This window comes from Aquarana catesbeiana, linkage group LG03, assembly GCF_042186555.1.
Source record: "Aquarana catesbeiana isolate 2022-GZ linkage group LG03, ASM4218655v1, whole genome shotgun sequence".
NCBI classification, from domain to species: Eukaryota; Metazoa; Chordata; class Amphibia; order Anura; family Ranidae; genus Aquarana; species Aquarana catesbeiana.
The window spans coordinates 472,923,369-473,211,726 of record NC_133326.1 but is presented as its reverse complement, the minus strand read 5'-3'; the positions used below and the strand labels follow the sequence as shown (position 1 = coordinate 473,211,726).

The following is a 288,358-nucleotide window of genomic DNA, read 5'->3' as shown; positions in this document are numbered from 1 at the left end:
GGAGGACTTCCTTAGCTCTCAAGGCCCCCTTTATCCAGACAGTGTTCCTGCGTGCCCGCTGATCACACAGGAAGAGCACGAGGAGGAGGAGGAGGAAGAGGAGGAGGATTGTGTCAGTATGGAGGTGGAGCCTGGCACTCAGCATCAGCAGCAGTCTTTAAGGGATCAGTCCCAAGAAACACATGGACTTGTACGTGGCTGGGAGGAGGTGGCTGCGGACCATGTCATCCTTAGTGACCCAGAAGACTCCGGACCGAATGCCTCAGCAAACCTACGCTGCATGGCCTCCCTGATCCTGCAAAGCCTGTGGAAGGATCCTCGTATTCGTGGTATCAAGGAGAAGGACCAATACTGGCTGGCAACCCTCCTTGATCCACGTTACAAGGGTAAGGTTGCGGACCTTATCTTGCCTTCGCAGAGGGAGCAGAGGATGAAACATCTTCGGGAGGCCTTGCAGAAAGGTCTGTGCAATGCGTTCCCAAAGACTGGGAGGTTACAAACCCCTGTTTCTGGACAACGTGTTGCTGAGGCTTCGGTCAGTCAAAGAAGGAGCGGTGGAGAAGGCGGGCGTCTGACCAATGCGTTCAGACAATTTTTTAGTCCGCAGCCCCAAGGTATTATCGGTTCCAGCAACCATCGCCAGCGTCTGTTTTACATGGTGCAGGAATACCTAGGGGAAAGATCTGACTTGGACACCTTTCCCAGCGAAAATCCTCTGGGTTACTGGGTCTTGAGGATGGATCACTGGCCAGAGCTTGCACAGTATGCAATTGAGCTACTGGCCTGTCCTGCATCCAGCGTTCTTTCGGAACGCACATTCAGTGCTGCTGGAGGCTTTGTAACCGATCACAGGGTGCGTCTGTCCACAGACTCAGTTGATCGACTGACCTTCATAAAAATGAATCAGTCTTGGATCACCACCAGCTACCAAGCAGCTGATGCTGATGTAACCGCATAATTTTTTTAGAAATGTCAGATCCCTTCAAAGACTGCCTATGCTGATGTTGAGTGACTATCCTGTTATGCTGAGTAATTATCCTCTTCCTCCTCAACCTCCCCTCCGCCCTTCCACAGGGACAACTGACCCATGTGCCCTGTTTGGCTCACGTCCTTAACTTGGTGGTGCAGCGGTTCTTGGGCGGGTACCCGAGCTTACAGGATGTCCTGAGGCAGGCCAGGAAAGTCTGTGTGCATTTCCGACGGTCATATAATGCCAGTGCTCAGCTGGCAGACCTCCAAAAGGCGTTTAACCTGCCCAAGAACCGCCTAATCTGTGACATGCCCACCAGGTGGAACTCAATGTTGGCCATGCTGCAGCGGCTGCACACGCAGCAGAGGGCCATCAATGAGTACCTGTGCGACTATGGCACCAGGACAGGGTCAGGGGAGCTTGTTTTTTTTTCCTCACGCCAGTGGGCCATGATTAGGGATGCATGCACTGTCCTGTCACCATTTGAGGAGGCCACGAGGATGGTGAGCAGTGACAGTGCATGCATCAGTGACACTGTCCCCCTTGTCCACCTGTTGGAGCACACGCTGTGTGGAATAATGGACAGGGCACTTGAGGCAGAACAGAGGCAGGAGGAGGAGGACTTCCTTAGCTCTCAAGGCCCCCTTTATCCAGACAGTGTTCCTGCGTGCCCGCTGATCACACAGGAAGAGCACGAGGAGGAGGAGGAGGAAGAGGAGGAGGATTGTGTCAGTATGGAGGTGGAGCCTGGCACTCAGCATCAGCAGCAGTCTTTAAGGGATCAGTCCCAAGAAACACATGGACTTGTACGTGGCTGGGAGGAGGTGGCTGCGGACCATGTCATCCTTAGTGACCCAGAAGACTCCGGACCGAATGCCTCAGCAAACCTACGCTGCATGGCCTCCCTGATCCTGCAAAGCCTGCGTAAGGATCCTCGTATTCGTGGTATCAAGGAGAAGAACCAATACTGGCTGGCAACCCTCCTTGATCCACGTTACAAGGGTAAGGTTGCGGACCTTATCTTGCCTTCGCAGAGGGAGCAGAGGATGAAACATCTTCGGGAGGCCTTGCAGAAAGGTCTGTGCAATGCGTTCCCAAAGACTGGGAGGTTACAAACCCCTGTTTCTGGACAACGTGTTGCTGAGGCTTCGGTCAGTCAAAGAAGGAGCGGTGGAGAAGGCGGGCGTCTGACCGATGCGTTCAGACAATTTTTTAGTCCGCAGCCCCAAGGTATTATCGGTTCCAGCAACCATCGCCAGCGTCTGTTTTACATGGTGCAGGAATACCTAGGGGCAAGATCTGACTTGGACACCTTTCCCAGCGAAAATCCTCTGGGTTACTGGGTCTTCAGGATGGATCACTGGCCAGAGCTTGCACAGTATGCAATTGAGCTACTGGCCTGTCCTGCATCCAGCGTTCTTTCGGAACGCACATTCAGTGCTGCTGGAGGCTTTGTAACCGATCACAGGGTGCGTCTGTCCACAGACTCAGTTGATCGACTGACCTTCATAAAAATGAATCAGTCTTGGATCACCACCAGCTACCAAGCAGCTGATGGTGATGTAACCGCATAATTTTTTTAGAAATGTCAGATCCCTTCAAAGACTGCCTATGCTGATGTTGAGTGACTATCCTGTTATGCTGAGTAATTATCCTCTTCCTCCTCAACCTCCCCTCCGCCCTTCCACAGGGACAACTGACCCATGTGCCCTGTTTGGCTCACGTCCTTAACTTGGTGGTGCAGCGGTTCTTGGGCGGGTACCCGAGCTTACAGGATGTCCTGAGGCAGGCCAGGAAAGTCTGTGTGCATTTCCGACGGTCATATAATGCCAGTGCTCAGCTGGCAGACCTCCAAAAGGCGTTTAACCTGCCCAAGAACCGCCTAATCTGTGACATGCCCACCAGGTGGAACTCAACGTTGGCCATGCTGCAGCGGCTGCACACGCAGCAGAGGGCCATCAATGAGTACCTGTGCGACTATGGCACCAGGACAGGGTCAGGGGAGCTTGGTTTTTTTTCCTCACGCCAGTGGGCCATGATTAGGGATGCATGCACTGTCCTGTCACCATTTGAGGAGGCCACGAGGATGGTGAGCAGTGACAGTGCATGCATCAGTGACACTGTCCCCCTTGTCCACCTGTTGGAGCACACGCTGTGTGGAATAATGGACAGGGCACTTGAGGCAGAACAGAGGCAGGAGGAGGAGGACTTCCTTAGCTCTCAAGGCCCCCTTTATCCAGACAGTGTTCCTGCGTGCCCGCTGATCACACAGGAAGAGCACGAGGAGGAGGAGGAGGAAGAGGAGGAGGATTGTGTCAGTATGGAGGTGGAGCCTGGCACTCAGCATCAGCAGCAGTCTTTAAGGGATCAGTCCCAAGAAACACATGGACTTGTACGTGGCTGGGAGGAGGTGGCTGCGGACCATGTCATCCTTAGTGACCCAGAAGACTCCGGACCGAATGCCTCAGCAAACCTACGCTGCATGGCCTCCCTGATCCTGCAAAGCCTGCGTAAGGATCCTCGTATTCGTGGTATCAAGGAGAAGAACCAATACTGGCTGGCAACCCTCCTTGATCCACGTTACAAGGGTAAGGTTGCGGACCTTATCTTGCCTTCGCAGAGGGAGCAGAGGATGAAACATCTTCGGGAGGCCTTGCAGAAAGGTCTGTGCAATGCGTTCCCAAAGACTGGGAGGTTACAAACCCCTGTTTCTGGACAACGTGTTGCTGAGGCTTCGGTCAGTCAAAGAAGGAGCGGTGGAGAAGGCGGGCGTCTGACCGATGCGTTCAGACAATTTTTTAGTCCGCAGCCCCAAGGTATTATCGGTTCCAGCAACCATCGCCAGCGTCTGTTTTACATGGTGCAGGAATACCTAGGGGCAAGATCTGACTTGGACACCTTTCCCAGCGAAAATCCTCTGGGTTACTGGGTCTTCAGGATGGATCACTGGCCAGAGCTTGCACAGTATGCAATTGAGCTACTGGCCTGTCCTGCATCCAGCGTTCTTTCGGAACGCACATTCAGTGCTGCTGGAGGCTTTGTAACTGATCACAGGGTGCATCTGTCCACAGACTCAGTTGATCGACTGACCTTCATAAAAATGAATCAGTCTTGGATCACCACCAGCTACCAAGCAGCTGATGGTGATGTAACCGCATAATTTTTTTAGAAATGTCAGATCCCTTCAAAGACTGCCTATGCTGATGTTGAGTGACTATCCTGTTATGCTGAGTAATTATCCTCTTCCTCCTCAACCTCCCCTCCGCCCTTCCACAGGGACAACTGACCCATGTGCCCTGTTTGGCTCACGTCCTTAACTTGGTGGTGCAGCAGTTCTTGGGCGGGTACCCGGGCTTACAGGATGTCCTGAGGCAGGCCAGGAAAGTCTGTGTGCATTTCCGACGGTCATATAATGCCAGTGCTCAGCTGGCAGACCTCCAAAAGGCGTTTAACCTGCCCAAGAACCGCCTAATCTGTGACATGCCCACCAGGTGGAACTCAACGTTGGCCATGCTGCAGTGGCTGCACACGCAGCAGAGGGCCATCAATGAGTACCTGTGCGACTATGGCACCAGGACAGGGAAAGGGGAGCTTGGTTTTTTTTCCTCACGCCAGTGGGCCATGATTAGGGATGCATGCACTGTCCTGTCACCATTTGAGGAGGCCACGAGGATGGTGAGCAGTGACAGTGCATGCATCAGTGACACTGTCCCCCTTGTCCACCTGTTGGAGCACACGCTGTGTGGAATAATGGACAGGGCACTTGAGGCAGAACAGAGGCAGGAGGAGGAGGACTTCCTTAGCTCTCAAGGCCCCCTTTATCCAGACAGTGTTCCTGCGTGCCCGCTGATCACACAGGAAGAGCACGAGGAGGAGGAGGAGGAAGAGGAGGAGGATTGTGTCAGTATGGAGGTGGAGCCTGGCACTCAGCATCAGCAGCAGTCTTTAAGGGATCAGTCCCAAGAAACACATGGACTTGTACGTGGCTGGGAGGAGGTGGCTGCGGACCATGTCATCCTTAGTGACCCAGAAGACTCCGGACCGAATGCCTCAGCAAACCTACGCTGCATGGCCTCCCTGATCCTGCAAAGCCTGCGGAAGGATCCTCGTATTCGTGGTATCAAGGAGAAGGACCAATACTGGCTGGCAACCCTCCTTGATCCACGTTACAAGGGTAAGGTTGCGGACCTTATCTTGCCTTCGCAGAGGGAGCAGAGGATGAAACATCTTCGGGAGGCCTTGCAGAAAGGTCTGTGCAATGCGTTCCCAAAGACTGGGAGGTTACAAACCCCTGTTTCTGGACAACGTGTTGCTGAGGCTTCGGTCAGTCAAAGAAGGAGCGGTGGAGAAGGCAGGCGTCTGACCGATGCGTTCAGACAATTTTTTAGTCCGCAGCCCCAAGGTATGATCAGTTCCAGCAACCATCGCCAGCGTCTGTTTTACATGGTGCAGGAATACCTAGGGGCAAGATCTGACTTGGACACCTTTCCCAGCGAAAATCCTCTGGGTTACTGGGTCTTGAGGATGGATCACTGGCCAGAGCTTGCACAGTATGCATTTGAGCTACTGGCCTGTCCTGCATCCAGCGTTCTTTCGGAACGCACATTCAGTGCTGCTGGAGGCTTTGTAACCGATCACAGGGTGCGTCTGTCCACAGACTCAGTTGATCGACTGACCTTCATAAAAATGAATCAGTCTTGGATCACCACCAGCTACCAAGCAGCTGATGCTGATGTAACCGCATAATTTTTTTAGAAATGTCAGATCCCTTCAAAGACTGTCTATGCTGATGTTGAGTGACTATCCTGTTATGCTGAGTAATTATCCTCTTCCTCCTGATCATGCTGATAGCTTGTAAGAACATTTTTGGTTCTGGGCTCCGCCACCAGTGCCTAAGGCCCAATTTTTAAGCCCCTGTTTAACAAGGGCATGTAATTACAATTTTTGATGCAATTCTTTGCAGCAGGGCTAGTTTGTGCACTCCAACTAGAGTATCTGTGAGGGGTTGCAGTGTTGTGGAACCAGCACCAGTGCCTAAGGCCCAATTTTTCAGCCCCTGTTTAACAGGGGCGTGTAATTACAATTTTTGATGCAATACTTTGCAGCAGGGCTCGTTCCTGCATTCCAGCTAGAGTATCTGTGAGGGGTTGCAGTGTTGTGGCACCAGCACCAGTGCCTAAGGCCCAATTTTTCAGCCCCTGTTTAACAGGGGCATGTAATTACAATTTTTGATGCAATTCTTTTGCAGCAGGGCTCGTTCCTGCGTTCCAACTAGAGTCTCTGTGAGGGGTTGCAGTGTTGTGGCACCAGCACCAGTGCCTGAGGCCCAATTTTTTAACCTCTGTTTAACAGGGGCGTGTAATTACAATTTTTGATGCAATACTTTTGCAGCAGGGCTTGTTCCTGCGTTCCAACTAGAGTATCTGTGAGGGGTTGCAGTGTTGTGGCACCAGCACCAGTGCCTAAGGCCCAATTTTTCAGCCCTTGTTCAACAGTAGCATGTAATTAGAATTCTTGATCTAATATTTCACAGCGGGGCCCGTTTCTGCGCCCACCAAGATTAACTGTGAGGACTTACAGTGTTGTGGCACTAACACCACCACCACCACCAAAGGCCCAATTTTTCAGCCCCTGTTCAACAGGGGCATTTAATTACAATTCTTGATCTAATATTTCACAGCAGGGCCCGTTCCAGCGCCCACCAAGAGTAACTGTGAGGACTTACAGTGTTGTGGCACCAGCACCACCACCACCATCACCAAAGGCCCAATTTGTCTGGCCCTGTTCAACAGGGGCATGTAATTACAATTCTTGATCTAATATTTCACAGCAGGGCTCTGTGAGGGCTTACAGTGTTGAGGCCACAACAACACCTAAGGCCCAAATTTCTGCTGAGTATATAGGGCAGGCCCCTACTTTTAAACATCCAACTTACAAACGACTCCTACTTGCAAACAGAAGGAGACAACAGGAAGTGAGATGAAATCTACCCCATAGGAAGGGAAATTCTCTCCTGTAAGAGTTAATATGGGAAAAACTTTTCTCCTTTCCACTGATGCTTTATCACCAATCCTTGTTTCACTAAAAACCCCAAATTTTCAAAAAACATTTGTCATTGGGACAAAAAGTGAGGTGAAATCTTCTAAAGAGGAGCACAGACCGCAAAACAAATGTCACAGGGGTGATAACCCTTCCCTATGTTTTCCAAAAAGCTTAAAAACAGATTTTTTGGCTGGAGCTACACTTTAAAAATGTACCAGTTCAAGATTACAAACAGATTCTACTTAACAACAAACCTACAGTCCCTGTCTTGTTAGCACCGCCTGTATACTGCTGTTCAGAGTATATAGGGCCTGGGGGCCCCACGCCTTTCCTTTTTTTAATTTGGGTGCTGGGTTCCCCTTAATATCCATACAGGACCCAAAGGGCCTGGTAATGGACCGGAGGGTACCCATGCCGTTTGTCTCACTGATTTTCATCCATATTGCCAGGACCCGACATTACATTAAAGCCGCAAGCAGTTTTAAATGACTTTTTTTCCTTTAAAAATGTCATTTTGTGCAGGGACTGTTATAAGCATGGGAAACACTTCCACTTTACAGGCATACTATAGACACCCCCCAGGTATGATATTTAAAGGAATATTTTCCTTTTTTTTCTTTTTTTTTACTTTAAGCATCATTAAAATCACTGCTCCCGAAAAAATGGCCGTTTTAAAAGTTTTTTGTGCATTGATACATGTCCCCTGGGGCAGGACCCGGGTCCCCAAACCCTTTTTAGGACAATACAATGCAAATTAGTCTTTAAAATTAGCACTTTTGATTTCGAACGTTCGAGTCCCATAGACGTCAATGGGGTTCTAACGTTCGTGTGAATATTCGGTCCGTTCGCAGGTTCTGTTGCGATCCGAACCGGGGGGGGGTGTTCGGCTCATCCCTAGTCCTCAGTGACCCAGAGGACTCCGGACTGAATGCCTCAGCAAACCTACGCTGCATGGCCTCCCTGATCCTGCAAAGCCTGCGGAAGGATCCTCGTATTTGTGGTATCAAGGGGAGGGATCATTATTGGCTGGCAACCCTCCTTGATCCACGTTACTAGGGTAAGGTTGCGGACCTTATCTTGCTGTTGCAGAGGGAGCAGAGGATAAAACATCTTTGGGAGGCCTTGCAGAAAGGTCTGTGCAATTCGTTCCAGAGCCTGGGAGGTTACAATTTCCTGGTCCTCCTGAACAACATGTTGCTGAGGCGTCGGTCAGTCACAGAAGGAGCGGTGGAGAAGGTGGCCATCTGACCGATGCGTTCAGACAATTTTTTAGTCCGCAGCCCCAAGGTCTGATCAGTTCCAGCAACCATCGCCAGTGTCTGATTCACATGGTACAGGATTACCTAGGGGCAAGATCAGACTTGGACACCTTTCCCACCGAAGATCCTCTGGGTTACTGGGTCTTGAGGATGGATCACTGGCCAGAGCTTGCACAGTATGCAATTGAGCTACTGGCCTGTCCTGCATCCAGCGTTCTTTCGGAACGCACATTCAGTGTTGCTGAAGGCTTTGTAACCGATCACAGGGTGCGCCTGTCCACCGAATTGGTCGATCGGCTGACCTTCATAAAAATGAATCAGTCTTGGATCACCAGCTACCAAGCACCTGATGCTGATGTAACCGATTGATTTTTTTTTTATGTGAGATCCCTTCAAGACTGCCTATGCTGACGCTGAGTAACTATCCTGTTATGCTGAGTGATAATCCTCTTCCTCCTCAATTTTCAGGTTCTGGACACCGTCACCAGTGGCCAAGGCCCAATTTTTCTGCCCCTGTTTAACAGGGGCGTGTAATTACAATTTTTAATGTAATACTTTGCAGCAGGGCTCATTCCTGCGCTCCAACTATAGTATCTGTGAGGGGTTGCAGTGTTGTGGCACCAGCACCAGTACCCAAGGCCCAATTTTTCAGCCCCTGTTTAACAGGGGTGTATAATTACAATTTTTGATGCAATACTTTGCAGCAGGGCTCATTCCTGTGCTCCAACTATAGCATCTGTGAGGGGTTGCAGTGTTGTGGCAGCAGTGGCTAAGGCCCAATTTTTCTGCCCCTGTTTAACAGGGGAACGTAATTACAATATTTGATGCAATGCTTTGCAGCAGGGCTCATTCCTGCACTCCAACTAGAGTATCTGTGAGTGGGGGCGTGACCGGATGTTGGTGATGGTGGTGAGGGAATGCAGAGAGTGAGCAGAGAGATGTGAGCTCCTCTCCCTATCTTTGGCTGACTGCAGTATCCTGTACACAGTGTCCGAGAGAATAGGAGCGACGGCTGTTATCAGCCTGTGTGTCGCTGCCCTGACCTCTTCACTCCGCCTCTCCGTTACTTAGCTGGAGCTATAGCCGAAACTGCAGCTGCGTAACAGGGGCCCGAGAGCTGCCGAGCTCTGCCGGAAACAGCCGGTTTGTGTGGAGGTGAAGCCCGCGATTTTCGATCCAGGGAGAGCTCAGACTGACGCCGCTGGGGGACAGTGGCGGAGCTCCCTTGGTGGACTGGAGAGCGATCAGGAACAGTGGGGTACACCGGTGGTGCTGGCCGTGGTGACAGGAGGAGCGGATATATCCCGCTTGGAATGTGATGGTGTGGGAGCCCAGCTGAGCGATCCTGAAACAGCAGACTGGAAATAGCAGGAACAGCAGGTGAGCTGCAATACGTTGTGGGAGATACTGTGGAATCATTGCGGGACATTGGAAGAGCGCATTGCCCTCAAGGTTATATTGCTAGGAAAAGCTAAGCGAGTAATCCCGCATTCCAGTACAAGGGAGTTAAGAATATCCTGGACATATGTTACAACACTCTCAAAGAATAGCACAAGTATAGCACAGCATAGCGCTACCCCCGCTATTAACTTCAGTGTTTCTCTCTCCTTGTTCCTTATCCCTCCTCCCGGTCTCTACTTAGCCCCATTAAAACACAGCCATGTCAAGGAAAAGAGGGGATGAATCGACCAATCAGGAGAATTTGGGGTCACAAATATTGCGGTCCGCTAAGGATAAGGGAAGCCAGTCGGCAGCTGCAGCGGCAAAACTTGAGAAATATGCTCACACCCCTGAACAGACCCCTACAAAAAATGGACAAGTACAAGTAAAAGCACCAGCGGACAGGAAGAGCCATGGGCAGGCAACAACAGCCGCAGCGGTATTAGGGACTAAGACCGCAAGTAGCAATAAGAGCGCAGGGTCGGCCGAAAAAGAACATATATTAACATCGGTTAATGTTCCCCCTATGGTGTTAGAACCTACCTTGAGGGATGTACTGCAAGCAGTTAATTCATGTAAGTCATCACTTGGGGACTTATGTAACCAAGTTAAAGAGGTCAAAGAAGAGCTGTTGCTGATGAGGCAAGAACTGCAAAAAACAGTTGAAAGGACAACAGCCTTGGAGGGGAGGGTAAGCCAAGTGGAAGATGACATATACCCGCTACAGCAAGAAGTTAAAACCGTAAAAGATTAACTGGGTAGAGTCATTGAAAAAATGGATGAAATGGAAAATCGACTCAGAAGGGACAACGTGAGGGTAGTGGGGCTTCCAGAAAGGAGTGAGGGGTTTAATCCTATTGCTTTTTTGGAAAAGTGGCTTATAGAAATATTTGGAAGAGAGACTTTCTCCCCACAGTTCTCAATAGAAAGGGCACACAGAGTCCCTTTTAAAGACCCTCCCCCAGGAGGACACCCTAGATCATTGTTATCGAAGTTTTTGAACTATAATGATAAAATAATTTTACTGCGTAAAGCTAGAGAGATGGGATCTACCCTGTACAAGGGAACCAAAATTTCATTCTACCCGGACTTCTCGCCGGAGCTGCAGAGGCGCAGGGGGGGTTTCTGGAGATCAAACCTATCCATTTAATGCATGTGCTTCCACTGTGGAGACACTTATAAATCTAGTAGTGTTAGGACTGCAAGTAATACAGGGTGCCTTGACGAGGCCTTGCAGCTTTCACATGCGTTTGCAAATGTGTGCTAACTAAACCCCTGCTTTTAACATACGGTTAGACAGGCTAATTTGGTTGGTCAGCAGACTGGTTGGTGAGTTGAGCTATGGAATTGTCTTTGTCTTACATGTATATGCCCTCCATGTGCTCCTTACTGTGAAGGCCAGTTATGGGTGTGGGCGGTGGCCAGTGTTTTGTTACTGTTCGTAAATGTGGGTCAGGGACACGCTGGACACCTTTGCTGCCATTGTGCTCTTGCTGGGTGTCCAGTGTGCTCCTGTCCCTTTAAGGGGGCTTGGGCCGCCTCCAGGCTCACCTGTCTCACACCTATCCATTTAATGCATGTGCTTCCACTGTGGAGACACTTATAAATTTAGTAGTGTTAGGACTGCAAGTAATACAGGGTGCCTTGACGAGGCCTTGCAGCTTTCACATGCATTTGCAAATGTGTGCTAACTAAACCCCTGCTTTTAACATACGGTTAGACAGGCTAATTTGGTTGGTCAGCAGACTGGTTGGTGAGTTGAGCTATGGAATTGTCTTTGTCTTACATGTATATGCCCTCCATGTGCTCCTTACTGTGAAGGCCAGTTATGGGTGTGGGCGGTGGCCAGTGTTTTGTTACTGTTCGTAAATGTGGGTCAGGGACACGCTGGACACCTTTGCTGCCATTGTGCTCTTGCTTTGTGTCCAGTGTGCTCCTGTCCCTTTAAGGGGGCTTGGGCCGCCTCCAGGCTCACCTGTCTCACACCTATCCATTTAATGCATGTGCTTCCACTGTGGAGACACTTATAAATTTAGTAGTGTTAGGACTGCAAGTAATACAGGGTGCCTTGACGAGGCCTTGCAGCTTTCACATGCGTTTGCAAATGTGTGCTAACTAAACCCCTGCTTTTAACATACGGTTAGACAGGCTAATTTGGTTGGTCAGCAGACTGGTTGGTGAGTTGAGCTATGGAATTGTCTTTGTCTTACATGGAGATCAAATGTAGCCTGCAAAAATTTGATGTTAAGTACGCGCTACTTTACCCAGCACGGTTGCGGATAGAGGCGATGGGGGAAACTCAATTCTTTGACTCACCAGTAGGAGTAACACGGTGGCTAGAAGAAAATAAAGAAAGGTTGAGACCCAAAGAGAGGAACAGCGCACACTGAGGATACTTGGACTGAATACGAGGGGCACTGGGATGAGTTATGGACTTGGTAAAGAATAGAGTAGGGAAGTAGGGACTCACATATAAGAGTAGAAATGAATGTAGAGGAATTTATCACATTTAAATTTTCGTATACCTGTATTATTTTAGTATGGGTGTGGTACAATATGGTAAGAGTTGGTATGATACATGATTTGTATGAGGTGGTCACAAATAAAGCCCCTTGGGCGAACCTGGAAAGGTGGAGGGTGGGAAAAGGGGGGGTATTAGGGAGGAAGGGATGGGGAGGTTGGGGAGGTATAGTAGATGGGGGGAGGGGGGTAAGGGGTTTAATGGGTCTAGGGAGGAGGGTATCAGGGAGGAAGGGATGGGGAGGTTGGGGAGGTATAGTAGACGGGGAGGGGGGGTAAGGGGTTTAATGGGTTTAGGGCAGAGTCACATTACAGTTAATATATTAGACGAGGTGAGACATGGGGAAGAAGAAAATAGAAAAGCAGGTTTGAGAATGAGAGTTAAAAAAGTGTTTGGAATTGCCACAAGTAAGGAAATTACACCTATGGTAAAGGATAGAAAAAAAAAGACCCAGGGGTACTAAAGCACAGAGAGTAATTAAAGTTCACAATATATTACACTTTATTGATTTTGAGGTTATGTTTTTTGTTATTTTGTTCTTCTTTTTATTTTTTTCCTCACCTTTCTCTTTATGCAGCCTAAGGTACTTAATATAGGCTTCTGGAATGTCCGGGGACTGGGGAATCCAGCTAAGAGGACTGCAGTTTTCTCAATGTTAGAAATGAGGGGGGTGGGTCTGATCTGTCTGCAGGAGACACACTTGACAAAGGATACTACGACATGTCTTCAAAATAGGAGGTTTCAATGCCAATATCACTCGGTGTACTCTTCATACTCCGGAGGGGTGAGTGTAATGGTGAAAAGAGGAGTGGCTTTCTCCTGCCGACAGATCAGTATAGATGAAATGGGTCGATATGTCTTTCTGTATTGCTCAATAGAAAATAGAATGTATGTTTTAGCAAACGTTTATATTCCCCCGCCACTTAAACTTGAAGTTATGTACAGTTTAATGGAATTTATGTTGGATAAAGTAGATACTCCGGTTATAGTAATGGGAGATTTTAATGAGGCTCTTAATAAAAGCTTGAACAGGTTCTCACCGGGAGTTCAATCACATAATATAGCGGAAGGTCGGTTAGGTCAATTCCTGGTAGAGGCAGGGTTGTTTGATGTATGGAGGGTACGAAATCCCGATAAACGGCAATATTCTTGTTTTTCAGCCTCCTATCAGAGATCCAGGGAATGGGAGGAAAGTATCAGGAAAGAACTGGAGAAGGCAGAGAAACAATATATAGAAGACCCAACACCAGAGAAACAAAACGTATGGTTAAATAAACAAGAGAACTATAGAATAGCAGTATTAAGAAAAGTGGAAAATAAGCGACTTTTTCAGAAGCAATTGGCTTTTGGAGAAGGAGAAAGCGTGGGGCGAATGTTGGCCTACCTGGTAAGAACCAATTCCTCCTCCTCGACAATACCTGCGATTAGGACTGTAAAAGGTGAGATCTCTTCTCACATATCAGAGATTAGGGACACATTTAGAAATTATTATGAAACACTGTACAAGTCGCAGGTGAGAGTCGGGGAGGAGGATATGGATACATTTTTTAAGAACATAGTAATACCAAACCTTACAGAAGAGGATAGAGAGGGGTTGGAGGCTCCAATAACCCTAGCGGAATTACAACAAGCCACGACTGGGATGGCAAACCAAAAGTCCCCGGGCCAGATGGACTCCCGATTGAGATCTATAAGCGCCATGGGAAAATACTGCTACCAGAGTTACTTAAGTTGTTGAACTGGGCGATGGAAGAGGGGAGACTGCCTAATTCAATGACCAAAGCCACCATAGTTATGCTACACAAAGAAGGGAAGGACCCGTTAGAAACCTCGGCATATAGACCAATATCCTTGCTATGTGCCGATGCTAAAATATTGGCAAAGGTGCTGGCAGCTAGGCTGAATAAAATTATTCATAAACTTATACACCCAGATTAAACAGGGTTTATCCCCAATAGGTCTACCAGCATGAATATAAGAAGGGTATATCTGAACTTGCAAACCCCGACAGAGAACATGGGGTCAAGAGCTGTTATGACCCTGGATATAATTAAGGCTTTTGATAGCCTGGAGTGGGGCTATCTCTGGTGGGTTTTGGAAGAATTCGGACTAGGACCGTCTTCAAAAGATGGATAAAAATACTGTATAATGGCCCAAGCGCAAAAATTAGGGTTAATAATGAATATTCAGAAAAGATCCACCTAGAAAGGGGGACGAGACAGGGGTGCCCATTGTTTCCCCTGCTCTTCGCCCTTGCGATGGAACCGTTGGCAATTAGTATTAGGTCCTGTGTAAATATGAAGGGTTTTTCAAGAAAATCAGGAGAGGAGAGGACTGCTCTATATGCCGATGATGTCCTTCTTTTCTTGGGGGGACACGGAGCAGTCTCTTAAGCAGGCAATAAGTATGGTGGAGGGGTTTGGTAACCTTATGGGATTAGTGGTAAATTGGAGTAAGTCAGCACTCCTACCAGTGGACACTCTTAGAAATCCCATAATGTCTGAAATACCCCAATTGGAAGTCGTAACAACAATGAAATACTTAGGTATAAATCTGACAAAAGACCCAAATCAGTATATAGATGACAATATAGTCCCGCTTTTAACTAAATTTAAATGTAAAATGGATATATGGAACCGGTTACCCCTGACAGTAGCTGGGAGATGTAATTTAATGAAGATGGTATGGATGCCCCAATTATTATATCTGTTATACAACTCCCCTGTGTGGTTAAATAAAAGGTGGCTCAGGAAAATAGATACGCTATTTAGAGAACTGGTATGGAAAAAGGGCAAGGCCAGGATTGGTCTCCATACTCTACAGCTGCCAACTAAGGAGGGGGGAATGGTGGTTCCCCACCCCAGGAGTTACTTCCTGGCGGCGCAACTGCAGCATTTAAGAGATGGGAATGCTAGCAGGGGCTTAATGATAGTGGAAGCACCACATAAAACAGTGGTAGAGGTGTTAGAGGCAGATTCTTTCTTTTTTAGGAATCCTACAACTAGGATGACAACAAAAGTATGGAAAGCAATAAAAACACTAATGGGATATGATGGGTTTACAGAGTATGCCCCTCTTTGGCATAACAGAAATTTACAGGAAATTGCAGCTATGGGGGAGTTTAAAGAATGGGAAATACGGGGCATAAATAGACTATCGCACTTATATAAGGGGTATACATTAAAAACATTTGGAGTTCTTCAGAGGGAAAATGGGATACCAAAACAAACAATTTATAGATATTTGCAAATGAGACATGCACTGAGCACCCAATTCAAGACACAACCTTTAGTATGGAACAACGTACCTTTGCTTCAAAAAGTGATCAAGTCAGACAATGCGAAGGGACTTATTTCAGAAATATATACACAGCTGAGCAGTAAAAGTATTGTAAGGTCGGAACATCTTAAGTGTAGGGAAAAGTGGGAGGAGGACATAGGGGAAATAACGGGAGAGCAGTGGAAAAAAATACTGGAGCTGGGCCATGTGGTGTCAGCCTCCCCTTCACAGAAAATTTCACACCTCATGCTGATACATAGAGCATACTATACCCCCAAGAAGCTGTACAGGTTTGGACTAAGATCAGATGCCAAATGCCCCAGATGTCATGAAGTAGGAGATCTGATCCACATGGTATGGAGATGTCCCAAGCTGTTCCGGTATTGGACGGGGGTAGTAGATGTTATAAATAGAACGTTTGGGAATACCTTAGAGACAGATGCCAGACTATGTGTCCTGGGATATAGAAAATGGAAAGGAGAAGGGACTAGTTTAATAACAGCGGTTATAAGGTGCTTGTTCCAAGCCCGGAAATTGATCGCGCAGAGATGGCAGTCAGTTAAGCCCCCTACAGTAGAGGAGTGGTTAAAAATTATAAATGAGATAATTTGGAGAGAAAGGGCTCTGTACATTAAGAGAGAGAACCTCAAGGAATTCGAAAAAATGTGGAATCCCTGGCTGGCTAAACTAGGATATAATGGCTAGTGGTGGAAATGAGAAAACCTGTCTAGGCGGGGAGGGAGGGGTAGGGGGGGTAGATGGGGTATGGTAAGGGTATATTTTAAATAATATGTATTGCAATGCTAGTTTGTTGTAACAACAAAGATGTTAATAGCAATTTTATAACGCTGTTATTCCTTTTTTATATGGGATGTAAAGTTAAAAAACTTTAATAAAGATTATAAAAGATAAAAAAAGAGTATCTGTGAGGGGTTGCAGTGCTGTGGAACCAGCACCAATGCCCAAGGCCCAATTTTTCAGTCCCTGTTTAACAGGGGCGTGTAATTACAATTTTTAATGCAATACTTTGCAGCAGGGCTCATTCCTGCACTCCAACTAGAGTATCTGTGAGGGGTTGCAGTGTTGTGGCACCAGCACCAGTGCCCAAGGCCCAAATTTTCAGCCCCTGTTTAACAGGGGTGTGTAATTACAATTTTTGATGCAATACTTTGCAGCAGGGCTCATTCCTGCGCTCCAACTATAGCATCTGTGAGGGGTTGCAGTGTTGCGGCACCAGTGCCTACGGCCTAATTTTTCTGCCCCTGTTCAACAGGGACATGTAATTACAATTCTTGATCTAATATTTCACAGCAGGGCCCATTCCTGCACCCACCAAGAGTACCTGTGAGGGCTTACAGTGTTGTGGCAACACCACCACCACCAAAGGCTCAATTTTTCTGCCCCTGTTCAACAGGTGCATGTAATTACAATTCTTGATATAATATTTCACAGCAGGGCCCATTCCAGCGCCCACCAAGCGTAACTGTGAAGACTTATAGTGTTGTGGCACCAGCACCACCACCACCACCACCAAAGGCTCAATTTTTCTGCCCCTGTTCAACAGGTGCATGTAATTACAATTCTTGATCTAATATTTCACAGCAGGGCCCGTTCTTGCGCCCACCAAGAGTAACTGTGAGGGCTTACAGTGTTGTGGCAACACCAACACCTAAGGCCCCAATTTCTGCACCCCTAGGAAGGGAAATTCTCTCCTGTAAGAGTTAATATGGGAAAAACGTGTCTCCTCTTCACTGATGCTTTATCACCAATCCTTTTTCACTAATAACCCCAAATTTTCAAAAAACATTTGTCATTGGGACAGAAAGTGAGGTAAAATCTTCTGAAGAGGTGCACAGACAGCAAAACAAATGTTAAAGGGGTGATAACCATTCCATATGCTTTCCAAAAAGCTTAAAAATTGATTTTTTGGCTGGAGCTACACTTTAAAAATGTACCAGTTCAAAATTACAAACAGCCTGTATACTGCTGTTCAGAGTATATAGGGCCTGGGGGCCCCACGCCTTTCCTTTTTTTTAATTTGGGTGCGGTTCCCCTTAATATCCATACAAGACCCACAGGGCCTGGTAATGGACTGGGGGGGGGGTACCCATGCCGTTTGTCTCACTGATTTTCATCCATATTGCCGGGACCCGACATTACATTAAGAAAGAAAAAAGACCAAAAATTTTGTTAAAAAATGCATTTTTCTTCTTTCCTGTTATAAAATTTTGCAAATTAGTAAATTTTCTTCATATATTTTGGCCAAAATTTATACAACTACATATCTTTGGTAAAAATAACCCAAATTGGTGGATATTATTTGGTCTTTGTGAAAGTTATAGAGTCCAAAAGCTATGGTGCCAATATCTGAAAATTGATCACACCTGAAGTACTGACTAATTTCTTGAGACCCTAACATGCCAGAAAAGTACAAATACCCCCCAAATGACCCCTTTTTGGAAAGAAGACATTCCAAGGTATTTAGAAAGATGCATGATGAGTTTTTTGAAGTTGTCATTTTTTCCCACAATTCTTTGCAAAATCAAGATTTTTTTTTTTTCCACAAAATTGTCATATTAGCAGGTTATTTCTCACACACAGCACATGCATACCACAAATTACACCCCAAAACACATTCTGCTATTACTCCCGAGTACGGCGACACCAAATGTGTGAGACTTTTACACAGCGTGGCCACATACACAGGCCCAACAGGAACAGAGCACCTTCAGGCGTTCTGGAGTGCCCAGGCCAATTCTGACATTTCTCCCCTACTTGTAAAAATCATCATTTATTTGCTAGAAAATTAGAAAACATTATATATGTTTTTTTAGCAAAGACCCTAGAGAATACAATGGCAGTCGCAACTTTTTATCTCGCACGGTATTTGCGCAGCAATTTTTCGAATGCTTTTTTTTTGAAAAAAAACAGTTTTGTGCTTTAAAAAAAACAAAACAGTAAAGATAGCCCAATGTTTTTGCATAATGTGAAAGATGAAGTTATGCCGAGTAAATAGATACCTAACATGTCACCCTTCCAAATTGCACACTCTCGTGGAATGGCGCCAAACTTCGCTACTTAAAAATCCCTATAGGCGATGCTTTAACATTTTTTACTGGTTACATGTTTTGAGTTACAGAGGAGGTCTAGGGCCAAAATTATTGCTCTCGCTCTATCGATCGCAGCGATACCTCACATGTGTGTGCGTTTGCTTCTGCATGCGAGCACACGGGACACGGAAAAAAAAATATTTTTTTTTATTGTTCATTTTACTTTATTTATATTAGTTTTGTCCAAAAAATACATTTTTTTATCACTTTTATTCCTATTACAAGGAATGTAAACATCCTTGTAATAGGAATGTGGCATGACAGGTCCTCTTTACAGTGAGATATGGGGTCAATAAAACCCCACATCTCACCTCTAGGCTGAAGCCTGAAATTAAAAAAAAAAAAAACAATCCTGGCTTCGATCGTAGCGGTGAGTCGGTAGAAGCACCTGAGGGCGGCGGGAGGGGGGGATGTCCCCTCTCGCCTCCCGTAAGAACGATCAAGCAGTGGAACAGCCGCTATGATCATTCTTATTGTGTAGGGAATCGCTGGCTGAAAAAGCTGATATCTGAATGATGCCTGTAGCTGCGGGCATCATTCAGATATCCCCGCACAAAGTCAAGGACGTCGTATGACGGCCGGCGAGCGGGAAGTGGTTAAAATGCATTTTTTTTTTAAACACAAAGTTGTCCATTTATACAATATTTCTAACACCTAGTATGTACATACCAAAAATGACACCCCAAAATAGATTCTCCTACTTCTCCTGAGTACGGCGATACCACATGTGTGAGACTTCCACAGCCTGGCCACATACAGAGGCCGAGTACAGCCGAGTATGGCTGAGCATGGCAGAGTATGGCTGAGCATGGCAGAGTATGGCTGAGCATGGCTGGGTATGGCTGGGTATGGCAAAGTATGGCAGAGTATTGCAGAGTATGGCTGGGTATTGCAGAGTATGGCAGGGTATGGCAGATTATTGCGAGGTATTGCAGGGTATTGCGGGGTATTGCAGAGTATTGCGAGGTATTGTGGAGTATTGCAGAGTATTGCAGGGTATTGCGAGGTATTGCAGAGTATTGCGGGGTATTGCAGAGTATTGCAGGGCATTGCAAGGTATTGCAGGGTATTGTAGACTATTGCAGGGTATTGCGGAGTATTGCAGAGTATTGCAGAGTATTGCGGGGTATTGCAGAATATTGCAGGGTATTGCGGGGTATTGCAGAGTATTGCGGGGTATTGCAGAGTATTGTGGGGTATTGCAGAGTATTACAGAGTATTGCGGGGTATTGCAGAGTATTGCGGGGTATTGCAGAGTACAGCAGGGTATTGCAGAGTATTGCAGAGTATTGCAGAGTATTGCGGGGTATTGCAGAGTATTGCGGGGTATTGCATGGTATTGCAGGGTATCGCAGAGTATTGCAGAGTATTGCAGAATATTGCGGGGTATTGCAGAGTATTGCGGGGTATTGCGGGGTATTGCAGAGTATTACAGAATATTGCGGGGTATTGCAGAGTATTGCAGAGTATTGTGGGGTATTGCAGGTTATTGCAGGGTATTGCAGAGTATTTCAGAGTATTGCAGAGTATTGCGGGGTATTGCAGAGTATTGCGGGGTATTGCGGTCATATGACGTGATCCCAGAGTTATCCAACCACCCTGCAGCCGTCATTTGGCTATAGGCCGGTTGGTAACTGGTTAATCATTAAAGCAGAGTTCCACCCAAAAATGGAACTTCCGCTTTTCGAAATCCTCCCCCCTCTGGTGTCACATTTGGCACCTTTCAGGGAGGAGGGGGGAGCAGATACCTGTATAATCCAGGTATTTCCTCCCACTTCCGTGCATAGATAGCCGCAGTATCCGCGGATATCTATGCCATATCCGGCGCCTCCTCCGTCCCCTGTGCTGTCTCCTGGGAGACACACAGGTCCCAGAAGACAGCAGGGACCAGTGGGATCGTGCAGCACAACTTGCGCATGTGCAGTAAGGAATCAGGCTGTGAAGCCACAAGGCTTCACTTCCTGATTCCCTTACCGAAGATGGAGGTGCCTCCACCCGAGAGCCAAGGGATAAATCGGCTTCGGGTACCGACATCGCGGGCGCCCTGTAAGTGTCCATATTTTAAAAGTCAGTAGCTACAGTATTTGTAGCTGCTGACTTTAAAAAAAAAATAAGGTGGAACTCCGCTTTAAACACAAACCTTTTATTTTGCAGATTCATTGTGATTTTGTGATACTGGGAATAACAAAGTTCTTTGTTCACAATGACAAATATTGTGTAAATCCACCCCGGCCTGCAATGCTGCTTCCTCCTCTTCAGGATGAATCAGGGTTAAAGGAGGAAGAGGGGCTCTTCTGCTTTTCAAGTTTGACATCTCTAATAAATGGTTCTCATTTCATTTGCTGCATTTATTAGTAATTAGGATTACAGCCTAGATCGGTGGTTGCACATTGCCTTACAAGAACAGTCGGTGCACCAGATACCTGCACTGCTCATTAAACTCATGATGTGTACTGGTTAAATAGAAGCTGTACTCTGTTTTAAAGGGCAAACTCATGAATGTTAACATAAAAAAAAATAAAAAAAAGAAGCTTTCCCCCTCAATACAGTAAACTGTGTTAATTATATTCACAGGTCCTTCCTTAACCTTCTCCAATGGCTGCAGCTTCCTGTGCAGTGTGCAACATGGCAGGTAGGGATGAGCCGAACACCCCCTGGTTCTGTTCACAGCAGAACATGCGAACATGCAAAAAGTTTGTTCGAACACGCGAACACTGTTAAAGTCTATGGGGCACAAACGTAAAAAATCAAAAGTGCTAATTTTAAAGGCTTATATGCAAGTTATTGCCATTAAAAGTGTTTGGGGACCCGAGTCCTGCCCCAGGGGACATGTATCAATGCAAAAAAAAGTTTTAAAAACTGACGTTTTTTCGGGAGCAATGATCTTAAGAATGCTTAAACAATAAAAATGAAATATTCCTTTAACTATCGTGCCCTAGGGGTGTCTATAGTATGCCTGTAAAGGGGCACAGTTTTCCCGTGTTTAGAACAACACCACAGTAAAATGACATTTCTAAAGGAAAAAAAGTCATTTAAAACTGCTTGCGGCTGTAATGTATTGTCAGGTCCCGGCAATATAGATGAAAATCATTGAGAGAAATGGCATGGGTCCCGCCCCCCCAGCCCATTACCAGGCTCTTTGGGTCTGGTATGGATATTAAGGGGAACCCCGCACCCAAATTGTTAAAAAAAATGGCGTGGGGGGGCTCCCAGGTACTATATACTTTGAACAGAAGTATATATATACTGTACGGCCTGCCCTATATACTCTGCAGAAAATTGGGCCTAATGCCGCTACAAAAGTAGGACAGCCCATCCGACAGACTTTCAACCGACTTTTGGCAGACTTGCGGCGGACTTGCGTCAGACTTTCTAACGAACGAACTTGCCTACATACGATCACACAAAAGTCCGACGGATTCGAACGTGATGACGTACACCGGACTAAAATAAGGAAGTTGATAGCCAGTAGCCAATAGCTGCCCTAGCGTGGGTTTTTGTCCGTCGGACTAGCTTACAGATGAGCGGATTTCTGGGTCCGGCGTAGTTACGACGTAAAGATTTGAAGCATGTTTCAAATCTAAAGTCCGTCAGATTTGCGGCTGGAAAAGTCCGCTGAAAGTCCGGGGAAGCCCACACACGATCGGATTGTCAGCCGTCTTTGGTCCGTCAGCATCCGTCGGACTTTTGTAGACGAAAAGTCCGACCGTGTGTACGCCCCATTAGGTGTTGGTGGTGCCAGAACACTGTAACCCCTCACAGTTGCTCTTGTTGAGAACAGGAACAGGCCCTGCTGTTAAATATTATATCAAAAATTGTAATTACATGCCCCTGTTAAACAGAGGCAGAAAAATTGGGCCTTTGGTGGTGGTGGTGGTGGTGCCACAACACTGTAAGCCCTCAAAGTTACTCTTGGTGGGCGCAGGAACGGGGTCTGCTGTGAAATATTTAATCAAAAATTTTATTTAACTGCCCCTGTTAAACAGGGGCAGAAAAATTGGGCCTTTGGTGGTGGTGCCACAACACTGTAAGCCCTCACAATTACTCTTGGTGGGTGCAGGAACGGGCCCTGCTGTGAACTATTAGATCAAGAATTGTAATTATATGCCCCTGTTAAACAGGGGCAGAAAAATTGGGTTTTTGGTGGTGGTGGTGGTGCCACAACACTGTAAGCCCTCACAGTTACTCTTGGTGGGCCCAGGAACGGGCCCTGCTGTGAAAATATTTCCTTGTCAAAAGAAGTTTATTGAGTATACAATGTTATAAAGATACATAAAGTAAGTTTACAAGGATCTATAAAGTAAGCTCATTGTTTTACAGTAGGGTTTATATAGGTAAATATCATAAAATTTCAAATATTAAACATTGGGTTCACGTAAACCTAAATTAAAGATATATATCATTTCCTTAGTTAATTTTTGTAGATATTTAAATGATTTATTCCTACTATACATATTGTTTACAAGTAGAGTGTATATAGGTCAAATAAATTCTGATAATGAGCTTTAATCGTAAGGTGGAGAAAAGGAAAGAGAAAGAAGAAAAAGGGTTGAAAGGTAGAGGTATGGTCCACAAGGTTGTCCCGCTCGTCAGTTTATTATTCTTTTTAGTTCTCTTTGAAGCCTTAGAATGGGTGTCTCTGTAAGTCATTTAATCTGTTACCATGGCAACAGGACAGAGTCATTGAAGTTTGACAGGAACTGTTGTTTTATCCAAGGATGCCAAAGTTTTTCAAATTTTGGAATTTGATTTTGATCGATGGCTACCATCTTAGCATGGGACATTGTATTATTCATTCTGTGAATTGTTTCTGCTAGTACCAATGTAGGAGATTTCCATGCCTTGGCCACTGTTTGTTTTGCAGCCGTTATTAGTTGGATCATAAATTTAAATTGAGAGAGTGTTAACCATTCCGGTTTTAGATTAAGTAAAGTTAAATATGGATCTGGTTGTATTATTTTTTTAAATATTTTAGATGCAATCACGAAGACTTCCTTCCAGAAGGTTTGGATTACTGGGCACGTCCACCATATGTGTAAATATGTGCCTATTTCTGGGCATCCTCGAAAACAAAGAGTTGAGGTATTAGGTGAATATTTTGCCACTCTAGCGGGTGCAAGGTACCAGCGAGTTAGGACTTTATAATTTGTCTCCAGTGCTAAGATGTTGGGTGAAGATGACTTAGATGTGAGCCATATGTTAGACCAGTCCGTGTCTTCTAAAGTTCGTCCCAGGTCCTCCTCCCACCTCTGAACGTAAGAGGGTCTATTAAGATTTGCTACTCCATATAATTGATTATAAAGTGATGAAATTGTACCTTTAGCAAATGGATCTTTTGTACAGATTGATTCAAAAATGGATAATTGGGATAATGGTGTATCCCCCTTTAGGAATGGTGTATAGAAATTTTTGATTTGGAGATATCTAAATATCTCAGAGTTTGGTAGATCATATTTTTCTCTAAGCGATGGGAATGAAAGGAATGATTTAGATGCTATGAAGTCATTTAGTGTCTGAATGCCTGATGTTGTCCAAGCTTTAAAAGAATTTGGGTAGATCCATGCCGGATAAAAGGCCGGATTTCTGATAAAAGAAAGGAGAGGATTGTGTGGAGATTGTAACTGATATTTGGTTTTTAGTTTATCCCAGAGAGATAAGAAGTGTTTAGTTATGGGATTATGAATTTTAAAGCGGTCTTTAGGATCAAGCCATAATACATTTCATATTAATAGAGGGTCATTTTCTGAAGCCTCTATAAATACCCATAATGGGATTTCCTGTTTTGCATGGTATTTGGACAGACTGGCCAAATGTGCTGCTCTGTAGTAGTTAGTAAAATTAGGGTATCCCAGGCCTCCTTTATTTTTGGGAAGATGTAGTGTGTGTATAGGTATACGTGGTTTAGAAGAGCCCCATATAAACGAAGTTGCTCTTTTTTGTACTATTCTCAAAAAATAGGAAGGAATTGGAATAGGGAGGACTCTGAATAGATAAAGCAATTTGGGTAGAATAGTCATTTTGATTGCATTAATCTTCCCTATCCAGTATAAAGGAAGTTGCGACCATTGTTTTATTAGATTTGTGATCTGTCTTAATACAGGAGGATAATTGGTTGAGAATAAGTCAGAATGAGATGCTGTTAAATGAATTCCAAGATATGGGATTGATTTTTCTGCCCATGTGAATGGGAGTGCAGCCCTAGCTGGGATCAATTCCATGTTTGTGAGTGAAATATTAAGCACTAGGCATTTCTTAGGATTAATCATAAGGCCGGATAGGGCTGCAAATCCATCAAGAGCTGGTATTAAGTTAGGACCAGAGACCTGTGGTGATGATAGAAAAAGTAATATATCGTCTGCAAATATACATAATTTGTGTGTAATACCTCCTACTTCAATGCCAGTTATAGTTTGGTTTGTTCTGATGTATTGGGCCATGGGTTCGAGTATAAGGGCAAATAATAAGGGAGATAATGGGCAACCCTGTCGGGTACCTCTTTCGATATTAAAGGCTTCAGATTTGTATCCAGCATATTTTATATAGGCTTTGGGGTTATTATATAATGCTTTGATCCATGTTAAAAAGTGGGGTCCAAAACCCCATTTTTGTAATGAATATTGCATATATTGCCAGGATACTGTGTCAAATGCCCTCTTAATATCGAGAGATAGAAAACATAAAGGGATTTTCTGTTTTTTAGCAATATGTGCCAATAACACTGCCCTGCGTATATTATCGCCTGCCTGTCTATTTGGCATGAAGCCTACTTGATCTCTATGTATTAATTTTCCTATAATGCTATTGAGGCGTTTTGCTATTATTTTTGCTAATAATTTAATATCTAGGTTTAACAGAGAGATAGGCCGATAATTCACACAGGAAGTATCATCAGAAAGGGGTTTTGGGATCATACAAACAATTGCCATTAGTGTTTCTTGCCGAAAAGAATGTCCATCTAGAAGTTTGTTAAAAGTTTCAGTGAGAATGGGAGAGAGTATTTCTGAGAATGTTTTATAGTATAAAGCCGAGTAGCCGTCTGGGCCTGGTCTTTTGTTAAGTTTTAGGTCTTTTATGGCGTTAGCAACTTCATCTATAGTTATAGGCTCATCCAAACTGCTTTTTTGATTCTGAGATAACTCAGGTAAGGTTATTTTTGAGAAGAAGGATTCAGCTTCTGTAGGATTAAATTCATTGTTTGTCTTATATAAAGTTGCGAGATGTAAGTGAAATTTATGGACTATTTTAACTGGATTACAAGTGTAAACATTTTTTGATAATTTCAAACGTATTGGTTTGAAAGATTTGTTAGTTGAATTTAATGCCCGAGCCAAATATGTACCTGGTTTGTTTGTATTCGTGTAGAAATTGTGTTTGGAGCGTTTGAGGGATTTATCAACTGACTCAGTGAGAAATAGATCGTATTCCAATCTAGATTTTTCCAGATGAGATTTTGTACTCTGAGATGGATTATCTTGAAATGATATGTAGGCTGCATTAAAATTGAGTTCTAGTTTTTTTGCTAGATTTTTGCGTTCCCGTTTAAATAGTGCCATTTGTCTTTGTATTGTACCACGCAAGACAGGCTTATGAGCTTCCCACAGTGTTATTGGGGAGATGTCTGTTGTATTATTAATTGATATGTATTCCTTTAAAGCTTGTTCAATGGCCATCTGATGTAGTGGGTGTTTGAGCATTATGTCCGGTAAGTACCACGTTGGGTCATGCGCTTTTGGTATGGCTGAGGCTATAGTAGTGTATACTGCATTATGGTCAGACCACGGAATCGGAATTATATCTGATGCAATAATTTCTGGTATCATTCCTATTGTTAGAAAAATATGATCTATTCTGGTGAAGGTTTGATGAGGGTGCGAGAAATAAGTGAATTTCTTTTTCATTGGGTTACTTTCTCTCCATGAATCTACCAGATTGTATTTGGAAAGAAGTTGAGAAAAAGATAATCTAGAGGTTATTTTGGATGGTGTAAAAGGTGATTTATCTAGAAATGGGAGGAGGACCTGGTTCGAATCCCCACACATTATCACTGTTCCTATTTTGTGTGTATTAATCACTTGTAATATATGTGAGAGGAATGGTGTAGGTTGTTTGTTAGGAGCGTAGTAGGAAATCACCGTGATTGCTGTATCCATTATATAACCCATGAGTATCAGGTATCTACCTTCTGGGTCTTTAATTTCTGATGATAAGGTGAATGGTGTGGATCGGTGAAATGCAATTAGAGTACCCCTTTGCTTGGTACAGGCAGAAGCCGTGTAAATTTGTTGATAAAAAGGAGAAATATATTTTGGAGTAGAATCTTTGGTGAAGTGTGTTTCTTGGAGGCATACTATGTGAGCCTTCTTGTTATGGAAAGTACGGAAGGCTTTGGTCCTTTTTTGAGGGACATTTATTCCCTGAACATTCAGGGAAAGTATATTCAGTGGTGCCATGGCAATAGATCAAATAGTTTTGACTTACTTTTTGTTATGCAGAGCTGACTGCGCAGATCAACCTGTGTGGACTGAAGAGATGAATAGATAGAAAAGAAACCAGTGAATTCTGGAGTAAAGAGTAAACAAAAAACATATGAGATTAGATGATACATTGTATAAATTATTTTTTGCAAGCAATCACAATTTACCCGTGAAAGAGAATAAATATCTCTCTCAGGGGAATAAGTGCCTTCGTCACACTCCCACATAATATGGTTGGGAGAATGAGGAGGGCTAATGGGGGTACACGGATCTTCCGCTTACAGGAGAGAAGTGCTATGTCAAAAGACATCAAAATGATGTTTCATTAATTGGAGTGCAGAATATAGTTTTTGTTGAAATTATTTATTCCAGGGTGGTTGTATATGGTTAGTCTTGCCCTAGGCTAAATAATTCAGTTAGAAAGGTACTGTTAATAACTTTGGTATTGATGAAGATAGTTTGAATTATTTTGGGTTTTAACCCTTTTAGAGTAAACAATTACATATTTTATTCATATGTAACTGTTTAGATATGTTAACTCATAAAATTGAGGTTGTATTGCTTCAGATTAGAATAAACAAAAACATAATTCTAGGAACTAGTTAGGTAATAATATATTTGTTTTAAGAAAAGAAAGAAAAAGCTTCCATTACTTCTGGATTATTGAACATATTTGTCCTAAAAAGTAATAAATCTATTGTTATTACCTGATAATATATAACTGAACAAGAATTTCCTTATTTCACTTGTATATTCTAAGGCTATATGAATCAGAAGTAATAAGAAATATAACTGGAATGTAACATGATCCCACACAGTGTGTGACTATCAGAATGTAGTTACATTCAGTTATAAATATAGGTTTTTTTATAGAGAACCATCTCTTAGTATAATAAATGAAGAGATATCACGAATTCGGATGTCAGTCCATTGAATCTTCTTGGTCCATGGATGATGTGTCATAACGGCCTCTTTTGTGAGAATGATGATTCCCATTTTGTTCTGAAATTTTCTCGGTGCTGCCTGAAGGTGAAGATGATGCCATTCTTCTGCGTGTGGGAGTGTTGCTGCTTGTGGGTTCTGTCAGATTTAATTTTAAAAGGGTTTGTTGTAGTTCATCTGCTGATCTGCTTCTGTAAATTGTACCTTGGTAGTTAAATCTGACTGAAAAGGGGAAGCCCCATTGATACATAATGTTGTGGCGTTGCAGTTCCATTAGTTGGGGTTTCATGGATCGTCTTTTAGTAATAGTAAGTTGGGATAGGTCAGCAAAAATTTGATAATTGTGTCCTTGAAAATTAAGTTCCTTTTTTTCTCTTGCAGCAATTAGTATTTGTTCTTTCGTTCTGTAATAATGAAATTTTGTGATTATATCATATCATATATATTAGACTCATGTCCTTGGCAAGTCTAAGAAATAGCATAAAACACAACAAAGAAAGTTTCTGTTCATGTAAAAGTTTTTTTTGTTTGTTTACAAATGCAGTGCTACCCCCGCAGGAGCTGCTGGTGTATGAAGGTATCTCCCACCCTACACAGCCAGGCACACAGGATTCTCCACCATACGTTGGAGTCAAAAATCAGTCCTTACAGCTTTGTTTTTGTATTTTATTAGGGGTATTGAACTTTGATAGGTTTGAGGGTATTATGGGATGCCCACTTGATCAGCAAAAATTATTCAGGAACAAAACTATATACAGCCCGTATATACACTTCTCCTTCTACCTCTAGAACAAACTTTCTTGTAGAACAGCAACTCCCAGGACCCGCTGACCAGTAGCAAATGCCCTTTGCAGGCAGGACACGTGGGCCCCTTTGGTAGTGTAGTAGAAAGAAAGTCCTAGTGCCCAGCTGTCCTCTTGTGGCTACTGATCCCAGCACCACCTCTTCAGGCACTGCCAGCCCACCTGGCTGCAGCTGCCCCTTTCACTAGCCCTACTGGCTAGGACTCCACAGTCCTCCCAGACTGACTCTGCATCCATCCTAGACTGCTTGCACCCAGTCCTCTCAGGCATGCCTCTCAGTCCTCTGACTGTAATGCTGCATACACACGATCGGAATTTCCGACAACAAATGTTCTATGTAAGCTTGTTGTCGGAAATTCCGACCGTGTGTATGCTCCATCGGACATTTGCTTTCGGAATTTCCGACAACAAATGTTTGAGAGCTGGTTCTCAAATTTTCCGACAACAAACCTTGTTGTCGGAAATTCCAAGTGTGTGTACACAATTCCGACACACAAAATTCCATTGATCTGAATCAAGTACGAGACGGAAGCACTCGGTCTGGTAAAAATAGCGTTCGTAATGGAGATAGCACATTCATCAAGCAGCAAATTTTTAAATATTTCAATGCAGCGCATTCTCTTCTTCTTTATAATGCTAGAATAATGAAGTTGTTTTGCTGCTGATATTCACACAGAGTTCTGACAAACTAATTTCTTTATTATTTCTTGTGATCTCCTGAATAATCTTTTTTTCGCCATATCTCTAGAATAATGTTTATAATTTTTTTTTTATAGTGATATCGAAGAGGGTGGTTGGTGTTGGTGTCCCTTGTTAATTTGACATTGTATTTTTGAAATGTACCTGCCTACTCACAAACTCTCCTTTTTTAAAGTAAAACATAGCCAAGGATTTGTAAAAAAAAATAGAAATTCATTAGGGGTCATAACAAAATAAACAGGAAGACAACGCTGGATAAACTGTTGAAATTGGTGAAGCCTTTCTACCCCAGGGCAGACATCAATTATTTGACAGGCAAAACTGGCAGCCTGAGGAGTCCATTTAATAGGGAGCACAATACCCGAGGCTGTGGCCTTAGAACAGCCTGCGTTTTTTACCAGACCCAACCCAGGCCATCACTCTCTTGTCTTCCTTCCATGCTTCCTTCCTTCCTGTGGCTGTGGTGTTGAGGTGGAGGAGGAGAATGGTCCAACTCACATACATGACCTTTTTTGGGAGTTCGGCCCTCACCCCCTTATTTAGGACCTGAAATATGAGCTCCTCACTGATGAGGCATTGGCCCACCTCGATTTCATGCATCATACTGGCCGTCATACAGGCAAAGGCCTCCTGGACATTAGGGGTGCTTGTGAGGACCACAGTAGCCTGCCGAATCAAACCAAGCACAGATTCCTCCACATTCCTCCCCTTCCTGGGCCTTTTTGTTGGAAGGCGGAGGGGAGGAACCTGCAATTCGGTCAGGCTACTGGGCATAGCCACCTCCTGCCTGCCACTTTCCCCCGCCACCTCCTGGCTGCCACTTTCCATGGCCTCCTTCTGGCTGAGACATTCCTGTGTATGAAAATGGGACATAGTTTTAGTTTTTCGGTCATCAATCACACACAATTTTGAGCTCATGATTGTTGCAAATTGAATATTAACAAATAGAAAAGACTATCATTCTGACCCCAGCATTTTTCATTCTTGTCCCAATCATTTTTGCTACTATTGTCTATTGATATGTAAACCACTTTGTTAAATTTGAAATTAGTGAACAATAATAACATCTAGGTAACATCATTCATTTTTTGTCAAGCAATATGTTGAACAATGCTATACCTGGCTCAAGCTGGGCTCCTCCACTTTTTCCTGGGTGGAAGGCCCAGGTTGGGCTTCGGAAGCCTCAGCTGAGGTGCAAGGAAGAGTGGAAGGAAGAGAGGAAGGAAAGGTTGAGAGTGATGGCCTGATTTCAGTCTGGTCTGACAAAAACCGCAGTCTTTCGTAGTACCAGAGCCTGGGGACATAAATGTCATCTGCTGCTGCTCCTGATCTCATGGAATCCTGGACCTTCTTGCGCTCCCTATTATATGTGCTCCTCAGGCCACCAGTTTTGCACTTGATGTCTGCCGTGGGAATCACCGGCTTCATAAATTCCAACAGTTGATCCAGCGCTGCCTTCCTTTTATTTTGTTATTATAAAAAGGGTGTTTCACCTGCCACAGACAGGGCAGCTCTCAATGAAGTTGGGGAGGAAGTCATGGTCATTGAATTTATCCATATTCTCTGCAAGACCCAACACAAAACAAACCCTAATGTCAGGCTAAACTCTCCTAATCTTGTCACAATATAGGTCTCAATCTATAAGCAGTATAGGCCACTGATGCCCCAAGTTAAAATTGTACCTTCATTCGCATTACGCATTACGGTACTCCGTCCTCCATTCACAGATCGTACGTACTATTTATACACGCTTTATATACACTGGGCATGCACGAAACTCCGCCCCTGACCTTCTTTCTAGTATATTCCCCGCCCCTTCTCTTTCTGTGCAGTGGGAGAGCACATGGACACAGCAAGTGCATGCATAGAGCAGCAACGACAAAAGACCGGAGCCAGAAACGTCTCGATCCAGGAGGAGATTTAAGGCCTCAAATATGTCCTTTGTAGAGATGGTGGACATCTTGAAGAGGGAAGTATGGACCGTACCCAAACCCAAATGTGAGAAAGGCCAAGATCGATCCAAGGAGCAATTGAGGAAACGCTGGTCAGACCTGAAATTGAGGGAGCACGATCAGTACAGCAGGATCAGTAAAGTGCTGCTAAAAAAGTAAGTATTTGTCCTGTGTTCCTATTATTATTAGTACTTGCATGCTGCTCCATGTGCTTTTCTTTACTGTTGTACAGTTTAAAAGGGCAAGTTTCAAGCTCGTGGGCACAGTAATCGTTCATAGTAAACATTGTTCGTTCGCCAACTAATACGAGGTTTTTGGCAGATGCAGGTTAACTATATTTGTTCAGGCCTATTTGTATTAAAAGAAGTTTATTACATTGTTGTCTAGGTGTGTTTGTAACTAGAATGAAATGCAAACTTGATTCAGTGTAAGGAGAGGACACTCAGCAGCTGTTTACACATCGCACGCAGGAGTACTAGTGCGGGACACCAGAACACCCTTTTTAGGGTGTCCCACACAGGTGCTCCAGTGGATACTAGGGGTGTCTCCATGTGTGAAACTTTACCAAAAAAGGTAAGTATTCCTGCTTGAAGAAAGGGAAAAAATCATGTTTTCAGCTTGGAACTCTGCCAAAACAGACAATTGTACGACACTTCCAAGCAATGTTTCATATTCATATTTCTTGCCTCAAATATCTGTGTGCTAAGTATACCTTTTTTTTTATTCACATAGGGGAGAAAAGTCTTGGAACACCTGAGGACACCAAGAACATACCTCCTAAAGAAGGGGAAATCCCCTGAAGATGAAGATGTGGATTCCGAGGTTCAGGAAGTGGTTGAAATAGTAACCACAACAGGTCAGTGTCTGAGACCACAGCTTCGGGTAATAGATGTATGCCTGCATATTTATAATACATGGTGTATTTTTTTTATTTTTATGTTATGTGGATGTTGTGGAAGAAGAAACTCATTTCACCAGTGCAAGTGCACAAGTCCTCATCAGGGAGATAATGGTGTGCAATCGGGAATTAGAGAAGATAAAGGAAAACATCAATGATGTTGAAAAAAGACTCAACAACATCATTAATGTTTTAGGCAGAATCTAAAACGCCCAAAACATATTTTACAGTTTGTTGTTATATTTTAGAATTTTAAAAAATGTTTAAGTAATTTGAAAGCCAAATTTTGAAGATGCACACAGTGTGTCAGCGTACGCGTTTTGTGGGTTGCACCCCCAAAATACGTCCATTGATCCCCCATGATGGGAGCTAGCACATGTTGACATTAGGCATGGGATCAGAAGGGAAATCCACATTTTGACTCCCAATTTATGTGCATCTTCAAAATTTGGCTTTTACAGGGATGACATCACCCCATCTGATGAAGGCAAGATCAACACAGTTTTGACATACTAATGTCGAATACTGCCTTCAATTTTTCAAAGTTGAACTTTGTAAGTTCCTGAGTTGTGCATGTTAATGGTTTAAAACAGGGATATGCAATTAGCGGTTGCAGAACTACAAGTCCCATGAGGTATAGCAAGACTCTGACAGCCACAAGCATGACACCAAGAGGCAGAGCATGATGGGACTCGTAGTTTTGCAACAGCTGGAGGTCCGCTAATTGCATATCCCTGGTTTAAAACATGCCTGTTTAACCAAAAAAAGGATATTTCTAATGTCAAACATAAAAATGCTATACACCAAAGATGTTAGTTTGTTAAAAAACCCTTTTCTAATGCACATGTGAATGTGCTTTGAGTAAAATGTTTTAATTTTCAATAATTTTTATTGGTTTTATATTCACGGAAACAAATTACGTTCAAAAAAGAAAAAAGGGAACGTTTGGTACATATGACTTAAAGAGGTATATAAATTGGCCAACATGGCCTAACAAACAGTAAGATAACATGTGACTTGTTCATAGGATACAGCATAGGTTGTACAAGTGTAGTAGCAAAGGAGCGTTTTGTCAGCAAACAACGCGAATTCTGTCGTGTTTCTAGGTCAGAATGATAAGTTTGTTAGTGGGTCAGTGATGAGTAAGGGTTTGTTGCCCACGAGCTCTTAGCTAGTAATAGAGAGGAGGGTGAGAGGAAGTTCCCCAACCACCCCTAAAGGGATCATGCTGTGGGTGGGGGATCCCCTCCCCCCTGGACTCCCTTAATATTTGACTCAAGTCTCCACTCATGAGAGTGAAGTGCGAGGAAGTATTGTGTAGATATGTTAGTACATCAAAACGGGTAAAATATGGCTAATATATCCAGAACTGAAACTTGGTTGTTAGGAACGGAACGGAAGTGAGCTCAGATAGCCTGGAGAGTGAGTAAAATGTTTTATACTCAACAATGTGTGGCTTCTTTCAATGCTCAATACCAGTTTTTGGAGTAAGTTGGTGTTTACAGTGGCAATGGGGGTTATTTACTAAAGGCAAATCCACTTTGCACTACAAGTGCACTTTCAGTGCAGTTTCAGTGCAGTTTCAAGTGCACTTGTAGTGAAAAGTGGATTTGCCTTTAGTAAATAACTCCCACAGTGCTATAAAATTTGACCCAATCAGGCCATTTTAGGGACTCAAATAAATGTATTCATGGTGCTGAAAAGGATGATTATTTTTATCATTAATGCATTACATACATTAACAACAAAAACAATGTGTGTGTGTAGCAGACCCACAACATAATAGTTAGCTGGAGAAGAGATTGTCAGCTCATGTATCAAATAAATTAAGTTTGCACTATTGAAGTAAATGGCCAAAAAGAAAAGCCCATTGGAGAATCTAGGAGACAGCTAAAAGAAACACAAGCAGTAAATCAAATGAAATATTAGTTTATAATAAAAATGTATTTTAAAAATGTTTCACACATTGGCTGGCATATCAATGGCCCCCCTACCCACAAAGTACTAAAGATAATTTTGTCTCACTTCGCGGGCGCTTTGGGGGGGCAAGCCAGGACAGCCAGCTTCAAGTGCCGTTAAATTACTAGTTGGTAATCCAGCCTCAGGCCCAACTGAGGCCATAGTTTGTAGCATTTTTGCATAGATAAGTGTGTAGAATGCAGCAAGCAAGCACAATATAGTTTAGTTTATATTCCGGCATGTTGATTGGTGTCATAAATAGGCGGAGCCGGCTGGCCATTATTCCGAAAGCATTCTCCACCACTCTTCTGGCTCTGACCAGCCGGTAGTTAAAAACCCTCTGGTCCGGGTGAGGGTCCTCATGGGGAACGGCCGCATCAGATGTTCACCAAGCCCAAACGCTTCATCAACGATGAACACAAATGGAAGACCACCCACATTGTCTTCCACAGGTGGCAAGCCCAAGCCACCATTCTGGAGCCATCTGTAGAACTCCGTCTGGGCAATGACTCCACCATCCGGCATCTTCCCCACGTCCACATACAAAAACTTGTATGTCGCCGACACCGCCGCCAGCAACACAATACTATTAAACCTCTTAAAGTTATAATAGTATGGCCCCGAGGGGGTGGGATGATGTGGACATGTTTCCCATCTATTGCCCCTCTGTAGTTAGGAAAGTCCCACCGCTGGGCAAACTGGGATGCCACAGTCTGCCATTCCCATTGAAGGAAACTGTGGAATCAAACAAGAAAAAAAAATTAGTACTTTTGCACATAACATTGCAAGCAGATTATTCACAAACATTCTTGGCCTACATCAGTATAACATTTATTTTAGGAGTATTTAAAGACAAAAGTATAAGGTCCACATCAGATTCCTCACCTCCTTTGATGGCCCATTGTAAAAATTTTAGGGGGGGTATGTTTTGGACAGGTAACCCTCTCCACTTCATTGAGAGCTGAATGCATACATAATGTGTGTTACTTTGGCCAGCCCCTCCTTACTTACACTATTGGCAGCCCACTGGACAGGTAAGAAGTGTCATAATACAAAAATATGAATACACACTGTCCTAATTGAAGCACATTTTTACATTCTGCAATTACCTATCAAGACAATAGGAGAACAAAACTTTAAACAGTACCATTTGAAAGTATTCAGGCAGGCCCTTGCACTACATGCTTTGGTGAATTCATCCATAAATATGAACACAAAAGTGGTAGGTATAGTGTGTATGGGTTTGGAAAAGTCAGCAGATACAGTATTGGTATCAGTTGACTTAGCAGTTGGGGGGGAGGGAGGGTTCCAAATGAGTTTGGGCCCCAAAAAAAGCCTCTTGCACTCTGCCTGAATTTAAGGACAAAAATAACATTTAAACACATTTTAGGAGGTGTTTAGGGTAAGCATTACAATGGAGCTGACAAAATACATTGTTAAGTGACTAGGCTAGGTGTGTATAGGCCCAGGATAGCATGCTGGAAAGGTTAGTGAAGGCAAATATGCATGAAAACTTCCAGCATGAATGAGGACAAAGAGGACATTCACAGCATATTACAATCATGGTAATTAGGGAATGATGAAATAAATACAAAAACATTAGCAAACATTAAAAACATAGAATGTGATGTTAAAGGATAAAACTTACGTTAATATAGTCCTTCTGCAGGACCTGAATGATGGCACAACAAGTCTCTGGAATAATGATCCCCAGAGCCTGGGGGGAGATGCCTGTCAAGAACTTGATGTCCTGCAGACTTCTCCCCGTCGCCAAGTACCGCAAGGTGGCGACGAGCCTCTGCTCAGGAGTGATGGCTTGCCACATGCAAGTGTCCTGCTTCGTAATATAAGGGGACAGCAAAGCCAACAGATGGTGAAAAATGGGGTCCGTCATCAGGAGATAATTCCTGAAATCATCAGGATTATTCTCCTGGATCTCCTGCAACAAAAGCATGTGAGGGAATTGGTCACGCTGGAGCAACCAATTCTTCGTCCATGAACTCCTCCTCGCCCTGTTCATGGACTGGACTTGGGTCAAAGTAAGAACCCCAACACCAAGCCCCTACACAGCACGAACTCTACGACGAGTACGTATCTGCAACATGGTTTTAAAACGGTCGGCTGGTCAGAACAAACTAACAGAACGCACTGAAAATCAGAAAGGCCTGAGAAGAGCAAGCTAAAAATCAGAAATGAGTGGACAAGAACGCACTGAAAAACAGATACGAACTGAGGACACGCATTGAAAACAGATACGAACCCACAAGCACAAACTGAAGAGCAGTAATGAACTGAAAAGCACGAGGCTGAAAAGCGCGAATCATCTCTCACCAAACTTCTACTAACACAAGATAAACATGAGATTAGCAGAAGGAGCCCAAAGTGTCGCACTTGGTATTGAACTTCCTTTTAATAGTGCCATCGTACGTGTTATACGTCACCGCTTTCTCTGCGATGGGAATTTCCGACATAATTTGTGCGACCGTATGTATGCAAGACAAGTTTGAGCCAACATCCGTCGGAAAAAAATCCACAGTTTTGTTGTCGGAATGTCCGATCGTCTGTACATGGCATAACACTCACCACCCTACTGGCTGTCTTTCTCCATGGAGATTTGCCCAGCAGTGTTCTCCTGCTGTCCTCTCACTTTGCTCCTGTGTCTCTGGTAAGGGCACTTCTGTGTGTCTGGAAGAAGGTCCCTTCTGCACCCAGGCCCAGGCCCGAGGTCACCCCCTCCAGACCAGGGGCTTCCTCAAGGGCCTTGACAGCCTAACACTCCATCTCCATCTTCCATCCGGACTCCACTGCCCCCAGCTGTGCTGACCCTAAGTATTTGAGGGGGCCTGCCCCCTGCCAACCCATCTGTTAGGGATTGGTCAAGGCCCCTAATGAATAATTCAGGCAGCTCCTGTTTCTGGAAGTAGGGGAAGGTCTTAACCACTTCTGCCCCGGAAGGATTTACCCCCTTCCTGACCAGAGCACTTTTTACAATTTGGCACTGCGTCGCTTTAACTGCTAACTGCGCAGTCATGCAATGCTGTACCAAAACGAAATTTGTGTCCTTTTCTTCCCACAAATAGAGCTTTCTTTTGATGGTATTTGATCACCTCTGCCGTTTTTATTTTTTGCGCTATAAACGGAAAAAGACCAAAAATTTTGAAAAAAAATGATATTTTCTACTTTTTGTTATAAAAAAAATCCAATAAACTCAATTTTAGTCATACATTTAGGCCAAAATGTATTCAGCCACATGCCTTTGGTAAAAAAAAATGTCAATAAGCATATATTTATTGGTTTGCACAAAAGTTATAGTGTCTACAAACTATGGTACATTTTCTGGAATTTACACAGATTTTAATTTATGACTGCCTATGTCATTTCTTGAGGTGCTAAAATGGCAGGGCAGTACAAAGCCCCCCCAAATGACCCCATTTTGGAAAGTAGACACCCCGAGGAAATTGCTGAGAGGCATGTTGAGCCCATTGAATATTAATTTTTTTGTCCCAAGTGATTGAATAATGACAAAAAAAAAAATTTACAAAAAGTTGTTACTAAATGATATATTGCTCACACAGGTCATGGGCATAAGTGGAATTGCACCCCAAAATACATTTAGTTGCTTCTTCTGAGTATGGGGATAGCACATGTGTGGGACTTTTTGGGAGCCTAGCCGCGTACGGGGCCCCGAAAACCAAGCACCGCCTTCAGGATTTCTAAGGGCGTAAATTTTTGATTTCACTCCTCACTACCTATCACAGTTTTGAAGGCCATAAAATGCCAAGATAGCAATAACCCCCCCCCAAATGACCCCATTTTGGAAAGTAGACACCCCAAGCTATTTGCTGAGAGGCATGTTGAGTCCATGGAATATTTTATATTTTGATACAAGTTGCGGGAAAGTGACAATTTTTTTTTTTTTTGTACAAAGTTGTCACTAAATGATATATTGCTCAAACATGCAATGGGCATATGTGGAATTACACCCCAAAATACATTCTGCTGCTTCTCCTGAGTACGGGGATACCACATGTGTGGGACTTTTTGGAAGCCTAGCCGCGTACGGGGCACCGAAACCAAGCACCGCCTTCAGGATTTCTAAGGGCGTAAAGTTTTGATTTCACTCCTCACTACCTATCACAGTTTTGAAGGCCATAAAATGCCCAGATGGCACAAAAACCCCCCAAATGACCCCATTTTGGAAAGTAGACATCCCAAGCTATTTGCTGAGAGGCATGTTGAGTCCATGGAATATTTTATATTTTGACACAAGATGCAGGAAAGTGACAATTTTTTTTTTTTTTTTGCACAAAGTTGTCACTAAATGATATATTGCTCAAACATGCCATGGGCATATGTGGAATTACACCCCAAAAAACATTCTGCTGCTTCTCCTGAGTACGGGGATACCCCATGTGTGGGACTTTTTGGGAGTCCATCCGCGCACGGGGCCCCGAAAACAAAGCACCGCCTTCAGGATTTCTAAGGGCGTAAAGTTTTGTCTACTTTCCAAAATGGGGTCATTTGGGGGGGGGATGTCCTGGCATTTTATGCACAACATTTAGAAGCTTATGTCACACATCACCCACTCTTCTAACCACTTGAAGACAAAGCCCTTTCTGACACTTTTTGTTTACATGAAAAAATTATTTTTTTTTGCAAGAAAATTACTTTGAACCCCCAAACATTATATATTTTTTTAAAGCAAATGCCCTACAGATTCCATCCTGAAGCTCTGTATAGCACATGAGCGTTCAGCAAAGCCAATTGAAATAAATAAACAGACACTTTTTTGTACCAGCGTCTGGCCTTAAGGGCAACTAGGTACGGCGCCAACAACTGGTCGTTGAGGTCCACCCCTCCCATATTTTGGTTATATTCGTGGACACAGAGGGGTTTCTCCATAACCCCAGTCGCCGTAGTAATTTGGACCGTCGTGTCTGCAAGGGAGGTAAGAATGAAAACATTCTTATTATCCCTCCACTTCATAGCGAGCAACTTATTACACTGCAAGCAGGCTCTCTCCCCCAGCCTAAGACGGGAATCTACAAGCCACTGGGGAAAGGCCCGGCGATTAGGTCGCACGGTGCCACATGCTCCAATCTGTTGATCAATAAGGTGACTAAAAAGTGGCACGCTCGTGTAATAATTGTCCACGTACAAGTGGTACCCCTTTCCGAATAAGGGTGACACCAAGTCCCACACTATCTTGCCAGCACTTCCTATGTAGTCAGGGCAGTTTGTCGGCTCTACGTGACTATCTTTGCCCTCGTAAACCATAAATCTACATGTATAGAATGTGGCCCTGTCACAGAGCTTATACATCTTGACCCCGTACCTGGCACGCTTGCTGGGAAGGTACTGTTTGAATGACAAGCGGCCATAAAATTTAATCAGGGACTCATCAACGCAGACAACTTGATGGGGAGTAAACAAGTCTGCAAAACGCTACGGTTGAAGTGGTTTACGAGGGGCCGAATTTTGTAGAGCCGATCGTATCCAGGGTCTCCACAAGGACCACAGAGTTCATTGTCATTGAAGTGCATGAACCGCAAAATCTGCTCGTATCGTTTCCACCTGAAATGGCCAGTGAATGGGGGAAGTACCGGTGCTGCAGAAGTGGTGGGTTCCCAATTCGGATTGGCGAATGCAGCAGGAAGGGCACTATGGGCACGACGGGCCTGTGTTCATCTTCTTGGTGGCAGCGGGACACTACTAGTGCTTGCCACCTCGCCAGCTTGAACTGCACTTATGGGACTCGCCACGTCACCACGTGATACTGCAGTGCTGGATGTACGACCAGGGTGTACTAGGCCGCTGGTGCTTGCCAGTTCACCAGAAGGAATAGCGGCACTAGTACCTCTCTGCTCCATACGAGGGACCTGCGGTTCTTGCACTTCAAGGACAGAAGAAGAAGATGTCTGGGGTCTGGTACGCCTGACCTTAGCAGGGACCACAACTCCGTCGTCAGAGCTATCTGTCATGGAGCCGCTGTCCTCTACAGGATCGTATTCTGAGCCTGAATCTGACAGATGAGTGACTTCCTCTTCACTATCTGTCATGCTCAGAAACGTGTAGGCCTCTTCACTAGTGTACCTTCGATTTGCCATTTTGGGCTCTAAATTTAGGGGTACACTAGTGAGACTCACAGGCAAAAAAGCTCCTGACTGTTAGCGACTGATTCAAAACGCTACCAAAAAACTGTTAGTGATTGCAGGGATCAGGCCTGACTCTGCGAACGCTGCAGTTATGTGTGTTTTGTAAGTGTCAGTGATCGATCAATACTGCACTTGGGTGGGCTGGGCAGGGCTGGGCTGAGGGGCAAAACGCAGGTGCTAGCAGGTATCTGGGCTGTGTTTATGGGAACCCTAAACTGCTGGGGATGCTAGTATAGATCTGATCAGAATCAGATATTGATCTGTTCAGATACTATAGCACTAAGGGGGGTGTATGCTGCGTGTGTGGGTGTTAGCGGTACTGGTGCTAAACTGACGCTGCCTGGAGCGACGCAGACCTTATCTGACCCTAAAAACGTAACTTATATCACCGCCGGGCAATTAGGGGGTTAAACCTTTATAAGGTAATAAACGGCGGGTGCCCTAAAACTATAATGAACTATAAAAAACAAACTAACTAACCAGTGTCACCCGTAACACTTATACGGTGATCGCTGGTGAAAGGGTTAACTAGGGGACAATCAGGGGGTTAAAACCTTTAGTAGGTAGTATATGGGGGTCCCTGTCGCTATAAAGCACTGACGGTGAACCTATATACTTACCTCCCTAACTAGCGTCACCAGTGACACTAATACAGCGATCATAAAAACGGTCGCTTAGTGACACTGGCGACGGGGGGTGATCAAGGGGTTAACCTTTATTAGGGGGGGTTAGGGGGGTACCCTGGACCTAAAGGGGGGTACCCCAGACCTAAAGGGGGCTAACCCTAACTGCACTAACACTTATAACTGTCACAAACTGACACCAATGCAAAAAAAAAAAACTGCTATTGGTGGCAGTGTGACAGGGGGTACAGGGGGGTGATCGGGGGGTGATCGGGGGGGTGACTGGGGGGTGAAAAGTGTGCCTGCATGTTCTACTGAACGTGTAGTGTTGGTGCACTTACTTGATGTCTTCTCTCCTCGGCGCTCTCCTCGGAACAAAAAAGACCAGCTCGAGGAGAGATTACATCACTTCCTCTGCCTCTGTTTACATTACAGAGGCAGAGGAAGATCCTCATTGGCTGGGAGTGATCACAAGGGGGGGGGCTCTCATCGCTCCCAGACACAAGTCGACCGCCTCGGGCACCGGGGGGGGTCCGATCGGACCCCCCGCCCTCGGGAGGCAGATCACGTACAGGTACGTGATTCTGCCTGCCCGTGCCATTCTGCCGACGTACATCGTCGTGAGGCGGTCGGCAAGTGGTTAAAGATGCTACCTGTGAGTCATACCAGCCTTCCTAAGTTACTCCCCTGATGGGGGCGTGGCCAAGACCGGCATGTGAGAGGACGCATCTCCTACAGCTCCCACTGGTAATCCATCATTGATCCTCCCCCAGCCTTTCTATCGACCCCTTACCAATCTATGCAGCAGGATATCGTCCCAGAGACCCCTGTGGAAACTCCGCTGGCCCTCTGCCCCAGAGGAATGACCCGGAAAGGAAAATCAGGGACCGCGGGCCCAGAATTCCAAGATGGCGCTGCAGTGTTCACAATGAAGTGCACCCATCGTGGCGTGGACAAAATGAAGAACCTGGGACCCAAAACAAGTAAGCTACGTAAGCCCCAGGGTAAGGAAGCTCCCAAGGACATGATCTATTATGCCCAAGAGATGTCCGGGTGCCTGGGGACAGGGCAGACATCCCGTTCAGAGGGGACAATGCAACTGCAGCCAGACATTCAGGCACAGGCAGCCACTCTCCCAACACAGTTCAGACACACAGGACACAGCTCAGCCCACCTTAGCAGATATTCTTAGGGCAGTAAAATACCACACAGCTTCAGTTAATACATTAAAGGAGCAGTTTAGAGGTCTGAGGGAAGATGTGTCATTGCTGAGACAGGATTTGCAAAAGATCCGGGAACACACCATGGCTGTGGAGAGCAGGGTCAGTGATGTGGAGGACCAACTACCACCCAAAGCTCAGGACACTAAAGCTGCATACCAGATGGCTAGAGAAGCTAACGATCGAGTGGAAGATATGGAAAATCATTCAGACGAAATAACGTATGCATTGTGGGCCTCCTTGAGTGGGTGGAAGGCAGGGACCCCACTACCTTTGTGGAGAACTGGTTAATTGAAATCTTTGGCAAGAATGTTTTCTCACCCTTCATTGCGGTGAAGCGTGCTCATAGAGTACTATCTCACCCACCTCAACCAGGGGGTCCACCCAGATCTATCCTAGCGAGATTACTCCACTACCGTGACAGGGAAGCGGTGCTGCGCCAAGCACGAGAACGAGAGCAAATATCCAGCACAATGGCACCAGGGTGTCATTTTACCCTGATTTCTTGGCGGAAGTACAGAGATGCAGGACCAAATTCACTGATGTCAAACGCCGGCTGTGGCTATTACAGCTACCATATACCATGTTATACCCTGCAAAACTCCAGGTTGTTGTGAGGGGCTAAGCCCAGGTTTTTTACTCTGCCAAGGAGGCCGCAATGTGGCTGAAGTGAGCAAAATGAACAAGCCCTAAAGCGACAAGCACATGAAGTGGAGGAGGACTGACATCAGCATCATGGGTGAGATTTCTGGCTCCTAATACATGAACTCATCCTTACTGCTTGCTTTCTTTGATTGGGGGGAACCCCTTCTGTATGCTATGACGCTGTTCTCTGGCTGGGGGACATAATATTGATACAGAGCACAAGGAAAGCAACTCGACTCGACCGTTGGAATTACAAATGTTGAACTTGTATGGAAGTGGAAGATGGCATATCGCTGCATCTACTAATGTTGCCCTATTGGCAGTCTGCAAACTTTACGGGTTTGGTTGGTATGCAGTTTTGGTTCACTTTTCCTCTATCAGATGTAGACTTACTAATGTCGGATACAGCAGAAGAGACATGCCTCAACTATACAAATACCCTGTTTTACATATTGTGCCCAGCCTAATGGGGAGTTATACTTTACCTATCGCTCTTTGCAGGCCACTCTGTTGGCTGAGGGCACTGAGTCCATGGATGCAAGGGGGCTCCCGCGCCCCGGTATCCCTGTCCATCTTTGACTTACTCCAACTTTTTCCATGGCAAAGATACCTATAGTCTCCTGGAACGTAAGGGGACTTCATTCTCCATTAAAGCGCACTATGATTTTTATGTGCCTGAAAAAATTTACCCCTGGGGTATTTTGCTTCCAGGAAACTCACCTGACAGCAGAGACAGTAAGTTCTCAACGATACTCCTGGGTGGGGAGAGCCTACCACTCCACATCAGTGTTTTGATCCATGGAGCCCTGGACTACCAAGAATATGATAGTGTCATAGACATGGAAGGTTGCTTTGTTTTTCTTCACTGTCGATTTAATGCATTAACGTGTGTGTTAGCCTGTGTTTACATACCTCCGCCCTTTACAGCGGAGGTACTTTGACTCCTGATTGCATTCTTGGATGGCAGGCCTGATGTACTGTTGTTAGTGATTGGGGACTTTAACTGCTGTTTGAACCCAGTCGAGGATAGACATCTGGCCCCTAGTCCCTCTGCCCGCTGGGGGAGGATGGGATCCACATAGAAGTATATAAACAATACTCTGATGAGTTGCTACCATGTTTGCTAAAAGTTTTCAATGAGTCCCAGGAGAGGGGTGTCCTCCCCCCTTCAATGTCAAAAGCAAATATTATTTTACTGCTCAAACCAGGTAAACACCCGGTTGATCCAGGAGCATACTGCCTGATTTCGCTGCTGCTGAGCGATGTCAAGATCTTGGCGAAGGTGTTGGCATCTATTGTGCATGATAACCAAGCTGGCTTCATGCCCAATAAATCCACAGCCATTAACCTGTGATGGCTGATCTTAAACATTCAGTCCCAGGTGGATAACATGGGTAGCAGAGCATTACTATCATTAGACGCCACAAAGGCATTTGATAGTATAGGTTGGAACTATTTGTGGGCAGTATTGAAGAAGTTCGGATTTGGCCCTACTTACAGATCATGGGTACGCCTTCTCTACAGTCAACCACAGGCTGCTATCCGGGCCTTTGGTACCTTGTCTCATGGCTTCGCATTAAGGAGGGGCACTAGGCAAGGTTGCCCGCTGTCCCCCCTCCTTTTTGCACTGGCAATTGAGATAAGGGCTAATCAGCACATTACAGGTTTCTGCTATGGCAATATGCAGGAAAAGGTAATGCTATACGCTGACGATACTCTGCTTTTGTTGGGAGATACTGATCTCTCTTTGCAGAAGGCCATGTTGACCATAACCAAATTTGGTGGATTTTCTGGTTTATAAATAAACTGGTCAAAATCTGCTCTACTCCTACTTGACAGGGACGACACACAATTTGTGACTTCCGCATGTCCTATACCTATTGCCACCTCCTTCAAATATCTAGGGATTCAGGTCACATCTAGGCCAAGGGACTACATTCATCTAAACATCTCCCCCCTCCTCCAACAGTTTAGGGAAAAGGTAAAGACGTGGAACACCCTCCACTTATAGGTGGCGGACTGAGTAAACTTGATAAAGATGATACTCATGCCGCAACTGCTTTACTTTCTTCACAACACTCCTATGGTTATCCCCTTAAAGATTTGCAGAATAGTAAACACCATTTTCTGTGGCCTCATTTGGAAAGATAGACCCCCTAGGATCAAGCTAGAGCACCTACAAAGTCCCAAAGACGACGGGGGCTTGGCTTTACCAAACCCCTGGTTGTATTACCTGGCAGCACAGCTGCAAAATCTCATTGGCACATTTGGGCATGCGGGAGAGGCAGAGACTGGGTCTCAAAGTTCTTCACGGACAACGATGCTCCACACTGTACACAGAGGACCAATTCTCAAGCGTTCGCTAAGCCACATAAAAAGTACCCCACCTATAGTCTAATTCAAAAGGTATGGAATAAATCCAAATATTTCCAGAATATCTCCAGAAGGCGGATGGCTATAACATTTTTAGTCCTATTTGGCTGAACGACACTTACACTGAATTCGCCAAGCTGCAATCTGGAGCTAGATGAAAAGCATATGGGGTTGCCCATCTTAAGCAAATCTTCCATAATGGGGTGCTACATACCTTCACAGACCTGAAGGAGACATACAACCTACCGTTCTTGATGCATTTCCATTACGTACAACTCAGCCACGCAGTTGTGGCACAAAGCCGGTCTTCGGAGTGGCACCTATCCCTGACCCCGGTGTTTAGCCTTATTAGGGATGCTGTTTCACCTAAGGTTTTATTTCCTAATGCTATGCTATATTGTTACTATAGCATGATATGACACATAAGCGGAATCTGAGAAACTGCACACCCCTAAATAGCAAATCTTAAAAAAGAAGGAAGTTCCCCGTGGGGTTTTAAAGCTGCAATTTGAGAGTCACAAAGGTGTATTGTAAAGAATAGAATATTTGTATTTTTAATTTAATAAAGGACAAATGGACAATACTATACAAAAGTTAAAACATGAGCTTTGGTTTACAACTATGCAAGACTACTAGAAAAGGGAAAAAAGAGTGGACAATACCAAGAAAATAAAATACAAAATAGTCAATTGTAGTGATGAAATTATGATAATGCCATCCAATATACAGGTGAAAAAAAGCCCAAATGCATTTCGACCTAAGTGTTTTGCGGTCTTCCTCAGGGGGTTCTCATATTTCTATGGGTACACGAAAGGCAAATTCTAGTCATGCTATATTGTTACAATCCGTTTTGAAGCAACACCCCCTGAAAGTGAGGGAGAAAGTGAGGGAGAAATGGGATCAGACTTTGGACAACTAGATGGGGAGCAATGGGAAGAGATATTTCAGGCGATAGGTACTTGCTCACTGAATGTATCACAAAGACTTACCCAGTTATACATACTGTTGCGAATTTACTATATTCCCCACAGACTCCACCCAATGAACTTACAGTCCGAATACACATACACCTACTTTGGCGCTGTGCCAAACTACACACATATTGGGCCGAAGTAGTGACTATGGTCAACTCAGTATTTAAAGTTTCTCTTCCACAGGGCCCGAGAGCACGTCTCCTGGGTTCGCTGGAAGGATATGAGTGGGAGGTGCACACTAGAGAGGCTATCCACAGAGTCTTATTACAGGCCAGGAAACTAATTATGATACATTGGAAGTCTGAGGACCCCCGACCATAAAGGAATGGATTACTAACATTGGCGCGGTGCTCAAAATTTGAGAAACTTATATATCAGCACAGGGGTGGTGCAACCAAATTTGAGAAAATATGGGCATCGTGGTTAGATGTACCAGTACTTTCCCCAGGGGAACTGATTGTGGACAGATTATTGGGAATCAATGTTGGTTGAGCACTGGGTTATGAGAAATAATGTAACCTGCTGATGAAGATATAATGTTGTTTATTGCTGTTGTTGAGATCCATGGTACTAAACTGTATTGCACTGATGACATTGTTTGTATGCCAATTCTGCAAAATAAATACCTTTTTGTTGGATAAAAAAAAAGTTACTCCCCTGACCCAGAAAAAAAACACAGGCTTGGCTGCCAGCCAAGCCTGACAATTTGCGTACATTAACAAAAATACTAGCACTCTGGATTTTTCTGCAGAGGTGCAGCGACAAAGATCCAAATTCGTTGATATTAAGAAAAGGCTGAGGGCCTTTAACGTTCAATATTTCATGTTGTATCCCGCAAAGCTGAAAGTGATTGCCAATGGCACCTTGCATTTCTTTGAAAATCCTTCTGGCTGGATTGGCTGGATAGAGAGGAGAGAGCCCTGGCACAATGCTATGTGTAGGCAAAATATCCTGATTCCTTTACTACACTTTGATTCACCGGTGCCTTGTTGAGACCAAATTTATTTTCACCACGGCGGGGATGGTTTTCCATACTATTTGTTTATCCCCCCCCTGCACCTCACCTTTGCACACCTGTGCCCTGACATCAGGGAGATGCTGATGTTCCTTTTACAAGTACAAAGTTTTAAAGGATTTCATGCCCCCAGGGCTACACAAGAGCCCCCTGCAAAGAGTCCTGCGAGGACTGTACCCCCTGTTTGTTGGGGATTACTTTCGTTATGTGCGGCCCCTTTGGCCAGACACTCTGCTAACTTTAATGATACACTTTTTTTCTTCTCCGGTATAACCCTCTTCTCCCTACAGGTGGGACATTTATGTGAATACTTACTGATGCTAATACCCGTAACTTCCACAAGATGGCGTATAGAGCTGGGATTTGTGTCTGAGGTGAAATGAGCAGGGTGGGATCCATACCATGTACAAATGCTACTACTATATACCCTAAATGCCATGATGATAATACCTTTTATAATGGTGGGGCCCTTGGCCCTTTACTCTTCATGTAGTATGCCTGCAAATGGCGAATAGTGGTGTTAAGGGGCTAATGCTTCTCTCACGGAATATAAGGGGACTGAGGGACAAAACCAAGAGGAGTGCAATGTTTAAATATTTTTCTAGGCTGCAACCCCATTTGATCTGTCTCCAGGAGACACATTTATGGCCTGATTCGATCCATCTGTTGCGGTCGCGCAAATATCCCTAGCAGTTTCATTCAGTGCACTCCTCCTACTCTAGGGGAGTTAGTGTGCTGGTCTCTGGCAGGATTTTTTTTGAGTGCTTGCAACAGAGGAATGATGGGGAAGGCAGATTTGTGTTTTTATTATGCAAGCTCAACGAATTTTTGTGTATTATTGCTGCCATGTATGTCCCTCCCCCCTACTCCTCGGACCCCCTTAAGAAACTAGCCCAGTTCATGGCCCTATACCCCAATGTACCGGTCCTCGCTTTGGGGGACTTCAATAATGGTTTAGACCCACAACTGGACAGACTATCCCTAATTCCCAGATCAGTCAATCACTCCACTAGTAAAACCATGTTTGCATCCTTGCTATCTGAACTGGATCTGAAGGGACGTGTGGAGGGAGAGGCATCCAATGGTCAAATGTTACTTGTGTCACTCAGCCTCACATTTTGGTCTTTCACGCATAGACCTGGGCCTAGGAAATGTGTCCCTTATGCAGAAGGTACTAGATGCAGCTTATGAGCCCCGACTACTTTCTGACCACTCTCCCTTTTAGGTAAGAATAGATGTCATGGCTCAGGAAATTAGACCCCTCTGGAGAATCAATCCATTGTGGCTGACGCTGTTGCCATCACCGGAAGGGATTTCTAGTGACTTGGGGGACTTCCTTCACTTCAACAGGGGCTCCGCGAGGGTGGCTGTTGTTTGGGACTCTCTCAAGGCGTTTCTGAGGGGATGTCTCATTCGAGGGATCACTGGTGTTAAGAGGAGGTCAGGAGAATGGGAAACCAGAATAAGTGACAAATGACAAACTAGAGAGTAGACAATGGTCACCGTCCCTTCCCAAATTAATAGAGAGGCATGGATTGAAGCCCAATCATTATATAATTCTGTGGTGCTATCTGCAGCCAAAAAGAGGAGATTCTTCTTACAACAGGAGTATTATAAAGAGGGAGAGAATACGGGCCATCTTCTTGCCTTGGTGGCCAGAAAACAGAGAGACACAACCTCCATTCTGGCCATTAAGTCAGGGACAGAGGAAATCCATGCTCTTGGGGCTGACATACTGAAGATATTTTACCAATTTTACACAGATCTCTACTCCTCTAGGGCTACGGCTAGTTATTCGGAACTGAAGTCATTCCTACAGGACTGTACTTTCCCTCAAGTCTCGGAGGCTGACAGGGCCATGCTGAGTTCTCTGATTACCATTGAGGACTTGAGAGAAGCCCTATAGGGAGCTAAGAAACATAAATCTCCAGGCTCGAATGGCCTCCCTGCTGAGGTTTACTCGCGATATGGTGATATCTTCCTTCCGCCGCTACTACAGGCTTTTTCTGCGGTGGTGGAGGAGGGGTGTCTACCAGATAGCATGCAGGAGGTCATCATAGTGGTGATACCCAAATCGGGGAAAGACAAACTCCTACCGGACTCATACCACCCCATCTCTCTCTTGAACTTAGATGTCAAACTCCTGGCTCGAGTATTGGTGAATAGACTATATAAAGTAATTGGGGGACTTGTGCATAGAGATCAATCTGGGTTCATACCCACTAGGTCTACGGTCAACAATATTAGGTGCCTTTTTCTAAACTTACAAACTCCAGCAGACAATCCTGGAGGGAGGGCCATGCTGTCTCTAGATGCCACTAAGGCATTCGATAGCAAGGAATGGCCCTACCTCTGAGATCCTAGCTCGCTTTGGCCTGGGTGACCAGTTTGTTAACTGGGTGAGGATTCTCTATTCGGCCCCCAGAGCAAGACTCCACATTAACAATACTCTCTCCCAACAATTCTCGTTACATAGGGGCACTCGACAGGGGTGTCCGTTGTCACCCCTGTTGTGTGCCCTTGCGGTGGAACCACTAACCATACTAATCCGCAGATCCTCTGAGTTCGTGGGATTCGCAGAGGCCCCTCGGAGGAAAAGATTTCTCTTTACGCCGACGACACCCTGCTTTACCTAAGAGACATGAATACCTTTTTGCAGGCGCTAATGGCGCTTATAACCAGGTTTGGCAAATTCTCTGGCTTTTCAATAAATTGGTTAAAATCCATCCTGATGCCCCTAGATCCCATGATGAATTCCCTGCCCCAGGAGGCTGGACAAATTACTATAGCTAATTCTTTTAGATATTTGGGGGTGGTGGTGACTCCGGACACTTCTAGTTACCTAGAAGTAAATTTGAGCCCCTTGTTAGATAAACAGAGGGAAAAATCCCTTAGCTGGTGCAAGCTCCCCCTGTCGGTGGTAGGGAGAGTGAACTTAATAAAAATGATCTGAGCCCCACAATTGCTGTATATCTCTCAGAACTCCACTATGTGGATCTCTAATAAATGGTTCGAAAGAGTGGATACCCAGATGCGGGATCTCATCTGGAAACGGAAAGGAGCTAGAATCAGTTTAAATACCCTACAATATAGTAAGGACAGAGGGGGTCTGGCGGTACCACATCCCAAAATATATTTTCTGGCCTCCCAAATGCAGCAGATCACAGGGTGGGGAAGAGATGATGCCTTAGATGATCCTATTGCTCTCATTTGGAAATGGATCTTCCCGGCTTGCCCCCAACCTCCCCAATTGCGGGTCTCCTTAGAAAAGTGTTGGAGGCAACCCGGGAGGCACTGAAGGTCTGGGGCCCCCTAGGATTCACCCCTCCGTGGAATAAACCAAGATACCCAGAGTTCAATAAACTGGAGGGATTCACCCTATGGAAACGCAAGGGAATATGTTTTTTTTTCCACAGCTATATACAGGGAATGTATTGAAATCTTTTGCACAACTTTGCTCAGAATTTACACTCACCACTAGATGTTTTTATCAATATCTCCAACTCCGACATGCTTTGCAGGCTCAGGGACAGACAACCTCCCTGACCGCGACCTCACCCCCGCTCCTAACGGATCTACTTCAAGCAAATGTCAGGAAGGGGCAGATTTAAAAAATGTATTCAGTACTGTTGTCTTCCACCCAGGACCACACCTCGTTGAAATGTAGAGCTAAATGGGGTACAGACATTGGAGAAATTGATGGTGATCAATGGGACATGGCATTGGAATTGATCCATATAGTTTCCATCTCGGCCTCCCATAGGTTATCGCAGCTGTTTATTCTGCATAGAACTGGACGCCAATGAAACTGTATGCATGGGGCCTGAGGGATTCACCCATATCTCCAAAATGTAAAGCACAACAAGGTGATTTCATTCACATGCTGTGGCGATGTCCAAAGCTCAACAGGTATTGGACTGACACACAGAATATTTCCCAGGTGGCGCAGCTACCGGTGCCCTCCACCTCTCTGGTATGTCTAGTGGGATGAGGAGATGTACCAGAAGGGAATGTACATTATGAGTACTAGACTATTATACCGAGCTAGAAAGCTTATAGCTAGGGACTGGATGGTAGCACCTACTGTACCTACAGGGAAACAATGGATTGTATATGTAAACTCAATCCTGATTAGGGAACAACTGGCCTATCGACACAGGAATGCCGTGGCAAAATTTGAATTTATCTGGCAGCCATGGCTGGCTGATCTGGCTCTCACCCCCCTATAGCTAGTAATGGATAGACTACTGCGACTCTAAAAATGCAAAAAGTAAATGGAGAGGCAGGGTAGAAGGAGAAGGGAAGGGAAAACAGTTAAATGTTTCAGTTCTGTTATGCATAACATAACAAAAAGAATTAAAAAGATTTGCAGTGCTAAAAGTTTGCCTTAACGGTTATGTAATGGTAATGGTGCATTGCAACATATATGGTTATATTCGAAGACATGTATTGTATGTCCTTGACAGATTGTTACTTTATTCAGCCCTGTCAATGTTTGCTATATGCCTGTATGATTATTTGCTGCATCAACAAATAAAAAAGTTTTCACTAACCACTAGGCGCCCGCGCTATAGCCGAAAGACGGCTACAGCGCGGTGCTCAATTGCCGGGAGGGCGTCCCTGGACATCCTCCTGTTTACTCGTTCCCCGCGCGCCACCACGGGCACGCATCGGGGAAAATCTGTGTTGCCCGTGTCCCTTGGACAGTGGCCATTTAGCACTCGATCGGTGTGTCTAATGAGAGATGATCTCAAGTGTAAACATATGAGATCATCTCTCATTGCCAGCTCTCCCTCCTCACACAGAGATCGTGTGTGAGGAGGGAGAGTGACTTGTGCTGCAGCTTGTGAGTTTAACCTTTAAAAAACAGTAAATACAGTGCCCACAGTACCTGTCAGTGCCATCTGTCAGTGCCACCTGTCAGTGCCATCTGTCATCAGTGCTACCTGTCAGTGCCATCTGTCAGTGCCATCTGTCATCAGTGCCATCTGTCAGTGCCATCTGTCATCAGTGCCATCTGTCAGTGCCATCTGTCATCAGTGCCATCTGTTATCAGTGACACGTGTCATCAGTGCCACGTATCAGTGCCATCTGCCATCAGTGTCACATGTCATCAGTGTCACATGTCATCAGTGACACGTATCAGTGCCATCTGTCATCAGTGCCACATCAGTGTCACATGTCATCAGTGCTACATATTAGTGCCATCTGTCATCAGTGTCATGTGTCATCAGTGCCACGTATCAGTGCCATCTGTCATCAGTGTCATGTGTAATCGGTGCCATCTGCCATCAGTGTCACGTAATTAGTGGTATTTGTCATCAGTGTCACGTGTCATCACCAACAATGTCTAGAAGATTATGTTCAGCCGAGGAGGCGTACAATATTCTTGCGTCCGATGAGAGCAACGGTGAGCTCTCCGCTTTAGATTCCTCCTCAACGTTCCCCCCTTCACTGCCCAGCCAGGAGTCCAGGTGGACACAAAAATATTTTGCCGATTGATTTTTTCCATTTAATTTGTACTGAGGACATACTAGCATCAATTGTGGCCCAGTGCAACCTGTATGCACAACAATTCATAGCAAGTAACCCAACGTCCTATTATGCCCGTCCCTACAAGTGGAGAGCCCTAACAGTGGAGGAGTTTAACATTTTTTTGGGCCTCACATTCTGTATAGGACTAACCAAAAAAAATGAATTACGTTCATATTGGTCAACCCTCCTCATCCACCACATGCCCATCTTTTCCTCAGTAATGCCCAGAACCAGATATATCATGACTATGAGATTCCTACACTATAATGATAGTACCCAGTGCCCTCCCCGAATGACCCAAATTTTGATAAGCTTTATAAAATTCGGCCACTACTAACTTATTTTTCACTACTAAATCTTCCCCCAGTTGTTTACCCCAGACCAAGACATATGCGTGGATGAGTCCCTTATCAAATTTACTGGCAGGCTGGGCTTCAAACAATTTATTCCCACCAAAAGGGCCTGCTATGGGGTGAAGCTGTATAAATTGTGCGACCGAGCCACATAGTATACAAAGGGAAAGACACCCAGCTGCATCCCCCTAATTGCCCAGACTACATGGGATCAAGCGGGAAAGTCATTTGGGAACTCATAAAGCCACTCCTGGAGAAAGACCACCATTTGTATGTAGATAACTTTTATACAAGTTTGCCCCTGTTCCGTAACCTTCACAGAAAGAACAATCCAGCATGTGGCACCGTAAGGACGAATCGGAACAGCTTTCCTCAAAGCCTCATCAACAAGAAGCTAGGAAGAGGGGAGACAGCAAGTTTACGGAATAAGGAAATTCTGGCTGTAAGGTGGAGTTATCTAATGCAACTCCACTGAAAGCCCCAAATCCTTCCTTGGCTACCAGGAGGAAATCACCACTGCCCTTATATTCCCGAACGGCCCACCAGAAAACATTTGATCCAATGTGATTAGCAGACTCTCCGAACGCCACTTTCCTGATAAAATCCCTCCCAGACCAACAGGCCAAAAACGTCAGAAAAAATGGCGGGTGTGCACCAGAGAAGTTAGAAGAGACACGACTTATCATTGTCCCCAAGCCTCTGCATAGTTGACTGTTTCCGCCGTTACCATACTTTACTAAATTATTAATGAAGTATGGTAAACATAACCCTCACTTCCTGCCATATTCCTTCACACCCCTTATGCCTCTACTTGCTCTCTAACTGACCCCGGCTTGTTATTCGACCACGCTTCTGCCTACTGATTCTGTTCATACCTCTGCCTGATCTGGAACTGACCCTGGCTTGTTATTCAACCACGCTTCTGGCTACCGATTCTGTTCATACCTCTGTCTGATCTGGAACTGACCCTGGCTTGTTATTCGACCGTGCTTCTGCCTACCGATTCTGTGCATACCTCTGCCTGATCTGGAACTGACCCTGGACTGTTTGACCATGTTTTTTGCCTGCCCCTTGGACTGATCTTGTACCCTGCCACTGGACTAGTGGGATTCATAACACAGGGGTCTCACATATGTGAGGGGCTCCAGAATTGTTTTTCTGAATGAAGAAAACAAATTTTTTGTTTTCTCATTCCTAGATTAGGGTCTGGAGACTCAGAGGCTTCAAAGAGATTTGGGTGGGAGAAGCCTCTACCCCTGTTCCCATTCTGTCCTGAACGAGGCCCTACTTCTGCCTGCTGCCTGTAGGACCTATGCCATCATGCCTCTGCCTGTCGCATGAGCTGACCACACCACATGGACCATGTTCCTGCCTACTACCAGAACCAATATTTTGGCACTGCTGACGATCTCTGCCTGCACTGACCCTGGACTGTATATGGACAGTATCCCTGCCTGCTGCCTGTACTGACTATGGAGAGTATTCCTGCCTGGTGCCTGGACAATTGCGTTCACTTTTGCTGACCAAGTCCCTACCTGCTGCCTGGACCTGTGCTATCCTCCTGGGGACAACTGCACTACTAAAACCACAGGTAATCTTTTGTTTACCCTTTGCTCAGCAGAATGTATTTTAGGGTGTAATTCTTGGTATGTGCATGCTATGTGTCCCTAGAACACCTGGCAGTGTTCCTTGCATATTGGGCCTCTGTATGTGGCCAGGCTGTGTAAAAGTCTCACACATGTGGTATTGCCATACTCAGGAGGAGTAGCAGAATGTATTTTGGGGTGTAATTTTTGCTATGTACATGCTATGTGTTGGAAATATCTTATAAATTGACAACTTTGTGTAAAAAAAAATGCGTTTTCATTTTTTTCCCACATATTCCAAAAACTTCTGGAAAAAAATGAACCGTTCAAAAGACTCATTATGCCTCATAGATTATACATTGGGGTGTTAGCTTTCCAAAATGTGGTCATTTTGTGGGTGTTTCCATTGTCCTGGTGCTTCAGGGTCTTCAAAAGTATAGTAGGTGGTTGAGAAATGAGATGTGTAATTTATGCTCCTAGAATGCCTGAAGGTGCTACTTCAATTTTGGGCCTCTGTATGTGACCAGGCTGTGTAAAAGTCTCACACACGTGGTATCACCATACTCAGGAGGAGTAGCAGAATGTATTTTGGGGTATCATTTTTGCTATGTACATGCTATGTGTTGGAAATATCTTATAAATGGACAACTTTGTGTAAAAAAAATGCATTTTCATTTTTTTCCCACATTTTCCAAAAACTTCTGGAAAAAAATGAAACGTTCAAAAGACTCATTATGCCTCATAGATTATATGTTGCTAGCTTTCCAAAATGGGGTCACTTTGTGGGCGTTTCCTTTGTCCTGGTGCTCCAGGGCCTTCAAAAGTGTAATAGGTAGTCAACAAGTTAGATGTGTCATTTATGCTCCTAGAACACCTGATGGTGCTCCCTGCATGTTGGGCCTCTCTGTGTGGCTAGGCTGTGAAAAAGTCCCACACATGTGGTATCACCATATTTAGGAGGAGTAGCAGAATGTATTTTGGGGTGTCATTTGTGGTATACACATGCCATGTGAGAGAAATAACCTATTACAATGACAATTTTGTAGAAAAAAAAAATCTTCATTTTGCAAAGAATTGTGGGAAAAAATGACAATATCAAAAACCTCACCATGCATCCCATGCATCTTACTAAATACCTTGGAATGTCTACTTTCAAAAAAGGGTTAATTTGGGGGGTATTTGTACTTTTCTGGCTTGTTCGGGTCGCAAGAAATGAGGCCACCAGGTGTGATCAATTTTTTATGATTTGCACCACAGCTTGTAGACTCTCTAAATTTCACACAGACCAAATAATATCCACTAATTTGGGTTATTTTTACCAAAGATATGTAGCAGTATAAATTGTGGCCAAAATTTGTGAAAAAAAATTAATAATTTGCAAAATGTTTTCACAGAAACTAAGAAAAATGTGTTTTTTTTCAAAATGTTCGATCTTTTTTCATTTATAGCGCAAAAAATAAAAAACCCAGAGGTGATCAAATACCATTAAAAGAAAGCTCTATTTGTATGAAAAAAAGGACAAAAAATTAATTTGGGTACAGTATTACATAACTGAGTAATTGTCATTCAAAATGTGAGAGCACCAAAAGCTGAAAATTGGTCTGGGCAGGAGAGGGGTTTAAGTGCCCAGTAGGCAAGTGGTTAAAAAAATGAAATAAAATGGATGCAGCCAGACTCAGTGGAGGGAGATTTCTGCAGCATATTTGGCAAGTACAGATTCATAGTACTGTATATATAAAATAATATGCGAAGTGGTTGGAGGGAAGCTTCAGAATGGCAAAGATGTATTTATTACAAATTATGTGAGCAGACTGCACTTCCTCTTTAGGGGCCAGCCACACATCCCCTCAAAGTAAAAATCAATCTTTCTGTAATTCCGCTCTCTTGAACTTGAACTCACTTTCTGCATATGAGCTACGCTAAACTATATATGACTACAGGTCATACAAGCTTTAGGTCCAGATCCCAAATATAACAATAGGAACCTTCCAGGGAACACTCCACTCAAACGCAGATACATGAAACAAAAATGCACATAGCATCAAATCCTTAATTTTATTTACGCACAAGTAAAAATACACTTACAGTATTCCCATAGATAAGTGCATCCACATCTACGGGTCCCGGACAAAGTCTGAGTGATGTAACATGTAGAGTGTAAGAGGAGTACCTACAGCCAGGAAATCTTCAGTGCACCAGGAAATCTTCAGTGCTCGGGGTCACATGAGAGCAATTTCCTTTGAGCCAGCAACAGACTCATACTGTAGCATACAGTAACTTCTGCCTCCAAGGTTCCTTCCAACTGTTTCTTTTTTACCAGAACTAGGCAGATGGGGAACATCTTCAACTTGAGACTTCCCTCTGTCCTCCATTCCCCAGCAAGGGTTCCTCTCTCTCGGGATGTGACGTGATAGCAGTGGAGGGGTGCATCCTGAACCATCCAGATCACTCCTTCATCAGAGCCTTCCATCACCCAGCCATCACTGCTCCAAACCTTAGCTGGGTGCTTCTTGTCTTCTTTCCCAATCAACCTTCATAGGCTGTGCTATGGCCTTACTTAATTCTCTACAACAAGACACAATAACATTATAAGTTCAACTTAATTTTTACTAAACTTTCAATATCGCTGGCATACACCACAGTGGTGTTCCTACTACCCAAGAGGGAGAGGGTGGGGACCATCAAACATTTTCTGAGTAAACTATAGGTCCCGCAGCCCAGGGGGTCACTTCCCTATAACTAATGGGCACATCTGCTCTTTTTCCTGGTCCTGGCTGAATTACCACTGCACTGTCCATTCCAGGTACCCCCGCTCCTTGTGAGTCCAAGAGCTCTTCCCGTACCCCACGTGGGATCCCTGCACTTTTCCTGGGCAGGGTTAGAATGATAAAGATATGCATGTAGCACTAGCCTGGCCCTTTAACACCTAAATAAAAAACTTCAGGAACATTTTATTTTCTCCTTTTGAAGAAGACCCATCCCTAACAACAGGGGCATAAGAAACTTCCTATTGGCTGGCAGGGACCAGATGGCTTGTGATAGGTAGGGCACTTGCCTAACAAATAACTCCAGCTCCTACTATCAAGTGTTGAATATCTCTTTTTTTATATTTCTTATCATTCATATACTTTTTTTTACAAATCCCCAGCAATCTATTTACTCCATATGCAATAGAATAAGCCACACTATGCTGGCTCCTTGCATAAGTTAAAAGAGAAGTATGGGAATTTTTTTTTTAAGGAATCATACTTACCATTGTCCCCCGCTGGCTCTAAGACTGACAACTGAGCGATCAAACCCTGCTGATCGTTCAGTTCTCAGTGCTCCCTGGTGCCAGTCACCAACTCTCTGTTCTGCCCTCCCACTCTCACTGGAGTACTGGGCTGTGGAGGGGCGGGAACGGCCAGCTCAGGCTCTCAGAGGCTCGCTGAGAGGCTGAGTGATGTGCCAGTCCAGGTATGTGGGCTGATACCACGCATATGGTTGCAACCTTTTCCAAGCCTAGACTGGCTCTGTGACATCAGCCAGCAGCAGACTCCAGCCCGCTGTCTCTAGAAAACGGGTCACAGGAATGCAGAACGAACTGCACTCCTGTGATCAACAGGAGAAGTACAGCCAAACAAGCTTACAAATACTGCAGCTGCTGACTTTTAAAATAAGGACACTTACCTGTCCAGGGCACCCGCAATGTCCTCCCCCGAAGCCGATCTGTCCCTCAGCTCCCGGGCGCAGGCGCCGGCATCTTCAGTAAGGGAATCGGGAAGTGAAGCCTTGCGGCTTCACAGCCTGGTTCTCTACTGCGCATGCGCCAGTCGCACTGCGTGTCCTGACTGGTCCCTGCTGTCTTCTTGGACTTGTGTGCCTCCCAGAAAACAGCGGGGGGGGGTGGAGGAGGGGCCGGACTTGGCTTAGATCTCCGCGGATTCTGCGGCGATCTATCTTCGGAAGTGGAAGCAAATACCCGTATTAGACAAGTGTTTGCTCCAACCTCCCCCCTGAAAGGTGCCAAATGTGACACCGGAGGGGGGGAGGAACCGGATAAGTGGAAGTTCCATTTTTGGGTGGAATGCCGCTTTAAGCTTAAGATGTCATTCATCTTAGCAGCATGATCTGAAAGGTTTTGCACAGTATAGTTTAGATGAGTAGGCACTAGTTGATGCAGGGCCGGCCCTACCATGGGACCCAACTAAAATCTGTTGATGTTTAATAATTCCACATGATGATCTTTAGTATAATAGGTAATCACCACATTACTATTTACAATAAACTACTGGAGGTAAAATAAAAAAAGTGTCAGTAAAAGGCCTGCCGCTAAGCACTGTTATATGTTCCCAAACCACAAAAAAAAGTGCAGCGCTAACATACTGATCAATAACTTAACAATAATGGTGGAATCCTCTAATCTATGGAAATCTCAATAGGCTTCAATATTGCGACAATACCGGTCTCTGATATGCAACTTCACATATAATACACATCCAACTGAAAATAAGACATACTGTATTAAATTAAACTTAGCAGGGATAGTGGAAACCCCTCCTATAGATATTGGCTATAAAAAATGTCTTCATCAGTTTAGGCCAATATGTATTCTGCTACATATTTGTAGTTAAAAAAATCGCAACAAGCGTATGTTGATTGGTTTGTGTAAAAGTTATAGCATCTACAAAATAGGGAATAGATTTATGGCATTTTAATCAGATTTGCTGATAAATTAAATTTTAGTTATCATTATATAAAATAATGAATGTGGGGTCCTTTCATTCCTGGTCCCAGGCAGCACAATGTCTTGGGCCGGCCCTGAGTTGAAGTGATATTTGAACTCTAAATTGCACTTACTTGGTGCAAGAATCTAGTGGTGTAAAGCCTTTGTGTTTTGTTTCTGAGCTACAAGTTGAATGGTAGAATGGGGCAGCACAGTGGCTAAGTGATTTTCACCTCCCCCTAGCAGAACTAGGGTCATACATAGTTGCCAACAGTCCCGATTTTCCCGGGACAATCCCGATTTTGGGACCCTCGTCCCGATTGGAGGCTGTCCCGAATCGGGATTTTCCATAAGGAAAATCGGGAATGTTGTTTTTTTTGGTTTTTTGGTTTTTTGGAACAGCGGGCTCCAGCAAAATGGCGGCTGGCGCCGCCGCTCTGTCTTCCTCTAGTGTTGAGTGGAGAGGGGAAGGGGGCTCGATCCGTGCAGCCAATGAAGCGGCTTCTTTAGCTGCACGGCCCCTCCCCTCTCCACTGAAGCGAGCAGAAGACACGGCGCCATCGCCGTGTCTTGCTGAAAGTTCCCAGCCCCGTACTGCGCAAGCGCTGTGCCTGCGCAGTACAGGGGGTCCTCCATTGCTGAGGGGAACTTTCTCGGCAGAACACCGGCCGCTCCTGCACTGAGCGGGGGCCAGGCTGCACTAACTGAGGGGGGGCTGCTGCTGCACTGAGGGGGGGGCTGCACTGAGGGGGGGCTGCACTAACTGAGGGGGGCTGCACTGAGGGGGGTCTGCACTGAGGGGGGCTGCACTGAGGGGGCTGCACTAACTGAAGGGGGGGCTGCACTGAGGGGGGGCTGCACTAACTGAGGGGGGGCTGCACTAATAGGGGGGTCTGCACTAATAGAGGGGGGCTGCACTGAGGGGGGGTCTGCACTAATAGAGGGGGGCTGCACTAATAGAGGGGGGCTGCACTGAGGGGGCTGCACTAATAGAGGGGGGGCTGCACTGAGGGGGGGCTGCACTAATAGAGGGGGGCTGCACTGAGGGGGGCTGCACTGAGGGGGGCTGCACTAATAGAGGGGGGGCTGCACTGAGGGGGGTATGCACTAATAGAGGGGGGCTGCACTGAGGGGGGGTCTGCACTAACAGAGGGGGGTCTGCACTGATGGAGGGGGTCTGCACTGATGGAGGGGATCTGCACTGATGGAGGGGATCTGCACTGATGGAGGGGGTCTGCACTGAGGGGGTCTATACAGACTCTGGCGGGGACACCTGATGCAAGGACAGACTCTGGCGGGGGCACCTGATGCAAGGACAGACTCTGGCGGGGGGCACCTGATGCAAGGACAGACTCTGCTGGTGGCACCTGATGCAAGGACAGACTCTGGCGGGGGCACCTGATGCAAGGACAGACTCTGCTGGGGGCACCTGATGCAAGGACAGACTCTGCTGGTGGCACCTGATGCAAGGACAGACTCTGCCGGGGGCACCTGATGCAAGGACAGACTCTGCTGGTGGCAGGCGACGTGTCTAGTGACACGCTCAGGGATCCCACTGATTCGGCATTATGGTGAGTTGAATGATTTAATTTTATATTACAATGTAATAATAGAAATAATGCGCTTCAATCATCCTGACACCATAACAACCATGGTGCAGGGATGATTGAAGTGTTAACACCAGGTGTTTGGAGTATCTTTATCTGCTGATTGTTATGCTTTCTAGAATACACATGTTTCTATTGTGTAGGATCTGGGGCTGCTGTCCAGTCATTCCCCTCTCCCCCTTTCCTTCTCCCCCTTTCCCTCTCCATCGCTCATTCATCTCAGACTCTAACCACACCCTCTTGAGCCACGCCCATTTAAGCCACGACCGCTTTCACGTACGTCACGCCCACTTTTCGTGTAAGCCACGCCCACTTTCATGTAAGCCACGCCCAGCTTCGCGCGCCGCACTTATGAATTTTTTGCTGAGCCACGCCTACAAACGAATGCTCCACCCCTAATTGTTGTACGGCTCCGCCTACAGCCAAAAAAGTGTCCCACATATTTGTCATAAGTTCAAATCCTAGCCTTGGCACTACTTGCCTGGAGTTTGCACGCTATTCCTGGCTAGTGTGGGTTACCTCCAGGTACTCAAGTTTCCTCCCACACTCCAAGGACATGCTGGTAGGTTAATTGGCTTCTGTATACATTGCCCCTAGTATGTGTATGTATGAATGTGAGTTAGAGACCTTCGACTGTATGCTCCTTGAGGACAGGGGCTGGTGTGAATGTACAATATACAGTATATGTAAAATGCTGTGTAAATTGACAGTGCTGCAGTATATAAGTACCTGTAATAAATAGAAATGTGTAATTATGTTTTTATCAACTGTACATGCCCCTGTATTACTTCTAGGATTCCCAATTCATCTAAAACTTTTTATTTTGCTTTTTTTTTTACTGCTATCATTGTTTCTCTTTTTGGTGAATTCAGGACGGAAAGTGATGGAAAATCTCTCCAACAAGGACACAAAAGAAAACACAATTTTAGTAGATTGAAAATTTAACACATCTTCAAACGATGTATTTATTGCTGTCTTCTGTCTTTAACTTCCTGCCTTTAATAATATTCAAATAGTGATGCACTACCTAAAAAAACACAAGCTACTACCTCTAGTAAACATGTGAAAAGCTGTGAAATTGTGAAACAGTGCCACCCAGTGGATAATTACAAAGTGATAATGATCCTTAAATATATAAGGATGTGTGAAAAATCTTCTGATAAACAGAAAATTGCATTATAATGCAATAACACAAACAAAATAATCAAGCACAGTGAACATGTGTATATAAATAAGCTATCGTGCCAATATAGGGTAGATATACAGTCCTTATAGATAAGTCCACTGTGAAAAAGTAGTCCTTATGTGAACAAATCTTCAAGGTGACAATACCCTCCACCAGTCAACTTATGCGCTCACCTCCCCTTAAAACCCCTAATTGGGTCTATTCATGCCTTCCCCTCAGGGGTACAATCCTTCTGGATGGCAGCTGCTCAGGTTCTCCTTGGGCTACAATATATCTCAGACCATAATATTCCCAGTTGGCACATGTAAGTCGAAGGAACTCATATAGTGCACTGCATACCAGTTTAAATATAGGCGTTTTTTAAAAATAGATAAAAACCCTCACATTTGTGTGTACACAACCTCCGGTGCACTCGTGCAATACACTTGAATCATGTGGGGTGCAGAGACCCCTAGCAACCACTTAGATGTCCGTGTATCCTCGGCTGCAAACCACCAGCTAATCTCAATCTCCTTCCTGGTGGTGCGTAGTGACGTCACAGACTCCGTACCGACGTGTTTCATCACTAGATCACGTGACTTTACCAAGGGGTGAGAGTGAGAGTTGAGTTGGGAAAGGTTAGAAATTCTTTTTTTACTGCTATCAGTGTTTCTCTTTTGGTGAATTCAGGACAGAAAGTAAAAAGTGGGAAAATCTCCCCAACAAGGACACAAAAGAAAACAATTTTAGTAGATTGAAGATTTAACACCTCTTCAAAAATGTATTTATTGCTGTCTGTAACAAATTGAAATTAAAGCCTACAAATATTAGCTATTTAACTGTCTAGCCAGTAATATAAAAACATTCTGGGGAAAATCTCTGCCACTTAATGTAGGTATTTGACATCCTTACTGTATTGTCAGGCTAGCCAGGACTTTCAATGAAGAGACACAGTCTGTCAGTTCTGTTGGAGTGGGTTCCTCCCTCCCTTTTTTTTCTTCTCAGTGTGAGATGAGTCAAGGACTGTGAGATGAGTCACAGGCAAGACAGCCTACTCTGCCCTTTCCCCTACTTCTTCATTGGCAGAGGAAAGACAGCCAATCAAAGGAAGACTGTAGGAGGAGAAAGGAACTGTGGGATATGAAGTCCCAGCACAAAGCAGCCTGACTGACTTTTAAGGTGACATGACCGCAAATCCCAGGCTGCACTGCAGAGAGTCAAGAGAATTGTGGGAGAGGCTATAAAAGTACAGGGCGGACTAGGCCCAGCTCTCTTTGTTTCCTGGATCCACTCATGTGAACACCATCCCGTCGCTATGAGAGGGGGATTGCAGCCTACCACGCGGTGTACCACTTTCTAACCTGGATGAGAGGGGCCTGGCTCTGCTTACTGTTCGTCTGATACCATCCAGCACCACTCGTGTCACCTGTCAACCTGTGTACTGAGCTTCACATTGGGAGATCGATGTAGCGGATCTGCTGCTAGAATTACACTACATGAGCTACTGTCTGGAAGGCATTGAATTAGCCTGGTCATTGGTGAGAGGGCAGTTGCCCACCTTTTCAAATCCTTTCTCACGGTTTCACTGGGACACTTTGCACAGACATCTCTACCTTAGGAATACTTTACTAACCTACTTTGAACACTGTGCAAAGACACCTTTAGCTCTCCTCATTTTGAGAAACCTATTGCTTGCTACTACACATTATTGGATAAAAGTTAATGAGCTCCTCCATGCCGGTGAAGACCATCAGATCTGCAACGGGGACATTACTGTCATTGTTGCTATAAGGGCCCTTATACCTTTACCTTTAAGTCAGACCTCTCATTAGAGTTAATGGTTAATAGTTTGGCCTGGGGTTCCCTTTAGTATTGGTAATTACTACAAGTATTCAAGAGTTTTGAAGAAGGTATTTATGGATTATCTGTAACTGACTGTATTGATGCTGTCTATTTGCATATTTGTTTAAGCACTATAAAAATCACTTCAACCAAATCCTGGTTGTTTGTCCAGGATCTGGCTGACCAATACCATTTTGAGTTCTTGCTGCCTAAGTAAATAGAAAGAAAACATTATTACTTGAACTGTGTCAGTGTGTCATTACTGTGGTATTCTATTAATCACATTGCCAGGTGTGCCAGAGGGGTTGAGGCCATTCCTGGGGTTGAGAGGAAGAGTAACGGACTGAACCAATTAAAGCAGTTCCTTCGGGAGTAACTCTACATGTGGGGGCTCGTACCCGGGATTTTCCGCTACTCTGCAATCAACTCCCCTAGATAGCATCCCTACAAGCACCAGGATGGACCCTGCTGCTGCGATCCAGTGGTGTGAGGAAGAAGGCGGCCGCTCAGAGTTGAGCATGGTGATAGAACTCCCTGGGGAGACCTGGACTGAAGAACAAATCAAATATGCAGTGAAGACGCTGTCCCCAGAGTCAAAACAGACCATGGGACCTCCCGCACCTATGCGCTGTTAAGAGTGGAGACAAGGAATCCCTGAAGGCTTCAAAGGTGCCAGTGTGCAATTGGCCAACAAGACGGAGCTTTGTATAATCCATCTGAAGGCTCCAGATGAGGGTCCTACCAGGATTGGACCAGAATTCCTTGCTGCCCTGGGAGACTTTGTGTCGAAATGTCAGAAAAACTCTCCAACATACTCTGGAACTGGGTATCAAAAGTTTGGGGCCTTCTCTGCAAGGCAACCAGTGCCCACAGGGAAGGACAATTTTGAAGAGTGGCTGGACCAGGCCACACAAGCCTTGAATGAATGGACATTCCTGAGGCCCACAAGAAACAGAGAATCACAGAGAGTTTAAGAGGGCCTGCCTCAGAAGTCATCTGCAATTTGAAGCTCAGCAAGCAAGATTGTTTTGCCCAGGACTACCTGAGCATCCTACTGGATGTGTTTGGGCGCACAGAGAAGGTTTCTGATCTCATGTACCAGTTGGAGCGCACTTACTAAAATGAGGGGGAGAAGCTGTCGGAGTACATGAGATGTTTGGACAAAATTATGCACCAGATCTTGTTGAAGAAGGGTCTAGACCCCCGGAAGGTGGATGAGGTCCGTGCCCAGCAAGTCTTGAGGAGTGCCCAGCCCTTTGACCCCATCACCTGTTGAGAACCTGGCAAGATGGTGGCATCTTGAAGTATCCAGATCTGATCTGGTCTGTGCGGGAAGAGGAGGCCATGCTGGAAAACAAAAAAAAAGAGTCACAGGTCAGTATCTGTTGTTGGGGTCAAGGTGGCCAATGCAGTGATGGCGACCCTGTGTCAGGGCTGGGCTCAGCCCTTCCTTCTCTGAGCTGGCCGCTCAGCTGTTGGATAATTGCCAGCTCCTATCACTCCACAGTGACTCACCTGTTGATGATTTCCTGCTCGTCAGTCCTGCTTACTTAAGCCGTCCAGCCCAGATGATCTCTGCCTTCGCCTGGTCAACATCACAGAGACTTTCTCCTGTGTTCCTGTTAAAGACTTAAGCAAGACTTAAGTCTTTAGTGGCTGACGTTCCTTCTGGCTCCAGATCCTGCTTGCTGTTCCACTACGCTGATGCCAGGCTTCCTAACTTTCTGGCTTGTCTGACTATCCGTTCCGGTTACCAAACTTTGGCTATGTTTTGACTAAGTTTGTTCTATTTACTTTTATTATTAAACAAGTGTGATTTAACTGTACTTCTGTCTCAGTCTGATTCATGGTTTCTGACACCCCGAGGTCGAGCTTCTTAAGACTCAGGTGTTGCAGCTGATAGAGATGATGGCCCTGTTAATCGCCAAGCTCACTCAGCGATGAAGTTTCAGTGCCCAAGAAGTCCTCAAGCTCTACAGGTGCTCAGGTGAAAAAAACAGCAAACCAAGGAATCTGCTTCAACTGTGGAGGAGTTGGACATTATCAACGAGTATGCCCAAGCCCAGTAAAACCTGAAGCACAGCGCCAAAAGCCAGTGGGAAACTCCAGAGGGCCCCGGTGAAGGATTGAACCGGGTGCCCATCTACATTAGCTAGCTCCAGAAAAACCAACAATGCAAAGAGACCGCAACGGAAGTCCAAACCCTTACAGAGGGCTACCATTGTTGCCTCCAAGCGACCCAGTGTCCCGCTCCCTTTGACACATGCTACCTGGCGTTGGAGAGTCAACGCACACCAGACTCCCAGAGCTCAACGGAGACTCAAGCCGGATTAGAACTTCCGCAAGAAAGCAGTGCGGATACAAGGCACCGAAAAGGCCAAGTTTACCACTTCCCACAAATTCTCTGCCAAGCTAGTGGGACCTTCTACGGTTGTCTCTATCCAAGTAGAGGGAATCTACACCAAGGCTCTCCTGTAGGGATGAGCCAAACACCCCCCTGTTCGGTTCGCACCAGAACATGCGAACAGGCAAAAAATTTGTTTGAACACGCGAACACTGTTAAAGTCTATGGGACACAAACATGAATAATCAAAAGTGCTAATTTTAAAGGCTTATATGCAAGTTATTGTCATAAAAAGTGTTTGGGGACCTGGGTCCTGCCCCAGGGGACATGGATCAATGCAAAAAAAAGTTTTAAAAATGGCTATTTTTTCGGGAGCAGTGATTTTAATAATGCTTAAAGTGAAACAATAAAAGTGTAATATCCCTTTAAATTTCGTACCTGGGGGTGTCTATAGTATGCCTGTAAAGGGGCGCATGTTTCCCGTGTTTAGAACAGTCTGACAGCAAAATGACATTTCAAAGGAAAAAAAGTCATTTAAAACTACTCATGGCTATTAATGAATTGCCGGTCCGACAATACACATAGAAGTTCATTGATAAAAACGGCATGGGAATTCCCCACAGGGGAACCCCGAACCAAAATTTAAAAAAAAAATGACGTGGGGGGTCCCCCTAAATTCCATACCAGGCCCTTCAGGTCTGGTATGGATTTTAAGGGGAACCCCCTGCCAAAATTAAAAAAAAAAAAAAACGGCGTAGGGTCCCCCTAAGAATCCATACCAGACCCTTATCCGAGCACATAACCTGGCAGGCGGCAGGTAAAGAGGGGGGGAGGAGAAAGCGCCCCCACCCTCCTGAACCGTACCAGGCCACATGCCCTCAACATTGGGAGGGTGCTTTGGGGTAGCCCCCCAAAACACCTTGTCCCCATGTTGATGAAGACAAGGGCCTCATCCCCACAACCCTGGCCGGTGGTTGTGGGGGTCTGCGGGCGGGGGGGCTTATCAGAATCTGGAAGCCCCCTTTAACAAGGGGACCCCCAGATCCTGGCCCTCCCCCCTGTGTGAAATGGTAAGGGTTTCACTAAAAAACTATCAAAGATGTTAAAAATGACAAGAGACAGTTTTTGACAATTCCTTTATTTAAATGCTTCTTCTTTCTTCTTTTTTCTATCTTCTATCTTCCTTCGGTTTCTTCCTCCATCTTCTTCTTCTTCTGGTTCTTCTGGTTCTTCCTCCGGTGTTCTCGTCCGGCACCTTTCTCCGCGGCGTCGGCGTCTTCTTCCCTTCTTCTCCTCGGGCCGCTCCGCATCCATGATGGCATGGAGGGAGGCTCCCGCTGTGTGACGCTTCTCTCTTCATCTTCTTCTCTTCATCTTCTTGTCTTCATCTTCTTTTCGGGCCGCTCCGCATCCATGATGGCATGGAGGGAGGCTCCCGCTGTGTGACGCTTCTCCTCTTCTGACAGTTCTTAAATAACGGGGGGGCGGGGTCACCGGGTGGGTGACTAGACCCTCCTAATGTTGAGGGCATGTGGCCTGGTACGGTTCAGGAGGGTGGGGGCGCTTTCTCGTCCCCCCCTCTTTACCTGCTGCCTGCCAGGTTGCGTGCTCGGATAAGGGTCTGGTATGGATTTTTAGGGGGACCCCATGCCGTTTTTTTTTTTTTAATATTGGCAGGGGGTTCCCCTTAAAATCCATACCAGACCTGAAGGGCCTGGTATGGAATTTAGGGGGACCCCCCACATCATTTTTTTTTTAAATTTTGGTTCGGGGTTGCCCTGTGGGGAATTCCCATGCCGTTTTTATCAATGAACTTCTATGTGTATTGTCGGACCGGCAATTCATTAATAGCCATGAGTGGTTTTAAATGACTTTTTTCCTTTGAAATGTCATTTTGCTGTCAGACTGTTCTAAACATGGGAAACATGCGCCCCTTTACAGGCATACTATAGACACCCCCCAGGTACAAAATTTAAAGGGATATTACACTTTTATTATTTCACTTTAAGCATTATTAAAATCACTGCTCCCGAAAAAATGGCTATTTTTAAAACTTTTTTTGCATTGATCCATGTCCCCTGGGGCAGGACCCAGGTCCCCAAACACTTTTTATGACAATAACTTGCATATAAGCCTTTAAAATTAGCACTTTTGATTTCTCCCATAGACTTTTAAAGGGTGTTCCGCGGCATTCGAACTTGCGAACAGCTTCTCCCATAGTGGTGGTATGGAAGAAGAATGGGTCGCTGAGGCTGTGTATCGACTACAGAATGCAGAGCAGAAGGACCATTCCTGACCAGTACACCACCGCACGGATAGAAAACGCCTTGCAGAGCCTGTCAGGGACAAAATGGTTCATTGTGCTGGACCGGAAGAGCGGGTACTATCAAATCCCCATGCATCCTGAGGGTCGGGAGAAGACGCCTTCATTACCCCGGTGGGGTTCTTTAAATTTGACCATATGCCTCAGGGCTTGTCAGGTGCCCCAGCCACTTTCCAAAGGCTCATGGAGAAGAAGACGGTGGGTGACACGAACCTGATAGAAGTGTTGGTGTATCTAGATGACATCATTGTCTCGGGGAAGACCTTAGCGGAGCATTTAGAGTGTCTGGAGAAGGTCCTCAAGAGACTCCATTACGAGGGGAGAAGTGTCAGTTTGATCGAACCTCGGTCAACTACTGAAAGGTGCAATTTCACCTTTAACCACTAGTTCTGACTATTATCTTAATATCTAATTATAATTATCTTATCGGAACAATTCTGTTGCTTTCACACCCAAATACATCTCTATGCATAGGAAACAGCAGACATGAATAATTGACACAGCAAAGTTGCTTCGTACACTGTTCACTTTTATTATCCCAGACAGGGTATTAAATATGGATAAAAGGGGTACATATCCAAATGACACATTTCCTTTTAACATACTTTCAACCAATCACAGTCATTTACTCTTTATCAACTCATTGGTGTTGATTTACTAAAACTGGAGCACTCAGAATCTGGTGCAGCTGTGCATGGTAGCCAATCAGCTTTCAACTTCAGCTTGTTCCAATTAAGCTTTGGCAATAAAACCTGGAAGCTGATTGGTTTCTATGCAGAGCTGCACCAGATTTTGCACTCTCCAGGTTTAGTAAATCAACCCCATTATGTCACCTTATATCATGTCACAATATATTAGGTCACCCAGACAGATATAATTGCAGATCATCTTATGTCACATACATCACTTCCCTAGGTCTGGTTTAAATTTCAACACAAGACACTTCTTACACAACAATATATATTTACTTGATCAGCAATATGATAACTTTAAAGGCGCAGTCGTGTATTAGATTGCACAACTAGGGGTTTTTACATGACCCTTTCAACTACCTTGCTCACATCGTGTCTGCCGACGGAGTGGCCACTGACCAGCAGAAGCTGGAAGCCGTCCCCTCCTGGCCGAGGCCTACTAATGTGACCGAGCTCAGGTCATTTTTGGGATTCTGTTTACTATGTTCCTATTACAGAAGATTAGTTGAGGGATTCGCTAAAATAGCTCGCCCACCAATGAGCTACTGAAAAGCGAAGAGGAAAACGATGACCCAGACCCGACGAAGCCTGTCAGACCAGCTGGAGGACCCAGAAAACCCAGAGAGTCCATTCAGGGACAGTGGACTGCCCAATGTGAAGAGGCCTTTAGGCAGCTGAAATGGAGACTAACAAATGCTCCAGTCCTGGCCTATGCAGATCCAACCAAGCCATATGAACTACACGTTGACGCCAGTCGAGATGGGTTAGGCAGGGTGCTGTTTCAGGAGCACGGCGGCCACCTACGGCCTGTTTCCTATGTGAGTCAGAGCTTGGCATCCTCCGAGAAGAACTACCCCACACACAAACTTGAGTTTCTGGCCTTGAAGTGGGCAGTAGTGGATAAACTGAAGGATTATCTTTATGGAGAGGAGTTTGTAATTAAGACCAACAATAATCCTCTTACTTGCATCCTTACCACTGCCAAGTTGGACGCCACAGGTCACAGATGGTTGGCTGCCCTATCGGGGTTTACTTTCAGCCTGAAGTATCGACCATGGGTTGGGAACAAAGACGTGGGTGCTCGGTCAAGAAGGCCCCATTGCTAACCACTGACCCTCCAGAATAATGAGCCCGGCTGACACCAGAAGGGGTACGAGCCTTATGTCAAGGAGCAGAACGCCAAGCTGGAGGAGGATCCAGGGCCGAAGGCATTGGAGTTTCAGCGGCTGGTGTCCCCAAATGTTATTGCAATTTCACCCACGTTGGGGATGAGGGTCTGCCAAAGCTTTCTAAGAAATCTTGCAAAGGGACCAGTTGGAAGACCTTCTCTATAGCTTGGCAATGAAGGCCTTTTAGAGCCAACGCCCTGATTTGCTCCTCACTGACTCCCCGAAGAAGGCCCGTCTACTGCACCAAGAGTGGGATCGTCTGCAGCTGCATCAAGGGGTGGTCTACCGAAGGGGCCCCTCTGATGATCTCGAAGAAAGATGGCAGTTGTTCCTACCGGAAAAACGTAGGGAAACAGTATTAACTGCCCTACACAACAACCATGGCCACCTAGGGCCTGAGAGGACTTTCCACTTGGTGAGGGACTGATTCTACTGGCCCTGCATGCGGGCTGAAGTAGAGGGGTATTGTCACTCCTGCTGACTCACCGAGCTGCCCCAATGGGCCATCTTCAAAGTCAGGGACCCATGGAGCTGGTGTGCATTGACTTTCTGTGCTTGGAGGCTGATCTGAGTAGACAGGGAAATATCCTGATAGTGACTGACCACTTTACTCGGTATGCCCAGGCATTCCCTACAAAGGATCAACAGGCATCCACGGTGGCCAAGATCATAGTGGGGAAGTTCTTTGTACACTATGGCCTACCCCAACGTATCCACTCTGATGCTGCGTACACACAATCCCACATTCCGACAAGAAAATCCATGTTTTTTTTCTGACGGATGTTGGCTCAAACTTGTCTTGCATACACACGGTCACACAAAGTTGGTCGGAAATTGCGAACGTCAAGAACGCGGTGACGTACAACACATACGACGAGCTGACAAAAATGAAGTTCAATAGCCAGTGAGGCTCTTCTGCCTGATTCCGAGCCCTGTCCTTTGCCTCTCCAGCCATGATCCTTGTCCTCTGCCTCGCTGGTGGTGACCCCTGTCTCTCAAGCCATGATCCTAGTCCTCAGCCTCTCCAGCATTGATCACTGTCCTCTACCTCTCCAGCCGTGATCCCTGTCCTCTGCCTCACCAGCCATGATCCCAGTCCTCTGCCTCTCCAGCAATGATTCCTGTCCTCTGCCTCTCCAGCTTTGAACCCTATCATTTTCCTCTCCAACCGTGATCCTGGTCCTCTGCCCCTCCAGCATTGATTCCTGTCCTCTGCCTCTCCAGCCGTCATCCCCGTCCTCTGCCTTTACAGCCGTGATCCCTGTTCTCTGCCCCACCAGCCATCATCCCTGTCCTATGCCTCTCCAGCCATGATCCCTGTCCTCTGCCTCCCCAGCCGTGATCCCTGTCCTCTGCCTCTCCAGCAGGAATCCCTGTCCTCTGCCTCTCCAGCAGTGATCCCTGTCCTCTGCCTCTCCAGCAGTGATCCCTGTCATCTGCCTCTCCAGCGATGACCTCTGTCTCTCCCTCTCCAGCGGTGATCCCTGTCCTCTGCCTCTCCAGCAGTGATTCCTGTCCCCTGCCCTGCCAGGAATAATCCCTGTCCTCTGCCTCTCCAGTGGTGATCTGTGTCCTCTGCCTCACCAGGCGTGATTCCCTGTCCTCTTCCCTGCCAGCGGTGACCCCTGTCTTCTGCCCTGCCAACTCTGACCCCTGTCCTCCACCCTGCTTACCCCTGTCCTCAGCTCATCCCTTGCTGACCTTCCATCCTTTGCCTTGCTGACTCCCTGTACATTGCCTTGCTCCCTAAGTGTCCTCTGCCCTGCTGATGCCCTGTACACTGCCCTGCTGACCTCCCATCCTCTGCCCCCCTGACATTTTTTACTGCACCCCCACATCACCACCCATTACCACCTATTGCTGAATGTACATTGAGCTGGGCCTGTGCAGCTCAGTTTGAATTTCCAAAACGGTGCCAGTGTGCTGGAATGAATTACTCTCACGCAGTGACGTTATCCTGTGCCCACCAGTTAAGACGTGCAAAGACTGACACCCAGAAGAATCCAGGCTCAAGATGCCAGTGCCAACAAGGAATTTTGCAGCAGAGGTAAGTATCACTGCCTTTAGTTTAATGCCACTTTAATACCTTCTCCAACCAATCTGTGCAGTCCACCATGCATAAAATGAAACCTTGCACCTCCATGCTTGTTATATGGGGTGAGTGACCAGCAATTCACTCATGCTAATCTGGAGCTACAGAAGGAAAAAAAATGTTTTCAAGGTTACAGCAGATGTTAGGGATGATGGTGAGGTCTCTTAATGAGAAAACAAATCAACAATCAAAAGACTCTAAACAAGCCCTAAACTACCTGCTGGGATGACAGAAGTGTGGTATCCAAGGAAACATTCAACCAGTACAGGCCCGAAAGTAGCTGCTAGACAGACAGATAAATGCAGGGTTGAATTAAAGGTTAAGGTACTTTTTTCCAGAAATAGTGTGGGGTTCAGCTTCAAGTGGATAGCTCACAAAGAGGTAATACAAGCCACATGTAAGGTTAAAAGGCTTCCTGCTAGTGTTTATTGGTCAGCATGTAGAAGGCACGCGGTGAGGTCAGTGGCTATTGAGGCACTGGCTAGTATCAGAGTGAGATACACACAGGTTACATACTCTGTAAACATTAGAGCGAGAGCAATAATTCTAGCACTAGACCTCCTCTGTAACTCTAAACGTACAGCCTGTAAAAAAATGTAACGCGTCGCCTATGGAGATTTTTAATTACAGAAGTTTGGAGCCATTCCACAAGTGTGGGCTATTGAGGCACTGGCTAGTATCAGAGTGAGATACACACAGGTTACATACTCTGTAAACATTAGAGCGAGAGCAATAATTCTAGCACTAGACCTCCTCTGTAACTCTAAACGTACAGCCTGTAAAAAAATGTAACGCGTCGCCTATGGAGATTTTTAATTACAGAAGTTTGGAGCCATTCCACAAGTGTGTGCAATTTTTTTTTACCAAATAACATTTTATTAATATCATTCGTATTTGCAGTACATTATAAAGAAGCATAAAGACAAAACACAAGTGTAAATTATCTTATACATTTCTGATGTCAAGCATTTACTTCACAAATACTGAAACAATGCTAAGTGCCAGTGGTGGTGTAGTATCTAACTTTTAGCGATTCTTTTGGCATGTATGTATCGCTGATACTTTTGTTAAACTGTAACTTATTGTCTGTAACTATACGATTCACAGGAGTATGAAATATAGAAAAATAGAGGGGGGTAACAGAAAAAGAAAGGGATAGAGGGGGTATAGAAGTCATCCAAGTGAAGGTAGTACCTGATCATGGTGGATGCCATAGCTCCCAGACCCTGTTATGTGCCTCCAATATGTGCCTCCAATCTGTATTCTGGCCGTCATTTTCTCCATCAGTTCTACATGCTTAACTTTGGAGTAAAGATCCTCAGCAGAGGGTGGAGTACAGCGTTTCCAGTATAGGGCTATGAGGCAGCGCGCTGCCATAAGTACATGACGTACTAATTTCTTGTGTGGTGTAGGGATCTTTAGTGGTGATAAGCCTAACAGGAAGAATTTTGGGGATGCCTAGACTTGTGTTTCTAGAAGGTGAGTTAGTAACTGCTGGACTGTGGTCCAGTATGGGGTCAGTAATGGGCAACTCCAATATATGTGTAGAAAGGTGCTTTTCGCTCCCCCGGCATCACCAGCATCTATCTGAACTAGTGGGGAATATAGCGTGGAGCACTTCTGGGGTCATGTACCAGAGTAGGAGAATTTTATAGGAATTTTCTTTATATAATGTGCATATTGAGCTCTTTGCAGCTTGGGACCATATCGCCTGCCTTTGTGTTATAGGGATTTCCTTGTTGAGGATCTTCTCCCATTTAATCATATATGAATGTTTGCCTTGTTCTTCTAGGGAGATTACATTTAGAATCTTATATATACTCGATATGATGTCCTTCTGTGCATTACCTGCTAGAATTATAGTTTCAAATGGGGATGGAGGGGAAAATTGTAGGTTAGGAGCTATAGTGAGTGCATAGTGTCGGATTTGCAAGTATCCATAGAATACCTGTCTCGGCAGTTCATATTTGGTCTGTAGGTCAGAAAATGATAATAGTTTACGTGTCCTGGGGTCCACTAGGTTCCCAAAATGGAATAAGTTCCGGGATGTCCAAGGGTGTGACATCCAGTAGGTGAGGCTATCTGGCACCTTGGGATTACAGATAAAAGAGGTCAGAAGTGATCTATCTGATGACAGTCCGTGAGAGTGAGCTACATCTGCATTTGCACTCCACAGTAAATTATTCGGGTGTATGGGACCTAGCCATAGTTTTTAAATTTCTGTCCACTTATTATATGATTTGTGGGTAAACCACAAGGCTACTGCTCGCAGCTGGGCTGCTTGAAAGTATTTGATAATGTTGGGGAATGCCAAGCCCCCCTCACTACGTGACGCCATCAGCACGGATCTCGGTATCCTGTGACTTTTGTAATTCCAGACATAATGGAGTAGGTCTGATTGGAGTTTTTTCAGATATTTGTGTGGAACTGGTATGGGCAGCATTTGGAAGAGATACAGAAGCTTCGGGAGGATGGTCATTTTAATTGAAGCGATTCGTCCTAGCAGGGAAATATGGTGTTTTTTCCATTGAAGCAGTAAGGATCTAATGGATCGGAAGGGGGGGGGGGGTTTTGAATTTTGAGGTGATGTGGGTTCCCAGATACTTCAAGGCGGTCGTTTTCCAAGTGTAGGGAAAGTTAGCTTTTAAAAGTGTGACCTCTGCTATCTCGGGGATATTAATAGGCAGTGCTTCTGACTTGGACGCGTTCATTTTATAACCCGAAAGAGCACGGAAATGATCTAATTCTGCATGCAAGTGCGGGAGGGTAATATGGGGCTGGGTCAGTGTGAGAATAATGTCGTTGTTAAAAAGGGAGATTTTAAACTTCTTACCACTCACGGATATGCCCCGTATATCTGGGTTATTCCGGATAGATGCGGCTAGGGGTTCGACGCAAAGCGCAAATAGCAGGGGTGAGAGTGGACACCCCTGTCTGGTACCATTTGCCACAGTAAAAGATGTAGAGAGTGCAAAGGGGGTCCTAACTTGAGAGGAGGGGTCGGAGTAGAGATGTCTGATTGCTTGTAAAAAGGGGCCCTGGAATCCCATATATCGTAGCGTGGCGAACAGGAAAGGCCACCCCAAGCGATAAAAAGCTTTCTCAGAGTCCAAGCTAAGTAGCAAGGACGCCAGGTTTTCCCTGTTCGCCACATCCACTAAGTCTATTACCTTTCTGGTATTGTCGCCTGCTTGCCGAAGTGGGACAAATCCCACCTGGTCTTTGTGGACCAGTGAGGGAAGAATCATATTGAGGCGACTGGAGAGTAGTTTGGTGAAAATTTTAAGGTCAGAATTCAGTAGGGCGATGGGTCTATAATTAGCGCATAAGGAAGGGTCCGTGTCCAGTTTAGGAATTAGAGTGATAAATGAACGCTGTATGTCTGGAGGTATGTGGGTGTCTTGAAGAAAAGCATTAAATAGTTTGCGTAAATGTGGAAGCAGTATGGGAAGAAATGTTTTATAGTACTCATAGGGGAATCCGTCCGGGACCGGGACCTTGTGAGATGGTAGGGACTTAATAGTCAGTTCTATTTCTTCATCAGTGACCTGTGCATTAAGCAACAACAGGTCAGATGGTGATAGATGAGGGATTCCGCTTCGCTCCAAATATTCCCGCATATTTTGGGATAATTCCGGGGAGGGGGGGGTTGCTGGGTATGTCCAGGTTGTTGTAAAGATCCTTGTGGAAGTCTGCAAAGGTATGGGCAATCTCTGTGGGGTGGGATAGCAGACGACCCGATTTGTTTTTAATCTGATGTAGACTTTGCATGTGGGTCTGTTCGCGTAATTTATTAGCTAGAAGGGAATGCGCTTTATTTCCTTTGTCATAGAACATTTGTTTCAGTCTGGTCAGTGCCTTTTCTACTGGACCTAAGTCAAGATCTTTGAGAGTTGTACGTAGATTGGTTATTTCCCTGAGGAGGGGTATTGTGGGGGTAATTTGGAGCTGGCGTTCAAGCACCCCAAGTTCCTGTTCCGCTTTTGTTTTTGCTGCTAGTGTGTGTTTCTTCACTGCAGAGCATAGTGCCATACATTTACCCCGGAGGACTGCCTTATGGGCTTCCCAAAGTGTAGGTAGAGAGATATCTGGGGTGGCGTTTTCTATTAAGTAATGTTTGAGAGTGGAGTTTAATTCTACTTGGGCAGGTTGATGTTGGAGAAGGAACGTATTAAGTCTCCAATTATAGGGCCTTCGGATAGGGATGCCTAATTCCAGCGTAAGCAGGATGGGGGCGTGGTCTGACCAAGAGATAGGAAGTATTTGAGCTGTGCGCGTTAGTTTAAGTGTATGGTTGTTAACAAAAAAGTAGTCAATACGGGAGTGTGTACGATGGGGGGGGGGGGAATAGAATGTGTACTGCCGATCCCCTGGGTGGAGGGCCCTCCACGCATCAAAGAGCACATATCATCTAGAGATTTGTCAAAATAGTCTAGAGTCCCTAAGGACTCTAGGTGGGGACACCCGGGGGCCCACCACATGATGATCGGCAGTTGCTGATTGGGTGAGATTGAAGTCTCCCCCCACCACCAAAACTCCAGGGTGTGATTTAAAAATACGGGCATATACCTTGGACAGAAAATTTTATTGTTTAACATTTGGTGCATATAGGGCGCAAAGTGTGATTTCTTGTGTTTGCCAGTGTTCCTGTAGTATAATAAAGTGGCAATGAGGGTCGCAATGCTGAGTTACACAAGTGAAGGGGGATCCCTTCTTAATGAGTATGGCCACTCCCGCTTTTTTATGGTTACTCGATGAGAGATAGATCTGGGGAAAATATTTGGCGGCAAATGCGAACAAGCCCCTTTTATCGAAGTGAGTCTCTTGGACTAGTATAATATCAGCTCCTGAATGTCTGAACTCCCTTAGTGCCAGATGTCTTTTTTTATTGGAGTTTAGGCCATGTACATTTAAGGATAGGATCTTGGCCATTGTATTAGGTGTGGATGTGGGAGTATATGCTTACCTGATGGAGATGTACCAGAGTCTGAGGCCAAGGACCAGGAGCCGGCCCTCCCCGGGAGGAGACCAGGATATGTCGTGCATATTGCTGTGCATACTTGAAGAATGACTAGGGGGAAAGAAGAAGAGAGACGGCTGGGAGAGAAAGAAAAAAGTAGTTAGCACAAGGTGGTAATGAAAAACATACATTATTTGTAAACCTCGAGAGGCCAACAGGCCTAGGTTAAAACGGATTCCCAAGTGCCCCTCCACTGCCACCTCAAGTGGACAGGCCGAGAGAGGGCACCAGGGAGCCCGTAACTGGTAAGATAAAACAGGCAAACTATACAAAACTCTACGCTATAAATCAAGAAGGCGTGATAGGTGACGGAATGAATGCCAGCATTCTCAGAGCTCATCAGAAACATGCCCTTTGTGGTTAACTAGAATTTGGCGTAGGGGCAATCTGGGGGGCTCTAGGCTAGAAATTTAATAGGCAAAGAAGTCCCGAACAGGTAGAGCTACTGAACTTAAATGTTCAAGTTCTGTGATAATGCACGGATACTGAAAGTACGGCTCAACGGTTCTTGTGCTTGACAGGCTTGCGAGAAGCGTCTGGGTTCCGGGGCCGATTAGAGGTGGGCACTTTCTGCCAAACCGTGGGTGGTGTTAGTGGTGTGGCCACTAAATCCCAGTCCGGCAATTGTGGGGATTGAATTTCTAAGGCATCGCAGAAAGTGCGGAGATCCTCCGGCTATCTCAATATGGCAGATTTGCCCTGATGTTTTGCAGTGAGGATAAAAGGGAAGCCCCAGCGGTAAGGGATTGCTTCGGCCTGCAATATTTGTAGTAGAGGTTGGAGGAGTCTGCGTTTTTGCAGGGTGATCCAAGAGAGGTCAGGGTGTAGTTGTATCTGAACCCCATCGAAAAGTACTTTGCATGCCAGGCGGGCCTGCCGCATGATTTCTTCTTTAAGGGGATAGGAGGTAATTCTGCAGATAGCATCTCTCGGTTTTGAGGTGGTTCTCTTGGGTCGCAAAGCTCGGTGGGCTCTATCCATTTCTATATGTTTCGTGGGCGGTTCAGCAAGTAAATTATTGAAGATGGTTTGTACAGTTGATTGCAGGTCCTCGGTGCCCTCTGATTCCGGGATACCTCGCACCCGAATGTTGTTTCGGCGCCCCCTATTGTACAGATCTTCTACATACCTCTGCATGTCTCTAAGGAGGGAGCGGTGGTCTGCCCCCTGGAGTTGTGTTCTATGAACGACCAATTTGGTTTCCTGGGTTTCTTCTTCAGCCATTTCCACTTTATCTGCCAGGTGTTTAAGACCTGTCTGAAGTACTTGAATTTCTGTGCGGCAGGTGGATTTCACATCCTCTGTTAACTGTCTAAAGTCCTCTTTAGTGGGCATGGCTTGTAGACATGCGTGCCATTGAGGGGGCAAAGAGGGGGCCTGTATCAGACCAAATTGCTGACGGGGTGAGGATGGGCCAGGCGGCGGAGAGCGTGATTCTGAAAGACCCCGCTTCAGATAGTAGATGTGGTCCGGTCGTTGGAGGGTCCCAGGTTTCAGACCACATCAAGGCCTGTGGTTGTTGGGGAGGCCTCGCATTGCATGTCTCTGCTGAGAGATGGGCCGGGGTGCTGACCTTCTGAGCATATGAGGGTGTTGGGGCTGATTGTTGCCTGGAGACACTGGGGTCTCTGGATCTGGACAGTCTCTGTGCCTTGGGAGGGGGAGAGGCGACAGCCATGGCCCATGAGCTGCCATGATCCTCCCCGGGCTCATGATGCATCCCTTTGAGGGGACATGCAGGGCCTGGCAAGGCCGGATAGTCCTGGGAGAAGTCCGAGGGTGCTGCGGATGCTCGATCCAACCCCTGTATGGAGGGGTCTGAGGCCGTTCTCAGCAGTCTTGGGAACGCTGCAGAGCATTGTGTTTAATGCTGTGTAGGGGTGGGCAGCATGACAGGCTGCGGCCCACGTAGCTGTATGGTCTGGGGATCTGGGTAGTTGGAGGGACTCACCTCTCCGATTTGTATATCTGGCTCCGTGGGGACCGCCATCACCAGCGGGAAGCCTGTAGAGTGTTGATGCTGGATAGGAAGAGGCGGCGGGGTCTGTGTGGAGCTCCAGCATCTGGGCGTGGAGGTGTCCGGCACCATATTGTCCTCTCCGCTCTGTGACATGTCCGGATGGAGGAAAAAGGAGCGGAGGTCCGTGGAGGCTCCCGGAGGGGGTTGTGATGTGCCCCTGAGTTTAGAGGATCGGGTGGTCCTCGGTTTGCCCATATAGCTGCAGTGGATCGTCCCCTATATTGCCTTGTATGCTGTGGGCTTGGAGAGCAAGGAGATCAAGCGTCCATTAAGGTCGGCTTCCGGTCACGCCAGTGTGCGCAATTTTAAAGCGTGACATGTTAGGTATCTATTTACTCGGCATAACATCATCTTATATAGTATACAAAAAAATCAGGCTAACTTTATTGTTTTTTTTTTGTTTTGTTTTTTATTCATGAAGCAGTTTCTTTCCAAAAAAATGCGTTTGAAAAATTGCTGCTCAAATACCGTGTGACATAAAAAGTTGCAACAACCACCATTTTATTCCCTAGGGTGTCTGCTAAAACAATTTATGCTTGGGGGTTCGGAGTAATTTTCTAGCAAAAAAAAATATGATTTTTACATGTAGGAGAGAAGTGTCAGAATTGGCCTGGGTGGCAAGGGGTTAATTACCATAAGTAAGTAATATACAAATAATTATTATATATTGTTTTTAGAGTAATTTACTATAGTATCAAAAACTTTACTCAAGCAGGTGGCTTAATAAACAAATTACTGAAGTTTGAAGTTATAACTTCAAACCAGTAATTTCTCAGTAAATAGATAAATAATAAATTATTATCTTATAACATATAGCATAATAAGATATGATTTAGCTTGTACCTTTTCAGCAGCAGCAGATTCTCATTGTACCACTTAACTGTGTGAGAAAAACATGAACACGTTTTTCCTTGTAGATAAAAGGGCTGGGCTGGAAGGGAGCGTTTGTCTTTTAGACACATTCTACCTTCTATGACACTGCAGTGAGAGGCGTGCCTCCACTGTAGCATTTTAATTGGACAGCTTGGGCTAATGGTACTTTACATTGAGCTCAGTACCTCTGACAAGAAGTGAGGAGAGGCACTGTGAGCTCATCCTCTCAGTCTGCTGCAAACAGAGTTTGCCAGCTTGTATTTAAACTGGAAACTCTGTATGTAGCTTCTGACAGGCTGCACAAGGAGCCTCATATCTCCAGAATGGTAGGTTGTAGGAGCCTCACATTTTGACCAGTGGTCGAGTAGGACTTCAGCTACATACCCCCCCCCAATTTGGGGTCTCTGTGATCCTCGCCCTTCGAAGTCGATCTTTTTTTTTTTATGTTCATGGCAGGTGCCTGCTTGTCTCCTTTCTCATGACCAACCCTGATTTACCCAGGGAAGACAAGTTATACCCCAAGTGGGGAGCAAGGTGTGGCCAGTGTTTAACCCCTTGCATTCTGCTACAGACCTCTCACTGCTACCCATTTACCTTATGAACCTCAAAATTCTATGGGGCAGATACACACCATTGACAACTGACAGGGGCTGTCTATCACAATAGCCTATGCAGTCAAGGGTCCGCGGTAGATATTACAAATCTGAGCAGCTTTGTAATATTTTCAATCATTTTGGCTTGTTACTTGGATGCAAAAACTGTTGGTTTTTACTCCTGTTATGCTGGGAGTGAGGTGTAATATCTTAGAAACATGACAGACAGTGGCCTACTGACAACTCTTGGGGCTCCCGGGGCAATAAGAGATCATGGGGCCCCCAGGTTTAAAGATGGCCGCCATGCAGCTGCCATCTTTATGATGCAACATTAATGCGGCAGGCCCACGCAGACAGGCAAATTCAGGAGGCACAACATGAGTTTTTTTCAAGTAAGTTTATATTGGATTGCCAAAAATAACTATTTTTATTGCTATTATGATGCTGATGTTATAGAATGAAAGAGCAAGCTGTGACCAGACATAGATCTCCTTTAAATTGTGCTGATAGCCCACACATAAGACAAGATAAGTTGATGCAAAAGATTAATACAACTCTATAAAGTGTACAAATCTTGGATTTTCATAATTCTACCATACAATCATAATTCCTCCTATGCCAAAAACAGCAAATTTCCAAAGCAATAGTCTTTACCTTAGGTACTATATGGTGCAGGCAAAAACTTGTCAATGAGTCAAGTCATTTGTCAATTAAAACTTCCAGTATCTACAGATGTGTGCAGGTTCTGTTCACCTGTGACCATGTGGAAAGTTTCTCTAACTGAATAATAGCATCGAGTTATGAATTATCCTCACTCTCTGCAGAGCACGCTCTCTTTCTCTGATTTATATTCTATGCACAGGTGAGGCGGATCACCATTTCAAACTTAAGGCTCATGCACACAGGGCTTAAAGCAGAGTTCCACTCGTTTTTTGGTTTATTAAAAGTCAGCAGCTACAAAAAGTGTAGCTGCTGACTTTTAATAAACAGACACTCGCCTGTCCCACGCTCCAGCAATGCGGGAGCCCAAAGCCTCGCTCCTCTCCCTCTCCTCTCTGCGGCACTGTCATTACAACTGTGGGCACCCAGCTGTGACAGCTTGCGGCTTCACAGTCGTGCTGCGCTCTGTTAGTGGCCAGGCAATCTTCTGGGACCTGTGACGTGTCCCAGAAGATTACAGAGAGGGAGGAGAGGAGGAGTCGCTTAGGCGGCCAGGCGGCTGAAACAGGAAGTGTGACAGGAAGTACCTGCCAAAAGTAAGTACCCACTCCCCCCCAAAAAAAAATTACATGCCCAAGTGCTTAAAGTGGAAGTTCCACTTTTGGGTGGAACTCCGCTTTAAAGTACACCACTTTTATAGGCATTTGGTGGGTTTTGTTTTTCTGGTTGTTAATGCAGCTCTATGTTAGCCTATGTGTCCATGCACACATAGGCATTTACAGATATATTAGAAGAGGAGTGTATACAAGCAGAAATAAAACCCATCACCAGTGAGTTCAGGAGAGGAGCGTTTGGCCAGATAAAAATGTGGAATACACATATATATGCATAACCGCTAGACACATTTAGGCATAATTGTGTGTTTGTATGTTAATGCTAATCTAATTGCCAGAATAAATGAATATTCTGGGCAATAAAATGCATTAATGTTCATAATTGCAAATTTGCATAAACACGTATAATACGTAGTTTTAACTGCATTTTTTAAGCAGCTTTTCGCCTGCCAGGAGAAAAGGCATTCAGAGGAGCTGTGCAAGTGCTAAGTGTGCATGAGGCCTTATACAAAACAGCCTTCTCGAGCCACAGCTGCATTAACTGTGACCCAGGGGCGGACTGACCATTCTGGCATTCGGGCACGGACCGAGGGCCCGCGGGGTCAGGGGGGCCCCATGAGAGGCTCAGTCTGCCCCTGGAGGTGCCCGCAGTTTATCAAGCAGATTGTATGATAACCCCCGCCCCCCCCAGGAGCAGTGAACGAAATCCTTGCTTGCCGAGTGAAAGAGCAATCACGGAGCCATCAGCGGCAGCCGGCAGGGGATTATTGCAAACTAAGACAGGCGCGCCTCCGGCCACCTCTCCCCCTGGGGAACTCAGCTGACGGGCGGAGCCATATCTCAATGCCGCGGGGGACTGTTGTGTCAGGAAGGGAGCTGGAGGCTGCAGTGCAGAGTGCACACAGATCGGACAGACAGCGGAGCGGAGTGTCATGTTCGCATTGGCCACCCACACTGACCTGCCTTGTGTGCAGCAGCAGGTCAGTGTTATAAAAACAGACAGCACAGCAGTTGTATGCATTGTTTTTCTAAGAACTTGCCCTGGCCCATGATACTCTCCTGGTCCCCCCACCCCCACAGTGTCCCCCTGTGTGTGCTGCCTCTCCAGTGTCCCCCTGTGTGTGTGTGTGCTCTCCCTCCAGTGTCCCCCTGTGTGTGTGTGCTCTCCCTCCAGTGTCCCCCTGTGTGTGTGTGTGCTCTCCAGTGTCCCCCTGTGTGTGTGTGTGCTCTCCAGTGTCCCCCTGTGTGTGTGCTCTCCAGTGTCCCCCTGTGTGTGTGCTCTCCAGTGTCCCCCTGTGTGTGTGTGCTCTCCCTCCAGTGTCCCCCTGTGTGTGTGTGTGCTCTCCAGTGTCCCCCTGTGTGTGTGCTCTCCCTCCAGTGTCCCCCTGTGTGTGTGTGTGCTCTCCAGTGTCCCCCTGTGTGTGTGCTCTCCAGTGTCCCCCTGTGTGTGTGTGTGCTCTCCCTCCAGTGTCCCCCTGTGTGTGTGTGTGCTCTCCAGTGTCCCCCTGTGTGTGTGTGTGCTCTCCAGTGTCCCCCTGTGTGTGTGCTCTCCAATGTCCCCCTGTGTGTGTGTGTGCTCTCCAATGTCCCCCTGTGTGTGTGTGTGCTCTCCAGTGTCCCCCTGTGTGTGTGCTCTCCAGTGTCCCCCTGTGTGTGTGTGTGCTCTCCCTCCAGTGTCCCCCTGTGTGTGTGCTCTCCCTCCAGTGTCCCCCTGTGTGTGCGCTCTCCCTCCAGTGTCCCCCTGTGTGCGCTCTCCCTCCAGTGTCCCCCTGTGTGTGTGTGTGTGCTCTCCCTCCAGTGTCCCCCTGTGTGTGTGTGCTCTCCAGTGTCCCCCTGTGTGTGTGTGTGTGTGCTCTCCAGTGTCCCCCTGTGTGTGCGCTCTCCCTCCAGTGTCCCCCTGTGTGTGCGCTCTCCCTCCAGTGTCCCCCTGTGTGTGTGTGTGCTCTCCCTCCAGTGTCCCCCTGTGTGTGCTCTCCAGTGTCCCCCTGTGTGTGTGTGTGTGCTCTCCCTCCAGTGTCCCCCTGTGTGTGCTCTCTCCCTCCAGTGTCCCCCTGTGTGTGTGTGCTCTCTCTGCAGTGTCCCCCTGTGTGTGCTCTCCCCCTCCAGTGTCCCCCTGTGTGTGTGTGCTCTCTCTGCAGTGTCCCCCTGTGTGTGCTCTCCCCCTCCAGTGTCCCCCTGTGTGCGCTCTCCCCCTCCAGTGTCCCCCTGCGTGCGCTCTCCCCCTCCAGTGTCCCCCTGTGTGTGTGTGCTCTCTCTGCAGTGTCCCCCTGTGTGTGCTCTCCCCCTCCAGTGTCCCCCTGTGTGTGTGTGCTCTCTTGCTCCCCCTCCAGTGTCCCCCTGTGTGTGTGTGCTCTCTCTGCAGTGTCCCCCTGTGTGTGCTCTCCCCCTCCAGTGTCCCCCTGTGTGTGTGTGTGCTCTCTTGCTCCCCCTCCAGTGTCCCCCTGTGTGTGCTCTCTTGCTCCCCCTCCAGTGTCCCCCTGTGTGTGCTCTCCCCCTCCAGTGTCCCCCTGTGTGTGCTCTCCCCCTCCAGTGTCCCCCTGTGTGTGCTCTCCCCCTGTGTGCGCTCTCCCCCTCCAGTGTCCCCCTGTGTGCGCTCTCTCTCTCCAGTGTCCCCCTGTGTGCGCTCTCTCTCTCCAGTGTCCCCCTGTGTGTGCGCTCTCTCTCTCCAGTGTCCCCCTGTGTGTGCGCTCTCTCTCTCCAGTGTCCCCCTCTGTGTGTGTGCTCTCCCTCCATTGTCCCCCTCTTTGTGTGTGCTCTCCCTCCAGTGTCCCCCTCTTTGTGTGTGCTCTCCCTCCAGTGTCCCCCTCTTTGTGTGTGCTCTCCCTCCAGTGTCCCCCTCTGTGTGTGTGCTCTCCCTCCAGTGTCCCCCTGTGTGTGCGCTCTCCCTCCAGTGTCCCCCTGTGTGTGTGTGCTCTCCCTCCAGTGTCCCCCTGTGTGTGCTCTCCAGTGTCCCCCTGTGTGTGTGTGCTCTCCCTCCAGTGTCCCCCTGTGTGTGCTCTCTCCCTCCAGTGTCCCCCTGTGTGTGTGTGCTCTCTCTGCAGTGTCCCCCTGTGTGTGCTCTCCCCCCAGTGTCCCCCTGTGTGCGTTCTCCCTCCAGTGTCCCCCTGTGTGCGTTCTCCCTCCAGTGTCCCCCTGTGTGCGCTCTCCCTCCAGTGTCCCCCTGTGTGCGCTCTCCCTCCAGTGTCCCCCTGTGTGCGCTCTCCCTCCAGTGTCCCCCTGTGTGCGCTCTCCCTCCAGTGTCCCCCTGTGTGCGCTCTCCCTCCAGTGTCCCCCTGTGTGCGCTCTCCCTCCAGTGTCCCCCTGTGTGCGCTCTCCCACCAGTGTCCCCCTGTGTGCGCTCTCCCCCCAGTGTCCCCCTGTGTGCCCTCTCCCTCCAGTGTCCCCCTGTGTGCCCTCTCCCTCCAGTGTCCCCCTGTGTGCCCTCTCCCTCCAGTGTCCCCCTGTGTGCCCTCTCCCTCCAGTGTCCCCCTGTGTGCCCTCTCCCTCCAGTGTCCCCCTGTGTGCCCTCTCCCTCCAGTGTCCCCCTGTGTGCCCTCTCCCTCCAGTGTCCCCCTGTGTGCCCTCTCCCTCCAGTGTCCCCCTGTGTGCCCTCTCCCTCCAGTGTCCCCCTGTGTGCCCTCTCCCTCCAGTGTCCCCCTGTGTGTGTGTGTGTGCTCTCCCCCCAGTGTCCCCCCGTGTGTGCTCTCCCCCCAGTGTCCCCCCGTGTGTGCTCTCCCTCCAGTGTCCCCCCGTGTGTGCTCTCCCTCCAGTGTCCCCCCGTGTGTGCTCTCCCTCCAGTGTCCCCCCGTGTGTGCTCTCCTTCCAGTGTCCCCCCGTGTGTGCTCTCCCTCCAGTGTCCCCCCGTGTGCGCGCTCTCCCTCCAGTGTCCCCCCGTGTGCGCTCTCTCCCTCCAGTGTCCCCCCGTGTGCGCTCTCTCCCTCCAGTGTCCCCCCGTGTGCGCTCTCTCCCTCCAGTGTCCCCCCGTGTGCGCTCTCTCCCTCCAGTGTCCCCCCGTGTGCGCTCTCCCCCTCCAGTGTCCCCCCGTGTGCGCTCTCCCCCTCCAGTGTCCCCCCGTGTGCGCTCTCCCCCTCCAGTGTCCCCCCGTGTGCGCTCTCCCCCTCCAGTGTCCCCCCGTGTGCGCTCTCCCCCTCCAGTGTCCCCCCGTGTGCGCTCTCCCCCTCCAGTGTCCCCCCGTGTGCGCTCTCCCCCTCCAGTGTCCCCCCGTGTGCGCTCTCCCCCTCCAGTGTCCCCCCGTGTGCGCTCTCCCCCTCCAGTGTCCCCCCGTGTGCGCTCTCCCCCTCCAGTGTCCCCCCGTGTGCGCTCTCCCCCTCCAGTGTCCCCCCGTGTGCGCTCTCCCCCTCCAGTGTCCCCCCGTGTGCGCTCTCCCCCTCCAGTGTCCCCCCGTGTGCGCTCTCCCCCTCCAGTGTCCCCCCGTGTGCGCTCTCCCCCTCCAGTGTCCCCCCGTGTGCGCTCTCCCCCTCCAGTGTCCCCCCGTGTGCGCTCTCCCCCTCCAGTGTCCCCCCGTGTGCGCTCTCCCCCTCCAGTGTCCCCCCGTGTGCGCTCTCCCCCTCCAGTGTCCCCCCGTGTGCGCTCTCCCCCTCCAGTGTCCCCCCGTGTGCGCTCTCCCCCTCCAGTGTCCCCCCGTGTGCGCTCTCCCCCTCCAGTGTCCCCCCGTGTGCGCTCTCCCCCTCCAGTGTCCCCCCGTGTGCGCTCTCCCCCTCCAGTGTCCCCCCGTGTGCGCTCTCCCCCTCCAGTGTCCCCCCGTGTGCGCTCTCCCCCTCCAGTGTCCCCCCGTGTGCGCTCTCCCCCTCCAGTGTCCCCCCGTGTGCGCTCTCCCCCTCCAGTGTCCCCCCGTGTGCGCTCTCCCCCTCCAGTGTCCCCCGTGTGCGCTCTCCCCCTCCAGTGTCCCCCCGTGTGCGCTCTCCCCCTCCAGTGTCCCCCCGTGTGCGCTCTCCCCCTCCAGTGTCCCCCCGTGTGCGCTCTCCCCCTCCAGTGTCCCCCCGTGTGCGCTCTCCCCCTCCAGTGTCCCCCCGTGTGCGCTCTCCCCCTCCAGTGTCCCCCCGTGTGCGCTCTCCCCCTCCAGTGTCCCCCCGTGTGCGCTCTCCCCCTCCAGTGTCCCCCCGTGTGCGCTCTCCCCCTCCAGTGTCCCCCCGTGTGCGCTCTCCCCCTCCAGTGTCCCCCCGTGTGCGCTCTCCCCCTCCAGTGTCCCCCCGTGTGCGCTCTCCCCCTCCAGTGTCCCCCCGTGTGCGCTCTCCCCCTCCAGTGTCCCCCCGTGTGCGCTCTCCCCCTCCAGTGTCCCCCCGTGTGCGCTCTCCCCCTCCAGTGTCTCCCTGTGTGCGTGCTCTCCCTCCAGTGTCTCCCTGTGTGCGTGCTCTCCCTCCAGTGTCCCCCTCTGTGTGTGTGCTCTCCCCCCAGTGTCCCCCTGTGTGTGTGTGTGTGCTCTCCCCCCAGTGTCCCCCCGTGTGCGCTCTCCCTGCAGTGTCCCCCCGTGTGCGCTCTCCCTGCAGTGTCCCCCCGTGTGCGCTCTCCCTGCAGTGTCCCCCCGTGTGCGCTCTCCCTGCAGTGTCCCCCCGTGTGCGCTCTCCCTGCAGTGTCCCCCCGTGTGCGCTCTCCCTGCAGTGTCCCCCCGTGTGCGCTCTCCCTGCAGTGTCCCCCCGTGTGCGCTCTCCCTGCAGTGTCCCCCCGTGTGCGCTCTCCCTGCAGTGTCCCCCCGTGTGCCCTCTCCCTGCAGTGTCCCCCCGTGTGCCCTCTCCCTGCAGTGTCCCCCGTGTGCCCTCTCCCTGCAGTGTCCCCCCGTGTGCCCTCTCCCTGCAGTGTCCCCCCGTGTGCGCTCTCCCTCCAGTGTCCCCCCGTGTGCGCTCTCCCTCCAGTGTCCCCCCGTGTGCGCTCTCCCTCCAGTGTCCCCCCGTGTGCGCTCTCCCTCCAGTGTCCCCCCGTGTGCGCTTTCCCTCCAGTGTCCCCCCGTGTGCTCTCCCCCCCCCCCCCGTGTCTCCCTGTGCAGGTGTGGCTTGAGTGTGGGGACACAGGGGGCCCCATGATCTTCTATTGCCCGGGGGCCCCATGAGTTGTCAGTCCGCCCCTGCTGTGACCCACAAACCTATCTGCCTGTCAGCTTGTTGCTGGAATTCTTTATGAAAAGTGTACAAAAATAAAAGAATTTGAGCAAAAAAATAAAATATTCTTAGGCAATAAATGCAACACATCAAGTACCTGTCAAAAGTAGTATCTGGCTATTCTTGTGATTTATTAAAAACAGTGAAAATTAGGCAAGAGTAAAGCTGTAGATTATAACAACCATACTTACGTCATTTAACGTCTATGAAAATTACACTTACTGCCAGATTGGTTGCTGTGACAACAGTACCACTTTTGTTTCATGTTTCTGCTTCATTTTTTTTATAATCCCAACCCTGTGTGTATATACATACATTTGTCAAGATGTATTTATGGAATCATGCATCTCCCAGATCATCCTTGTCTCCTTTCTGGTGCCATGAAAATAATGCTCCTTAGATAGTAATTATTAGTTAATCTAATCAAGCTTTCATTTTTTTTTTTTTTTTTTTTCCTTTTAGCAATCATTTCGAAACAGTCGCTTAACATACTTAATATGAAGAACTTATTGAAATTCATGTTGTCTAACAAGACCATGTTAAACTGACATGTGGAGGGTATTGTGTCCAATTCCATCTTTGTTTCCTTCCCCCTCTAGCAGTGAATGGCTGGTTCACTCCCCTCCTCTTCTTTTCTTGTCATTTACACTGCTAAAGAATTGCTACTCCAGGGGCGAGAAGCACAATTTCTGTTTGAGAAGACCAGTAACGGATTCCATCAGCTATCCACACAATCACAGGATTTTACTCCTCAACCTGCATGTGTTTGTTGCTTGCATTCTCTGGATTATTTGCGGATTATATTATAAGGATATGAACTAAAATGGCAAGTATGATTGTTTACTTAGGTACCAAGTAAATGACTGAAGCCTAAGAATTATTCTGCACATTTTTTTATTTTTTTTTTGTTGCTGTTTTGTGGAAATTTTAATCACTGCAAGCAACAAACACATCCATAACATTGTTACTGAACCTTACCTAGAAACTTTAGGTTCAACAACTATAACACATTTTTTTAAGGAAGCATGCATTAAACAGCTGCTAATAATGCTTAAATTATTCCAAATGAACAATATACTGTGCTATTACTGTTGTAATACGTTGTTTATGTCTTGTATATTCTTGGTGTCACACTCATGTATGTGAATGAGGAACTGATGTTTCAGGATTTAAAATAAAATCTGTTAGGCTGACACTTGCTAATTTATTACAATGGTATATTAATTAGCTCTCTATGCGAGAACGGCAGATTGTGTTGTGGGTGTAATGTTTTCTTCTGTTTCCAAAACACATTGTAAATGATGAAAACCCACATTCCATTTCAGATTCTCGACATTTGTCACTGTTTGGCTGAAGCTGCTGTTCCTTTGTCCATAGAATATAGTTATAGACTGTTTTATTGGAGGTGCTCTATTTGATATGGATCACAGATTGGCTTAGATCAATACTAGCTGTTCAATAAACTCCTAGGAATTCAGAGAAGTGTTGCATGTGTTGGCAAGTAAAGAGTTACAGAATGGAATATTCCAACATGAATGTTACATTTTTTAATTCTGTTTATTCAGTGACACAATGAGAACAGGTAGCGTTAAATTTGAATTTGCTCCTCTTAAATGTTGGTAACTTATTTTAATACAGGGAACATATTTTTCTGGCTGATGATTGGATACACTAAAACATAACGTGAGCCAATGCAGTGCTGCATACAATTCAATGGCTGCTATGTACTCGCTCCTCCTTCGTTTCCTTTCTGTTGCCAGCTAGATTTTACCGTAGTCTCTCTGCCTGATGGAAAAAGAAATGACAAAACAACGACGATTGCATCCTTCTTTTTTTCCTTAAGGATTAACCGCTCGGTGATCAAGATGTGCTGAAAGGGAAAAAGGGACATAACAGGCATTTTTTGCAATGATTCATCCAGCAGGTTACCGTGTTTTGCAAGTAGGAATACTGCATCTCTTTCCTTTGTGGCTGCTTGTAAACCTTACATATGCACAGTTCCGGTACTCTATCCCTGAGGAGCTGAACAGGGGAGAAATTGTTGGGAATATCGCTAAGGATCTTGGAACAGATGTGGCCAAACTAGTAGCTGCTAATCTCCAGGTACTTTCCGATTCTGATTCCCAATATTTCTCTGTAAATGTAAACAATGGAGCCATATTGGTGAATGACAGAATAGATAGAGAGCTGCTTTGTGGACAGAGTGTTTCATGTATATTAAATTTGAAATTTGCTATAGAGAATCCAGTAGAAGTATACAGGATTGAGGTGGAAATATTAGACATTAATGATAATTCCCCTCGATTCCAGAGTGAAGAGCTGACTTTAAAAATAAATGAGTTGGCATCCACTGGTGCTAGGTTTCTTATTCCAAATGCACAAGACCCAGATATAGGCTCTAATGCTTTGCAGGAATATCATCTCAGCCCCAGTGAAAATTTTGCTCTGATTGTGAAAAAGCGTGCTGATGGTAGTAAATTTCCAGAGTTAGTTCTAGAAAAGGCTCTAGATAGAGAACAGACAGCTGTCCACCACCTAGTACTGAAAGCAGAAGATGGTGGGGTTCCATGTAGGTCAAGCACCATGCAGATCACAATCATAGTCCTGGATGCCAATGATAATCACCCAGCATTCGATCAGCCTTCTTATAATGTCCAATTGAAAGAAAATGCCCCCAAAAACTCTTTAGTCATTAAACTTAATGCAACAGACCTAGATGAAGGGCCTAATGGAGAGATTGAGTACTTTTTTAGCAGTCACAATTCTGATGCCTTAAGCAATATTTTTCAGCTGAATTCAGAAATAGGTGAAATTCGGGTACTTGGGAATTTGGATTTTGAAGAGATTTCAGTTTATGAGATTGACATTGAAGCTAGAGATAAGGGAAGTCCTATCATGGAAGAACATTGCAGTGTAATTGTCCATATTATTGATGTAAATGATAATACTCCTGAGATGACTATAAGTGCATTTTCTAGCTCAGTACCAGAAGACTCACCACCTGGGACAGTAGTTGCTGTTATAACTATAAAAGACAAAGATCATGGTGATAATGGAAGGGTACAATGCCAAGTAGACAAAAACCTTCCATTCACCGTAAGGGAAGATTTTGAGCACCAGTTTTCATTAATAACAAGTGATAATTTGGACCGTGAAAGTGTTTCTGAATACCATATAACAATAACTGCAAAAGATATGGGTAATCCCCCGCTTTCCACAGTAAAAGTTATATCAGTTGTAGTTTCTGATGTGAATGACAACACTCCCCGGTTTGTTGAGCCAGTTTATGAGGTCTTCGTGGAGGAGAATAATAAAGCTGGTGAGTTACTTTGTACTGTTTCAGCTACGGACCCAGATTTGGATCAAAATTCACGGCTTTCTTATTCCATCTTACAAAATCCTAAAGATGATTATGGTAGCACATCTCATATATACATCAACTCCGAAAATGGACAGGTCTACCTAAAATTTCCTCTGGATTATGAAAGGATTAACTACTTCCAATTCCAAATAGAAGTTTCTGATGCTGGCTCCCCACCTCTTAAAAATAAGACTGTTGTGCATGTTTTTGTTCTTGATCAAAATGATAATTCTCCAGTGGTTGTCTTTCCTGTAGTTGGAGCTAATTCAGTTGCCCAGTGTAAGATCCCACGTTCCACTGGACCAAATGTTATGGTAAGCAAAATATCTGCCGTAGACCATGACTCAGGTCGAAATGCTTGGCTTTCCTATAACTTACTTGAAGCAACGGATCCTACTCTCTTCAGTATTGTAATGAGAACTGGTGAAATAAAGACTAAACGTGCTATTCAAGATGTTGATCCAACTCTACATGAGCTGCTTTTGTTGGTAAAAGATTCTGGAGAACCCTGTTTATCCACTTCAGTTACAGTAATGATGACCCTAGAAGACAAAGACCTAGAGGTGTCACAGGGTGTAAAGGACCATTCTAAAAAAAGGAATATATCTAGTCTTACTCTGTACTTGATTGTGTGTTTAATTGTCATTTCTGTCATCTCATTAATTGGTTTGGCAGCCCTTGGAATTAAAATTCACAAGTGCGAAAACAAGAATTTCCCTCTTTGTTGCCGACAAAGTCAAAAGAAAGCAGTGGTGGCAGGATCTAAGCTACATGGAACGTTTCAGCTTCACCCAAGCCTTTGTAACACTATAATAGGTGTCCGAGTGGATTGTGCTGGAAATATCCCATCTAACCGAAGGGTCAGAACATGTTTCTCCCCAGTCTCAGATATTAGTGAGTTTATGTTTATGAGGCCACCTCATGTCACAGCTAGCTCCTCTTCCCCGGGGATACTGGTTCCAGATCCTAACTTCTCCATTGCTTCCAATGAGGTGAGCTCCCAGAATTTGCCATTACTTGAAACCAAAGTCAAACAAGATGAATGTCATTAAATTTTCAATTTCATCTTTCATGGCATCTGTGAGCAGTGTGGTGAGCATATTTACAGCACATTTCTTTCATCACGGGTCATTACGCCATACTGTCCACTTTATTAAAAAAAACATTTTTACATTTACTTTCATAGGGGAGGTAAATCCTTTAGAGTAGAAGAAGGTGGTCTTGACAGCAATACACTACAAAAGTACATCTAAAACTAATATGCTTAACTATTTACTAAAGGACAGGATAAGTAGAATATGTCCAACCTAAGCAGCAACAAGACCTAAGAATGTCATTATTGAACTATTTCTTTCTGCAGTTAGGACCGCTCCTCATAACAAATTTGGTTAGAGGTCAAGGAAATCAAAAATTGTCTGAATTTACTCCTCAGGCTTTATCAAGTTCAGCTTGTCATGGCAAGGATGCCAGTACCACTGCTACTGAGGTACAAATCATGTTCAGTTTTTTTCCTTACTTTCCAACCAATATTGCTTGATGGAGATTATCTTTAGGTATTCTACTATAGCAGATTGTTTGAGTATTTCATAGTAGATGATATAGAACTATTATAATGAAGCTGCAGACATCCCAATAATAATAAAGTAGTTATTGATATCAGAAAGGATATTCAACAGTTTACATATTTTTGTGGTTATACATCAGATGATATTCCAACCATGTTTAAGCCAAATTTTTTGAATAATCACTTAAGTGTAAAAGTGCCTCGATCAGTGCTGATATTACTCTAATAGGTCTAAAGATTTAAAACATACATAACATTTTTTCCTTTTACATTATATTCCTAAATTAAGTAATCGTTATACTTTGTAATCCTGCACACCATGCTCCCAGATATTTAGTACTAGGCAAGTACCGTAATTAATAAACAATATAGATACCTATGGTAGATACCCCTACTATAGGTTTATGACTATTCAGCCCAAGGAAGTCCCCATGTGGTAAATTTCAGCTGCCCTTAGGGATATATTTATATGAGTCCAACTGCAAAAACTGATTCTTATGGACAATAATACTTGCCAAGATGTGATCTAGACCTAGCCTTTTCACATTGGAATATCTGGAATATATTACTTGAGAAATCCTTTGCTTCTAAGACGGATGAAGGTCCATCAAACATTGTCAGGTTTTTGGATCCTGACTAATCAACTGACTGATGTATCATCTTTTAATAAACTTGCCGCACTTTCATAAATTGCCTTAAAGTTGGTACTGTATTGGACAAAACAGAGACTTTTGGGGAGTACACACCAGCAAAAAAAAAAAAAAAACGTCATAATTACAGTGTAATCAAGGAGACGCTCTGAAATACACTGACATAAGATTTAGTCTGCTTTTGCAGACACGTTTATATCCATTTATTTCGATGGAGACTTGTTTGTAAAGTTTTTAGTGAGTCCTGACTAACATGCAAGAATCTTTTGAAGACCATACGATGGGGTAAGAACTGTCATGACTCATAAAATTCTTATTTTGACATTTTTTGGTCATGCAAAAATACATTTCATTTCTTACAAACATATTACATTCATAATAAAGCATTTTTCATATTTTATTTGTGTCAATGAGTGTGTGAAACATTTTTTTCTCATCTTGTTTTACGCCTTTCAAAAAAACATACTTTTATATTTCATATTGATGATTTAAAAACAGGTCATAAACAAACAAAAGCAGTGTACTATCTTGGTCAGGGCAGCCACTTTGTGGTCTGTTGTAAAGCAAGGTTTTGTTAAAATTATCTCACTAGAAACCAGTATTTAGGTAAAGATGTTTCTAGAAGATGAAAGTTTAATGTTTCAGTGACGTGACAAGTTGCTTCCAGTAAATTGTTAAGCTACATTCTCACTGATATTTTGCTCACAAAATGGCTGCCCTACTCTATATTTATCACAAATGTGTTGTATAATTTAAGTGTGTGTTTACATTTTAAAGCAGTTATGGGCCTTGGGAGAAATGATTGAAAAATTACTGTCTACCTAAAGACATTTTATACACAGTAGCATGAAGAACATGAGAGATGGTTTTAAAAACTGTCAATTGCTTTACCCTACACATACACACAATATTTTAGCAATGAGTAGTTCGTGTGGTCAGAGCCTTTTCTTATAGTTAATTATTTAATAGTACTGCAACAAGTGCAGTAGCAACAAGATTCAGAATTCTGAAATTATGTTCTTCATATTAAAATAGCTGGTTGCAAGATGAAGTAAAGGTTAACCTCGCTTTTCTCCTGCAGTATTCGTAGAAAAACGAAAACATTTCCAACATGATAAGTAGGCAATGACTGGAATGTGTAAAGGACAATGATTGTGCAAGTTGTAATGCAAGTGTCAGTTTGAGAAAGAATGTCTTTATTTATTTTTCTTATAAGAGCACCATTAACCACTTGGCCTCCGAAAGATTTACCCCCCTTCATGACCAGGCCATTTTTTGCGACACAGAACTGCGTTACTTTAACTGACAATTGCGTGGTCATGCAATGCTGTACACAAATATCATTTGTAATTTTTTTTCCCCACAAGTACAGCTTTCTTTTGGTGGTATTTGATCACCACTGTGTTTTTTATTTTTTGTGCTATAAACAAAAATACACTGCCCATTTTGAAAAGAAAAAAAATGTACTTTCTGTCATAAAACATATCCAAAAAAAAAAAATTAAAAATCAAATTCCTTCATAAATGTAGGCCGATATGTATTTTGCTACATGTTTTTGGTAAAAAAAATCCCAATAAGCGTATATTGATTGGTTTACATGAATGTTATAGCATCCACAAAGTATGGTATATATACTGGTAATGGCAACGATCAGCGTCTTATAGCAGGACTGCGATATTGCAGCAGACAATCAGACACCAACTGACACTTTTGACTTTTTGTGTGAATTTCCGTTCTGTGTGTTTTACTGATGATCGCTGGGTGCCGGCGGAGATCCAGTGCTTGGCACCCACAGATCGGCTTCTGCTGTCATGAATCGGCCCTCCCTGACCACTGCAGCTGTGGGAACTGTAGAGCAATTCATCCTTAAAATCCACAGTGTAAGTACTTCTCTCAGTAGCTTCGTTCCCACTCCCAGCACATAGTTGCCAACATTGCAAAAAAAATATGTGGGACACTTTTTTGGCTGTAGGCGGAGCCGTACAATAATTAGGGGGTGGGGCATTAGTTTGTAGGGGTGGCTTAGCAAAAACCTACAAGTGCGGCGCACTAAGCGCGCCGCCGCGAAAAATGGCCGTGACTTACGTGGAAAAGTGGGCGTGGCTTAAATGGGCGTGGCTCAGGAGGGTGTGGTTAGAGTCTGAGATGAATGAGGGATGGAGAGGGAAAGGGGGAGAGGGAAAGAGGGAGAAGGAAAGGGGGAGAGGGGAATGATGGGACAGCAGCCCCAGATCCTACACAATAGAAATATGTGTATTCTAGAAAGTTTAACAATCAGCAGATAAAGATACTCCAAACACCTGGTGTTAACGCTTCAATCATCCCGGCACCATGGTTGTTATGGTGTCAGGATGATTGAAGAGCATTCTTTCTATTATTACATTGTAATATAAAATTAAATCATTCAACTCACCATAATGCTGAATCAGTGGGATCCCTGAGCGTGTCACCTGCTACGTCGCCTGCCACCAGCAGAGTCTGTCCTTGCATCAGGTGCCCCCGGCAGAGTCCGTCCTTGCATCAGGTGCCCCCGGCAGAGTCTGTCCTTGCATCAGGTGCCCCCGGCAGAGTCCGTCCTTGCATCAGGTGCCCCTGGCAAAGTCCATCCTTGCATCAGGTGCCCCCGGCAGAGTCCGTCCTTGCATCAGGTTCCCCGGCAGAGTCTGTCCTTGCACCAGGTGCCCCCGGCAGAGTCTGTCCTTGCATCAGGTGCCCCCGGCAGAGTCTGTATAGACCCCCTCAGTGCAGACGCCCTCCATCAGTGCAGATCCCCTCCATCAGTGCAGACCCCCTCCATCAGTGCAGACCCCCTCCATCAGTGCAGACCCCCCTCTATTAGTGCAGACCCCCCTCAGTGCAGCCCCCCTCTATTAGTGCAGACCCCCCTCAGTTCAGCCACCCCCTGTATTAGTGCAGACCCCCCCTCAGTGCAACCCCCTCCTCTATTAGTGCAGACCCCCCTCAATTAGTGCACCCCCCTCAATTAGTGCAGCCCCCCTCTATTAGTGCAGACCCCCCTCAGTGAAGCCCCCCTCTATTAGTGCAGACCCCCTCAATTAGTGCAGCCCCCCTCTATTAGTGCAGACCCCCCTCAGTGCAGCCCCCCCCTCTATTAGTGCAGACCCCCCTCAATTAGTGCAGCCACCCCCCCTCAGTGCAGCCCCCCTCTATTAGTGCAGCCCCCCCCCTCAGTGCAGCCCCCCCTCTATTAGTGCAGCCCCCCCTCAGTGCAGCCCCCCCCTCTATTAGTGCAGACCCCCCTCTATTAGTGCAGGCACCCCTCAATTATTGCAGCCACCCCCCTCAGTGCAGGCCCCCTCTATTAGTGCAGCACCCCCCTCAGTGCAGACCCCCCTCAGTGCAGCCCCCCTCTATTAGTGCAGCCAACCCCCCTCAGTGCTGCCCCGCTCTATTAGTGCAGACCCCCCTCAGTGCAGCCCCCCCTCTATTAGTGCAGCCCCCCTCAATTAGTGCAGACCCCCCCTCAATGCAGGCCCCCCCACTCAGTGCAGGAGCGGCCGGTGTGTTCTGCCGATAAAGTTCCCCTCGGCATATAAGGACCCCCTGTACTGCGCAGGCGCAGCGCTTGCGCAGTACGGGGCTGGGGAACTTTTCGGCAAGACACGGCGCCGTGTCTTCAGCTTCAGTGGAGAGGGGAGGGGCCGTGCAGCTAGCCCATTGGCTGCACGGATCGAGCCCCCTTCCTCTCTCCACTTACTCAACACTAGGGGGAAGATCGAGCGGCAGCGCCGACAACATTTTGCTGGAGCCAGCTGCTCCAAAAGAAAAAAAACAACATTCCTGATTTTCCTTATGGAAAATCCCGATTCGGGACAGCCTCCAATCGGGACGAGGGTACTAAAAACGGGATTTTCCCGGGAAAATCGGGACTGATGGCAACTATGCCAGCAGTGAGTTGGCAGCTCTCCAGCCTTCTAATATCTAATGTAAACACAGAGCAAGTGCTCTGATAAGGGGCGGGGTGACCTGAGTTGCTGAGACAATGACTTGTATAACTTCAGTGCTTCTGCTATAAATTCTAAAGAATTGCACCACGAAGTATGCAGCTATAAAGATCAATGAGGTTTTGTTGATAAGACAGTGTAAACAGTTTAACTTGCAGTGCCCAGCTACAGATTCACTGTTAGCTGGAAATAATGTTAGTGCCTATTCCTGAGGAGAGAAGAGCATTTGTAAGTATTTAAAGCGGGGTTCCACTCAAATTTTTAACTTAATCTTACCCCCTTCAGTTAATTGCATAGATGTTCAAATGCCACCCAAAATTTTTTTTTATCGCTGTAATTACCTTTATATTGTACTTTATTGTGGCACTTCCTGTCTCTCCTCCCATGGGAGTAGGCGTGTTTATTGCCTTTCCCCGGCGCCGCACTGTCTCCTGGGAGCTTAGTATCAGGCTTCCCAAGATTCAGTGCAGAAACAATGATCATGCGTGTGAACAATCTGTGAATGAACAGCATTCACTGCATCCAGGAAATAAATGCTTGTGACAATAAATATATAAACAAAAAGTGTAGCGCTATAATGTGTCAGTCGGCAACACTAGAATGTGTTGAATAACAAACAGTGTATATCAAAAGTTAGGTCATAATAGACCTCATATGGAGGACAATGAACCAATGGAAAATCCACTATTCAAAGAAAACCACTATTATCACGTCCTCTGTGGTAAAACAATGTGAATTAAATGTGCATCACACAGCTTAAGCCCAAACCCTCAGAACAAAACACCAGCATGTAGGGGTAAGGGTAAGTGATGAGTCTCTGAGGTGAGGACAGTTCATTTAATCAGACAGAGACATCTTGGAGTATAGACATATAGCTCATAATATCATCTATTCTTATTATTGATGGACTCCTCCAATGATCAGCCAGGTATGAGAATAACGTAAAATGCCCTTACCGGACGCGGTGGACTCACAGGCCGTTCAGCGGTGAGTCATACGAGCTTGAACTGTGAAGCACGGTAGGGTTATAGCTGTTCCTGGTCCGCAATCGAAGGATCCTAAGAAGAACTCCAGTCACGAACAGTCTCCCAATTCGTCCTCCAGCACTCACTTGGGTCGCAGGCAGTTTGAGACATGAGGAATAGGAGAAAGAAGGCTCCACATAGTGTAAATTCCAATTTATCAGGGGATTTATTGTATAAAAAATTCCAACGAAAATTTCCAGATAAAAACAAAATTCATAAAAACATAGAAAGTTGTGTTTAGCGCAGTAGATAGATGATTTGAGGTAGCATCCTACACCCGACGCGTTTCGTCTAAAAAGACATCAACTGGGGTACTAATAAATGCTTGTGGGCTTCACATGCCCACAAGCAAGATGGAAACAGCCAGCATCACATTTTTTAAGTTATTCTTCTGTACTAAAACAGACAGAGGTGGAAATATTACACCCAAACTGTGAGTATTATTTTGGGATTAGCAAAGTATCTCAATGACCTAAAAAAAAAAAAAAAGATTAGTCGCCGGACTCCCGCTTTAAGCTGGGAGTAAAGGTTTGGCTATGGCTATGGACTTTCAAGTGTAACTGAAATGGCAGTGGTAGAGTTGACAACAGAAGCATCTAGCTAATGGAATGCAGCCTCCCCCCTTCAGATCGACTCTTCCTGTAATCCTATTATACAATGGGGAAAATAATTATTTTTGATCCCTTGCAGGTTTTGTAAGTTTGCCCATTTACAAAAAAATGAAGGGTCTATAATTTTTATCATAGGTGTATTTTAAATGATAGAGACAGAATATCAACCAAAAATCCAGAAAAAAAACACGATACAAATGTTATAAATTTGAAGTTGCAGTTCAGTGATTCCCAAGCAAAACATTACTTAGTACTGGGTGGAGAAACCCTTGTTGGCAAGCACAGAGGTATGATGTTTCACATTGTGGGCGCTGCAGGATTTCAATCTATAGGGGCATTTTGTGTTACCAATGGTTTGTTTGGTGACTGCGGTTCCAACTGCCCTCCCGTGTTGTTCTGGGTTAATCCCCCACTTTTCTCATGATCATCCTTTATCTTATGAGTCAAAATCTTGTATGGAGCTCCAGACCAAGGGTGGTTGATGGTTATTTTGTATTTCTTCCATTTGCGAATAATCACTCCAACAGTTATCTCCTTCTTACCAAGCTTCTTGCTGATGTTCTTGTAGCCAATTCCAGCCTTGTGCAGGTCTACAATTTTGTTCCTGACGTTCTTTGACAGCTCTTTGGTCTTTCCCATGATGGTGAGGTTTGAATGGAAGAAAGAGATTCCGTGGACAGGTGACTTTTATACATATAACGAGTTGTCGTTAGGAGCACCTTCTTAAATTGACAGGAATAATCTGTGTACCACATGAGCACATACTGTAGCCAGTCTGTGGGAGCCAGAATTATTCTTGGTTGGTAGAGGCTCAAATACTTATTTTACTCACTGAACTGCAACACAATTTATAGCATTTGTATCGTGTTTTTTCTGGATTTTTGGTTGATATTCTGTCTCTATTATTTAAAGTACATCTATGATAAAAATGATAGCCCCTTCATTTCTTTGTAAGAGGGCAAATTTACAAAATCTTCAGGGGATCAAATAATTATTTTCCCTGCTGTAACTTGACTGATTGCAGATTTTAGGGAAAGACAGTTTCATAGTGTTGGCTGTATAAAATTATAGGAAAAAAAAAATTTGCAAATTGCTGCTTCTTTGGTAAATTCCAGATTCAATGAGACCTGTGTGTTTATTAGTGTAATTAAACCTCCAAAGCATATAATTGTTTACATTTTTACAGCAATTAAGAAAAAATACCTTTAACCCTAGTTCAGTTTAACCCTTGTATTGAGACAGATGCACATCCTTTAGGAGGGTGACAATCACTGCTCTGTCTGCAATGCAGAGGTGGCATTGTCACTCATATCTCTGCACTCCTGCAGCAGTATTACAGGCTGATGTGGCAACACACAGCCTTCCCATTTCCTGTAATCCTGCCCACGAGTGCATGCTTTCTGTTTGAGTGACCGGCAGCACTGCAAAGGAGCAGTGCTTCCAGTCTCGGGACCTAGTGACAAACAAGTGCAACCATACTCCACTCCAGCCCTTGGCAGCATTGATGAAGAAATGACGATAGTGGTAACATGACCGCTAAAAGTATGAACATTTTCTTTTTTTTGTCTTTTACTTGCTACATACTGTATATAGTTACCCAAATAGTACGGCTGAAAAAAAAGTCAAAGGCCAATCCAGTTCAACGTGTGTGTGTATGTGTGTGTGTGTGTGCGCGCCGCTACAAATTCCATACCCTAATATAAAGTGTTCAAAAGGAAAGACATCAAGACAAGTTTTTTGAAGTTATCTATATTCTCTCTAAATCCCATTAACTGTGGAAGGGAGTTCCACATCTTTACCACACTAACAGCAAGAGCTCCTTACACAGTTTAAGATTAATCCACTTTTGGTCTAGTTTCATTGTGTGGCTCCATGACTTCCTAGACTGAATAGTTTCTTCCCAATACTACAGTAATCATCAAATGATTTCTGTATTGTGATCATATCACCTCTTAAATGCTTCTACTCCAGAGGAAAGAAGTTTAATTTTCAAAGTCATTCCTCATAACTGAGATCCTCCAGCCCCCCTTATTAATTCTCCACATCTGCAATTCTAATTTCCACATCTGCAATCAGCTCTATGTTGTTTGAAATTAACAAATCCAACAGAGCATGCTAAAGAAGTGCAGAGCCCTAGTTGAGCATGCAGATAAATATCAATCAATATTAGGATAGCTGAAGTTCCCCATAATAATACCATTGCCCTGCTTCCCTGCTTTTTGTAACTGTAAAAGGAGGTGTACCTCCTCTTCACCTTTGAGATTAGGGGGTCTTTAACATTCACCCACAAATAATTTACTGTTTGTTTTGGTCTTTTTTTTAATTAAGGCATCAACCATAAAGACTCCATACCACCACAAGTCTTGTTGGTGATGTTTTTACACTCACCTTGAGATCATTCTTAAAATACATGCATACCTCTTCTTTCTCTTCTACCTACAATGTCCTTCCAAAACAGAGTGTACCCTTGGATATTTACAACCCAGTCATGTAAGCGGTCTAACCAGGTTTCCAATTAGTCCACAAAGTCAGACTCTCTCTCAAGTAGTAGAGGTTCTAGCTCTTCCATTTTGTTAGCAAGACTTCTATCATTTGTGTACATACCTTTTCATTTTGTACTACCATTTAGTGTTTTATCCTTTCTTGCTCTTGAATTACAGTTACAATTGGCAAGCCTACCAGCATTGGACTTGGTAACTGTAATGTCCTTGCTATCTGATTTGACCCCCTCCCCCGTTTTACCCACCTCTTCATTCAGTGCCCACTTTGACCCATGTTCACTGCATGGTATACCCTTCAGTGATCCCTTTTCCAAGATCCTAGTTTCAAAGTTCCTCTAAGCCTCTCCATTTAGGTCCAGTTCTTCCCAACTGTAGAGCTAGTAGCCGCCCAAAAAGTTAGCTCAGTTCTCAATTAACCAAAACTCTCCTTTTTACACCATTTTCTCAGCCACCTGTTAGCTCTCAAAGTTCCCCCTGCCTATCTGATGTAGTTCGTGGCACAAATTACCACCCTGGAGGTCCTTTTCTTTAACCCCTTGGTGCCGAAGATATACAAATATATGGCCCCACTGCACTGGACTTTTTGTCGTGGGGCCATATATTTGGGTATCTCCCTCTGTACTGGGAGAGTGCCACACAGTGCACTCCCAGCACAGTGACTGGAGTCTCACCGAGAGCCCCAGGACCTGGAACATCTAATTCTGGGTCAACTGATCGATGTGATAGCCTCTGATTGACTATTACAGTAATCAGTCATTGTGAAGCCCACCCCATGTTTTCTGTCTCTGTGAATGGATGAGAAAGATACATTGTATCTTTCTCTGTCCTTGCAGAGATAAAAAAAAAGTGTGTGTAGAAAAAAATAATAATAATATAAAAAGAAAAAAAAAAACCTAGATCAAGGTTTATTCTTGGTCAATGCCAGGATTAGTGTTTGGGTCAATGTCAGGGCCAAAGGTCAGGGTGAGTATTTTTTTTGCCAGGATTTTTTTTTTAATTAGTATGAGTGTCAGTGTGTTTTAGGTAGAAAAAAAAGGCATAATGCGCACTATTGTTTCTGGATTGTACTACAGGTACATACATCAACTAACATACGCATATGTGGTATCGTTGCAATCGTCAGGAGCTAGAGAATTAGTTTTGTGTTGTTCTTTGGTGGTGGGTTATGATTGTAGCAAGAAATATACAGTTAAATAAAAAGAAAATGATTTTTTATTTTACTATTTTGGGCCAGTTTTTCTTTGATAATTAAAAAAAATCAGGAGATATGCATTACCGTTTACCACCAAATGAAAGCTCAATTTGTCCTGAAAAGAAAAAGTATAATCCACCCGGATGCACAAATTAGTTGTGATGATATGTACAGTTTTAATAACACATGTCACAGTTGAAAAATTGGGCTTAGGCATTAAGATTTGTTTTACTTAGCACCGAAATCCCTGAAATCATTTTTAAGGATGCTTCATCTTCCTCAAAATTTGTCATTGGTACCAATGTGTACTATGACAGCTTGGAACCTTCCCAGACCCACCCAACAATCTGTCAATACAACCCACAATGTGTCAAACTTGTGTCCCATAAACAACATACTGTTCAGTGTTCAGTATTTGTGACAGATTACCCTATCTGCCCTTTTAAATAGGGAGTCCCCCAGTACCAGTATCTTTGTTTCCTTGCTGTACACCTGTCCCCATCCTTACTGGAGCAGTTATTCTCCTGGCAGCTAGGAGAGGTATTCTGCTCCAGCAATGCCACTCTTGAGCTGATATCCCCGACATAATGCAACCATGAATATTTACTCACTGCTGGCCTTTTTTCCTCTACCCCATCTTCAAACTGTAACTCAGGTACCCATCTCTAGTGCCTGCACCTTCATATCACCACCCTCCTCTATGCTGGCCCCAGCCAGCATCTAATGGGTAAGGTTCAGACGTAAAAACCTCAGACACTAGACCAGTCTTCTCACAACACTCACACACAGTTCTTACAGCACCCATCAGTGCCCACAGATCCCCTCAGTCTTTGCCGTCCCCCTTGGCTCTCAGAGTCCCTCTCGGCTCTCACAGTGCCCTTTAGTTTTCACAGTGCCCCTCAGTTCTCACAGTGCCTCTTACTCCTCATAGCCCCCCTCAGTTCTCACAGTGCCCCTTTGTTCTCTCAGTGCCTCTTACTCCTCATAGCCCCCCTCAGATCTCACAGTGCCCCTCAGGTTTCACAGAACCCCTTGGCTTTCTCAGTACCCCTCAGATCCCACAATATTTCTCAGTCCTCACAGTGACGCTTAGTCCTTACAGTTCCCCTCAGATCTCACAGTGCCCCCCCAGATCTCATAGTGTCCCTCAGATCTCAAAGTGCCCCTTGGTTCTTACAGATGCCCCTTAGTTTTTAAAAATGCTCTTCTGTCCTCACTATAACCCTCTGATCCCCCAGTGTCCCTCAAAATCACCCACACTGCCCACACTTAGCTTACATACAGCACACACAGCTCACACTCGCAGACAGCACACACCTAGCTCACATACAGCACACACAGCTCACATTCGCAGACAGCACACACCTACCTAACATACAGCCAGGACTTTTTTTCAGCGGGAACACGGGGGAATGCAGTTCCGGCACCTCCTGGACTGACTGTATGTAATGGCAAGGGGTGCTGGGGTATGCTGCAGGGTATTGATGCTCACAGCTGGGGGATCTATTCTAGCTGGAGGGGATCTATTTTTGCAGGGGGGTCTATTGTTGCTGAGGAGGTCTATTGTTGCTATGGGTGGGTCTTATGTTGCTGGGGGGTCAGTTGTTGCTGAAGGAGATCTACTGTTGGGTGAGGGGTCTATTGTTGATGGCTGCCAGAGAGTCTAATAATGCTGGCTGTGCGGTGATCTGTTGATACTGCTGGGAGTCCATTGTTGCTGGGGGGAGGGAATTTTGTTGTGGGTGGTACATTGTTGTTAGGGGGATCTATTGTTGCTGGCTGAAGGGGATCTATTTTACTGCTTTTCTTGATATCATTAACAAATTCCATACAAATTACTTAGCACCACAAAATTATACTTGGTTTGTATTGTCTAAAAGGGGTGGTACTGGGAGGTGGGTAGGTGATGGAACCAAGGGACGGTGCTCGGAGGTGGGTAGGGGCGGGGAAAAGGGGTGAATTGAAAAAGGGGAGTTCCTGCACCTATTGTCTGAGAAAAAAAGCCCTGCATACAGCACACACAGCTCACACTCGCAGACAGCACACACCTACCCCACATAAAGCACACACAGCTCACACTCGCAGACAGCACACACCTAGCTCACACACAGCATATAGCAGTCCACCACACAATTGCTATCACCACATCTTCCGCTGATCCTGCCTTGCATCCACTGCCAAGTGTCCGCCTACATTCACATTGGGCTATTTTGACATGCGATTTGCCAGCAACGGCACCGTACAAATTCCCAAATGTAGTTCCTGCACTACTTTTGGTGACTTCGGGGCGATTTGAATAGACATCTGTGCATGAACCCAGACACATGTCTGTCAAATTGCCCCCAAAGTCAGACTCAAATGCCGGTTTGAATTGTGCGAGTTCAGCTGAACTCGCACGATTTCAAACCGGCTCTCAGTGTGAACGCGTGCTTAAGTGCAGATTCCACACTTCATCACCTTCTCCTATCTTTTTTTGTTAACCCGAACCACAAGCTTAGTCTCACAATCTCCCTAGTTGCAGTCACCTGTATTCACCAATGGCAAGCTCACATCACTCCAACAATCCCACTTGTCCTATCCTAACTTGGCCAAATTGCATAAAGTGTTAGGAAGGCAAGGGGGTAAGTGATTTAGGTGCCCTGAATTAAAATTTATGATCCATTTTAAACATGTTTGCTTTGGCCTTTTTAAATTATGTCCTATTAAAGAAGTGTAGTTACCATCCCCAATAAAGGCAAAGTGATGCTGTCTTTGCATTTGTCAAATGGTAAGAGGGCAGTGGCGTTACTTCTTCCATTATGTGACAGAGCTGAGGCCTAAAAATTGGCTGTTAGACCTGAGAACTGGTCACCCCTCGGGGGGGGGGGGGGGACAGAGGTAGCTGAGCTGCTGGTTATTATCACCTGATGTAATGGAGTTAGAAGTGGCAGGGAAATAGGTTGGCCTAGAATTCCCCCTGAATAGGCAAAAAGACCTCTACATTTAAGCCTTGCAGGTGGGTTAAATGTGTCAAGACAGGAGCAGCTTCTGGCATTAGATATGACGTAAGGATGAGCTCCGGCGTGTTCACACACCCCATGTGCAGAGCCCACCAGGAAGTCGGCGCTGCAGCATGATAAGGCACAGCCCCATGTTGCAAGGATCTGTACACAATTCCTGGAAGCTGAAAACATCCCAGTTCTTGCATTGCCAGCATACTCCCTGGACATGTCACCCATTGAGCATGTTTGGGATGCTCTCGATCGGCGTATATGACAGCGTGTGCCAGTTCCTGCCAATATCCAGCAACTTCGCACAGCCATTGAAGAGGAATGGACCAACATTTCACAGGCCACAATCAACAACCTGATCAACGCACAAATGGGAGACTAACAGTGCAGAATATTAATTGCAACCCAGTTCTTGCATGGCCAGCATACTCACCGGACATGTCACCCATTAAGCATGTTTGGGGTGTTCTGGATTGGCGTATACAACAGCGTGTTCCAGTTCCTGCCAATATCCAGCAACTTCGCACAGCCATTGAAGATGAATGGACCAACATTCCACAGGCCACCATCAACAACCTGATCAACTATATGCGAAGGAGTTGTGCTGCACTGCGTGAGGCAAATGGTGGTCACACCAGATACTGACTGGTTTTCGGACCCGACCCCCCAATACAGTAAGACTGCACATTTTAGAGTTGCCTTTTATTCAGTGTTAATTTTAGTCTTAGGACTAAAATGGCATTTTAGTTTTAGTCCCATTTTAGTTTTCTGCAATTGTTTTAGTTTTAGTCGTATTTAGTCGACTAAACCTCCAGTACATTTTAGTTGACTAAAATGTCCTATGCTTTAGTCGACTAAAATCTCCAGTACATTTCAGTAATTGCAATTTAGTTTTAGTCATAATCTTTTGACTAAAATGGCATTTTAGTTTTAGTCTCATTTTAGTCTTTTGACTAAAATGGCTTTTAGTTTTAGTTGTATTTTAGTCATCTCAATTGTTTTAGTTTTAGTCATATTTTAGTCGACTAGAATAGTATTCATTTAGTCGACTAAAATATTTTAGTCATTTTAGTCGACTAAAATGTTTTAGGCATTTTAGCCGACTAAATTAACACTGCTTTTATTGTGGCCAGCCTAAGGCACACATGTGCTATAATCATGCTGTCTAATCAGCATCTTGACATACCACACCTGTAAGGTGGATGGATTATCTTGGCAAAGGAGAAGTGCTCACTAACACAGATTTAGACAGTTTTGTGGACAATATTTGAGAGAAATAGGCCTTTTGTGTACATAGAAAAAGTCGTAGATCTTTGCGTTCAGCTCATGAAAAATAGGGACAAACACAAAAGTGTGGCGTTTAGAATATTGCTCAGTGTATACACACACAGTATATATATGTATATATACACACACACATACACATGTATACACACAGTATCTCACACCTCTCATGTTTTTGTAAATATTTTTTTTATATCTTTTCATGTGACAACACTGAAAAAAAGACTTTTTACTACAATGTAAAGTAGTGAGTGTACAGCTTGTATAATGGTGTAAATTTGCTGTCCCCTCAAAATAACTCAACACAAAGCCATTATTGTCTAAACTGCTGGCAATAAAAGTGAGTACACCCCTAAGTGAACATGTCCAAATTGGGCCCAAAGTGTCAATATTTTGTGTGGCCACCATTATTTTCCAGCACTGCCTTAACGCTCTTGGGCATGGAGTTTACCAGAGCTTCACAGGTTGCCACTGGAGTCCTCTTCCACTCCTCCATGACGACATCACGGAGCTGGTGGATGTTAGAAACCTTGTGCTCCTCCACCTTCCGTTTGATGATGCCCCACAGATGGTCAATAGGGTTTAGGTCTGGAGACATGCTTGGCCAGTCCGTCACCTTTACCCTCAGCTTCTTTAGCAAGGCAGTGGTCGTTTTGGAGGTATGTTTGGGGTCGATATCATGTTGGAATACTGCCCTGCGGCCCAGTCTCCGAAGGGAGGGGATCATTCTCTGCTTCATAATGTCACAGTACATGTTGGCATTCATGGTTCCCTCAATAACCTTAGTCTGGTTGTCTTCAGCAAACTGTTTGCGGCCTTTCTTGTGCATCATCTTCAGAAGAGGCTTCTTTCTGGAATGACAGCCATGCACGCCAATTTGATGCAGCGTGTGGCGTATGATCTGAGCACTGACAGGCTGACCCCCCACCCCTTCAACCTCTGCAGCAGTGCTGGCAGCACTCATACGTCTATTTCCCAAAGACAACCTCTGGATATGACGCTGAGCACGTGCACTCAACTTCTTTGGTCGACCATGGCGAGGCCTGTTCTGAGTGGAATCGGTCCTGTTAAACCACTGTATGGTGTTGGCTACTGTGCTGCAGCTCAGTTTCAGGGTCTTGGCAATCTTCTTATAGCCTAGGCCATCTTTATGTAGAGCAATAATTCTTTTTTTCAGATACTCAGAAAGTTCTTTGCCATGAGGTGCCATGTTGAACTTCCAGTGACCCGAATGAGAGAGTAAGAGCGATAACACCAAATTTCACACACCTTCTCCCCATTAACACCTGAGACCTTGTAACACTAACGCGTCACATGACACCGGGGAGGGAAAATGGCTAATTGGGCCCAATTTGGACATTTTTACTTAGGGGTGTACTCACTTTTGTTGCCAGCAGTTTAGACATTAATGGCTGTGTGTTGAGTTATTTTGAGGGGACAGCAAATTTCCACTGTTATACAAGCTGTATGTTCACTACTTTACATTGTAGCAAAGTGTCATTTCTTTAGTGTCTATCTTTTCACATGAAAAGATATAATAAAATATTTCCATATATTTCCAAACATTATATATATAATGTTTGGGGGTTCTTAGCAATTTTCTAACAAAAAATACTGACTTAAATTGTAAGCAACAAATGTCAGAAATAGGCCTTGTCTTAAAGTGGCAGAGCATAAGTGGGAAAGATGCTAGGGGGCAAGGTAGGTATTTTTTTAGTAGAAGAAACTGTTGTTGAAATTTTTTTTCCTCTTTCTAGCATTTTTCTAGCATTATAACCCATCTACCATAACGGAGATGGGTTATAATGCACATGCACAGGAGAACATGGCAGCTGGGAAGAAAACAGAGCTGTCAGTGCTGGAAAAGGCAAAACCAAAGGGGTATGTCTGATATACGTGTACGTATTCAATGCATACTATGCATACCACCCCAACAGTTTGGTTCTACTTTAAACTCACTAGTATATGAATTTACTATTACACACAGAGATTTTACAACATTTTGTAGGGACTTAGCAAAAACTAATTTACATCTTTGCTCACTTTCTGAGTGTTGATAGGAAGGCAGGAGGTATTTAGTTAGACCTGAAGTCAGCTGTAACTGACTGTGATTTTGCTTGCATTGTCGTGGCCATAAACTTTTTAGATCACAACAAGCCATGTCCAACATGGCCAGTTTTTTTAGTATTGCAGCGCTTATCGCCTTAGGAGCCACTGGTGATGATGGGACCTCTGTTCTGCTATGACTCTTTAACCTGCTCAGTCTCCACCTTACATCTGTGTAACTTATACGTTAATATTCTACCGCTCTATGATAGAACACAGAAAATAGACCCAAGCAAATTGAAAATAATAAGATGAATATAATATGGAAGGGTAAGCAAATGCTATACATAGAAAAAAATAAACAGAACAACAGAATATGTTAGATTAACTGACTGGCAGGTTCGCCTCCCCTACAGCCATCAACTTACGCAGCAATGAGGCTAAGCCCCATTACACTAGTCCACACAGTATCAGTAAGATAAGCAACAACTATGAAGGCATAACTCACTGTAACTCTCAGCTATAGCTACCCGAAAAGTGTCCCAGGGTGCACTTCTGCGCATACAGACCTTTAATGGGTAGACGTATGCGTTCCTAACAAAGGGTACTCCTAGAGGTGACTGCAAAGTACCTGGTGCCTAATTGTCAGTGTTGGCAGGCTTTCATTGTGGCCCTTCTGTCAGTGGTGCACATATTGCTGTCCCTTAAAGACAGTACACAAGGGATAGCTGATAGGCTGCTAAAGTAAGGGACAGTCTCAGTTGGCATTAACTGTGGGCAGCAAGGGGTTAAACTCAGTAGTTCTGCTCACCACTTCAGATATGCAATGGATCAGGTCCAGTACAGTTGGTTATCAGATGCCCCAGAAGTCTCAGTCCTTACTAGCTGTAGACACACACGGCAACATGTCTCCCAGCTCTGGTCTCTGGACACAGCAACTCTTGATGGCTCTGTCTTTCAGCCCTGATGTAGACATGCACAGCTCCAAAATCTGCACAGCTCCAGCCCAGCACTCAGGAACTCAGTCATCATTCAGTCCAAGGTGTCTCTGGCTCAGCTCTCATCAATTCTCTGACTCTCTCTTAGACCCAGACAGCACAGGTAATTTGCCTGGGAAAATACTGTCACTCTCCTCCTCCTTTTGCAGGGAATCCTGGGAATTAAATTCCACACCCCATAGCACAGGGTTCCTTTGTTCCTTTTTGGACTACATTTCCCACTGTCCTCGGCTTTACAGTGTCATCCTCCCATGATTGGATGCGATCTGCTGCTGCCAGGAAGGAGGGGGAGCAGGAGTGAGGGGAGCGGGGAGGGCAGACACATACAGCCCACAGCTGCAGCTCTCAAGTTTGCTCTGTTTACACAGAAGCACTCCAACGCAATGTATCAGCAGGGAAATGCAGGGAATCAAGCACACACAGAGCTGCTCCACCCCACTCTGCAGAAAGCCAGCAAACCACAATAACCAAGGAGGATGGGGGAGGAAAGCCCAGGTGCTCCTCAGTCCATCCGCACCCAGCTACACTATAAAAGTTGGTAAAATTACAGAGGAGAAAGTAATATCCTTTCCCATTCCTGGAAGCACCAGGGATTGTCATGACAAAGGAAGAGGCAGGAATGGCGAAGGAATGCCAGAGAGGTGAGTATAATTTGGTCAGAGGGGCCCTTTACAAAGACACTGTCACTTTGGCCTTAAAACAGTATTAAATCCAAAACCAAAAATATAATATACTGCAGCTTACCCATCATTAGAGGTGGTGGCTGCATTAGGTTTCTTTTTTTTTAGGCATTTTTCCATCTGTTTTCTCCTGGTGATCTGGCCAGTAATACACCTCCTGTAATAGAGTGCCTCCACTCTGGACGAATGAGCACAGGGGGCACATTTGGACAGCAGCATTGTCAGTTTGGGGGGAAGGGAGTGTTAGCTGTACTAGCAGATTTAGATAGTTAGATAGACCTACACATTGAAGCCAAGCTCCAGCTAATGCCGCGTACACAAGGGCGGACTTTTTGACCGGACTGGTCCGACGGACTGAATCCGGCAGACAATCTGACCGTGTGTGGGCTCCATCGGACCAGCAGCTGACTTTTTCGGTCAAAAATCTGACGGACTTTAGATTTGAAACACATTTCAAATCTTTCCGACGGACTCGAGTCCAGTCGAAAAATCCGCTCATCTGTATGCTAGTCTGACAGACGAAAACCTACGCTAGGGCAGCTATTGGCTACCGGCTATCAACTTCCTTATTTTAGTCCGGTTGTACGTCATCACGTACGAATCCGTCGGATTTTGGTGTGATTGTGTTTAGGCAAGTCCGTTCGTTCAAAAGTCCGTCGGAAGTCCGTCAAAAGTCCGTCGAAAGTCCGTTGGAAAGTCCGTCGGACCAGTCCGGTCAAAAAGTCCGCCCGTGTGTACGCGGCATAACACTTTATATGCAGTTACAGCTAACAATTTTTTCCGTTTGAAATAAAGGTTTTGCATGAATAAAATAAAAACAGATCATTGTAAGCACCCCTGCGAATGATAAATGGTTTTTCTAATCTCTGTAACTGCAAAAGAGCTTGTTCTTTCAAAATAACAGCCTTACTGCATAGATCACCAGATGAAAATTAAATAAAGAAAGCCTATAAAAGAAAAATTAAAGCAACCATCACATCGGAGAATTGGTAAGCTGCATATAATAAATGCTTGCTTTTGGATTTAATACTGCTTCAATGCAAGATGATAGTGCCTCATTAATAGCTTATTCACATGGGCACAGAAGCCCATAGACTACTAGAGCATGCAGAAGGACTGGGTTTATGAAGGTGGCACAGGTGCCCCACACAGCCGCAGCCAGCAGCCCATTAAAAATCAATGACAGGCTTGACAGATGCAGCAGCTGTATGGATTTTCCCACACATCCAAGGGCATTAAAGGTGGATAATACAGAGATCCAGGTGCTTATGTGATTTGGGTGTAAAAATAAATGTAATTATATTTTATCATATGCATTATTGCACTACAGTGCAGTTTAAAGATCTGTCTTTAGTTTAGCTTTACCGTTTTTGGATACAGTAAGATAAACACCCTACCATTTTTTTTTGTGTCCCACTGGGGAGGTTTTCATTTACTTGAAGTCCCAGAGGTGCAACAAAAAGTATGAGGTAAAATTGCACAACCCCTTTTCTCTAGTAATGGACATAATGCAAAGAAGAGATGTTTGTAGTCCAAATCAGAAGAGTATCATAGAATTACATTGATGCTCCTTAATAGAAAAACTAGAGGGAGTGAGCATTGTCACCCTAGAACAGGAAGTGTATTATTGGCAAGATCACCAGGTGAAACAAACAAAAACTAATTTAGACCTCTAAATTCATCTGGAACACAGCCTGTCCTATAATCCATTTTGAGATGCTGACTCTGCTGAAAAATCAAGGTGAGGCAGGTGGGGATACCAGATGGCTCTCTTTATCACAGGGCAACAGTTTTTACCAGAATCCTTGATTGGTTCCACCACTCTTCATCCAAATTGTGGGTTCAATTAGAAAGTCACATGAACCTTGTAGACCTTTGCACTCTTCCTTGGATCCCACCTGAACTCCGTAGAGGCCCCCTGCTCCCTGTTGGCCTTACCTCCACATGTGGGATCACACACTCCCTTACCTCCCCCGCTGTCCCCCTGCAGAACCCCACACAGTGGCTACAGAGGCAACAGGCCTTATCTTACATCCGATATATTCCATTTGCCACCTGACATACTTGCTAATACGACCGCTTTTGAATATTTAACTCTACAGAAGGATCCACCGACACACGTAGTCTCCCAGTTATATTCCATTATACTGGGTGCCACTTATCCAGACCTCCCCTTGTACACGTGGACTTGGGAAAGAGAACTTCAGCTGATTCTATCCCCCCGGACTGGAAAAAGTGTTTTACCTTGAACCATAAACTATCGCTGTCCACAAAATTACAGGAAAAAGTTTATGATCTTGTAACGAGATAGTATAGGTGCTCCTCAGTCTACCATCACTTTAACCACAAACGGCTCTGTTGTTCCTGGAAGAGCGTCCATAGACATCCTCCCGGGAACCAAGTCCCTTGTGCGCCCCCTGGAGCACATCCGGGACATTCTGTGATCACTGTGTCCTTTGGACACAGTGATCACAGATCATTGTAAAGGGCCAATCACAGCAGCCCTTTACCACATGATCAGCTGTGTCTAATCACAGCTGATCACAGTGTAAACAGACTTACCGACAGTAGTTTCCCCATGCGCTGTCACAGAGTGAGTAGAGGAGAGCCGGTAACTGTCAATCCTCACAGGGGACATGTACACAGATGATCAGGGCACTGATTATCAGTACCATGATTATCAGTGCAGCCCCATCAGTGCCAATATATTATAGAAAACAGGCTTAATTATTGATACCTCATCCAGAATAGATATAGTAAAAAACAAACAGCCAGAGCTTACAGACTTTAACGGTACCAGAGAAGGACAAAACCACAAGTTCATATAAAAAAGGTATTTTATTACAAAAACAATTACATATAAAAGAGAATATAGAGCTCATGCTCTTAAAAACATCATATGATTGTTGGAAAGGTTAGTACATAATGTATATACTCCACATATTGTTTCTTTGTAAAGCTGGCCAGGAGGATGACGCGTTTCACAAACAGCTTCCTCGGGACCTCAATTCCTAGACGTAGACCTGTCTATGAAACAAAAGTCACAGTAATTATATAATATACAAATAATACATCATGCAACACAGTATATATCAATTATACCCTATCTCCCAAGGTGGAACAGAGGGGTCACTTACATGCATCTCCCCTGAAGCAGAGCAGGAGCCGGCAGCACACGATGCAGCCCATCAGTGCCAATCAATGCCCATCAGTGATGACCATTAGTGCCGCCTATTAGTGTCCATCAGTGCCACCTATCAGTGCTCATCAATGGCGCCGATCAGTGCCCATTAGTGCTGCCTATCAGTGCCCATCAGTGCAGCCTATCAGTGCAGCCTATCAGTGCTCATTAGTGCAGCCTCATCAGCGCACAACAGTGAAGGAGAAAAATTACTTATTTGCTACATTTATAACAGACACTAAAAAAATGTTTGTTTTTTCACAATTTTCAGTCTTCTTTGTTTATTTAGCAAAAAATAAAAAACCCAGTGGTGATAAAATACAACCAAAAGAAATCTCTGTCTCAAACAAATGATAAAAATTTTACATGAGTACAGTGTTGCATGACCGTACAATTGTCATTCGAAGTACGACAGCACTGAAAGCTGAAAATGTATTGTAAAATGTAAAATGTATGTAATTCACTGACACGACACCTGAAATTTACCGGTATAGACAAGTTTTTAATGGCAGTTCCAAAACGTACAAAATTTCAGTATTTAGGCTACAAACAAGTATACAATATGCAAGTACTGTAGTAATGTGATTTAAGGTAGATATTAAAGAGGTTGTAAAGCCTCAAGGTTTTTCACCTTAATGCATTCTATGCATCCAGCTTCCCCCAGAACCCCTTTTTTTTTTTTAACCTGAGCCCGATCTGATCCAGCTATGTCCACGAGCGCAGTGGCTCCAGTCGCTGTCTCTCTCCTCATTGGACAGATTGATAGCAGCAGAAACCATTGGCTCCTGCTGCTGTCAATCAAATCCAGTGACACAGGAGCGGGCCCAGTCCCGTTGTCTGTGTCAATGAACACAGCAGCGGGACTCGGGAGCAACCCCACACAGGTGCCCCCATGGAAAGCGGCTTTCCGTGGGGGCACCCAATGAATTGGAGGGTCCTGGAGCACCAGACCCAGAAGAAGAGGATCAGGGCTGCTCTGTGCAAAGCAATTGCACAAAGCAGGTAAGTATAGGCATGTTTGCTATTTTTATTTAAAAAAAACAAGGGTTGACAACCTCTTTAAGCTTAAAAACATATTTCTTATATTATTTTTGATATAGTAAGGGTGGGTTATTAGAACCCATCAGTTTTTGTCACCTATGCCCAACTGGAGAGATTTCCCCCTAATTTCTGTTCTGCCACCACAGAAAGTGGGGGGAAATCCCTGATAGCCACCAGGATCACCAGAATGTATGTCCCCCAATCTAAAAATGTCTACAAAAAAAATAAATAAAAATATGTGTCAGCTGTGTTGCCCATTTGCCTTATGAAGTACGCTTCACAGATAAAATGTGTATGGTGTGTTAGTATAATAAATGAACACTTACAATTTAGTAGATCATGTTGTCTAATCTGGTTGTGGTGGTGGCATCGACTGTAGAGCCATACAGCTGGCTGGCTTCTCATTGCGTTGATTGATTTCTAGGGCAAAAAGAAAAAGAAAAAGGTCAAATTGATCTGAGTTTACACACAAACACAAACAAAAAAAAAAGAGGCTTTCCAAATTGACATGCACTTACCAGAAGACAGCACTGAATATCTGATCAAACTGTCACAGAAGGCTTCAAGGTCAGGCACAGTTAACTTGATCCAAGGCACAGCAGTGGAACAGGCTGGTCAAAAGCAGCAGACAGTGTGGTGGAAGAGAGTCCAGGAAAATCTACCTATACAAAACAGAGAGAAGGAGAAAAATGACACTATAGCAGCTAAATGATTAAAAAACAAAAAAACAAAAAAATAAATTGTGTACTTAAAATAAGATGAAGCTGTATGCTTGTGACAGTTTGTAGCAGTGGTATTGTAGGGAGGAAGCTGACTCTTTGCCCGGGGCAGTGACTTGATCCAATAAGACTGTAACAAGCAGGCTGGTCACAGTGATGGGTTAGACTCCAGGAAAATCTGCCTATACAAAAAAGGGAGAAGGAGAAAACCCTAAAATGAGACTATACCAGTTAAATTCTGAAAAAAAAGACTGCTTTGAGACCAGTTTGCCCCAACAGAAAGAGACCGCTTTGCTCCCACAGAGAGAGAGAGAGACTGCTTTGCTCCCACATAGAAAGAGAAACTACTTTGAGTTTGCCCCCATGAAAAGAGAGAGTCTGTTTTGCCCCCACAGAGAGAGAGACCACTTTGCGTTTGCCCCCACAGAACGAGAGAGAGAGAGAGAGAGAGAGAGAGAGAGAGAGAGAGAGACCGCTTTGCCCCCACAGAGACAGAGAGATCACTTTGCCCCCACAGAGAGAGCGAGACCGCTTTGCATTTGCCCCCACAGAGAGGGAAAGAGAGAGAGAGAGACTGCTTTGCCCTCACACAGAGAGGGAGAGACCGTTTTTCCCCACAGAGAGAGAGACTGCTTTGCCCCCCCCCCCCCACAAAGGGAACAAGACCACTTTGCGTTTGCCCCCAGAGAGAGAGAGAGAGAGAGAGAGAGAGAGAGAGACTGCTTTGCCCCCACAGAGAGAGCGAGATCGCTTTGCATTTGCCACCAGAGAGAGAGAGAGATTGCTTTGCCCCCACAGAGAGAGAGACAGTTTTGCCCCCACAGAGAGAGAGACTGCTTTGCCCCCACAGAGGGAACTAAACCGCTTTGTGTTTGCCCCCACAGAGAGAGACTGCTTTGCCCCCACAGAGAGAGAGAGACTGCTTTGTGTTTACCCCCACAGGGAGAGAAAGACTGCTTTGCTTTTGCAAGTTGGGGGCCACTATTTTTGCAACTTTTTTTTCATTGTGGGAAGAAAAGGACGCAAATTTCGTTTGGGTACCACATTGCATGACCGCGCAATTATCAGTTAAAGCGACGCAGTGCCAAATTGTAAAAAGTGCTCTGGTCAGGAAGGGGGTAAATCCTTCCGGGGCTGAAGTGGTTAAATCTTTCTAGCACAACGTACTTAATTGAAAGAAGCAGAGTTTTTATATTTAATATTATTTCTTCCAAAAGATAAAGCCAAATTGAACTTAAAATAGTGTGAGTACATAATTACATATGTATTCACACTATTTTAAGTACATATGCATTCATTGCTATATACAAATATACAGTATCTCACAAAAGTGAGTACACCCCTCACATTTTTGTAAATATTTTATTATATCTTTTCATGTGACAATACTGAAGAAATTACACTTTGCTACAATGTAAAGTAGTGAGTGTACAGCTTGTATAACAGTGTAAATGTGCTCTCCCCTTAAAATTACTCAACACACAGTCATTAATGTCTAAACCGCTGGCAACAAAAGTGAGTACACCCCTGAGTGAAAATGTCCAAATTGGGCCCAAAGTGTCAATATTTTATGTGGCCCCCCTGATATTTTCCAGCACTGTCTTAAAGTGGATGTAAACCCGATTCATGAAAATTTGAGCTGGGCACATATATCTGCAGTGTTTTCTTATCTTTCTTCAAAGCACTATGTCCCGTAGCTGTCTCCTGCCCCGTTCTCCTGTTATCAGCCTGATAACTCCTAACAAGTTCTCCGTCACATATGATAAAAGTAGCCTGAGTTTTGTGTTGGGGAGGATGCTATAAATAGATTAACGGAGTACTGAAAGATTCAACCATCACAGCATAAAGTCTCTACCTATGAGGAGAGGGGGTGTGTGCCTTTCCTCCAATCAGTTGCCACGGCTGTATGCCCAGGCTTCACTGCAGTGCTGAACAGGAAGAGAAAATCTCCTAACATGGTGTGCACTTTCTAAACAGTATATAAAGCTAAAGACAGCAGATATACATGTAATACTTTTGTAGGGAGATTTGTTACCCACTTCAGCCCCGGAAGGATTTACCCCCTTCCTGACCAGAGCACTTTTTTACAATTTGGCACTGCATCGCTTTAACTGCTAATTGCGCGGTCATGCAATGCTGTACCCAAATGAAATTTGCGTCCTTTAGTTCCCACAAGTAGAGCTTTCTTTTGATGGTATTTGATCACCTCTGCGGTTTTTATTTTTTGCGCTATAAACGGAAAAAGACCGAAAATTTTGAAAAAAAACGATATTTTCTACTTTTTGTTATAAAAAAATAAATAAACTCAATTTTAGTCATACATTTAGTCCAAAATGTATTCAGTCAAATGTCTTTGGTAAAAAAAAATGTCAATAAGCGTATATTTATTGGTTTGCGCAAAAGTTATAGCGTATACAAACTAGGGTACATTTTCTGGAATTTACACAGCTTTTAGTTTATGACTGCCTATGTCATTTCTTGAGGTGCTAAAATGGCAGGGCAGTACAAACCCCCCCCCAAATGACCTCATTTTGGAAAGTAGACACCCCAAGGAAATTGCTGAGAGGCATGTTGAGCCCATTGAATATTAATTTTTTTGTCCCAAGTGATTGAATAATGACAAAAAAAAAAAATTACAAAAAGTTGTCACTAAATGACATATTGCTCACACAGGCCATGGGCATATGTGGAATTGCACCCCAAAATACATTTAGCTGCTTCTCCTGAGTATGGGGATACCACATGTGTGGGACTTTTCGGGAGCCTAGCCGCATACGGGGCCTAGAAAACCAAGCACCGCCTTCAGGATTTCTAAGGGCGTACATTTTTGATTTCACTCCTCACTACCTATCACAGTTTCCAAGGCCATAAAATGCCAAGATGGCACAAACCCCCCTCCAAATTACCCCATTTTGGAAAGTAGACACCCCAAGCTATTTGCTGAGAGGCATGGTGAGTATTTTGCAGCTCCCATTTGTTTTTGAAAATGAAGAAAGAAAAGAAAAATGTATTTTTTTTTCTTTTTTCAATTTTCAAAACTTTGTGACAAAAAGCGAGGTCTGCAAAATACTCACCATACCTCTCAACAAATAGCTTGGGGTGTCTACTTGCCAAAATGGGGTCATTTGGGGGGGGGTTGTGCCATCTGGGCATTCCATGGCCTCCGAAACTGTGATAGGCAGTGAGGAGTAAAATCAAAAATTTACACCCTTAGAAACCCTGAAGGCGGTGCTTGGTTTTTGGGGTCCTGTATGCGGCTAGGCTCCAAAAAAGTCTCACACATGTGGTATCCCCGTACTCAGGAGAAGCAACAGAATGTATTTTGGGGTGTAATTTCACATGTTCCCATGGCATGTTTGAGCAATATATCATTTAGTGACAACTTTGTGCAAAAAAAAAAAAAGTGTCTTTTTCCTGCAACTTGTGTCACAATATAAAATATTCCATGGACTCGACATGCCTCTCAGCAAATAGCTTGGGGTGTCTACTTTCCAAAATGGGGTCATTTGGGGAGGGGGTTTGAACTGTCCTGGCATTTTATGCACAACATTTAGAAGCTTATGTCACACATCACCCACTCTTCTAACCACTTGAAGACAAAGCCCTTTCTGACACTATTTGTTTACATGAAAAAAGAATTTTTTTTTTGCAAGAAAATTACTTTGAACACCCAAACATTATATATTTTTTGAAAGCAAAGGCCCTACAGATTAAAATGGTGGGTGTTTCATTTTTTTTTTCACACAGTATTTGCGCAGCGATTTTTCAAACGCATTTTTGGGGGAAAAAAAAACACACTTTTTTTAATTTTAATGCACTAAAACACACTATATTGCCCAAATGTTTGATGATATAAAAAAGATGATCTTAGGCCGAGTACATGGATACCAAACATGACATACTTTACAATTGCGCACAAACGTGCAGTGGCGACAAACTACATACATTTTTAAAAGCCTTTACAGGTCACTTTAGATTTACAGAGGAGGTCTACTGCAAAAATTACTGCGCTCGATCTGACCTTCGTGGTGATACCTCACATGCATGGTGCAATTGCTGTTTACATTTGACGCAAGACCAACGTTTGCGTTCGCCTTTGCACAAGAGCAGGGGGGACAGGGGTGCTTTTTTTTTTTTTTTTTTTTTTTTTGCTTTTTTATCTTATTTTTAAACTGTTCCTTTCATTTTTTTTATATCATTTTTATTGTTATGTCAGGGAATGTAAATATCCCCTATGATAGCAATAGGTAGTGACAGGTACTCTTTTTTGAAAAAAATGGGGTCTATTAGACCCTAGATCTCTCCTCTGCCCTCAAAGCATCTGACCACACCAAGATCAGTGTGATAAAATGCTTTCCCAATTTCCCTATGGCGCTGTTTACATCCGGCGAAATCTAAGTCATGAAATGCTCGTAGCTTCCTGTTTCTTAGGCCATAGACATGATTGGAGCCATTCTAGTCTCTGATCAGCTCTATGGTCAGCTGGCGGAATCACCGGCTGCATTCTCAGGTTCCCTGTTGGGACAGGAGAGGCAGAGAAAAACATGGAAGATGGTGGGAGGGGGGTCATTCCCTCCCACTGCTTGTAAAAGCAGTCTAGAGGCTAATTAGCCACTAGGATTGCTTTTACATGAAAGCCGACCGCTGGCTGAAAAGAATGATACCAAGATGATACCTAAACCTGCAGGCATCATTCTGGTATAACCACTCAAAGTCCAGCAACATACCAGTACGTTGCTGGTCCTAGTTGGGCATATATTTTAATCTTTTTTTTCATGCAGCCTGTGGGCTGAACGAAAAAAAGAGATTGATTGGTGGGTTTGACCACCATTAGAATACCTCCCTTCATCCACCCACTTCTAATGATGGGCATACATGCACCATTTATATGTGCCGAAGCATGGGGGCATCCGCCCCAAAAGTTAGGAGCAAATCGCTCCTCCGCCCCTGCTGCCCTCATGCTTTGGCATATATCACCTCTGCTGGAGTCACGGCTTTATATATCGTGGGAGCAAACGCTGTTGCTGTCAAGATAAATAAATCCGCGCTGCAGCTGAATGGCGTACCTGAAAACAAAAAAATGGTTAACAATAAAACACAGTACAGAGTAAAGTATAAAAAATTGCATACCTGAAAAGCAAACATGATAAAACATAATAACAATAAAACATTGCAGAATAGAATACAGTAAAAAAGAGCAGAACAATAGAGAGAGAATAGAGAGAGAGAGAGAACAATAAAACGACAACTATTTTTGTTTCATATTTTTTTGTGTTTTTTTTTTTTTTTTTACACTTTTTTTTGTAACTGTAACTTTTATAACTGTAACCGGTTCCAGATTCGGGTCTCTCAAAACGCGATGTCATCTTGGGAGACCTTGTGAAAGTGTGCCTAGTCTGTGCAATGCTGTACCCTACGCTAATACTCAACTAGTGTATGGTAGCGTTCAAAACATTCACCAATGCAAAGACCAGGATTGTCTGGACAGGAGGGACAATAATAGCGGGTGTCACGCCTATATCCGCGCTTGCTGCAGACACGACATCTTTTTTGGGGGGGTTCGTTGGGTAGGGGTACTTGGGAGGACATAAAGAAAATGCCTCTCATGCAGCCGGCTTACTGCATTTGGTTGGGGAAGGTGAGGTGGAGCACCGTCTGGAAACAGAAGGGCTCTGACGATCTCTTCCTGGAATTTAAGGAAGGATCCAGTCCGTCCTGAAGCTCTCTATAGCACATAAGCGTTCAGCAAAGCCAATTGAAATAAATAAACAGACACTTTCTCGTACCAGCGTCTGGCCATACGAGCAATCAGGTACGGCGCCAACAAGTGATGGGTTCCCAATTAGGATTGGCGAATGCAGCAGGAAGGGCATTATGGGCACGACGGGCCTGTGTTTGTCTTCTTCTTGGTGGCAGCGGGACACTACTTGTGCTTGCCAACGCACCAGCTTGAACTGCAGTTATAGGACTCGCCACGTCACCAAGTGTTACTGCAGTGCTGTTTTGACTATGAGCGGGGTGTACTAGGCCGCTGGTTCTTTGCCAGTTCACCAAAACGCTACCAAAAAAACTGTTAGCAATCGCAAGGATCAGGCCTGACTCTGCGAACGCTGCAGTTATGCGTTTAGTGTTCTGTAAGTGACAGTTGTCGATCGATACTGGACTTGGGTGGGCTGGGCTGGGCAGAGGGGCAAAACACAGGTGCTAGCAGGTATCTGGGCTGATCCCGCTAACACTGCGTTTTTGGAAACCCTAAACTGCTGGGGACGCTAGTATAGATCTGATCGGATCAGATATTGATCCGTTCAGATACTATACCACTAAGGGAGGTGTATGCTGCGTGCGTGGGTGTTAGCGGTACTATCTTTTTTGCTTAAATCCTTTTTATTAAATTTTCAAGATATACAGGTACAAAAATCAACACTACATTTTACTATAAAAAAATTTCCAGAGGTCAGACACGACCCCCTCCAATAACTCACATTGTTACCAACATACCTTTTTTAATTTACCCATTATCCCTCCCGCTCCCCCCCACTCCCCCACCCCCAACCCTTTGGCTCTATCAGGTAAAACACTAAAACCATTCCACAATAATCTAGAATACAGTTGAAAGACATTTCAGCAAATTGCAATTTACCATTCAGTTCCTTTCCCACGTACCGAATCTCAACTTTCCTTTCGGCCCGCCTTACAGGATCCCCCGGTCATTACACCACCCCCGGAGCCACGGTTCCCACATATTCCTAAACCTCCTGTAGCTTCCTCTTCTAATATAAGTTATTCTCTCTGTTTCCACCAGCACATTCATTGTTCTAACCCAGTCCTCCGGGGTAGGGGGGGCCACTGAAAGCCAGGACTGCGCTATCAGTTTCCTCGCTTGATAAAGGCATCTCACCACTGCTGTAACTTTAAGCCTATTTTCCATGTTCTGACTAATTAAACCCAGCACACAGGTCTTAGCCTCCGATTCCAGTCTTATCCCAAGCCTAGTTTCAATAAGCTTCAGGATCTCGGACCAGTATCTAACTAGCTTCGGGCATCTCCACATCATGTGTATGAGATCACCCGTCTCACCACATCTGGGACATTTATCATCTAATCTGCGACCGAACCTGAACAGCTTCATTGGGGTGTAATAAGCTCTATGCACCAGCAAGAAGTGGGACGCCCGCTGCGACAGAGAGACCGACACCAGAGGACCCAGCGGCAGTATCCTATTCCACTGGTCGTCCGTCAACTCCCCCACGTCTGCCTCCCACCCCTCCCTGGCACGCCCAAGCGTTTGTGTATTTGCCATTCTAGCCATCAATTGTTCATAGATCCCTGAGATCATACCCTTAAGGTTAACTGTTTGTACCACTCTACTAAGGAGGGGGGCCTTGCTCCATTCCAAAGTCCTAGACTTGAACTGTTTATCCAGGGCATGCCTGATCTGGAGGTAATAATAAAATGTTTCCTTTGGAATACCAAATTCACTTCTTAGATCCATGAAGGACTTAAGAACCTTATCCTTAAACAATTGGGCCAGCCAAACCAAACCACACTCTTCCCACAACCTATTTTTTTCCAACAAAGTTTAGTTCCTTCAATTGCTCATTGTTCCATATAGGTGAGAACTCCGTAAAGCCCCCGTATCCCAACTCCGCCTTCACTGCGCGCCAGATTTTTACCACCAGCTTGTATGTTGGTAGTGCGCAGCAAATAGACTCGGCCTCTAATGCCCCTGCCAGGGATTTATGTGGGTTACCTGATAGCATAATTTCCCTACTATTGTTCACCTCCCCCCTCTTTTCACACCCTCCCAGATGTTGCATCTGTGCAGCCAGAAAGTACTTATATGGATGAGGAACCGCCAGTCCCCCTTCCTCAGTGGAGCGTTGTAATGTCTGAAGACTGATCCTAGCCTGACCTTTTTTCCATATTAACTCTCGAAAAAGTGAGTTTATTTTAACAAACCAATCTCTTCTTATCCATACCGGGGAGTTATGGAGTATGTACATTAACTGTGGCATCCAAATCATCTTGATCAGGTTTATCCGACCTGCTACTGACAGGGGGAGCCGGCACCAAATATCCTTCTTCCTTTTAAATCTTTCTAAAAGTGGGGCTAAATTATCATTAATAAACTGGTCAGGGGTACTAGATAACACTATACCCAAATACTTAAACTTTTCCACTATTTTAATCCGGGGTACACCCTGGGGAAGCGAATCACTAATTGAGTCAATCGGGAGGAGAACCGACTTCTCCCAATTGACCATCAGCCCCGATACCCTCCCGAAACCTTCCACCAGCTGCATTACTTTTACTAATGAGGGCCCTATGTCCCCCAAAAATATTAAGACGTCGTCGGCATATAGGGCTATTTTTTCCTCTCCCCCTTTCCTCTTAAATCCCTGCAGACCAGAAGCATTTCTCACAACCTCAGCAAAAGGCTCCATTGCCAGGGCGAACAGCAGGGGTGAAAGCGGGCATCCCTGCCTAGTTCCCCTCCCAATGGATATCCTCCGCGAAAATGCATTGTTGATCTTTATTCTGGCATTAGGGTGCTGATAAAGTACTTTAAGCCATCCAATAAACAATGTGCCAACACCAAACCTCTCCAGAACCCACCATAGTTATCCCCATTCCAGGGTGTCAAATGCCTGGACATAAAGGGATTTTCCGTTTTTTAGCAATATGTGCCAATAACACTGCCCTGCGTATATTATCGCCTGCCTGTCTATTTGGCATGAAGCCTACTTGATCTCTATGTATTAATTTTCCTATAATGCTATTGAGGCGTTTTGCTATTATTTTTGCTAATAATTTAATATCGAGGTTTAACAGAGAGATAGGCCGATAATTCACACAGGAAGTATCATCAGAAAGGGGTTTTGGGATCATACAAACAATTGCCATTAGTGTTTCTTGCCGAAAAGAATGTCCATCTAGAAGTTTGTTAAAAGTTTCAGTGAGAATGGGAGAGAGTATTTCTGAGAATGTTTTATAGTATAAAGCCGAGTAGCCGTCTGGGCCTGGTCTTTTGTTAAGTTTTAGGTCTTTTATGGCGTTAGCAACTTCATCTATAGTTATAGGCTCATCCAAACTGCTTTTTTGATTCTGAGATAACTCAGGTAAGGTTATTTTTGAGAAGAAGGATTCAGCTTCTGTAGGATTAAATTCATTGTTTGTCTTGTATAAAGTTGCGAGATGTGAGTGAAATTTATGGACTATTTTAACTGGATTACAAGTGTAAACATTTTTTGATAATTTCAAACGTATTGGTTTGAAAGATTTGTTAATTGAATTTAATGCCCGAGCCAAATATGTACCTGGTTTGTTTGTATTCATGTAGAAATTGTGTTTGGAGCGTTTGAGGGATTTATCAACTGACTCAGTGAGAAATAGATCGTATTCCAATCTAGATTTTTCCAGATGAGATTTTGTACTCTGAGATGGATTATCTTGAAATGATATGTAGGCTGCATTAAAATTGAGTTCTAGTTTTTTTGCTAGATTTTTGCGTTCCCGTTTAAATAGTGCCATTTGTCTTTGTATTGTACCACGCAAGACAGGCTTATGAGCTTCCCACAGTGTTATTGGGGAGATGTCTGTTGTATTATTAATTGATATGTATTCCTTTAAAGCTTGTTCAATGGCCATCTGATGTAGTGAGTGTTTGAGCATTATGTCCGGTAAGTACCACGTTGGGTCATGCGCTTTTGGTATGGCTGAGGCTATAGTAGTGTATACTGCATTATGGTCAGACCACGGAATCGGAATTATATCTGATGCAATAATTTCTGGTATCATTCCTATGGTTAGAAAAATATGATCTATTCTGGTGAAGGTTTGATGAGGGTGCGAGAAATAAGTGAATTTCTTTTTCATTGGGTTACTTTCTCTCCATGAATCTACCAGATTGTATTTGGAAAGAAGTTGAGAAAAAGGTAATCTAGAGGTTATTTTGGATGGTGTAAAAGGTGATTTATCTAGAAATGGGAGGAGGACCTGGTTCGAATCCCCACACATTATCACTGTTCCTATTTTGTGTGTATTAATCACTTGTAATATATGTGAGAGGAATGGTGTAGGTTGTTTGTTAGGAGCGTAGTAGGAAATCACCGTGATTGCTGTATCCATTATATAACCCATGAGTATCAGGTATCTACCTTCTGGGTCTTTAATTTCTGATGCTAAGGTGAATGGTGTGGATCGGTGAAATGCAATTAGAGTTCCCCTTTGCTTGGTACAGGCAGAAGCCGTGTAAATTTGTTGATAAAAAGGAGAAATATATTTTGGAGTAGAATCTTTGGTGAAGTGTGTTTCTTGGAGGCATACTATGTGAGCCTTCTTGTTATGGAAAGTACGGAAGGCTTTGGTCCTTTTTTGAGGGACATTTATTCCCTGAACATTCAGAGAAAGTATATTCAGTGGTGCCATGGCAATAGATCAAATAGTTTTGACTTACTTTTTGTTATGCAGAGCTGACTGCGCAGATCAACCTGTGTGGACTGAAGAGATGAATAGATAGAAAAGAAAACCAGTGAATTCTGGAGTAAAGAGTAAACAAAAAACATATGAGATTAGATGATACATTGTATAAATTATTTTTTGCAATTAAACACAATTTACCCGTGAAAGAGAATAAATATCTCTCTCAGGGGAATAAGTGCCTTCGTCACACTCCCACATAATATGGTTGGGAGAATGAGGAGGGCTAATGGGGGTACACGGATCTTCCGCTTACAGGAGAGAAGTGCTATGTCAAAAGACATCAAAATGATGTTTCATTAATTGGAGTGCAGAATATAGTTTTTGTTGAAATTATTTATTCCAGGGTGGTTGTATATGGTTAGTCTTGCCCTAGGCTAAATAATTCAGTTAGAAAGGTACTGTTAATAACTTTGGTATTGATGAAGATAGTTTGAATTATTTTGGGAATTTAACCCTTTTAGAGTAAACAATTACATATTTTATTCATATGTAACTGTTTAGATATGTTAACTCATAAAATTGAGGTTGTATTGCTTCAGATTAGAATAAACAAAAACATAATTCTAGGAACTAGTTAGGTAATAATATATTTGTTTTAAGAAAAGAAAGAAAAAGCTTCCATTACTTCTGGATTATTGAACATATTTGTCCTAAAAAGTAATAAATCTTGTTATTACCTGATAATATATAACTGAACAAGAATTTCCTTATTTCACTTATATATTCTAAGGCTATATGAATCAGAAGTAATAAGAAATATAACTGGAATGTAACATGATCCCACACAGTGTGTGACTATCAGAATGCAGTTACATTTAGTTATAAATATAGGTTTTTTATAGAGAACCATCTCTTAGTATAATAAATGAAGAGATATCAGGAATTAGGATGTCAGTCCATTGAATCTTCTTGGTCCATGGATGATGTGGCATAACGGCCTCTTTTGTGAGAATGATTCCCATTTTGTTCTGAAATTTTCTGGGTGCTGCCTGAAGGTGAAGATGATGCCATTCTTCTGCGTGTGGGAGTGTTGCTGCTTGTGGGTTCTGTCAGATTTAATTTTAAAAGGGTTTGTTGTAGTTCATCTGCTGATCTGCTTCTGTAAATTGTACCTTGGTAGTTAAATCTGACTGAAAAGGGGAAGCCCCATTGATACATAATGTTGTGGCGTTGCAGTTCCATTAGTTGGGGTTTCATGGATCGTCTTTTAGTAATAGTAAGTTGGGATAGGTCAGCAAAAATTTGATAATTGTGTCCTTGAAAATTAAGTTCCTTTTTTTCTCTTGCAGCAATTAGTATTTGTTCTTTCGTTCTGTAATAATGAAATTTTGTGATTATATCACGTGGGGGTCCATCTTTCTTTTTGGCTGTGAGGGCTCTGTGTACTCTGTCCAGTTCTAAACGTTCAATAGGGATATCTGGCTTTAGTTCTTGTAATAGAGCAGTAATAGTAGATTGCAGGTCTGTCACAGTTTCAGGTATTCCCCTTATGCGCAAGTTTGAACGTCTGGCTCTATTTTCGTAATCTTCGAGCTTAGTTTGAAGTATTAAATTCTCTTTTTTTAATTGTTCCAATTCTGTTATATTTTCTTGGGTTGTAATTTCAATTTCATCCATTTTTATTTCTAAGGCTGCGGTGCGGTTTCCCAGCTCTCTTATTTCTTTGGTTAGGCTTTTTGTTATTTGGTCTGAGGTTTGTTTTAAAGCCTTATGAAGCATCTTTTCAAATTGTAATAATATTACTGGGGATACTGAGGAGGCTTGTGGAGAAGTTTGTGAGAGGATTTGTTCTGTATCTGACTCAAATGGAGAGTCTTGCTGTGACATTTTCTGTCTGTGAGAGCGCCCTGATGCTGTATATTGTGAGGTGACTGGAGCTGCTTCAGCTGCAGTGAGTGCCTGTGAGCTCTTTGTGAGGTGATTTTTATTTCTGCCACGGTTTCCTCCCAGTACCATATTTCCTGCCCAAACTTTCACAGTTTGTTCCCTGGGGCAAAAAGGTTCAAATGGATACCTTTTGAGCCTGCAGGCTCCGCTTTGTCCTTCTCTTCTCTCCTCAGCGGTGTGGAGCTCTAACAATGCATGTCTGCTCTGCTAGGCTCCGCCTCCTGCCCCCTCGACATATTCATATTTTCCAAGACATGTACTGTAGATACAATCAATATGATATTTTGTCCACTTCCAGTCCAAATGGTACCAAAGTGTTACTATCAGTGGCGGCTGCTCCATTAGGGACGTAGGGACGCGCCCCTCTAATCCATGCGCCCAGCCCCTAATCTACAAGCAGGGTGCCGGACGCATGGACTTCAATGGGTTTTTTTTTAAGCACATGATTAGAGCCTGAGGCTCTAATTGGCTTCAAAAAGAGTGGGCTCAGCACTGCATCCCGAACCCACCCACTTGTGTGACAATAGCGAATAATTTTTCCATGCAGCTCTTCTTTGTTCAAGCATCATCATATTGTGCTCCTTAAAAACAACCACACCATCTTTTTCCAGAACAGCCTGTATTTCCCCCTTGAGGTTACCTGTGGGTTTTTCTTTGTATCCCGAACAGTTCCTGTAGCAGTTGTGGCTGAAATCTTTCTTGATCCACCTGACCTTGGCTTAGTATCAAGAGATCCCCAAATTTTCCACTTCTTACCTTGTTTTGCAGGTCTTTTGACTGTTCTTTTCTAAATTCTCATGGCTCAGCGTCTAGCCTGCTTACTGCATCCATGTGAAAGCTAACAAACTCATTGACTATTTATACACAGACACTAATTGTGATTTAAAAAGCCACAAATGTGGGAAATTAAACTTTAATTGCCATTTTAACCTGTGTGTGCCACCTTCTGCGTCTGTACCAAAGCCCCACATTCCAGGGTATGTAAACTTTTTTTCAGGGTCACTTGGGTGATTTCTGTTATCATTATGATTTAAAAAGGATCCAAAAAATTATGTGATAATAAATGGCTTCATGTGATTGCTATCCTTAAGGCTACTTTCACACTGAGGCGCTTTACAGGCGTTTTAGCGCTAAAAAATAGCACCTGCAAAGCTCCTGTAAAGCACCTCTCTTGCCACTCCAGTGTAAAAGCCCGAGTGCTTTCACACTGGAGTGGTGCGCTTGCGGGACTTTAAAAAAAAAGTCCTACAAGCAGCATCTTTGGGGAGTTTTAGGAGCAGTGTATAAAACACTCCTAAAGCGCCCCTGCCCATTGAAATCAACGGGCAGCGCCGCTAAAGCGACTTCAAATCGCTTCGGCACTACACGGGCAATATTAACCCCTTCATCAGCCACTAGCGGGGTTAAAAGTGCCCCACTAGCGAGGAAAAGCGCAGCTAAAACAAAGGGAAAGCGCTGCTAAAAATAGCAGCACTTTACCGCCGACGCCCCCACTGCTTCAGTTTGAAAGCTCCCTTAATAAAAGATAGTTTTTTGACATGATCAGTCATATTTTCAATATTAATGCCAAAATTTCACAATTTCTGCCAGGGTATGTATACTTTTGAGCACAACTGTATTTACACGGCGGCACATAGTTGGGAATAAACGTCTTTTACTTGCTTGTAGAGCTGCACAATTAATCGTTAAGAATCAAGATCACAATTTTTTACCGGTTGCGATCTTAACAAAGCATTTTCCTGATTCTTTCTATGCAGAGAGTTCTCTGCTCAAGCCGACAGCTGTCAAAAAAACCTCCAAAAAAACAGGCAGTCTGCCAAGTATCACCACATTCCTCAGCCCTGAGCTAACTATAAACATTGTAACGTTTTGTTCTTTAGATCAAAGGAATTAACTTCTGTCTGTAAATGAGGGAAGTTTAACCACCTAAACACTTGTTGGTTTCAAGTTAAAATAATTTTTTGCTAGAAAGTTACTTAGAACCCCCAAACATTATATATTTTTTTAGGAGAGACCCTAGAGAAAAAAATGGTGGTTGTTGCAATATTTTATGTCACACTGTATTTGCGCAACGGTCTTTCAAATGCAATTTAAAAAAAAAAAAAAAAAAAAAAAACACTTTAACCACTTCAATACAGGGCACTTATACACCTTCCTGCCCAGACCAATTTTCAGCTTTCAGTGCTGTCACAGTTTAAATGACAATTGCGCTGTCGTACAACACTGTACCCAAACTAAATTTTTATCATATTGTTCCCACAAATAGAGCTTTCTTTTGGTGGTATTTGATCACCTCTGCGGTTTTTATTTTTTGCTAAACAAATAAAAAAAGACCGAAAATTTTGAAAAAAAATAAAAAGTTTTGCTTTTGTTTCTGTTATAAAATTTTGTAAATAAGTAAGTTTTCTCTTTCACTGATGGGCACTGATAAGGCGGCACTGACAGGCACTGATAAGGCGGCACTGACAGGCACTGATAAGGTGGCACCGATGAGGTGACACCAATGAGCGGGCACTGACGGGCACTGATATGCGGCACTGATGGGTGGCACTGATATGCAGCACTGATGGTCATTGATAGGCGGCACTGATGGGCACTCATGGGTGGCACTGGTGGGCACTGATGGGCACTGATAGGCGACACTGATGGGCACTGAAAGGCTGCAAAGATGGGTTCTTATGGGTGGCACTGATAGGCGGCACTGCTGGGCACTGATAGGCGGCACTGCTGGGCACTGATAGGCATTGATACGTGGCACTGATGGGCACTGATACGCGGCACTGATAGGCATCCCTGGTGGCACTGGCAGGCATTGTGAGTGGGAACTGATTGGCAGCTGCCTTGGCATTGATTGGCAGCTGCCTGGGCACAAATTAGTATTTCCCTGGGGGTCTGGGGGGGCATACCTGGTGGTCCAGTGAGGATGGCCATCCTGGTGGTCCTGGGCGGCATGATTGTGGTCCTGAGTGGGATCCAAGGGGGGGCTGTGCTGATAAACAATCAGCACAGACCCCCCCTGTCAGGAGAGCAGCTGATCTACTTGCGTCTGTCAGACGCGAGTGAGGAAAAGCCGATCACCAGCCCTTCCTATTTACATCGTGATCAGCCGTGATTGGACACGGCTGATCACGTGGTAAAGAGTCTCCGTCAGAGACTCTTTACCTAGATCGGAGTTGCAGTGTGTCAGACTGACACACCACAACAACGATCACCGCGAGCAGCGGCTTAATAACCTGAGGACGTCATATGACGCCCAGTCAGGATATTGAAACCACTTTGGAGGCGTCATTCTGCTATATGGCGGGCGGCAAGTGGTTAATGAATAAAAAAAAAAAAAAATTTAAAACAGTAAACTTAGCCCAATTTTTTTGTATAATGTGAAAGATGATGTTATGCCGCGAGAATCGTGAGAGAAATGTGATCTTTAGTCTAAGCAAAACAATCGTGATTCTTATTTTGGCCAGAATAGTGCAGCTCTACTTGCTTGGGTTAGAAGTAAAGCATAACATTCCAGATAATGGTAATGTTACAATCCAATAAGTGGTTTGCATTAAGGAGTATTTTAGAAATTAGGAGGCATGAGATATCTTGTGGCTTACCCAGATGATGTACAGTCCTTTGCCTATTCTCTGCCTCTAATCCCCACTGATGGAACATCACATTCTTAGCTTTTTCCCATGCAGAAGGCCCAGTGGCCCAGCACCACCCTCCTTAAAAAGGGATTTCAATATTGTTTCAAAATAGGAGGAGCTGACTTTAAAGAGGGCTTGACCCAACTCTGCTTGCTTACAAGCAGCATCTGGCATTGCCATAGCAATGCACTGTTTCCCGTGCTGGCCATGTCTCCACTTCTGTCCCAGCTCATGTTGTGCCAGAAGTGATGCAATCAGCTGGACAAAAATTAAGAAGCATGCTGAAAAAGCTCACAGAAAGGCACTTGCATGTGCCAAACAAACTAGGATCAAGATGGAAGCAAGATGGACCAAGCTTACCAACAGCCCACCAGGTGGGCAGAGGAATGCATGCTTTACACAGTAGGCTGCAAGTTCTGACATTAGGGATGCCCACCATCTGGAAATGTTACCTCTTATTGGGGGCCATCTCCCCAGGAAAGGCTGATTCTGGGAGGGCAAAGGCAGAGGAGAAGAATAGCAAACTCAAAACAGAAAAAAGTCAACTAAGGGCTGTTACGGAGCAAGGGTAGAACATCTCTATACTAGTTACTCTAGAATTTATAGGCTAGTCAAGAGTTGTCTGAGAGAGTCAGAAGGCATAGCTGACCCAACATTGGCTTAAATTGGGAAATTATATTTAGAGGAGTTACTTAAACTCTCAGTTCAAGACTCTGGCAGAGAACAGTGACATCAAAAAGAGGCATGTTCCAACTACCAGAAGTATCGTTCTAGATCAAACAGAGGTTCTAATTCTCATAAGAAACATTGTTTTGACAAAGTAATAGAATGAATGGTGAGTACTTTATTCCATGTTGTACTCTTAAAAAGTCTGCAGTGGTAACAAGGTCACTTTAACTGGATGACATTTAGTCTCCCGCAGCTAATTGCTGGGATCAACTGCTGGGGTTCTTGCATGTACACACTATTGGGGCAAATACACAAGTGTGAATGTACCCTAAATATTAAAGCCAGAGACAGCCAGGCAACTAGAATCCTAGATAATTTTTGGCAGACATTTTGTTTATCTCAGTATACATCTCTTTTTTTAAGCATTGGATGCACACAGGAATCATAGTGCACCTTCTCTGAGCTTTAGATTACACCTAGGCATACTGAACCAATGCACCCTACAGAATTTTGTTGATGTAACAATACCCCCGCAGGGGCTGTAGATGACTGGTTTCCTTACTCCTGCACAGCTAGGCGACAAGCATTAACTTTCATCCGGACACAAGGAACAGACTTTGAGCTTGGTTTTTGCTGTTTATTAGGGGTAATAACTTGGATGGGGAATAGCAATTATGGGATGCCCAGCTTTATTGCAATAATAACAGGCGCAACTTCCTACCTACATACACGCTCCAGAAATGCCCTCCTCCTGAATGCTGACAGTCTCTGATAATCAAAGATGCAAAGCCCCTTAAAGGTGAAGTACAGCCAAAGGTCGTTTGTCTGTACCTCACCAGTGGTTCACAGCGTGTTTCACGTTTTCAGCAGAGTGCGGGCTGAAGTGCATTCTCTGCTGACGTCACAGAGTCGGTTCAGGCTTGGGCATCATCACGATCATAGAGTCGGGATCCGCCCAGATCCCTGGACCAGCACCCGGCTCAGCCTCTATGCAAATCGCAGAGAGCCTGAGCGGGCCACTCCCGCCCCCTCCACAGCCCAGCGCTCCAGTGAGTGCGGGGTGGGGACAAATCAGAGAGCCGCTGATTGATACAGTAGCTCATGGAGCTGTTAGAACCGAGCGATCGGTGGTGTTCGATCACTCGGTTCTCAGTGTTAGTGGTGCAGCATCGGACCAATGCTGCATCCACCTAGATAAGTATGATTTTAAAAAAAAAAAAAAAACATCTCTTTTAAGGACTAGGAACTCTCAGTCACTTAGAAAGTAGCACAGTGTTGTAGGCTGCATACCAGAGTATCTCCAACTCCACTGTAGACAATGATCCCAGCTCTACTGCCTGCAGGAACTACCAACCCATCCATATTTAAGGGCTGGCCAGCCACCCTGCCAGGCCCACTGCCTGGGGATTGGCCAAGCTCCCCTAAGTATGCAGATCACCCCTCCTAGTACTAATGACACTGGCTGAGAAGGGTTTAACCTCTAGGGGCAATCAAGGAGTTAATTGTGTGCCTAACAGTGTTTAATGTGTGCTGCTTTTACTTTACTATGTAGCTGTTTGTTCTCCCTGCTTTGCAGAGAGAAGAAACAGCCAGATCGCTGTTCACAGTACACAGAGTTCTCTGTTTTTGTGTGTGATTGATCAGCTGCCAAACTTGCGCTGTATTCAATTACAGCACAAGTTGACAGGGGGTACGCGTGCCCCAAACATGAAAGAAGGCTGATCACATACATGTACATGATCATGTCTGTACCTGTCACCCGCTCGCAGTATATTTACTGGTTAACATAGTCAATGAAAACTGAGCAGACCAGCAACTGTTGTACAATATAGCATAAAGGGTGCAGTGGTCGGTAGTATATCATATACAGTTCAGCGCAGAGAGTGCGAAACATGTACAGTCCAGTGTAAGAAATGCAATGTTCACAAACATGTCATACAGTCCAGCATAGAGAATGCAATGGTCAGAAACTTGTCATGTACAGTCCAGCGTACAAAATGTAATAGTCACAAACATGCCATATACAGTCCAGAGTACAGAATACATAGCTCCCTGATTTTGAGGGATTGTCTCTGATTTGGGACAAAGTCCCTCTGTCCCTCTTTCCTCCTCATTTGTCCCTCATTTTGGTCTGATCTATAGTTAAAAAATGCACTTTTACCTTTAAAAAATTGTTTTACAGTGCTAAACCTTTCATCCAGTTTCTAAATTGCTGAATTTGTAAATGTCAAAAGCCAATATAAAGGAATAGTAGTGGGAAAAAAGCACTTGTGGGTTTAACTAATCATTTTTTTGTATAATTCTCCTTTAAGGGAGCGTGGCAGGGGGTGCGTCCTATGGCTACATATGTTTGCAAATAGCTGTCCCTCGTTTCCATTTCAAAAAGTTGGAAAGTATGAGAATGCAGTGGTCAGAAACGTCATATACAATCCAGTGTGCAGTAGTCAAGTGGTCAGGAACATGTCGTAGTGTAGTGGTTAGTTAAAGTGGTTGTTAAGCCACTACAGTATAACCATACCCCCCTGTAAAATAACATTATATATATACACCTTATATCAGAGTGTCTACTGGCGCTCACGTGACTCCTCGGCTCTCTCCCCTTCCCGGCTGACAGCTATAGCGGGAGGGGCCGTGAACTCCTGCTGACTTCAGCCAGGAAGGAGGGTAGGAGAGAGAGCCGAGGAGTCACATGAGCGCTGGGGGATGCACTGATAGAAGGTAGAAATCAGCATCTTTTTTATATAACACAGACACTGGGACACATAATGTTATTTTACAGAGTGGATTGTAAGGTTATACTGTAGTTATGATAGCAGTAGGAGAGGAGGGCTGGGGAGTGGACGGAGCTGACAGGGAGGGGAGGGGGAGAGGACAGGGGAGAGCAGAGAGCAGGGCTGCAGATGACGGAGGCATGTAAACTGAACACTGTGTCAGGGCTCAGGGCAAAACTAGACAGGATCAGCCAGGTATTTTAGGTTATACAGGGGGCCAAATTACACAACACAAGCACTGTGCTATTATTCATGCTTTAAAGGAACAGGATCATTTTTTTTTTTTTTTTTTTAGGGTAACACTTTAAAGTAGTCTGTTTGACCCATGTCAATCAATTAATTCACTGGGCATATAGCAATATCCATTTACATAAGATCACATATAAAATACTGCCCAATCAAACATACCAACCGTAATGTCATCAACCGCAAAACACATGCACAACACCCAGCAAGAAACAAAATTTTGTAGGAGCCAGCCAAGAGACCATGTAGACCTCTGGGAGAGAAGGGGTTACAGTCCCTTCTTCCAGCACACCCTATCATCACCCTGCATTACTGTTCCCCTCCAGGAAAAAGACCACTATCACCTACCTGGTCCAGCTATATTGCACCCCATCTGGCTGCACACTACAGAATACCAAGCTCCATTCAAAGTACCCACCTTCCAGACATAGGAACTACGCCACCTCAATACAGTACCTATCAGAGGTTTGGTCTGTTCATAATAAACAAGCTAAGCCTCAGATTGGCACTCAATTGAGGTGGCCTGCTTCAACTTATTCACAGCAAGCAGATCTGCCAGCTGGGCTTTCTAGTCTAGCTACTGCACAGGTGCCAGATGCTTTGGGGATTTTGGACACTGCCTTTCCATATGTATGTCCCGCATTCACATAGCGTCCAAATAAAACAAAAAAAAGTTCTTACTTTTTAGACGTTTCTAATGGCCCGTACACACGATCCGAAAATCATACGAAAAATACTGCTTTCCAAACAATCATACGATAATCTGATTGTTAGTACCCAGCTTTCGAGAGCCAATCATAACAGTTCATCTGATATTATCTGATAGGACAAGCACAAAAAAATTTCTCGTACGATTTTCATTTAAAAGAGAAGTATGGAGTACGGCTTTTTTCCACATTTTTACTTACCTAGCTAGATGCAGCATTGGTCCGATGCTGGATCTGTCCCCCACCAGCTCTAACACTGAGAACCGAGTGATCTAACACCACTGCTCACCCGGTTCTTACAGCGCCACTGGCAGAGAGCTGGTGACTGTTAGTCACGGCTCTCTGCTCTGCCCACCACCTCGCTCACTGGATCGCTGGGCTGTGGAGGGGGCAGGAGTGGCCAACTCAGCCTCTCAGTAGCTCGCTGAGAGGCAGAGCCAGGTACCAGTTCAGACATGTGGGCGGATCCCGACCTCAGCGTTGCAATCTTGCCTGAGCCTGGACCGGCTCTGTGATATCAGCAGACAGCGGACTTCAGCCCAGGAGCTCCGGGGCTCAACATATTTCCATCTGGCTCTGCCTGGAAAGTTTGGGAGCTGAGCATTCACACATTGAGAAAACCGTCCCTCTCTATCAGCCCTAGGGCATGAGACAACCATCCATCCCTTTCGGCCTTGCAGAGATCATATAGAAGCTGTGAATCAGTGCTCACAGGGCACATTCCTTTCCCTTGGTTTTATCATTTGGAATTTTAAAACATTGTTTCTGGTACATGATACTTTTATTTGGAATTAAAATCTGTTACCTTTACATCTATTTTTATTATTTCTACCTCTTATTCTACTGGAACTGCGCTCTTTATGTTGATATATTTTTGTTTTTTCTCATCTGGTCTTTTGAGTTTGGGAGCAGCGGCCAGAGAACAATATCAATTTTCTTATTACAAGTTTCCTTGGACACAGCCATGCGCCTGGCTCTCTTGTTGTTTCTACTCCTGTGAACCATAGGAGGAGTACAGCCAAACACACTGAGCAGCGATCGCAGGCACTGGCTGAATGCGCTGATCAGATGCTGGTTTTCCAGCATAACTCTTCGAAAAAAACAGTCATTAGATCAGCTTCTTTTGGAAAGCTGTACACACTGCCTGAATGCTGGCTGGTTCAGCAGGTTTGACCCATGTGTACACAGCCTTAGGAAAAGGAATCATGGCTATTTTGAACAATGTCAGAGTGAGTCTATTCTAAGGACAGGTGGAGCTTTCTCTCGCTAACATACAATGAAAAAAGCCTACCTTCTAAACCTTTAAAGTGGAACTAAACTCTCTCATTCAACATTAACTACTTTTATTTCTTATTCTGCTAGCATTAGTAAATAGATAGGAAGGTACAGTATGTTGTTTTTACTTGTTAATATGTTTTTTTACATTTCTTCAGTTGCTTCCTGGTTTCTGGCCTAGGCCAAAATAATGTCATACATCCCAGGAGTCTTCATGGCCTTTTTTCATCTTTCTTTCATCTGGAGGAGGGGGGGAGGGGCTTTCTCAGCTAAGCACCCCCTACCTCCTGAATGCCTGAGCTAAGGGCATATGGATTCCAGGAAGTAAATGTTATATGAATCATCTGTTGTCCTTACTCAATATGGCTGTGTCTAGAAAAATGCTAGGTTGTGTTTTTCAAAGTGAGTTCTCAATAATATATGTAAACATGGATGGATGGGTGCGTTTGCTTTGAATATTAGAAAAGAATAGTGTTTTTCATTTGTGGTGCTCAGATACAGTCAGAAAATTAAAGTTTCAAATACAGAAAGTTTTTTTCACAATAAGAGCTGTGAAAATGTGGAATAGACTCCCTCCAGAGGTGGTTCTGTCCAGCTCAGTAGATTGCTTGAAGAAAGGCCTGGATTCTTTCCTTCATGTACATAATATAACTGGGTACTAGCATTTTTAGGTAAAGTTGATCCAGGGAAAATCCGATTGCCTCTCTGGGATCAGGAAGGAATTCTTTCCCCGGCTGTAGCAAATTGGATCATGCTTTGCTGGGGTTTTTTTCACCTTCCTCTGGATCAACTGTGGGTATAGGATTGGGAATATGGGATTGTATGATATTTTGTACTTTATTTTTTTTATTTTTCTTTTATGGTTGAACTAGATGGACTTGTGTCTTTTTTCAACCTGACTAACTATGTAACTATGTAAAATAGAACTATAGACAAAACTTTTTAACATTTTGGATAGCCCCAAGAGAGGGTTATAGCCCCTGTCGTTTTTTTTTTTTTTTTTTTTGCCATCTGTGTCCCATTACGGAGATTTCCCTTCACTTCCTGTTAGGGTTTCCACCTTTTCTTTAACCACTTGAGCCCCGGACCATTATGCTGCCTAAGGACCAGAAGTCTTTTTCCAATTTGGCACTGCGTCGCTTTAACTGCTAATTGCGCGGTCATGCAATGCTGTACCCAAACGAAATTTGCGTCCTTTTCTTCCCACAAATAGAGCTTTCTTTTGATGGTATTTGATCACCTCTGCAGTTTTTATTTTTTGCGCTATAAACGGAAAAAGACCGAAAATTTTGAAAAAAAATGATATTTTCTACTTTTTGTTATAAAAAAAATGTATTCGGCCACATGTCTTTGGTAAAAAAAATGTCAATAAGCATATATTTATTGGTTTGCGCAAAAGTTATAGCGTCTACAAACTAGGGTACATTTTCTGTAATTTACACAGCTTTTAGTTTATGACTGCCTATGTCATTTCTTGAGGTGCTAAAATGGCAGGACAGTACAAAACCCCCCCAAATGACCCCATTTTGGAAAGTAGACACCCCAAGGAAATTGCTGAGAGGCATGTTGAACCCATTGAATATTTATTTTTTTTTTGTCCCAAGTGATTGAATAATGAAAAAAAAAAAATATTTACAAAAAGTTGTCACTAAATGATATATTGCTCACACAGGCCATGGGCCTATGTGGAATTGCACCCCAAAATACATTCAGCTGCTTCTCCTGAGTACGGGGATACCACATGTGTGGGACTTTTTGGGAGCTTAGCCGCGTACGGGGCCCCGAAAACCAATCACTGCCTTCAGGATTTCTAAGGGTGTAAATTTTTGATTTCACTCTTCACTGCCTATCACAGTTTCGGAGGCCATGGAATGCCCAGGTGGCACAAAACCCCCCCAAATGACCCCATTTTGGAAAGTAGACACCCCAAGCTATTTGCTGAGAGGCATATTGAGTCCATGGAATATTTTATATTTTGACACAAGTTGCGGGAAAGTGACACTTTTTTTTTTTTTTTTTTGCACAAAGTTGTCACTAAATGATATATTGTTCACACAGGCCATGGGCATATGTGGAATTGCACCCCAAAATACATTTAGCTGCTTCTCCTGAGTATGGGGATACCACATGTGTGGGACTTTTTGGGAGCCTAGCCGCGTACAGGGCCCCGAAAACCAAGCACCGCCTTCAGGATTTCTAAGGGTGAAAATTTTTGATTTCACTCTTCACTGCCTATCACAGTTTCGGAGGCCATGGAATGCCCAGGTGGCACAAAACCCCCCCAAATGACCCCATTTTGGAAAGTAGACACCCCAAGCTATTTGCTGAGAGGCATGGTGAGTATTTTGCAGCTCTCATTTGTTTTTGAAAATGAAGAAAGACAAGAAAAAACTTTTTTTTTTTTCTTTTTTCAATTTTCAAAACTTTGTGACAAAAAGTGAGGTCTGCAAAATACTCACTATACCTCTCAGCAAATAGCTTTGGGTGTCTACTTTCCAAAATGGGGTCATTTGGGGGGGTTTTGTGCCACCTGGGCATTCCATGGCCTCCGAAACTGTGATAGGCAGTGAAGAGTGAAATCAAAAATTCACGCCCTTAGAAAGCCTGAAGGCGGTGCTTGGGTTTCGGGGTCCCGTACGCGGCTAGGCTCCCAAAAAGTCTCACACATGTGGTATCCCCGTACTCAGGAGAAGCAGCAGAATGTATTTTGGGGTGTAATTTCACATATTCCCATGGCATGTTTGAGCAATATATCATTTAGTGACAACTTTGTGAAAAAAAAAAAAAAAAAATTTGTCTCTTTCCCGCAACTTGTGTCGCAATATAAAATATTCCATGGACTCGACATGCCTCTCAGCAAATAGCTTGGGGTGTCTACTTTCCAAAATGGGGTCATTTGGGGGGGGTTTTGAACTGTCCTGGCATTTAATGCACAACATTTAGAAGCTTATGTCACACATCACCAACTCTTCTAACCACTTGAAGACAAAGCCCTTTCTGACACTCATTGTTTACATGAAAAAGTTTTTTTTTTTGCAAAAAAATTACTTTGAACCCCCAAATATTATATATTTTTTTAAAGCAAATGCCCTACAGATTAAAATGGTGGGTGTTTCATTTTTTTTTTCACACAGTATTTGCGCAGCGATTTTTCAAACGCATTTTTTGGGGAAAAAACACACTTTTTTAAATTTTAATGCACTAAAACACACTATATTGCCCAAATGTTTGATGAAATAAAAAAGATGATCTTAGGCCGAGTACATGGATACCAAACATGACATGCTTTAAAATTGCGCACAAACGTGCAGTGGCAACAAAATAAATACATTTTTAAAAGCCTTTAAAAGCCTTTACAGGTTACCACTTTAGATTTACAGAGGAGGTCTACTGCAAAAATTACTGCCCTCGATCTGACCTTCGTGGCGATACCTCACATGCATGGTGCAATTGCTGTTTACATTTGACGACAGACCGCCGCTTGCATTCGCCTTAGCGCGAGAGCAGGGGGTGACAGGGGTGCTTTTTTTTTTTTTTTTTTTTCTTTATTATTTTTTTTGCTTTTTTATCTTATTTTTAAACTGTTCCTTTCATTTTTTTTTTTTTTAATCATTTTTATTGTTATCTCGGGGAATGTAAATATCCCCTATGATAGCAATAGGTAGTGACAGGTACTCTTTTTTGAAAAAATTGGGGTCTATTAGACCCTAGATCTCTCCTCTGCCCTCAAAGCATCTGATGACACCAAGATCGGTGTGATAAAATGCTTCCCCAATTTCCCAATGGCGCTATTTACATCCGGCGAAATCTAAGTCATAAAATGCTCGTAGCTTCCGGTTTCTTAGGCCATAGAGATGTTTGGAGCCACTCTGGTCTCTGATCAGCTCTATGGTCAGCTGGCTGAATCACCGGCTGCATTCTCAGGTTCCCTGTTGAGACAGGAGAGCCAGAGAAAAACACGGAAGACGGTGGGGGGGGGGGCTTTCCCTCCCACGGCTTGTAAAAGCAGTCTAGAGGCTAATTAGCCACTAGGATTGCTTTTACATGAAAGCCGACCGCTGGCTGAAAAGAATGATACCAAGATGATACCTAAACCTGCAGGCATCATTCTGGTATAACCATTCAAAGTCGTGAATGGCGTACCTGAAGACAAAAAAATGGTTAACAATAAAGCACAGTAAACGGTAAAGTATAAAAAATTGCATACCTGAAAAGCAAACATGATAAAACATAATAACAATAAAACATTGCAGAATAGAATACAGTAAAAAAGAGCAGAACAAGAGAGAGAGAATAGAGAGAGAGAGAACAATAAAACGACAACTATTTTTTTTTATTTTATATATATTTTTTTTTTTTTACACTTTTTTTGTAACTAACTTTTATAACTGTAACCGGTTCCAGGTTCGGGTCTCTCAAAATGCGATGGCATCTTGGGAGACCCTGTGAAAGTGTGCCTAGTCTGTGCAATGCTGTACCCTACGCTAATACTCAACTAATGAATGGTAGCGTTCAAAACATTCACCAATGCAAAGACCAGGATTGTCAGGACAGGAGGGACAATAATAGCGGGTGTCACGCCTATATCCGCGCTTGCTGCAGACACGACATCTTTTTTGGGGGTTCGTTGGGTAGGGGTACTCGGGAGGACATAAAGAAAATGCCTCTCATGCAGCCGACTGCATTTGGTTGGGGATGTGAATGGGGAAAGTACGGGCGCTGCATGACCAGTGTAGACTAAATGTCCCCTACCTTCAGTCACCGTATTACTGCAACCCAATATCTTCCCCACCTGAAATAATGAGACCACACCTTCTCTTTGTTGGAGTAAAATGGCCATAACAGCCTCTTTTATTAAAACACTTCCAAATAATAACTCCAATAAATAACCAATAAATAACCAATAAATATAAATAATAACGTAATAACCTAAACTGTTAACCCCAGTCTGATGGTCTCTGACGGTGACCCACCTTTCAAATATAACCAACGTATACCATCGTATAACACCAACGCACTGCGGGATATTTACAAAACTAATAGGCCTCCAGCTGTAGCCGCTCGGAGACAACCGCTTCCCGCAGCGCCACAAAACCAGTATTCCCTCCAACGTTCAGGAATACACCGGAGGGGCACATGCTAACGATGAGCCCCCCACCCCTTATTTTATCCTTCCTTTTACTGCCCCCGTCAAAGACCACCAGAAGAACACCGCCCTTACCCAAAATGGACCATCCGTGCTGTCATGACGACCCTCACCCAATCCTGAAAAACAGAAAACAACACACAACACAAAACACCATGACACATACATAACATATATATATAGGGAGGGAGGGTGGGAAAAACTGCCTCCTCCGTCTAACTCTTTCTCACACTGATCCTTAGCTCCACCCCTCCTTTAAATATAACTCCTCCCCCTTCCTTCCAAAGGCTGTTTTCTTACCTCCCCTTTTCTTCTACCACGTTTTCCTTCCCATATTAACCCCTTCAGTGTCTCCCTTAGCCACACTGTCATGCCCGGCCCTACACTACCCCTCCTTTCAGTCATTATCGCTCCGGGCCTCACTTGACCAGTGTAGACTAAATGTCCCCTACCTTCAGTCACCGTATTACTGCAACCCAATATCTTCCCCACCTGAAATAATGAGACCACACCTTCTCTTTGTTGGAGTAAAATGGCCATAACAGCCTCTTTTATTAAAACACTTCCAAATAATAACTCCAATAAATAACCAATAAATAACCAATAAATATAAATAATAACGTAATAACCTAAACTGTTAACCCCAGTCTGATGGTCTCTGACGGTGACCCACCTTTCAAATATAACCAACGTATACCATCGTATAACACCAACGCACTGCGGGATATTTACAAAACTAATAGGCCTCCAGCTGTAGCCGCTCGGAGACAACCGCTTCCCGCAGCGCCACAAAACCAGTATTCCCTCCAACGTTCAGGAATACACCGGAGGGGCACATGCTAACGATGAGCCCCCCACCCCTTATTTTATCCTTCCTTTTACTGCCCCCGTCAAAGACCACCAGAAGAACACCGCCACAGCCCAAAAGTGTGACAACCTTACACTTGAGGGCCCCTCCACACCCTCAGGGCCTGTTGAATCCCCTCCTGCAAACCCATAGACCATAGATCCATCCCTACGTCAGATGAACACCATCCTTCCGTAAATAGAGACCTACATTCACCTCCAGCTCTCTGTGCCTTATAACAATCCCTCCATTCTGCCCCACAAACCTCCCTACTACTTTGTTGACTCGTATACGGGTCTTGTTAATGCTCGCTATTGACATAGCCCAGCGCCATGTTGTACGAGCCACTATGTCAGACCATACCAAAAGTGTCCCTGGGAATTTTTCGCGCAACTGCATCAATCCCTCTTTATGTCAGCAAGCAAGTCCCTGACTGGCCAGATCCCCAAATCGTTACCCCCCGCATGAATAACTAATACATCAGGAGGTCTGTTCAATCTTACGAACCTTTCCACTTCCACCATTACTCTACCCCACAACATCCCTGGTCTCCCCATCCAGCGTATGTCAGCCTCCCTCCTTGCAATCCCCAATTGTCTGCCATCTGGACGTACATCACCTCTCCAGGCCCCCCCAACGAACATAGGAGTGACCAATGATCCAGACGAGGCGTACTGAACCTCCAACTGAAACGAAAACAAAACCCAAAGATAGCAACACACCCATTCCTAACACTGAAATGGCACAACTATTCAACCACACTCACCCCCTTATTTTGGGTTTTATTTATTTATTTATTTATTTATTTTTTGTTAATATTTTAATCCACCACCAAATCAGGTCTAATATAAAACCAGAATCTCCTAGACTCCCATCTCCCAATCCTGCGAACAGCAGCCTCATCCAAACCGCATCTGGCAGCTTCAGTAGCTGCTTCTATGCGACAAGATTCTATGCGACAAGAGTGTGAAGCCCTTTTTTTTTTTTTTTTTTTTTTTTTTAATTTATTTATTTATTTATTTATTTATTTTTTTTAAACATTTCCTAAACCAGCCTCACATCCTGATGCAATAAACCCCCCACCACATACTTCGATGGGCTAACCAACTCACCCATTTGAAACGCCCCATAAAAGGCCAGCGAAAAAGCCGCTGTAAACAATAAATTTTCATAATGTGATATACATACGTACCTCAACACATCACATATTGCCATCCAGTTCTTGAACGTGACAGGCCGTCTCGTGTCCGTTCTCTTATGCTGTTTGCGATAACCCGTTAACGCCTGCCGTACCCCAAAATCTTTTGGTCCAATCCTCCCATCCCATTAATTAAAACAGAAATGGCAAGCCTGCCAATTTCCGATCAATGGAAGATACCGCACACCCCACTTCCAAGTTCCTCACTACCAAGTACAACACCAGTAACCGCACAGCCAACGTGATTGTCCCAGCTCCAGCTTCCTGTACCAGAGCCGACCATTCTTTCCATACCTTCTTATAAGCTGACCAAGTGGAATCACTCACAGACTGCCGAATCCATCCCGCGGTGACTCCAATGGCAGCTCCCAAATCAAGCCGGGCAAGAAACTCCTTCCTTGTCTGCTCCTGGAGCCAGCTCCCTGAACTTGTCCCTCTGAAACCGAGACCAGGAGTCAGCCAGCGAATTGTCAACACCTGGGATGTGCACCGCATAAATAAAAATATTCAAACGGAAGCACCTAAACACCAGTTGTCTCAGAAGCCGTATAACCGTCTGCGAAGACGCTGACATGCGGTTAACCACCTGCACTACACCCATGTTATCACAATTTATCCTCACCTTTAAATTCCGGCATGCTTCTCCCCATAGTTCCAAGGCCAGTACCACCAGAAACAGTTCCAGTAGCACCAAGTTCCTGAGGAAACCCGACCTCTCCCAGGACTGTGGCCAGGGTTCTGCGCCCCATCGCCCCTGAAAAATTGCGTTGTATCCCGTGGCGCCCGCCGCATCAGTGACCAATTCCACATCGAAATTGCTCACCGGGCCAGACATCCACACCGCCCTCCCGTTTTACGAGGCTAAAAACTCATACCAAACTTTTAAATCTTCCCTGTGATCCCTCGTCAGGCGAATAAAGTGAGTCTAGACTTTTTACCCCCGCTGTAGCTGCCGACATCCGTCGGCAGAAAACCCGCACCATGGGGATAATTCTGCAAGCGAACTTAAACTTACCCAATAACGATTGCAGAGCTCGTAACTGAACCTTCTGCAATTCGTGGATCTCCCGAATTTCCTTCTGCAAGTCCTCCACTTACATCTGGGCAAGCGGCACTCCATCGCAATTGAGTCTATAACTATCCCCAAAAAACTAATTCTGACGCTGGGCCTTCCGTTTTCTCAGCCACTAAAGGCACTCCAAACCTGCCTGCGATGTGCTGCAACGCGGAAATCAGAATCGCACACACAGCGGAAGCAGGGGGGCCTATACATAAAATCGTCTAGATAGTGTATGACTGAGTCCAGGCCCGATACCTCCCTTACCACCCATTCCAAAAACTAGCTAAACGCCTCAAACGTGGCGCATGAAACCAAACAACCCATAGGCCAACGTTTTTTTTTTTTTTTTTTTTTTTTTAACATAGGCCCATAGGCCAACATTTTTTGTCACTGGCTCCTGCCAGTGACATCCCAGCAGCCGGAAGCTCTCCGGATGCACTGGTAACAAGTGGAACGCTGATTCTATATTCGCTTTTTTCATTAATGCACCCTGACCAAACCTCCTCACCCACTTGACTGACGCATCGAATGAAGTGTAGGACACTGTGTACTGTTCAGGGTCAATGAAATCATTGACTGAACCCCTTTTTGGAAAGGACAAGTGGTGTATCAATCGGAACTTGTTTGGTTCCTTCTTGGGCACCACCCCCATAGGTGACACCACCAAGTATGGCTAAGGTTTTTTGGCAAACAGCCACCCCCATACGCCCCAGTGTTACTTCCTTGCGCAACTTTTCCCCAACCCCATCCTGATGCTGCATGGCAGATTTCAGATTCCTATGCCATTGGCGGGAACGTCGCCAATGAACCTGGGATCCTAAAACCATCAGTAAACCCAGCCGCCAACAACCTCACGGCTCCCCGATCCGTATACTTAATTAGAAAAGGCAGCATCTTTTTCACCTTCACCGGCGTCGTCCCTCTTTGACATAGAGTCACTGGCACGTTTTGCCCTCTTAAAACATTTGGACAATGTATGGGCTCCCCCACGCCCTGAGCACTCGTGCTTGAATCTACAAGCCCCCCCAAATTCACAGGAACCTTCGTTAAATTGCCAGCACACTCCCCACTTTTTCCCGGCCGGCAGTCCTGAGGAATTTTTGTACCCCCGGCCCCCCCCTGAAAAAACTGAGGCGGAGCCCGTGCGGAAGACATAAGCCTCATCCGGAGGCTAATATCTTTATGATCCCAACGTAATGACGGCCGGTCAGCTCTTCGCTGTCTGAACTGCTCGTCATAACGCAGCCAAGCCGACCCACTGTACACCCTATGCGCTTCCCCAATCGCGTCCATATAACAGCACAAAGCTGAGCAATGTTCTGGATTCTTTTTTCCAACCACGCTCGCCATGATGGCGAACTCTTGCAGCCAATTAAAAATTGTATGCGTTATCAGCCAATACCTCCTCTTTTCGTCATCCTCCTTCTTTGAATCCGCAGGTTTCACCCTATCCAAATTAAACTTTTCCAAGGGCAGCAGCGAAAATATCTCCACATACTCACCCTTTTGAATCTTGTCATGGACCTCCTGTTTCAGATGAGCTCCCAAGGGTCCCCCGAAGCAGCTGTAAACCTCACATTTGGCCGCGTCCGCAATCCTGCCCAAGTCAGTCCTTTCCGTGGTCCCCTTACCCCTTGCCTTCTCTGTGCCATCTCCAGCCTGGCTGGGGACCACAGTCACTGGCGGTACTTCCACCCCGGCACCCCCAGTACCACCTACCACCAATCCACTCACCGGCGCCGTCCATGGGGCCACTTGAGGTGGCTGCCCCTGTCCCCCTTCACATCTACCGAGTAGTGCACGCAGTCCCTGAAATAAGTCTGACAGTTGCGTGCCAGACCCCGCACTGGCAGGCATATTCCCCGCCAATTGCTGGTCCGGCATGACCCCTTCTGATTGCACCCCAGTACCCCCTGGCCCTACCGAACCTGCTGTAACCACCCCCAACAAATCCTGCAAAGCATCAGATAAAGACAAGTTAGTGTTTGACTTACCGGGCTGACCGGGAACTTGCCCCACAGCCGCCACGCTGGTCTCCCTTGTTGGCACCTGTTGTTCTTCCTCGTCAGACACTTCTCCTTCCGACCGCTCCTCCTGTTCCAGGATGGGCGGCGTCGCAAGCCTCCCCGGAGACGATGTCCCTGAGGCCGTATTGTGCTAAAATGGTGGGGCCCTCTTCACCCCTGAAAACTTCGCCCCCTGCAGACAGGCGTCGCTGACTTGACCTGGCAGTTTTCTGGCTAGCGTTCTGAAGTCCCACACCCTCAGACAGGCGTCTATTACCTGACCTGACGGGCTCCTGGCTTGCAGGTATGAGTTAGTCTTCGCAGTCCTGTCCTGCTGCACGCTGTGCCGGTAGGCCCCGCCCCCTCCCGAATCTTCTGTCCATCCTGGCCTCTCCTGCACCGCTCCTGCTCTTCTCACCATCCCCCTCGTCCCCCTTGTCTGACCGCTGTTCTGAGGGGGGGGGGGTGCTCTGCCACTGGACCCACGATCCACAGGCGGGGAACCGGCGCCATCGCGGCCCGTGGCCCCGCCCCCCGACACCGGCCGGCGGCGTGTAGACCTCCCAGGGACTCCTGCTACTTCCCGCCGCTGTCTCTTAGCCAGGGGGACCGAACGATCCACCACCGGACTTCTGGGGAGCCTAACGGGCCGAGGTGCAGGCCCTGGTGAAAAACGCGCCAGAGGTCGTGACCTCCGCGTGCGATGAGACACCTCACCTGGAGTGGATCCGCCCGCTGCAGCTGTGATGAGGTCCCCGACCTGACTCTGCAGCCATTCTGGTCCTTTTTCAGCAGCTGCCCTTTTCATTCTAGCAATGATTAGATCTACGTCAGCCATTTTGTGGAGGAGCAGTGAGAAAAAACTGCCTCCTCCGTCTAACTCTTTCTCACACTGATCCTTAGCTCCACCCCTCCTTTAAATATAACTCCTCCCCCTTCCTTCCAAAGGCTGTTTTCTTACCTCCCCTTTTCTTCTACCACGTTTTCCTTCCCATATTAACCCCTTCAGTGTCTCCCTTAGCCACACTGTCATGCCCGGCCCTACACTACCCCTCCTTTCAGTCATTATCGCTCCGGGCCTCACTGAAGCGGTGGGTTCCCAATTAGGATTGGCGAATGCAGCAGGAAGGGCACTATGGGCACGACGGGCCTGTGTTTGTCTTCTTCTTGGTGGCAGCGGGACACTACTTGTGCTTGCCACCTCACCAGCTTGAACTGCACTTATGGGACTCGCCACGTCACCAAGTGTTACTGCAGTGCTGGTTTGACTACGACCGGGGTGTACTAGGCCGCTGGCGCTTGCCAGTTCAATAAAAAGCTACCAAAAAAACTGTTAGCGATCTAAGGGATCAGGCCTGACTCTGCGAACGCTGCAATTATGCGTTAAGTGTTTTGTAAGTGACAGTGATCGATCGATACTGCACTTGGGTGGGCTGGGCCGGGCGGAGGGGCAAAATGCAGGTGCTAGCAGGTATCTGGGCTGATCCCGCTAACACTGCGTTTTTGGGAACCCTAAACTGCTGGGGACGCCAGTATAGATCTGATCGGATCAGATATTGATCCGTTCAGATACTATACCACTAAGGGAGGTGTACGGTGCGTGCGTGGGTGTTAGCGGTACTGGCGCTAATCTGACGCTGCTTGGGGCTGGTGCTTGCCAGTTCACCAAAATACTACCAAAAAAACTGTTAGCGATCGCAGGGATCAGGCCTGACTCTGCGAACGCTGCAGTTAGGCATTTAGTGTTTTGTAAGTGTCAGTGATCGATCGATACTGCACTTGGGTAGGCTGGGCTGGGCTGGGCCGGGCGGAGGGGCAAAACACAGGTGCTAGCAGGTATCTGGGCTGATCCCGCTAACACTGCGTTTTTGGGAACCCTAAACTGCTGGGGATGCCAGTATAGATCTGATCGGATCAGATATTGATCCGATCAGATACTATACCACTAAGGGAGCTGTACGGTGCGTGCGTGGGTGTTAGCGCTACTGGCGCTAACCTGACGCTGCCTGGGGCTGGTGCTTGCCAATTCACCAAAATGCTACCAAAAAAACTGTTAGCGATCGCAGGGATCAGGCCTGACTCTGCGAACGCTGCAGTTATGCGTTTAGTGTTTTGTAAGTGACAGTGATCGATCGATACTGCACTTGGGCTGGGCCGGGCGGAGGGGCAAAACGCAGGTGCTAGCAGGTATCTGGGCTGATCCCGCTAACACTGCGTTTTTGGGAACCCTAAACTGCTGGGGACACTAGTATAGATCTGATTTGATCAGATATTGATCCGTACAGATACTATACCACTAAGGGAGGCGTATGCTGCGTGCGTGGGTGTTAGCGGTACTGGCGCTAATCTGACGCTGCCTGGGGCGACGCATATCACCGCCGGGCGATCAGGGGGCTAAACCTTTATTCGGTAATAAACGGCGGGTGCCCTGACACTATAAAAAATAAACAAACTAACCAGCGTCGCCCGTAACAGTTATACGGTGATCAGTGGTGAAAGGGTTAACTAGGGGGCAATCAAGGGGTTAAAACATTTATTCGGGGGTCCCTGTCGCTATAAAACGCTGACGGTGAACCTAAATATTTAGGTCCCTAACTAGCGTCACCAGCGACACTAATACAGCGAAAAATGATCGCTTAGCGACACTGGTGACAGGGGGTGATCAAGGGGTTAAAACTTTATTAGGGGGGGTTAGGGGGGTATCCTAGACCTACAGGGGGGTAACACTCACTGTCCCAACACTGTAACTGTCACAAACTGACACCAATGCAGTAATCAGAAAAAAAAAAAAAAAAACTGCTGGTGTCAGTTTGTGACAGGGGGGGGGGGTGATTGGGGGGGGATCGGGGGGCGATCGGGGGGGGGGGGGATCGGGGTGTTTAGTGTGCCTGGCATGTTCTACTGTGTGTGTGTAGTGTTGTGCACTCACATACCTGTCTTCTCTCCTCGGGCCGGAACGGAAATTACCGAGCCGAGGAGAGATGACATCATTTCCATTGCTGCTGTTTAGCATACAGCAGCAAAGGAATGATGTGATTGGCCGGCGGCGATCGCGAGGGGGGGGCCACGAACGGATGGCCTCCCCCTCACCTCTGATCGCCGCTGGACAAAAGACGACCGCCTCGGGCACCAGGGGGGGGGTCCGATCGGACCCCCCCACCCGCGGAAGGCAAATCACGTATATGTACGTGATTTTGCCTGTCCGTGCCACCTTGCCGACGTAAATCGGCGTGAGGCGGTCGTCAAGTGGTTAAGCCAAACTCAAACACTTTAGCAACACAGGGCCAATTTTATTTTACTCATTTTTGTAGTATGCCTTATAGCAGGGATCCTCAAAAATAATGGTAAACAGGACAAATAGAGAAGGTGAATCTCCTTAATGGGGATACAGACAGCAATAAAAACTGACAGGTGTTCTAATTCCTCTCCACTATATGAAAAAAAGTTTTGCCTTTAGTTAAACTTTAAGTCCTGTTAGATCACTTCAGTCTGGCCCCTTTTGCGGGTACAGCTATGTAAAACATTAAAAATAAGTGTCTATACTGTTTAAAATCCAGATCTACACTGTCTCACCATGCTCTGCACATGCTCAGTTGCTCACTATGTGAATGAGAGCACATAACATATATAAAGTAGGTGTTATCCCTATTTGGCTGCAAAAGTGGAAATACACTTTCATAGTTGCCAACAGTCCCAATTTTCCCAGGACAATCCCGATTTTGGGACCCTCGTCCCGATTTAGCCCGGGTTCACACCATAATGCGCTGTGGACCGCACAGGAGCGCTGTGCGTCCCTGTTCACCGTTTCAGGGACGAATCAGGGCCGATTCTATGCCTGAATTCGGCCCTGAAACGCAGCCAAAGACGCACAGCGTTTTTGTGCAGTGCGCACCGCAGCCGCCCCGGAGATATGTGAACCGGCTCCATAGGGAGCCAGTCACATTCTCCTGCTATGCGAATTAGATGTGCGGAAACGCACATCTAATTCGCATAGGTGTGAACCCGGGCTCAATCTTGTCCCAATTCTTTTTCTGGGATTTAGCTTTTGTCCCAGGAAAATCGGGAATGTTTTTGGCTAAAAACGGCAACGGCTACACAAAAATGGCCGCCGTCGCCGCCCCGAGTGTTGTTTCCCCTTGTGTTTAGTGCAGAGGAGAGGGGCAGCCAATCGGCTTCTCTCTTCAGTGTACAAATAGAAAATTCTATTGTACACTGAAGCCTATTGGCTGCAAGGATTGGCGACCCCGTCCCGCTCTCCACTGAACACAAGGAAATGTTCAGTCTCCACCCGCCGTCGCTGCTGCCAACCCTCCGCCCTCATGTGTCTGACGAGCGGGGACACAGTTACACTAATGGAGGGTTCGGGGCTCCCCCTTGCACCCTCTCCCCCCATGTCACCACCATACCTGCACCCCCTCCCCCCATGTCAACACCATACCTGCACCCACCTCCCCCCCATGTCACCACCATACCTGTTTCCCCCCTCCCCCCATGTCACCACCATACCTGCAACCTCCCCGTGTCACCACCATACTTGCACCCCCTCCCCCATGTCACCACCATAACCTGCAACCCCCTCCCCTCATATCACCACCATACCTGCAGCCCCCTCCCTACATATCACCACCATACCTGTCCCCCTTGTCACCACCATACCTGTCCCCCTCTCCCCCCATGTCACCACCATACCTGCACCCCCTCCCCCCATGTCAACACCATGCCTTCACCCCCCCCATGTCACCACCATACCTGCACCCCCTCCCCCCATGTCATCACAATACCCACACCCCCTCCCTCCTTGTCAACACCATGTCTGCACCCCCTCCCCCATTTAACGACAATTTTTGCACCCGCCCCCCCCATGTCAACACCATGCCTACACCCCCCTCCCCCATGTCAACACCATGCCTGCACCCGCCTCCCCCCATGTCAACACCATGCCTGCATCCCCCTCCCCCATATCAACACCATGCCTGTACCCCCTTCCTCAAGTCACCACCATACCTGCAGCCCCCTCCCCCTATATCACCACCATACCTATTCCCCCCTTCCCCATGTCACCACCATATCTGCACCTCCTCTCCCCATGTCACCACAATACCTGCACCCCCCTCCCCCCATGTCAACACCATACCTGCACCCGCCTTCCCCCCACGTCAACACCATGCCTGCACCCCCCTCCCCCATGTCAACACCATGCCTGCACCCGCCTCCCCCTTGTCAACACCATGCCTGCATCCGCCTCCCCCCATGTCAACACCATGCCTGCACCCCCTCCCCCAAGTCACCATAATACCCGCAGCCCCCTCCCCCCATATGACCACCATACCTGCCCCCCTCCCCCCATGTCACCACCATACCTGTTCCCCCTCTCCCCATGTCACCACCATACCTGCACCCCCTCCCCTCATGTCACCACAATAACTGCACCCCCCCATGTCAATACCATGCCTGCACTCCCCCATGTCACCACCATACCTGCACCCCCTCCCCCATGTCACCACCATGCCTGCACCCCCCTCCCCCCCATGTCACCACAATACCTGCACCCACCTCCCGCCATGTCAACACCATGCCTACATTCCCCTCCCCCCCATGTCAACACCATGCCTGTACCCCCTCCCCCAAGTCACTACCATGACTGCACCCCTCCCCCAAGTCACCACCATGCCTGCACCCCTCCCGCAAGTCACCACCATGCCTGCACCCCCTCCCGCCTAGTCACCACCATGCTTGCACCCCCCAAGTCACCACCATGCCTGCACCCCCAAATCACCACCATGCCTCCACCCTTCCCCAAGTAAGCCTGTAACACACCAAGTCACCATGCCTCCACCCACACACCTCTCTCCCCTTGTCCCCACTCTTGAGGAGATGTAGCTAGACTGCAGCCAACACTCCGTCTGCAGCCAACACTCCGCTGGGGGCACTGATTTGAGGCACTCCACTGGGGACACCTGATGTAAGAGGCACTCTGCTGGGGACACTGACCGCTGAGGACACCTGATGTAAGAGGCACTCCGCTGGGGACGCCTGATGTAAGAGGCACTCCACTGGGGACACCTGATATAAGAGGCACTCTGCTGGGGACACCTGATGTAAGAGGCACTCTGCTGGGGACACCTGATGTAAGATTATGGTGAGTTGAATGATTTAATTTTATATTACAATCTAATAATAGAAATAATGCACTTCAGTCATCCTGACACCATAACAACCATGGTGCCGGGATGATTGAAGCGTTAACACCAGGTGTTTGGAGTATCTTTATCTGCTGATTGTTAAACGCTGGAATACACATATTGCTATTGTGGTGTAGGATCTGGGGCTGCTGTCCCTTCATCCCTCTCCCCCCCTTTCCCTCTCCATCTCTCATTCATCTCAGACTCTAACCAAACCCCCTGTGAGCCACACCCATTTAAGCCACGCCCAATATTCCAGGTAAACCACGCCCGTTTTCGTCGCTTCACGCACAGCATTTATCATTTTTCTACTCCACACCTACAAACGCATGCCCCGCCCCCTAATTATAATGCGACTCCGCCTACAGCCAAAAAAGTGTCCCTAAAAAATGTTTTACAGTGTTGGCAACTATGCACTTTAAGGGAACTTAAAATCCCTTCACTAGGAAGGGATTTTATGCTATATTGGAATAGGAGGTAGCAAAAAAACGCTGCGTTTTGAAGTGTCCATATGTTCACCTTCAAACATGACAAAACAGAAGTATTCACATTTAATATAGTTGACAATAAATATTCACTGTGAGAAACATGGATGCTTACATTGCTGACCTTGTGGCCAGGGCCTACTCGCCCTGCACGTGAGGGTTCCTTTCACTGTGCAAGTGTTCATCAATGCCTGGGACCAGGCGGGGCCACGTTCATGTGAAAGTCAAACCCAGCCAGGGTGGTGCAAGGATTTTTGTCACCCAGCTCCACGCCTGACTCCACCCCCTTTGACCTGCCCATGTGTACCCCACCTTTTTAATGAAGCGCCCATCAAATGCGGCCCACCAGCGCCCATCAATGCAGCCTACCAGTGCACATCAATGAATGTTTGCTTGCTTCCATTCATTCGGGAGTCGGGAAACAGATACAGTCGGCTGCCTGCTGATGCTGAAACTTAGTTGCTTGCTGCAGAGAGAAGAGAGTAGGAACACCAGTGGCCAGGCGCCCTATGTGGCTGCCTAGTTTGCCTAGTGGTAGCACCGGCCCTGACCCCAGCTTAGTGATGGGCCGTACACTGTGTGCATTACTAAAACATGCAGGGTACCTCTGTTAAAAGTATTGTCCCGTGTTACTACACACCTTTTCCTATGTATGTTGCATTTGAGAGGGACACCGCTGAGCCTATGTCCTCTCCACCAGTCCAGCATACCTCTGCCACCTCACCAGGGCCAGGACAAGGGGTGGGCAGGAGGGACAGGTGCCCTGGGCACTGTTATCATATGAAGTGGGGGGGCACCATGAGGAGTTGGGGGGAGGGGGGGCAAGAATTGTTCCAGAAGGGGAAATTTGAGGACGTGTGCTAAGAGCGGTGATTTGATGGGATGGGTGAAGGAGAATTTGTTCTTGGTGGGGGATTTGTGGGGTTTGTTCTAGCTCAGGAGGAAGTACTGGGAGGAATGGGAGATTTCTGCATAGGGGGAACATGCAGGTTAATGCTCGATTTTATTTGGGGGGGATTTTAGCTGACACATAATCATACATCTTGGGGGGGGCACAATTTGGCATGTTCGCCCTGGGCTCTTCATAACCTTGTCCCTTCACTGCATCTCACTCTCAGTTACAGAATGGGGTCCTACTGTGCACCTGGCGCAGACCTCATGCGTGCACTTAATTAACTCTTTCCACTCTCTCATACCATACGGCCTAGCTATGGGTCTCCATAACATGGGTTCGGTCCCGATACCTTTAGGTTACCGATCGCTGGGGCAGGAGCCAGATCACTGACCCCCTCGCTACCAGAGGACACTTCACCAAGCTAGGTACCACCCTTCATGACTGGCTGCAGTGTACCTTGCACTAGTTCTTGGTTACCCATAGCAACTGCATTCTTCCTCTTTGTCTTCCCAAGTAGACCTTTTGTAGTGGTTTTGCTTCATACTCCACATGTGCTTTACTGACCCTGATTTCCATAGTTGTCAAGGCATCTCCGACAGCAGGTCGGGCCTTCACCCTCCAAGCCCCAAAGCTTTCTGTGAAGTAGCTGGAGATGAGATCTTTAGGTTCGTCTCTGCCTTCTTCCCATGCAGGAAGCTCTCTGCGAGCAATCCCCTCCCCCTTCCCCCAGGGAATGGGGCAGAGCCCAGAAAAGACCGGGAAACGGCAGAGACAGGTTTAACCAATTCCCAGCCTGGGCAGCCAATCTCACTTGCTAAAGAAAGCATTACCCTTGAAGGCAACCAGCCTACAATCTCTTTTTGAATATGCACATTTCCTGGCTGCTGGGCTAAAAGCCTCAATACTGTAATCCACTGACTCAGAAAATGTATTCAGATGGGGAAAGTCAGAAAAAAGTTCTTTACATAGACAGAGCTCCATCCTGTGTGTCTTCCCAACAATTAGGAGGTGCCAGCGGACATCCATTGGCCGGCACCTGCTGATCAGCTTCTGCTGTGATTTGTCATACCCATGCTCTACATCAGGGGTAGGAAACCTTGGCCCTCCAGCTGTTTTGAAACTGCAAGTGCCATGAGATATTGCAGGACCCTGACAATCACAGGCATGACTCCTGGAGGCAGAGGCATGATGGGATTTGTAGTTTCACCTCAGCTGGAGGGTCGAGGTTGCCTACCCCTGCCCTACATGATTCTACACAGAACGACCACCCTGTGGCTGTAAATCTGGTATAGGGTGGTCGTTACGTGGTTTAAGTGGAACTTCACTCTTCAACAAAATAGAGCATGGAGACATGTATACATGGTGGAGTTTGCTTTGAATATTAAAAATGAATAAATAGTGTTTTCCGTTTGTGGCGCTCAGATGCAGCGAAGATCAATTTTAAGTAAATCTGACTTTAGCACAGTTGCAGGGTTTGCTGGGTAGCATTAGCGATTGGTTTCATTCAAATTGCTCCTTAATACTAATAGAAAATCAACATTTTGGTGGATTAGACCAAGGTCTGGTCATCTACTAATCTTGCACTGCTGTATGGCCCAGCAGAGTGGAGGTCTGTCCAAGCATGGCAGTTTCAGAATGATAGCTTAGTTTTAATCTACAGGGTATAGTGAAACCTCTAGAGTGCAGGTGTCAAACTGCGGCCCTCCAGCTGTTGCCAAACTACAAGTCCCATGAGACAATGCAAGGTTAACAGTTACAAGCATTACTCCCAAAGCCAGAGGCATGATGGGACTTATAGTTCTGCAACAGCTGGAGGGCCGCAGTTTGAGGGTTAACCAACGGAGTCCTAAATTACAATTTAGACCCATCAGAGAACTGAACAATTCAGAATTCCGCACAATATAGATTTCTCTTGAATATGGTGACCAAACGTCCCAGGTTTTGTCCCCTCTTTTGCCACGGGCACTTGGGCAGGCAGCAGCCCCGTGGACAGGGGCCGCGTTGGCTGCTAGAGGAGTCAGTTTCGTGGTCACGGTAGTATTCACAGAGCTGGAGAGGAGGAGCTGGAGCGGCTGTGTGCTACTGTAGCCGCCACTCCTCCTACCCATTTGTCAGTTGAAGATCCGCCACGATATCCGGGACACATGACCGCCGCCTCTCCCAGCATCCCGCCCCTCTCCTCCTACCTCTACTCCCTACTGCCACTGTCTGTCAGTGTCCATCCGTGCCACTGTATGAGTGCCCATCAGTGCCACCTATCAGTGCCACCAGTGAAGGAAAAAAATTACTTATTATGTTATAATACACACAAACTCACCTGCTTCTTGTGCTTGTGGCCATTACTACTCCCTCCTCCAATCACTCCCCCGGCAGCATAGGGGAGAGAACAGAGCACAGCATTCCTTCCCCCTCCCTCCTGTACTGCAAGGAACTATGGGTATTGTAGTCCAGAGGGGCAGGATTGCCTGGAGCTAGAGTGTAATGATTACACTCTGTAACTCCAGGCAACCCCGCACCTCTGGACTACAATACCCATAGTTCCTTGCAGTACAGGAGGGAAGAGGAGGAACGTTGTGCTCTGTTCTCTCCCCTATGCTGTCGGGAGAGTGATTGGAGGAGGGAGTAGTAATGGCCACAAGCACAAGAAGCAGGTGAGTTTGTGTGTATTATAACATAATAAGTAATTTTTTTTCTTCACTGGTGGCACTGATAGGTGGCACTGATGGGCACTCATACAGTGGCACGGATGGACACTGACAGACAGTGGCACTGATAGGCGGCACTGATAGACGGCACTGATGGGCACTGACAGGCGGCACTGAGAGGCAATGGCACTTATAGGCGGCACTCATTGGCACTCATTCGGTGGCACTGATAGGTGGCACTCATGGGCACTCATGCAGTGGCACTGATAAGCGGCACTCATGGACACTCATAGGCGGCACTGATGGGCTCTGATGAGGCTGAGCTGATGGGCAATGATGAGGCTGCATTGATGGACACTGGTGAGGCTGCATTGATGGCACTGATGAGTCTGCATTGATGGGCACTGATCATGGTGCATTGATGGGCACTGATCTGATCAGGCTGCATTGATGGGCCCTGATCAGGCTGCATTGATGGGCACTGGTGAGGCTGCATTGATTGGCACTGGTGAAGCTGCATTGATTAGCACTGGTGAGGCTGCACTGATGGGCACTGACGAGGCTGCGCCGTTAGGCACTTATGAGACTGAGCTGATGGGCACTGATGAGGCTGCACTAATGAGCACTGGTGAGTATAATACACTTTTCAAATGTGCTTTAAAATGCATGGTTTTCCCTTTTATGAACAAGGAAATAATGACGTTATGTAGTTGGGCTGGTATAATAATGCTATGGGGCAGGTATGAAATGATTTCCAGAAATAATGTGTTTATCATACAATCATTACATAAACACATACCACATACACTGCATATATCATTTGAGGAAAATATGCTTATAAAATAGTTTACTATTTGCCAATAAAAGAAAAAAAATATATGTCTCGGATTTCATTTTAAAAATCTGGTCACCTTACTCTTGAATGCTGTAAGGCAAGACAAAACTGCTGAAATCTCATGCACGGGCGCAAAACATCATGCCGTTGATTTACTAAAAGGCAAATAGACTGTGCAGTTTGCAATTACAGTTGCACTCTACAAGTGCAGTTGCTCCAGAACTTGGTAAATGAGAGATACAAGAGATACCCAATCACATGCAAAGAAAATAAAAAACAGCGCTTTTGCTTGCACATGATTGGTTGATGGGAGTCAGCAGAGCTTTATCAAATTTACTAAGCTCTGGAGCAACTGCGCTTGCAGAGTGCAAATGCCCTTGTAAAGTGCACAGCCTTTTGCCTTTAGCAAGTCAACCCCTTAGGGTGCTTAAAGCCGAACAAATATTGCCTTAACAAGGACTTTCAAAACAGCATTACCAGTTATTTTTTAAAGGAGATCGATAGTCACAGCACGCACTTTCATTTTATAACATCAGCATTGTAATAGCAATGCAAACATTTTTTTGTCAATCCAATAATAAATGTACTTGCAAAATCTGCCTGTCACTGTACATCACTTTCCACAACTTCCTGGATTCATGCTTTGCAGCTTCCCCTCTGCTCATTCCTTTGGTTTACTTTAATTTTCTAAGGACTACATATCCCATGGTACCTTGCTGCCTGCAAGCAGTGATTCCTGTACTGACCCCGCCTCATGAAACATCTCCTCTCAGCACCTCTGTAGTACAGAAAGCAGGCTCTGTGAAATGTGTGACACAGCAGTGCCTACTCACAGGGCATAGTTAATATGTGCAAACAATAAACCAAAAACGTAATCACTGCGCTTGCTCAAAATCTAGCAGCTGACACAACAAATAAATAATTTGTTCAAAATCACATGTGTATCAAAGTGTAGCGCTGCAGTATTGCATTAAATGACCTCAAATGATTTCAACGTGAATCAGTGAAAATTATATGTGACCAAATACAGTAAGCATTTCATATAATAAAATGAAAAGAAAAAATAATGAAAAAGGAGAAAAAGTCTCTAGTGTCCAAATTTTGTTCTGTTCCGTGTAATAGTTATTCACAGTCCATATTCAAAATAAACAATCCTGTTCACCTCGTGAATATCAATAGGATGAATGGAAGGTAATTGGTGATAGATGACAGACGAAGTCTATTGAGACGAAACGGGTCGGGAGGACTCCATTGCCGCCAGTATTTTATCCAAAGCACTTTTTTACTACTTAACTGTGTTTACTATTTTAATAAATATTTTCCTGCTTACGGAATTACACTATGTGGCCCCTTTTCTCATCCTATATGGGCTAATTTTCCTGGATGCATACCATCTTGATGGAGAAAATCTTCTACCATTAAATCCTGGATGACTCCAGTTTTCCATCGGTGTGGACCCTTAAGGCTCTTCTTCCATTGCCGGGGGCAATACAAGCACATTTGACTCACAGAACGTACATTCTTTTGAGTCCACAGTCTCTGGTAAGCTTGCAATTCACTAGGGTGGCGGTATTATCACCAATTACCTTCTATTCATCCTATTTTCCTATTTCAAGTTTATTTTGAATGTGGACTGTGAATAATTATTACACGGAACAGAAAGAAATTTGGACACTACAGACTTTTCTCCTTTTCATTATTTTTTCTTTTCATTTTATTATATGAAATGCTTACTGTATTGGTCACATATAATTTTCACTGATTCACGTTGAAATCATTTGAGGTCATTTAATGCAATACTACAGCGCTACACTTTGATACACATAGTTAATATGTGTCACAGAATTCAAGGAAGTAAATGTTTGAGATTTCTCAAAAGTAAGATAGTTGAGATTAAAGTGATTGCAAAAGGTTGTCAATTTTTTTTTTTAAATAACAAACACACATAGGGCGTGGCCAGGCAGCGGATGTAGCTCGCTCCGCCGAAACTCCGCTCATCTATCCTGAGGAACCTATCTACTCCGTTCCACACACAGCATACCAGGTGTCGTAAGATCCCCTGTGCCAGACCGTACCAGTATTTCAGTGCTACAAACCCGATGTCCGCTGCAAAATGGCAAAATCTGTCCAGGTCCACGGACCTCATGGGACAAAATGGCGCCCCCGCACAGCGCTCTGCTAAAGAGAAACACAGGAAGGCGGTGGAAAAGTTGTTCTCCATGTCGCTCTCCACAGACCCAGTGGCCTCCTCCAGTACTCTGGAGGATTCGTCCAGAGGTGTAACAGAGGCTGATGACAGTGCCGCTGGAAGACACCAACGGTGCTGGTTTTGCATGGGACGCAGTGAGTACTCCAGGGGATGCCCCTGCTAGGCCTCATATCCACACCAGCCCTAATGCTGAAGGTGAACCCACGCTGTGGGATATTTTCATGGCTGTGAACACCTGCAACATCTCCATAGCAGCCCTCACAGCTGAAATAAAAGGGGTGAAGACAGAAATCACTTTCCTGCGCCAAGACACTCAAAAGTTGAGGGAGAGAACATCAGTCCTGGAGGGGAGGGTGAGCTCCATAGAAGATGACATGGCGCCCATGCAGAGGGACACAGACATCTCAAGTCTCCTGGAAGGTGCGGGAGACTCCCGCATTTCTGAGGCGGCTCCCGCACACCCGCAAGCGCCTCCAGATATCCCGGGAATGATGGGTGTGGCGGGGATCATCTGCGATCACCGATCTCCTTTGTATAGATTTTTAGCTGACAGCCGCTTCTCCTTCTCTCCCTCCCACGGCTGTCAGCTAAAAAGCTATACAGGGAGATCGGTGATCACAGCCACACCGATCATCCCCAGCTGCTCTGTGTGCTCCTCCCGGGCCCCCTCCATGTCCTTCTCTGCCCCCGTTCTCCTCCGGCCCCCTCCATGTACTTCTCCACCCCTGTTCTCCTCCGGCCCCCTCCATGTCCTTCTCTGCCCCCGTTTTCCTCCAGCCCCCTCCATGTACTTCTTCACCCCTGTTCTCCTCCGGCTCCCTCCATGTACTTTTCCACCCCCGTTCTCCTCCGGCCCCCTCCATGTCCTTCTCCACCCCCCTCCATGTACTTCTCCACCCCCGTTATCCTCCGGCCCCCTCCATGTCCTTCTCCGCTCCGTTCTCCTCCAGCCCCCTCCATGTCCTTCTCCGTCCCCGTTCTCCTCCGGCCCCTTCATGTCCTTCTCCACCCCCATTCTCCTCCGGCCCCCTCTATGTCCTTCTCCGCCCTCGTTCTCCTCCGCCCCCCCATGTACTTCTCAACCCCCGTTCTCCTCCGGCCCCCTCCATGTACTTTTCCACCCCCGTTCTCCTCCGGCCCCCTCCATGTCCTTCTCCGCCCCCCTCCATGTACTTCTCCACCCCCGTTCTCCTCTGGCCCCCTCCATGTCTTTCTCTGCTCCCGTTCTCCTCCAGCCCCCTCTATGTACTTTTCCACCCCCATTCTCCTCCAGCCCCCTCCATGTCCTTCTCCATCCCCCTCCATGTACTTCTCCACCCCCGTTCTCCTCCAGCCCCCTCCATGTCCTTCTCTGCCCCCGTTCTCCTCCGGCCCCCTCCATGTACTTCTCCACCCCCATTATCCTCCGGCCCCCTCCATGTACTTTTCCACCACTGCTCTCCTCCGGCCCCCTCCATGTCCTTCTCTGCCCCCCTCCATGTACTTCTCCACCCCCGTTCTCCTCCGGCCCCCTCCATGTCCTTCTCTGCCCCCGTTCTCCTCCGGCCCCTTCCATGTACTTCTCCACCCCCATTATCCTCCGGCCCCCTCCGTATACTTCTCCACCCTCGTTCTCCTCCGGCCCCCTCCATGTCCTTCTCCGCCCCCGTTCTCCTCCGGCCCCCTCCATGCTCTTCTCTGCCCCCATTCTCCTCCGGCCCCCTCCATGTCCTTCTCCACCCTCGTTCTCCTCCGGCCCCCTCCATGTCCTTCTCCGCCCCCCTCCATGTACTTCTCCACCCCCGTTCTCCTCCAGCCCCCTCCATGTCCTTCTCCGCCCCTGTTCACCTCCGGCCCCCTCCATGTATTTCTCCACCCCCATTCTCTTCCGGCCCCCCCATGTTCTTCTCTGCCCCCGTTCTCCTCCAGCCCCCTCCATGTCCTTCTCCACCCCCGTTCTCCTCAAGCCCCCTCCATGTCCTTCTCCACCCCCATTCTCCTCTGGCCCCCTCCATGTCCTTCTCCGCCCCGTTCTCCTCCGGCCAACTCCAAGTACTTCTCCACCCCTGTTCTCCTCCGGCCCCCTCCATGTCCTTCTCCACCCCCGTTCTCCTTTGCCCCCCTCCATGTCCTTCTCCACCCCCTCCATGTACTTCTCCACCCCGTTCTCCTCCGGCCGCCTCCATGTCCTTCTCCACCCCCGTTCTTCTCCAACCCCCTCCATGTACTTCTCCACCCCATTCTCCTCCGGCCCCCTCCATGTACTTCTCCTCCCCCGTTCTCCTCCGGCCCCTCCATGTCCCTCTCCACCCCCGTTCTCCTCCAGCCCCCTCCATGTCCTTCTCCGCCCCCGTTCTCCTCCGGTCCCCTCCATGTCCTTCTCCGCCCCTGTTCTCCTCCAGCCCCCTCCATGTCCTTCTCCATCCCCCATTCTCCTCCGGCCCCCACCATGTCCTTCTCCACCCCCGTTCTCCTCCAACCCCCTCCATGTACTTCTCCACCCCCGTTCTCCTCCGGCCCCCTCCATGTCCCTCTCCGCACCCCCCTTGTTCTCCTCCGGCCCCCTCGTCCCCCACAGCCGGCTCCCCTCCTCTCCTCTCCCGCCGGCTGTGGGGGGAACTAGTTAATGGACACAGCAAGCGATAACTCTAAAATATCCCTTTTCCCGGATTTTTCAGCTGATCTGCAGAAACAACGGGCTAAATTTATTGACGTCAAACGTTGCCTCAGAGATCTTGATCTTAAATACTCTATGCTGTACCCGGCCCGTCTGAGAGTCGAGGTGCTGGGCTCAGTGCAACTCTTTGACTCACCGTCTGTGGCTGTACAATGGCTAGACCGAGAAGAACATACAATTTGTGAAGCTCGCAACAGGCGACCTGCCCCATCATGTAAAATAAAGTCCCAGAGCTGAATAAGGAACTCTCTTTTCCTATCTTCCCCACTGACAGTTTGTCAAGGTGGAGATAGCTGTCTGTTTTCCAAAAAGTTTTATCTACAATTACGGCTTTCGTTCTCGCTGTTGAGAAGTTAAGAGACACTAGAGTGCGCTTCCACTGTTGCCCCCAGGATGTTCTGGTACAGACCTCTAGCCATCTTATGGCAAGCATGTAAGGCCCTGTTGGCCAGTTTTGTTCCGTTTTTGCTTTTTTTCTTCTGAATTTTTCACCAAGGTCTCTCCATTATTTTATCCACTATTTGTGGTTCCTACCTTTAACAACACTATTGCACCTATGGATCTACTGATCAATCATTTAGTGAAACCGGATACTTTTCAAAATGTTTCCATCTGGACACAGACTCTCAGTGCTAGTTGTCACAAGGTATTGCTATCTGACCATGTAATGTTCACAAGGTCTATTCTTGCTCTTATTGTTATGATATTACAATGTCTAAGCTGACTAGAATACTGTCCTGGAATATCTGGGGTTTAAACAATCCAATTAAACGATTGGCTGTGCTTCGTACGATCAAGCGCTTGGATACTGATGTGATATGCATGCAGGAGACTCATCTCCCCTCGACATCCACGCCGATATTTGCACAGACAGTTTTATCACCAATACCACTCTACATTCTCGTTATACTAGAGGGGAGTGAGTTTCCTGATCAAGAGAGGTACGCAATTTTCCCTTCTGGAAGTTAAAATTGACCCAGATGGTATTTCTTTTATGCTCTCTCTATTGCACAAAATGTATATTAGCAGGGGTGTACATTCCTCCTCCATTCTCAGCCAGTCTCCTTACAATCTTAGCTGACTTTATGTCCCTCTTCCAGGGCATACCAGTACTAGTCCTAGGGAACTTTAATAATTATATCGATCATGGGAAGGACAAATTGAGTAGCCATACTGGAGATGATTAACAGAGAAGACAAGGGCCTACACCGTTTGCCTGTCTTCTCTTGGAGATGGCCCTCACAGACGTGTGGAGAATGTGTAACCCTGATACCAAGATGTACTCATGCCAATCAGCCTCAATAGGAGGCCTCTCACGGATTGATTTAGGCCTAGGTAATGAATATATGCTGCCCATAGTAGACTCTTCGCAGTACCATGGCAGGCAAATCTCAGACCACTCCCCGCTTTCGATTGATGGGTGGGGGTGGTCAGGGGCAACAGCCTATGGAAGCTTAACCCATTTTGGCTGTCGCTCCTGCCAGAACCTGACCCACTCCCAAAAGCTCTTACTTCCTTTTTTTTCTTTAAAAAAAAAAAAACCTTTATTTGTAAAATGTATTGAAGACAAGTCATGAAAGGAATGTACAAAAAAATAGAAATAGAGACAGAGACTATATATAAATATATATATATATATATATATATATATATATATATATATATATATATATATATATATATATATATATATATATATATATATATATATATATATATATATATATATATATATATACACACATACATATATAAACACACAATCTCCTTAAGTTCGACTTGGAAACCTGGAGTCTCGATTTAAGAAAATCATTAACTTCCAGTGATGATTTTCACTGGTTTTCGAATGGTCATGCACAACTAAAAAAAAAAAACATGACCTGTGTATGGTCCCCCCTTCTCAGAATTTCATATTACCTGGCAGTGGTGGTGGGGTAGGCACAGGCAAAGTGTGGTTCCCTCTGACTACCAATGGTTTTAAACAGGAGTGGGTGCAGACAAGTAATGATGGGTGTATAGTTAGGTAGACCACCTAAATTGTATATTAGGAGATGCTGCAGATTAACAAACAAGATGCACAGATTTTGGACATCTAAAGTAGCTCTGCCATAACAATTTACAGAAATGTGTTCATTAATCAATCATTCACATGGGCACATAGACCCCAAATGGTTGTGCTTATGCGCCTAGGAAATGATGAGCATTTCATGCAGTCAGCATGTCAAAATCAATGATAAGCTGAGAGATGGAGCACCAGTATGGCTCTTCCCACACATGCCAGTGTTTACATCTGTACAGGGACAGACAAACAGCTCTGGACGTAGACGGCACAAAGATGGATGACGTGTAGTAACCTACTGCAACTGAGCACAGATCAGCCTTTTGTAGCCTGACCATTCCAAGTCGGATTTCTAATTAGTTGCTATAGTATCCAGCCTATGGGAGAAAGGACCAACCAACACTGATGCAGACACTTCCTACTTTGTCAGAAAAATCTGTCCAATCAGCTTAATTTGTAGCAGACAATAGACAGTATGTCTATGGTTGTGGATATTCTTGAACACTGCTCACACATAGGTAGTCCAGGATTTACCATTATCTTGGCCTTTGGTTCTCTGTACCCACTTCCAGGTCTAAAAGCGTTATCTTACATGCTTTAATGTTCAAAGTCCAAAGTGGAAAGTTTCACCAAGTTCAGTTTTCCTTCTTTTTCTCCCTGGCGCTTTTCCTCTTCTTCTGCAAATTTTTAAGTTCTGTCATCACACACAATGTTTTATAAATCCAATGGACCACAATTATTATAGTATTGCACAATAATGGAGCTGAAAAAGCTAATGAAATGAGCATCCCAGAAGAATCAAAGTACTGTTGCTTTGAATACTTATTCAAGTTCAGAGCAGCATATTCATTTATATATATTTAGCACTGCTCACCAAGGCAACCATGATCAGAAAGTGTACAATCTGGAATTTGTAGAATTTGAAGCAGAGCACATGGAACACCAATAATCCAATCACCAATGGTTCTGTCCAATCGACTGGTGCACGCTGGAACAGCGCCCACAGCCTGGACTCTCCCTCCATGCCACCTGGCTCAGGAAATGCCCCTCTGACAGAGCAGGATACAAGGCCTCTTACTTCCTTTTTTAAACAGAATTTAGGATCTAAGGGGCATAGATACGGTATGGGAGGCTAAGGCCTATCTACGTGGGCAACTTATTAGAGAGATATCACACATCAAAACAAAAACCAAAGAATGGGAAAATCTAGTTTTTGCAGAAGCACAGAGATCAGAAGCACTTTATGTACTGACCCTACTGATGACTCTAAAAGAACATGGCTGGCGTCCCAGTCCATGCTTAAGCAGTTATCCCTTCAACTAGCTGAAAATAAGAGATTCTTTTTACAACAGAAACACTTTAAAGAAGGGGAAAATACATGTCACATGCTAGCTCCACTAGCCAAATCACAACAAGCCCCCTCACACATAGTGGCAGTGGCAGATGCACAAGGCACACCCTGTTATTCCACACAAGCCATTATGGATGTCAATAAAAACTTCTTTCAGGGTGTCTACACATCTAAAGTCCATCCATCACCTGAAGATATCCATTCCTTTTTGGATAAATATCCTATACCCTGCTTGTCCGCCACGGACGCAATGCCCCACTGACTGAGGAGGAGCTTCTAGAAGCGCTGGCTCATGCTCAAAATGGACAAGCACCTGGAGCAAATGGCTTGCTCTCGGAAGTTTATAAGCGTTACACCACACAATTAATCCCAATACTTTTGCTGGTCTATAACAAGGCATTCAAAACCGGGAGACTCCCCCCTTCTATGAGTGAGGCACTTATTGTGGTACTTTTGAAACCTGGCAAGGACGCCCTGTCTCCAGATGCATACAGACCCATCTCATTACTTACGTTTGACATTAAGCTGTTGGCCAGAGTTCTGGCAAACAGATTAGTCAGATGTATTCAAACTGTGATCCATAGAGATCAGTCTGGTTTTATACCGACTAGATCCACATCCCAAAACCTACGTAGACTATTTCTCAACCTACAACTGCCTACAGACAATCCGGGTAACGGGGCAATCTTCTCTTTAGACGCGGCCAAAGCGTTTGACAGCGTTAAATGGCCTTATTTATGGGAAGTACTGACAAAATTTGGGGTGGGCCCCTCTTTTCTGAAATGGGTTCAGCTGCTATATATCAATCCGTCGGCGAGAATGCGTATTAATGGAGATATATCGGAACCATTCAAACTTTTCAGGGGCACGCGGCAGGGGTGTTCTCTTTCACCCCTGCTGTTTGCCCTAGCCCTTGAACCTCTAGCCATAGATGTTAGAGTATCGCAAAACATCATAGGATTTTGTTGAGGCCTTAACCATGACGTTATCTCTTTATATGCGGATGACACATTGATTTATCTAGGGGACACTGACAGCTCCTTAAGGAATGTGATGCGTTTAATTGCTGACTTTGGAGAGCTGTCGGGGTTCAGTATAAACTGGAGTAAATTGGTGCTTATGCCCCTGGACCCCTTGCCACAGCCTCTGCCTGATTATGCAAGAGATATCCTTATGGTTGGCGAGTTTTGCTACCTCGGTATACAGGTGACACCAGACTCAAACCAGTACATTACACTGAACCTGGTACTTTTGCTCCGTAAATTTCGGATGAAATGCTCCGCATGGACGAAGCTACCTCTTTCAGTCACAGGGAGGTCAAATTTAATTATAATGGTGTGGGCTCCACAACTTCTATACATATTTCACAATGCCCCTTTATGGATACCACATAAGTGGTTTTCCCAAATAGACGCCCAGTTCAGAGATTTAATGTGGGGTAATAAATCAGCTTGGATTAGTTTACACACGCTACAGCTAACTAAAGATCAAGGGGGTCTGGCAGTGTCACATGCCAGATTTTATTTTGTGGCATCCCAACTCTAACACCTGGGTAACTGGGGGGGTTTGGATGTCAATGACCCCATTAGGTCCCTATTGCTCCCTGAGGGTTCATCGCTCTCAGACATATCTCACCTAGAGATAGGTCTTACGCATGCAACACAAACTCACCCCACAATAATTTTATTGAACACCCTGTGGAAATATACCAGGTCTATAAAGAAAATTAGAGGACCATGTGCATTCACACCCATATGGAGGAATACATATTACAAAGAAACTTTCGCTCATGGGAAACAAAGGGTGTGCAATATATTTCCCAGTTGTTCAATGGTAACAAAATATTTCACAGACATGCAAGACGAATTCACAATACCCAGAACACAGTTTTTTAAGTATCTGCAGCTCAGACATGCTATTCAAAGTGAAAATAGAATATCTTTGCTTGCGCAAGTGACACATCCTCTGATGACTGATGTGCTGCTGAAGGAAGATAGGAAGGATATGATCTCGAGAGTATATGCCAGACTGCTACACTCAACGCATGATGCTTCTAAACTTTCCTGTAGAAAGGGGTGGGAAAGAGATCTTGGTCCTATTGACGGGGAACAATGGGAGCTGTGTTTAACATCTGCCCCACTGGTTTCAGTGTCTGCATTGCAGCATAGGCTGTCACATCTATTCTTATTGCACAGGATCTATAGGACACTGACTATATTGCACAAATGGGGATTCAGAGATTCTCCAATATGTCCAAAATGTTGTAGACACAATGGAGACTTGTTACACATGATGTGGAAATGTCCAAAACTTTTCCGATACTGGCAATATGTTCTTTCTACTATCTCTCAGGTAGTTCAAATCCCAGTTCTGCATGACCCAGCATGTTGTTGGATCAAGATGGGGCTCAGGTAAGTATAAGGGGGGCTGGGGTGGAGCTGCAACCGGAAGGTTTTTTACCTTAATGCATAGAATGCGTTAAGGTAAAAAAAAAAAAACATTCTACCTTTAGAACCACTTTAATAGGAACACACTCTAAATAATTGATATACGATGTGGAAATGAATGTAAAATCTTATATTTTGAGTATTCATGCACTTTAATGAAAGCTGCAGATTTAAAAGGGTTGAAAATAACTTTAGTAACTACGTTACGTTAGTTGTTTGGTTTACACCAATATTAGCCCTAGGGTTGCCACCTGTCCAGGATTCACCCAGACAGTTCAGGTTTGGAACCATGCGTCCGGTTTTCAGACTGCCTGAAACCCGGACACATTATTCAGACTGGACTATGGCCTCCCAGGAGGGTTGCTGGCTACAGCTGTCTAAGCTGAGAGTGTCTGTTACACTCTCTGTCACACTGCCCAAAGCCAGCACTAACAACCCCCCCCCCCCCAAACACACGCACACAGACAGGAGAGTAGAGAGGGCTCGATCTGCACCTCTTCCTCCCACCCCTACCCCTCTGTGTCTGCCCACACTCCATTCCCCAGCACTGTGCCTCAGAAAAGGAAAGCAGGGGCTGGAAATTTGAAGTCCAGCAGCCTCGGATACATCTGGATGAGAAGTGCGGACTGCCAAGGGGTGAGTGAGCTCAACATCCATCCCTGTCTGTAACTGAAGTCTCCCCCTTCTCTCTCCTGCCTCTAAGAGAGTACACTAAAGTAAATCAGGGTTCTCAGAGCACCCCTTAGATCAGAGTTCCCCTTTACCAAAGGGCACAGTGTTCCCCCTTACATCAAAGTCCTCTCCGTACATCAGAGTTCTCAGTGTTCCCCCTTAATTCAGGGTTCCGAGAGCATCCCTTATGTTAGAGTCCCCAGAGTTCTCCCTTACATCAGAGTCTCCCCTTACAGTGAAAGGGAACTCTGCAAGTTCAGATGTAAAAGGGGAACTCTGTGGACCCTGATGTATGATATATGTATAGTTTATACTATAAAAAAAAAAAATGTTGTGCACCACTAAAGTGTTCGGGTTTGACTGGAAGAAAAGGTGGCAACCCTAATTAACCCTCAGCAATCTACTGAGATCAATTTCTACTTAGCCTAATTCAACCATTTCAAAATCAGCTATCAGGAAACAAGTAACACATTGAAATGCTTTATTCAATGTTTTAAGACCTCTTTTCTTTTCGAGGACATTTGCAGGAAGGTCTGCTATGGAATACAGAAACAAGAAACATATTCTTTCAATGACATGCTTCAGTAGGCCTTTGTCACCAGAAATATAAATTGATTTTCATAACAGTGGCAGACCTATATTACATGTATTGCTGAATACTTGTAAAATGTGCTTACTTTTCTTCATATGCTTGCCAAGAATTCAGCTTTGCGAGCAGTATACTAAGGTGTTAAAAGATAATTTCAGAATGTGGGTTCAATCAATTTTTTAAACTGTTTATTGGGAATGTGCAAATAAAGATTCAGACACATAGCTTTGAGGTGAGGGTAACATTAGACTTACAGAGAAAGTAGATATAGATAGGATACATCAGGTGGGTACAATGGTCTCCTTTGCGAAGGAACATGAGAAAGAAGATAAAACCTCTTATTATTAGGAATTAAGGAGCAGTAAGTCAGCACAGCATGTACATCACATGTTGACACCTTGGTACGAATACAACTGCAAATAACCGTTGTTAACCCTATGTTTACACCTATGCGTTTTTGCGCATTTTCTGTTTTTCAGAGACGCACTACAGTCCATTTAACATGGTTTCCTGTGGATGTAGTTCACATTTGTGCATTTTATGGAAAGGGCCAGGTTTTTTTTTTCCTGATTTTTAGTTCCATAGACTTCAATGGTTTAAAGATGTGTATTGAAAAACGCAAAATGCACCTGCAATATGCAAACTGCAACCTGCACAAGTGTGAATCAAGCCTGAACATGGTTTCCTATGGTACATGTTCACATCCATACATTTTTCAGCCTGTGCGTTTTTGAAAAGGGTTGGTGAATTTTTTTACCGCAGCAGATTGCGTTTTGCATGTATTAGACTTCAATGGAGTCGCACCAGATGTTGCATTTGATGCATTGTGCATTTTGTTTTTTTTCCTTTAAAAACACTGTATATAGCTGGTTGCTAAGAAGCGGGCTGGGAAGCCAGCCACCGTGTCCTTAACAACCGGTGAGTCATCAGCTGTCAGAGGGGTTACCCGCTGAAAACTGAATGTAAAAAAAGAATTACCGGAAAAATGTTTTTTAAAAAAAAATCGGAAAAAAAATTATGTGGGTCGTTCATACCCCAAATCCATACCAGGCCCTTCGGGTCTGGTATGATTTGGAGAGGAACCCCACGCCAACATTTTCTTAAAAAATTGCGTGGAGCCCCCCAAAATCCATACCAGACCCTTATCCGAGCATACAGCACGGCAGGTCAGGAAAGGGAGGGGACAAGCGAGCGCTCCCACTCCTCCTGAACCATACCAGGCCACATGCCCTCAACTTGGGGGGGTGCTCTGCTCCCCCACCCACAGCACCTTGTCCCCATGTTGATAGGGACATGGGCCTCTTCCCCACAACCCTGGACTGTGGTTGTGGGATCTGTGGGTGGGGGGCTTACCGTAATATGGAAGCACCCTTTAACAAGGGGGCAACCAGATCCCACCTCCCCCCATGTGAATGAATATGGGGTACATAGTACCCCTACCCATGCACCAAAAAAGTCTAAAAGTGAATAAACAGTACAAGAGTTTTTGACAATTCCTTTATTAAAAAATAAAAAACAATGTTCTCCGATGTAGATCCATCGTCAAAAAACATTATCGACCAGTGCATGCTGGGCCGCCGACATCACAGGGAGGTAGGGCCACCAGGTGACATCGCCGGGTGGCCCCACCCCATAGCTATTTTAAGAAATGACACACGACGGGGCAGGAAGACAGTGGAAGCATTTGTGGTGAGCAGAGCTTTTCTTTTTTCATTTTTCGGGTCCAGCAGTGGTGGCAGCGTCGTGATTGATGATGGATCTACATCGGGGGACATTGTTTTTTCATTTTTTAATAAACGAATTGTCAAAAACACTTGTACTGTCTTTTACACTTTTTTGGTGAATGCGTAGGGCAGTGGTGTCCAAACTTTTTTGAAAGAGGGCCAGATTTGATGAAGTGAACGTGCGTGAGGGCCAACCATTTTACCTGACATTCTTTGAACCATTAAAATTCGGTTTAGGTATGTTTGTCCAAGCACTAATACACTGCCCAACAAGAATTCTCTTGCCTTTGTGGCAGTGTGTGGTGAAGAGATGAGCTTGGGCTTGTTATTTGGCTATATCATATTTATCTTTAAGAGGAAAGTTTTAATTTTAAATAAAACCTAAATAATTTTAAATGAACAACTGTGAAGCAAAATGAGGGTCAGTGCCCATGAATGCAGCCTAATCAGTGCTCATCTGCAGCCCTACCACTGCCATGAATGCAGCCCCACCACTGCCATGAATGCAGCCCCAACATTGCCATGAATGCAGCCCCACCGTTGCCATGAAAGCAGCCCCACCGTTGCCTTGAATGCAGCCCCACCGTTGCCTTGAATGCAGCCCCACCTTTGCCATGAATGCAGACCCACCGTTGCCGTGAATGCAGACCCACCGTTGCCATGAATGCAGACCCACTGTTGCCATGAATGCAGACCCACCGTTGTCATGAATGCAGACCCACTGTTGCCATGAATGCAGACCCACCATTGCCATGACAGCAGACCCACTGTTGCCATGAATTCAGCCCCACCGTTGCCATGAATTCAGCCCCACCATTGCCATGAATGCAGTCTTACCATTGCCAGGAATGCAGCACCCTGTCAAGTCTCTCACTTACCAGACCGGAGAGTCCACTTGGGCAGAGGGTAGGCTCCCTTACGTATCCGACTCGCGACCCCTGGTAGAGCAGACAGGAGGCCCGCGAGTGCGGAGTGGTATGAGAGCCTGTGCAGGAGTCCGTGTTCCGGAGGTTAGCAGTCTTCAAACAGCAGATGATAGTCAGCGGCACAGACAACAGATGCTGAGCAGGAGCTGGAGATAGGTTAGTGCACAAGCTGGGTTTGGCAACAGGCGGGCAGCAGAGGTACAGAAGGAGCAGGCAGAAGCGAAGTCAAAACAGGCCGGGGTCAAATGCAGGCGGAGGTCAGGAGAGTCCAAAAGGCAAGCCGGGTCGTCAACAGATCAGGAACACAGGAATCACAGGAACTAGGAACAGGAAACAGGAACTAGGCACGGAGCTGTTGATCAGGCAGCACTGATCAGAGGGAGAAGCAAGTCTAAATAGGCTGATTGGCGCCAAACGCCGCGTTCGTGCACGCACCGTTACGCACAGGCACCTGCGCACCCGCACACGCCCAAGCGCGCCCCCGGACAGAGGCATGCACACCAGCGCCACCAGGTGAACGCATAGCAGCGCCCATAGGCATACGCGCCCGTGCACCACCGCATCCACCACGGCCAGCCGGCATGCCAACACCAGTGCCCATAGAAGCAGGCGCCCGAGCACCTGCAGGAAAGCGCGCACCAATGCGCCCCGGCGCGCGACGACGCCCAATCAGGTAAGCTCTCTGACAGTGCCCCCTCCTCAAGGGCAGACACCGGATGCCCAATTGGGCCAACTTGGAGGCATGTGAGTCCTTGAAAGCTTGCAGGAGTTCCCCGGCATGCAAATTATCTTCTGGTTCCCATGAATTGTCTTCAGGGCCATATCCCTTCCACTTTATGAGGTATTGGGTTTGATTTCGTCTTTTTCTGCAGTCTAATATTGCCTCTACTTCAAATTCCTCCTCGTTGTCTACAAGGATGGGTTTGGGTGGACCGACAGTACGGCCAACAAAAGAATTGGGGATAACCGGCTTTAAGAGAGATACATGGAAGACCGGGTGCACCTTCAGGGAATTCGGCAGATCAAGCTCGTAGGCAACATCATTAATTTTCCTCCTTACCCGGAAGGGACCCAGGAACTTAGGGCCTAGTTTTTTGGATGGACATGCCAGTTTCAGATTGGCGGTAGATAACCATACTGGGTTACCAGGTTCCAACACGAGTTCTCCACGCCTCTTTTTGTCAAACACCTTCTTATAACCTTCTTGGGCCTTGGCATCTTGTAACAGCTTATTGTTCACCGAGAAGAAATTCAGGGTCTCAGATACTGCAGGAACAGAACATTCAGGTATTGATCCAGGTAAAAAGGTCGGATGAAAGCCATAGTTGGCATAGAATGGAGTCTGGTTGGTGGCTGAATGCAAGGAATTATTATAAGAGAACATCCGCAATAGGGAGTAGGGGGGCCCAATCGTCCTGGGAGAATGCGGAGAAGCAGCGGAGATACTGCTCCAGCGTCTGATTCGTCCTCTCAGTTTGCCCATTGGACTGGGGATGGTAGGCCGAGGAGAATGCCAACTCAATTTCCAAGGAACCACAGAGGGCCTTCCAGAATCTGGAGGTGAATTGGACACCACGGTCAGAAACGATATTCTTCGGAAATCCATGCAGCCTGACTATTTCTTTAATAAACATATCAGCCGTCTCCGTGGCCGATGGGGTACCCTTCATTGGGAGAAAATTTTAGACAATCTGTCTACCACGACAAAGATGGAGGAGAAGCCTTCTGATGGGGGGAGTTCAACGACAAAATCCATTGAGATCATGCTCCATGGTCTCTCTGGGACTGGAAGAGGTTTTAACAGTCCCCAAGCTCTGGCCAGGCTGGTTTTGCTTCTAGCGCAAGTATTGCAGGAATCAATGAACCTTCTACAATCCCTGATGAGATGAGGCCACCAGAAGGTACGTAGTACCAGATCACTTGTTTTTCGTGAGCCGAAATGTCCAGCTAATTTGTGATCGTGACACAGTTCCAATACCTGTACCCTTAGTTCTTCGGGGACCACAATCTTGTTTTCATGCCAAAATAGGCCATCCTTGGTACAGGCCCCAGCAGGCGGCGTCGCCCCCATAGAAGCCCGTCTGATTCGAGAGATTAGATCTTCCTGAAGAAGCAAGAAATTCCCAGGGGGAAGGATGATATCTGGAGGTGCGGTTTCTTCCGAATCATGGAACATTCGTGAGAGTGCGTCAGATTTAATATTTTTGGATCCGGGTCTGAAGGTGACATGGAACTGGAATCAAGAAAAAAAAAGTGCCCATCTGGCCTGCCGGGGTCTTAACCTCTTAGCCGTTCTCAGGTATTCCAGGTTTTCATGGTCCGTGTAGACCAGTATGGGATAAGCAGCACCCTCCAGAAGGTAACGCCATTCCTCCAAGGCCGCCTTAATAGCTAGGAGTTCACGGTCACCCACATCGTAGTTTCTCTCAGAAGGTGAGAGTTTTCATGAGAAAAACCCCACAGGGTACAGAAGAGCTTTGGTGCCTTGTCGTTGTGAGAGTACGGCCCCTACTGCAATTTCGGAAGCGTCAACTTCCAACACAAATGGTAGAGCTGGGTTGGGGTGTTTTAAAATAGTGGCTGAGGTAAATAGAGCCTTGAGTTCCTCGAAGGCCGACTGCGCCTTAGGAGTCCAGCAAAACCGACTTCCTTGTTTGGTAAGTTCAGTAATAGGAGCGATTATCAAAGAGAACCCTTTTATGAATTTTCTATAGAAGTTGGCAAAGCCAATAAAACGTTGTACCCCTTTCTTATCAATAGGTGCAGGCCAGTCCAGGATAGCAGATACCTTTTGGGGATCCATCTTGATGCTCTCAGGGGAGATGATCAGGCCCAGAAACTGAATGCATTGAAGCTCAAACTCACATTTCTCAAGTTTTGCATAGAGCCCATGTTGCCTAAGTCGGGTGAGAACATTTCGCACATGCCTGCGGTGGTCGGTCAGAGAGGCGGAGAAAATCAAAATATCGTCCAGATAGACTATGACATAGAGGTCTAAGAAGTCACGGAATACGTCGTTGACAAAGTGCTGGAAGGTGGCTGGTGCGTTGCATAGGCCAAAGGGCATGACAAGGTACTCATAGTGCCCGAATCGAGTACGAAAAGCTGTTTTCCACTCATCCCCTTCTCTTATGCGAATTAAGTTGTATGCCCCGCGGAGATCCAGCTTGGTGAAAACTCTTGCGGTTCCCAGTCTCTGGAATAACTCAGGTACTAAGGGTAACGGGTATCTGTTCTTTACAGTAATTTTGTTTAATTCCCGGTAGTCGATACAGGGACGTAGGGTGTGGTCCTTCTTCTCCACGAAGAAAATGCCTGCACCGGCTGGAGACGTGGAAGGGCGGATTAACCCTTTCTTTAAGTTCTCGTCAATGTAGTTTTTTAAGGTGCCCAGCTCTTGCTCAGTTAGTGGAAAAATCCTTCCAATGGGAACTTCGGTTCCAGGTAAAAGTTCAATTGGGCAGTCATAAGGCCTGTGAACTGGAAGAGTCTCTGCCCCCTTCTTACTGAAGACATCCTGGAAGTCCCGATAGGCCTCGGGAAGAGATGGGCAAAGTTTGGTATCCGAATCCAAACAAAGACATTGAGTCGGTGAGACGGGGGTCCCACGTAAGCAATGTTGCCTGCAGTAGTCAGATGAGAATTGTATTCTTCCTGTGGACCAGTCAATGCTGGGGTTATGTGCCTGTAGCCAGGGCATTCCGAGAATGATTGGAAAGAGAGGGGAGGAGATGACATCCAAACTTAAGAGTTCCTGATGTTCCGGGCCTATGGTGGCCAGTAGCGGAACAGTCTCACAGGTGACTGGACCTGAACTAAGGGTAGAGCCATCAGCTAGGAATACTGCAAGACCCTGGGTCTTAGGTTGAAGAGGAATGCCATGATTATTGACAAAGGTTTGATCGATGAAGCCACTGCATGCTCCAGAGTCAATAATGACCGACACCGGGATGTTCTTTCCGGGAAGCTGTAACACAACAGAGATAGTCAAATGGTTACCAGGTTTGGGCAAAACAGATGCACCAGCGGAAGAAGACGTCAGACACTTACGTATCTTGTTAGGGCAGGTCCTCACAAAATGTCCTTGTTCTCCACAATACAGGCATAGGTTGTGCGTACGTCTGCGCATCTTCTCTTCCGGGGTAAGGGATGGCCGGAGCAGACCAAGCTGCATGGGTTCGGGAGCTTCCGTGGCTGAAGTAGAGGAGAGAGGCAATTGGTTGGGAGAACTGGGAACTCTAGGGAGCATCCAAATAGGACGAGGGTGACCAGAGGACCTCTCAGAGCGTCTTTCTCTCAGACGTCGGTCAATTTGAATAGATAGGTTTATAAGTTCATCCAGAGTCTGGGGTATCCCAACACGTGCCAGTTCATCCTTAAGGGGATCAGATAACCCCATCCGAAATTGATGACGCAAGGCAGCGTCGTTCCACTCTGTATCAGAGCTCCAACGACGAAACTCAACTGCGTAGTCTTCGGCCGCTCTGCGGCCTTGCTGCAGGGAATGCAGGGCTGCCTCAGCAGTAGTAGTAAGTTGAGGGTCCTCGTACAATTGGGACATTGCCAGGAAGAAAGCGTCCAGGGTATCTAAGGATCTGGACTTCTGCTCCAGTAAATGGTGAGCCCAAGTCTGGGGCTCGCCGGACAGCAGTGCAATGACAAATCCCACCTTAGTGGCGTCCAGAGAGAACGTGCGAGGCTGTAGTGCAAAGTAAAGCTCGCAGGCGTTACGGAAGGCCCGGTATTTGCAACGATCTCCAGTAAATTTCTCAGGTGTGGGTACCCTGGGTTCCGGAGGGAGCATTACTACGGAGGGTGCTGAGGAGAGTCCGGCAGATGGTGCCCCTTGGGGGGGAGGAGCAGCTGAGAGGGCTTGGACCTGACCCTCTAATCTGGTGTAGCCTTCTTGTAGGCTCTTGACTGCTTGGGTAAGGCCCGCAAGGTGCCTACAAAGTTCATCCATGGGGGAGGCCCCCTGCCCGGACTCGGTCATGGCTGCCTGATACTGTCAAGTCTCTCACTTACCAGACCGGAGAGTCCACTTGGGCAGAGGGTAGGCTCCCTTACGTATCCGACTCGCGACCCCTGGTAGAGCAGACAGGAGGCCCACGAGTGCGGAGTGGTATGAGAGCCTGTGCAGGAGTCCGTGTTCCGGAGGTTAGCAGTCTTCAAACAGCAGATGATAGTCAGCGGCACAGACAACAGATGCTGAGCAGGAGCTGGAGACAGGTTAGTGCACAAGCTGGGTTTGGCAACAGGCGGGCAGCAGAGGTACAGAAGGAGCAGGCAGAAGCGAAGTCAAAACAGGCCGGGGTCAAATGCAGGCGGAGGTCAGGAGAGTCCAAAAGGCAAGCCGGGTCGTCAACAGATCAGGAACACAGGAATCACAGGAACTAGGAACAGGAAACAGGAACTAGGCACGGAGCTGTTGATCAGGCAGCACTGATCAGAGGGAGAAGCAAGCCTAAATAGGCTGATTGGCGCCAAACGCCGCATTCGTGCACGCACCGTTACGCACAGGCACCCGCACGCACCCGAGCGCGCCCCCGGACAGCGGCATGCACACCAGCGCCACCAGGTGAACGCATAGCAGCGCCCATAGGCATACGCGCCCGTGCACCATCGCGTCCACCACGGCCAGCCGGCATGCCAACACCAGTGCCCATAGAAGCAGGCGCCCGAGCACCTGCAGGAAAGCGCGCACCAACGCGCCCCGGCGCGCGACGACGCCCAATCAGGTAAGCTCTCTGACACACCCCCATTACCAGGAATACAGCACCCCCATTGACATGAATGCAGACTTACCATTGCCATCAGTGCAGCCTGATCGATGCCCATCTGCAACCTCGGATGGAACAGGGAGGGGGCGGGACGAGCGCAAACAGATTACATACAGCAGAATCTGTTTTCTCAGCTGCCTCTTAAATACAAAGTCCCGCCCCCTATGATGGACAGAACAAAGGCAGCAGAGGAGACTGGACTTCCTATTACAAAGGCCGCTGTGTAAACAGGAAATTCACCTGTATGTACGGCACTCATCCCGCCTCCTCCCTGTCGCCTCCAAGGCATCCAGCATGTATATCTTTTGTGGCCCCCAGTGCTCGGGGATTTGTTGGGGGCCACAAAAGATATACATGTCCAAATTACCAGACATGCCGTTCGAAACCGGAACGCGGGCCGTGATTGGCCCGCTGGCCAGACTTTGGACATGCCTGGCGTAGGGGTACTATGTACCTCATACTCATTCACATGGGGAGGAGCCCGCATCTGGGGCCCCCTTTTAAAGGGGGCTTCCAGATTCTGATAAGCCCCTTGCCCGCAGACCCCATAACTTGGGGTTGTGGGGAAAAGGTCCTTGTCCCCATCAACAAAGCAAAGCCCCATAGCACCCCCTATGTTGAGGGCATGTGGCCTGGTATGGTTCAGCACTTGCTCGTCCCCTCCCTTTCCTGACCTACTGGACTGCATGCTCAGATAAGGATCTGGTATGGATTTTGGGGAGGACCCCATGCTATTTTTTCAAAATTTTGCCGTGCAGTTCCCCTCCAAATCCATACCAGACTCAAAGGGCCTGGTATGGATTTAGGGGGGACCCCACGCATTTTTTTTCCCGATTTTTTTTTTCTCGACAATTCTTTTTTTACATTCAGCTGTCAGCAGGGAACCCCGCTGACAGCTGATGACTCATCGGTTGTTAAGGATGTGGTGGCTGGCTTCCCAGCCCGCTCCTTAGCAACCAGCTATATACAGTGTTTTTAAAGGGAACAAACAAAAAATGCATGCAAAAACGCAGGTTTAAAAACGCAAAATGTGCCTGAAAAACGCACCAGCCGCAACTGCATAGATGTGAACCTAGTCCTAGACTAAAGCCTTGACCTTAACAAGGAAGGAAACTACCATTAATTCAACAGTATCCATTCATATAGGTATTAAGGAGGAGCGTAAAAAACTATTTGTGGTCTCTAAGATTTGAAAAGATGCTCTCTCACCAAGGCAAAGAGTTGGTGGACTTCTTATAGGAATGCTAAGACTCCCAGTGTTCCTTTTTTTTTTCATTGTTGTATTTAGGTATTTGAGTATTTAAATGCGTTTAAACGTCTTTGAGTTGTGCTCGTGTTAAAGTATGAATAAAGTATGAGATCCATGTGTTGAAGACTTTTTTTGTGAGAGCCTTCTGATGATTGGAGGCTTCTTTTTTAGCAAAAAAAATCAGCTTATTCAGCTTTTGAGAAAGGTCTAGGATTGAAGGGGTCTGTGATCTGTTCCAGTTTGTTAAAATTTGTTTGTTTGTAGCCAGGATGCATAGATGTTCTAATTTGGTTATATAGGGATCTGCTCTGCTTTTTGAGAGGGATAGCTTGCAGTAATATTAGTGTGAAGAGAGAGTATAGTCACCCCGCCATGTAGATAAGAATTTGAGACCATAGTGATTGGATCTGTCTAAATTTGGTTTGGCTATGTGACATTTAGGGCAACTATTAGGATAGGTGATATGAGTTAATTGTTTGATCGAAAGCATAGTAGGCTTTGTGAAGGATCTTTAGCTGCATTTCTCTTCAGCCTTCACTGGGTCATTTTCAATAATCACTGTGTAGTCTCCTCTGTTTGGTTTAGGACACAAGCCCATTTTTAAATTAATTTAGGATTAATTAATTTGGGAGTGAGGATTTTAGTTATCTGGTGTTATAAAGTTCAGAGATTGCTTTTTAAGTTTTTAAGAGATTAGAAGTGTCCTCACCATTGGGGTAAAAGATATTGGGTCTCAGGTATTGATTTGACAGTGCATAAATGCTTTGAATTGCATACAAGGAAGAACATGGCTGGGTGGAAGGATGCAATTGGCCTGTATATTGGAAAAGGGGGTTACTTTATTGTCTGATTCATGTAGGTCTTTTACTGAATTTATACCTGTCTGTCCAAAGGGTATATAGTTTGTCCATTGTGACAGTGCTAGGCCCTACCACTGAGTGAGTATAGAAAAAAAGCAACATTGGTGGGGTTATTTACGAAAGGCAAATCCACTTTGCACTAAAAGTGCACTGAAAATACACAGGGATAAAATTGCACTTTCCTTTTTCATTCATATATGAAGTTAAAAACGATTTAACTGAATGAATACAAAATGTGCCTAAAGACACATGATTATATACAGATCTCTAAAAATGTAATTAGTAAGTATCTACACCTGCTGGTTAGTGCCGGTTCACACAACAGCAACTTGGGATTCGACTTGTCAGACCTCAAGTTGCCCCAAGTCGCTGGATATAAGAAATTCCTTTGAAGTGAATGAGGGCCGTCTTAATGTACACTACTGAAGTTGCTCCGACTTCAGAAAAGGTTCCTGTACTACTTCAAGGTGACTTCTAGGCAACTTGCACCCATAGATTTCAATGGAAGTTGTCTCCAAGTCGGATCTCCATCTATATTGAAGCGACTTTACAGGAAAAAGAAAATAATTTACACAGGTACTTCCCACATTTACCCAGGCAACCCCATCCCTCCCACAGAGCTGATTATTCTGTGATTGGCCACAGCCAAAGTCGCCTGTCCTGGAGGCAGCTTTAAGTCACGTAAGTCGCACAAAGTCACGCCTAAGTCGCCTCCAAATCGCCTTGCAAGGTCGCGCTGTAAGTCAGGTTGCCCCTGTGTGAACCGAGCCTCAGACAGAGAGTTTATGAGACAAAAACTATTACTAAGAGCAGCTAAGTGTGGAAAAAGGTGTTGGAGTAATTATGGTGCAGTAGGACTTGTTGATCCTCAGATTTACAGAAGTCATATGTAAGCTGCCAGATAATGGTAAAAAGGTTTCTTAAGCATGGGAAGAGTTCTGTCCTTCCACTAGACAATGCTGAATATAGCCTGTGGTGTACTGATCTATTTTTTTAAGCTAGCTGCATAGAGTAGTGGGCCAGATCAACACAATGGTTCGATTGTCGTACGACCGAGCGTTGGTTTTTGTCAAAAGAGCGTGTGCAGGATTTTGTCTAGCATAGTATATATAAGGAGCTCAAGCGTGGTTATAAATCACTACTATGGAAACCAAATGGTTAAATGAGATAACTAAATAATATAGCTGCAACTAAATGAGTGCTAGATCAATAAATAGTAAAGTGGTCAGTTACGCTTATATTAACCTCATATTCCCTTTAAAATAGTGAAAGAAAAAATACTTCTAAAAATATACCTCCAAATATTCTATATCTACAAAATCATACAAAATAAATATAATATGATTCAATCTAATCCCACCATTAAACAAATACTGTGCTCATAAAGAATGCAAAGGTAATAAAACTCATTAAAATGCGTATATGCTCTTAAAACATATCTGTTGCTTATAATAAATAAAATTATATCTGATTAAGTATATACCGTGCTACTATAAAACTTCCCAAAAAATAAATAAATACAAAATGTGCAGAAAGTATACAAAGTATCTTCCTTTTTCTAAAAAATCCTTCATGTGAAGTGTAGGCAATTCATCAAGTGTTATAAGATCAGACTACTCAGTGTTAATTATATTATGACATTATTGAAACAAAATAAAAATAAAAAATAGTGTCAAACAAGTGTGTTACTTTTACTTCTTTCACTTCTTCTTTAGTGCTAATCGCTCCTCCACTCAGATTCCGGACATGTGAAAAGAAAAATTATATATCCATTGCGCAGATATAAAACATTGATTGAATACTATCTATCAGATAGAGTATAGAATTAAACCATAGTATTATATGTGAATGAATGATCATGAGTAAGCAGGGGAGATCGCGCTATTGAAGTGATGATTGCTATGGCAACCAACACACACATGCTATAAGTACCCAGCAGATGGAGAGGATGGGCAACCTTGAAAAAGTCACGTGGCAGTGACGTAACATGTAGGAGGAGCCTGTGAAGTCCCCAGCATCTGCAGTGTGTGAGATAGCAGCGGCGGTGAATGAAGCACCTTGCCGCTCAGCTCCGGTTTGCAGCTGATCAATAAAAGCGATCCCTTCTAGGAGAGTATGTGAGTGGAACAACTCTATCTAATAGATAGTATTCAATCAATGTTTTATATCTGCGCATGAGTTTGATTACCTTTGCATTTTTTATGAGCACAGTATTTGTTTAATGGTGGGATTAGATTGAATCATATTATATTTATTTTGTATTATTTTGTAGATATAGAATATTTGGAGGTATATTTTTAGAAGTATTTTTTCTTTCACTATTTTAAAGGGAATATGAGGTTAATATAAGCGCAACTGACCACTTTACTATTTTGTCTAGCATACTAACTATCCGCAAATTGTCAAACACGAACGTAGTGACGTACTATGAGTATAAAGAGGAAGTTCATTTCTCGAGCGCCACCCTTTGGGCCCCTTCTGTTAATTTTGTGTTAGCAGAGGTTTGGTGAGTGTTGATTTGTGATTTTCAGATCATTCCTGATCTTCAAATGACAGTTTGGGAGTAGGCAGTTACATCAAAAACAACACAATGGAAAATTAACAAGGGACACCAACATGGTGTTGTGGTAACCCCCAAAAAATCAAACAACGACCATAATTTTAATATTATTTATATCACTACAAAACAAATGCCTTTTAAAATACGTTTGGCATAACTACATCAGTATCACTAGCAAAGCAGCTTCATTATTATCTCAATAAAGAAGATGAGAATGTGCGCTGCATTTCGACATTTCATTAATTGCCACGTCACGAATGTTAATTCTAGATTACGAACAGTAGTTTACAAGACCAAACTCTTCCCAGTCGTTCCTTCCATTCCTGCATGTTTATACTTTCGACTTTTGTGTGACGACTTCTGTACTCAACATCCGAAAATCGAATGTTGAGTTCACATCAGACAAAAATTTTATAGCCTGCACATCCAGCTTTTGTCTGACGAAAAAGTGAAATTGTCTGTCGAAAGCACCATACTAACAATCCGAAAATCCACAGACAGCTCATCTTACGAATTTTCCCATCTGATTTTCCTATCGTGTGTACAAAGCTTTAGTCTGAATTGTTCCAGTGATGTTAAACCAACAGAACAGGGAAGGTTCATTAAAAGAGGCCAACTGATCAAAAAGGTTTTTTTGACTGTTATTCCCTAGTTTAGCATGTAAAGCAGTTCATGGGACTGTACGCTGCCTGATAAGCATGTCCCAGAGTTTACCATGTGTTATACCAGAAATAAGTAGTAAGTAAACCCAAAATTCTAAAATCTCATATAAACTTTAACATGGTAGCGTAATTTCAGAAGTAATTTTCAATATTTTTAATTCTGTAGCTTTACTTAAAAGAGAAATATGGGGTTGGGGATTTTTCCAGTATCATACTTATCTCAGTGGATGGGTCCAATGCTGCATTTGTTCCCCGGCGCCTCTAACACTGAGAACCGAGTGATCCAACACTGCCGATCGCTCGGTTCTGACAGCTTTGTGAGCAGGGAGCTGTGGACTGTCAGTCACAGCTCTCTGCTCTGCTCTCTTCTTGCTCATTGAAGCGCTGGGCTGTGGAGGGGGCAGAGCGGCCGGCCCAGTGTCGGTCCAGAGACCAGGCGGATCCAGACTTCCATTGTCGTGATGACACGGTCCCTGGACCCACTTTTGTGACGTCAGCAGAGAGTGGACTTCAGCTCGCTCTCTGCTGAAAATGGTCACAGGAGTGCAAAATGAATTGCACTCCTGTGGTCCACGGGGGAAGTACAGCCAAACGAGCTTTGGCTATACTTCTCCTTTAAAGTGATTGTAAAGTCCTGTTTAAAAAAATAAAATAAAAATAACAAACATGTTATTCTTACCTGCCCCGTCAGGGATTTGGCAAAGGGCAGCCCAGATACTCCTCTTCTTGGGTCCCTCCATCCTGTTGAGTGATCCTACACCAAGCAGCTTGCTATGAGCGCACCCGAGCTGAGCTGCAGCTCTGTGTGTCCATTCAGACACAGAGCTGCAGTTTGCCCTGCCCCCTCCCCTCTCCTGATTGGCTAACTGATTTTGGTTAACAGCCGTGGGAGCCAGTGGCACCGCTGCTGTGCCTCAGCCAATTAGGAGGAGAGTCCCGGACGACCGAGGGACTCATGGACATCACTGGTCAAAGATGGGGCTCAGGAAAGTATTGGGGGGCTGAGGGGGGCTGCTACACACAGAAGGTTTTTTTTTTATCTTAATGCATAGAGTGCATTAAGATAAAAAACCGTCTGCCTTTACAACTCCTTTAACCACTTCAGTACAAGGCACTTTCACCCCCTTCCTGCCCAGGCCAATTATCAGCTTTCAGCGCTGTCGCACTTTAAATGACAATTTGTGCGGTCATGCAACACTGTACCCATATGAAATTTTTATTATTTTGATGAGACAAAAAAAATGATACTGCCGTTTATTTATTTATTTATTTTTTGCTAAACAAACCAAAAAAGACTGAAAATATTTTTTGCTAAACAAACTAAACTAAAAGACTGAAAGTTTTGGGAAAAAAAATACTTTTTCTTCCTTTCTGTTATCCAATTTGCACATTTGGCACCTTTCGGGGGGGGGGGGGGGAGCAGATACCTGTCTAATTCAGGTATTTGCTCCCACTTCCCTCCTCCGCCCCCCCCCCTCCGCTGTCTTCTGGGAGACACACAGGTCCCAGAAGACAGCAAGGACCAGTCAGGACCCGCAGTGCAACTCGCGCATGCGCAGTAGGGAACCAGGCTTTGAAGCTGCAAGGCTTCACTTCCTGATTCCCTTACTGAAGATGCCGGCGCCTGCATCCAGGAGCCAAGGGACAGATCGGCTTCGGGTGAGGACATCACGGGTGCCCTGGACAGGTAAGTGTCCATATTTTAAAAGTCAGCAGCTGCAGTATGTGTAGCTGCTGACTTTTAATTTTTTTTCTTCAGCGGAACTCCGATTTAAGCCCTTCTTGTTATGGGGTGCCAAAGCTTTGTCTCTGTCTACCAACTGTTTTACTGCATTGTTACCCTCTCATACAGACTTCTGATGGAGACTAAAATTGACAGTTTCAACCTACATTATGCAGGCACAGTCCACTGTTGTCACCATCAGGGAACCCAACTTAAAATGATTGGAACCTCTGAAATAAAAAATTAACTCTATAAGGTGTACTGGCCTCTAACCAAAAAAGAGCAGTTGTTTATGGTACACAGTGCTTTAGCAAACCCCATGTCTTTTAGTTAGGATTTACTTTATGCACTAGAGAAGTGAACCTGTCATCTTGTAAGAAACTCATACTGTTTTAGACTAGGTTCATATGAATGCATTTTTTCAGGGCATTTTATGAAGAGCATTTAACATTATTTCATAAAGGCACAGGGTAAGTGCATTTTGGCTCCAAAGATTTCAATGGAAGCACATCAAAAACACAAGAAAAAGCATGCATTTTTGGCAAGGTTCTGTGTCTCCTCCTACTGCACAGATGAGAATGTAGCCTAAAGCCATGTTTGTGCACAGCCGGAATCCATTTACTCACATCCTCTCCAGTGGCGGCTGGTGCTAAATATTTTGGAGTGGCACACTAACGCCGCCCCACCCCCCACGTGGGAGAGACAGATGGGACGTTTGAACCTACCAGGGATATGGTAACCTCTTATAAGCATCCCCCCCCCCCAGGAGATGGACGGCGGACGAGAAGGCGGAGATCGCCGCAAGCACAACAACCAACCCCCCCCGGTGTTAGATGGACCTTACCTTAGGAGTCTGGGAAAGGAAGAGCTGGGCCGTTGCTTCTCCTCCCAGTTGAACAGGAAGTGGAGTCCTATGACTCCCTGGCCAATCTGGTCTCAGGAGCAGCTTCATGATTGGGGAGAAAAATCAGTAAGACAATAGCGAATATTCATTTGCTATTGTCACACAACTGGGTGGGCTCAGGGCGCAGTGCTCTGCGCCCCGAGCCCACCCTTTTTTGAAGCCAATTGGAGCCTCGGGCTCTAATCATGTGCTTCAAAAAAAGGAAAAACCCCATTGAAATCCATGCGTCTGGCACCCTGCATATAGATTAAGGGCCAGCGCCTGGATTAGGGGGGCGGCGCCCCTGCGGCCCTAATGGACGGGCTGCCACTGATCCTCTCCCAGAATCCTAAGTATACACAATTTGGAGACTTAATCGTACCCTCTAAATTTTCTCTTTGATAGTGTTTCTGTTGGGTGCTTTGCTGGCTTTCTTGGCCTTGATTTTGTGTTTTAGTTCTTTTTTTTAGTGCTGAACTTTATCATTGGAAACATGGATAGTTAATTTTTAATAAAATTAGGGATAAAAATGCTTTACTGGAGTTCACATTCAGTTTATTTTGTGGTTGCTGTCACATATATTTCCACACATCATATATTTTTATGCTAATGGTGGTATGAATAATCCTATTTAGGCCTCACACATAGTCGTTTACATGCAGTCACCAGATTCCAGCAGCAAGTATCAGCAGATTCTTGCGGCTGGAATGAACAAGGCATGCAAATAGCAGTAGTCCCTCAGCCTATTACAAGGATTTATAAACATCCAGTTTTTTTTTTTTTAAATAACAAACATGTTATACTACGTGCTCCGTGCAATGATTTTGCACAGAGCCGCCCCTATCCTCCTTTTCTCAGGTCCCCCACCGGCGCTCTGGGCCTCTCCCCCTTGTCTAGTTCTTGTCTAGTTCCCCCATAGCAAACCACTGGCTATGGGGGGCACCCATGCCTGCTCGCTCCCCAGCCGGCTCTCTGTGTTCATAAGACACACAGAATGCGGTTCGGCCCCAGCCCCTTCTCCCTCCTCACTGGCTGTGATTGACAGCAGCGGGAGCCGAGACTGCTGCTGTGTCTCAGCCAATGGAGAGGCAGAAAGCTGGGAGAGCTTCTGCTCTCATGCCATAGTTGCCAACAGTCCCAATTTTCCCGATTTTGGGACCCTCGTCCTGAACGGAGGCCGTCTCGATTCGGGATTTTGCCTTTTGTCCATGGAAAAACGGGAATGTTTGGCTCTGCAGCAGTTCTGGTTCCTGGCTCCAACAAAATGGCTGCCGGCGCCAGCGCGAGAGCTCTTTCCCCTTGTGTCCCGCTACTTCTCCTCTCGTTCCTCGTGTTCATTGTAGAGGGGAGGAGCCGGTCCATGCCGTCAATGAATCGGCTTCTCTCTTCACAATTCTCCAGCCAGGGTTAGCTGCACGGATCGGCCTCTCCAGTGAACACAAGGAACGAGAGGAGATGTAGTCTGCATATCAGTCAGTGACCCATGAAATACACCAGAAGTTCAATGGAAAGACAAGGCATTGTCATTACTCTACTAGAAACTTATGGAAGAGGCTGAGCGAGATGCCACTAAGGGTACCTGCTATCCAAAATGAGTACTGCTTACCTATCATAAAGTACATATGCGGCCCCCATAGCCCCTCTTACTGACCATTGCCTGCTGAATGACAGAGGAGCATGTTATGGAAGGCAAGGCATGATCAAACACACCTAGACCATACATCTAAATTCAGGAGGATGCAGCAATGGCAAAGGTTAGGAGAAAGGTTAAGGACACCTGATAGGAACACAACAATGGCTCACCTTCCTTCAGAATCAGATGGTAGAGACAGGGATGCAGGCAATGGAAATAGTCAGACTGCTTGCTGGTGATCAGAACTGTGTTTGGCTATCCTCTGAAGTGTTGGGTGCTGCAGCAGCTCACTCCACTGCCTGGGGACACCAGATGTAAGGAGGGACTCCACTGCCTGGGGACACCAAATGTAAGGAGGGACGCCGCTGCCTGGGGACACCAGATGTAAGGAGGGACTCCGCTGCCTGGGGGCACCAAATGTAAGGAGGGACTCCGCTACCTAGGGGGCACCTGATTCTGCATTATGGTGAGTTGAACTATTTAATTTTATATTACAATGTAATAATAGAAATAATGCGCTTCAATCATCCTGACACCATAACGGGATGATTGAAGCGCTAATACCAGGTGTTTGGAGTATCTTTATCTGCTGATTGTTAAACTCTGGAATACACATATTTCTATTGTGGTGTAGAATCTGGGGCTTCTGTCCCTCCATCCTTCTCCCCCCCACCTTTCCCCCTTTCCCTCTCCATAACTCATTCATCTCAGACTCTAACCACACCCCCCTTAAGGCACGCCAATTTAAGCCATGCCCACTATTCCGCATGGCCACGCCCATTTCTTGGCCTCCCACATTTTTCTTTTTCCCCTATGCCACGCCTACAAATGCATACCCCGCCCCCTAATTATAATGTGACTCTGCCTACAACCAAAAAAATGTCCCTAAAATTTTTTTTACAATGTTGGCAACTATGTCATGCCCATCGCTGGATTGGGATCAGGATCAGGGGAGTATAAGGGGGACTGAGGGGGAAGCTGCACACTGAAGGTTTTTTACCTTCATGTATAGAATGCATGAAGGTAAAAAGCCTTTAGAACCACTTTAAACTAATGACAGGCTGACAGCGGTCACTGCTGTTCACATGCAGCCGCGCACAGTGTAGTTACCTGTGGTAGGCTCGGAAATTGGTCCCTAACCGCAGGGTGTGTGTCCACATGTGAACAGCGACAGCTGCTGTGAGCCTGTCATTTGTCACTGCTATTCGCATACCCTGGTCATTCCAGCCACAAGAATCTGCTGATTCTTGCTGCTGGAATCCGGGGGTTGCAAGTAATCAGTCAAGTAAATCTGGGTTCGCATATGCTGTGGCCGTTGCTCACAGCATGAGGTCTGGTGCTTCCCTGGTCACTGATTCAGGTGCAAATCAGGTCTGAATTTTTTCCTGAATTGCAACCAAAGATGCACAGGACCCTTTCCAAATGCGGACTGCGGCTGCCCGGAGCTGTGTTAACTGGCTCCAATGAGAGTCGGGCACACTCTCCTCAGGTAGGGATGGGCTTGATTGTTTGAGCCGAATGTAAGTTTGACTCAAACATCACTTGTTTATAGAACAAACGAACATATGGGAGGCCTGCGGCAAGTTCGCCCACCGCGGAGCGCCCCTTAAAGCACTGCAAGATCGCAGTGCATTGATGGCTGCTGATTGTCCAGAGCGTGCACCTGACCTGCATGCTTTTGCCAATCACAGCGCGATTTGCTGTGAGAGACAATCATGGCTCAGGGACTAAGACCACACTCACACTATATAAGGCTGCTGCTTACACGGCCACCATATATAGTAAATGAATAGAGATTAGGCAGGTAGTTTGTGTATAGTGCAGTCAGTGTAGTATATATATAATACAGTTCAGAGTATGTAGTGCAGTCCGTGTAGTATGAATAATACAGTGGAGAGTATATAGTGCAGTCCCTGTAGTGTATATATATAATGCAGTTCAGAGTATATAGTGCAGTCTGTGTAGTATATATTACAGTTCAGAGTGTATAGGGCAGTCCATGTAGTATATACAGTGGGGACGGAAAGTATTCAGACCCCCTTAAATTTTTCACTCTTTGTTATATTGCAGCTATTTGCTAAAATCATTTAAGTTCATATTTTTCCTCATTAATGTACACACAGCACCCCATAATGACAGAAAAACACAGAATTGTTGACATTTTTGCAGATTTATTAAAAAACGAAAACCTTCTCCAGAGTGCTCAGGACCTCAGACTGGACCGAAGGTTTACCTTCCAACAAGAAAATGACCCTAAGCACACAGCTAAAATAACAAAGGAGTGGCTTCACAACAACTCTGTGACTGTTCTTGAATGGCCCAGCCAGAGCCCTGACTTAAACCCAATTGAGAATCTCTGGAGAGACCTAAAAATGACTGTCCACCAACGTTTACCATCCAACCTGACAGAACTGGAGAGGATCTGCAAGCAGGAATGGTAGAGGATCCCCAAATCCAGGTGTGAAAAACTTGTTGCATCTTTCCCAAAAAGACTCATGGCTGTATTCGATCAAAAGAGTGCTTTTACTAAATACTGAGCAACGGGTCTGAATACTTAGGGCCATGTGATATTTCAGTTTTTCTTTTTTAACAAATCTGCAAAAATGTCAACAATTCTGTGTTTTTCTGTCAATATGAGGTGCTGTGTGTACATTAATGAGGAATTGAAGAAAATGAACTTAAATGATTTTAGCAAATGGCTGGAATATAACAAAGAGTGAAAAATACTTTCCGTCCCACTGTATATACTACATGGACTGCACTATACATTCTGAACTGTATTATATATACTACACTTTATACTCTGAACTGTATTATACATACTACACAGACTGCACTATATACTCTGAACTGTATTATATATATATATATATATATATATATATATATATATATATATATATTTATATATATATACACACACACTACACGGACTGCACTATATACTCTCCACTGTATTATATACACTACATGGACTGCACTATATACTCTGAACTGTATTATATATACAGTTCAGAGTACAGCTGCAATATAACAAAGAGTGAAACATTTAAGGGGGTCTGAATACTTTCCGGTCCCACTGTATAATACAGTTCAGAGTATATAGTGTAGTATATATAATACAGTTCAGCGTATATAGTGCAGTCCGTGTAGTATATATACTACCCCCATTGGTACGCCTCTGTGTTTTAAAGTTTCCAATTAGGGCCAGGTCATACTAGTGATTCTAGTGCCAGTAGTAACTCGCCAGCAACAGTACTGGTAATGCCGCGCACACACGGCCGGACTTGCCAACGGGCTAAACTCCGTCGGCATTTCCGACGGACAGATTTAGAACATGTTCTATATCTGAGTCCGTCGGAAATGCCGACAGAAAAAGTCCAATGGGGCATACACACGGTCGGAATGTCCGACCAAAAGCTTTTTCTGTCGGGAAGTCCGGCCGTGTGTACGCGGCATAAGAGAACACTCATCTGCTCCTAAGGCTTTGCAACATAGCTGATGAACGAGATTGTGCAGTGTGTCAAGCAGCAAAAGAATGATACCGTGGAGCAGTTTTTTCCCCAAATACCATTATATCTTTCCACCTGTCCTTCATCTCTGCTGCTTAGGTATAATCCATTCTTTCCAACCACTCTTTTATACTTGGTTTTCCTACATATAACCATTTGTTTGGTATTAATCCCTTTGCAACGTTTAATAGAAATGGGTTTAGCTTTTTCCTATAGTGCTTTTTTGCATTTTTTGTACTGTGAAACAGACAGGTCCATGGATTATTTGAAATCTCCTCCCCCGTTATCTCTTCTATATTCTATCTCTTCTTGAATTTCCTGCCAGTATTCTTTTATTTTTGGGCAATCCCACCAGATGTGTGTCATTCTGCCAATTTATACACATTCGCTCCAACATTGTGGAGATTTGTCTTGTTGGTATATATGGATTTTCTCTGGCGTTAGGTACCATCTCACCAAACACTTGTAGTTTGCTTCTATTGTATTTATATCTGTTGCATAATTATGCACTGCTCCTATCATTCTCTCTATTTGCGTTTCCTCCAATTTTATACCCATTTCTTGTTCCCATCTTCCTATAAAAGGTAGTGACCCTCGTCCCTCTAGGTCTGTCAGAAATCCATATACTTGGCATATCCCATGTTTTACCGTGGTTTGTATATTGCAATGTTTTTTGAATGGATTCAACTCCTTTCCATCCCTAATTGGTTGAGGAAGTGTACTTACAAAATGTTTTAACTGTAAATATTCCCACTCGCTAATCTTCTGCCACCCATTCATATACTTTAGTTCCTGGAGTGTCCTCATTCTCCCCTGTTCGATAACATCTTTTGATTGTGCATTTCCCATTCTACTACCAAAAAGTGTCTCCATCCCTGGAATAAAAAAATTAGTACCTGTGAGTGAAATTAAGGGTCAATTATATTTCCATTTTCCCTGGCGGTATATTAAGTCCCATATTTTGAATACATTCCTAGTCAGTTCATGTGATTCTGTGCCTAATGTTCTAAATTTCCGCGGTATCCAAATGTTCTTTTGCAAAAGTGTTGTGCTTAAAGTGTCTTCCATCCTAACCCGCCTCTTTTCACTGTTTACATTTGCCCATTCCACCATGCATGCTATAACCGTTTTATAGTATCTTTTTAAGGTGCTGCTAGACCTCCATATTTTTTGTTTCTACTAAGCAGTGCAAAATGTACTCTAGATTTTTTGTTTTGCCATATGTATTTTAACATCATTGTTTTTATTATTCTAAAAAACTTTGTGTTATTGCTATCGGTAACATTTGTAACTTGTATAAAATTTTGGTAGGATCACCATTTTTAGCATTTTTATCCTACCCATCCAGGATAAAGGTCTCATCGAAATTTTCCTTATCTCTATTTTAATTTCATTGAGTAATGGGATGTAGTTAGCCTGATATAACTTCTCTAGGGTGGATGTCAGTTTGATTCCTAAGTATGCTAATTCTTTTCCCGCCAACGTAAATGGGAACTTCCTTTGTAGTGCTTGTTCTTCTTTTTTATCTACTCCTATATTTAATTTTTCTGTTTTTAATGGGTTAATCTTGAAGTTCGTAAGTTCCCCGTATTTTTTTAATTCTCATTATATTAGGCAGTGTCCACCTAGGTTTGGTTACATGTAATAGAATGTCATCTGCTTATGCCGCCACCTTATGTTTCTCTTCGCCCACTCTCACCCCCCATATCGACATTATTTCGCAATGTTGCCAAAAGTGGTTCCAATGATAACACATATATGAGTGGTGAGAGCGGGCATCCCTGTCTTGTTCCGTTAAACATTTCAAAAGGTGGCAACAGACTTCCATTAACCTTTATCATTGCCGTAGGATGATTATACAAGTATTTGATCCCATGTCCAGGTGTTGAATTGTATCCATCATGAATCCCCAGTCTACCCTGTCAAATGCTTTTTTCCGTGTCGATTGACAGGAGCAGTGCTGGGGACCCCCTGTTTTTCCCTTTCTGCAGCATTAACATTGTTCTTATGCTATTAACTCTGCCCTCTCTTCCCGGTATGAATCCTGTTTGATCTATATTTATCAATTCTGGCATCAGATTTTTTAATCTTGTTGCAAGAATTTTTGCATATAGCTTTGTATCTATGTTTAGCAAAGCTATGGGCCTATAATTGGAGCAGGTAGTTCTGTCCTTTCACTCATTAGGTATTACTGTAATATGGGCCAGCAGTGACTCTCTTCTTATTTCTTCATTCTCCCCTATTTTATTCAAGTAATCACAGATTTTTGGCACTAGTTGTTCTTTCAGTTCTTTGTAATATTTAATCGCAAATCCATATGGACCTGGACTTTTCCCTGATGATGTTTCCTTTAATGCCTTTCTAATTTTCTCCTGTGTGATTGGTTCGTCTAGAGCCTTCGAACTTTCTGCTGAAATTTTCGTAATTTGGCATCCACTAAATATTCCTGTATTTTTAATTTTCCTATTTCATCATCCTTTCATATCTCTTTGTTTCTGACCACATATAAAGCACTGTAATATGTTTGAAAGGCTTTTGCAATATCTGTTGTTTTATGTATCATCTCCCCCTTCTCATTTTTTATCTTTTCTATATAATTTAAAGTTTTTTTGTTTCTTAAAGTTTTTGCAAGATATTTCCCAGGTCTATTTCCCCATTTATATCTTTCCTTTGCAACGCTGTTAAATATTTTTCTTGTTTCCTGTTCCATTGGGTGCTTTTGGTCTCTTTTTATGATTAGTGCCTGTTGAATTTCGGCCTCTGATTGCATTTTATGTCTTTGTTCTAATTCATATATTTATTTAATTTATTTTTTTCATAGCGCTTGCTCTTTCCTTCTTTTTTCCTGCCCCGATATAGATCAACTTCCCCCTGATGTATACCTTATGGGCTTCCCATATTTTTGCCTTTGTTAGTTCTGGCGTCTCATTGAATGTAAAAAATTGTTCAGTTCCGTTTATTATTGTTTTTCCTACTTCTATATCTTCTATCAGATCTTCGTTTAACCTCCATTTCCCTTCCTGTATTCTATCTCTTTAAACCTCAACTTCATCATTACCGGTGCATGGTCTGAAATCAATGTTATTCCAATTGAGGTTTCAACTATATATTCCAACACTCCATGCTCCACGAGTACATAGTCCAACCTGGAGTAAGTGTAGTGCACTGCCGAGTGATATGTATAAACTTTTGTGCTTGGATGCTGTATTCTCCAGACATCGACAAGCTGATAATTATTTATTTTTTTTCTTTACCAATTTTAATTGTTTATTTTCTGTATTCAGTGCACCCGACGTACTATCCAGTTTATGGTGCATGGAAACGTTTAAATCCCCAGCCAGAATTATGTAACCCTGCTTAAATTCCATTAATACATTCATGATCCCTTTTAAATATTTTTTTGGCTGTTTATTGGGGCAGTATATATTTGCAAGCGTGTATTTCACCCCTTGTAAGACCCTCTTCAAAAAAAGAAAACGACCTTCTGGATCTATCTTCCTTTCCTCCAAGATGAAGCTAACCTTTTTCCCTATCCCAATGGCTACTCCTTTTGCCCTTTTACTTGGAGAATCTCCATAAAACCATGTTGGAATGGCCTTTGAATATAATTTAGTATTTGTGTTTTGTGCTATAAGTGTCTCCTGTAGGAATATTATTTCTGCAGAGTATCTTTCCAGTTCCCTTAACACCATATGTCTTTTTTCTGGGGAATTTAAGCCTCTTACATTATATGTCACAAAATTCACACCATCATTTTTTTTCTTCTTTCTCTTTCTGCCCCTCGAACGACCCCCCCCCGCCCCGGTAGTCCCCTCCCCAAGCAGCACTTGAGAGACGGCCAGTACATGTAGATCCACAAATATCTTCCTTATTATTTCTGTTAAAACTTCTGTCTGGGTGAATTCGGGAAGGCCTCGTATTCTTCATTTTTTCCTTCTGTCTCTGTTTGCTTGATCTTCTAACCTATAAGCTTGTTCCTGTTGTTCTATTTTTAAAAATTTCATATCTCCCTTTAGTTCTTTTATTATATTTGTGCGGCACTTCGTTTTTTTTCCTACTTCCTCTACTCTCGTAAGCATATGACCCAGATCTTTGTTGGATTATTGCCATTTCTGTTTTTAGGGAATTTTCCAGGGCCGCAAACATAGTTTCCATATCTATTTTTGTTGGCAGTTGGGCTGTCCTCTGTTGTTCCTCATCTTTCCCTGCCCCCAGGTCTAGGTCAAGATCTTGTTCTATTCTGGTTTCTGAAAGTGTACTTATTTCTTAAGGAATGCAGAGCAAGGTGGTAGGTGGTGCCACTACGTAGGACACGTGGACCTCCTAATCTACATCAGTCTATTGTCATAAACATGGAATCACCTGATCTCATTATATATATATATATATATATATATATATATATATATATATATATATATTTATTTATTTATATTTACAGTCAGGTCCATAAATATTGGGACATTAACACAATTCTAATCTTTTTGGCTCTATGCACCACCACAATGGATTTGAAATCAAATCAGGTGAACGGTGTAGGAATTACAACAGTTTGTATATGTGCCTCCCAGTTTTTAAGGGACCAAAAGTAATGGGACAGATTAACAATCACACATCAAACTTTCACTTTTTAATAATTGGTTGCAAATCCTTTGCAGTCAATACAGCCTGAAGTCTGGAACGCATAGACATCACCAGACCCTGGGTTTCATCCCTGGTGATGCTTTGTCAGGCCTTTACTGCAACTGTCTTCAGTTCCTGCTTGTTCTTGGGGCATTTTCCCTTCAGTTTTGTCTTCAGCAAGTGAAATGCATGCTTAATCGGATTCAGGTCAGGTGATTGACTTGGCCATTGCATAACATTCCACTTCTTTTCCTTAAAAAACTCTTTAGTTGCTTTCACAGTATGCTTCGGGTCAATGTCCATCTGCACTGTGAAGTGCCGTCCAATGAGTTCTGAAGCATTTTGATGAATATGAGCAGATAATATTGCCTGAAACACTTCAGAATTCATCCTGCTGCTTTTGTCAGCAGTCACATCATCAATAAATACAAGAGAACCAGTTCCATTGGCAGCCATACATGCCCACGCCATGACACTACCACCACCATGCTTCACTGATGAGGTGGTATGCTTTGGATCATGAGCAGTTCCTTTCCTTCTCCATATTCTTCTCTTCCCATCACTCTGGTACAAGTTGATCTTGATCTCATCTGTCCATAGGATGTTGTTCCAGAACTGTGAAGGCTTTTTTAGATGCTGTTTGGCAAACTCTAATCTGGCCTTCCTGTTTTTGAGGCTCACCAATGGTTTACATCTTGTGGTGAACCCTCTGTATTCACTCTGGTGAAGTCTTCTCTTGATTGCTGACTTTGACACACATGCACCTACCTCCTGGAGAGTGTTATTGATCTGGCCAACTGTTGTGAAGGGTGTTTTCTTCACCAGGGAAATAATTCTTCGGTCATCCACCACAGTTGGTTTCCATGGTCTTCTGGGTCTTTTGGTGTTGCTGAGCTCACCAGTGCATTCTTTCTTTTTAAGGATGTTCCAAACAGTTGATTTGGCCACACCTAAAGTTTTTGCTATCTCTCTGATGGGTTTGTTTTGTTTTTTCAGCCTAATGATGGCTTGTTTTAACTGATAGTGACAGCTCTTTGGAACTCATATTGAGAGTTGACAGCGACAGATTCCATATGCAAATAGCACACTTGAAATGAACTCTGGACCGTTTATCTGCTCCTTGTAAATGGGATAATGAGGGAATAACACGCACACCTGGCCATGGAACAGCTGAGCAGCCAATTGTCCCATTACTTTTGGTCCCTTAAAAACTGGGAGGCACATATACAAACTGTTGTAATTCCTACATTGTTAACTTGATTTGGATGTAAATACCCTCAAATTAAATTTGAAAGTCTGCAGTTAAAGCACATCTTGTTTGTTTAATTTCAAATCCATTGTGGTGATATATAGAGCCAAAAAGATTATAATTGTGTTGATGTCCCAATATTTATGGACCTGACTGTGTGTGTATATATATATATATATATATATATATAACCTAGCACTACCTTGCTGTCAGTGTATAATTCAATATCTTTGGACTCAATGTGTGCTTCAGCTACTACAGCAGCACAGAGTTCTGATCTGGTAATAGCGTGCTCAGGAAGTGGGGCCAGTTTTGCTTTGCCCAAAATAAATCCTAAGTGACATAGTACTTTAATGTCCACAGTTTTTACTTAGGCAACTGCAGCTATTGTTTTGACAGAAGCATTAGAGTATAGGCAAAGACAAATGGTTTTGGAGTATACCAGTCAGATATTTAAGAAATTAAATCTCTAAGGATAGCTTTACCTTGGAATGTGACAGGGGCTGCAAAACCTTATGGATCATATGGGCTATTAATTCCACACAAGACATCTCTGAAAAGGTGAAAGGTTTTACCTATCTATTTATGGAAGGTAATGTGTCAGATTTTAAGTACCAGAGAAGACCAAGACTGCGTTGCACAGGTAAAGTTATCCTTAAAGTGTAAGTCCAGTCAAAAATGAAAATTTTTGACGTTATTCATTTTTTGTATAGCTGATTGTTTATCTTTGATTAGACTTTCTAAGCTAGGCAATCAGCTTCTTCCTGTTCTTCACCGACAACCCTATTTCCCTTTATCTGAATTCTGCATGCTGCTTGTCACTTCCTAAAAACGTTATATATGAGAGTGCAAAATGCCAGGGAAGGGGGTTTGAGGCAAACACCCCGGGGACTTTTAAGGTGCTTTTAAATGTATAGTACACACAGAAGGTAGATGAATCTGTACAGTATATTTTATAAAAAATCTATAATTTTTATTAGAAATTTATTTTTAAAACCATATGTCCTTACAAATAAGACATCATCATAAAAATTAATACAAAAATGGACCAATAATTTAACCCAATCAAGGGCACATAAAGACAAAGCTACTGAATGTGCCCTTGATTGGGTTAAATTGTTGGTCCATTTTTGTATTAATTTTTATATACTGTACAGATTCATCTACCTTCTGTGTGTACTATACATTTAAAAGCTCCTTAAAAGTCCCCGGGGTGTTTGCCTCAAACCCCCTTCCCTGGCATTTTGCACTCTCATATATATTAGACATGGGATGTGGTGCTCTCTGCTGACTATTTCTGCCCTTTATTAATACATTTTCCTAAAAACGTTGTTGTTCTCTCCTACACAGGCATGGCTACTGTTCATTCTAACTGCTCCTGCCTTGTCCAGCCCCACCCCCATCCCTCCTATCCTTATCCATATTTCCCACATATCTGATAGAGCTGAGATGAGAACATATGAGACAGACACATAGGGGGGGAGAGTTACTAAAATTGGTGCGCTCAGAATCTAGTGCAGCTGTGCATGGCCAATCAGTTTCTAACTTCAACTTGTTCAATTAAGCTTTGACAATAAAACCTGGAAGCTGATTGTTTTTTATTCAGAGCTTCACCAGATTTTGCACTCTCCAGTTGTAGTAAATCTCCCCCAAAGTGACATATGCCCCTCGATTGAGAAATAGCACAGTCCCAGAGACAGCTAACATAGATGATGCCTCACTCACTTATCGCGCGGGATCAGGGACGGAGTCTAATGCATCCCGGTTGTCATAGAAATGATGCTGCCATACAGCCAGCGTGCAGCATCAATTTCTTTCAAAATTCATTTTGCCTGTGTGCCCGAAGCCGGAAGTGACGTTTGGTTGGGTAAATAAGGTGGATGCATTAGGAGCAGCTGAAGCCCGAGGCCTATCCACGTGTAAAAGGGCTCTGCCGGAGGGAGCCTGGTCGATGCCGGGAGGCATGAGAGATTAAGTTGACAGAGGGTCAACACCTCTTGTTGCCGGTGGCAGGTTGAGAGGGATGAAGTTCTGAAGGAGTACCAGAGGGAACTCTTCATAAGCTGGGGACTATGAAGGGGCTGGGAAAGCTTCAGCAGAGAACTCATCCTAGGAAATTCAGTTAGATACTGTGAGTTAAGATGCTGCTACAGTAGACAGCTGTTGCTATAGAAGACAGATCGCTGGGTTCAGCTTAAAGGCACTTTTTCTGTATTGCTGTCTGCCTTGTTCTGCATTTTTGTCTGAGGAGTCTGCTGGTCTGCTAAATTGCCATTGCATTTGCCTAAGGGTGTCCTGAGCCCTACCCCTCTCCCACATTTTCCTCTTAAGAGAAATAAACTTCTCTTTGTTCATGTTTAAAAGTGACTGGCGCCCATCTTTCCATTCTGCACCACACCCACCATGCCTAGTAATCTGCACCCTGAGAAGGAATGTCAGCCCTCCCTGTCTCTAGGAGTTACCACCAGGCCTCTGGAGGTCGGGGAGAGCGCTACAAAGGTAAAAAAAAATTTAGATTTCTCTGTTCACCCCCTTCCCTGTGTAAAGATGAAGAGAGGAGAGAAGAGATCCAGTTCTGTGCATGGCTGCATCTCTTCTCCCCACTCTTCCTCTTCACACAGGGCCTCAAACAGCAGCAGAAGCTATTGGCTCCTGTTGCTGTCATTCAGATGCAGTAAGGAGGAAGTGGGGGAGGGGCTAAGTCCCGTTGTGTGTGTCTATAGAGCTTGGCGGGAGCGGGAGCAAGCAGACACCCTGTGCCTATGTAGCAAACAGCTTGCTATGGGGACACATGAAGAAGAGGAATGGCCAAGATCTCTGGCGGGGGACCGGAAAAGAGTCGGATTGGGCCACTCTGTGCAATGCCTGAGTTAGGGGCAGATGGATTCCAGGACATAAATGCTACATGAATTATCTGTCCTTACTCAAGATGACCATGGCCACAAATCACATTTGAACTAAATGTTTTTTTTGGTTTGTGGTGCTCAGATGCAGTGTCGTTCTGCTTGAAATTTAACTCATTTTGTTGCTGATTTGCACATTTTTGAGTTGTCATACCTCATCGTGATCACATAAGTCTCTCTAGATGTGCATCTAAAAAGACTTCCTGCATTTCTGTGGAGCCTACTAAGTGTCTTCTCAGTAAGTGTAATTTTTGTATTTGTGTTTCTAATGATGTCTCTCGCTGTACCTGTTCGACCTTCTATTATGCCCCCTCACTTCTAACTGTGCTTTCTTTTTCTTCATGGCTGCTCGAGCCTTTGCGGTTTCAGCTTTTGCGTGGGCAATAGCAAGTGTGTTACTTGCGAATGAGGATCTAGGGGAACTGAAGGGACTTGAGACCTTGTCTTATATGAAGATGTCCTAATCTTAGACATGTTGTTTGTGGAGGCGCATGACTGTGTAGAGACTGCTGTATTGCCGTATCAGGGTGATTGCGCTGACAGGACAACAGTCCTCTGTTTGGTCAGCATTCTACATTCCAAATGCTTGATAGCAGCTGTTTCACTGTCCTGTCCTCACTACACATTACCCTGTGACCTATGGGCAGCTTGACATGCGGTGAAACCCTCCTATCCAATACACCAGACTGTGATAAAAAAATTATAACAAACATTATGAAAACCATGTGTTAGAAGCATGAAAATGACTACCTTAACTCCTTCTCTTAAAGGTGTAATTCCTAGATGTTGAGAAAAATAGCAATCCTTCAAAGGCCAGTTATTGTATTACATTGTAAGAATTTTTGTAAACTTCATTGTAGTTTCTTACTTCCTAATCTGTGGAAAAATGATACATGCTGAGTGCTGACACTTAAAGGGGAACTAAATTCAAGTTTATAAGGGCCCATTCACACTGCCCATGCTAAACGCTTTGTTTTAGTATGTGGGCAACTGTCAGTATGGGACAGCATTAAAATGCAGCAGGAGACAAGGTGATGCACATTTTAGCATTTAAAATAAAAACAAAAAAAAAAATACACCTCTGTTCCCCCGTGCTGGCATGTAAATGTGCACGTAGGTCCCACACACATGTAAATAGTGGTTATACCACACATGGTATCTTAAGAAAGACGGACTGAGCTGTATTAAAATATTGACAAGAAAATGCTGTTGCTTTGGTTTATCTCCGCTGCAAGACCCTTCAGTGCCTTTATTACCTGTTTTTGGATACGTTTCACTATGTGTGTTTCCCCTCCACAATGTTAAAATAGGAAAGCCCCACACAATGAGATAGTATTCAGAAATTTAGTCACATTGTACTGCTTATAAATCCAGATCTATATATTGTATACTGATATATGACACAGAACTGGGTGTAATATAACAGCCCATTATCTCATCTCATGCTGCACTGTGTACATTGAGATATTTATACAGCTGATATGACACATAGCAATGCATAAGAATAGTAACAGCCAATTGTTACAGTATATATCCCATAAATACAACACTGACTACTTTCTTTGCTGAGAGATCCTATTTGTGCCATTGTCCACTGACCTCATCAACTCAGTTATCCTTCTTTGTCCTAAAGAGGCCCTGTGTCTAGTACAGCAGGGCAAATGGTGTACTTCTGTCATGAGCCCCTCAACTGCCCAGGCCTCTCAATACCTTATCCCCCTTCAACCTCCAACCATGCCAGTGAGATCAATTTAAATGGAGCACTATGACTATGCAAGAAACATAGGGAAAGAGAAGTTAAGCTTTTAGGAAGCATGGTGATTTAGACAAGTAACGTGGAGTAAGGTCAGTTCATGGATGCTAAGGTGGCTGCTTGGAAGTATAGCAAGGAGAAGGTGATCCAGTAAGGAAAACTGGGTACCAAATGCTGGTAAAACAGAGAAAACCCAGAACAGACCAGTACATGGCCTAGTAGACAATAACCATGTTTGAATATAGGCTGCACACCTACACTATATTGCCAAAAGTATTGGGATACTCCTCCAAATCATTGGATTAATTTCCATTTACCTCCATGGCCACAAGTGTATAAAATCAAGCATCTAGGCATGCAGACTGCTTTTACAAACATTTTGTGAAAGAATGAAAAAGTGGGCATTGATTAAAGTGCCCACAGCATGGGATTGTGTCAGGCAAAAGAAGTTTAAAAAAAAAAAAAAATTATTACTGTCCCTTTAAATGGCTGAATTTGAATGGCATGTGGCTTCCGAGCGGGGAAAACGTGATTCCAGGCGGGAAAAACACGTGTATGGCAGAGAAATACACGTGTTTTAGGGTTATATAAGACCCTCGCATCAGCATCCTGTCACAGTTGACCCCACAGCGGCTTGACGAGCTCCCCATCCCTCCCACCCTGTCGCAGCACCTGTTATGTAGTTTTGTCACCCTTGGATCAAGGGGGGACATTGATGAATGTTTTTATTTATGGTACTCGCTCGAGTTCTATAACTGAGCGAGATATTGATATATGTTTTATATATATAATAAAATAATAAAAGAAATAAAAGAAAAAAAGAAAAAAGAAAATTTAAAATATTTAATTTATTGATGAATTATTTATAAAGTTTATGTTTATACCAATAAAGGTGCCGCGGCCATTTTATCTCCATTTAAATTGAGTTTGAGTGTGAATTATTTCCTTTCTTTTGGTATTTCTTTTGTACGGCCTACATTCCCATGAGTCACTCTCAGGAGCTCAGTGAATTCAAGCATGGTACTGTGATAGGTTGCCACCTGTGCAAAAAGTCCATTCGTGAAATTCCCTAAATATTCCACGGTCAACTGTTAGTGGTATTACAACAAAGTGGAAGCAACTGAGAACAACAGCAACTTAGCCACAAAGTGGTAGGCCATGTAAAATTATAGAGCGGGGTCAGTGCATGCTGAAGCTCACAGAGCGCAGAAGTGGCGAACTTTCTGCAGAGTCAATAGCTACAGACCTCCAAACTTCGTGTCGCCTTCAGATTAGCACAACAGTACGTAGAGAGCTTCATGGAATGGGTTTCCATGGCCGAGCAGCTGCATCTAAGTCTTGGATCACCAAGTGCAATGCAAAGCATTGGACACAGTGGTGGTGCAAAGCACGCCGCCACTGGACTCTAGAGCAGGGGAGACGTGTTCTCTGGAGTGACGAATCACGATTCTCTGTTTGGCAATCTGATGGACATGTCTGGGTTTGGCGGTTGCAAGGAGAACGGTACTTGCCTGACTGCATTGTGCCAAGTGTAAAGTTTGGTGGAGGGGGGATTATGGCATGGGGTTGTGTTTCAGGGGTTGGGCTTGGCTCCTCAGTTCCAGTGAAGGGAACTCTTAAGGTGTCAGCATTTTGAACAATTTCATGCTCCCAACTTAGTGGGAATAGTTTGGGGATGGTTCCCTCCAGTTCCAACATGACTGCTAGGGACATCGGCTGTTCGCAAGTTCGCCGAACAGCGAACAATTTGGGGTGTTCGCGGCAAATTTGAATGCCGCGGAACACCCTTTAAAAGCCTATGGGAGAAATCAAAAGTGCTAATTTTAACAGCTTATATGCAAGTTATTGTCATAAAAAGTGTTTGGAGACCTGGGTCCTGCCCCAGGGGACATGGATTAATGCAAAAAAAAAGTTTTAAAAACGGCCGTTTTTTCAGGAGCAGTGATTTTTAATAATGCTTAAAGTCAAACAATAAAAGTGTAATATCCCTTTAAATTTCATACCTGGGGGGTGTCTATAGTATGCCTGTAAAGGGGCGCATGTTTCCCGTGTTTAGAACAGGCTGACAGCAAAATGACATTTCAAAGGAAAAAAGTCATTTAAAACTACTCGCAGCTATTGCATTGCCGGTCCGACAATACACATAAAAGTTCATTGATAAAAACGGCATGGGAATTCCTCACAGGGAAACCCCGAACCAAAATTTAAAAAAAAAAATGACGTGGGGGGTCCCCCTAAATTCCATGCCAGGCCCTTCAGGTCTGGTATGGATATTAAGGGAAACCCCGGCCAAAATAAAAAAAAAATGACGTGGGGGTCCCCCTAAATTCCATACCAGACCCTTCAGGGTCTGCAGAGCCATGTAAACAAATGGGCAATAGGTTACCATGGCAACTGGATCTGGGGGTCCCCTTGTTAAAGGGGGCTTCAAGATTCCGATAAGCAGACCCCCACAACCACCGGCCAGGGTTGTGGGGATGAGGCCCTTGTCCTCATCAACATGGGGACAAGGTGTTTTGGGGGGCTACCCCAAAGCACCCTCCCAATGTTGAGGGCATGTGGCCTGGTACGGTTCAGTAGGGGGGGCGCTCTCTCGTCCCCCCCTCTTTTCCTGCGGCCTACCAGGTTGCGTGCTCGGATAAGGGTCTGGTATGGATTTTTGGGGGGACCCCACGCCATTTTTTTTTAAATTTTGGCGCGGGGTTCCCCTTAAAATCCATACCAGACCTGAATTTAGGGGGACCCCCACATCATTTTTTTTTTAAATTTTGGTTCGGGGTTCCCCTGTGGGGAATTCCCATGCCGTTTTTATCAATGAACTTCTTTGTGTATGTCGGACGGCAATGCAATAGCCGCGAGTAGTTTTAAATGACTTTTTTTCCTTTGAAATGCCATTTTCCTGTCAGACTGTTCTAAACACGGGAAACATGCGCCTCTTTACAGGCATACTATAGACACCCCCCAGGTACGAAATTTAAAGGGATATTACACTTTTATTGTTTGACTTTAAGCATTATTAAAATCACTGCTCCTGAAAAAACGGCCGTTTTTAAAACTTTTTTTTGCATTGATCCATGTCCCCTGGGGCAGAACCCAGGTCCCCAAACACTTTTTATGACCATAACTTGCATATAAGCCTTTAAAATTAGCACTTTTGATTATTCATGTTCGTGTCCCATAGACTTTAACGGTGTTCGCGTGTTCGAACGAACTTTTTTCCTGTTCGCATGTTCTGGTGCGAACCGAACAGGGGGGTGTTCGGCTCATCCCTAATGACTGCACACCAGTGCACAAAGCAAGATCCATAAAGACATGGATGAGCGAGTTTGGGATGGAGGAACTTGACTGGTCTGTACAGAGTCCTGACCGCAACCCGATAGAACATCTTTGGGATGAATTAGAGCAGAGACTGCGAGTCAGGCCTTCTCTCCAACCATAGTGCCTAACCTCACAAATGCGCTTCTGGAAGAATGATCAAACATTCCCATAGACAAACTCCTAAACCTTGTGGACAGCCTTTCCAGAAGTTGAAGCTGTTAAAGCTGCAAAGGGTGGGCCAACTCAATATTGAACCCTAAGAACTAAGACTGGGATGCCATTAAAGTTCACGTGCGTGTAAAGGCAGGCATCCCAATACTTTTGGCAATATAGTGTATGTGTCATGGTAACATGGGCTTTTTAATAGGCGTTAAAGCATGCACCCCAGAGCAGTGTGTTGTGGTGTCATTCAATTCGGATCACATGCCAACATACTAAATCAGTGCATCTCCAATACACCTGTGTTGCAGCACACTGTACAGGATAATGCACTACTGTAATTTCTGGTGTGGTGTGGTGTGGTGTGGTGGCAAAAATGGTGCAGGGAAAATTGAAAAGGAAAATAGCGGCACTCCAAGATGCAAAAAACAGGCTTTTTTATTTATTCAATCCATGCAGATAAAAAAGACAGAAACACACAGCTCCAGGACATCTGATGTAAGGATTTTTTTCTACACAGAGGGGGAGAGGCATTTTGGTTGTTTCCGTGTGCTGTGTAATGGGGGTGTGTCCCTTCCCTCCAATCAGCAGTCAGAGCTCTCCCCACAGAGCTCTGCAGTGTGTAATTTCAGCTCTCCACCCCCTTTTTTCTGAAATCTCAGACAAGCTTTGTAAATTCTGCACTTTTAACTAATGTAAAGAAGACTGCAGGTAAACAGGCACAACTTATGTTGGGGGATTTGTTTCATCTCTGTGTATCATCTGAGGTCAGTCAGTTCACTAAGTATATGTAAGAGTTTACAACCACTTTAAGCTGCAAAGGCAGTGAGCGGACGTGCTATGAGGAAGGCTCAGGCTGAAATGCGCTAGCACTATAGATGTAGAACTGCTGTTGGTGCCAAATAAAGGTTTGTAAGAAGACGCAATCGTGCATTTTTTTCTATTTTGATGTTCATGGGACACAACAAGCCTGAGCACCCATATTCAGCTCATAACTTTACATCTGTGCGGTAGAGCTTGGGTGAGTCTTTGTCTACAATAGTGGGCAGACAAAGCATCACCGCTGTGGCAGGAATGAAACCCACTGTTTTTTCACCGGCCAGAATGTGACCTATTCAAGTAAATGGGCCTGTCATCCCATTGCACACAGGTGCAGCACTGTGGTTCATGCTTTTAGGGGTAAAACAGGGAGTGAAAAGGCAACATAACGCCTCCTTGATGCCTATCAAACCTCCTCTGAAAAGCAGTTCACTGTGGATTACCCTTCAAAGGGCTATTGCACGTGTAAACAAGACTTTAGTGATTTTATTTTTACTTTGCAATATCCTTTTATGGATAGTGTTGACTTTGCAAGTGTCTTTAAAAAGCATAAAATTACTAATAGCAGAATTGATATCTATTTTTTTTTATTATTCAGCAATGATGTTTGAGGTGTGGTAAAGTGTGACTAAATACCAGAATGGTAGGGCAGTAAAAAGTGCCCCTCTTTTTGTTCTTAGAAAATTAGAAGACATGCTATTGTCGAAAGAAAAATTGATCTGTAGGGAAAGACACTGATTGAACAGCAGAACATGCAGAGCCATGTAAACAAACGGGCAATAGGTTACCATGGTAACTGGAAGGGGACTGCAGACAGGAGCATTGATATTCCATTTTAAACTAGGCCATTCAGAGGCCTGAATGAAACCTACATCATATATAAAGCAAATTAACCTATTCAGTCCTGCCAAATACACTGCTAGACAAATTGAAGCATATAAATACTTTCTTTAAAAATAAAGTCATGCACATAAAGGAGCCATTGTTTCATTACAACATAGCAGCAAAGATGATAGAAACAAATGTTGCTTCATGTTTTTTTTTTTGTATCCGATTGAGATTGCGTATAAACAATGTTATTATTTCTCTCATCTCTCATTATATTTTCACTAGTTTTCTGGTGGGTTTCTCTTTTACATGTAACAGAAATCTGAGAAATAACATAATTAACAGTAATGTAAAATGCATATGGTATTTCTGTTATTTGAAGTAAAGGCTACATTTAAACATGCTTAAAATCAATGCTTCCTCCATTGTCGACTGCTCTATGATACGGGGAGCTGCAGCTTCTACATCAGGGATAGGATTGAAATAAAAGATTTACACAAATCTTTTTTGCTGGCATTGTAAAGCATTGGTAGTAGGAGGGGGCAAGCAGTGATTTTAAGCATATTAATATGTGTCCTTTACTTCCACTTTAAATTGGGAAAAAAACTGTCAGTCTAGTGAGGCCCCTTAAAGCAGCCACACAGTCCAGGCATGACAGTCAAGCTGCAGGTTAATCTCCATCTTTCCCTGCTGATGATGAACAAGCCTACTGAAAGGGGCAGAGAGGATGGAAAACCGTGAGTGGCCACATTGGCGGGTGCACTTGGTCCCTTAGAGCTGGGACGTGCGGTGAGGTTAGTGGCTGGTGAGGCACTGGCTGGTATCAGAGCCAGATACACACAGGTTACATACGCCGCGATTGTTAGAGCGAGAGCAATAATTCTAGCACTAGACCTCCTCTGTAACTCTATACTGCCATAACCCCAGTATCCTCGTGTTCGACCGGAGGTCCGGTTTCTGATAAGAGTGGTCTCTGCGGTGGATCACAAAATCACTTTTATGGGCGGCGGGAGAGGGCCCCCCTCCAGCCGCTCTCCAGTGCCCTCCACCGCTTATCAGATCCGTCGGCAGTGGCGGAGGCAATCTTCACCCTGGCTGGGCATGGAAACGAGTGAGGGGAAGATGGCCCCCACCCGTCTCCATAACAATGCAGGGCAGAAGCAACGTCAAAAATGTGTCAGGGCTGGGCTCAGCCCTTCCTTCTCTGAGCTGGCCGCTCATCTAACAGCTAATTGCCAGCCCCCATCTCTCTCCACAGTTACCCATCTGTTGTTGATTCTGCTCGTCAGTCCTGCCTACTTAAAGCCAGCTCCCTTGATCTCTGCCTTCGCCTTGGTCACATCACAAGAAACCATCTCCTGCGTTCCTGTTTAAAGACTGACTTTGCTGACATCCCTTCTGGCTCCTTATCCTGCTTGCTGTTCCTCTACTTGGATCCCTGACTTCTGGCCTGGCTGATTACCCGATCTGGTTACTGGACTCTAGCTATGCTTTGACTACGCTTACTCTATTTACCTTTTTATTTTTATTCATAAACAAGTGTGATGTTACTGTACTTCTGTCTCGGTCTGCTTCATGGTTTCTGACAGTAGGCGAAGGCCATGAATTCAGAAGATACAGTCAATCCACTTGTTGGTAATATTTTTTCCAGATTGGATGAGCAAGATCACCGGATGGATCAGTTTGCCATGGCGTTACAAACGCTCCTGAGTCGCACGGCTCACCTGGAATCCCCCACTGTGGCTGCTCCGGTACAACCTGAGTTGAAGGCCGTCCCTGCTGCTGCGCCAGTCTCTGTGCAGGCACCCGCCTTGAGTATTACCTCTATAAGAGGTATGTCTGGTTGCGCCCCGCTTCCCCAGCAATTTGGGGGTGATCCAGCTCAATGCAGAGGGTTTCTCAACCAAGTTGATATACACTTTGAGATGCTGCCCCAGGCGTTTCCCACGGACAGAAGCAAAGTAGGGTTTGTGATATCTTTGCTTTCTGAGAGAGCCTTGGCCTGGGCTAACCCTCTATGGGAGATGCAAAAACCTATTGTCTTGAGTTACCTTGAGTTTGTGGTCTCCTTTATAAGGGTATTTGATGTTCCCGCATGCTCCGCTTCTGCTGCCAAGTGCCTCATGTCCATCAAACAGAGTACGAGAACTGTTGCCGACTACATCATTGAGTTCCGTGCGCTGGCAGCAGAGGTTGCTTGGAACAATGAGGCCCTCGTGGCTGCCTTTTCTCATGGTCTCTTGGATTCCATCAAGGATGAGATAGCAGTCCGAGATATACCCACTGAGCTGGGGAGCTTATTCTCGTTTGCCATCCTCATTGACTCCAGACTCAGAGAAAGACTTTCTTTTAAGGAGCGCTTGCGGAAGCCTCCTGTACATCTGAGCTTTGCAGTCCCACCCGTGCTTCCCTCAACTCCCATGCTTCCTGGTACCGAGTCGGTCAGTGAAGATAAACCCATGCACTTGGGCTTCACGCGTCTCTCTGCAGATGAAATAGCCTTTAGGAGGAGGGAGAGATTGTGCCTTTATTGTGGCCAGGAAGGTCACTTTTTGAAGTCTTGTCCTACCCGTCCTGGGAACACCCGAACCTTGAGGTCCTGTCATGGACAGACCTTAGGTGGCGTTGTGTCGTCCCCAGTTATCCAGAAGGATAAACCCGTGGTTTCGGTCACCCTTTCTTGGGCTAAGTCGTCTATTGAGATACAGGCTTATCCTGCCAGAGGAGTACTGTGATTTTAGCGATGTCTTTGACAAAGGTCAAGCCTGTAGTTTGCCTCCACCCCGGCCGTATGATTGCGCAACTGACCTTCAACCTGATGCCACTCCCCCTCGTGGCTGGGTTTACCCTTTGTCGGCCTTGGAGGATAAAGCCATGGAGGAGTATGTTGCAGACGCACTTTCTCGGGGTTTCATCTGCAAATTCTCCTCTCCTGCTGGTGCTGGTTTCTTCTTTGTGAAGAAGAAGAGCGGTGAACTGAGACCTTGTATTGATTATAGGGGTCTCAATCGTTTCACGATTAAAAATGCCTACCCGATCCCATTGATTACAGAGTTATTTGACCGCCTCAAAGGAGCAACGGTTTTCACTAAGCTTGATCTGAGAGGGGCTTACAATCTCGTGAGGATTAAGGAGGGCGACGAGTGGAAAACTGCATTTAATACCAGAACAGGCCATTATGATGCCTTTTGGCCTTTGTAATGCCCCTGCGGTTTTCCAGTAATTTATTAACCATATCCTCCGAGATTTGTTGCAGTTATGTGTGGTGGTTTATCTCGATGATATCCTCATATTTTCCAAGTCCCTGTAGAGCCACCACACAGATGTCTGTCGTGTGCTTCAGAAAATAAGAGAGAACAATCTCTATTTTAAACTGGAGAAGTGTGAGTTCCATCAGGAACAGGTTAAATTCCTGGGCAATGTCGTTTCCACTGCTGGTTTTTCGATGGACCCAGAGAAACTTTCAGCAGTCTTATAGTGGCCTCGACCCGTGGGGTTACGTCCTCTGCAGCGTTTCCTGGGTTTTGCCAACTATTATCGGAAGTTTATTCATAACTTCTCGTCTCTGGTCAAGCCCCTGACCGATATGACCAGAAAGACCGGTAACCCACAGAGTTGGTCTCCGGAGTCCATTAAGGCCTTTGAAAGTCTCAAAGCTGCCTTTGTTTCTGCTCATGTGTTGACACATCCTGATCCTACGTTACCTTTTATCCTTGAGGTTGATGCTTCTGAGACTGGTTTTGGTGCCCTTCTGTCTCAACGTCCTACCTCTGAGAGTGTTATGCATCCTTGTGGCTACTTTTCCAAGAAATTGTCACCTGCCAAGTGCAATTACAAGATTGGTGACGGAGAGCTGTTGGCAATCATTTTAGCCCTGAAAGAATGGAGACATCTCCTCGTAGGTACCACTGTGCCGGTTCTCATTCTTACTGACCATAAGAATCTCACATTCTTGTCTGAGGCTAAACGTCTCTCTCCCAGAAGGGCGCGATGGGCTCTTTTCTTGTCACGTTTCAATTACATTGTCTCATTCTTACCCGGTACTAAGAATGTAAGGGCTGACGCCTTGTCACGACAATTTTCCTCCACCTCCAAGTTGGAGTCAGTTCCAGTTTCTATGATTCCTCCTGATCGTATGCTGACTACGGTTGGGTTGGGTGACAAAATTCTTGCTGCTCGGGTCGATGCTCCTCCTGAAAAACCTTGTGACCGCTGCTTTGTCCCAGAATGTCTCCGTACTGCCGTACTTCAGACTTACCATTCTCCCAAGGCAGCCAGCCACCCTCGTAAGAATCAACTCGTTTGGGCCATTTCCCAACAATTCTGGTGGCCTAGTCTACGTGCTGATGTAACTGCCTTCGTAGCTGCCTGTTCCGTGTGTGCTCAGAGTAAGACTCCATGACACCTTCCAGTGGGCCTCCTACTATCCATACCCAATGGAGAGAGGCCCTGGACCCACCTGTCTAAGGATTTCATTGTGGAGTTGCCCAACTCCCAAGGCAACACAGTTATCCTTATGGTGGTTGACCGGTTCTCAAAGACGTGTCATTGTATTCCACTTAAGAAGTTGCCCTGTCATGAGAAGGTCTACCCGTTGGTGGCGCTATCGGTCTCTTGGATCGCAGTACCAGTGTCCATCAGCAGGTGTCTTCCAACACCTAGGACCTGCAGTAAGAGGTCTTTCCTGCTGGTGGCACTGTTGCATCCTCGGGCCGTAGTACCGGCGTCAACCAGCGGGTACACTCTGGCAGTGTGGAGCAAACAGCTCACACTGCGCTCAGCTGTGACATGAGGTCAATTACCACAGCCTTACAAATACCCGGCAAGCCCTCATAGGCTTGCCTTGGTATCTCTCTCTCCCTGCGTTCTGACCTTGCTGCCTGTTTGACCTTGAGCCTGCTATCTGCCTTGTCCTGATCTGATCCAATCCCTATCCTGAGGCCTTCCTAGTCCTGTCCCTTCTGTTCCTGGCTCCCTTGGATCCCTGCCCTGTACCCCATCCATCCATCCTCTCCTTGTCCTGTTCAGTTCCCGTCCTTACCCATCTGCTGACTTCCCTGTGTATGACCTTGGCTTGGCTTGTTTACGATTACGGTATCTCCATTTACTTATATATATATATATATATTGTTGTTTGTAGTGGGTTGTTGTGTGGGTTTTGCACTGTTTTCCTTTTACTTATCACTTGTTAATAAACACCATTTCACTTACATGTGTTTCTGGTCTCCTCTGTGCAGTCCACACAGTCTGGTCAATTAGATACTCTGACATGCCCACTTCTAAGGAACTGGCTTCCAATTTTGCTCGGGAGATCTTTCGCTTACATGGGCTACCCAAGGTGATTGTCTCGGAATGGTAGTCAGTTTGTGTCCCGGTTCTGGCGAGCCTTTTGTGCACAGCTGGGAATTCAGCTTGCTTTCTCCTCTGCATATCACCGCAGTCTAATAAGGCCACAGAACGAGCCAATCAGTCCTTGGAGCAATTCCTACGTTGCTATATTTCTGACCATCACAACAACTGGTCAGACCTATTACCATGGGCAGAGTTTGCTCACAACAGTGCCTTGAATTCTGCTTCCCGATTGTCTCAGTTTATGGCGAATTATGGTTTCCAACCTCCCATGTTGCCTGACTCGTTTGTTCCGCAGAGTATTCCTGCGCTAGAGGAGCATCTCCGTAGTCTTCGTTCCACTTGGGCACAAGTCTAGGAGGCTTTGCATCATGCTAATGATAGGTACAGACTCCATGCTGACTGCAGACGCCTGCCTGCGCCTTCCTACCAGGTTGGGGAAAGGGTCTGGCTGTCATCTCGCAACCTCTAACTTCGTGTTCCCTCACTGAAGTGCGCACCTCGGTTTATTGGGCCTTTCCGTATCCTTCGCAGGATTAACCCAGTGGCTTACGCGTTGGACCTTCCTCTTAGTATGCGCATCTCAAATGTGTTTCATGTCTCCTTATTAAAACCTTTGGTCTGCAACCGCTTTACTACCTCGGTGCTACGTCCTCACCCTATACAGGTTGAGAACCATGAGGAGTATGAAGTAGAATCCATTGTTGATTCCCGTAGGTTCCGTGGGTGCATACAGTACCTGGTGCATTGGAAGGGGTACGGTCCGGAGGAGCGCTCTTGGGTCTCATCCTCAGACGTACATGCCCCTGTCCTCCTCCGTGATTTCCATAGACATTTTCCCCTCAAACCCGGTGGTCCTCCGAGGGGGAGGGGTCGTTTAGGAGGGGGTACTGTCAGGGCTGGGCTCAGCCCTTCCTTCTCTGAGCTGGCCGCTCAGCTGTCGGCTAATTGTCAGCCCCCATCTCTTTCCACAGTTACCCAGCTGTTGTTGCTTCTGCTCGTCAGTCATGCCTACTTAAAGCTGTCCAGCTCACTTGATCTCTGCCTTCGCCTTGGCCACATCACAAGAAACCATCTCCTGTGTTCCTGTTTAAAGACTGGCTTTGCTGACATCCCTTCTGGCTCCTTATCCTGCTTGCTGTTCCTCTACTTGGATCCCTGACTTCTGTCCTAGCTGATTACCCAATCTGGTTACTGAACTCTGGCTTGGCTGACTACCCGATCCGGTTACTGAACTCTGGCCATGCTTTGACTACGCTTACTCTATTTACCTTTTTATTTTTATTAATAAACAAGTGTGATTTTTTTTACTGTCTCGGTCTGGTTCATGGTTTCTGAAAAAACGTTGCTTCCTCCCACAGCTCTTAAAGGGATATTTTTTAATTATCTTTTTAAATTACAATTTTTTTTTTATTGCATTTAAGTGTAAATATGAGATCTGAGGTCTTTTTGACCCTAGATCTCATATTTAAGAGGTCCTGTCATGCTTTGTTTCTATTAGGGATGTTTACATTCCTTGTAATAAGAATAAAAGTGACACTTTTTAAAAAAAAAAAAAAACAGTGTAAAAATAAAAAAATAAAAGGTAAAATACAAAATAAAAACAAAATATTTTAAACTCATCCCGTCCCGCCTAACTCGCGTGCAGAAGCGGACTCATACGTGAGTAGTGCCCACATATGAAAACGGTGTTCAAACCACACATGTGAGGTATCGCCTCGATCGGTAGAGCAAGAGCAATAATTCTAGCCCTAGACCTCCTCTGTAACTTAAAACATGCAACCTGCAGAATTTTTTAAACGTCGCCTATGGAGATTTTTAAGGGTAAAAGTTTGGCGCAATTTTGAAGCGTGACATGTTGGGTATCAATTTACTCGGCGTAACATTATCTTTTACAATATAAGAAAAAAAATTGGGCTAACTTTACTCTTGTCTTATTTTTTAATTAAAAAAGTGTATTTTTTCCAAAAAAAGTGCACTTGTAAGACTGCTGCGCAAATACGGTGTGACAGAAAGTATTGCAACGACCGCCATTTCTCTAGGGTGTTAGAAAAAAAATGTATAATGTTTGGGGGTTCTAAGTAATTTTCTAGCAAAAAATCCTGTTTTTAACTTGTAAACAGCGCATCTCAAAAAGAGGCTCGGTCCTTAAGTGGTTAAAGTGTGACATGTTTGGTATCTATCATCTTTCACATTATACAAAAAAATCAAGCTAACTTTACTGTTACTACATTACTAAGACCCTCGATTTTTTTTTTTTTATGTGAAAAAAAACTGCATGTCCCTTCCTTAGAGGGAACATAATAAGAGGAAGCAAATCTTAGTAAGGGTGGGTCACCACTGGAAATGAAAGGAGAACAAACAAGCAACTCTATGGAGGAATTACTACATGTAGGGGCTTCCCCAGATTCCCTGACCCTTTACAAAGAGGGATGAACAAGTCTGAAGATGCCCGCAGAATCAGTATGCTTATTGAGAATACCACTATGGTGATTGGTGAATGAATATGGTGAGTAAAAGGTCTCCAGCCAGGGAGGTGGCTTTTGAAGTAAGGAAGAACTCTTGCTAGAGGTGAATGACATACAAGCTGTGGGGAGATCGGACATTGTCAGATTTATATGCTTCTGTACTATGGTCAAATGAATTACATGTTACAGAACTTCCTGCCTGATAGCTGTTTTGAAACTCCAATGAGTCAATCTACCAAAATGCACACCAGTCAGTTTAGACCTCATCTGAATTCCACCAAAAGAAAGAGAGGTACAAGCTCAGACAGTCAGTCCTCCAACCACAGCTGCCTGCTCAAGTAGAGAACATTTATACAAAGTCTGTTCTCAATTTGGGTTTCTATGACAAGAACCTGAGTTACCTGCCTCTACAGGAATTATAAGATTTAGGAACCTGGGGGCATTGTGGTGGAGAAAAGTCCTTACAACAGGTACGTACAGGTCAGGCTGTCATTCGACCTCTTAGACATCAGAATGGCTAGCCAGCGCATGTTACCAGCCACAAAGAGCTCTTTAATTATAGGGTCAAACATGGATCTGGTTGGACAACTTTTAGCTCCCATAGTCCTCCTCAATCATGAATTCATCATAGGGTGTGCACCCCATGCCGTGGCCAGTGTACCTGTTATTGATTCAAGAGTAGAAGACCACACCAAAAGGAATGGGAATATTATGGCAGTTGGAGAAAACAGAGAAAGTGTTACAATGTGGCTTGCTTTTGAGCCTCAGTGAACTTAGGTTGGAACCAGCTAGGGCTTTATGTTGTGCTGGAAACACACCTGGACAGAAAGAGAGACTCCAGCATATGATCTCCAAAGTAATTTAGACAAAAGCGCTGCAGGGGGTCGGAGAAAGAGTCCCAGTCTGTTACGATAACACCACTGATACCTCAGTGAAACTGTGGGGTGTGCAAAGAGCACTCAGCATTGCATGCACTTGCAGTAAGCTAAGGCCCCTTAAGGAAGAGATCTTAGCAAATCCCTTTAAGAGATCTGGAGGATTTTAGAGAACAACATACAGAACTAAGAACTGAGATCATCAGAGAATCTAGATGCTCATATCCCTCTCCCATAGTGGTGGTCCGGAAGTAAAATGGCTCTATTAGAATGTGTAGTGATTACCAGACACTAAATTGAACCATTCCAGACTAGAACACCACTCCAAAAATTAAAGGGAAAGTGGTTCTGGTGGTGCTGGATTTAGGGAGGGGATACCACCAGATCCCCATGCACCCAATAGACAGGATGAAGATCATGTTCATATGCCCATTGGGTTTCTATAAATTAAATATTTAATAGAATGCCTCAAGGGCTTTCAGCAGTTGATGGAGCAAACTGTTATGCCGCGTACACACGGTCGGACTTTTCGTCTACAAAAGTCCGACAGCCTGTCCGACAGACTTCCTGCGGACTTTCGGCGGACTTGCAGCAGACTTTCTAACGAACGGACTTGCCTACACACGACCACACAAAAGTCCGACGGATTCGTACGTGATGACGTTCACCGGACTAAAATAAGGAAGTTCATAGCCAGTAGCCAATAGCTGCCCTAGCATGGGTTTTTGTCCGTCGGACTAGCACACAGACGAGCGGATTTCGGGGTCCGTCGTAGTTACGACGTAAAGATTTGAAGCATGTTTCAAATCTAAAGTCCGTCGGATTTGAGGCTGAAAAAGTCTGCTGAAAGTCCGGAGAAGCCCACACACGATCGGATTACCAGCCAGCTTTAGTCCGTCGGCGTCCGTTGGACTTTTGTAGACGAAAAGTCCGACCGTGTGTACGCGGCATTAGAGATATGAACTTGATAGGAGTGCTGGTGTATCTGGATTATCTGGTTGTCTTTGGAAAGACATTAGAGGGGCCTAGACAGTAATTGCTAAAGCAAGTGCTAAAGTGACTTTATGCAGATGGGTTGAAACTTTCTTTGGAAATTTGGGACCAAACAAACACTGATGACAAATACAGAAGACCCCATGGAAAAAAAGGTTTATAGATTTTTATAACAAGAGCGCATGTGTTTCAAGGAATGGAGGGAAGGGGGGGAGGCAGATGCTGTAGTTGGGCTTTAAGGTTAGCAAAACATGCCCCATTAATCCCAATGATGCTCCTAGTTTAATGTAATTGTCACAGTGAGAAAAAAAACTCTAACAAATATAAAGTGCAGGCACCTGGAAGTGCCTGCACATACCTGCAGCAGATCTTATTCTCCATACTCCATATAAATGCTGGGCTGTTCTGACAGGGCAACGCTCTGATGCTTACTGGAAGTTTTTCCGCTACCCCCTTTTTATGGCCAATATCTTGCATATAAGCCTTCAAAATAGGGACTTTTGATTTTTTAAGTTCAGGTCCCATAGACTTTAATAGAGTTTGCGGCCCAGGTCTGAACTTTTTACATATTCGGGAGTCCTGCTGCGAACCGAACTGGGGGGGTGTTCGACCCAACTCTAGTTAATACCTGTCAGGTAATTTTCTGTTCTCTATGTTCTCTACAGTGCCTTGAAAAAGTATTCATATCCCTTTAAATTTTCCACATTTTGTCATGTTAATACCAAAAACATAAATGTATTTTATTGGGATTTTATGTAATAGACCAACACAAAGTGGAACATAATTGTGAAATGGAAGGAAAATGATAAATGTTTTTCAAATTTTTTTTTTCAAATAAATATGTGAAAAGTGTGGCATGCATTTGTATTCAGCCCCCCTGAGGCAATACTTTGTAGAACCACCTTTCACTGCACTTACAGCTGCAAGTCTTTTTGGGAATGTCTCTACCAGCTTTGCACATCTAGAGAGTGAAATTTTTGTCCATTCTTCTTTGCAAAATAGCTCAAGCTCTGTCAGATTGGATGGAGAGCATCTGAGAACAGCAATTTTCAAGTCTTGCCACAGATTCTCAATTGGATTTGGGTCTTGGCTTTGGGTCATTCTACCACATGAATATGTTTTGATTTAAAGCAATCCATTGTAGCTCTGGCTGTATGTTTAGGGCTGTTGTCCTGCTGGAAGATGAACCTTCACCCTAGTCTCAAGTCTTTTGCAGACTCTAACAGGTTTTCTTCTAAGATTGCCCTGTATTTGGCTCCATCCATCTTCCCACCAACTCTGACCAGCTCCGCTGTCCCTGCTGAAGTAAAGCATCCCCACAACATGATGCTGCCACCACCATGTTTCACGGTGGGGATGGTGGTTTCAGGGTGATGTGCAGTGTTAGTTTTCCGCCACACATAGCATTTTGCTTTTAGGCCAAAAAGTTAAATTTTGGTTTCTTCTGACCTTCTTCCACATTTTTGCTGTGTCCTCCACATGGCTTCTCACAAACTGCAAACAGAACTTCTTATGGCTTTCTTTCAACAATGGCTTTCTTCTTGCCACTCTTCCATAAAGGCCAGATTTGTGGAGTGTACGACTAATAGTTTTCATGTGGACAGATTCTCCCACCTGATCTCTGCAGTTCCTCCAGGGTTACCATTGCCCTCTTGGCTGCTTCTCTGATTAATGCTCTTCTTGCCCGGCCTGTCAGTTTAGGTGGACGGCCACGTCTTGGTAGGCCTGCAGTTGTGCCATACTCTTTCCATTTTCGGATGATGGATTGAACAGTACTCTGTGAGATGAAAGCTTGGGGGGGCAGGAGGCGGAGCCTAGCAGAGCAGACATGCATTGTTAGAGCTCCACACCGCTGAGGAGAGAAGAGAAGGACAAAGCGGAGGCTGCAGGCTCAAAAGGTATCCATTTGAACCTTTTTGCCCCAGGGAACAAACTGTGAAAGTTTGGGCAGGAAATATGGTACTGGGAGGAAACCGTGGCAGAAATAAAAATCACCTCACAAAGAGCTCACAGGCACTCACTGCAGTTGAAGCAGCTCCAGTCACCTCACAATATACAGCATCAGGGCGCTCTCACAGACAGAAAATGTCACAGCAAGACTCTCCATTTGAGTCAGATACAGAACAAATCCTCTCACAAACTTCTCCACAAGCCTCCTCAGTATCCCCAGTAATATTATTACAATTTGAAAAGATGCTTCATAAGGCTTTAAAACAAACCTCAGACCAAATAACAAAAAGCCTAACCAAAGAAATAAGAGAGCTGGGAAACCGCACCGCAGCCTTAGAAATAAAAATGGATGAAATTGAAATTACAACCCAAGAAAATATAACAGAATTGGAACAATTAAAAAAAGAGAATTTAGTACTTCAAACTAAGCTCGAAAATTACGAAAATAGAGCCAGACGTTCAAACTTGCGCATAAGGGGAATACCTGAAACTGTGACAGACCTGCAATCTACTATTACTGCTCTATTACAAGAACAAGCCAGATATCCCTATTGAACGTTTAGAACTGGACAGAGTACACAGAGCCCTCACAGCCAAAAAGAAAGATGGACCCCCACGTGATATAATCACAAAATTTCATTATTACAGAACGAAAGAACAAATACTAATTGCTGCAAGAGAAAAAAAGGAACTTAATTTTCAAGGACACAATTATCAAATTTTTGCTGACCTATCCCAACTTACTATTACTAAAAGACGATCCATGAAACCCCAACTAATGGAACTGCAACGCCACAACATTATGTATCAATGGGGCTTCCCCTTTTCAGTCAGATTTAACTACCAAGGTACAATTTACAGAAGCAGATCAGCAGATGAACTACAACAAACCCTTTTAAAATTAAATCTGACAGAACCCACAAGCAGCAACACTCCCACACGCAGAAGAATGGCGTCATCTTCACCTTCAGGCAGCACCCAGAAAATTTCAGAACAAAATGGGAATCATCATTCTCACAAAAGAGGCCGTTATGCCACATCATCCATGGACCAAGAAGATTCAATGGACTGACATCCTAATTCCTGATATCTCTTCATTTATTATACTAAGAGATGGTTCTCTATAAAAAACCTATATTTATAACTGAATGTAACTGCATTCTGATAGTCACACACTGTGTGGGATCATGTTACATTCCAGTTATATTTCTTATTAATTCTGATTCATATAGCCTTAGAATATATAAGTGAAATAAGGAAATTCTTGTTCAGTTATATATTATCAGGTAATAACAATAGATTTATTACTTTTTAGGACAAATATGTTCAATAATCCAGAAGTAATGGAAGCTTTTTCTTTCTTTTCTTAAAACAAATATATTATTACCTAACTAGTCCCTAGAATTATGTTTTTGTTTATTCTAATCTGAAGCAATACAACCTCAATTTTATGAGTTAACATATCTAAACAGTTACATATGAATAAAATATGTAATTGTTTACTCTAAAAGGGTTAAAATCCCAAAATAATTCAAACTATCTTCATCAATACCAAAGTTATTAACAGTACCTTTCTAACTGAATTATTTAGCCTAGGGCAAGACTAACCATATACAACCACCCTGGAATAAATAATTTCAACAAAAACTATATTCTGCACTCCAATTAATGAAACATCATTTTGATGTCTTTTGACATAGCACTTCTCTCCTGTAAGCGGAAGATCCATGTACCCCCATTAGCCCTCCTCATTCTCCCAACCATATTATGTGGGAGTGTGACGAAGGCACTTATTCCCCTGAGAGAGATATTTATTCTCTTTCACGGGTAAATTGTGATTACTTGCAAAAAATAATTTATACAATGTATCATCTAATCTCATATGTTTTTTGTTTACTCTTTACTCCAGAATTCACTGGTTTCTTTTCTATCTATTCATCTCTTCAGTCCACACAGGTTGATCTGCGCAGTCAGCTCTGCATAACAAAAAGTAAGTCAAAACTATTTGATCTATTGCCATGGCACCACTGAATATACTTTCCCTGAATGTTCAGGGAATAAATGTCCCTCAAAAAAGGACCAAAGCCTTCCGTACTTTCCATAACAAGAAGGTTCACATAGTATGCCTCCAAGAAACACACTTCACCAAAGATTCTACTCCAAAATATATTTCTCCTTTTTATCAACAAATTTACACGGCTTCTGCCTGTACCAAGCAAAGGGGAACTCTAATTGCATTTCACCGATCCACACCATTCACCTTATCATCAGAAATTAAAGACCCAGAAGGTAGATACCTGATACTCATGGGTTATATAATGGATACAGCAATCACGGTGATTTCCTACTACGCTCCTAACAAACAACCTACACCATTCCTCTCACATATATTACAAGTGATTAATACACACAAAATAGGAACAGTGATAATGTGTGGGGATTCGAACCAGGTCCTCCTCCCATTTCTAGATAAATCACCATTTACACCTTCCAAAATAACCTCTAGATTACCTTTTTCTCAACTTCTTTCCAAATACAATCTGGTAGATTCATGGAGAGTAAGTAACCCAATGAAAAAGAAATTCACTTATTTCTCGCACCCTCATCAAACCTTCACCAGAATAGATCATATTTTTCTAACAATAGGAATGATACCAGAAATTATTGTATCAGATATAATTCCGATTCCGTGGTCTGACCATAATGCAGTATACACTACTATAGCCTCAGCCATACCAAAAGCGCATGACCCAACGTGGTACTTACCGGACATAATGCTCAAACACCCACTACATCAGATGGCCATTGAACAAGCTTTAAAGGAATACATATCAATTAATAATACAACAGACATCTCCCCAATAACACTGTGGGAAGCTCATAAGCCTGTCTTGCGTGGTACAATACAAAGACAAATGGCACTATTTAAACGGGAACGCAAAAATCTAGCAAAAAAACTAGAACTCAATTTTAATGCAGCCTACATATCATTTCAAGATAATCCATCTCAGAGTACAAAATCTCATCTGGAAAAATCTAGATTGGAATACGATCTATTTCTCACTGAGTCAGTTGATAAATCCCTCAAACGCTCCAAAAACAATTTCTACATGAATACAAACAAACCAGGTACATATTTGGCTCGGGCATTAAATTCAACTAACAAATCTTTCAAACCAATACGTTTGAAATTATCAAAAAATGTTTACACTTGTAATCCAGTTAAAATAGTCCATAAATTTCACTCACATCTCGCAACTTTATACAAGACAAACAATGAATTTAATCCTACAGAGGCTGAATCCTTCTTCTCAAAAATAACCTTACCTGAGTTATCTCAGAATCAAAAAAGCAGTTTGGATGAGCCTATAACTATAGATGAAGTTGCTAACGCCATAAAAGACCTAAAACTTAACAAAAGACCAGGCCCAGACGGCTACTCGGCTTTATACTATAAAACATTCTCAGAAATACTCTCTCCCATTCTCACTGAAACTTTTAACAAACTTCTAGATGGACATTCTTTTCGGCAAGAAACACTAATGGCAATTGTTTGTATGATCCCAAAACCCCTTTCTGATGATACTTCCTGTGTGAATTATCGGCCTATCTCTCTGTTAAACCTCGATATTAAATTATTAGCAAAAATAATAGCAAAACGCCTCAATAGCATTATAGGAAAATTAATACATAGAGATCAAGTAGGCTTCATGCCAAATAGACAGGCAGGCGATAATATACGCAGGGCAGTGTTATTGGCACATATTGCTAAAAAACGGAAAATCCCTTTATGTTTTCTATCTCTCGATATTAAGAGGGCATTTGACACAGTATCCTGGCAATATATGCAATATTCATTACAAAAATGGGGTTTTGGACCCCACTTTTTAACATGGATCAAAGCATTATATAATAAACCCAAAGCCTATATAAAATATGCTGGATACAAATCTGAAGCCTTTAATATCGAAAGAGGTACCCGACAGGGTTGCCCATTATCTCCCTTATTATTTGCCCTTATACTCGAACCCATGGCCCAATACATCAGAACAAACCAAACTATAACTGGCATTGAAGTAGGAGGTATTACACACAAATTATGTATATTTGCAGACGATATATTACTTTTTCTATCATCACCACAGGTCTCTGGTCCTAACTTAATACCAGCTCTTGATGGATTTGCAGCCCTATCCGGCCTTATGATTAATCCTAAGAAATGCCTAGATCTTAATATTTCACTCACAAACATGGAATTGATCCCGACTAGGGCAGCACTCCCATTCACATGGGCAGAAATCAATCCCATATCTTGGAATTCATTTAACAGCATCTCATTCTGACTTATTCTCAACCAATTATCCTCCTGTATTAAGACAGATCACAAATCTAATAAAACAATGGTCGCAACTTCCTTTATCCTGGATAGGGAAGATTAATGCAATCAAAATGACTATTCTACCCAAATTGCTTTATCTATTCAGAGTCCTCCCTATTCCAATTCCTTCCTATTTTTTGAGAATAGTACAAAAAAGAGCAACTTCGTTTATATGGGGCTCTTCTAAACCACGTATACCTATACACACACTACATCTTCCCAAAAATAAAGGAGGCCTGGGATACCCTAATTTTACTAACTACTACAGAGCAGCACATTTGGCCAGTCTGACCAAATACCATGCAAAACAGGAAATCCCATTATGGGTATTTATAGAGGCTTCAGAAAATGACCCTCTATTAATATCAAATTTATTATGGCTTGATCCTAAAGACCGCTTTAAAATTCATAATCCCATAACTAAACACTTCTTATCTCTCTGGGATAAACTAAAAACCAAATATCAGTTACAATCTCCACACAATCCTCTCCTTTCTTTTATCAGAAATCCGGCCTTTTATCCGGCATGGATCTACCCAAATTCTTTTAAAGCTTGGACAACATCAGGCATTCAGACACTAAATGACTTCATAGTATCTAAATCATTCCTTTCATTCCCATCGCTTAGAGAAAAATATGATCTACCAAACTCTGAGATATTTAGATATCTCCAAATCAAAAATTTCTATACACCATTCCTAAAGGGGGATACACCATTATCCCAATTATCCATTTTTGAATCAATCTGTACAAAAGATCCATTTGCTAAAGGTACAATTTCATCATTTTATAATCAATTATATGGAGTAGCAAATCTTAATAGACCCTCTTACGTTCAGAGGTGGGAGGAGGACCTGGGACGAACTTTAGAAGACACGGACTGGTCTAATATATGGCTCACATCTAAGTCATCTTCACCCAACATCTTAGCACTGGAGACAAATTATAAAGTCCTAACTCGCTGGTACCTTGTACCCGCTAGAGTGGCAAAATATTCACCTAATACCTCAACTCTTTATTTTCGAGGATGCCCAGAAATAGGCACATATTTACACATATGGTGGACGTGCCCAGTAATCCAAACCTTCTGGAAGGAAGTCTTCGTGATTGCATCTAAAATATTTAAAAAAATAATACAACCAGATCCATATTTAACTTTACTTAATCTAAAACCGGAATGGTTAACACTCTCTCAATTCAAACTTATGATCCAACTAATAACGGCTGCAAAACAAACAGTGGCCAAGGCATGGAAATCTCCAACATTGGTACTAGCAGAAACAATTCACAGAATGAATAATACAATGTCCCATGCTAAGATGGTAGCCATCGATCAAAATCAAATTCCAAAATTTGAAAAACTTTGGCATCCTTGGATAAAACAACAGTTCCTGTCAAATTTCAATGACTCTGTCCTGTTGCCATGGTAACAGATTAAATGACTTACAGAGACACCCATTCTAAGGCTTCAAAGAGAACTAAAAAGAATAATAAACTGACGAGCGGGACAACCTTGTGGACCATACCTCTTCCTTTCAACCCTTTTTCTTCTTTCTCTTTCCTTTTCTCCACCTTATGATTAAAGCTCATTATCAGAATTTATTTGACCTATATAAACTCTACTTGTAAACAATATGTATAGTAGGTATAAATCATTTAAATACCTACAAAAGTAACTAAGGAAATGATATATATCTTTAATTTAGGTTTACGTGAACCCAATGTTTAATATTTGAAATTTCATGATATTTACCTATATAAACCCTACTGTAAAACAATGAGCTTACTTTATAGATCCTTGTAAACTTACTTTATGTATCTTTATAACATTGTATACTCAATAAACTTCTTTTGACAAGGAAAGCTTGGGATATTTTTTTATAACCGTACCCTGCTTTAAACTTCTCCACAACTTTATCCCTGACCTGTCTCGTGTGTTCCTTGGCCTTCGTGATGCTGTTTGTTCACTAAGGTTCTCTAACAAACCTCTGAGGGCTTCACAAAACAGCTGTGTTTATACTGAGATTAAATTTGCTAACTAGGTGACTTCTGAAGGCAATTGGTTGCACTAGATTTTAGTTAGGAGTATCAGAGTAAAGGGGGCTGAATACAAATGCACGCAACACTTTTCAGATATTTTTTTGTAAAAAAAGTTTGAAATCATTCACTTGGCATTTTCCTTCCATTCCATAATTATGTGCCACTTTGTGTTGGTCTATCACATAAAATCCCAATAAAATACATTGATGTTTTTGGTTGTAACATGATAAAATGTGGAAAATTTCGAAGGGTATGGATACTTTTTCAAGGCTGTATGTCCCAGATTCTCTTTATTTCCTGTTCTTAAGATGCATCATGACACAAAAGAAAATCTCCCTAAAGTGAGAGTAGTATAGTTGTCACTGGAACAAGTGTCCTCAATGGAAGCCTAACCCTCACCTCTTGTTTTGGTGACAGGTCTCACTTTCTGTCTCGATGACTGTGGTCACCAGGACAAATAGATGAGCATAAGTCATAGTTGACAAAGTGGTCACATGATTAGGAACCACTCTGATTGGTTCCTGATTGTTAATGCTCATTCAGATGAGCGCTGAGACCCATCCTCTGTACAGAGCTGCTTTTTGCTGCTGTCAGGGCTGGGCTCAGCCCTTCCTTCTCAAAGCTGGCCACTCAGCTGTCAGCTAATTGCCAGCTCCTATCTCTTCACAGTGACTCACCTGTTGATGATATCCTGCTCGTCAGTCCTGCCTACTTAAGCCGTCCAGTCCAGATGATCTCTGCCTTCGCCTTGGTCACATCTCTAGAGACGCTCTCCTGTGTTTCTGTTATAGACTTGCTTGGCTGACATTTCTTCTGACTCCAGATCCTGCTTGCTGTTCTGCTATGCTCCTCTCTGGCTCCCTGACGTTTTGGCTTGTGTGACTATCCATTCCGGTTCCTGAACTCTGGCTATGTTTTGACTACATTTACTCTGTTTACATTTTTTTATTATTATTAAACAAGTGTGATTTAACTGTACTTCTGACTCAGTCTGAGTGCATCCATCTTGAAGTGAACACTGTACATTCGGATCACTCCTGCCCGCATGTCAAATTTTGTGTCTATTGAGTCGCTCTATCTGCATCCACTTCTATGGGTTGCCTGCATCTCAGCTCTGAGGTGGATGCATATGCAGCAAAAAGCAGCTCAGCACAGAGGACTGGTCTCAGTTCCCATCTGAATGAGCCTTTGGTGGATACTGGAGGGGTCAGTGACAGCTTGGTCTGATTGCTAGCATTTGCACACAGTGTTGGCTGCTAGATCATTATACCCTCAATTCAACACAAAGCATCATGCAGGCAAATATTCATCTAGAGATTGCCAGTGGGAAGGAGTTCAAAACCATGTAAAAAAGTTTTGGTTCAATTTTATTTTGTTCTTAAGCCTAAACTTTTTTTTTATGTTTGTTTCTTGCCAGTGGTTTTATACGTCACCGGCGCATGCGCTCTGAGGGTCCATCATACCGCCATACCGCATGACGTCATCGAGGCTTCGGCCACTCACACAGCCGGAATCTGCATACCTTGAAGGAAGACCATGGGGAAGTCAGAAGCCCTGTCAGTGGTGACAGTGCACCGCTGGAGGGCTTAGTGCTAAAGGGAGAGTTTCATAATGTGCTACTATGCGATGGGGAGCTTTTTATTTTTTTTTTTTTACTGCATTGGTTCACAACTACTTTTAAGTACTTCTTAACTCCCAAAATTATTATAGTGCAGCTTACCAACCTTTAGATAAAGTGACTGAATTAGTTTTAATTTTTAGGCTTTTTTTCTTTACTTTCACTTGGTAATTTTGTGAATAACATACTTCCTGTCCTTGGGTGGCTACCTACCCTCACTACTTGATTGTATCTAAGGCATACCTCCCAACTTTTTGAGACGGGAACAAGGGACACCTATTAGCAAAAGTATGTAGACATAGTACACACCCCCTGCCACGCCCCCTTAAAAAAGAAATATACCAAAAAAAATATTAGTTACACCTACAAGTGCTTTTTTTTTTACCACTACTATTCCTATATATTGGCTGTTGAAATTTACAAAGGCAGCCATTTAGAAATTGGATGAAAGGTTTAGCGCAGGGAAACACTTTTCGAAAGATAAAAAGTACATTTTATATACAACTATATAGATGAGACCAAAATGAGGGACAAATGAGGAGGAAAGAGGGACAGAGACTTTGTTCCAAATCAGGGACAGTCCCTCGAAAATCAGGGACAGTTGGGAGCTATGAAGGGGGGGGGGGTTGAGCACCCTAAACCAGCACAAATGGTGATAAGTGTAAACAAATAATATTAGTGAGAGCATCTCATTGTAAATAAAACGTATGTGAGAAAAAAATGAATTGGTGAATTAATTTGAACCGAACTCTCTCCTAAAGCAAAAAAACTTAAATGTACTATAAAGTGCAAGTGTATAAAAAGTGCATAACAAACAATGTCAGCAAACTATTTTATATAATCCAAAATAAAACGCCCATAAATAACAAAATCTAGTGAATGTCCAAAATAAATTCAATTCAATTCTGTGCATGTGAATATTCTTAATTCTGGTGAACAATAAGGAGTGACTGTAGGTCTTCCACCACCATCACCTGCCACACATCCTACTCACCAGAACTCCATGACACCCATTACAGGTAGTCAAAAGTGCTGAAAAGATTGTGCCAATAGAGGGATTCTCCCGACCTCAACACCGGTCCTACAGACTTCCAATCATCAGTGGAGAAATTAAAGGAAGAAGAGGGCTCCCATAGTGAAGTATATCACAATTTTTTTCAAAAATGTAAAAATAAAAACAAATATCCATCACAGCCATCCATGTGTGAAGGAATGCCGTTTGTGCTCCAGCTTCGTTACAATGGGCGGAAGTGACGTATCACGCTCAAGGCACTCTACGCATTTTGTCAGCACACTCTGACGTCATCAGGAGTCATGCGATCAGATACGTCCCTTCCTAATTTATACAAATCCGCCATTAAAGGATATCCAATCCAAATCAATCCATGCTTAATAATTAATCTAAACTTGAATATTAACTGACAATGGTATAAGACAATAAAGAAAAAGATAAAAAAGATAAAATTAATATATATTTCGTTACAAAATCCCATTGTTGAAATGGTTGGGTGAGGTTCCAAGACCAATTATCAGTGGCATAGGGATCATGCCGCCCGTCATATAGCAAAATGATGGCAGCAAAGTGGTTTCAATATCCTGACCAGACGTCATATGACGTTTTCAGGATATTAAGCCGCTGCTCGCCCCCAGGGGCACACATTGTGGTGATCGTTGTTGCGGTGTGTCAGTCTGACACACCGCAACACCGATCTAGGTAAAGAGTCTCTGTCAGGATATTAAGCCGCTGCTCGCCCCCAGGGGCACACATTGTGGTGATCGTTGTTGCGGTGTGTCAGTCTGACACACCGCAACACCGATCTAGGTAAAGAGTCTCTGACAGAGACTCTTTACCACACAATCAGCCGTGTCCAATCATGGCTGATCACGATGTAAACAGGAAGAGCCGTTGATCAGTTTTTCCTTACTCGCGCCTGTCAGAGTAGAGGAGAGATGATCGGCTGCTCCTCTGATGGGGGGTCTGTGCTGATCGATTATCAGCACAGCCCCCCCAAGGATGCCCACAGTGGACCACCAGGGATGCCACTAGGACCACCAGGGATGTCACCACCAGGTATGCCACCCTAGACCACCAGGGATGCCAATCAGTGCCCCCAATGGATGCCAATCAGTGCCCACAATGGGCATCACTGATTGGCAGCCATATATTACAGTATATCAGTGCCACCTATCAGTGCCCATCCATGCCCATCCGTGCCACCTATCAGTGCCCATCCATGCCAGCCTATCAGTGCCCATATGTGCCACCTATCAGTGCCCATCCGTGCCACCTATGTGTACCCATCAGTGCTGCATATCAGTGCCCATCAGTTCCGCCTATCAGTATCCCATTAGTGCCGCATATTAGTGTCCATCATCAGTGCCCATCAATGCCACCTCATCAGTGCCACCTCATCGGTGCCCATCAGTGCCGCCTTATCAATGCCCGTCAGTGCACCCCTATTAGTGCCCATCAGTGAAGGAGAAAACTTACTTATTTACACAGTTTTGTAACCGAAACAAAAAAAAATGTTTTCAAAATTTTCTGTGTTTTTTATTTTTTTAGAAGAAAATAAAAATCCCAGAGGTGATCAAATACCACCAAAAGAAAGCTCTATTTGTGGGAACAAAATGATAAAAATTTAGTTTGGGTACAGTGTAGCACAACCGCGCAATTGTCATTCAAAGTGCAATAGCACTGAAAGCTGAAAATTGGTCTGGGCAGAAAGGTGTAAAAGTGCCCTGTATTGAAGTGGTTAAACAGGTCAAAGGAGTGGCTATGGGAGCCAAATACACTCCCAGTGTAGCAAACATACTAATGAGTCAATGGGAGGAGCAGAGCATTTTTGGTGTTCCTATACCAGAAATGTCTCTATACAAAAGATACATTGATGACATTGTTATTTTATGGGATGGTACAGTAGATGCCCTGAAAACATTTTTGATGGATATTAATAAAAACTGTTATAGATTAAAATTCACAGGGAGTTGGGATCTGTCACAACTCAGTTTCCTTTATTTAGTCTTGGTGAAAAATAATGGGCATGTCCAAACTAAGACTCATTTTAAGGGAACATATAGAAATAGCTACATCCCTACAGCTAACAGCCATCATCCAAGATGGTTGGGTGGGGTTCCAAAAGGCCAATTAATGATAATTGCGATAACAAGTCTGATTATTTACATCAGTCTAAAATTGTGGTTAATAAATTTAAAGAAAAGGGGTACCGTGATCAAGATCTTAGACCCATTAAACGACAGATTATGGATAAGGACAGGGAACAATTATTGAAGGACAAGCCAAAAAAGTAGCCAGAACAAGACTTTATAGCATTTTTGACTAATTTCATTAGAGATTATAAAACTTTGGAGCAGATAGTTATAAAACATTGGCCATTACTTTTGAGGGATAAAACATTATCAAAACTGTTACTCAATCATCCCAGGTTCATCTATCAACGGGCACTTAATTTAAGGAATAAACTGGCCTCTAATGTGTTAGACCCCCCAAAGAAAAAAGGCACCTTTTTGGATGTAACAGGGTTTTATTACTGTAAAAAATGTAAAGCATGCAAATTGATGAGAAAGGATGCCAAAAAAGTAACACAATTTGTATCATTTAGCACAGGAAAGGAATTTAAAATCAATAAATTTATCACATGCAAATCGACCCACGTAACCTACCTTATTATTTGCCCATGTAGGCTACAATGTAGGACGCACTAAAAGGAATCTAAGTACCCGCATTAATGAACATTTAAATAATAAGGATCCCAGTTTAGCAACATTTTTTGGGATTGACAAAATAGACCCAGGTTGGAGAGGAGGTAATATGATCCAGATAATGTCAAAAAAACGAAATGGATCTACAAATTAAATACACTCGCTCCTGCGAGATTAAACATAGATATAGACTTAAATTGTTATTTATCTATCTATTGATTTGGATTGGATATCCTTCAATGGCGGATTTGTATAAATTAGGAAGAGACGTATCCAATCATATGACCCCTGAAGACGTCAGAGAGTGCTGACGAAACGCGTAGGGTGCCTTGAGTGTGATACGTCACTTCCGCCCCTTGTAACGCAGCTGGAGCGCAAACTGCGTTCCTTCACACATGGATGTTTGGCTGTGATGGATATTTGTTTTTATTTCTACATTTTTGAAAAAAATTGTGATATACTTCACTATGGGAGCCCTCTTCTTCCTTTAATTTCTCCACTGATGATTGGACATCTGTCAGACCGGTATTGAGGTCGGGAGAATCCCTCTATTGGCACAATCTTTTCAGCACTTTTGACTACCTGTAATGGGTGTCATGGAGTTCTGGTGAGTAGGATGTGTGGCAGGTGATGGTGGTGGAAGACCTACAGTTACTCCTTATTGTTCACCAGAATTAAGAATATTCACATGCACAGAATTGAATTGAACTTATTTTGGACATTCACTAGATTTTGTTATTTATGGGCATTTTATTTTGGATTATATGAAATTGTTTGCTGACATTGTTTCTTATGCACTTTTTATGCACTTGCACTTTATAGTACATTTAAGTTTTTTTGCGTTAAGAGAGAGTTTGTTTAAAATTAATTCACCAATTAATTTTTTCTCACAGTTGGGAGCTACAGTATGTCTAAGGAACCACGACTATTACCCAGGTTAACCTCCCAACATATCTGTCTATTTTCAGCTCCAATAAATGAGGGGAATGTGAGATTAAGGCTAGGTTTGCACCTAGGCTATTGTGAATGTGCATTTGTATGTCCTTTTTGGTGTGTCTTTTTTTTAGTTTACTGGGCTACCCTACGCTTGACAAATGCCAAAGAAGCTGCTGTATCTTTTCAGGTGTTGAGCTTCACACATTCTTTATCTGCCAGTTTTGATGTGCACAGAAATGCACTGCTGCATCTGCTTGCCGCACTTGAGGTACCATTAACAAAAAATGGCACTGCAAGTACGATGCGCATTCTGTGAACACATGCGTAAGCATATGCTTTTGCGTATGTTCACGGAACACTCAGATGTGATTGGAGCCTAATAGTTTGTTTTTGCTACCAGTTTATCTCACATGACATTAGAAAGATACATTTCTGGCAAAATCAACAGGTATTTTCTGTACTTGCTAAAAATGTTCTTAGCCTGAAAAATGAAAACTAGCACAGCCATCACATGCTGTAAAAAGCATTAAAGTGGTTGTAAACCCTTACAGACCACTTTAACCTACAGGTAAGCCTAGATTAAGGCTTACCTGTAGGTGAAAGAAATATCTCCTTAACCTACACGGTTAAGGAGATATTTCCTAAAAAGGGCACCGATGTCTACGGCACATGCGCGCCATAGACAACGACGCAAGAGCACTGAGCATGCCATTAGTGAAGGCTAACATGCCGTCACTGACGGCTCCCACGTGCATGCGCCGGAGTGACATCATCACAGCGCCGGAGCAGCGATACCCGGAAGGAAGATCGACGCTTCGTGGCAGAGGGGACAGCGGTGACATTGCAGGCTCCTGCATCAGGTAAATGACACATAATGGGCTACTATGTGATGTATAGTAGCCCATTATGCTTTACCTTTGCAGGGAAACAAAGAAGAAGTAAACCTATCAGAGGCAAGGAAGGGATGGGATGAGTTCTTATTCAGAAATTCAGTCCTGTATGTAATTTGAGCTTGGTTTTTAAGCTCAAAGGGTTTATGGTTAGGCTAGTATTCATGTCAAATGTAACCTAGAGCCAGAAGGCTGTCTGGAAATCCTAAATATGAAATAAACATTTGTTCTATTTTTATCTGACCACAAAAAAATTCTAGATATAGCTCAGTTGATTGTTTTAAAAAAAGGCCTGGATTCTTGCACAAAATATAACTAGATACAAATATTTATAGTTAAAGGGGTTGGAAACTTACCTGCTCTGTGCAATCGTTTTGCAGAGAGCAGCCCCGATCCGCTTCTTCTGGGGTACCCCGTGAGCACTTCTGGCCCCTTTTCTTCATTGGGCGCCCGTGCGGGCTCGCTCCTGAGGCCCGCTGCTGCGTCCATTGACAGACAGTGGGATTGGCACTGGATTTGATTGACAGCAGCGGGAGCCAATGGCTCCTTCTGCTATCAATCTGTCCAATAAGGAGAGAGACAGTGCCCGGAGCCGCTGAGCGCGTGCACATTGCTGGATCGGATCGGGCTCAGGTAAGAAAAGGGGGGTCTGGGGGGAGCTGCAGCACAGAAGGTTTTTCACCTTAATGCATAGAATGCATTAGGGTGAAAAACCTTGAGGCTTTACAACCACTTTTTAAGTTAACCCAGGGAATATCTGATTGCCTCTTGGGGAATCAGGAAGGATTTTTTTTCCCACGCTAAAGCAAATTGGATCATGCTTTATTGTTTTCTTTTTGCCTTCCTCTGGGTCAACTGTGGCTATAGGATAGTGTACATGGAGGTTTTGGATTTGTGTGTGTTTGTTTTTTTTTTTGTTTGGATTGAACTGGGTGGACTTTTTTTCAGCCAGATTAACTGTGTAACTATATTCAAGCCTGTTATGTACTGGTACCCTAGGGTCTACCAATATAACCTCTATCCCTACTCATTTTGACCACTTTAGTGTCTATTTCTCTCTCTTTGCCTGCTGCCACATAGCAGCCTGATGTTTAGGCGGGGTTGCTATCAAATTTAGTTGCCAGGCGATAGTTGCCTTGGCCAATTGTTAGTAGATCAATTGATTTCTCTCTAAATCTCGACTTGTTGCACCCTTTCTCTTCTGTCACTAGGTGGCACTATGCTGGTGACATAAGATAAAACAGGGGCTTTGCAAGCTCAGACATGAATGGATGGGGTGTCTCAGCCAATGGGCAGGGATGTTCTTTGGTCCCTTGGCCTGCTGGGAGAGCCTATTTATTTGGAGTCAAGTGATCGGGGTTCTGTGCCACCTGGATGGCTGTCTGGGTGGACGTGTGTTGTAAAGTCGCCGTCCCGGCAGGGAGCGGCATTGAGAGTCCACCTGCTATCACCCAGCTTGTGAGAGAAGCTGCTCCTCTTGTTTCTGTAGCTGTTCCAGAACCCAGTGCTCCCCTTGAGGTCGGGGTCGGGCCCACCTACTCCCCTTGATGGCGGAAACACCGGGGGAAAAGACGCCGGAGTCGGGTAAGCCTGCAAAGGGTGAAGGTAGTGTCCCAGTGGGGGAGGTGATACCTGTGGCCATTAAGGGAGACAATGTTTTTTTGCCAATTAAAGCCAGATCCACGCGCAACTATCTTCCGGACAAAGAATGCTCCACTGTTTCCGATTCGGATATCCGATCCGATCGGGTCTCTTAACTACTTTCAGACACTTTGTCGTGGACTGAGAAGTGGACTGATAGCGATAAGGAGCAATTGTGTGATTTAGAGGAGGATGAAACTCCCTCTGTGCCCACGGCTAGTATCAAAGTTGAACTGCCTGCCAGTGCAGCTCCCTTCTTATTGATTATTAAGTCCTTTGAGGAGGATCGTTGGGCAAGATGGGTTCCTAAAGTTGCATTGAACAAACCAATCCCATTGATTAAGTCTGACTTCAAGCCAGATATTGTTGCCGGATACCCAGTTCAATGTGCACCAGATGCATGGGTCCTAACCGGGTATGGAGTTTCTAAGACACTGCCCAGGTTGTCCAAGACACAGCTCATAATTATTAAGAAAGTGGCTGAGGAGTATGGATATCTGTATCCCTATATACCAGCCCATCTAGAGGAAGAGATCCAGGACAAGAAAACACAATGGGTAGATGAAGCTGTGCAGAGTTTCCTTCGGATCCCTTTGAGGGTGGATTTCCAAAAGTTGTTGCCCAAGATAGCTGAGAGGTATACCTCAGTATTGCAAAATTGACCCAGACAGTGTGGTTATCCGCAGGCCAAACAAGAAGGACATTCAACATTACTTTACTATGGTAAATGCCAAAGGAGAAACCCTGAAGTTACCAGATCCCAGATACTACTGGTAATTACTATCTAATTGTGTTTTTACTGACGCCATACGGATTTCAAATGTGTGCTTGTGGACTTAAGACGCTATGCTGAAAACCACTCCACCTTGTGTACAGAAAGTGTTGTTAGTGGGGGACATTCCTGTTGGCTGTATTGCTGGGACTGTGTTGAACTGTGTGCTGCCGGCAGATACAGGGAGTGCCCATTTGAGTCATGTTGGCTGGTGCTCTGGAATGGCCAGTATGCCTCCATTGAAAAGTAACATGTTGATCTGATGTTCGGTGTTTGTTTCTTGAACCAATGAGGAAATTCGTTCTCAGTCCCTGGCTGTTGTGTGGACAGACTGAGATTACCTCTGCTCACGAATCTTCTGCTGGAATTTCTCAAACTGCCTCTTTGAGAGTCCTGTGTACATTTTACACTCATTTTCACCGAGACAGGGGCTCTTACTCTCACACACTGTTCTGACACCTTTCCACTCCAATCACCATTAATGGTACTTGTAAGCTTAGCCATACCAACCTATAAGTCTATAGAAAATGCTGCAGAGTTCTATAGAGAGCTTGCCCTAAAGGTAGTCAGAATGTGTCTGGATGAGTAGCCCAGGTGTGTAATATTCCATGTTACCACTATGGAATGGAAAAAGTACAGTATAAGGCAGTAACTTGGCAAGTTATAATTGGATAAGCGAACAAGACGTTTTATTGACTCCATAATAGTTACAAGTGGTTTCAAGAGTATTCAAGCAATTGCAAACCCCTGCTAAGTAGTCAGATGTTTATAAGAGATTGTAGGATCAACAAAGCAAGGTGCAGAGCAGGCACCCTGGAGTTTCACATCACAGAAGAGGATAAACTTGTAATAAATAATGGTATAGCAGAACATGTGGTTCTTATATGTTCTGTCTGTACTAACTGTTGCACTATTTAGCAGTCCTGCCCTGCTGAGTTGCCTCCTACAAGTCAAGGGTTAACTCTGCTGGTCAGGTTTTCCTGGGCTTTTTGGTAGTACCACCCTTTGCTGGGGGCAACTAGATAAAAGGTGGGAGCCATCTTGAGAATGTGTGGGAAGAGAAAGGGAGATTTTTTTTTGTGCTCACCCCCCTGGTGGGAACATGGTTCCAGGATATGGACTAATGGATTTGAGCAAGGACTTTAGGGATATTTTCTACAATTTAAAAGGTATAACTACCTCAATGGACAGGGGCACCAGGAGGCATTAAGCTAGCACTTTGTAAGAGGAATGGAATGGATCTAAAGAGCTGAATGTAACATTCTTTATTATTTTAATAACTTCCAGTGAAGATGGAGTGTAGATGAAGAGCATAGTGTATAGTGTATAAAACTAAAGAACTGTGCCCTGGAGTCTAAAGAGTTAAACTACTGCCTGTGTGGGGAAGTGTTGCTCATCACCGAGAGCGCCACCTTAACACTATGTCTGTGTTTCAGCATATGCCTTTGGCAGCTTCTTGAGGCATGAGCAAGCACTCTTCCCGCTGCCACCTGGGCACCACACACAAACACACACACTACAACTTTTTTAATACTTTTAAGACATGTCAAGAAATTATGCTTCCATGACTTACTAACAGAAAGGTGTGCTTTTTTATTTTGTACTTGCAGCATGAAAACGTTGACATCTTTGTGTAGTTTGTCAATTGCATTTGGGTTGATAGTATTGTTTTGTTTTTTTTCACTTTTAGCAGGCACAAGCCAACATGGACTGGCACTTTTCACAGGCCCAAAGACCAGGAACCAGTGGGTTAGTAAATATTTTTTAACTGTTCTGTAACTGTGTTTACATGATAATGTTGTTATATGTATATGTATCCGCCTCATTTGGTCACATTCTTTACAAAAATGTCAGGCCTTATTTAAAGCAGAAGTGTGGAAATAAAAAAAAAACATACATACTCTTTTCTATGGCTGCAGCGTCGCTGTGGTGCTGCAGTTGTCCCCCCATCAGCTCTAAGCCTGAGAACTGAGCAATCACATGACCATTGAGCACTCAGTTTTCAGCCTGCTCTGAGCAGAGAGAGGTGACTGTCAGTCACCACTCTCTTCTCTGCACCTCCAGCACTCACTGAAGCACCGGGCTGGGGAGGAGGAGGGCTGGTTCAGGCTCTCAGCAGTGCACTGAGAGGCTGAGCCAGATGCCAGTCAGGCGTTTGGGTGGATCACGACATTATTACTGGGATCCTTTCAGAACCTGGAGCTGTTCTGTGACTTTGGCCAGTTGTCGGACGAACCTGGGTCACAGGAGTGCAAAAGTAAGCTTTGGTTCTACTTCTCTTTTAAGAGAAAAATGTACAGCTTTTGAAATCACTAAATACTAAAAAACTTACACCTTTACCTTGCAATGAGAAATCAGCTAGTGTTCAGTTCACTACCCACCACAATCATTTCAAGGCACTGCATCATAGGATTTCTTTTTTCCTAAGTCAAACCCACTCAACAATTCAACATGTGTCCAGTGTCACCCTGCTCTGCATATGCTCCATGGCTCTCTATTTTCGGCACTGTGCCTAAAATGAGAGCCACCAAAGGTCGATCTGCTGACAGCGTTAAGATTTACTGTTGCTGAAGAGTGAAGAAAGCAACAGGAATGACACAAACTATGCTGAGGGAACATAGATTAGGGAGGGAGAAAAGTAAAGCAGGTGACAGGACAAACTCTTCTGCCAGGGAGACACAAAATAGTTAAACTTACAAGGATACGGATAAGGATCTTATCTGATATTCACTCCTTTCTCCCTCTTTGGCGGCCCTGAACTTCAGCACTGTAAGCCCAAGTTCACACTATAAGGCCCTGTTCACACCTGAGTGATTTTCTGCTTGAAGCTTATAACTCTAAAATGCTCAATAAGTCAAATCATATTCATTTCAATGGCCCCTTTTCACATATGAGTATTCTGTCACCTGAAGCAAAACACCTGTTGCTCAAAAAAAGTACAAGAGCTTCTTTTTTCAGATTACAAGCGTTTTTGGCTCCATAGACTTCAATAGAAACGCCTGACTTGAGTGCTCAAACAGCAGCTCTCCACCCGTAATTCCCTCTCCCTCTCCTCCCCCTAGTGCTTTCTATTGGCTAAACAAAAATGCCTGAAGCTCTAAAACGCTTGGAATACGCTTCTAAACACTTTAAAAATGCTTGAAAAAAGCTGCAAAATCGCTTGAAAAAACGGCAGTAAATTGCTAGGCTCAGGTGTGAATAGAGCCTAACTCTCATGTGAATTGCACAGGAAACACGCTGCATTCCTGTGCAATTTGCATGCGAATGGGCTCAAATTGAACTGCATCACACAAAAAAAAAAGCAGGCACCTTTTTTGGAGCTGCACTGCAACCACATCATATGGTCATTTTGTACCATGCAATCCGATGCGGGCAAACCACACTGTGTTTGTGATCCTTTTGGGGTGTTGTTAAGTTTGTATTGACACCCACAGCAGAGCACAGTGCGATTGCAATGCGGTGCGGGAAACGTATATGCGTTAACCTAGGCTAAAGCTTCTGTCAGACTTCCTCTCTATCAAAGTCAGGCCATACATTAACCAATTATATTTCCTTCAATCACAGGTTGAAGGAAAGAAAATTGCTTGACTTTCCCCATGAACAGAATGTTGATGAGGGAAATCTTTGCGCGAAGTTATTGTATTCTGACAGCGGGAGGTTTCCCAGCCAAATTAATACAATGACCTTTGCTTGCGGCTATTGCAACAGTGATCGCATAAAGGAAAAATCAACAGACTGGTTGAACTGAAGTCGATCAATGGATCAAATTCAGTACAACCATCCTGCCCATACATGGATTGAAATTCATCCAGTTCCTGCTGATTCAGCTGAATTTTGATCAGTCTATAGCCGGCTTAAGTCCAGACATACAATCAAGGCTGGAAATGTACATTTTTTAATGACAGAAAGGGACATATAGTTCTTGAGATCAAGGAGAGGGGGAGAGTTTCCAATAGGGAAGTGACTGCTGTGAGCTTCAACAAAATAGCATCTCCAGCAAGAACAAACAGGAACGATGCTGGAAGGATTATTTTGGTGGCATAATCATTATTGTGGAATGTATATTCTTTTCTTAAAGAACATTAGTTTGTGTCAAACTTTCATGGGTAAAGTTCTGCTTTAAAGTAAAAACATTTTTAAGTAAAAATTCAAAATTAATACTTATGCTTAAAGCAGGGCTCCACACAAAAAGGGAAGTTTCCGCTTTAAGCACCTCCCTTGTCCCCTGCCACATTTGGCATGAATTTTTTTTTTTTGGGAGGGAGGTACCTAGTTTTGACAGGTGTCCGCTCCCATTTCCGTTTGAAGCTCTCCTCTCCCCCTCTCTCCCTACAGTCTTCTGGAACACATCATAAGTCCCAGGAGACTGCCGGCCCATTCAGCATGCACAGCGCGACTTGTGCAGTGTGGACCTGGCTGTGAAGCCGCGGACTGTCACAGCCGGGTGCCCACAGTTGAAATGCCGGGGCCTGGGGAGGGGAGAAGGAGAGAAGCGTGGCCACATCGCTGGATCCTGGAACAGGTGAGTGTGTTTATTACACACATTTTGTAGCTGCTAACACAAAAATGACTGGAGCTCCTCTTTAGGAGAAGACACCACCCGAAGCCTGGAATCTTCATTTATTAACAGGAAAGTGCTCACTTTGTTACTGAGACCTAAATTAGGACCTAGGTCAATGGTCTTACGTTGTCTTCAAGAGGGTTTTTGATTCACACACAAGTCTATGGAAATGCAAAACCTGCTTGAAGCAAGTCAAATACATCAAATGCAAGACAGAAGGAGGTCACATTTACCTGTCAACTGATTTTGAATGATCTCAGAAGCATCTTAAACTGATGATGTCAGAGTGATGTCATCAACAAGAGTCCAAAGCTTGTCAACACTGTCTATTATCTACCTTTGTGACTAAGCTCTGCCATCTTCCATTTCACTGTTCAATCTGAGCGTCCATTGTGGCTATCTCACTGGGGGAGTGATATGACTGTTGCCAATTTATAATAATAAATGTCTCACTATTTTAATTGAAAAACAGAACAGTATTAAAGTATTATGCCGCGTACACACGGTCGGACTTTTCGTCTACAAAAGTCCGACAGCCTGTCCGACAGACTTTCTACGGACTTTTGGCGGACTTTTGGCAGACTTGCGGCAGACTTGCGGCAGACTTTCTTACGAACGGACTTGCCTACATACAGTCACACAAAAGTCCGACGGATTCGTACGTGATGACGTACACCGGACTAAAATAAGGAAGTTGATAGCCAGTAGCCAATAGCTGCCCTAGCGTGGGTTTTTGTCCGTCGGACTAGCACACAGACGAGCGGATTTCTGGGTCCGGCGTAGTTACGACGTAAAGATTTGAAGCATGTTTCAAATCTAAAGTCCGTCAGATTTGAGGCTGGAAAAGTCCGCTGAAAGTCCGCTGAAAGTCCGCTGAAAGTCCGGGGAAGCCCACACACGATTGGATTCTCAGACAGCTTTAGTCCGTCGGCGTCCGTCGGACTTTTGTAGATGAAAAGTCCGACCGTGTGTACGCGGCATTAGGAGAAACATGGACGTTGTGAATGCTTACCTCTGTCTCAAAATGATAATTGCCTGGCTGTTTTTGTCATCAATACTTCTGAGACAAACGTCTGAAACAAGCAGAAAACAAATTAGAGTCTAGGAAAAGTCAGAATTCATTATCACTATACTTTGTCAAGGGTGGGGGATTTAAAAAGCACTGAATCCAAAGCATCAAGATGTCATCTAAGGCAGGCCATAGACGGTGCAAATTTCTTTCCTGCAACTATGGGTTGCAGGAAAGAAATTTGCATGATTCCCCCATCAGCACAGACAGTGCTGACATGGGAATCCCTCCTGCCAAGCAATGGTATTCTCCCAGCGGGGGCAGGCAGGGAGGAAGAGTACAGTGATTATTGCTAGCGGCTATAGCCGCCACTAGTGATGATCGCAAGTGAATCCGGCAGGCTGGTTGTACCCAAGTCAATCGATCACTTGGTACTTTCAGCCAGCCCATACACAGTTTGAATCTTGGCCAGTTCCTGCTAAACCAGCCAAGATTCAAACCGCCTATGGCCAGCCTAAGTAACTAAAATTTTTTGATACAGAGGTTAGCAATGGAAGTCTCTACATTTTTCTCATGACCAGTGTGCCCTAAAAACTTATAGGTACTATAGACAGCTTAGAACACACTGCTTCTTCCCATTTATTTCAAGTGGTATTGACTTAGAACGAATGAGACCTTATGGTGTTGCATTAGGCATTTGCTTGTCAGGGCAGGGTTGTGTACATGATTTGTAACTGCTAGGAAGAAAACTATTTTTGTTTTCTTGAAGTTCTGGTCTGGGTTCTGTCACCCGGAGAAGTTGTAGAGCTTTGGGTGGGATAAAGTCTCCATTACTAGGTTTACATCTTACCTGGCAGCCAGACCTCATTATTAATCAGCTGATTGAAGCAAGATAGTCAGAAACATTGCAGACTGTGCCGAGATAGACGGAGGGTCTCAGCGTACCATAAATAGCCAAAAGGCTGAATTGTTGTGTGGTTCAGTGTAATGCTGAAGAATTTTGCATGAGAAAATCCTTGTAAATGGCCTTTTGATTATAAATAAAAGTGGGCGGAAACCCCCTTAACTAATAGCTGGGGAGTGAATTAAGCCCTTGCAGCTCTACATTTGAGTTTAAACTCTAACACGCTATAATGAGATAAATGCTGTACTTTTTTTTGTTTTAACATATTTCCACTTTGATTAATAGCACTCAAAATAACGAGGAAGGTGGCGTGTGGCCAAATAATCCAGTGGAAACAGAAAGGCTTCAGGCAATGATCCTGGCATCAGCAACTGGTTAGTCTCATAAACGATGTTGCATGTCTAACTAGTACATTTCCTTGTATTTTTATCAGACAAAGACAGGTGCAGGCAATCTAAAGGTGCCAATCCAAATGCCAATTATTGGCAAAGTAGGATGTTTTATTCCCTGTATTTTACCGCTCAACATGTCTTCAGGTTGTTACAGATTTTTCTGTAAGATCATAGGCTAAGAAATCCCTACCTACTAGTTTGCTCAAAAACAGAATTTTTCATGAAACGTCTTCTGACGTCTGATTTTTGTGGCAGATTTGTCTGAGACAATTTTGAGTTCATCTCCTTCTGTTCAATCAAAATCACCATTTTATACGTGTGATTAATTTTCATCTTTTTTTTTCACTTTAAATATTCTTTATTAACATTTCTTAAAATTTACATACCTTCCAACAAACATATTTTGGAATCACACAATGGGGGGTATGAAAGTAGAGGAAGAGAGAGCAAGATTAGCCGTCAGTAAAACATACTAAACCTTCAGAGCAACTACCCTGCTCCTCCCGCCTACTCACATTAATTAACCTGTTATTTCCATAAAATACATCTTTTTACCTGACCCTCCCACCCAACCCTTCCCATCCCCTCCCCCACCAGTCGGGATCGCACACAGTATCAACTAGTCATTACATCCTACTTTTGTCAACCAGGGATTCCACATCTTGTCAAATTCCCTAAGGTTCCCCCTTCTGATGTATAGGGCGCTTTCCTTCCATACTGTCTCGTTTATAGATTTTTCCCACTCCTCCACAATGGGGGGCGAAACTGCTTGCCATCTTTGCATAATCAACTTCCGGGCTTGATACAAACACCTCAGGACCGCCGTTTTTAGCGTTACCTCCTCCACTCCCCATACTCTGTATCCGAGGATGCAGAGTATGACGTCTATTTCCAAGGATGTCCCAAACGTGCCGCTAATAGCTTCTACTACCCCCATCCAGTACTGGACCAGCTTGGGACATCTCCAGACCATATGTTTTAAATCACCCTCCTCACCGCATCTAGGGCACTTAGCATCCGTTCTTAGGCCAAATCTAAATAATTTTTTGGGGGTGTAGTATGCTCTGTGTATCAGCATTAAGTGGGAAACTCTCTGTGAAGGAGAGACCGATACCGCCTGACCAATCTCCAGGATTGTCCTCCACTGTACATCTGTTAATTTCCCGATATCCTCCTCCCATCCTTCCCTGCATCCAAGATGTTCTGGTCTTACAGTACTTTTACTACACAGTTGCGCATAAATTTCTGAAATAAAGCCCTTTACGTTTTCTGATTTGACCACTTTCTGAAGCAATGGTGCGTTGTTCCATACCAAGGGACATGTCCTAAACTGAGCGCTCAGAGCATATCTCATTTGTAAATATCTAAAAAATGTTTGTCTTGGAATCCCGTTTTCAGATTGAAGTTCCCCAAAAGACTTCAATACATTCCCTTTATATAACTGGGATAGTCTGTTTATACCCCATCTTTCCCATTCTTTAAACTTCCCCATAGCCACCACCTCCTGTAGGTTTCTGTTGCGCCACAAAGGAGCATACTCTGTAAACCCATCATATACCATTAAAGTGGAGTTCCACCCAAAAGTGGAACTTCCACTCATCAGATTCCTCCCCCCCTCCGGTGACACAGTTGGCACCTTTCAGGGGGGAGGGGGTTATTTACGCCACTTCCTGCTCCCTCCCCGCTGCCTGCTGGGAAACACACGGGTCCCAGAGGCAGCAGGGAGCATCCGTATTGCGCGGCGCGACTCGCGCATGCGCAGTAGGGAACCGGGAAGTGAAGCCGCACGGCTTCACTTCCTGATTCCCTTACCGAAGATGGAGGCGGCAGCACCCGAGGATGGAGAGACGATTTGGCCTCGGGTGCCGACATCGCGGGCGCCCTGGACAGGTAAGTGTCCATGTTTTAAAAGTCAGCAGCTGCAGTATTTGTAGCTGCTGACTTTTAAAAAAAAATTTTTCAGCGGCGCTCCGCTTTAAGTTTTTTGTTGCCTTCCAGACCTTTATTAACATCCTGATTGTGGGGCTACTACCGGGGAGGGAGTCTGCCTCTAATGCCTCCACCACTATCTTATGTGGCGCTTCCAGAGTCAGGAGGCCCCTGTCGGCATTTCCACCTCTTATGTGCTGCAGTTGTGCCGCCAGAAAGTAACACCTTGGGTGGGGGAGTGCCATTCCCCCCTCCTTGGCTGGCAATTGTAGGCTCTGGAGGCTGATCCTTGCCTTACCCCTCCTCCATACCAGCTCCCTGAATAATGTATCAATTTTTTTTTTTAAACCATTTTTTATTCAGCCACACCGGTGCGTTATGTAACAAGTACAATAACTGGGGTAACCAGACCATCTTAATTAGATTGCCTCTCCCGGCTACTGTTAAAGGTAGTCGGTTCCAAATATATATATATATTATTTTTCATCTTTAACAAAAAAATTAAACTGAAAGTTTACTTGCTCTATCAAATTTCCATGTGTATGGCTAGCTAAAAGCCATCTAAAATAGCAGTAGAATAGAACCAGTGTGTTTATTAGCTATTGATTTATATGAAACAGCAAGCTCACTATCTACTCTTTATTTCCAACCAGCCCATACAGTATAGATCTAGTGAATAGCCAGGATTGTCAAAGCCATTGCCAATGCTGCTTACAATACATGATGATTTCTCAGCTCTATGGTAGCTTTTCCTCCACACCATTTCCATCACACCCCTTCACCATTTAGTCCATGAGCAGGTCCTCCTCTGCATTCTGTCCTAGTGGAACAATATCACTTGCCAATCCGCTTTATCTTCTAGCAGGCAGCAGCAATGCGTTCTTGCTCTACCTCCTACCTGACACCATCTTTCTGTCAGCCACCTATCTATGCTCTACTTATTCTCTCACTGCCATTTTTCAGCTTCCTCTATTCCCTGCATGTGATCAAATTCAGCTTTGTCCCCTCTCTCATTCCTCAGTCCACAATTATCTCCTCTCTACCCCTTCCCTCAATCAATATCAGCTCATGCTTTGCCTCCTCTCCATTTCACCCATGGTCAGCTCCTACTCTGACTATACTTGCCCTCCTAATCTTTCATGATCAGCTCTTGTTGCTCTGCCCACTGCCTTCTCTCTCAGTCCATGGTAATCTCTTCTGTGCCTCCATTTTTATTCTTGTCCTTGTCCTTGAATAGCTTATAGTACATCTCATCTCTCATTCCCCTGTCTATGGCCATCTACTTTCAACATTATCTTACTGTCTTTGGTACTCAATCTGCTCACCCTATACCTTCTTTTTTTTCTTCCCAGTCAGATACTGCTCTGCCCTCTCTATCTTTCCTAATGTTCCATGGTCAGCTACTGCTTCTGTCCCCCCCCCCCCATCTACCACTTCTTCTTTCATAGTCCATGATCAGTTCCATTCTTCCGGTGATCTATAATCTCTGCATCCTATACTTCTCAGCATCACAGTCAATTTACACTCCCCTATAATCAGTTCTATTATGATGTCTCACTTGACCAAATAATACATCTGTCTAAATATTGTTTAATACACTAGTAATGCATGCCGGTTTGATTGGATAAAATAAGAGGCCAAACACCATTAATGAACATAGGCATGCAAACATGGGGTAATAAGAAAAAATAAACTTGTTGCACTAAATAAATGAACACATATAGATAGCTGCTAACACAATATTGTTGGGTGTAATAACAAAGATAGGGAAAAATGGTGTAGCACTTAAAAAATGGTGATAAATAAACAAAAAGTTCATACAAAATAAATTCAATAATAAAAAGATGATCTAATGTTCGCAATATAGTCTGAAGAAATCAATAGAATGAATAGAATGAAGAGAGAAGACCGTCACCAACACCCGATATAACTGACTCTTACTGTCAGTACATAAGATATATGCAATATACAAATCACTCTATGGTCAAATCCAAGGTTCCTCCTATTCATTAAAACAATCTACTAATTCAGCAAGAGATCGTTCATCCAATGACCCGCCAGATATTAAGCAACTTGATCATAGCTCAACCTTAGCTTAGGAAGTAAGCTCCAAAGAAATGGCACAGTGGTCACATAAATAGAAAATGAAAGAGACACTCTCATTGCGCAGACATCCAACAGAGAGGTAATTCATTCCATTAAAAACTATGTATCAAAACTCACATGTAATATATGCAATACAGGCATAAAGGAAAGCGCCCAGCCATCCTACCAACAAGATGGAGGCAACTCCTCTGTCCACACCGCTGCGTCACTCGTCCCTTGCTCAACCCAACATTTCGTCACAAACATGCATCTTCAGGGGCAAGGTCATGACGTGTGACGTTACTATTTATATAAGGGACGGACATGAGTGAATTGCCGGAAATAAGATGTGACCCACGGGGCGGAAGTTGTCATCCCCTGCCCGTGAACCGTACCTCCCGGAAGCTTTGTGCGTCCCATATAGTGGAAGTAGTGATCTTCCAGCCACTGCACCCCAAACAAACAAAATAATCAAAAAAGTGCGCTCCACAGGCCGGAAATCAGCATTATCAATAAGCCCGGGAGCACACTACACAAAAAAGAAAAGAAAAAAGGCAATGCATATCTATAGATAAGACGATATGAGGTATTCCAAATGGCAAAGCAAACATTACTTAAGCCTCAAATTGAAAATCAAACAATGATAGCCAAAGTGATTCCTAAATATTCTTTAAAATTAAATGGCATGATTGATCTAATGGGAGGAGGGATTGTGAGTGTGCGTGGACTTAAGGAGCAGCAGCCATATTTTAATAATGAGCAATGGAGAACACATCAATCAAAGAATTTTACCAATGCATAATGATAAAAAAAAAAACATTTATTCAGTACCTTCTACCCATTATTAATAAATGCGTTAACATCCCATTCGATATTCATACCGAATGGGTGTAATGCTTCAGGCAGTGAACTATGTTGGATTGTGTGGATCACAGCTTCGAAAGTCTATGAATATTATATTCTTAACAGTTAACTTTAACCTTAACAGCTATCAGGTAGGAAGACTCAGATAAGTTTGGAAATACAATTGTTTTTATTTAGAGTGGTAATACACAGCCACGACGGGGAGATTCAGAGGCAACTTAAGCTTAGTAGCACTACACAGGAATAAAGTTTATAGCAAACGTAAAGATACTTGCAGTGAGTGGATTCCTGGAGATGGGGTCACCCAGTGGCTTCTTGAGAGATGTACTGGACTTTTATGAGGAAAGGAACGGGTAAGGTTTTCTTAGGGCAAAGTAAGTAGACGGTGGGTTGGGCAGAGGAGAGTCTCTGACTACTAGAGAGGAAGGGGGTCTGTCCGGCCCAACAAGTGGAAGTTGGAGGGGCTCTGTCCAGCCCATAAGTGAGGTGGAAGACGAGGCTCTGACCGGCCCAAAAGAGACATGATAGTCGGGGCTCTGACCGGCCCAAAAGAGAGGTGGTAGTTGGGGCTCTGTCCGGCCTAAAAGAGAGATGATAGTCGGGGCTCTGACCGGCCCAATAGAGAGAGATGACAGCAGTCTTCTGTTGGAGATCTTTACCTGGCATCAGGTTCTTAGCACGAGCATCAAGCAAATGGCGTCGGCTTTTTAAGTTGGGACAAGAGGAGGAGCAGGGTGATGTCGTTGTGACGTCATCAATCTGCGACAGAGTTTGTGGAGATATCAGAGCTGCCAGTGGAAAGATGAGAATATTGCAGGAGAAATGTCGGAGCCTCCAGTGGAGGAATAAAGACATTACAGGAGAGATGTCGGAGCCTCCAGTGGAGGGATAAGGACATTACAACGGGGTGTAAGTCTGGGCTTGGTAGATCCACCTTGTTTCTAAGCATGAAACCTCCCTCACCATGTTACTGCCCCTCAGTGTCCACAAAATTTGTCAATACCGAGGAATGTGGTGCCTTCTGGATTACAATCATGCTTCAAAGCGTAACGCTTGGAGAGGCTATGCTTTGAAAAACCACGTTTAATGTTAGCTACGTGCTCGCCAAGCTTTAAGTGAAGCATGCATTTGGTTCGTCCTATGTATTGCTTCGAACATGGACACTCAATCACGTAAACCACATATTCAGTGGAACATGTGATGAAGGGTTTGATCGGAAAGATTTCCTGAGTAGAAGTTGATTGGAAGGAATCTATCCTCCTATTCCTATTTGCGTTCAATTTGCAAATAGGGCATCTTCTACATGGGTAGAAACCTCCCATACTCTGAAAGAAAGACAACTGTCTGGGCGGATCAACTACGTTAGGGGCAAACTGTAACTTCAATGGGGGGACTCCTCGATACACAACCCGTGGCTGTTCAGGTAAAATCGAGCCTAAACCTCGATCCCCTCTTAAAACTTTCCAATGTTTTTGCATGATTTTTTTTATTTCATAGTGCTGATTGGAATATCCGGTGATAAAAGAAAATTTAAAGGATTCATCCTGCACTTTTGGTTTAACAACCAGTAGATCTTCCCTATTCCTCGTTAGAGCCAGGCTAAGTGCATCATCAAGTTCCTTAACACTATAACCTTTTTCACGGAATCGTCTTCTGAGAATTGAGGCTTCTCTGTCAAAATCATCCAGATTGGTACAGTTCCGCCTCAGAAACTGACTTTTAGGAATCGATTCCAACCAGGCTTTATGATGGCAACTCTTAGTATCAATGAGACCGTTACGATCAGTTTCCTTGAGATAAGTTGATGTAACTACATGTCCTTCAATCACTCTAATTCTGAGGTCAAGGAAATGGATTTCCAGCCTGCTTGCTTCGTGAGTTAGGAGAATACCTCTATCATTATTATTCAGGCTGACAATGAAATTGTTCAAAGATTCCAGGCTGCCACCCTACAGGAGGAGAATGTTGTCTATGTACCGCCTCCAGAGTACCAGCTCAGACGTGGACTCTTGATAGACAACATCCTCCTCCCATTTAGCCATAAAAAGGTTAGCCATGCTTGGTGCGAACTTAGCCCCAATGGCCACCCCCCTTTTCTGCACATAATACGAGCCATCATACCAAAATAATTTCGCTCCATGACATAATCAAAAAGCCTCATAATGAATGATCTCTGTTGGACATGGAGAGTGCCTTGTTGTAAGAAGTGATCTACTGCTTCCCTCCCATGTTGGTGTGTGATCACAGTGTACAATGAAGAAACATCTGCAGTCACTAGTATATAGGTGTCCTTCCACTCTAGATGCTGAAGGATGCTTTTCACCTGAGTGGAATCCCATAAATAGGAGGGAGTCCTAACAACCAGAGGCTACAGAAAGTGATCAATATATTTGCCCGGAAGTAACCGAATCAATGCCACTAACGATTGCTCTTCCAGGGGGACAAACTGGATCCTTGTGCACCTTTGGTAAATAATAAATTACAGGAATCTTCAGTGCTACTGGAACCAGAAAAGCCTTCTCTTTCTTAGAGATAATTCTCTTCCGAAAGCCTTCCTCAACAAGACCAACAAGTTCATTTTTATAGCTTGCAGTGGGGTTCCCTTTTAAAGGTGAATACATGGTTCCATCTGACAATAGCCTCAACATCTCAGCGTTGTAGGCTTCCTTATCAAGGATAACTATTTCTCCTCCTTTGTCTGCAGGACGTACAATGATGTCATCCCTATCCTTAAGCAAATCTAGTCCTTTCTTAAATGTGTACTCCCTCCTATTTTTCTTTATTTGTAAAGAATGTAAATCCTTATTAACTAAATCCCTAAAAACAGTAATAGCAGGTGCCTCAGGCAGTGTTAATTTTAGTCTTAGGACTGAAATGGCATTTTAGTTTTAGTCCCATTTTAATCTTCTGCAATTGTTTTAGTTCTAGTCGTATTTAGTCGAATAAATCTCCAGTATATTTTAGACGACTAAAATGTCCTACGTTTTAGTCAACTAAAATCTCCAGTACATTTCAGTAATTGCAATTTAGTTTTAGTCATAGTCTTTTGACTAAAATGGCATTTTAGTTTTAGTCTCATTTTAGTCTTTTGACTAAAATGGCTTTTAGTTTGTCGTATTTTAGTCATCTCAATTGTTTTAGTTTTAGTCGTATTTTAGTCGACTAAAATAGTACTCATTTAGTCAACTAAAATGTTTTAGTCATTTGTTCGACTAAATTAACACTGGCCACAGGACCTGGAGGATTAAACAATGAAGCATTTGTCAATCTAGAATTTCTCATGTCAACTGAAACTGCAACACTAGAGTGATGGGGATTGCACATCAAATGACGTTGAATACTAATTTTTCGAATACATTTTTGGACATCAAAAAAAGTCTCAAATTTATTCAGGGATTTGGAGGGGGCAAACTTAAGGCCATGATTGAGGACATGTTTTTCTTCATTAGAGAGAGTAGCCCTACTGAGATTAAAAAGGCCTGAGTCTTTCAGACCTGCCGCCTTTTTAGTGCAGATCCTCCTCCTTCTTCTGGAGCCCCTTTTTGATCTATGCCTCTTTTGGTGTTTTGGACCCCGGGAAAAAACCCCTATTTGGCCCACCTCCCATTGAGCCATCCCTTCCAAAGTAGTTAAATGCAGGTGAATAATTGGGTTCCTGCCACCAATTCCCTCTAATTGGAGTTCTTGGTGAATGCCCATACTGTTGGTGATAATCATTGCCCCAATTCTCCTGGTACTCAGTAGTTTACCTATAATTGTTACGGGGGCTGTCCCTACCACCAAGGGGGCCAAATCGATTTTGATATACGCTGTCCTGCTCTCTTCTTGCCACCCCCTCCTCTAGGTGCGCCTTTAAAGGAGGATCTCTGTGGTTGAGGTTGACTAGAAGCTGGATATGATTGAGGGGCCTGGGTTGGATTAGAACCCTGACTCTGGGCAACCGACACACCCCCATTAACTGCATCTCCCAATTCATTGTTAGCATTTATAGTGGTCTTGATTTGCCACTCAAAAACCTCCTTGTTTTGGTAGTCTGCCACATCTCTGAGAAACTTTTTCTTTTTTTTATTTCTCAGTTCAAGCTCCTCCTTCTCAAGGTGCTTTCTTAAAAGTTCTGATTTTTTAGTATATTCCTCGGTACTTTTGAATGGATTCAGTTTCTCCTTGAGAGTACAGATCTCTGCATCCACCTTCAGCAGTTTCTGCATTTTTTTGCAAACATGGGGTGCCAGGTGTGCCTGGGCACCCCCTAATCACCCTGTACTATGCAGTTTCCCCCTGCTGCCTGGCTGCAGAGAAAGAGACTGGGGAATCTCTGTACTCAGTCTCTTTCTCTGTCTTAAAAGTGAGACATCGGGGGTCTGTTTAGACCCCTCATATTTCACCAAAGCCCCCCCAACAGGGCTCCTAAAAAAGTTAAAAAATTTATAATATTGTAAAAAAAATAATAAAAAAACAAAATTGTAAAATAAAATACAAAATAAATAAAAATAAACTACTGCCACCAATCTCTGTCCTACTGACACAACCAATGCTCTACTGACACTGTCCGCTGCCCTACTGCTATATATATTGTGAGACTGGGGTGATTAAACTCAAGTAGCAGGTGCATTTACAATCAGCTGCGCCAGTCCAAACTGTAGTTTTAGGGCGCGGCAGCCCACTTTTATTGAGTAAAGGAAAAGTTCACTTATACACCAGTTGCCCACGCAGGGGTTTCTTCCACACAACATGAATTAACAAAAATACCAAGCCACCTGGCTTATGTGTTGGCAGCACTGCTGCTCCTCTTACCAGTCCTTTGACTGTGTCATTCAGCTCTCTCGCACACTTGGCTCTCTAGCCTTCAGTTGCAGCGCCCTGCTGCATGGCCCACCTCTGGCCTAGGGATTGGGGTTCTCCTGACACCCCTGATAGGAGCTGACTTAAATCCTGGAACTGAGAATTGCTGGCTTGTGGCTGGGTCCTCTGACCCCTTGATGAGACCTCTATCCCATGGCTTCTGGTTGGGCCCTCTGACCCCTCGATGAGACCTCTGTCCCGTGGCTTCTGGCTGGGCCCTCTGACCCCGGGTGAGACCTTCCGTCTCCAAACTAGAAGCGGTCTCCAAAATGAGAGCTTTGAGCAGTTCTCAGACCTGACTATATAATGGCCCTGCACACCTGTGTAGTGAGCCAGGCTGCAGGCGTCTAGCAAAACCTGGACCCAGGATTGAATGTTCTGATTCATAACTACCGAATCTGGAGAGATGCTAGTTCTGAACCTTGCATTAACCCTAATGAGACTTGTGGGTCACCTTTTCCTATAAACTTATAGCGACAGAGCCTCTCTCTGTCACAATATATATACATGCACAGTACCTCACAAAAGTGCATACACCCCTCACATTTTTGTAAATATTTTATTATATCTTTTCATGTGACAACACTGAAGAAATGACACTTTGCTACAATGTAAAGTGGTGAGTGTACAGCTTGTATAACAGTGTAAATTTGCTGTCCCCTCAAAATAACTCAACACACAGCCATTAAAGACTAAACCGCTGGCAACAAAAGTGAACACACCACTAAGTGAAAATGTCCAAATTGGACCCAATTAGCCATTTTCCCTCCCTGGTGTCATGTGACTTGTTATTGTTACAAGGTCTCAGATGTGAATGGGGAGGAGGTGTGTGAAATTTGGTGTTATCGCTTTCACTCTCTCATTCGGGTCACTGGAAGTTCAACATGGCTCCTCATGGCAAAGCACTTTCTGAGTATCTGAAAAAAAGAATTGTTGCTCTACATAAAGATGGCCTAGGCTATAGGAAGATTGCCAAGATCCTGAAACTAAGCTGCAGCACGGTGGCCAAGACCATACAGCAGTTTAACAGGACAGATTCCACTCAGGACAGGCCTCGCCATGGTCAACCAAAAGAGTTGAGTGCACGTGCTCAGCATCATATCCAGAGGTTGTCTTTGGGAAATAGATCTATGAGTGCTGGCAGCATTGTTGCAGAGGTTGGAGGGGTTGAGGGTCAGCCTGTCAGTGCTCAGACCATATGCCGCACACTGCATCAAATTGGTCTGCATGGCTGTCGTCCCAGAAGGAAGCCTCTTCTAAAGATGATGCACAAGAAAGCCTACAAACAGTTTGCTGAAGACAAGCAGACTAAGGATATGGATTACTGGAACCATGTCCTGTGGTCTGATGAGACCAAGATAAACTTATTTGGTTCAGATGGTGTCAAGCGTGTGTGATAGCAACCAGGTGAGGAGTACAAAGACAAGTGTGTCTTGCCTACAGTCAAGCATGGGAGTGGGAGTGTCATGGTCTGGGGCTGCATTAATGCTGACGGCCCTGGGGAGCTACAGTTCATTGAGGGAACCATGAATGCCAACATGTACTGTGATATACTAAAGCAGAGTATGATCCCCTCCCTTCAGAGACTGTTCAGCAGGGCAGTATTCCAACATGATAACAACTCCAAACACACCTCCATGACGACCACTGCCTTGCTAAATAAGCTGAGGGTAAAGGTGATGGAGTGGCCAACCATGTCTCCAGACCTAAACCCTATTAAGCATCTGTGGGGCATCCTTGAAGGGAAGGTGGAGGAGCGCAACGTCTCTAACATCCACCATCTCTGTGATGTCATCATGGAGGAGTGGAAGAGGACTCCAGTGGCAACCTGTGAAGCTCTGGTGAACTCCGTGCCCAAGATATTGACACTTTGGGCCCAATTTGGACATTTTCACTTAGGGGTGTATTCACTTTTGTTGCCAGCGGTTTAGACATTAATGGCTGTGTGTTAAGTTGTTTTGAGGGGACAGAAAATTTACACTGTTATACAAGCTGTACACTCACTACTTTACATTGTAGCAACATGTCATTTCTTCAGTGCTGTCACATGAAAAGATATAATAAAATATTTACAAAAATGTGAGGGGTGTACGTATATATAAATATATATAATATACACATGCATGTGTGTTTGAGCTTTTGGGGTACACACCCTAATGCAATGGGCTGCTCACACCTATGCTACTGAGAAAGAGGATTAAATATCTCCTCAGCCTTGTTGAACTTAATTTAACCTTTAGTAAAGGCATGCAACCATCTCAGAAAACTATGCTAGATCATTACAGTAATTAAAATTATGAAATTGTGATCATTATTGTTTTTCCTGAGACAAGCAGTCACTGGATCTGTCTGTAAAAGTGCAAACTGCTGTTTTATGCATTCTATTCCTACCTTTTATAGTAAAAGCTGGGCCAAAAAAAATCTGCAGATGGTTAGAGCGTTCGTACCAAGATACTAGAATTGTAAAAGGCCTGGGATACCCTTGGGTAACTCAAGGACAGCAGTAATGTGGCAAAGATTGAGTGTGGCTAAATTGTGTTAACATTAAAAAATAAAACTTGAACCTCCTTGTGTCTATAAAATATGCTTTATTTGCTGTGACACAAGCAGGTGTCTCACAGACATGCATAAACCTCGACAGAATATATTTTTGAACACTTTGGACAAAAGTATGTAATGTACCATAGTGTACAGTATAGTGTAGGGCAGTGATGGCGAACATTTTTGAGTCCGAGTGCCCAAACTGCAACATAAAACCAACTTATTTATTTCAAAGTGCCAACATTCATCGCCATGCAGCACATTGCACCGGTCACATCACATTAGTGAGCTACAGCACATTATACATCACCATGTAACTCATAGCACACCTCACCATGCATCACACCCCTCCATGCAGCTCATGGCATGCTTTCCCCTCCATCACACATCTGGTCCCCCCTCTGCAACTCACCACCCCTTCCCCCCTATGCTGTGATACGGCAGTGGTGCAGTGACACTCGTGTAGCTCGTCTTGCTCCCTCTACCCATACACACCTCTCCTGTTATCACCATAGGACAGAACATGGTCACGTGGCATGGCCCATCCCTGGGCTTTCTCACCAATGGAAAGAAGGGACCCCCCCCCAGGCAAACAAACGCCCATTTCTCCCATGCCATTCAATTGGCTGTTCATTCCCAGGTTGAGGAAGATGATTGGCCACCCTTCCTTCCAGTCTGTGAGTCAGTCCCGCAGCTCTTTCTCCAAAGAGTTGTTCGCTGAGTCAAAGTGCTGTGCGTGATCTGGAGGAGGTAGGCAGTGCGAGGACACAGGGCGCTTTGTCCTCCTAGTGAAATGCAAGATGCCTTTGTGTGCCTGGAGCTTCTGCGTGCCCACAGAGAGGGCTCTGCGTGCCAGCTGTGGCACGCGTGCCATAGGTTCGCCATCACTGGTGTAGGGTATGAAACTGAAATCAGAGTACAGGGGTGTGTGATGCATAGAGTGCAACGGCAGAAAGTATGTTATGCAGAAGTCAGCAGTGAAGGGATCAGGAGTGTATAAGAAAGGCAGGGGAGGCTGTATCCTGGCCAGTCGCCATTAGCTTTTCTGTGACCTTCAGTTATACCCATAACAGCTCTACATTAGGGCATAGGAACATGTTATCTATATAGTTATATCTCCTCCATCTGCTGAAATCACCCTTTCCAGCACAAAATCCATATAAATCTTTGTCCCCTCCTCTGAGCTTAAATCCTCACAAACTTTTGTCACCCCTCCAAAAATTCATCTCCCAGCACACCCCCCAATATCCCCCACCTAATTCCCCCCTGGCCAAATGTCCTTCCCTGCACAAATCAATGTTATTCCCCATTTAGGTCATTGTAGGTCATTGTGTCCCCCGGTGCATTTCCTGTGAAAGGCAGCTGGCAAGAGTAAATACTGGCTGCTATAATGGTGGACGGTCACAGTTTCAGGGACCCAGGGGAACCTGCAGGAGATGCGGGGCACGTACCATGGGTGCCCACAGTTAGCAGCGCCACTGATTTATACTCTTACCACCTTCCAAGAGGCCTATGGCCCATCTAAAGATAGCAATTTTGATTAAAGTATATCATTATATTCATTTCTACATTGTATTTTAATTATTTCTAGCCTACTCTTCCTACTCTGAACAATCTTGAAGCTTGTAAATTTATTTTGTGAAGATCCCTTCACATTTACTTCCTTCAATTCTGTGACACGTAATTACTATGCCCTGTTGCAATGCAAAGCTGTGTTACTGAATTCACAGAGCCTGGCTTCTGAACCACAGAGGTGTTGAGTGGAGGAGTTTCAGGAGACACAGTCAGTTCAGAAATCACAGCTTGCAAAAAGTAAGGTACCACGTGGTATATGTAGTTCTTATATATTGAAAGTAAACCGCGGAGGAGAAGTTGCAAAACATGCAGGGAATCCAGGAAGTTGTGAATTCACAACATGAAAGCTGATTTTTCAAGTAAGCTTATTGGATTACAAAAAATAACTACTGTTTCTCTTGATATTACAATTCCAATGTTCTAAAATGAAAGTAAATGCTGTGACCAGAGAATATTCTATGGTAAACAGACTGTTGTGTTCAGGCAGCAGGTAGCAACTACCAAAAAGACAAAATCCTGGAAGCTCCTGAACTACTCTTTTAATCCTTTTTTAAAACATTTGAAATGTGCTGAGTAGTGTAGATTACAATTGCCACAGGATAGCTCAAAAATGCATGAAATTCAATTTTTTAATTGAATGTGTACTTTCTATACATATCTAATTCTCCCTCTGATCTTACAGAAGCTGCTGAAAACGCCAACATTGGAGGAGGAACAGGGACTATGGGTCTTGGTGCCTGTTATGGGCCTCAATTCACTCTACAGCATGTACCTGACTATAGACAGAACATATATATTCCAGGGACTGCCACGCTTAATGCTGCTGTGAAACAAGAAACAAGAACTCCTGCACCCTCAGGAGGGAACAAGAAAAAAACAGCCAAAAAGGAGAAAAAATAACATTTCCATAGCTGTGTGCAACTTACACCAAGCGAACGTATTACTCTAAGCACTTAATTCCAACCAAATCATATTGAATGTTACAAAGAAAGGCAAAAAAATGAAAGTGAATGTTCATGGTTTATGATGAAAAATTGGTTTTGATAGTAGAACTTTTCATGAACCATAAAGGATTTTTTCATAAGTGCTATCATAATTTATATTAGCCAGTGATTTGTTATACTGTTTTTATTTTTCCCACCTGTAACAAAATGACCTCCCCCTCAAAGAAAAAAAAAATCAAAAATATATAATTTTTTACAAAATTACCCAGGTCAGTCAACGACAAAAATAGAAGTCGACTGACTCTAAAACCTTTGCACTGTAATTTTAAACTCTGTATTTGATTTGTAAATGTTTTAACATGTGGGATTGTTGATTACCTTAGTGTAAGGTTCTTAATAGATTGTAGCATACATAGTTTCTGAAAAATTGCTCTTTTGTTTTAGATTTTAAGGAAGCTACATACAATGATCAGTATCAAAGAGCACATTCTATTTGCCAAGTAAATTTTACCTTTGGAATTTCCTCAGCCCTTACTGTTCAGTAGTACATAACCACTTGATGTAGAAGCTTTAGAAGCTTTATACACTGTGGTATTATTTTACTTACATCTCAAGACAATGGCTATTACTGTTAATGCTGAGATGAAATATGAAGACTTTTTCAAAAATTGTAAGATTCAGGTAGGCTTTTGAATTAAGCATATTTAAGAGCTGGTCACACATTTTGATATGCTTGATCCATTAAACTTACCAGCAACTACAGTGTCTGAGGACCTACCTAAACAATCATTTCAAATTCAGTGGACAAAAACACAGATGTTTGTACATTTTGTTGATCTGGCACATTCAATTTTGACCTGCTTTAGGGTTCTTGCACACGGTTGTGATATACAGGCATATGCATGAAATACTGAACAGATTTTTTTTCTTTTACTGATCTACACACAGCACAAGTTTACATGCCTGAGTGTACATGCCCATTAAAAACAATGGACTGCATTTAGATCATTAAAAAAAAACATGAATGCCTAAAAAAATGGCTTTTGGCATCCATGTGCAAGAGCCTTTTACACAGTTGTTTCATATCTATCTATAAAATGTAATAATTTTCCACACTGTAAGAAAAACAAACGAACAGAGATGTTTCAATAGATGGCATGGGTTAGGGAAATCAAGTGTTGTGTGCCTGCACTCCAGTTTTGTATATTTGAATGTGTAATAAATAGTACATGAATGTCAAGAAACAACTAATATGGACCTGGGGCCTTTCGGCAAGCTGCTTTTAGGATCAAACATATTACGCAAAATGTAGCTGAAGCTAGACGTTGGAAATTGAAAGAGTTACTGGCATGTAACATCATTAGTTATCAATATAAAATAAGATGTAATTATCAATATATAACGAGATATGGTGAAACTATAAGATGTGTAAGCACTACAAAAGTTCTTTGGCTTGATAATGAAATATGTTGATTGGCATCTGTACCTAATATCAAGCCTAGTTTGTTCTATAACTCACAAAATTCACATCAAAACTTACTTATAACAGGAGGGCTGCAAAATTATGAAAAAAAAAAATTTGTTTAATCAAATGTAAAGAATGTATGTTGTGATTGTAATCATGTATAAGCGACTGTGTAGCAAAAAATATAGTACTACTTTAATGTGATCTTAATTTTTATTCTGATAGTAAATAAAACACATAAAGGTAAAAACCTCACTTTAAGTGCTCCTGTTATCTGCTGAGTGGTAGCAGACATTTTGTAAGCTGTTGCAAATCAAAATTCATGAAGACCCAGCTAAATGACTGATATCAGGGAGGAAGGCGAATTAGCACACTGGTCACACTAGACCAGTGGTCATCAACCCTGTCCTCAGGGCCCACTAACAGGCCAGGTTTGCAAGATAACTGAAATACATCACAGGTGATATAATTTGCTGCTCGGTGATTGCAGTATTCTAGTCTAGTCTATCTCCCCAAGGTAATACATTAAACCTGGCCTGTTAATGGGCCCTGAGGACAGGGTTGATGACCACTGCACTAAACAAAAGATAAACTCACTGTGTTCAGGTGAGAAAACTATCATCTTATTCAATCTTAACGTAAACTTATATTTTAGCTTTGTGGTTAGCATGCAAAAAAAAAAAAAAAATGGATGATCATTCGTCCGATAAGCTCATCCTGTGTACTAGGCTTAACTCTGGCTCCTTATTTCTCTCAATAATTTCAGTGCAGACACATTGGTCATCAGCATGTGGTTTTCCTTCTACAACTCCATTGTAGAAGCAGTATTAGAAATGAGCAGTCTAGTTTCCAGAACACTGAGTGTCTCACCACTAGAGTCTTTCTCGTCCTATTGGATTCTACTTAAAGAAAAAAAAAATCCAATTAGGAAGACTATGTTCCTCCTATAATGGTATTAGCAGGTAGATGGACCCAGGAAAACATATATTGTATATTTTATATTGCTGAAATCAGGAAGCCTACAGTGATTCAATCAGCCATTCCACAGTTAAAATAGCAATTTTGGGGTCAAAGCTTTAGTAACACAGATAGGAAATCATTAACCCAAAAAATAAATTACATTTTTTAAATGTAAGAACATGCAACACAAAAAACTTTTTAGTATAACACATTAAAATAGAATTTGGTGATAGTTTTCCTTTAAACATTTGTAGAAAAATGTAGTGGCTGTTGATGCTTCTTTCTACCTGCAGTGACTGGTTGAGGTTCATGGTTTGACACAGGTGTATAGAAAACTGCATGCATACAAACCATTCAGTATTCACAGGTGCATTGGGATAAGGTCCATATTTGCATGTCTTAACCAAGCATGGGATCAATTTAACTTTCAGCACAAACCTACAGAAACAAGAACAGTTACTACAATAATTAGAATTAGTAATTATTGTCTATACAATCATAGCAGCTGTTCTTTACAAACATTACCGGTTGTAAATTGTTGGCAGTATAAATTATATTTTATCTTTAATAATGTATCTTCAATGGCAGTATAAAGTAATACTTCAATAATTTCCAGCAGCTCGTATGGCTGGAGGGTGACTAAGTGACCTTTCCACCATGGATTTTGTAATAGAGAAGATGTAAATGAAGGCATCATGATATGGTTTATAGCAGGGGTAGGCAACCTCGGCACTCCAGCTGTGGTGAAACTGCAAATTCCATCATGCCCCTGCCTCTGATTGTCAGGGTCTTGCAATGTCTCATGGGACTTGTAGTTTCAAAACAGCTGGAGGGCCGAAGTTGCCTACCCCTGGTCTATAGCATAACAAGAACAGATCTCCTTGTTAACCAGTTCATGGCAGGACTAAAGATTGATGGTTGTACCAAGAAATCATAAAGCAGTGGTGGGTGTTACTTAATACATCCAGAGTTGGAAGCACCTTATATAGTGAAAAATGTTTCATACAATGTTCATGACACATGAGAATGTTGCTTTCAATTAATTAGGAACCAGGGACATCACTGAGCAATAAGATATAATCTAATGGACATTTCAGGCTTGTAAAAATAGGTGACTGTGTCTACAGTACACTTAATTTGAACTTTTATTGTTTCTGTAAGCTTTAAACAAAAACCTAAATTGTGGCACAAAAAAAAGAAATCATGGTGAGCACCATGAGATAATAATATCATTCTTTTGTCTTGGACTCCTTGGAGCGATCTTATAATCCTTTTCAACTCCATTACAAAGCCCAAGGTGGATTGAGCAACCACATTTATATTAGTATGAAAAACAGCTTGAACAGAGCTATAGAATTTACCCTTCTAAATTAGTGATCCCTGATAACAATTTATGATCACTTTGAGCCACCAATACAGCATTAAAGTCCCTATTGTTTTTCCTTGCATTTGGCAGAACCATGTGTAAAATTCCCACCTTTAGCTGTTGCGAGTCTAAAGAGCTTCAGGGTTCACTACATTTTCAAGTAAATGCCCTGTCACGGTCAGGGGTCAGGCTCAGAGACCAGTAGCTATATCAGTAGAGAGGGCCCCACCAACCAGCTGGATAAATGAACAAGCAGGTCACCCTGGCTGATGGCACAGGTTCACCCGAGGTGCAGGATCTGAGTACTAACCAGTGTTCACCAGAGCTCCTGATGGTGGAGATGGGTTTTGCTGCGGGCTAGTACCAGGTTGTCGTACTCAGAATCACCCCACCAGGAGGTGAGAAAGCTGGGGTCCAGTAGCAGATATAGCAGGTAGAGATCAAGCAATAGCATAGTCAAGGAAGAAGCCAAAGGTTGCTAACAAGTGGTAGCAAAGATATGGATGGCAGCAGGCGTGACAAGAGGGGGATAGTGGTTGGGGAGAGCACAATAATCTAGCAAACTGGAAATACAGAGACATGGCTTAAATCAGCAAGTTCATGGGAGGAGCAAAGAGTTCAAGGTTCATGAGAAACCAGACATAATGTAAAGTTGTCTAAGCAATCATCTTAGGTGGCTCAGAAAGAAGTGTTTGTGCCAGACACAGCAGAGGTCCTGGTTCAGTTCTAGGCCCTGACATACCCTTTCTGCCCTGACATACTTTCAGTCCTGGTTCTCCAAAATGCGAGAGAGCGGCACTATTCATAGGAAGGTTTTAGATTCACAATGAATGCTACACTGATAATTAAGGCAAGTAGATAATCAGCTGAACACTTAGATCCCTAGGTACCTTTAGACACATGTGAATGTACTCTACCAGTGATTACATGTGAGTGATAAGCCCTGCCTGCGTCCAGGGAAGATCACTCACATGAGATCACAGCATGAGAGCTTACATGTGAGTAGGAGCAATTAGCTTCAAAAGCCAGAAGCCTCCCATTGCCTACTCGCAGCTAATAGTGGGAAACCCCCACTGACATTCTCACATGTAATCACTGGCAGGGTGCTTTGCAGGTGTGTATGCACCCTTAGACTTTAGCAGACACCTATCTATTGCTCCAATTGGCTTATTTTGGCCAGTTGAATACGGTTCCATAATAAGACTAGCAACTGTGCTTGTGCTGAAAATGGCCACTTGTAGCCTCAACAGAAATCTGTCAGAGGCAACACAGAAAAGACATCATAGCCAGTAAGATGTTTTTTATTTTTCTGCCATATTTATTTATTACAGGTATTTATATAGTGCCGACATTTTATGAAGTGCTTTACATAATATACATTCACATCAGTGAAGGAGATTTCAATGTAAGGTTGCTATTTTACATGCATACATGCAGTATACTAGAGACAATTTAGACAGGAGCCAGTTGATCTACCATTATGTCTTTGGAGTTTGGGAGTAAACCAGAGTATCCAAAGGAAACCCACACAAGCACAGGGGGAACATGCAAATAGTGTCCTGAGCAGGATTCAAACAGTGGACCCTAGGGCTGCAAGGCAGAAGTGCAAACCACTAAGTTACTGTGCTGCCCATATGTATATGCATTTATATCGCACAATAATTTCCATAAATGTGTTACAGTAAAATCAGTCACTGTGATGTCCCTGGTATCCAGCTAATTTTTTGCATTCTGATAAATGGCTGCAATTTGGAGGAGGTTTAAAAAGCATCACAGTGCTATTCAACGCTATTCCTTTATTTAGCGAATGTTATAATCATATTCCATCATATTTTTCTAATATGCATATAATTTAATTTTAATAGCAGTTCTGTATAATAAGGCTAAAGCACATATTTTGCGTGGGCAGTCCCACAACAGCTTTTTGTAAATCTCCTTCTGTGTGCAGGACAATGAGTATACGCTCATCATGAATACTGTTCCACTTATCACAGATACTTGATAATCTGGTGCCTATCAAGGTTCATGTTGACAAAAAAAATGAATTTTCTGTTGAGTTTAGGTCTGTTCTTATCTGTTCACAGATTATTTGCATAATAATGTTTTGTAAACCTTTTTGCTTGGCTATAATCTGTTTATGTTACAGCTATAAAATAAAAATGATCAGACTCTTAAACAATGCCAAAGTTTTCTGAAACACTATAATGTAGGAAATATTTTATTAAGCTTCTTTATGAACGTTGGAAGAAAAGAAAAGTGTTGGCCATGGGAAATGAGATTTACTGAATTCTGCATTTATGTATCTGAAAAGTTTTGGCCCATGGTTAAACACTAAAGGCCCTTCTTCGGTTGGTCAATGCTGCAACGGGGTACATACCAGGGGAATTTAAATAAAAAATCTATTAGTAGATTAAACTTGGATCCTATTGTATAATATGGAATTTAAATGAAACCGTGAGGATTTCTAGAATCATTAAGGAGTTTTGTGACCACCGAAATATGAAACTCTTAAGTGATGACTATAAAACCTGCTATGCGCAATGGAGGGTACATTATTCCCTAGATTTTGCTTGTATCTAATCTCCAGCTGAGTACTACAGTGGTTACATTGTTACTCAACACATACCAGAATCTATATCTATTATCATCACTAGTGCATTATATAACTGACACTCAACTAGTTTAAAGTGCCTATCTTCATTGTGCCAGCATACATGAAGGAATTCGAAAAAAGATAATGAATGCAGATAATCATTTGTGGTATTTTTAAGGCATTTTTATCTTGGAGAACTTGGTATTGTTAAAGGTATCAGTGAAGTTCACAAACAATCCTACAGCAACTGCAGGTACCTATTGACATTAGCTGTCCCGTACCCACTGGGACCTGATGTGATCTACGTTGTGACTTGGGCCACTAGGGAAATGCAGTGACTGAGCGGTTTATATTTTCTTCCGTTACTCCAATGAAATGGGAAGAATCAGTTGCCACTTTTACAGAGATTTTCCATCAGTGTGTATTAAGATTGTGTCTTGTAGCTGAAAGTACTTGTTATCAGCATCTAGAAGCTACCAGATCATCACCAGCTCATCTGAACTTAAAGCGGAACTAAACCCATTAATTTAACTGTTTCTCATAATAGTTAAAAGAGAAGTATGGGTTTTTGTTTTGTTTGCTAATCATACTTACCTCGGTGGATGGAGCATCAGAACGATGCTGCAGCTGTCCCCTGGCGTCTCTGCATTGAGATCCGAACCACCAACACCACCGATGGCTCGGTTCTCACTCCTCCCCGAGCAGAGCGATGCTGACTGTCAATCAGCATTGCTCCTGGTCTGCTTCTCCACGCTCATTGGAGCGCTGAGCTGTGGAGGGCCAGGGAGAGGCCGTCTCAGCGGCCCGCTGAGACAGCTATCAATCAAGACAGCTGGCGGATCCAGACTTGGGAAGTCGGAATGTCGCTCTGCCTCGACTGATGGCAGTGAAGTCAACAGAGAGCGAACTTCAGACTGCTCTCCGCTGAAAATTGGTCACAGGAGTGCAAAACGAATTGCACTCCTGTAACCCAGAGGAGAAGCCCAGCTCAGGCTGGACTTTTCCTTTAAGCTGGCTATAGATTTTTTTTTTTTTTCATCCAGCCAGTGGGCTGAAAAAAAAAAAAAAAAAAAATTCCTATATCCACACAAGCGAGGTGGAGGGAGGAATCCCACCCACCGAAACATTGTATTCTGACAGTGGGAGTCAACACTGTCAGACTACATGGACCAGCGGCTTTAGCCACTGATCAACAAATGTTTTCCAGCTTGTCTGATAATTGACTTCTGTAGAATGGGGACAGCCACACATGGATTGAAATTCGATTTCAATCAATCTTTAGCTAGCTTATCAAGGTTAAACTTTTTCAAGGCAAATTCAAGGTTTATTCAAGGTATGACTTGACAAGGTATGACATGAATGCTAATTGTCACAGTTGCTTGTGCTTTTAACAAGCTGTCAAGCCATCAAACCACCAGTGTCATAACTGATCTCATGTGCAACAGCATGGTAACTGCAGATTAAACAGAGGCTAAGATGCCAGCTTTATTGGCTGTAAAGAATAGGGGGGTTTAGTTCAGCTTTAACAGGTGATCCCTGAATTCATAGAATAGTTCACAGTTCTTTTGGTACTGAAAATTATTAAAAAAACACTGTATCCAAAACATTACATTCCTGACTTACACTAATTTACACTACACTAACATTCGACCCAACCTAAAATGAAACCCCTACAAACTATTGACACTATTCTTAAAGTGGAGTTCCACCTGGTCCTATGTTTATAAAAAGTCAGCAGCTACAAAAAGCCTCGCTCCACTCCCCCGCCTGTCCGTGACGCCGGCATTACTCCTGTGGGCACCCGACTGTGACAGCTTGCGGCTTCACAGCCGGGTGCGCATTGTGAATGGCCGTGCAATCTTCTTGGACCTGTGACGTGTCCTAGAAGATTGCAGGGAGGAAGGGGCCGCCTAGGGGGAGAGGAGGAGTCGCCTAGGCGGCCCAGAGCAGAAGTGGGAGATGGATACCTGTCAAAACCAGGTATACCTCCCCCCCCCCCAAAAAAAAAAGAAGTACTTAAAGAGGAAGTTCCACTTTTGGGTGGAACTCCACTTTAACTCTAGTATCAATCCTTAAAGCTGGCCAAAGACGGACTGAAACGCCACCGGTTCAGCAGAAACCAGACAATTTTCGATCCTTGTATGGGCAGGCTGGTTGTACTGAAGCCAAATCACTGCAGTTATAGCTGCCAGCAGTTATTATTGTATTCTGCCAATGAAGAAGGCTCCCCGCACTCCCCACCAGGAGAACACAATAGTGCTGCAGGAGGGATTCCCCCATCTGACTATGTTGATAGTCCAATCCAATTGTCTTTCCTTCAACCCATGGTTGAAGGTTGAAGGAAAGATTGAAAATTGCTTAATATATGGCCTGCCTAGCCTTTAACCTAATCCTTAAAATGAATCGTCAATACTAAACCTAATCCTGACATTTAACCTTACCTTTAAATATATAACACTTGAACCTTAAAACCTGACCTATCACTTAATATGACAAACTCATTAACACGAATTATTAACCTTAATCCACTTACTCTTACTGAATCCCTGCCTAATATTAATTAACTCCTGGAAAGCCATACATACTTTATTAGGCACTGAAGCTATAAGTACTAAAAGCTACCCATCCTGCACTATGATCTCAGTGCCAAAAGTACTGGTCTACTGAATTGAGCCTATACTATTCAAAGACATACTAACTGCTTCCCTCTCCTGGTAATCATCAAATATCTATGGGTACCTTATAAGTACGCATGGCTTAGAGAGTGTTGGGTTACAAAAAAAATAAAAAATAAATCTTTCACTGAATGGATAGTTTTTTGATTGTTCTAATGTTCATTGGTACCTTAAGATGTTGATTTTTCAGATTGCTCTGCTCAGGACTGCAAGTATCCCAGCCTTTATTAGATTGGTATTAATGTAAGCCTAGTGCGTTCCTGTATGTTTCAATGTAAAGTAGACAACCTTGTACTTAGTTATCCATAAGATAGTTTGAATTTACTGAAGGTAAATGAGCTTTCCATTTTTTTAAGCAATGCTTGTCTTGTGAAGCCTAGACCATCCTGTACTGGTGACGTAGTCTATTATGCTAATAACCTGTATATACCAGTAAACTGACCTTTCTTTTACATCCTCCTGTGTGGCTTGTGATGTGATGTCCATTATACCAATGCGCCAGTATGTCCAGTGTATCACATAGTCCATTCTACTCTTCATCATATTATATATACTCTGATCCATTTATACCATTGTTGTTGACTACATGCAAGTTTTATACTCTAAAATTTATATTGCTTTTTTTTCTCTCTGGGAAAAATAAAATGTTTTCTTCAAAAGAAAGGTGTTCTATTCATTTGTGTTGTTTCTTTTGTAGCAAGGTCCCGGGGCCCAAGAGGCCCAATGATGACCCAAGGGTTAGGGAAAGCTGACATCCTTCTTTGTAGAGTGGGTTACCAGGCATGGCGGGTGTAATACAAGAAGAAATGATTTGCGCCAGTCACTTCTGAATGTGAACAAGAGATTTATTGTCTCTTAACAGAATTGTGGGAGAGGGGGTTAGGGCCAGGACACCCTTGAGTAGATGCAATGATAATTGGCAGACCCTGAGACTTCTATAGGTAGACAGCTATACAGTGGAAGGCCTCCAGCCGGATAACACTTCTGTATAGGCAGGATCGCTGTCTCCTATGGCAACTAATCTTGTAACAGTCACTAAAGGTAGTTGCACTTAACTCTTGGTAACACTGAACAATCCTTTACTTATCTCACAGTATCCCACTGTAGATCTTCAATCACTGAGCTCCCAGCCTCTCACTAGACTTCCTGATCTCAGTTGTCACTGGATCCCCTAAGCTCTTCCACAGCTATCCCACTGTATACTCCTCAAGAGTCACCCTCACTATCCTGCTGGGTCCCTGGATTGGCACTTGCTGATGCTTTCCCACTTCTTCACTGTCTTTGGTTAGTGGAAGACTGCTCTGGTGCTGGCTTCAGCTTACTCACAATAGTCTCCGGTAGTAAGATGGATGGTCCCCCCCACCTCTGACCACAACTGGTTCCCTGTCCGGCTGAACCATCTCAACTCGGTTGGACTCCAATCCTGCTGTCCCAACCCCACGCTGCTTCTCCTGCTCCTGGATAGGCCTCAGGCAGCCTAGCAGCCAGGTGTCCCCAGGATAGGCCTCAGGCTTCCAGCCTAGCAGCCCAGGGCGACATAACACATGTCCACCCAGACAGTCATCCAGGTGGCACAGAACCCCGATCACCTGACTCCACCCAAATAAATAGGCTCTCCCAGCAGGCCAAGGGACTAAATGAAACCCCCCCCAATTGGTTGAGACACCCCATCCATTCATGATCTGACCCTACTAAGCCCTTGTCGATCTAATGTCACCAGCCATAGTGCCACCTAGTGAGAGAAGAGAAAAGGTGCAGCAATTCCCAAATTTAGGGGGGAATCAGTTGATCTCTAACAATTAACCAGGATAATTACCTCCTGGCAAACTAAATGTATTAGCAACCCTGTCTAAACACCAGGGTGAGGGTGCTACACTTTAAAAGAAGTTATCTGAGTAATAGGAAAAATGGAGAATAGAACATCACCCAAAACCACTGAAGACTGAGTATCCTAGCAATTTTAGAGTTTTGAACAGGAATGGCTAGCAGTATGACCTATTGATTACTATCACATGATCGCACAATGCTTTAATCACATACTTTGCTACAAGATGCTGCTGCATGCTAAGGCCATAGTTTTATGTGTGTACGTAAGCATACACCCACGTGAAGTCTGTGTTTGCCTGCACAGGATGCACAGATGTTCCATGCATCCGCATGCAGGCAGTCCCATTCATATCAATTGGGCTACAGCAGCTGCTTCCAACTTGACATCCGTGTAGGTGTGGGTGCGAGTTTCCGAACACAGACAGTGTGAGTACGGGGATACGCACCCACACAGATGTCAAATTGGGAGCATTGTGTGTGTCTGTGCAGCCATTGTGTCCTAATAGAGATGAATGGGACTGCCTGCATGAGAATGCGCAGAACACCTGTGCATCCTGTGCAGGCAAACACGGCCCTTCCACGTGTGGATGCTTAAGTATGCCCTTCCTGTGCTAGCTAGCATGTTAGCTTACTCAGTCATTTCATTTATCTGTTTATAGTTAAATTACTACTCCTAGCAAATAATTACTACCAATCTTAGCAGCATGACGGAGCTGCTAAAAATTTCCTGTATTTCTGTAGTATGATGAGATGACTGCCAACAAACTGGTAAATCCTTTACTGGGTCATGTCAGACAGGCAATATTGCTGGTGACACATGCTAGTGGTAGAACTACCAACGGTAAGACACCATTTACCATATGGGGTGGTCTGCAAGTAAGTGACTCCATAGGTAAAGATAAGTTGTTTTTTAGTGATCCTGTTACTGGTAAGTTGTCACTAGCAACAGGCATGCTTGCCTGTCATGCCCAACACAGTGTAAGATCTTGTTAAAATATGAGAAAACATTGATGCATTGTACTTAGTTGCAGTTGTCAGGAGTAGCTTATTACAATGTATCTGATTTTTTTTTTAACCCAGGAATATACTTGCAAATTTAAAGTGGATGTAAACCCGATTTTTTTTTTTTTTTTTATAACATACTGTAGAGTATAAGAATTCCTATCATTTGAGCCCAGTCTTGCCACACAGAGTTAATCCATCTCTGAGCAATCCTCTTTTATTGTTCAGTGAGAAAAATCTTGACAAACTGAGAAAAACTTTGTCAAATAACTCCCCTTGCTGTGAGTGACAGCCTAAGAGACATGCAGTATTTTTTAATTCCCTCCCCCACTCCTTTCTTCAGCAGCTCTGCAAGGATTGGCTGTATCACACCTCAGCATGATTTGGCATGCTGAAGTCATGTGGTTACTTTCCTGTCTTTTCACTGGATGTTAGAGATCATAGCAGAAGTTCAGTTAGAAATACAAAGGAGAAAATGCATATTGACACGGGGAGTGTAGAGGTGGGCGGGGAGTCTACTGACATCATGACTCCACCCACCGAGCTCCAGACAACAGACCCACCCACAGAATATGCAGTTTTTCGGGTCTCATAACAGACAGAGGGGAGACATTTGACAGGTAAGGATACATGCAGGAGGCATGTATATCCTTATAGATAACCCCTATGGCAGTAGTTTAGAAAGGATGACATTGGGTTTACATCCACTTTAAAGTAAAAAAAAAAGACAAAGTTTTTTTTTCTTTTGAATATATTAAGGGAGGGTTATAACCCCTGTCAGTTTTTTCCTATCTGTGTTACATTGGGGGGATTTCCTTTCACTACCTGTCCCTTAGCCAAAACAGGAAGTGAGAGGAAAACCTTCCACAAATCATCCATAGAACAACAAAAGGAACTGGGTTGAACTGGTGAACTAGAGGAGAGCCTGAATGGAAAACTGACGTAAGTAGGTAGGCTATACTCTTTGGATTTATCTCAGGGCTCCCAAGGGGGTCAAGTGACAATACAGATCAACTCAAAGCAGCGATGTGGTGATTCACATCACAACCTACTGTGCTGAAAAAAAGTCCTGCATGCAGTACCCGTTATGTCATATTAAGACACAGTGGCTGTGTCTGTGTAACCGCGTGTCCCAATAGAAATTAATCCTTGCACTGGGAGAACATGGACCTGCATAGTGTCCACAGTAAAGCGCCCCATGTGAATGGACCCTTAAAGTGGAAGGAAAGACTTGCTTTCAATTTACTCCATGCCATCAATTACACCAAATTAATACATTGATATGTGCAAAATATGTTTCTTTAGAGGCATTAGAGACAGTCTTACAGCTCTCCGTTGCTCCTGCAAGCCAAAGTGAGACTAGGACGGGGGTCTCAAACTCAAATTACCTGAGGGCCACATGACAAGTTTTCATATCCCATGGGGGCCGCAAACGCATCATTAATCCCTAGCACTGATGTCAGCAAACGCATTATTAACCCCTAGCACTGATGTCAGCAAACGCATTATTAACCCCTAGCACTGATGTCAGCAAACGCATTATTAACCCCTAGCACTGGTGTCAGCAAACGCATTATTAACCCCTAGCACTGATGTCAGCAAACGCATTATTAACCCCTAGCACTGGTGTCAGCAAACGCATTATTAACCCCTAGCACTGGTGTCAGCAAACGCATGATTAAACCCAGCATTACCCCCCACACTCCATAAATACCAATCACACTGCACAAACACCCCCCACACTGCACAAACACCCCCCACACTGCACAAATAGCCCTCACACTGCACAAATGGCCCTCACACTCCATAGTTACCCCCCCCCCCCACACTATACAAATACCCCCCACACTGCACAAATACCCCCCACACACAAATTTCTACCCCAGTCACCCCACTAAGGACTTGCCTCAGTGTGATGGCTCACTCACCTCTCCTCCTGTCAGCTCCTGGCTTCAACACAGGCCTAGTGACAGGGCACACAATCTCCTGCCCTGAGGTGGCAGCAGGACCCTGGATTGGGGCTCTGGTCGATCGTCACCATGCCTAGGTGGGTGGGCGATGGGCAGATCCTTCCTCCGCTCCTTCCTCTGCTCTGTTCTCTCTCTGAGCTGCAGCAGTATGCAGCAGAGAGGACACAGGATCAGGGGCAGATCCAGAGTCTAGTCTCGGGAGGGGCACTGCCAGAGAATAAGGTGTACCTGTACGCCATTTTGTGCAAAAGCCAGCAAAGGCATGCATGCTGATTGGCCAGAGGGGGAGCCAATCAGTGGGTCCGGCGGAAGTGATGTCCGCCGGCCACCTGCAATCGCTCCCCACAGAGATGGAACAGCGGTCTGCTGATGTAAACAAGGCAGATCGCCGTTCTGTCAGAGATGAACAGAGTGATCTTGTGTTCCTGCTAACCATGAGCACTGATCACTCTGTTCATCTAGTGAGTCCATCCCCACAGCGGTGCGCTGGTAGGAGGGAAATAAAAACACCTGCAAGCAGCATCTTTGGAGCGCTCCTTCACCGCTCCTGCCCATTGAAATCAATGGGGCAGCGCGGCTATACCGCCGGCATAGCACAGCTGCAGTAACACTTTATGGGCGGTTTTAACCCTTTTTCGGCTGCTAGCGGGCGAATACCGCCGCTAAAACGACGGTAAAGCGTTGCTAAAAATAGCGGCATTTTACCGCCGACGCCCCCACCCCAGTGTGAAACCGGCCTTACTGCTTCTTCCTGTGTTCACGCCGTACTGGGGAGAAGATGGAGGTAGGAGGTGGGTGGAGCCAACACTCTCACTCAGGGGCGGAGAACGAAGAAGGCTCCGCACTGAGTGCTGGGGTTCACCTCCTTCTCAGCAGCGACTCCAGCCTCCGATGTGATTGACATCACTGGTTGGTACACGCCAGGCGGCACAGGCGTTAGCAACCAGTGCAGGAAACATTAGCCAGCGGCACAGCTCCACACACCTCCTTCCTCCATCTTCTCCAGGTCCAGCGCAGCGTAATGACCACAACACAGAATCTCTCTCTCAGCACCACTGATCGGCTGCCCCGTTGCCCCCCCCCTGGATCTGCCCCTGCACAGGAGATGGAGACATCAAGCTCTTCGGCACCTCTCCCTCTGCGTTGCCTGGGTGCAGTGCAAACCCGTCCAGGATCGGACCTGCGAGCCATTTGTAACCAGTCCGGTACTTTGAGACCACTGGACTAGGAGAATAGGAGGAGCTAAAGCACATTCCTGTTGGAGTGCCCATGAATCTCGATAAAGCTAAGAAGGATTGCTGGTTGTCTAGATTAGACTAATATTTCTAATCAGACAATCAGCAATTGCAAAAATGCATAATATAAAAGTTTTAGTTATTATACTGTGCATACTACTAACCAAGGGCAGATTTTCATTTTTAACTGGAATTCCACTTTAAACCTGTGAGCATATATAAAAAAAGAATCCGATCTGGATTTCCTGCTCTTGCTGAAAAGGTGTGACGATAATCTGAGCCTTAATTAGACTGAAAGGTTTTGTGTTTCATAGATGTGTGAGTACAAATAGCAGATTACATCAGTAGTAGGCCTAATGGTCTGTTGCCATGGAAACACCACTACTCATCCAATCTAGTAATCAAGTAAATTAAAGTGTACCTATCTCCACATATTCTGTAAGTCAGAATACTGCCTATCACTACCCTAGTATAGTAAATACTTCAAGGTAAGGCACAACATACTTCACTTAGGTGTTCAACTTTTAGGCTGGGTTCACACTTGAGAACGCAGCAGCTCACAGGAGGAGTCCGGTGCGTCTCCATTTACCGTTTCAGGTCCAATATCAGCCCGAATTTTTCTGAATTTGTACCTGAAATGGACCAAAAGACGCACAGGGCTTTTGGGCAATTTGCACCGGTGCCGCTGCAGACATGTGTGAACTGGCTCCATAGAGAGGCGGTCACAATCTCCTGCTATGCGAATTGGATGCGGAGAAACCTGCATCCAAGTCGCGATAGTGTGAACCCAGCCTAAGGCCAGTGCTGTTTATTGCAGTGAAATATCTTTGTATAGATAGGTCAGCAGCTAAAATCAAGTGCTACCCTCAATCAATGAAAGAACAAAAATAATCTAATAATAAAAAAACAAGGAAACTAGTCCTAAAAGAACACAAGTGTTGCTTTTTTATTTGATAAAAGTGTGAAAACAGAAACATAGATTGATTGTTCATTCACAAAGCTACATTCCTAAACATGGAAAAACTTTCAATTGTGACATCAGTTTACATATTGTCCTGTCAATCATCTGACTTTCCCATAGTCATGCAGGCTACAGTCACAGACAGAACCCCTATGGCAGGAGTGCTGAACGCTTTGAAGAGCTAGGGCCGCTTAAGTGATTTGGTAACCGGTTACAGGCCACAATGAAATTAAATGGTTCAGAATTTCAATTTTTTTATTTTGAATAACTTAAGGAGGAGCTCGATGTTCCCCCTAAAAAAATTAAAAGTCAGCAGCTACAAATACTGTAGCTGCTGACTTTTAATGTAAGGACACTTACCTGTCCGGGGATCCAGCCGATTCTTCAGTAGGCTTCAGGTGCTGGCCCTGGCATCTCTACTAAGGGTAACAAGAAGTGAAGCCTTGTGGCTTCACAGCCAGTTTCCTACTACATATGCGTAAGGGTCTTCTGGGACCTGTGATGTGTCACAGAAGACTGCAGGGGAAGGAGGGGGGTGGGCAAACTTCCGGCTCAGATCGCTGTGCCGATTTGAGCCAGAAGTGGGAGCATGTACCTGTCAAAACCAGGTACCCACTCCCCCCCCCCAAAAGTGGCAAATGTGGCAGTGGAGGATGCAAACAAGCGGAACTTCTCTTTTTGGTTGAAGTTCTGCTTTAATGTACATTTTCCTTCTGCAGCCCCTAAATGCTGATTGGTTTCTGTATATGCTGCCTCTCCTGTCCAAGTGTAAAACAGAATGTGACAGGAAGGTCACATGGGCCCCTTGAAGAATGGGGTGGGGTTGCCGTTGTGATGCCTGACGCTACACTACTGGTTGGGGGGTTTGGTGAAAACATGTCTCAACTGTGGGGTTTTACCATCCCCCCCAAACCACAAAAGTAAACTAACCCCTACTGTCCTGAGCCCTTTAAAATGCTGCTTTCACTCTCAATACCATCACCTGCCAAAGATAAGTGGTCAACCCTACCCACAAAACCACCTGCATCTGTTAAGGCCCTCAAGACCCTCGCCTGTTAGGGCTCTGTGGTCAGCCTTACTCTGAATACAACCTACACATACTGCATGCCTAATGCCCTGTACACATGACCGGTTTTGCCATCGGAATAAACTCTGAAGGTTTTTCCGACAGAATTCCGACGGAATTCCGCTCAAGCTGTCTTGCATACACACGATCACACCAAAGCCTGACCGTCCAGAACAAGGTGACGTACAACACGTACAACAGGACTAGAAAAAGGAAGTTCAATAGCCAATAGCTTCCGTCTCGTACTTGCTTCAGAGCATGTGTCATTTTTGGTACGTCAGAATCGCCCTCCCAGAATCAAACTTGAGCACCTACAGCGTCCTAAAGATGAGGGTGGATTGGCCCTACCGAACCCATGGCTTTATTACTTAGCAGCCCAGCTTCAGCACCTAATAGGGATCATGAGTGGAGAGACAGATAGGTCGAGTATCGTTCGCAGCTCCTCTGAGATTGTGATGCTACATACGGTAAAGCGAGATTTGGTGCCGTCGGCACTTGAGTCTCTAGCCTTTGGAAAACCAAATTAGATACTTGCAGGGGGTGAGAGGATACACTGACTTTAGCCCGATATGGTCAAACGGGACTTACCCTGAAATAGCGCAGTTACAGCATGGAGCACTATGGAAGAAATATGGGGTGGTATATATTAGAGATATTTTTCAGAACGGTATTTTGCTATCTTTTGAGGCTCTGCAGGAAAGACACGGCTTGCCATCCAATATGAGGTTCTACTATATGCAATTAAAACATGCGGTGAAGGCTCAGAGCATTGCTTCCGAGTGGTCTCTTTCACCTACACCGCTATTTAACTTAGTCCTGAGAGCTACTAATACAAAAGGTTTTATCTCGCAATGCTATAATATGCTCCTGCAGGGCTTCATGAATAAACACCCCTTGAGAATGATGGAGAAGTGGGAGAGAGATGTGGGACAGATAGATGAGGACCAATGGGAGGAGATCTTACAAGCAGTGCCCACGAGTTCACTTAATGTATCGCAGAGGTTAACACAACTGTATCTTATTTTTAGAGTGTACTATACCCCACACAGACTGCACCAAATGGGTCTTAGAGCCACCCCGACGTGCACTAGATGCAAAAGAGACCATGGAGATCTGATTCATCTTCTGTGGCGGTGTCCGAAGCTTCATCCCTATTGGGGTGGAGTGGTGGATACCATTAATAGGGTGTTCCAGATCTCTTTGCCTACCAACCCAAAACACTGTTTACTAAATGTGCTTGAAGTATTCGAATGGGAAGAAAGTGTCAAACTAGCAGTTACTAGGCTTCTATTGATAGCACGTAAGATGATAATGGTGCATTGGATATCAGAGGACCCTCCCACAGTCAAGGAGTGGATAGCTGCAGTTGGGAACGTGATCAGAATGGAGAAAATGGTATACCAGCACAGGGGGTGCACCCTAAAGTTTGAGAAGCTGTGGGGACCGTGGCTAGATGTACCGGGACTAGTCCCGGTGGACCTGGTGATGGAGAGATTATTGGGTATTAATGCTGACTAAATGTTTTTGAATATACTACTGATTAGACTGATGAGCCGCACTTTGGATATTGATTTTGCTATAATGTATTGAGAATTCCTAAACTATGCAATGTAACTGAGTACTGTCAAAGCCTGGACATGTATAATTGTTTATGTTGAACAAAATAAAGTTGTTTTTGGATATAAAAAAATTTTTGGTACGTCGGAACAGCATACAGATGAGCGGCTTTCTCGGTAGTAATTAGTTCCGTCTGAAAAATTTAGAACATGTTCTCTATCTAAGTCCATCTGAATTTTCGACGGAAAAAGTCCGATGGGGCATACACATGGTCCGAATATACGATGAAAAGTTCCCATTGGACTTTTTCTGACGGACATTCCGCTTGTGTGTACACGGCATAACTCTCAACATCATCTACATGCATTCCTCTAAACACCTTCACCCGCCAAATTGTCTGTGCAGAGTCTGTTCCTGCTCAGCAGGGGATCCATGTGCAAATCCTCTACTGAATCAGAGCCAAAAAGGACAAATGTCAGGTTTTTTTTACATCCGTGCCTGCTGAGTTTGGGCCTGAGGACACAGGCCGACTTGTGACAGCACTATGGGCAGCTGAATGTAAAAGGACTTCGCAGTCTGTTTACATCAGGCCACCTCCAATCTGTTATGTTTAGGTCCGGAAACTGATGGACCTGGAGGTAGGTGGGTGTAAACGGACACAAGTGACCACACTTGTAGTCCATGTTATTATGTTAAAACTGTGTGCAATGGGTTAGCATGTTCAGGGTTAAAACAGACAGCAAGGAGGTGACATATCGTCTCCTTATCACCTGTCAAACACCCTCTTAAAAGTAATCCATGTAATGTGTCACATGCCACATACATTACATACATTAAATACATTTTGCTGCATGCGCCTCTGTTAGCCCCATCTCCTTGGTGAATGCGGTTTGCTATCTTTGTCCTGGGGACCGGAAGACCTTGTCCCAGCACTGCTAACACAGTACACAAAGTATCTATTATATTGCTATTTGTTCTAACGGCACCTACCTATAGATGTTCTAACCCTCTGTCACCAACTTTGTGCACTCTGCAGATGCACGAGGAAGATAGAACCATGGACAGTGTGCAGTTTCTGCTCCTCTTACATCTGCAAAGTGCACAATCAAAGTTGTTCAGCCTGATGCTCATTGTGATTATCATTTTGTTCCTGGCTTCCCGCGCATCAGCTTAGAGTCACCTACCACCTTGGGAAATACACTGCACCTTGTTCACATTCACAGGCCACCCGGATGATGGCCGCCACACTCAGTCATGGAGGGTCACTGACTCTCACTTCTTCCCACTCTTCAGCCAGCTAGCGCTGGCAGACACCCCTCTTTTGAGTCTTCTCCTTCTTCCTTGCCATGGCAAATCACTTGGGTAGGCAGCACAGCATGAACAAAGTGCCCTGGAGATTACAATTATTCCTGTTTATCACCTGGAATTACAGAGTTAACCTCCCTGGCGGTATGATTATGTCAGATTTTTGATGCTCAAAGCTGTACAATGTTTTGCATGGAAATTTGGCATTTTATATTGTAGGCCTGTAATTCTTAGGAATAACACACTTAAATCTGTCCAAACAAGAGTCTAGTAGACAGCCCGGGTATGATAAAGTTTGAAACACGAAATCATAAATTATAATATAATAAATAAATATAAATAATTATAACAAATAATAATAAAAATTATTCAATAATGTAATCAAATTAAAAACACTGAAATTTGCTCAGTTGCAGAATTGTCGCTGTCATTACTTTCAGTGTTTGATGACAAATTTCCCCACAAATCACTATCGATCAATTCTGCGAGTGATTCTAATTTATTATTAGCTGGTCTAAAACCGCTTTTGATGTAAAGGGACACTTTTTGGTTGCTATGGACAATCTCCAGTTTCCAGGCAGAAAGAACAGTATATATAATATAAAACTGCATGCAGGGCACTGGACAAAGCACTAGGGACAAAAGTGATGTGAAATAATGTGATACAGTAATGTAATCTGTAAGATTACAGTGTACTGTATGTATTGTGTGTTTTTAACTTTTTGAATTTGGCACCATGCTCCATCCCTGTGTGTCGCAACGCTCGCAGGGAACGGAGCTCGGCACTGTGATAGATCGAGCGGAGGATGACTCGCACACACAGCAGGGAGACATTGCAGGATCCTGGGGACAAGGTAAGTAACTTTGCCTGGATCCTGCGATGCGATCAAGGGAGACTGGCTAAATATGGCCTCCCCGCTTTGTTAGTCGCCACAGTGTTGCACTACTCACTCTGTCCTCCCTTCCATCCGTATGTTTTGGCAGGATCCTTCCAGCACCTGAGCCCCAGGCCCAAGGTAAGAGACACCCCCCCCCCAGACTAGGGGGTACCCCTGTGGGCCTACAGCCTCCTCAACACTGCTTCTCCATCTTCCACCCAACTGCGCTGTTGGCATGGCCCATGTCTTTTTATGGAGTTATCTCAGCCCCCTGCCTGCCCACTCTGGGGGATTGGCCAAGACTCCATAAAAGACAGGTATCCACTCCCCCCCCCCCCCAAAAAGGTGCCAAATGTGGCACCGGAGGGGGGGAGAGGAGACAAATGAGCAGAAGTTCCACTTTTGGGTGGAACTCCGCTTTAACAGAGAAGAGAGAGGGGGGATTTTTTCTGATACATTGTCTCATGTACTTCCTCCCAGGTAGTCTACATTGGCGCTCCTTTTTGTTCATATTTTTACCATCCATACCAGCTACGTGGGTCCCTACATCTCAGGGGGGTTCTTTGTGCCCGAGCCGCCAGCACGCACCCCAGAATACCTCAGCTCCCGGGACAGATACCTGTTGGTCTTGGCTCTGTGCCTGCCACTACTCATTGTACTGACTGCATGTAAGTACTCAGGGAGGCCCACCCGCCCTTCTTTTTCATGATCAGTTACCAGCAGATTCACCATATATTTTATCATATTTTCTAGATATCCCCGATCATCTGGCCCCTGGTGAGTGTTTTCTACATGAAACGCGTCAGTCATTTGGGATACAGACATATGTTTACAGTACAATATCAATTCAGAACATCCCTTATCTTTTTATTATGGTTTTACTGTTTGTCATACATAATTTTATTCCCTCCGCTGTGCTGTGGTATTGTCACATGTACATATATGAAATCTTTGAATGTATAATTTATCATATGAGACCACTACGTGGCACCAAGTTTGATGTACCCTTAATGCTCATAATGCATATTCACATACATATGTGTTTGTGATTACGTATGAAATGATATCTATTACAATGTCTTTCTTCCTGTGGTTTCTGTTCTGATGTATTTTATGCACTTCACTTGATCAATAAATTTGTACTTTCATCCCAGTTACCTCCACTTTGTCCATGGCCTCATTTAAAGTCCCAAACTTCCCACTTCAATTCTCCGCTTTAACAGAGGCCAACTTTTGGTGGGGCCCTACCTTAGGTAGTGCAATGTCTCTTTAGGATCAACAAAAGCTAAGCCACTAAGTGGGAGCAGTCTCTGTTTTGGCTAACCATGTGGTTAGGGCATATAGTTCAACTCTCCACTTCCTGGCAGGTGGCTACTCTGGTCCCAATGACTTGGCAACTTGCAATTTCCAATGATCAGACCCCAGATCCTCACACAGGCCGCAATCTCTCAGCTTGAACTCTAAAAACACAGCGATTCTCTCTCTGAACTCAGTCTCTGAAGGCAGATCCAAGAAGCTCAGGCACAGGTCTGTCTCCTCTCCCTGACATGAGGGAGCAACAGGTCTCCTTTGCTCCTCTTTAATGACTTTGGTCCCTTTGCTGTGAGGCACAGACCTTGATTGCAGGTCTGTCCCCGTCACTCTCTTTCCAGGGCTGACACACTCAGGTATTTATGAGAACTGAAGTCCAGCAGCCATAGTCTCCATTCACTCATATTGAGCGAATGTCCCTTTAACCACTTGACCTCTGGAAGATTTACCCCCCTTCATGACCAGGCCATTTTTTTGCGATACGGCACTGCATTATTTTAACTGACAATTATGCAGCCGTGCGACACTGTATCCAAATATAGTTGATGTCCTTTTTCCCACAAATAGAGCTTTACATTTCTATTTTTTGCACTATAAACAAAAAAAAAAGCCAATTTTGCTATAAAACATATCCAATAAAAAATGCAAAACATCAATTTAGTCCAATATGTATTCTGTTACATATTTGTGGTAAAAAAAAAATCCCAATAAGCATATATTGATTGGTTTTCGTAAAAGTTATAACGTCTACAAACTATGGTATATATTTATGGAAATTGTATTTATTTATTTTTTTACTAGCAATGGTGGCGATCAGCGACTTATAGCGGGACTGTGATATTGCGAAGGACAACTGTTGGGGGACCAGTGACACTAATTTAGTGATCAGTGCTCAAAATATGCACTGTCACTGTACTAATGACACTGGGTGGAAAGGGGTCAACATCAGGGGCAATCAAAGGGTTAAATGTGTTCCTAACCTGTGCTTGTGTACTGTGGGGGAGGTGCTTTTACTAAGGGAAGCCATAGATCTGTGTCCCTGCTTTGCAGGAACACAGGATCAATGCCTTCCCTACTGACAGAACGACGATCTGCCATGTTTACCATTCTAGCTCTCTGCCTAATGATCGGCGGGTGCTGGCGGCCCGTCCATAAGTGGCGCAGGGGCCGCCCCCCTAATCTCTATGCACTGACCCCTAATCTCCATGCGTGCGCCGAACGCATACATTTCTACGAGTTTGTTTTTTTTTTTTGAAGCACATGATTAGAGCCAGAGGTTTTAAATGGCCCACTTACCCACTTGTGACATTAGCGAATGTTAATTCGCTATTGTCTTTCTGCATCTCCTCCTGGCCAATCAGGACAGGAAGCGGGTGCTAAGACCAGATTGGCCGGGAGAAGAAGCAACCGGAATTGGCCGGGAGGAGAAGCCGGGGAAGCTGCTGAAGCCGCCAGTGACCTGGATGGGGTAAGTGCGGGGCTGGCGAGCTAGCGAGCGGGACTGGCAAGCAAGCGGGCGGGTGGGTGATTTGTTTGCCGCGCCCCCTAAAAATGGAGCACCAGACGCCATTGGCCGGCAGACATCCAGTCCTGGATCAGCTCCCGCTGTGTATAATTACTTACTAGGTACCTGATCCTGCGCAGCAGAGCCACCTTGCTGCCGTATATGTAAGTTATACTGTCAGTAAGCGGTTAAGGACTACATATCCCATGATCCTTAGTGGCTGTTCAGTGAGTCCATACTGATGCTCCCATTGGCTCCTTCTCTTGCCCCCTGTGATTGGATCCGATCCTGCCAGAAGGGAGGGGGAAACTGGAGTGAGGGGGGATCCTAGAACATCTCTTGACCAATGCAGGCTCGGATGAAAGGGAGAGGGAGAGATCGTAGCCTCCAGCCTCCCTGGCGCTGAACACTGTAAACTAGTGAGAGCAGAGAGCTGGCTAACAACCACTAGACATGTGCAGTTTGTTTAGCTCCGAATCTAAATTCAGACAAATTTTTCGATATCTGGAAATTGGAATGTATTTGAATTTTCAAATCACAATAGGAACGAATTTAAATGAATCCAAAATAAATTATAACAAAATTAAAATTTCATCAGAAATATAAAATTATCTGAATTTAAAATGAATTTGAAATGTAAACATACAGTATTGCTGATTTCCTTCAAAAACTATGTGCAAGTGTACCTAAAAGAATTTATGCTGTTTTGAAGCCAAAAGGTATTCAAATATTGATTGATTTGTAGTTAAATCTACATTTTTGAAAGCATTCTTGCTTTGCATTTTTTCTTCACACCTGCCTAAAACTTTTGCAGAGTACTGTACATAGAGATAGTAAAGTCAGATATTTGTTGTATAACTTAGGACACTTAACATATTCTGAATAAACACTAATAATACAAAGAAGATTAACGTGGCAAAAATCAAACTGTCAATATTTCTGGTAAATTAATAATTTAGCATCATTAGTGTCCAGACAACATATATGCCTTATAACCTAAGACCCTTCATTTTTTTTTTCTGCAACTACGAGTTGAGTCAGTGTTGATGGGAGAATCCCTCCCATGAAGTGATTGTTGACAGTGGCTATAGCTGCTAGCAATAATCACATGAAAAATCTGACATGTTGCCCATGGATGATTTGAATCTCGGCTGGTCCCTGCTGAACCATCCAAGATTCAAACCATCTATGTCCAGCATTCTATATGTACAAACAGAGAACAGTACAGCCATATAACTTTTATGTAGGTAGCATATATATATATATATATATATATATATATATATATATATATATATATATATATTATATTTACTTTGTGGTTGTGAATGGCTGCATGTTCTACTTGTTCTACTGGGTTGTAATTTTTTTTTTTGTGATCATGCGCAATATTTCTCATGTGATCTTTTATTTACAAAACCGGTACACATTATTACACGAAAATCAAAAGTTCTGTTTAGAAACAAGAAAAATTTTGCAGTTTGCTCCTTCAATAATTTTCTTTTGGAAGGTCTGAATTGGCTCTTGAAATTTGTGTACACACTATATGAAAATCTTGTGATCGTTTCCCTCCGATAATCATATAATGTGTAGGCCCCATTAGTGATGGCAAAACCTGTTACAGGGAAGACTTACAATTCCATAGATATGGTCATACACAGTTAGGACCAAATTTTGTAAATTTGGGCCAAATGTGACATTTCCAACTCCATCAAAAGGTTCTTGTTCCCTTTTGGCCACAGGGGAGGTGACAATGTTAACTGACAGGGCTTTCTCAGCTTTTTTATATTCACCAAACAAAATCTGTTTTTGGGAACATATCTGCATATGGCAAGAACCAGTTATTATATATAAAATGGAGTTATTCTTTTTCATATTAATCAAATTGAAATAGCCTTCCACTAATCGATCTCCACTGAAAAAAATTATGTAATGATTTGGCATGAGTTAGGGTTACTTTTACTGCACTTTGTATGCTCATCTTAGCTCTTGTACTACTTTACCTAATAAAACTGCCACCTTTATTTTCATAGAACACATTACTTGATGATGAGAAGGTGAGTTGCATTTAAATGCAGTGGATCTACTAGGCATAAATTATAGCAAGTGTATAATAGGCATCTATTGTATAGTACTGTGACAGACCTAGCCGGGACAGAGGCTTTTGGAGGGGACTGAATGCTAGCCTCTTGCCTACCGATTATGGGCCCTGGCATTTGGGGGAACGGTGCTCTTTGTGAGCTGTATGCCTGGGGACCCTTGAGGTGGCATTACTTTAGATTCAGGTCCATGTCCCCCCAAGACACACAGACTCTGGGGACCCTGTATATGCCATATTACAAACAGTGACTGAGAAAATATATATTGGATTACTTAAAATGGGGCAGTAATATTTATACACAATATCCCCCAGGATATATGTAAAGACTATTCTTGGTTTGTTTGATTCTGAACTCAACATGTTAATTGAAAGAGCTGATCACATTGGCCTCTGTACAATGTTGGAGACGGGCCGACTCATAATGGAGCTCCTGCTGTTGTGAGAATGTCCTGTGTTTAAACTTATGATAATGTATCATCCACGGTGTGAAGCTCGGTGACAACAAGTCTGACCTGTAGTGAAATCCTGATTTATCATAACAATGACCAGGCTGCTTAACGGGATTAGTTAATGAGCTCATGTTAATTAGGTTTCTGGTCACAGATGTATTTTCAGAGTAATATGAGCAAGAGGTATACACCTCCTCTTTTTACAGTATATAATACTTGTATCCCTTGCAATAAAAGACTCTTTTCCTGTTTGACCCTCAACACAGAGCCTCGTCTCTTACTTGGGGGGAAGAATTATTCGTATGGGTTTTTTGGTCGGCTGATTGGAGTGTTCGGTAGCTGCCTTTGTGTTCGGGAATGGAATGTCCTAAACGACTTTACCCCTTTCATACTCGGGGTGTCGTTACAAGTACATATCCAATCCATTACCATTACCAGTATTTAACTCATTGGATCTTCTTAAATAGCATTGTATATGTATAGTATACTCATTTTAATGCTCCATTTCCCCCACCCCAACTCTATTCTGGCAGCAGTGGATGGTGTGGACAAGTGAAGGCATAAAATGCTTGTAATGCTAATATCCAACTTAATTCTTATGCATGTGTTTCTTACAGGATAAACAAAAACATAGTATCTTTGATTACATGAGTTTCATGTTAGTAATAGTAATTACATTTTTATACGACGCATAAAGTTGCTGCCATAATTTCCAATGGAAAAATGTAGTGGTATTTCATGAATAGCATCTTGAAGTTCAACAATTTTTATATATTATAATGATAACTTACTTATAATTTAATGTTACATATTCTGTTGGGCCCATAATGGAGGCTTTCATGTTATGAAAACGTATTTTTATCTGATAAAGTCACAAATATTTAAACAGTCCACGAACAGTAGTACCTAACTGATTTTCTGGTTCTAATCCAATTCGATTTGAAAAGGCCGAACATTTTGAATCGAAAAAAGGAAATGAAAACGAAACAAATTATGAAAATTAATCATTCTAACAGAATGAATATAACTAAACAACATTTTTAACTTAACGAATCCATCAAAATGAAACAAAACTAATTTTTTTTGTTCTGCACATGTCTAACAATCACACAGCCCTGCAGCTCCACAGTGCTGGGAGGGGGAATCTGCTGCAGGGGGTGGCAGGCAGACAAGCAAGGGGGAGGGTGGAATCAGTTGTCCAGATACATAACCCTCCCTTGTTCTATCCAAAGTGAGTAAAAGATCTGCCATTAGTTCTACTTTAAAGTGAAACTTCACCCTACATGAGAAGTTGTGCTTTAACCACTTAAGCCCCGGATCATTTTGCTGCCCAAAGACCAGAGGACTTTTTTGCGATTCTACACTGCGTTGCTTTAACTGACAATTGCGCGGTCGTGCGACGTTGCTCCCAAACAAAATTGACGTCCTTTTTTTTCCACAAATAGAGCTTTCTTTTGGTAGCATTTGATCACCTCTGCGGTTTTAATTTTTTGCGCTATAAACCAAAATACAGCGACAATTTTGAAAAAAAAGCATTATTTTTTTACTTTTTGCTATAATAAATATCCCCCAAAAAATATATAAATAAACATTTTTTTTCGTCAGTTTAGATATGTGTTCTTCTACATATTTTTGGTAAAAAAAAATCGCAGTAAGCGTTTATTGATTGGTTTGCACAAAAGTTATAGCATCTACTAAATAGGGGATAGTTTTATGGCATTTTTATTAATATTTTTTTTTTACTAGCAATGGCGGCGATCTGCGATTTTTATCATGACTGCGACATTATGGCAGACACATCGGACAATTTTGACACATTTTTGGGACCATTGTCATTTTTACAGCGATCAGTGCTATAAAATTGCACTGATTACTGTAAAAATGACACTGACAGTGAAGGGGTTAACCACTAGGGGGCTAGGAAGTGGTTAACTGTGTCCTACGGAGTGATTCTAACGTTAGAGGGCGTGGCTACGATGGGAGGTTATGGGATGCCCACTTGACTTCAAAAACTTCAGGGACAACTTCCTATATACATCTATATACAGTCTCTTCTCCTCTTTGCTCCTACACAAACACTTGCTGGCTCCAGCTGAATCACTCTTGAGATTACCTGACAGGCTCCCAGTCAGATTTAGCAATAGTCCATTACAGGCAGGAACTTGCAGCCCCTTTAAGTGTAGCTCAGCTACAGTTAAACAGCATGTAACTTCTTCTCTGGGGCTACTGATCGCAGCACCATCTCTTCAGGCACTGCCAACCCACCTGGCTGCAGCTTCCCCTTTCACCAACCCTCCTGGCTGTCTCTTTAAACTAGTCCACCTGACTGACTCTTCCCCAGCCCGCCCGGCTGACTCTCAGATGATCGCTCAAGGAAAGCCCTGAAGACTTAAGCACACTTCAAGGGAGACTGGCTAAATGTGGCCTCCCCACTTTGTTAGTCGCCACAGTGTTGCACTACTCACTCTGTCCTCCCTTCCATCCGTATGTTTTGGCAGGATCCTTCCAGCACCTGAGCCCCAGGCCCAAGTTAAGAGACACCCCCCCCCCAGACTAGGGGGTACCCATGTGGGCCTACAGCCTCCTGAACACTGCTTCTCCATCTTCCACCCGACTGCGCCCACTCTCTGGGATTGGCCAAGACTCCATATATATTCAATGCAGCTCCTCCTAACCCCCACCCTCTAGTTATACAAAATTCCCCAACCTTCTAGACCAGGGGGAGGCACCAGAGAGCTGCCAGGATGAGTCACCCAGCCCTAACCTCTAATAAACCCTGACCCAATTAAGACTCACCAGCTTAACTGTAAGTCAGAGTATGGTTTTTCCTACACTCACTTCTAGCACACACTAGAGGGTGCTACACAATGTTCACATGCCTCACCAGTCGCTGTCATCTTCTCCCTGGGCTACTCCCAGGTGCCAGGTTTAGGGCCTCTCAATTGACCAGTGACAGATAATGTGATCCTACAAATGCATATTGGAGTCTGTCATTCCGGCACAGCCATGATGTGCTAGGAATACATGCTGAGCTGTGCATGTGCAGCTTAGTATACATTCTAAAGAAGATTTCTAACAGGCAGAAAGGGCCCTTGCACATTGGGCTGTCTAGGAGCAGTGTGTTCCTCTGAGGATTTCAGTGTGCCCAGGTGGGACATATGCAGGCCTGCTGCAGGCAGTCTGTCAAAGTCTATGGAAGGTTGCAGCCGGTAAGGGCTGAATACTGTTCAGGCACATATTTAGGATGTACCACGGTGCCAATCAAACCCCCCTACACCCTAAAAAGCTCCCCCTAACAGTGTGCAGAGGTTCTTCTTCCACTGAAGCCTGTCAGAATTAAAAATTGACAGGCCTTTGTTGGGCACCACCCACACAGCCGCATCCTTTATTCACAGAGGTCTGTGAATGAAGAAACTACAAGTCTCATCTGTCACCATGTCAAATGGGCTTGTTATTCTCAGTGGATCACAAGTGCAGTAATCGCCACACTTGTAGTCCATTGACAGTCCCTCCAGCTCTCTAACTCAGCAGGTCTGGCTCACACCAGCCGCTGCATTGCTGTGCAATGGCTGGTGTGCAGTGCAATCCGACTGAGATCAGCTCGATGATGATGCGCTGAGCTCAACTCATCACACTGTTCCCTTTTTTAACAAACTTTATTGAGATGTCACACAGACAACTCATAAAGCTCAATTGCCCACTGCGAAGTGCAAGGCAGTGGATTGCCTTGCACCGTGCTGCTCTAAAAAAAAGTACTGCGTGCAGTGCTTTTTTTCAGCACACCACTGTGAAAGTGGTGTGAACCAGGCACATAGGAGACAAGGCATTTTGCCTTGTCTATGTTGTGGGTCTGTGCTGGCCTAGAATAGCCACCCAAAGCAGTCCCACCGCATCTGGTGTGAATCTACCCTAAAGCCCCGTACACACAGGCCAAATGTTGGGCGGCATTGGCCAGCTCAATAGAAACCAGCCAACATTCGGCCTGTGTGTACTGCAGCTGGTCCGACAGAAGCTGGCCTTTCAGCTGGCTTCTGTTGAAGGGGCATGACCGCAAAAAGGTCTGGCGACCGACTCCCATTCATCGTTTTCTGCCAATGGCTGAGAGCGCTGACCAAAGTGTGCTGGCGGGGGGGGGGCATCCCCCTGTCAGAACACAATAGGGTTTATTTACTGATGGCAAATTCATTTTCCACTACAAGTGCACTTGGAAGGGCAGTCGCTGTAGACATAGCTCACAACTGTCCTTGATTTCAAGGGACTGTCCCTGATTTGGAGCAATCTCCCTCTGTCCCTCAT

General features: G+C 44.5%; 1 protein-coding gene across 2 annotated transcripts; it reads left to right on the top strand.

Moving 5' to 3' along the window:
• The first annotated feature begins 90,144 nt into the window (after window positions 1–90,144).
• LOC141132493 (protocadherin gamma-C5-like) lies at window positions 90,145–267,350 on the top strand. 2 transcript variants are annotated; one of them, XM_073620962.1, is made up of 4 exons: window positions 90,145–90,741; window positions 237,882–237,940; window positions 242,951–243,039; window positions 257,576–267,350. In XM_073620962.1, exons 1-4 carry the CDS (start codon window positions 90,547–90,549, stop codon window positions 257,791–257,793), a joined length of 561 nt encoding a protein of 186 aa, XP_073477063.1. In that variant the 5' UTR covers window positions 90,145–90,546; the 3' UTR covers window positions 257,794–267,350. The 2 variants fall into 2 exon arrangements, with proteins under 2 accessions (XP_073477063.1, XP_073477062.1); XM_073620961.1 differs by having other exon boundaries at window positions 90,300–92,991.
• The last annotated feature ends 21,008 nt before the right edge of the window (window positions 267,351–288,358 follow it).

Bases quoted from the DNA above. Each gene is read 5' to 3' on its own strand.
- LOC141132493 (XM_073620961.1), top strand. From the start codon at position 90,547: ATGATTCATCCAGCAGGTTACCGTGTTTTGCAAGTAGGAATACTGCAT. The intron at 92,992-237,881 runs GTGAGCTCCCAG...TTTCACTTTTAG, and splicing joins TCTCCATTGCTTCCAATGAG to CAGGCACAAGCCAACATGGA. The intron at 243,040-257,575 runs GTTAGTCTCATA...CTGATCTTACAG, and splicing joins GATCCTGGCATCAGCAACTG to AAGCTGCTGAAAACGCCAAC.